The sequence below is a fragment of the Oreochromis aureus genome, linkage group 23 (assembly GCF_013358895.1).
Source record: "Oreochromis aureus strain Israel breed Guangdong linkage group 23, ZZ_aureus, whole genome shotgun sequence".
Taxonomy (NCBI): Eukaryota; Metazoa; Chordata; class Actinopteri; order Cichliformes; family Cichlidae; genus Oreochromis; species Oreochromis aureus.
In genome coordinates this window covers 21,423,149-21,711,506 of record NC_052963.1, presented here as the reverse complement: position 1 = coordinate 21,711,506, position 288,358 = coordinate 21,423,149, and the positions used below count along the sequence as shown (strand labels likewise).

The 288,358-nt window shown below is 40.9% G+C and overlaps 7 protein-coding genes, 4 long non-coding RNA genes and 4 other non-coding genes across 25 annotated transcripts in view; 8 read left to right on the top strand and 7 right to left on the bottom strand.

Annotated features, from left to right (window-relative positions):
- The first annotated feature begins 3,349 nt into the window (after positions 1 to 3,349).
- On the top strand, positions 3,350 to 3,422 carry trnap-agg. The gene has a single exon. It is a non-coding gene; the product is annotated as a tRNA-Pro (tRNA).
- Positions 3,423 to 24,666: 21,244 nt separating this feature from the next.
- Positions 24,667 to 24,739, bottom strand: trnar-ccu. The gene has a single exon. It is a non-coding gene; the product is annotated as a tRNA-Arg (tRNA).
- Positions 24,740 to 59,483: 34,744 nt separating this feature from the next.
- Positions 59,484 to 63,305, top strand: pou3f3b (POU class 3 homeobox 3b). Of its 2 annotated transcripts, XM_039606454.1 has the most exons (3): positions 59,484 to 61,465; positions 61,862 to 61,945; positions 62,241 to 63,305. In XM_039606454.1, exons 1-3 carry the CDS (start codon positions 60,239 to 60,241, stop codon positions 62,250 to 62,252), a joined length of 1,323 nt encoding a protein of 440 aa, XP_039462388.1. In that variant the 5' UTR covers positions 59,484 to 60,238; the 3' UTR covers positions 62,253 to 63,305. The 2 variants fall into 2 exon arrangements, with proteins under 2 accessions (XP_039462388.1, XP_031610853.1); XM_031754993.2 differs by having other exon boundaries at positions 61,862 to 63,305.
- A 16,990-nt stretch (positions 63,306 to 80,295) lies between these two features.
- Positions 80,296 to 80,368, top strand: trnar-ucu. Its single transcript has one exon. It is a non-coding gene; the product is annotated as a tRNA-Arg (tRNA).
- Positions 80,369 to 80,374: 6 nt separating this feature from the next.
- trnam-cau lies at positions 80,375 to 80,446 on the top strand. The gene has a single exon. It is a non-coding gene; the product is annotated as a tRNA-Met (tRNA).
- A 9,800-nt stretch (positions 80,447 to 90,246) lies between these two features.
- Positions 90,247 to 112,087, top strand: mrps9 (mitochondrial ribosomal protein S9). The gene is made up of 11 exons (XM_031755285.2): positions 90,247 to 90,383; positions 90,705 to 90,890; positions 96,656 to 96,718; positions 98,378 to 98,408; positions 98,497 to 98,576; positions 106,469 to 106,554; positions 106,646 to 106,721; positions 106,807 to 106,975; positions 108,960 to 109,068; positions 109,803 to 109,972; positions 111,722 to 112,087. The coding sequence occupies exons 1-11, from the start codon at positions 90,297 to 90,299 to the stop codon at positions 111,811 to 111,813; spliced, it is 1,149 nt and encodes a 382-aa protein (XP_031611145.1). The 5' UTR covers positions 90,247 to 90,296; the 3' UTR covers positions 111,814 to 112,087.
- Positions 112,088 to 112,544: 457 nt separating this feature from the next.
- On the top strand, positions 112,545 to 132,691 carry LOC116332369 (SLAIN motif-containing protein 1-like). Of its 4 annotated transcripts, XM_039607190.1 has the most exons (11): positions 112,545 to 112,774; positions 113,377 to 113,765; positions 115,955 to 116,097; positions 125,046 to 125,189; positions 125,357 to 125,476; positions 128,175 to 128,324; positions 128,759 to 129,154; positions 130,052 to 130,063; positions 130,546 to 130,695; positions 130,815 to 131,142; positions 131,587 to 132,691. In XM_039607190.1, exons 2-11 carry the CDS (start codon positions 113,401 to 113,403, stop codon positions 131,660 to 131,662), a joined length of 1,884 nt encoding a protein of 627 aa, XP_039463124.1. In that variant the 5' UTR covers positions 112,545 to 112,774; positions 113,377 to 113,400; the 3' UTR covers positions 131,663 to 132,691. The 4 variants fall into 4 exon arrangements, with proteins under 4 accessions (XP_039463124.1, XP_039463122.1, XP_039463123.1 ...); XM_039607188.1 differs by lacking the exon at positions 112,545 to 112,774 and having other exon boundaries at positions 113,151 to 113,765; XM_039607189.1 differs by lacking the exons at positions 112,545 to 112,774; positions 130,052 to 130,063 and having other exon boundaries at positions 113,151 to 113,765.
- Positions 119,400 to 120,956, bottom strand: LOC120436330. Its single transcript, XR_005610321.1, has 3 exons — positions 120,101 to 120,956; positions 119,700 to 119,751; positions 119,400 to 119,582 (listed from the first exon to the last, which is right to left on the bottom strand). It is a non-coding gene; the product is annotated as an uncharacterized LOC120436330 (long non-coding RNA).
- A 7,073-nt stretch (positions 132,692 to 139,764) lies between the features above and the next one.
- LOC116332084 (protein FAM171B) lies at positions 139,765 to 150,861 on the top strand. Its single transcript, XM_039607570.1, has 8 exons — positions 139,765 to 140,105; positions 140,763 to 140,996; positions 142,016 to 142,108; positions 143,086 to 143,244; positions 143,851 to 144,021; positions 144,112 to 144,228; positions 144,315 to 144,438; positions 145,372 to 150,861. The coding sequence occupies exons 1-8, from the start codon at positions 139,913 to 139,915 to the stop codon at positions 146,690 to 146,692; spliced, it is 2,412 nt and encodes an 803-aa protein (XP_039463504.1). The 5' UTR covers positions 139,765 to 139,912; the 3' UTR covers positions 146,693 to 150,861.
- A 290-nt stretch (positions 150,862 to 151,151) lies between these two features.
- On the bottom strand, positions 151,152 to 162,406 carry LOC120436508. The gene is made up of 4 exons (XR_005610511.1): positions 162,331 to 162,406; positions 161,981 to 162,193; positions 151,450 to 151,524; positions 151,152 to 151,240 (listed from the first exon to the last, which is right to left on the bottom strand). It is a non-coding gene; the product is annotated as an uncharacterized LOC120436508 (long non-coding RNA).
- LOC120436507 lies at positions 162,404 to 163,795 on the bottom strand. 3 transcript variants are annotated; one of them, XR_005610510.1, is made up of 5 exons: positions 163,547 to 163,795; positions 163,243 to 163,289; positions 162,818 to 162,963; positions 162,644 to 162,720; positions 162,404 to 162,420 (listed from the first exon to the last, which is right to left on the bottom strand). It is a non-coding gene; the product is annotated as an uncharacterized LOC120436507 (long non-coding RNA). The 3 variants fall into 3 exon arrangements; XR_005610509.1 differs by having other exon boundaries at positions 163,482 to 163,562; XR_005610508.1 differs by lacking the exon at positions 163,547 to 163,795 and having other exon boundaries at positions 163,243 to 163,456.
- A 17,133-nt stretch (positions 163,796 to 180,928) lies between these two features.
- LOC120436276 lies at positions 180,929 to 194,207 on the bottom strand. Its single transcript, XM_039607028.1, has 8 exons — positions 194,203 to 194,207; positions 193,782 to 193,866; positions 191,849 to 191,932; positions 191,607 to 191,653; positions 191,186 to 191,330; positions 181,565 to 181,641; positions 181,250 to 181,340; positions 180,929 to 181,112 (listed from the first exon to the last, which is right to left on the bottom strand). The coding sequence occupies exons 1-8, from the start codon at positions 194,205 to 194,207 to the stop codon at positions 180,975 to 180,977; spliced, it is 672 nt and encodes a 223-aa protein (XP_039462962.1). The 3' UTR covers positions 180,929 to 180,974.
- Positions 194,208 to 199,210: 5,003 nt separating this feature from the next.
- On the bottom strand, positions 199,211 to 270,640 carry LOC116327533 (inositol polyphosphate-4-phosphatase type I A-like). Of its 5 annotated transcripts, none has more exons than XM_039606713.1 (25): positions 270,506 to 270,640; positions 238,243 to 238,482; positions 237,458 to 237,502; positions 236,926 to 237,044; positions 236,170 to 236,286; positions 236,008 to 236,087; positions 232,542 to 232,653; positions 231,955 to 232,045; positions 228,435 to 228,582; positions 226,091 to 226,221; positions 225,905 to 226,009; positions 225,704 to 225,812; positions 223,531 to 223,717; positions 223,239 to 223,454; positions 221,253 to 221,394; positions 220,071 to 220,271; positions 219,536 to 219,610; positions 218,572 to 218,744; positions 215,991 to 216,114; positions 215,847 to 215,914; positions 214,561 to 214,760; positions 214,388 to 214,485; positions 214,167 to 214,279; positions 213,839 to 213,993; positions 199,211 to 199,745 (listed from the first exon to the last, which is right to left on the bottom strand). In XM_039606713.1, exons 2-25 carry the CDS (start codon positions 238,349 to 238,351, stop codon positions 199,613 to 199,615), a joined length of 3,051 nt encoding a protein of 1,016 aa, XP_039462647.1. In that variant the 5' UTR covers positions 238,352 to 238,482; positions 270,506 to 270,640; the 3' UTR covers positions 199,211 to 199,612. The 5 variants fall into 5 exon arrangements, with proteins under 5 accessions (XP_039462647.1, XP_031605022.1, XP_039462648.1 ...); XM_031749162.2 differs by having other exon boundaries at positions 199,613 to 199,745; positions 219,536 to 219,568; XM_039606714.1 differs by having other exon boundaries at positions 199,613 to 199,745; positions 223,531 to 223,714.
- On the bottom strand, positions 200,192 to 207,043 carry LOC120436204. Its single transcript, XR_005610234.1, has 2 exons — positions 202,992 to 207,043; positions 200,192 to 201,850 (listed from the first exon to the last, which is right to left on the bottom strand). It is a non-coding gene; the product is annotated as an uncharacterized LOC120436204 (long non-coding RNA).
- Positions 270,641 to 280,347: 9,707 nt separating the features above from the next.
- Positions 280,348 to 288,358, top strand: part of calcrlb (calcitonin receptor-like b) — a 13,586-nt gene continuing 5,575 nt past the window's right edge. The window contains exons 1-6 of the mRNA XM_031749166.2: positions 280,348 to 280,536; positions 284,469 to 284,544; positions 285,669 to 285,822; positions 286,061 to 286,171; positions 286,563 to 286,675; positions 286,769 to 286,863. Of these exons, the coding sequence (XP_031605026.1) occupies positions 284,476 to 284,544; positions 285,669 to 285,822; positions 286,061 to 286,171; positions 286,563 to 286,675; positions 286,769 to 286,863 (542 nt within the window). The 5' untranslated portion in view covers positions 280,348 to 280,536; positions 284,469 to 284,475. The remainder of the gene's footprint in view (positions 280,537 to 284,468; positions 284,545 to 285,668; positions 285,823 to 286,060; positions 286,172 to 286,562; positions 286,676 to 286,768; positions 286,864 to 288,358) is intronic.

Genomic DNA, 288,358 nt, shown 5'->3' with positions numbered 1-288,358 from the left:
TACAATATTTCTGACACTGCTGTTGGTACCAAACGGCCCGTAATCGACTTTTAAAAGATCGAGTGCGGGGACGAAAAGCAAGAAGGCGGCAACAGGAGCAAAATGAGGAAAGGAAGGAAAAAATGTCGCTTATGAAGTTAAGAAAATATAATTGCAAGCTGCTGAGGGAAGTAGCATAGAGGAAGTGCAGAAGTATGGAGTACTAGTCCCTGACACACACACTCACCACCTGGGGAGTGTGGATACGGTGCTCTCCTCTTTGGCCAGAGGCTGGTAAATAATGGATGTGTTGGTGGAAGCGCAGGCAGTTTGAAATGTAAATGTGACGGATGGAGAGTAGTGTGTGTATGTGCATGGACAGCTCATGGGTTTCTGTGTGTGTGTGTGTGTGATGCTGTCACTTGAGGCTGGGACTGGTTATGTGTCTCGCATGGTGATGGACCGTCCTCCCTGAAGAGAAGAAGAAGGAGTGGAGGAGCAGGACAAAGATGTGCAAGTGTTCACGAGAGGAAAGAGGAGTGAGGATGTAAGGAAAGAAGGGAAGGCTCTCAGGTTACCTCCAAGTACTTCAAGTAAAAGGAGTAATGCCAGTTAGTACAGCTCAGTAAGTACAGTCTGGTTTTTCTGGAGAGGTGTATGTTTGATAAATGTGTTGCAAGTGAAATAATCACTGATTTAAAACCTGAACTTGGAATTAGCAGCTCAGTCAGACTGGACCACCCGACAGGGCAACCGGGGGCGCAGTGGCTAAGCTGGATAGGCTCCCAATTAAACACCTTAATACACTAAAGTACACAAATGGCAAGAGTTTATATATTTAGTAAGAGTTAATATATTATATTTAGGTCCTGCTTTTATTTTGTGGACCAAAGCTTATGCTGTATGCATTCTCTTTGTGAAGTGAATCTTAACTCTGAAAATATTTATTAAGTTGTTTTACACTCCACTGATTAAAATAGGGACCTTTCCTGGGCACTGACTTCCCACATCAGTGCCCGTGGATGAGTCTTTGATGTGTGCTTGAAGTAATTTTGGTTGGCCGGTCACTTCTTTCTCAGTTGTTTCTTTATAGCGGCATGAAGTGTTGCTTTTTGAGATCTTTTACCCTGCTTCACTCATCAGACAGGCTCTATTTAAGCAATTTATTGATTCAGCAGGACCTGGGCGTGGTTAGGGAAACTGAACTTTCCAAAAATGATAGTTAATTGCAGCTAATTTGTGATTCACAAGAGGGGCAATCACTTTTTCACACAGGGCCAGGTACTTTTGGATAACTTTTTTTCCCCTTAATAAATGAAATCATCATTTAAAAACGGTATTTGCTCGGGTTATCTTTGCCTGATATTAAATTAGTTTGATTACCTGAAAGATGTACATGTGATAAATATGCAAAAAACAGCAACTAAGAAATCAGTGCTACAAATGCTTTTTCACAGCACTGCATCTTAAACTTAACAGACCACAGCATGAAGTCACCAAGTATTCATTACATGATCTCAAATGCCTGAAATAGATATGAGCAATATTTCAACATCATCTTGACATTAGTGCCGTGTTCTTGCACCACTTTGCTATCTGTGAGACATGTTAACAAGTCAGCTTTCTGGAGTAAAGAAACCCGTCTGTGCCACATGCAGATGTTCGCTTCTGCCGGTCTCTCTGGTGTCGCTGAACTATTGCGGCACCACATATTGCACCTTGAGAGTTATTAGTCCCTGTAGAACTGTTCATCTCCCCACGAGAGTGGCTTGTGTAGAAAAAAACTCCATCTTTGGTCTAATGCAATGGTGGAGGTCAGTGTTAGCATATGGCTCAGAGCGGGCGGGCGAGGGTAAGAGTGCGGTGAGGAGTGTGAGCTGCCAGCTGGCCTAAACATGATGGCACGAATGAAGGAGAGACGAGTGACGTGCGGAAGGTAAAAGTAAAGTACGAAGGGTGGAAAACAGAAGGGAATAGAGGAGAGGAAGTAAGTGAGGTAGGAAGAAACTGAAGGAGGGGACAGAGGGACTGACAAAAGGAGGAAGTGATGGATGGAGAGAGGTGGGAAGGTGAAAAGCACGGAGGGAAACAAACGTGGAGAAACTGGCATCTGTTGCCCTCCCAACCCCCGCCATCTCCACTGTCACCACCAGCTCCCATTGGTGCATTGTGCTTATATGTGTGTGTGTGTGTGTGTGTGTGTGTGCGCGTAGATAAGACAGAGAAAAGGGCCCAGATGGTCTGAGGGGAGAGTGACAAGTGGCTGTCACGAGATTCAGACAGCCTGGCCCTGTGCTGCCCTGCTGGCACACACGCCTCCATCTATTTGTAGGACCTCCGCCTCCTGCAGGGCACCTGATCGCCCCGTGCTACATCTGTTTGCGGCCGTATCTTTGGGAGCCCTGCAGGACACAAGAACAGATATTTCAGCACCGGTCACAGCATTGAACAAGTGTTAATGTTGATTTTCTCCTTTTTTTCTTCTTTTTACTTAATTCGTCACAAATTTACCAAAGCTGGGACAAAAATCCACAGAGGCTCACAAGTGTTTGGACATTTGAGTGATTATGTGCTATGATTTAACTCATCTGTGATGTATCTGCGGTCCAAACCAGATTAAAAGAGGAAAAGGGGAAAGCTGTCCTGCCTTACAGACTGTCACACTTTGTTTTCTGATTGTTGGGGACGCTATCTTTCAAACTTTTTTTTTTTTTTTCAAAACTCAACAAACTAACCGCAAAACTTCACGCCAAACCTGTAACACATTATGCTGCTCTTTTGAAAGCTAACAGTGCGTGCAATCTCCTTTTTAAGTTAAAAGAAAAACAGAAAAAAGACAATGGTTTTTGCTTCAGTAAAGTACATTCGAGTGATCACACAAAGCGCCAGCTATGCACTGGTGGTGTAAATGGAAAACACTTGTGCCGTTTCGCTTTTTTGTGTGCAGGGCACAGCAGTTTGTAAATTAAAAAAAAAAGAAAATTGGCATGCATGACAGACTGTCAATACAAACAAGCTGAAAAAAAAGTATTTTTAACACTTCACAGACAAAAGCGCAGAAGAAGAAAAGTCAAACATTTGTGCAAGAGAAAAAGAATGACTTGTGCAAAGTTCATTATCCATGAACTTTGAGATATTTACCAGTTTTCCCTTTCACACATATAGCACACAGCAGGAAAAAGCACTGGGTCCACTCTGGGGGCCTTTATGTGATGATAAAGATGGTTGGTGTCCAATCAGACTGTGCTTGATGGTTGTGTTCCCGTGTGTTCAGTCATGTATGTTGTATTTAGACAACATACATTTACACTTTATTAGGTACAACTTCCTGGTACCAGGATAGCGCACCATTTGCTTTTCAGAAGGTGCAGCCCCAGTGGCCTAATGGATAAGGCCCTGGCTTAGGAAGCCAGGGATTGTGGGTTTGAATCCCATCTGGGGTGCCTTTCAACAGAGTGGCGCAGTGGAAGCATGCTGGGCCCAGAAGTCGATGGATCGAAACCATCCTCTGTTAGGACTTTTAGATAGTTATTGAACCCTGAATCGAATCTTCATAGTGATCTGGTGACTGTGGAGGCCATTTGAGCACAGAAAACTTATTGTCATGTTCAAGAAACCAGTTTGAGATGATATGAGCTTTGGTGTGTTATCCTTCTGGAAACATTTATCAGAAGATGGTACACTGTGGTCAGCAATGATGCTCAGTTGGTACTAAAGAAGACCAGGCAACATTTTTTAAATCTTCCGTTGTCTATTTTTGGTGAGCCCGTGTGAATTGTAGGTCCGTTTTCCTGCTCTTATCTGACAGAAGGGGCACCTGGTGTGGTCTTCTGAATTAAAGTCTGACATGTTGTGCTTTCAGAGATGCTCTTCTGCTTCTTCTTCTCATACTTTGGTTGTAACAAGTGGTTATTTGAATTACTTCTGCAGTCTGGCTATTCTCCTCTGACCTCTGACATCTACAGGCCAAATAATCAGACCAACAACGATGCCACATTTAAAGTCTCTTAAAACAACTTTCTTCCCCATACTGATGCAAAGATTGAACTTCGGCAGGCTGTCTTCACCGTGTCTACATTCCTAAATATACTGAGTTGCTGCCATGTGATTGGCTGATTGCATATTTGCATTAACACACAGTTAAACAAATATACCTAATATTGTGGTTGGTGAGTTTATTCAGCATCCACACGCACTGGTAAAAAACGAGTGGAGACACCCAAATGAGACCTAAACCATTGGGTGACATCTGTTTTTTATGGTTTCTGATTGGTTTCTTGTAAATGTCTCAGTTTGCAGAAATACACCGAAGCACGATGCCTGTCATAAATGTTTAAGTTTTTTGCACTGTAAATTGTTAAGAAATCTCTTGATATGCTGGAAAGTGATGAAATATCCCACAATACCCGTCTGTGTTCAATTTAATCAGACTTTATGAAGACTTTTAACACCTTTCCTGGCATTTTGTATCACATAGGGCTAACTGATTGTGTTGAAGATGAAGATGGTTCCATGCAGGAACCTGATTGAAGCTAGCTTCGAGGACTTTGACTGCACTCTTCTCCTTACAATAGACAGAAATATGAACACATTTCCTGTGATTATTACACCCAAATAGTTAAATCTGCTGTCAGATTTTTGTGTCATATTCTTTGTCCGTCTTTGTCCCACTTTTCTAAATTCCTCTCCAGTGTTTTAACACTACATGTGCGCTGACCGACTGGCCGTCAGGGCCGACAGAGGAATTGTGACAAGCAGTCACAGTGTGTATTATCTGTCATTTCTGAGCCATGGGACTCAGTTTAATGGATAAAGCCTGCGGAAAACTCACACCGCCAGCCTCTTTATATCTTTATGGGTCATTCGCTCGTCTTCCCAAACACCCCCTAATACGCTTTATCTCTCACACTCTGTCTTTTTCCCATTGTGTTGCGAACACACACACACACACACTCCTGATCTTAACACGGTTGCCCTTGATTTCTGTGATCCTGCGATATTTTTTTTTCCTTTTCTCCCAAGGAACTTCCTGCCCGTCCTTTTTCCAAATGAGGGGAAATGAAGGATGGGACTTTGGGGCCTCCAGGCCGCGACCCTCGTAGTCCCACAGCAAGGCTCCCTGGGATCTGTAGGCGCCTCCGGACTCCTCTCGGACACCAGGGGTTTTCCCTCATCGGGAGCGGTGGTACACGAGTGTGAGCGAAAGTGAAAAAAAAAAGAGCAAAAGAAGGCAAATTGACGAGAGAAATTGGGTGTGAAGAGAGAGGGGAGTAAGGACGCCTGTGCGTAAGTGTGTGTGAGAGCGGCAAAAAGCAGAAAAACTGTGTTAGTGAGAAAAAGAGCAAGTGTGTGTGCGAGGGACAGCTCGTCCTTCAGGCTCACCTCGGCCCCCCGGGGTCTGTCTTCTCAGCGCCGCCGCCGCCGTTTTACTGGCCCCGGCTGACGGCTGTGAAATGGCGACAAATTTACTGCTCTGGAGCTCATGGATCTGAAAGCAGAGAGGACGTCTCCTCTCTTTCACCCTCTCCTTTTCCCCCCTTCTTCTGCTACGTTCTCACCTCCTGCACACGTTCTTCCGTCCAGCTCTGTTTAACATGTGCTTCTCTAACTCCCGCTCTTTACCAAAAATAACAACTTTTCATCCTTCCTGTGTTCCCCATCCCCTCTTCTCGCTTTCTCCTTTTGTATCTTTTTACCTTCTTTCCATTTCTGGTGTTTTTGGTCTTCCCCCGTTATATTTTTTTCTGTCGGTTATATTCACCGTTGCGTGAAATGCAAACATTCTTACTCCCGAACACGAGAGCGATCACATATCATTTATAGCCCACTGCTTTTAATTATGGAAGACTGCAGCAGTCAGCGAGGTGAACCAGTAGCAAAATTTCGTCAAAACTGCGGCGTCATTCATCCAAAAAGAAATAGAGTGTTATTTATGAGTTTCTGCAGCTCACACAAAGCATCACAAACATGCACTTTAGTCATAGTTAGTTTTTTAGGATCACACTTAAAACAAACCATATGTTTTCTAACTGGTTACTCATCTCTTTGTGCTGATGAGTCAGCCAGCACCAGAGTTTCAAGTCACAGGAGTGCATCAGCTCTGAGTCACTTAAAGTTATCTGTGGAAAAAAAAATGAATGGGTGCCAGGGAAAAGCTCAAAATAGCTCCTCAGTAGCAGAACTCAGATTCATAGTAAAGCACTGGACAGTTTTCTGTTTAAACTGGTTCTGACCAAGCAGCAACCTTTGGGATTAGAAAAGAATTAAGTGAGCAGCAGAAACTGCAGTTCCTCCAGTGGCCACTTGAGGCCGTCTGCAAAAGACCCGATTTAGACTTCTGCCAAGGATCTTTATGGAGTGTATGAGGTAACCTATGTATGTTGCCAGTGTCGATGTCAGTATTTATGCTTCTGCTTGTGCAGTTACTGCTGGTGTTAATCACCGTGTGGTCTTGTCTTGGTGTTTTATATGATGTTCCACGTGGAAGAAAAAAATAAAATCCTTCCCGGGTCCTCGCTCGTTCTTGTGCTCAGTTTTTTTGAGGTGCAAACATATTTGTCCCTCCAGTTTTTTCCACTTCCTTGTACATTCCCTTGTGTCAATTCGGATAGTTTCAATAATCTCCCTCCAGGAATTTATGACATTTGTGAGTCCTTATATTGATGCTATGATTATTTTCCTTACAGTGAGACAAGGTTTAATATTCTCTAACTGACGAATTCGAAAACTCCAGTAAAAAAGTAGCCGGAAATGTACAGGGGGAATCAATGGTAATAAACAGGTGCCAACTATGTGTTTGGTGTGTTTTGGAGCAATTTTAACCGCAATGATCTAAGTAATAATTTGGTTTGATATGCACCTAATTGTAAAAAAAAAATCAATCTGATAAAAGAGCATCTGAAAGGTATTTTCTTTTTTCTGAGTGAGTAAAATTAAACCCCATTATCAGGTTTCCATATCAGTTTAACACATATCTATTCATTTTTTTTATATAGCACCAAATCACAACAACAGTTGCCTCAAGACGCTTTATATTGTAATACAAAAACGAGAGAAAATGCCAACAATCATATGACCTCCTGTGAGCAAGCACTTTGACAGTGTGACAGTGGGAAGGAAAAACTCCCTTTTAACAGGAAGAAAACTTCAGCAGAGCCAGGCTCAGCGAGGGACGGACATCTGCTGCAACCAATTGGGGTGAAGTATCTACACAGTCTATGGGTGTGTGATGCTAAGCAATGGCTCAATCTCATTAGAGTGAAAACAGGATGGCAACCTCCTTCAACCAAGAAAAATCTGTGGTTTTACAGGAATTTTTCACCTCCAGCAAAAGATTGCAAGCAATCCAGAGAGAAATACAAATTTAAGATATAAGAATAATGCAAAACAATAAAATACAACATTAATAATTTAATTAAAACCTTTTCTGTATAAAAATGTCTTCAGCGGCTCTTTAAAATAGTCTGCACAGCAAAAACACAGTGGAAGAGAATTCCTACCTTGGTGTTGCTGCTTGAAAAGCTCGATGCCAACACATTTTTTAACAAGTACGTTTGACCTGAAGACCTGAGAGCTCAGGAAGAAGAGCGAGATTTCAGCAGGTCAGAGATATTTAAAGTGGAAACCAAAGACAAGCCAAATTAAAAGTCTTGCCCCAGTGTTCGGTACAGTCTGAAGGCGATTCAAAGCTGATTTGTTGAAACAAATAAAATGACTGTTACAATAATCCAAATAATCATCTCAAGCTCAGCCTTTAACTCCAGTAGTTTAAGTTTAGAAATATTCTTTAGATGAGAAAAATTGTTCTGAAACAGTTGTTTGGAGTGACGCTCATGTTGGTCATGCAGCAGTCTCCAACCCCTGTAGCATAAGTTAGCTAACCTTAGCTAACAGCACTCCATCTTCGTGCCTAATTTTCATCATCTCTGCCTCCAAACAACGAAGACGCCCAAAAAGATGAAGTTAAAGCATAAAAATGTTAGTCCATGACAGTGGCGTGTCTAGAAAATTTTTGTTGGGGGGGCCAGGTAGGGGCACAGATTTGGAGAAGGGTGGCAGATGTAATTGGCAGATAATGTTTAAAAAAAAAAATCTACCAACCGTTAACCATCATTCAATAACCCTAAAAACCTAATAACCGAATGCGCTTTTAACTCTTATTAGAATGAGATTTTAACCACTATGGTGCAAAGTTTTTAGATACTGCGTTGATAAAGTACAAGAGATACAATCAGTGCTTTGTCAGTGTTTATTATTATGTTAACTTTATCTGCCTATTAAAAACAGAAGATAATCTTCTTACAAACTGGTGTTTGATTTTGAAACAGGAAAAAAGTGGGGAAACAAATGAAAAGACTAACATTTGAATGAAACCTGAAAGCAAGTAAATACTTTCTATGCTGCCTTATGGTAAACTTTGGTAATACTGATGTATAAAGAACAACACTGGCTGATGATGAAATACAGTCAGCTGGCATGGTGACACTGCCAGTATTAACCTGCAGGGCTGGACTGGGACAAAAAAATTGGGCATTTTGACCAGAGACCGGCCCACCAGGTATTAAAGCCATAAAGCCTTTGAATGAAAACAAACGCTGTTGTGACAGTGATGTACGCTGTCTTTTTGGTATATGTATGATTTCTATACATTTTACATCAGATAAAAACTTTGTTTGCAAGATTCAGATAATTATTTAATAAAAGCTAGATATTTTAAATGATAATAAGAAAGTAGAGTATTTCTTTGTGCCCCCCTTTCCCTGTTAATGCCCTACCTGGCCCCCTGGCATAACTTTGCTAGATCCGCCCCTGCACAGTTACCAGCTGTCAGCTACGTAGAAAAGGATCCTGGTGTTATTTGTCTCTCAGAAATAGTTGATAACTTCCCTTCAACTCATTCATGTCACCTAAAAGGTAAACCTGTTTCTCCATCACCTGTTCAGCTCTGATGATTCAGTAAGGACATCTCCTGGTTTCATCTTCATGTTTCCCTCTCACCAGATATACAAACCGATATCATGACCAGCAGCTTTACAGCTGTGGCTCCAGCAAACATCAGCTGATACTAGAAAGAAATATTAAATAAATTCTAACAACAGCTGATCAAGCTTAAACATGCTGCTGTTGTTTAGCGCGACATCCACTGGTTTCCTCTTTCTGGCGCAAAGTGAGTCTTAAACAAACAAGAGAGAAAAGCCGATCAGCTGATCATTGATCAGTTTCATGATTGAAGTAGGAACAGGAGAGGGAGGGAGAGAATGAGAGAAGAAGAGGCAGCTGTGCAGCAAAGACACAGAATAACTCCAGCTTTGTGTCTTTTTCATTGTAGCGAAAGTACGGGACAAACTGCGTCTCTTCTCAGCTCAATACGAAACGTGTAATATTTTCTCTGAATGAGGGACCATTCCATTTTGAAGGAGCCGTTGGAAACTCTACTAACTAAACTTATGAATAAAGTTCACTATCAATAACATCACAGCACCCACCCACCCAACTGTATAGAAACTCCGTCATGCTAGCTCACGCAGTACGAATTACTGTAACTGACTGTAAAAAGTCAGCACAACGAAAATAAACTCCACCTAAACTTGTTTTATATCTGACCCAGAGAGACTGCAGGTCATAATTTCTTACCTGAAGTTCAGTTCACCTGACACTCGGACCAGCGGCCGCCTCGGGTTTCTCCTCCTGCCTCCCCTTCCCTCATCCACCAGCTGGCCTCTGTGGAAGCTCCGCCACAGCCACCAAAAACTGAATTAGTTTTACACATCGACCAGCATCTGGCCAATCCACCACCTCTCATTGTTCATGCCGTTACAAAAAAAAAAAAAAGTCATGAGCCCGGTTTGCCCGATGACCAGTCCAGCTATGTTAACCTGCAACCAAATCTGCAGCTCCATACAGCTATGTTACGACTTGGATTATATCTTATAACTCATAACTCTTATGTTAGCTCCCCCCAGTAGCCTACTGTCTGATATATTCGACGGTTGCAATAATTCTTTAAGTGTTATTTTTTCCTTGGTATTCTAATTTTACCGAAGTTTACTAAACTCAACAAACTTAATATTACTTACAGGGACATTTATTCTCTCCTCATTTTCTTTCGCCAAAGAATTGTTTTCTGCGGTGCCGTGTTTCGTGCTTGGCTCTCCTACCTTTGCTAAAGTGATGCTCATAGTGCAGAAGCCGATGCTGCATTCACTTACACTCGGATATCTGAGCTTCACTGTGAAAACATAATCGTATGTTTGCTATTTCATTGAATTTTATTGTTTTAACTTCGGGGTGGCACCTGGGGTGGCCAGTCTGGTTGGGGGGGTGGCCTGTGCCGCCCCAGGCCACCCCGCTGGACACGCCACTGGTCCATGAACCAGTGAATTTTGTTTCAATCTTTTATATACAGCATGTGGGTATTGTCTTAACATCAGTTTAGTTAAATTAAAAAGTATAAAAGAATTAGATTGATATCAACATGAAAATATAAAAGTTTAAATATGTCCAATGAAAGTGCCTATAAATAGACTATTAAACAGATGGACACATAAACTTTAATATATAAAATGTTAAAATATCCTGATAATTATTTACTGACATGTATGAGGTTAACAAAAGGCCACACTAAGCATGACAGATGATGTGTGCTTATGTGTACACATGTGCTTATGTGTGCCCCTGCTGTACCATTCACAGCCATGAGAGCCTTGCAGCTTTAGGGAATAGGAGGGGAACATAAAAAGGATTAGCAGTTTCAAATTAATACTTAGAGAATTGCTTATGCAGGAATGCATTCACAAAGAGACAAATGCTGCATCCACAGACATGCATGCAGACCTCAGCACAGGAAGCATACTCATGTGCACGGATGTACTGCATGTGCATGGATCCACACACACTGTAAACTGTACTTTTCAGCGAGCACCTGCACACACACGTACACGGATGCAGTCGCTCCAAAACTGGTGTGATCTTGTCTGTCTTCAGATTAGTGATAATTTTATGACATAAATCTACTTTACTTGATTGTAAATTGTTCCTGAACTGTATGGGAGTACATTTTTGACAACGTTGTATCCATTACAGCACAATTGAGCAGACGTGCTAAACTACTACTTGCCAGGCTGCTCCTCACGTTTTGTGGCAGCTGGAAAGAAGGCAGCGTGTAGCTGCTATGAGCACTTCTGCAAAATTTCAGTAAAATGTCAGATTTCTGAAACTATACCATGTGTCACAACTATTGGAGGTAGCTCACACCTCTCCTGTGTGGTTGCTAAGAGAAGGAAAAACTTTTTGTTATCGAAATAAAACCCTTAAAGGTACAGTAAGTAATTTTTTTAGTTTATCTTAAAGAAAAAAAGGATACTGCATGTAAATGTAAATAGAATGGTGTACAAATACATTTTCCAATAAACTGATGCATTCTCATAAAAATGTATTATGAATATAAGCTTGGGGTTAAAGGTTTGTGGAAGCATCCTTATTTACTCTCAATACTGTCACAATTAGTTTAGTCAGCAGATTAGACATGTTAGCATGATGCAGCTAATGTTAGGCTTGAGTGTTCTAAAAATCCCACTTTCCCACTAAAAACAGTTTGATTACAGTCTCACATCCTATGAGAGCTTACACTTAGTAACTCAGCTTCCAAAAAAGTTAGATCCACTTCAAAGAAAGTTTCACTAACGGCTAACAGCAGCTAACAGAGGCTAACAGTAGCTAACAGCAGCAAAAACAGCGGTCCTTGCTGGCAGAAAAGTTCAGGATATCCTCAGTAACTCACCTCAGTGCTGTTTTCATTGGTGAGCTTCATTGACTCATCGACTTACATCGGTCTTCTTTCACAAAGTTTAACAGCCTCCTTCAGAGTGAAGACGCTTTTCACCCAGCATTGACAGCTGAGGTTAACAGTGGCCTGACAGCAAGGGCGTAGATTTGGTTTTGGCATTGGTGGGGATGGATGATTCAACCACTGAACCCTGCCCTGTTTCTTTGTTTTTACTTTTTGTCTTTGCTTCTTGATAAAAAAAAAAAAAAGGAGAAATACAGGGAGTGCAGAATTATTAGGCAAGTTGTATTTTTGAGGAATAATTTTATTATTGAACAACAACCATGTTCTCAATGAACCCAAAAAACTCATTAATATCAAAGCTGAATGTTTTTGGAAGTAGTTTTTAGTTTGTTTTTAGTTTTAGCTATTTTAGGGGGATATCTGTGTGTGCAGGTGACTATTACTGTGCATAATTATTAGACAACTTAACAAAAAACAAATATATACCCATTTCAATTATTTATTTTTACCAGTGAAACCAATATAACATCTCCACATTCACAAATATACATTTCTGACATTCAAAAACAAAACAAAAACAAATCAGCGACCAATATAGCCACCTTTCTTTGCAAGGACACTCAAAAGCCTGCCATCCATGGATTCTGTCAGTGTTTTGATCTGTTCACCATCAACATTGCGTGCAGCAGCAACCACAGCCTCCCAGACACTGTTCAGAGAGGTGTACTGTTTTCCCTCCTTGTAAATCTCACATTTGATGATGGACCACAGGTTCTCAATGGGGTTCAGATCAGGTGAACAAGGAGGCCATGTCATTAGTTTTTCTTCTTTTATACCCTTTCTTGCCAGCCACGCTGTGGAGTACTTGGACGCTGCGTGTGATGGAGCATTGTCCTGCATGAAAATCATGTTTTCTTAAAGGATGCAGACTTCTTCCTGTACCACTGCTTGAAGAAGGTGTCTTCCAGAAACTGGCAGTAGGACTGGGAGTTGAGCTTGACTCCATCCTCAACCCGAAAAGGCCCCACCAGCTCATCTTTGATGATACCAGCCCAAACCAGTACTCCACCTCCACCTTGCTGGTGTCTGAGCCGGACAGGAGCTCTCTGCCCTTTACCAATCCAGCCACGGGCCCATCCATCTGGCCCATCAAGACTCACTCTCATTTCATCAGTCCATAAAACCTTAGAAAAAGTCAGTCTTGAGATATTTCTTGGCCCAGTCTTGACGTTTCAGCTTGTGTGTCTTGTTCAGTGGTGGTCGTCTTTCAGCCTTTCTTACCTTGGCCATGTCTCTGAGTATTATAAACAGTGTTGGTCAAGTTACTTGAAAAAAGTAATCAGTTACTAATTACTGATTACTTCCCCCAAAAAGTAATCCCGTTACTTTACTGATTACTTATTTTCAAAAGTAATCAATTACTTAGTTACTTAGTTACTTAGTTACTTTTTAAAAACACGATTTACAACCTGAATAGGTGATAAAGCGATAGATCTTTCAGCCCAATTCTACTTTTTCTGCATAATTCATCATACAAAATGTAATCAAATGGAAAAGTCTCTTTTTAAAACTTGTTTTATTAGTTTTAATCTTTTAACTTTATGCATCAAGCAAAATTAAATTATATGCAACATTCTCTGACTGGAAGAAATTTGTTTAACATTTAAACCTATTTTCTGCACATTCCAGCATATAAAATAAAATATTTTTTGTGTTTACACTCACTCTTTCAAATAGATGCAAGTAAAACACAGCAGAAAATAAATAAAATCAAAGACTAGCGGTCCTGTTGCTCTATTTTCACCTGTAAAGCAGGACTGGGGTAGGCGGAGGAGGTTTACCCTGGTGCAGGTGTGCTGCAGCGGTCAGTGGAAGAATCCATGAGTTTCTCTGTGAATTTCACATTACGTCGTAGTACACTCGGTGCTTGCTTGGAAGTTTAGGGGTTTTTCGCTGTAAAAGTAGTTTTCTTCCACGCTGCACAACGGACACTAATGTTTTTGTCACTTTTATGGAATCAAACTCAAAATAAGGTCAGTACTTCCACGCTTTAAACGCTGCATGCTACACTCTGTCCCTTTTCGATATATTATGATCTGCAGACAGCTGTTGTCACGAGCGTCGCGCACTCGCTTACGTCACTGTCATGAGGCGTTCTCGCAAAAAAATCACGGTTTTAGTAACGCAGTAGCATGGCGTTCCTACGTGAAAGTAACGGTAATCTAATTACCGTTTTTGCAATAGTAATCCTTACATTACTCGTTACTTGAAAAAAGTAATCAGATTACAGTAACGCGTTACAAGTAACGCGTTACTGCCCATCTCTGATTATAAAAATAGCTTCAAATACAGTCATGACAAAAAAGAATATGACTTTAATGACTTAACAACATTACTTCAGTTATAGTACACCAACATCTCTTACACATTAGCACTAAGGGAACACTGAATGACCTGGTGGGTTTTGTCCATAAAACTACTCATCTAAGATTACCACAAAGTAAAAGATATCTCAGCAAAATTATGCAACATTTTAGGCACACTGTTGCCCCGATCAAATCAGTGAGCTGGGACTTTTTACTCTAAACATGAACTACTGTTACAGCAACAGACATGGACTACTGGTGCCCCACACAACAACTCAATGTCCACTATGTGAAGGAGCCAAACACATGCCTTCTCCTCTTGTTAACTGAGACAAACTGCTGGCATATTTGTTTTACATCTATACTGTCCAGTCTCCCCTGGTGGACATGGTACAGCCTCTGTAAACTAATATCCTGGCTTGCTCGAGGCTGCCGTTTTCTCTGACAGTTTCAATCAAAATTAGAAATGCTACTCTGAGACTGAGATAACTAATAGTGCTGCCTGTTGTGCAGTTAGTTTCCAAAACACGTTATTCATGGTTACTTACAATTTTAGACTGATGTGGGCCAAAGCTTAGTATAGCCTGTAACGTTATTATGACGTATGAGTATGAGTGAACTTGACTTTAAGTGACTTACAGGTTTCTTTGAAAAATACTTTCTTATATCCAGGTTCTTCCTTTTTGCTGCCATCCTCCTCTCCTCCTTGCAGGTCCTCGCAGCGCAGGCTTGCCGCTGCTAAAACTAAACAGAGCTCCCTGAAAGGCACAGCCTATCACAATGGCCATATTTGTCACATGAGGTAGGACTCCAGTAGAGACCGTAATTTAACTCTTTGTGCAGCGCTGGGTGAATGAGACGTTGACAGATCGTTTTTTTTTCTTACAATCGGGTTTGTTTTTCTTTACTCGAAGAGATCAAATTATTGGTGGGGACAATTCAATAATCGCTGGATATTGGTGGGGACATGTCCCTTCCGTCCATGCCAAATCTACACCCTTGCCTGACAGCCTTCCACAGGCAGGGAAAAACTCCAGATATCTTCATCCAGTCCTATCACCAGTAGTACTAGTAGCAGCCTGCATTTTGTATTTGAAACATGTACTTGTGACAAATTTGCACAAAAAAAATAAAAAATCAGGAAGGGAGTAGATTTTTTTTTCACAGAGCTTGACAAGCTCTACTCACTCCTGGTTTAGCCACTTTAACTGAAACTACTGGAAACCAAGAGTCACAGCATTTGCTTTGCAGTTAGTATATACTATGTATTCAGTTTACCCATGGGTTTAAAAGCAAAATGTCCCTTTTTTTTAATGCATTCAACAGGAATGTACACACAAACATCATGAAACTACAAGAACATGGACATGTTCAAATGCTACAGGTGCTGTTTTGGTGATCACTGTGCAAAGTCCTGGGACCTGCAGACTCAGGTACATTTTGATAAATAAGACATGCCACTTCATTCGGGTCTGCCTTCATGAACTTCAGAGTTTTTCTGGTTAAGTAGCACAGAGAATTTGGCTAAACAAGAGGATAGTTTACAGCCTGCACGACCTTACACAAGGGAATACATTCTGATATTTGGACCAACAAAAATATAGCACAAGACTCAGAGGCAAACAGTTCTTATAATTTTTCAGTGCAATCATCGCTGCTTAAAATAAGTAGGCAAGTGAATCTGTGTGTGTGTGTGTGTGTCAGTACAGTCTCCAGCATGTCAGCCGTGAAAGGCCTCTGCTCGCCGTTTGAGCTCTCCTGAGTGAGAGAAGTGTGACAAACAGCTCAACAGGCTTTGGCACACCAGCTGTCCAGAGGGGACAGAAATTTCACACACACAGACACACACTCAGGTCCATTCACCTCTAAGCATAGGACCGAGTGCACATGCTTGAACACATACACCCAGTCTCACAGCACACGCACACAGACACACAATAAAATCGCACACACTGCTGCCAAGTGTGGCGCGGTAATCTTTAGTAATGCCATCGGTCCTGGGGGCAGAGCATCTAAACGATGCCAACGGCCACACAACATCAGAGCCTCGGCGCCCTGCCTTCCCACAATCCCCCTCTCCACGGGCAGCCAATCCACTGTCGGACAGGAAAAAATGTACTTTTCTGGCGGCGCTTTCGCCCATTTGAGCGCTTAGGAGGATGGAGTGACACAGAGAGCTGCGGGGAGGGAAAAGAGTAACACAGAAAGCAGTTGGCTTGAATGTCGACGTGACCTGCTGCTTTCCGGTCGCCATGGTGATTTTGATCAACAACCATTAATAATGTGTAAAGCTGTTCATTAAGTCTGGGACTGCTCATTTCCAGCACTTCTTTTCAAAAAAAAAAAAGAAAAATATCTGGTATGAATGAGCACGAATCCAAGCAAGGATTGGAAAGAAGCCTCAGCCCGAGCAAAATTTGGATGCACGTCTTTTCCTCGCAGGCTGTGAGAAGCTCTGACTTATTGCCATTCTAATCTTATAGTTGGATGAGGAGAAGCATGTTTGTATGTGTTTAATTCCATAGACGTTTGAACATTCAGTCCATCTCAGCTGGTGTCATTTAAAGAGGAACAAATACAGTAGAAGAAGTGGTAATCTGAACAGTGAGAGGGGAATCTCGCTTCTGAGACAGATCGTTCTGAATTTAAGAGAACATGTGCATCTGCATCCTGTGTCCAAAGCCCAGGGATTTCATTTGGAATTGCACCACAGCGATTCTTCTTTCGAACACTTGTCGATAAAGGCTGCATGCACGCATACATGTCAGACTCTTTAAGTATTGCACTAAATCGAATGAAAGCTGACGCTGAAACGCGTGGTCTCACAGTATTGTTTGCATTCAAATCAGCAGACACCTTTAACAAGGCTGGGTAGCGTTACTGTTAAAAACTGCTTCATTTTTTTACTCTTATGTTGCAATCACATAAACACACCTATTAATTTCCTAGGACGTGACGGTCTTGCATGCGCACGTGTCTTTTGATGCACTGACTACCTTTGAAATCCAAAGACGGCCAAACTTTTTAGCTTGTACTACCTGAACTTTGTTCGTACGTAAAACCGTATACGTGAATGTGAAATTGCATTCACAGTATGTTGGGATAGACCTCTTTAACTTATGGTTTTTATCCTAATCGTGAATAACTTTGTAACTGTGTATTTTAAGAACTGTTGTAGCCATGAAATTATTGTTACTGTGTTTAACTTTGTCCAGTTAGAGTTTGTATACTGGTAGCATCTCCGTCCACACATAGCCATCGACAGGCTTGATTTAGACGTTTTCAATAGAGTTAGCCAAACTGAAAGCAAACTGCTGCTGATTTTCGACCTGAGGGCGTCCACGACATTCAAGCCTCATTGGTATTTATTGGGTAGCAAGTATTTATTTAGTCTTTATAGAAATATTGGCGTTTTCCATGGAAAAAAAAAAAACTAACATCCGCCAGAATTTGTTGCTTTATGTGCCAAATGAGCCTGTGGTAGTTTATTCAAATGCATTGCTTTTATGCCTTGCTGTGCAACTCTCTTTTTTGATTTATGTTATGAGTTCTGAGTCACTATAACTTTGTTTTAAATCAAATAGCCGATGGACAAGAGGGAAAAGAATCACAAATAAACCCAAAAGTTGTATTTTGTTATAAAGTGGCCATGTAACCGTAATGTAGAGCAAACAGTTCAAACAGCTGCAGCGCAGAGGCGAAAGTGAAGGCGGTTGTATTTTTATGTTTATATGTCCTTTAATTGTAGATCGACTGCTTTCGTCTGTTACCTTGGCCGCGGGCTGGGCTCGGCGCCCAGTCAAGGTTGACAGCTCATCAAGTTGAGGAAAAAGCATTGAGGATAGGATCCTGACAAGGCGAGATGGTGGTGGTGGGGGGGGGGGGCAAGGAAGGGAGGCCCGGTGAAAACACCTCACAGGCTGCAGGGGAAAAGCTGCATATTGTAGCTTCAAATCGCTTTCACCTCCTTCTATTGGGTCATGAATCTTGCTGAGCACCTGAGGAACTGTCATCTTTTAATTTAATTTGAAAAACTGCAGTGAGGGTTGGTTAGGCTTTTATGTAAGGGCCGCTTTTTTTTTTCTTTTTTTGCAGAAAGAGAGGATTCCCCACCTTTCTCACTGTGAGGGGCGCCGGGCTGGGAAACATGAGACGTGGGTGGTCAGTTAGTGAAGCCATCAGTCGTAGGAGGTTACTAGTTATTGTAGTAGTCAGGTGGTGCTGGTGGTGGTTGGGGGGAGGAGGGGGCGAGGCGCTCAAGCAGCCAGAGTCCACGCCGCTGCATCGCCAACGGGGTGAACCTCAGCTGTTCTTCCCTTTGCTTCCTCCCTTCTTTCTCCCTCCTGACCTTCCTCCTCCTTCTTCCACCTCCTGTTCGTTTCATCCCTCTCTCTCCTTTAAACAGCCGGAGAGGAGCTGCTGCTGGTGGTGGTGAGGAGGGAGAAGGGGGGAGAGGGCCTGTCAGGAAAGGAGTGAAATGTGTGTATGTGTGTGTGTTTGTGTGTACAGCTTAGGGAGGGGTCGATATGATGAGGCTTCAGTGTTGTCGAGATGGATTAGCTGAATGACTTTGAGGGGTTTGTTCTCTTGTCTTTGAGCGCACAGCCAACTCACTGTACTCCCTTCCTCTCCCGCCCCGTCTTTCTCTCTGAATCTTCACGTCTCAGTCTCAGTCCCTATCCTTTTCTGCGTTTCTTTTTTTATATATACATAGATATATATGTATATAGAGCAGACCTCATTAACGATCCCTATTCAAACACAACTACGTGCCTCAAAACATGTCTTCCACTGGGATCGAAAGGCAAAACTGGACTAATTTTTCAATTTTTCCACTTCCGTCATCAGTTCATCAGTCTAGTCTAACTAACTGATGTACATTAGGATAATCATATCCAAGCTATGAAACCAGATGATAATTTTCTTCCATCTTGTGACAGTTGGTGTTGGTACTGTTGGTTATAACTTAATTAAAACCACATGTTACCTTTGGCTTTATTGTGAAATGACAATAAAACATTTTTACGTCTTTTGGAACTGAAAAAGTCAACAAGGATTGGTTCCCCTCACTGTAGAAATTCACTCACCGGGCAGTATATTAGGTACACCTGTTCAACTGCTTATTAATATAAGCGTCAAATCAGCGAATCACATGGCAACAATTCAGTGTATTTACACATGTAGACATGATCAAACCGACCTGCTGAAGTTTGAAACGAGCATCAGAATCAGTACGAAAGGTGATTAAGGTACTTTGGACATGGCATCGTTGTCTGAGTATTTCAGGAACTGCTGATTTTCACCACACATTCTGAAAAAAAGAAAATATCCAGTTAGAAGTCAGAGAAGAATCAGACTCCTTCAAGTTTATAGGAAGACAACAGTAATTCTAATAGCCACTTGTTACACAGGATGCAGAAGGGCATCTCTACACTACAGTAGCAGAGGACCACACCAGTGGCCACTCCTGTCAGCTAACAACAGTTAACTGAGGCTAAAATTCACAAAGAAGATGTGAAAAACATTGCCTGGTCTGAGAAGTCTCGATTTCTGCTGCAAAATATGGATGGTAGGGTCAAAATTTGGTCATTGGTCCACATCATGGATGTGCCTCCGACAAAACTGCACCAACTATGCCACGCTGTCATGTCAACATGGAGCAAAATCTCTGAAGAATGTTTCCAGGACCTTGTTGAATCATGAAGAATTAATAAAGATCCAGGTGCTAGCAATGACAGAGTTAGTGAATACATATAGGAACCAGTTAACAACTGAAAGCTGGCTGTCTAAAAGGACTAGCAGGGGATGGTTTCAAGCCATCAACCTCTGGGTTATGGGCCCAGCACGCTTCCGCTGCGCCACTCTGCTGAAAATCACTCCAGATGGGCCTCGAACCCACAATTCCTGGCTTAGGAGGCCTGTGCCTTTTAAATTAGGCCACTGGGGCTGCACACATGGAATCCCAACATGCTGCATTTTGTTCAGTGTACAGCTGGCTCATTGTGAACAACAGAATGGAGAAAATGTTTATTCAGCTCCTGAGCTGAGCTCTGAGCTCCACTTTGCTTGGGTGGTTTCAGTTGTCTGTGGAGACTCATGAAACCACACGAGGACCAGAGAGTAACTAAGATCTGGATTACTGGTTGTAGTTACATTAAACATTAAGTCCATATGCTGTAATATGCCTATATATACAATATATACCTAAAATAGAAGGAGCAAGAGTAATCAAGAGACAAAGAATAATATTTTTGAAGCTTTTTGGTTTCTATCATTTATGAGAAGGCTTCAGTTGCATGCAGGTTAAGAGTCTGTGTTTTCAACAAAAGAGGGAAAGCATTTGCCAGAATTCAATTTCAAGACAATCAGCTATTGTCTGTGTGTGCACAGTGTTCCTTTTTGTTAGTTTTTAAAAACTTTTACACAGTCATAAACAGTGGCCAGTGCATGTAACAGAAAGTCTTGGCTCATACATTCACTGGCAACACCAACAGTCCCAAAATTTTTGGCCGCCATCTCCAGAGGCTAAGTCAGCAGACTGGCCGACGTGTTGCCAGATTGCTGTATGGACTCAACTTACTTTCGTCTTTGTATTTGGAGCAATTTACAGCCTCTGCTTGAAGACGTTGTCCTCCCAAGTCTTCATCAGTCATATGACTTCATTCAGAGTGGGGTGGATTGATGGGTCAGCAAAACAGCTGCTTTTAACACAAAGCATTAAGTGTTTTTCTTTACTTGGAATAATTTCCAAGCTTTGACCATGTCTTTATTATAATAATGATGATGATAAAGATCTCCTAATCTTCACAAATCAGTCTTTTTTAACCAAAAGAACATCTTACTAAGACCTCAATGACACCAGCCAAGAGACCAGGAGGTGAAACTTGAAAACATGTGACGTGAACCAGAAATGAACAAATTCACTTTCAAAGTAAACGTTTCACTGCAATCAACACATTTCAGTTTGCGTTGCATATTTTCAAAACGTCGCAGCGATTAGCTGTTCTGCAAGACCCTGACCCCCAAAAATTTTTTAGGACCAGGTTCTCCACAAGCAACCCAGTCACGAGCAGCTTTCCTTCATCTGCCCGGGTGGGATTGTTATCAATGACCAATCAAAGATCCACAGCACTACACTATCACTGCTTCTAGCAGGACTGACACAGAGGTGTTGGGTCATAATCCCGCAGACAGTAGTGACCACTAAACCTGCAGTTCGTCTCTTAGTGAGCAGTGTGTCGTTACTATTGCAACAACACATCATCAGTAGGGTAAAACTAACCTGTCTCGTGTCGGTCATTATGGAAAGCTGTGTCTCAGGTGTTAGAGCAGGTCATCTACCAATTGGAAGGCAGATAGATGCCCTGGTCTGTGACTCCTCCCGTCCTGTCAAACTATCCTTGGGCAAGATACTGAACCTGGAGTTGCCTCAGATGCATCCATCAGAGTGGACTTCAGTATAGATAAATAAATGACTATGACTGTGTGAATGTGGGTTGGAGTAAAAAAAAGTACTTTGAGTCGTCAGCTAGAGTAGAAAAAAGCCCATTTACAGTTGAATTTTTCAACTTTCAGAACCACTTGGTGACTATTTGGCAAGTTTTTGTACTTCACAGTGTTTTTCATGCAAACTACCTACTAGCAACCGAAGCAGTGAAAGGTGGGGGTTTTTGTGCAGTACTGTTCCCTGCATTACCACTAGCATCTGCCAATAACTACTGATCAACCAGTCACCAAATACATGCTTTCCTTTGTTGCCAACCAGTGGGATCTAACCCAGAGTATTTCAGACATCCGCCATGAAAACATTCACGTCTAGCTTGAACGAACTCTGTATTTTGCCATTTAGTGTGGAAAAGGTAGATGTGGGTGACGCCGGAGATTTTCTTCCAATCCAGACACAAGTTAACACCAGATTTAAATGGGGTCTTAGATTACGATACTAAACCTTAATAACCTCATATTAATAATAGCCTTGACCTCATAATTGATGTCAAGACAATTTGATGGATACTCTCAATGCTGAAAAACATTTAGTCTTTATTATTACTCCATAGAAAATCAATTTCTTTTCAATTTCAGCACATTAGTCTTTATAACTCTTTGCCGCTTCTTGACCTGCAGCAGCAGTCTGAAGTGAGGGAAGTGATGTTTCTCTGAAGTGAGTTCAGGTTTGTGAATGTTCAGAGTCAGACAGCTTTTGTCTTTCCTCGCAACCTGCCGTTTCTATTATTTTCCCCTCTTTTAGATATTTTCTACTCCTTCCTCTTTGTTGTGTCTGTATTTCTCTTCCCCTGCCTCTCCTTTGCTCTCTCCTCCAGCACTTGTTCCCACCACCACCCCGCCCATCTCAGTGTGTGATTGATGCTGAGAGGTAGCATTAACACTTCTCATGCTGCTAGTACATGGAAGAAGGAGGAGGTGGCGTAATGTACGCGAACGATTGATTACCCTTACTGCTACCTTACTGATGACTTCTCCAAAGATGGCTCCCTTGGAATCGATAACCAGCGCTCCTTCTTTTCTTTCTTCTCTTTTTAACCCCATCCCCCCAAACTTACTCTATTCCCGCCTCAATGCTCTAAATCAGAGACAAGGAGCTCATGCAGCAATTATGAAGGAAAGGCACATTTGCATACGGAAAAATAATTAAAACAAACAAAGTGAGGCTGGGACCCCCTGGAGAGAGGAGCAGGGAGAAGGAGGAGGGAGGAGGAAGTGAATAATGTGGGCATGGAGAGAGGTTTAATTGCTCCACACCGAGGTTGTGCCATTTATCTTCAACTCTCTGGCTCTGCCGCTATTTCATTTGTCACCTCGGTACAGATGAGAGTTTACGTAGGTGTTCTCGGGATATCTGTTTCAAGGTAAGCGCGCAGACTCACACACACTCATAGACGCTTTGTGCTATCGCGCTTCTAGGAGACAGGTACGAATGCTCTGCTGTCAGTGTGGAAAGATGACTCAGAGCTCTCCAGAGTTAACTGCATCCTTTTCACACACACACACACTTTTTGTTATTGTAGTTTATAGGTCTATAAAGAGCCGTTACATAAAAGAGTCCAGTTTTCAGAGAGATGTTCAGCTCTTTTGCTGTCTGTCTCCCTCAGAAGCAGTCATTATGCTCCTAGAGCTTCCACGCCGACTACTTAGTTCCTCCTCTCGTTTGTACGGGCGTGCATGAGGACAATGTGTGCTTCTGTGCACGCCAGGTTTTATTTTTTTGTGCAAACGTTATGTGAGTTCCTGTCTTCATCTATTGCATATGCTTGTGTGTGCGTGTGTGGTGCTTTTGAGCAGACTCCCCGCTGACGCCGCGGGGTGCGAGTCGTCACGCACTGAGGGCCGTCCGCTACGTTGGAGCCAGAGTGGCAAAAACTCCATTTTCAGCAGAGTGTTTGAAGCCAGAGGATGAAAGTCCCTGCTCTCGCTCCCTCTCACTCACTCACTCACTCTCTCTCTCTCTCCTGAAGCCTCTGATGGACAACTCAATGGCCAGCCACTTCTTTAATTAAAGCCTCAGCCTGCTTTTTGTATTTATTTATTTATTTAATTCCTCAGATGAAACATTATTGACCTGATGGGTCTGTGAGCGGATATAGATGATATGAGTGGCATTGAACAGAGTCTGGTCTTTCAGCGTAGTGTTTACTGTATACTGTAGGTGCTTTAGCCAAGAGGCCTTTAAGGAGGCGTATCTTTCAAGTCTCACAATCAGGAAATGTTGAAGCAGCATCAACCGTAATGCCAGTCGGCTGCAAATGTCATTTTTGAGCTAATCACTATATTTGTACTTTAAATGGTATCTACTTATTTGAAGCTGCAGTACTGTGCAAGAGTCTTGAGCTGCAATATGCCCCTGTTCAACTGTTCGTTAACACATATGCCTAATCACTCAATCACATGGCAGCAGTTCAGTGTATTTAGGCATGTAGACATGGTCAAGATGACCTGCTGATGTTCAATCTAAGCATCAGAATGAGGAAGAAAGATGATTGTTCGTCTGAATGTTTCAGAAACTGCTGGTCTGCTGGGATTTCCTGTACACAACCATCTCTAGAGTTCAAGGAGGATCATCTGAAAAAGAGAATATACGCACTGAGCGGCAGTTCTCTGGCTGAAAATGTCTTGTTGATGTCAGAGGAGAATGGCCAGACTGCTTCAAGTTAACAGGAAGTCAAAAAACCACTCAAAACAACCAAGGAGTGCAGGAGAGCATCTGTGGTTTCACTATACTGGAAATATGTTTCCTGGACTGAAGAGTCTCAGTTTCCGCTGCAACATTCAGATGGCAGGGTCAGAATTTAGCGTGGATAACATGAAAGCATGGATACATCCTACCACATATCAATGGTTCAGACTGCTAGTGGTGTGTGTGTGTGTGTGTGTGTGTGTGTGTGATGGTGATCTCAAATTGCTTTCTTGAACATGATGCATTAATGACAGAAATCTGGCTGTATAAAAACATTAGCAGGGGATGGTTTCGATCCATCGACCTCTGGGTTATGGGCCCAGCACACTTCTGCTGCACATCACCCCAGATGGGACTCGAACCCACAATCCCTGGCTTAGGAGGCCAGTGCCTTATCCATTAGGCCACTGGGGCTGCACAAAGGGAGCCCAAACATGCTACATAATGTTCAGTGTACAGCTGATCCATTGTGACCTGCAGCAGAACGGAGAAAATGTCTATTCGGCTCCAGAGCTGTGCTCTGAGCTCCACTTTATTTGGATGTCGCTTCTGTTGTTTGTAGACACTCATGAAACGACACAAGGACCAGAGAGTAACTAAGATCTGGATCACTGTGTCTAGTTACATTATGCATTAAGGCTTTAGAGTCTTTGTAGCATCTTGCTAAATTTATGCGAAGAAGAATTAAGACAGCTGCAAGGCAAAAGCTGGTACAACCCTTTACTAGCAAGGTGTACCAATAAAAAGTCCAGTAAGTTTAGATTCAGTCTAAAAAACTTTCTAGACATGACCGCACACACATGCACACGAGAACACAACAATCTAACACAGCCACCAAATCTGCAGTGTGTGATGCTGTCATATCATCAACGACCAAAATCTCTGAGGAGTGTTTCCAGCACCTGTATTAGCAAGGTGTACCTAACAAAGATAGCCTGTACTGTAGGCACAAAGACCGTGTATTGTTGTTTAGTGCTTACATTACAGTCTTGTGTTTCTGTCCTATATAAATAAAACTAAATTGAACTGAACTGAATTAAAGTGACTGGTTTGGCGAATGTTTTCTGTTTTGGAATGGGGAAAAAACACCACAACATGAACACAAAGATCTGGGGTGGAAGTGGGTTGCAAAGTGGTTTGCAGATGTAGGACCAGCTGGAGGCAGGCTAAAGCATCTTGTTATCAGACAGGCTGTGTAGTAAATTCTCAGCTGAGCCACGGTGAGCTGATGCCAGCAGCTCACCGGATTGCAGATTTTACTTTTATTTCTGCCCGGTAACTGATGTTTTTGTTTGTTTATTTGTTTTTGTGAGGTCACGTGACTTGTTTTTACACCATGGTTCAGTTGTAATTGGCTGACATGTAGCTAAGGTGTCGGGTCCCGGGCACCTGTCTCAGGTGTTCTCAAAGGCTTGAAAACAGCATCTAGAAATATAGCAGAACAATGCATAGATACCTGGTAACACTTAAATATAAACACATACCATCAAATAAAACCGCGCTGCGTTTTTTCCGTCGCACACTGAAGCTAAACCTCTTGGTTTCTCAGCTCAACAACAGAATTAGCTGATTTAACCAAAGCCAGCATTAAACCCTACACGGCGAGAGTGAGCTTGCATGTTTTTTTCTTTCTTTTTCTTTTCCAGATATTTGTAGTCTGCATTAACATTCAGCCAAAGCAGCCTAGTTCACCCTCTGCAAGGAACTCAACATCATCCGAGCTGGCTGTAGCTGCGGGCGAAAACAACAAGGCTTTAAACGCACGCTGTCGAAGAAGAAACACTTTCAGTCTCTCAGAGCTCATTCTAATCGTGTGCTTCCTGTTTTTGTTGCTCTTTTTTTGCGTGTGTGTGTGTGTGTGTGTGTGTGTGTGTGCGCACGTGTGTGTGTGTGTAAATCCCTTGCTGTTTGTGTGCTGTGCTACACTGCTGGGTGCTCTCTGTGTCTGCACGTTGGATATCAGGCACCCAGGGATCCTCAGAAGCAAGCATTACCAGTTAATGCACCTCAGAAGAGAGCATCTGCACTTAAGACAATTGTAGCACAGATGGGTGTGTGAGTGTGTGTGTGTGTGAAAGACAAAGAGAAAAGAGAGGATGATGGGAAATAAAGGGAGAGAGAGCTTCCTGGGTCTTTGCGTAAAATACGATCTGCGTTTCATTCCCCTCTCAATCCAAATCCGTTTTCCTCACCTCTCTTCTGGGTTCAAAACATTTGAGGTTTATTTTCAGGACCTTGCAGTCTTACCTTTTTTTAACAACAAAGACAGCAGCAAACACACACACACACACTTCCTGGCTATCTAATTTTTGTAGAACCGGCTGTGTCTTCAAGGCAGGCTCACATTTGTACTATCAGTCCCACCGATTCGCTCCAGAAGCCCGAAGTAGAGAAACCACTTTGATGGCGCAGGTGTTAAAAAGCATGCTTTTGAAAAGCTTCTGGTTTGGAGAAATCTGAAGAGATGATCTGAAAACGCACACTGTTTTTCAAAGATCAACACAGAAGGTCACAGTTCTGGCATTGGCCATCTTGAGCAATGGGCTGGATGTGACTGACAAACCACGGATGCTCATGCTGTAGTTACCTGTTAGTTGGTTAATTATCTTTATTGGGTTGATTTATATCAGAAGAACCTTCTCCTTAAAGAGCAGCATTTTTTAGGCAGTGAACATTATCCTGTAAGATATGGTCTTTACCTAACTTATGCGCGAGGCGGCTGTCGGGATGTGACTCTATACGAGTAAAACTGAACCAGAGGCTGTTTGCAGGTTCTTTCCTCGATCGTAGTTGGAGAAGGATTCGTTTTGTCTTGCACTTTTTCAGCTGACACAGCGATTTACAGACCTCCAGTACGACTTTCAGGTGAGTTATATCACCTGAAAGGCCTCTTCCAGCATTATTAAAAGCAAACATCACACTCGCTACTTTCTGCTTTTGAAAAGTTTGCCTCACTCAGATGTCCCGTGTGTCAGCAGCGCCTTTTCAGCTCCAGAGGACAGCAGGATGGACGCTAACAGATTGGACCCCCCATATGGCATGTGGTCCCATCCTGCGATAAATAAACTGGCTACTCTGACCTCTGTCTGCACCGAGCTCGCAGTGAGCATGTGCTGCTGCTGGACGGCAGGAGCTCAGCAGGAGGGGAGGTCGTTCCTCCTCCTTCCTCTCTCGGTCCCCTCCTCTCCTCCCCGCTCGCTCTCCTTCAGTCCTACTTCTTCAGCGCTGGAGTCAGCGGTCCATCTCGCGCCGCAGATTGCCTCTGACAGCCGCGCTATTTCAAGTCGGCGGTTTGAGCTAAATTGGAGTGAGCAATACCACCTGTGCCTGCTGAAGGGCCGCTGTGGTTCGAGCTGTTGCTCTGCAGAGAGGAACTGGGAGGAAGGCGAGGAGTGGTGGGGTAGGATGGAGAGAGCAAGAAGGGGGGTAAAAAAAAAAAGCTGCTACCTGCAACCATCAAAGCCTCTGTTTCACATGCAATCTGCCCAGCTGGCTCCCCTGTGAGGAGGGGTTAGCTTCAAGCAGAGCTGGATGTTTGCTGCTCTCGCTCTCTTTTTCTCACTCAAACATCCACTTTTTTTTCTTCTTTCTGCCCAGATCTCACTTTCTAGTCCTCACCTCTCTCTCTTTCTCTCTTTCTCTCTCTCTCCCTCTCCCTCTCTCTCTCTCTTCTGCAGGTGTAGATAATCCCATCTCTACTCTCTTTCTTTATCCTCCCAGACTTTTTTCCACTTCTTCTTCACACCTTGCTCTTTTGATTTACCCGCTTCTCTTTCACATTTTCCTTCCCGGTCTTTTCCTTTTCTTCTTAAAGAAACATTTATAATGTGGAAGACAAAAACAAATGGATTAAAAACTAATTCTGATTCAGTAGCTTGTAGAACCACCTTTAACAACAATAAGTTGAAGTAATCATTCTCTGTATGACGTGATCACTGTCTCACATCATTGTGGAGGAATTTTGGCCCACTCCTCTTTACAGCGTTGCTGCAGTTCATTAAAAATTTAAGCTTCTTAAGGTCCAGCCACATAATCACTGCAGGACCGTGAGTCTTTTCTTTTTCAGCCATTCTATTGTATGTTTCTGCTCTGTTTGGGATCATTGTCCTGTTATATGACCCAGTTTGGTCCAAGTTGTAGCTGTCAGACAGATGTCCTCACATTTTGTTAGAATACTTTGATATAGAGAAGACTTCATAACTGCAGGCTGTCCACATCGTGTGGCTCCAGAATAAGCCCATGACCCCTCCACCACCATGCTGACGGCTGGTATGAGGTGTTTGTGTTGATATTCTGAGCTTGGTTTTGTGCTTTATGGTCAAGCATCACCACTTTGGTTTCATCTGGCCAAAGGACAGATGAGCAAAATACAGACTCAAATTCTTTGAGCATTGCACACTCTGACCTTGAGGTAAAGTTCTGGGATGTCCAGTCCTGGGAAGATTGTGCCATTGTTTCAACACCTGAATGCTGCACACCAGGAAACTGCTAAAGCTTCTGCTGATGATCAGTTAATGTAGTGCATTCAACTAGCACCAGCTGGCTACTACTTGCCCTCTTAATACAAGCCAATGTGAAAGCAAGGATAAGGGTGTACTCACAGGACTGAGTAGGGTCATGGATGGATTATTCTGTCATGCTGATCCCTGTTAAAAGACTCACAATATTTCATTTCATTATCAGGTCCCAGTACCATCCCCATGAAACCTTTGCAAGCAGCAAATAATTATATGTGAGATGCATTGAAAATTTTGTGTTTTTGCTCTTAAATAGATGCACTTTTTATTTAAAATATCAGGTCAAACTTTCCTAAGCAAACCAGAAAGAGGAAGTGCAGATTGTCACATCCACGTTAAAGTTTTTACAGCGCAGCATGAAACAAAGCAGAATCCACGTACTGCACAGTGTTGCACACGTTGATCTTTTGGGGTTTGGGGTAAGAGAAGAAAACCCTGTTACACCCAGTGTTTCATAAACATTATTGCAGCTATGACACGAGAAGCCTCCAACTACCCTGGAAGTGGCTCCTGTTCTAGCAGCGTGAGGTTTAAAGGGAACGATTTAAGAATATTGCTGCCCTTTAGTTTTTTTTCTTTTGTTATGTGAGTGGAAAGAGTCATCATGAAACCCTCGTTATATCTTAAAGAACCAATTATGTGATTTTCATATAGTGCCCAGATTATCTTAAGATTGTGAAACTATTTCAAAACATCCTTTAAGAGACAAACTCTTAGTGGAAAGTTGTGAATTATGTCAGAGAAATCTGCACAGATCCCATGTGGGGAGACACTGAAGGTTGGAAACCTGTTCAAAATATACCAAAAACATTCCTGCTCACCTGAAATCTACAGTTACAAACACACACACGCCTTTTATAAGCTAGCAAGAGTTTAATTCAATATAGAGAAACATTGATAATTACTTTTCAGTATCTTTTCTCATGGTTTTTAGTTTGTTCACAGAAACAAAACTCTTTCTAGAGGAAACCTGCACTGCTGGACTTAACAAAAGAGATTTGCAGCAGCAAAAATCTGGTGCTTCTAGCCGAGCTGTAATTTAGGTAATAAAAGATTCATATTGTGATGAAAATGGTTTTATTTTCATACGACGTTACATTTCGGCACATTCGTATTGACGTTCTGATTTGTCAGCGATCCAAAGCCCGGTAGGCATTTACAGAAGTGCTGCACAGTTTTAAAGTTGAATCAGTAATCATTACAAATTCATCCATGAACAAAATGTACAAACCCACGCAAAATTTATTTTAAATTCAACATCCCAGAGTTTGCAGAGTTATAAAACCCCCTGTGTCGGAGCAAATTTTAAAACCAAGCCAAACTAAATTTTTACACTAAATTTAGTTGTTGCGACATAGAAGATAAAAATTCCAGGCTTCACCGCGCTGATCTGCAAGTATTGTTGCCAAAAACTGCACTCCAATCGATACCTCCAGTATACCACTGAAGAACTCTGGAACCTTCAGTTCCAGATATTTTCTGTAACACCGATGAAACTCGCAAAATTATGAAATAAATTCCTCTGAATGCCTGATACACACTCACCGTATGCTTACGGACATCGATCAGCCAGTAGATGAAAAGTTGCAAAAATGCATGAAGGCACATAAAAAGATAATACAGTGATAGAAAGAAGAAATTATTCATACTGTAATACATGAAAACTCCTTCTGTCTGTCTACTCCTGAAACGTCAGGATTTCAGCAAACAAACCTGGCGCACATGGACAGTTTAGACCCCTTAAGGATGCATGGCTCTGTCACACAGGTGAAAGTTGGACTGCAACCTCCTTGAGAATAGAAAAAACTAGTGGCTGCATGGATTTGTTTTTTGTTTTGTTTTTTTGCTTTCAGTTATTGATTGCAAGAAGTTCCAACAAATAAGGAGTCTGCCTCACAAGGTGACTGAGACAGGTTGCCTCCCACCAGGCAACCTGTCTCCAAACAGTCGCGTTTGACTCAAATTCACTGCAATCACTCTCAGAATGGTTGCCAACAGGTTGCAATCAATCTGGGTCAATCTGCACTGATGACTGCAACTCGTCTGCGACGTGGCGCTGGTTGTATTCTGGTTATAGTCTAATTTAAAATCAGTCTCATTTTACTGTAAAATCTCTGTCCTGCAACAACTGCATCACCGTTTGTGGAAGAATTTCTGAATTCATGTTTTAGATCTACGTATTTCAAACTGGACCCTGGTTCAAAATAATGAAAATGAACGTCTATATATGCAGACAGCAAAAGATTTAATTTATTATTATATCATTATCACAAACAGAGTGCGTATAATTACCAACTTGACCCCAGTTTAACTGCAAACTAATAGCAGACTGATTCTTTGTAATTGCTGTTTTATTTCCAGCCTTCATGCACCAAAGTCGGTCTGAAGAAGGCGACTGACACACACCTGGTCTCCAAAATCCAGAGTTTATTGCACATGATTGCAATAATTTCAGTTTCCACATACTATTTCCCTCTTGTGACTTAGCAACTAGCTAGCAATGGGCTAAAATGACACATTTTTATCATAAAAACATGTGCCAAGTATATCAGGTTGCCATAATGTAACAGGCCATAGTGTTTGTGTGCTATTAGGAGCAGCTCAACTAGAAAAAGGAACACAAATAAATTCACAAATAAAAAGATAGATTTAAGCGTGAATCAGTGGCAATGGCATTTTTATTTATATAACGTATTTCATTATATGTCAACTCAATATACTTAACAAACAAACCTGTGTAGGTTTACAATACCTCAAGGCAGCACAAAAACAGCAACACCTGTTAAGTGTCATTAATTAATAAAGAATAATATATGTATTTTTAAAGCAAATACGGAGAGAAGTACAGGATAATTCAACATTTAATAAAAACTAAATAAATTCAGTAAATTTAGAAGAAAAATAAAACAGAAAACTCTATTAGTTTAACCAATACACAGCATAAAAAGTTGCACATCATTTGTTTATTAATTTATTTATGTTTAAATAATTATTTTTAATTATCTTGTTATGTCTTTATTTTGGCAGTTTCAGCCATATAGTATCCATATAGTCCCGATCATTGCTTATTAAGAAATTTGCTTAATCCTGATTGGTGCTCAGAAGTATATGACATCACCATTTCCCGACTGGGCCCTGCTCACTTCCACCCTGTCGTCATTGGAGGGAAATCTAAACATAACAATCCTTAAAATGACAGTTATGGTATATAATAAATGTTGTTGCTGCTGCAAGTTCTAACATGAATCAGCACGGTCACGAGTGAGCAGCCAAAATGTCCCTTAGATAGAAATAACACATGTCTGTGCTGCTTTAGTCCGCCAGACGGGCTGATGAGCGCACACTAGGAGGAAGGAAGGGAAGGGGGGGTAGACTGTCTGAGTTTAGGCTCCATCTCCTCCTCCTCCTCATCCTGGGCAGGATACAGTAGGCATCATTTAGTGGGGAGAGCGGTGGAAACATTGTGGGGTTAGCCACGAGGTCGCCACACTTACTGCACGGCCGAGCTCATTTCCACTGCTGTCCACAGCTCAGGCTTCCCCTCAGAGAGACAGAGAGCGAGAGAGAGAGAGAGAGAGAAGGAGGGGGGAGAAGAGCAGCCAGTGAAATGGCTCATTCACTTTCTGATCACAGCCTGACACACTCAAACTGACGCGCACACACAGCCAGTCAAACGCACACAGACATCGCAGCCTGTCTTCATTGTGCGGTTATTTGCTATTTTCGTCCCTCACTTCCCCAGTGTCAGGAAATATTTCCTCAGCCCTGACAGTTCACTTTGTGATTGCCATCTCATACCAGACTCGCCAGATTTCATCAAAATAAGCTTCTTTGTTCGTGCATCACGTTATATTTTTTCTTCAAATTTTCTTTTTGGTAATTTCTGCAGACAAAAGTAGGATAAACCAGAGTGCACGCGCTCAGTCGCAGCATGCTAATCCCTTTCTCAAACTAATCTGATAAGTGCAGCTAATGATATTTCACTGAGTCAAAGAGGATATAGCTGTCATACACTGGAAGCCCGCTTGCATCCTTTCCTTGCATTCCCCCCTTACACACTCACACAGATTTATGTACAGGCATCCCCGAAGGCACGGCGGTGCTGAACCAATCCGCTGTTGTTGACTTGTACCTCTGCCAACTCTCGGTATGAAGACATCTGATCAGCCAAACGGTCGAATACCTGAGCTGCACTCCCGTGCTAACGCCGCACACAGCGCTGAGCGCGAGTCCGTTCGCCGTCTGCTCAGAGTAGAAGCTGCAACACAAAGCGGCCAAATTTGGTGTCAGTGTGCATCGTGTATCCAGGCCCTGATTTCACAGTGCAGGGAGAAGCTACAGGTTCACGAAATTTCACAGAAAAACAGAAAAAAAACACCTGTTCAGCATGAGAACGCATGCTGGGATTGTTAGAAAAATCAAGCTTCTCTACAAAAGATGTGACAAAATATTCACGCTACCCGAGAGATGTTTAAAAAAAGAAACTTTTTGAATAGATAGGAGCTGCAAACCATGTTCTGCTGCTACCAGATGAAACCCAAACTCAGCTTTGACAGCCCTGTGAAAGGATTTCAACTTTACTTTTTTCTTTTTTTTTAATTTAGCAGGAAAAATGCTCATTAATGGACACCAGTATACCAAAAATATGCAATGTAAACATGCCAGATTATAGCAGAACTGCAAGTTTACATGTGTAGTCCCGTCTTACTGCCTTCATGCTAACGTGTCATATCTCCAGGTGGCCCTCAGGACATTTCCTGGTATTTAAGTAAGTGAATTTTTTTCATATAGCACATCTAAAACCAAAGCTCTTTACAACAGGAAAAAAGGTATGTTTTCATCTTGAAGACAGTCACAGCTGATGCTTGCCTGAGGTCAGTTTTGATCGCCTGATGGTGAAGACTGATTAGGAAGCAGCATATCCACCACATAAGCAGGCTGTAAGTACAAAGAGTGACACTTCATAGCAGATTCCGCAATGCAAAGGAAATGCAAGCTCTGACTACTTGTAAACGAGCAGGAGATGATTGACTGACTCCAGTATGCAGTGTGGTAACAGTAGTCCAGTCTACGCGTAACATAAGCATGCATAACCCTTTCCACAGCTGATGGATTTAAAGAAAGATTTAACTCTTGAAGCAAACAAACTCTACTTAACCTCGGGTAGGGCTTTCTGTCGCTGCAACACTTGGTTACGATTATGGTTGTGCTTGATAATAGTTCCAAAATTTGTATTTTTAATATCAGGCCGATCTAAAATCTAAAAGTACGGTTATTCTGAGCCCAAACGGGGGTTTCTTATCACGAGCACCATCTACTGTTAACCCAGTATTTGCTCTGTTTTGACCCAGTTAAGCTTGACACTTTTAAAGCTTAGATTTTAATGCTTACAGTTACTGAGTGTCTTTATCCCAAAATGAATGTTGCAAATGTAACCATGAGTACACAGACGGTAAACTTTTGCATGTATTCTTCTTAAACTTTACTGCTGTTTATTAGACATGCAAACATATGATCAGCTAAAATGTATTTCTCCTGTTTTTCCTTGTGTGAGAAAAAAAATTGCTCTTTCTTCATTTATTCAGAGGGAAAAACAGGTCAAACTGTTTGCAGTTAGTACAAGTACTTAAATCTATATATTTACTAACAAACAGAGTCAGAGTATCAATAGTAGTAGTATTCATAGTTTCCTAATTTTCTTGGATTGTGTCCTTTTTTTCATGTTGCTAGGCTCCACTCTGATAACTAAAAATCACTCTCACTCTGATTGTAAACTTGTCTCCGATACAGTTTCCCTCCACAGCCTCAGTGTCTCATCCAGGGATCGATACTACCACACACCACAGCCCTTTACTCACACTCCAGCCTGGCAGTAAGGGATTGCAGGAAGCCCGCGGGTCAATGGCCAGGTCCCAGTCAGTTGATGGCCGTTCGTTAAAGAGCGGTCGACACGGCGGAGTTGGGTGTTAACGGTGTCAGGCCTGATACTCCCGCCGGGCCGCTTTCTCCTAATGACCACCCAATCAATAGCCGTCTGCCCTCAGTACTGACCAATCACATTGACATCTCTTGCTGACACATTGAGCCAGTGGGGAAGAGGAAGTTGCAGCTGTGCTGCAGGTCCACCACTTCTATGAGTATACTGGAGGACATGTTAGTACCATAGTCACTGTCCCAAACCTTTTTATCTGTCAGCAGGACTCAAGAACAGCTTTATTAACAACACCTCTCAGCTAACTTGAACCTGGATCAGGACTACTTTTAGCTCACTCAGTTACATATCAGTTATGTTAACATGGTAGTATCTCAACCACTGCATCACTATTTCATCCACTGATCTACTGCTTTTAATTAATACTATATTTAAAAACTACTCATTACTTTTAGTAACCACTTTTATTAATTATTTGATACATTTAGCTAAAGCTAAAGTTAGTTATTTCGTCATTTTGACTGATAATTTTGGCAAAATTGCCAGTTTAGCTAGATTTTTCAACTGTTTGCTCATTATAATTACCTAATACTTTAATGTCTTTATCCACACCATTTTTAAGTGTTTAAATTGCAGTTTTATCTGTTGCAAGTTTATCTGTTGAGATTTTTCAGTCACATGACAATAACTTGTCAGTCATTTCAGATGTGCAACACTATTAAGTTAATGAGAGCACTCGGTGACCATCTGACAGCCACCGGTCGCAAGGGAAGAAAATTTCCTGACTTGTTGGCAAAAACTTCCTCATGATCCTTTTGATCATGACAGCAGATTGTCGTAGTCGCCTCTGCTTTGCATGAAAAGATAAATAAGTGTCTTCTATGCAAACTACAGGCTACAATCTGAATACTACCAAAACAACTACAAGGAGATTTACTTTGTGACAGAGTTCATCTCCAGCAAGGAGTAGACATTTTTCCCTTATGACCTAAATACCTTTTGAGCAATATGAAAGCCCAAGAGTTTTAGCTATTTGCTAACTTTAAAAAAAACATTTAGTTAGCTTTTTCAGTTAATCTTTTATTTTTAGCTAGTGGTTGAATTTGCCTAACTGTAGTTTGGCCTACAATAGTTTACAATAGGTTATCCATACGTTCAGCTGCTAATTTTTCTTCATAACCTTAGGCAACGGTTTCAACAGCAGAATTTGATATATCCATATAAATTCCAACTATATATTCAATAGCAATTTTACTGCAAGTCCTAGCTTACTTTTACCTAATAATTTCATTTTCCTCTTAACTTTAGCTAGCTTTTTTAGCAAACTGCTAAATTAGCATATCCGTACAGTTAGATAACAGTTTCCAGCTGTTTATCTGTATCTTAATCTAATAATTTCCAGGTTTCTATTAATAATTTTATCCCACTATTTCAGTTGTTTATCTAATATCTGAAACTAATCATTTCATTTGTTTGTTCATACAATTTCCAACTGTTTATTCATGCCTTAAGCTAGCAATTTCAGCTGCAAGTCAAAACTTAGTTTGATCAAATAGCTTTTTGGGTTGTTTATTGTGTATTATTAGCAACAGCTAATTTTGCATATTTATACTGTTAGAGAATCATTTTCAGCTGTTTACTGGTACCTATTAATTACTAATTTCTGAGTTTGTATACATTATTGTTAGCCATTCAATTCAGCTGTTGAAGTACATTTTAGCTGTTTGTGTTTACTGTAATTTCATTTTGAACATTTCACAATACTGTTAGCTAATAATAATTAATTTAAACAGGTTACCTTTACCTATACTATTAATTCAAATGCCACAAATATTTCATATTTTTTCTTTCAGTTTTTGTGTTTTTTCTGCTCAAAGTAAACATAAATATTTATTTTTTTCTTTATGTAATTATGTATTTATTTATTTGTTCCTTTGTTCAGATTAGACAGCTAATCCTTCCACGTGGAAACTGCAGAAGTACCCTACCACCAGTAGTTTTACCCAGGTTGGGAATCACTAGGTTATGTGATGCATTTAGACTTATATATGAATTAACTTTTAACAGGCTACATTTAGAGTGCATATGTTAAAGAGACTTAATTTGTTTCAATTGTAATAGTTTGTGTCAGACTGTAGTGATTACTAACGGCGCTTAGCCTCTTCTATTTGCAGAAACAGACTTCATAATACTGCATTGGGCTTTTTGTTTTCTTTTTTTCTCTTTTTTTGCTTCTGTGACAAATTCACCTGTGTCTCTGCTGGTGAACTTGTTTTTTTTTTTTCCCTCTTTTCTCTTTTGGGGCGAGATATTTTTATCAGCTCCATGGGGTTTCTTTTTGTATTTCTGCCTCTGTCTCTCTCTCTATGCTCTTGTCAGCTTTTTGGCATTTTTTTTTATTTGCAAATAAACCAAAACCAAAAATATTTATATCTAAATAAAACCAGGAGGTGTTTGAACGTAGCTGGCATTGTTCCCTGTGACACCTCAAATCACCAGCCCTTTCCTCAAATCCATCCATCTATCCGTCACTGCGTGCCGCATCACGGTTTTGTATGTTTGTTTAGAGTGAAGGGGCAGGAAATGGACGAGTTGTGGAGATGAAAGGGGATTCAGGCCACGTGGGAGCGCCTACACTGGAGCCTCAGTCCTCTGTGTCTGTCGCTGAGTCCCCCTGTCTGTCCATCTGTCCCTGCGCCCTCAAAGAGACGTTTATCCCACCACAAGGGTCATTCAGAACACACACACACACACATACATATACAGAGAAGAAAGAAAGAAAGAAGCACACCCTCTTCTGACTGGACAAATGGACACTCGGTGATGAGTGAGGCTCTTCAGGGCGCTTTAATCGCCCTGTCCAATGCAAGTAAAGAGCTTTGTTTTTAACCTAAAGGCTGACAAATGCATAAGATACTTAGAGGACAAAACAGGCAGAGAGCACACCTTCTGTTGATCTGTTTTTATTGCACAGCTTAAAGCAAAGAGACATTGCAAATACAGATTTTTGTGAGCTAAGAAAATAAGCATTTTTCCAGTGTTTCTTTTTTTTTCTTTAATGGTTAATAACCCACATTTGAAGACGCATGTTTTCACTGTGACGACATTGTTATACATCAAATTGCTTTGTAGCATGTTCTGCAATCAAGATAGCTATCACTTTATCCGGCTCTGCTCCACAGCTTTGAAATGCTGCACAGACACAGCAAACAAATCAGCAATAAAATCGATTGTTTTTTCAATGGAGTTTGGAATTAAAACGCTGCATGAAGAACAGGCACAGAAATCCCTTCGTGTACAGTGAAAAGTGCGTTATCTGACATTACAGCATGCTGCACAGCTTACAATACTCTACTACTTGAGCTCATTCATAAAAGAAAAGAAGAAAAAAAAGCAGGAAAAAAACGATTCATATCAACACATTATGAGCGTTTCTGTCTTATTGTGAGCGCCGAACATCACATTCAACTCGACATGATGTTGAATAAATGGGAATCGTGTACATGATGTAGAAAATTTCCGGTTACATAAACTGATAAGTCCCACCTCAGCTCTACCGAAATGAAACGGTATATCTGAGAGGAGCTGGCGATGGAGTATTTTCAGTAGATGTGACAATGTGACATCATGCTGAGGGGAAATGAGCAGGAGCAGAGATATATTCTCTCCCCAAAAAATAAAAAATCTACCGGCTCTATCCCTGAGCTTTACTGACAAAAATGTCTTTAGGTGGTGAGGATTATGGATTAATCTATAATAACTAGTGAAGGGAAAGAGAAAGGAAGGAGAAAAAAAACAGTCTCTGGAGCCTCGAGTCTGAGATACTAGCACGAGAAATACTGCCTCATCATCTAATGTTCCCGCTAATATTCCCAAATTATATCGTTTAGACCTGTATCAGCGCTCCAGAATTAATCATCATTTCTTTGACACTGCCCATCCCCAGAGTTCATTAAATAAACTATTTCCCCTCCTCTAATTTCTACAAGTTGTGAAGTCATTTTTTTTCTTTTCGGTCCCCTTCGCCCCCAACCCCTCCATTTCTTCATAATCTGTTTATCCGCAAGTGTCACATTACATTTGCAAAGCAGCTGGGGGGACCACTGCCATCTTGTATGGAGGGGCTTCAGCGTGATTACCCGGCCTCGTATTTGGCGCGTACTCAGACTTGTCAAATCCTTTGATCTGAACTGTCTTCATAATCACTTCAAAAAGTCTTCCTGAGAGCGTGAGGGCTTTACAAATGGGCTTCCCACTTTCACAGGGCTGCACTCGTACTCCCTCTGTCTCTCTGGTTGGGTGTGTGTGCTTCCTGTGCATGTCTGCTTTAGCCTTTGCTTTTCTATTAGTGGGATAGAAAAGCGTTGTGTGCTTCTGTGTTCATTCTTCTCCACCTTTATCGTGGAAAAAAGACAACTAAGCATCTTCTCCAAACTGCGCGTCATATTAAGCCATTATAATGTCACCTATTCATTTGGAGGTTTGATTTCAGCATTATGTCTAAAGTGGGACGAGTGCTAGGTCAGGTGCATCCAAAACTAGGGCACAGACTTCTTAAACAATCTATTAGTACAGTTAACTGGAAATTGAGACATTATTTGTCGTAATGTTACCTTAAAATGTTTTCATGGTCAAAAAGCCTGCTGGGTGACTCCTAGTGGCTCATTCTGCTCCTGCCCTGTCAGTCAAAGTGGCCACACCCTCAATAAACCCTCAATAAATAGGCCTTATTATAACTTAAATTAAAGGTCACCTCCTGTACAGTTGTCATTAAGAGCTAAATCATCATAAAGAGCAAAACTATTAATTGGACTGGGCTGTAAACATGTTTATTCCTAATGGAAAGTTTGGCTGTTTAACGTGGGGGTCTATGGGGGTTGACTCACGTTTAGAGCCAGCCTCAAGTGGCCATTAGAGGAACTGCGGTTTTTGCCATTGATGCTTGGCGTGCAAACCCAGGCCTGTCAGAGATCTTTTATTTTTGTTATATCACACACTAAAGAGAATGGAAAGTTAGTTAACTGCCACAAATGGCATTTATATTAGCTAAAGATATTCATTATTAGCAGCTATGTCTCTTTGCATATCATTGATGCAATCTCAGTCCACGAGGGCGGTGTCCTGCAGGTTTTAGATGTGTCAACCAACACAGCTGATTTAAATGGCTAAATTAGCTCCTCAACATGTCCTGAAGTTCTCCAGATGCCTGGTAACGAACTAATCATGTGATTCAGGTGTGTTGACCCAAGGTGAGATCTAAAACCTGCAGGGACACCGGCCCTCATAGACTGAGATTGCCCACCCCTGCTTTAGACTATAATGGGTGAGCTGTATTAGAAGTCACCCAATGCATAGTCATGAAAAGCTAAACGTGTTTAAACCTAATATAAAGAGGAAAAGTTTAACTTGGGAGTCTATGGGAATCAACTCATGTTCAGATCCAGCCTCAAGTGTCCGTTGGAGGAACTGCAGTCTCGGTATACATCCATGCTAATAGTACTAATACAGCCAAGCTCCATAAGCATTATTTATCTTATGCTAAACAGTGGATAATATAGCAAATCATCAGCAAAACAGCACTCCCATTAAATAAATGATTCAGGCAGGGAGGTTCTGAGCAGAAGCCCTTCCTCCACTTGCAAACTTGCAACCGTCATTTGCTGCAGTCGCTGCAGTTACTGCAGTAAATGCCGTAATGACCCTTTAAACACCTTTAACTTCCACACAGTGAAAACACCCGTGTGGGTGGCGTGCACAGCCCTGCAATTAGGCCACAGCTTGTAACCCTCCATCGCTTCGGTTTGAGTGAGATTTATGTGTACGCCTATTGCTGCTTCTGTTTAGTCATATGCATATATTATATACAGTGTAATGTGAAGGCCCTGCCCCTCCCTCCTTGTGTTGGGGGGTTTACATATGTACTTCTTTTGTAGTTCATTATCTAAATAGCTGCACATTTCCTTCTTTCTTTCTCTGATATATCCGTCGGTCTACCGCTGGATTTTTTGGGGGAAAAGCCTGAACTGATAGAGATAATGGTGGCCTTTAAGCATATTTTTAATAACCTGCCCCTGCTGTGCCACCTGAATGTCCCCTCTCTCCCTCTCTCTACATGCACTGGATGGATGGATGGATGGATGGAGGTGGAAGTGGTGACGGTGGCAGCAGCAGTGGCGGCAGGGGAGGTGAGGGGGTGTAAAAGGAGCACCCCCACCCTCCTTCATTCTGCGCTTCAACAATAGCATTTGCATATTTTTATACTCTGTCTTCCTCTCTCCCTCTCTCAAAGAAAACAGCCTGAAGCGTGAATACTCCAGCAGCAGGCGTGCAGAGGAAAACGGAAGCTGGGGAGACGACGTGTCCGCTTTCGCTGGGGGGGAGAGAGAGAGAGAGACAGTGCAAGCACACACACACACACACACATACATGCAGCCCTTACCTCCAGAGGTGTTGCATCAGGGGTGAGGATGAAGGGGGGGACAGGGGGGCAAGGAGGGGTGACCAAAGTTTGGTGTGTGTGTTTGAGTATATATGAGTGTGTGTGTGCACCAGGGGAGTGTGGCGCTCCTGAAAGAGGAAGAGACAAAGAAAAAAGCAGACATTAGAATCAGATGGGCACACTGTAAAAAATAAATACATAAATGCAAAGAAATTTATTAAATCAATTAAAACTGAAGATAATAGAAAAACATGCAATAAAATGAGCTAAGAAGAGCTTTTTCATTGTACTTCAGCTTTTTGACTTTGTGCTACTTTACACCAATTCTTCACTAAATTTCAAATATTATGATTTTACTCTGTGTTGTTTAACATATATTAATTTGAGTTACCTAAGTAATAAAGTAGTTTTAGAATATGATCCTCTATTAAAGTTAAACCTCCCAAAAGGTCATTTTCAGCAGGAGATGCTGCTTACACACTGATACATGGATAATAATTATTAGATTATATAATATAAAATAATCTAACACTTACAGGGGACATTTATTCACTTTGTGTGCTTTATTTTGAGAACTTTTTGACATCATTTGACTTTGCAAACATGTGAATGCAACTGAGTGTTTTTTTTACAGTGTGGTATACCTACATTTAATTATGTATCAGATATGAATTTACTGAATAAATAGTTTCATTTGTTTTATTTTTAATTAGTTTAACTTTTTTTTCATTTTTTCTTTTTTCAGTTCAGTTTAACTTTCAGATCAGGTTTGCTCCTTTTAGTGATTAAATGTTTTATTTCAAACATGTAAATATAAAAAACACATTGTACAATACACTGTAGGTCTCTTGTAAAGCAGAAAAGCAAATGACATAAGTTCTATTGTTCACAAATCATTAGTTTTAGTCTAGTTTTTCATTCTTTATCCTATTGGCAATTTTTATCAGGGGAAAAACTTAAGAAATTAAAACAATCAACGCTTTTTGAAGGCGGATGAACTTTAATTCAAACATCTGAGACTCAACAAAGAAACACATCAAAACCTCCAAAAAATGTAACAAACCTGACGAAGGCGGAAACAAAATAATTTTTCTGTATCGTTTTATTTTTGTTACTTTCACATTAATGTCTAGCTTTTATTTTAGTTCGCTACAATGTCTGTTTGTTTTTAACAGTAAGTTTTGGTTTTCAGTTTGTTTTTTTAACCATAATATGGTTACATTTTAGTTGATTTTACACAGAAAACATTGAAAATAACATATTGCTAAGGACTGAAAGACTGAATTTCTTCCATATAATCTTTAATAATTAAATTTTATCTCATCTTTTGTGCGGCTCACTGTAAAGTTTTCCAATATCTCATATTCAGCACATTATTTGAGTCTTATTCTCTGTATTTATCTGACGTCTTTTTGTGAGGTTGTGGGGTTTGTTTTTTTTAAATGTGCTCCTACAATTTCTTTCTTTAAATTTCAGCTACTTGTTCAGATTTAAGTACAACTTTATTTATTACATTTAAAAGTTCTTCATAAAAAGGACTGTGACCTGAGCTGCACTCCTCTGATTGGTCAGTGCCGGGAGATGCTTGATTGTTAGCACCTGAGTGTTGAGTGTCTATATGTATAGATATAGTGCTCAACTTTTGCTTTGTAATACAAGAAGATACAGATGTAATTAGATATTACAGTGTAAATCGATTTAATGTGGGGATACTTCATATCAAGGGGAAGGAAGGTATGTGTTGTAGCATTTGTGGATAATTTGTCTTTCTGTACTCTTCTTCTTCCCAGTGCTATGAATTCAGGTCTTTAACCTTCAGCCTGCCTGACGTTTAAACATATGTAAGTAGAAGATGAATCCAAAAATGCAGACTTTTACAGAAAACAGCTCTTTGTGACTTAAAAATAATAATTTTAGCAAATTCAAAATGCTTTTAGAAATCAGTACATCAGTTAGTAAATCTTCGACTTGTTTTTTGATCTCACATATGTAAATATTTTTTGTCTGTCTGTCCTTTCAGCTGAATGTTAAAAAAAAAAACTCCATCCAGGTTGAATTTCATCTTTGGTTTTAAAATAAAAATTTAATTTATATTTTATCGTTTAAAAACTTAATGTGGCATTTTTCTTTGTTTCTGAAATAATACGTAATATATATAGATATAGATATGTATCTATATCTATATATATCTACATATATAGAGAGAGAGAGATATTTCTCCATCAGTGAACTTACCCTTCAAAAGTAAAAAAGTAAGTAAAGTTAATTTATAAAAACACTTTCACAGACATAAAGTCACAAAGTGCTTTACAATCAAAACCCTGTAAAATACTGTTCATACCTCATTGCATGTTGTTGCCTATTTACTTCTATTCAGACAAAAATTACTGAATTACTTTTAGGCTACTCGGCCGTACTTGTTTAGATAAAGTTTGTGTACCATCGGCTTCTTTTTTACACCGAAAACACAAACTAAATAATGCTTCAAACATTCAGACATAATGACGAACAAGAACTGTGAAGAGGGGTATTTGACAGCCATCCTGTTAATATTATAAACACAGTCTGCAGTCTTCACATCACACAGTGCTTAATAAGCAACCAAACAGGAATAAAATGACCCTCAAAACCTCCCAGAGAGTGCCGACCAGTAAACATCTAGCTCGAGGTAAACATTCTTGTCCCCAAGAATAAAAGTAAGCTGTTCTAAAGTCTAACAGGAGACGCCTATTCTCCTTACAAAATTAAAGAAAAGCCTTCTTAGAAGTAAGCAGTCCGTTAGAAAAGAGCCATTGTTGAGCTAATTCTGTGAATCTTAAACTTTTTTTCTGGCAAACAGAAAACAGTTGACGCCCCACACCATCTAATTTTCCAATCAGTTCATCAGAAAAAAACAAACAAAGAATCGCCAAAAAATTGTTTCTACCACTGAAAAAAAGAAAATTTTCTTGCCATCCAAAAGTCAAAATCTGGGGTTATTATCTCAAAATTTCAACTCGCTAGCTCAACTTCGGAACTTTGGAGAAACTAAATCAAGAATTTGAGGTAGTAATGTGAAATTTTGAGTCATTAAGTCAAATTTTTAGATAATAACCGAAGATTTTGACTGATAAGTGGCAAAAGAAACCCCACACATTTCAGTTGCAGATGCAAGCTTTTAATCTGGACTTCAGTTGACTTTTGGTAATAAATAAATAAATAAATAACTGAAGGTACTCACACTGTGGGGTGGGCACCTTCAGTCCTTCCAGAATCAGTTGGGATCTTTTTTCATTCCCACTAACTTTGAGATTATTTTGTGTACTTCTTCTTTTCAGTCTTATGTGGATATGTTTGTGGAAATGTATCCACTCAATGATACTTGTACCATTTTTTTTCCAGTTCTGGCTCCTCTAAACACACCAAAACCACCTCTCGTGTCAATTTTAAGGCCTGAAGTGGCACTCTGTGGCATCTTCCTGTGTTTTCTATTTCTAGTTTAATCTATGCAAACGTGACTCGCTTGTGCTGCCTGGCCTATAATATAAGTTTACAAACGCAGTTCCATACTTTGTGTTGTCAGCTCTTTCAGGGAAACATGTTTGATTTTAAAGAACTACTGGGCATCTCGATGTGGCTAAGGAGCTCGACAGAAAATAAAATGTATGTAAAAGAACAAAACAGTGCCACCTACACAGTTTGATTGGCAGGTTGTTTCTGGAAAGTGCAGCACAGAGATGCAGCAGAACTGTGAGCCACGAGAGATGGAAATGAAGCTGAGATGAATACACTTTCCCCTGGTTTTCACCAAAGCTGCTTTATTGTCAGTGGCATTCTCTTAATTTAAGTCCAACTGGCTTGTACTTGCAGGGTGTAAGAAAAAAAAGAGCCGGGATCAGCCACTGAATCAAATATTTTGCATACAAATGGCATTTAGAGATGAGAGGATGGATCTGAGGTGTGACACAGGCTCCTGTGGGCGCAGTTTTATCTGCATGGAAGACTCTGAGCGGCGTTACGTAACAGTGTCGTTCAGAGGTGTCGCTGGAGGAGGAGGAGAGCACACAGGTTGGATGAATGTAGGTTAAAGTGGAGTTCGAGAGAGGTTTACGACATATACATCACCCACAGCGGGAAATCTAAAAGCAGGGCGATGTGTTCCACTAGCAATCTGATACCGAGTAAATACAGGGCCAATACTGCTAATACCAATACTGATACCGATACTTTGATCCTATTAAGGCAGGTTACTTATGGGAGAGCAGTGTGTCATAATGAATTTTTCACAATTCAGTTGGCTATGTTCTTAACTTCCCAGTAATCGCTCTAGTATCGATCTAATACCGATACCAGCATCAGTATCGATACTATCGATACTTGAATCGATCAGCCTACATCTAGCTTCCACCTCACACCTACAACGTGAAGGTTTCAGGCTCAAGAGATGCAGATGTACTTTCATTTCACATGACACCTTGCTTTACCTGAAGCTCAGACAAAGAAGCAGGAAAACCTCAAGCTTTCTGTCATTTCTTCTGTTTTAACAGTGAAGACATCCACTTCAGTGGCAATATATAATAATATGAGCACATGTGATGCCATATGTTGTGAAGAAAGGTGCTTTTTGACCTAAATTGATGACACCTGACACGCTGAAGTTAACACTACCTTTCAGGCTGTGTGAAAACTATTTAAAATCAGAGCTGAAAATCCCAGAAGAACAGATCTAACTTGATTCTGCTTGGCTAAAAGCAAACCGTGCTATTCTGTTATTCATTTTTTCTTTTGGGGGGTAAAGGGGGAAAAAAACGAAACGCAAACTGAAGTCTGCTGCGCAGCAAATAGAGAGTCACATATTCGATACACATGTTCACACGCAGCCGACATCACTTCCTGGAACGACAAACTGACAGTGCACGACCAAAAGCCAAGAGCTGAGAGGGATATTTGACTTGACAGTCCATGCTGAGGCAATTTTCCAATGTGGTTGAGCAACAAAGTTCTATTGTGCTTTGCTCTGTGCTGCATTGTTTAATTCTCCTCTAATTACTCATCATTTATACAGCCTAAAGATCCCCACTCAAGGTAAGCTAAATTAAAAAACAAGCTCTGAAATGAAAACAGACTAAAGAGTTTAGCAGGATAAAACCGAATATAACCTCCTTTCTCTCCGGTTTAGTGACATGCAGTATTTCCCAGCCTGGTTTGCAGCCCGCACTAAGGCCTGCTGGTGAGTAATGTGTGATGGGTGTGAGCTCAGAGGGGTCGGCGGCCAGCGTGCAATCTCCTCAAAGCCGCTTTTGTGGTGCTGCTGGCTTGAACGCTCACTCCAGGCTATGGACAAAGAAGGGAGGGAGGAAATAGGGAGGAAAAGTGAAAGGGGGGAAGCTAGCAGCAGCTCCGTGGAGCAGCGAAAGAGAGAGTGTGCGTCTAAGTGTGGCCAATCATACTCCTATTGAGGCTTTTGCAGTTGTAACACTTCCAGAAATCATGTCTGGTGTCTCTCCTCGAGACTGTTGCATTAAAGAGTTAAAAGGTTGGGGCGAAATTCTATCGAACAACCCAATCAGGAGGCTGCTTAATATGTACAAATCCTTCAGTGAACTCTATGAAAGCCTGAGTTCATGAGCTGGATGGGTAACCAACTTTAACAGGGAGGGGGTTCATTTGGCTCAAATCATTTATCTAAAAAGAATACAATGAAGATAAAGCAAACAGAAAATAGGAGATAGTGAATACATATTGTCACTTATGTGCACTAGCACTCACAAAACAGACGGTTTTAACTAAAATGCCCTGAAATATCCATTAAATTTACATTTTAAAGAGTGCTAAGAGAGTCGATCCTATATGATTAATAAGACTATACACTGTACAACCGTTACAGACTACACAACAAATTTAAGGATAAACAAGTTCTTCTAAACCACATCATGACTCGGTACCCTTAATTACGGCCACTCATAGAGAAATGTAGCCACAGTTATAGAAGTGCAAAAATATCTGTCTTAGATTGGAGAGGGAAAGCAGGAAAGACATTTTCTCAAGGTGCAGAAGTGAATCTATGAACTCACCAACCACCAAGACAGTGGACTGTGAGCAGAGCTGGACTGGGACAAAAAGTCGGGTCCGTATTTTTGGTCCAGGCAACCCACCATGATCGCTCAAAAAGTTAAAAAAATTTAATTTTTAGATATATATCTATTATACATGCACATATCATGTATACATTTCATTTTGTTTAATTATAGATATTAGAACAATTTTTAATCAGGTCAGAATATTCATTCGTTTTACCTGAACCCTTAAATCGCTCCCTTCCTAATTATCTCCATCTAGTTGTTACTGGTACTACTGTTCACTGTGCAGCAGCAACGACAGATAACATGTCGGTTCATTTGACACATTTTGCTGCATCTATTTTTACTTTATTTTCATTGTTTTCTTTCAGCTTTCCAGCTCCACTTTTTTCCAACTTTTTCTATTAGCTGTGTGAGGGCACAGCGAAGGTAGGGGAGAAGTGTGATTGGGCAATCCAGTGTCAGTAATGAAAATGAACGATTGGGCTGCTGTCAGTGCTTGTATGGCCAATGCACACCGGCCCAAAAGTGCATCGCCCCACCAGGAAATGCCAGATTACCAGTCCTGCATTTCAAGTGAGGTCATGCTTTAACACTACAATATATGGACAAAGGTCCTGGGCCATCTACAGAATACACCTACGGGAACTGCTCGGCCATGGAAACCAATGCCATGAAGCTCCAGGGTCATGATTTGTGTGCTGATGTTAGTGCCAGACAAGGTTTGGAGCTCTACATTTATTGAGTTTGGAGTTGATGGTGGAATACCAAGGAAGGAAGGAATTTCACAAAGTGACTTGTAGCAGTGGCGTCTAATTACAGACCCATGGTCAAATTCAGTGAGCTCTTTAGAACTGCCCATAAATGTTTGCAAAGGCTAGGTGCTTGATTTTATACACCTGTGCAAATGGAATTGAAAACACATTAACTCAAAGATTAACAGGAGTTTCCCAATAATTTTGTCCACATTAGTGTAGCAGTATATGCTAATGGATTACCTGTTTTTAGTACTAAAGAGGCACAAGGAAGCATTAAACTACTGTTATCTTGAGCTGAAATAACTTTTCCACAATGAAGGTTGTATAAAAAGATGTTGTATGAAATTAATGTAATAAAAGAGCGCAGTAGAGTCTCTGAATAAATTTAATTGCTAACTTCCAGGTGATATAGCATGGTAACATTACTTTTAGCATGCTAATGACATCTACGTAAAAGAATATTAGAATATAATGTCAAAAGTATTAAAATAATAAACATGATCATACAACATAAAAGGATTCAAGTAATATTATCAGAATGAAAAGTTGCCCAGAATTTCTCATTTAAAAAGAGGTCAACAGGACAGAGCCTGGGTGCAAGCTCATGCTAATGCTAATTCTATAGTTGTAGACTGGGGAACCTAAAATTTACAGCAGGACAGTAACTTGGGAAAATACTGAAGCTTTTTTCTCTTCCACAGTAAACAGTCATGGCTTAATAAGTAACAGTTATTGTTCAAGTTTTCCTAATTGAGTTTAATAGTTAAAACCTCACATTAAGACTGTGTGGTTTGATTGAGACTCAGTTAGCTACCATTTAACACTTATACTGAAACTTCAAGCAAGAGCTGGTTTACATTTAGCATAAAGATGCATTTTCTAGCACTATGATTTGAGAAAATATCATATTTTAGAAATGATGTCAGTAAAAAAAATCAATGTCTAACAGTAAAATCCTGATTGTTGCCACGTTGTAATGCTAACTTTGCTAGCATTAATTTTATCTTTTGGGCCAGAGCTAAATGATAAAGCTGATGATCCATGGGGTCAAGAGCTAGAGCTAAAAAAAAATAAAACCTTACAGCCTCTGAATATATACTCTTTAGCCTAATGCTTCTAAATATATAGGGTTAATAAATGGTTATATACTTTAGAATGGTCATACACTTGGAAAAAAAACCCTAAAAAATAAAAATATCTCCAACTCTAGGTATCATTGCTGTAAATGCCTGATCCTTCATGTAAAAGCATAATAAGATTTTCTTAACCAAAGCCACCTACAATAGCTAAACACCTTCAGCATGACCAAAAGAGAGTGAACTACACCACCTAAACACCCTGTTATGGTTCATATGGCTGCACATTTGTGACTTCCACTTTACTCAATGTGTGTGTGCAAGAGCTGTAAGCTGAGGGAGGGGAAGAGGGAGAGCCATCGGGAAGAAGATGTATGTAAACCCATTTCCAAACAAATGGGCCTGACTGCACAGCAACGGAGAGAGGTGCCATAAGCGTCCAGTGTGCATAATGCCCGCATGAATCAAGACTTCCCGGCTGCTGAACGTGACCACACAAGCTTGCGTTTGAATAGCACATATCATCAACAACAGTCGCGACCCTCAACAGCAAGGCCCCATTCTGAAGTTGGGAGTCACTGATCATTATTGTAAACGCCTTGAAACTGGAGGTAGCTAGCCACATTCAGTCACTCATACATGTTTATACAGTTTGTGTATGATGGAGATGCAGTAACATATAATACATGTAAAACAAAAACAGGGGAGGTTCAAACTGTTGTGCTGAGGACAAATAGGGGACAAACAGAAGGCTTTTAAGAGCCTGTGCAGCAGTACATTTAGTTTTAGTATGCTCTTCCAGGAAACCATTGCTCACCAATAATTTCACTTCGATATGGTAATCAGTGACCACACTTTTAAAGCTAATCAGTTTTAAAATGGCTAGCATTGCCATTAGCTTAGCTCCCTAGACCAGAGCTGTAAAATCATAATGCAAGGAGAAAAGCTGTATTACCTTTAGGACTGATTTGACACTAATAAAGTTGGTTAGAGGGTCTGGGTTACTCTTATCATGTTGTCCTTGGTGCGACACTGCCAACTTCTCAACTAGCTTTTTTATTCGCATTTTCAAATAGACTTCCAGTTTCATATAATGAATGAGGTTCTGTGGAGCTGTAGCCTGAAACTTCACATGGCTAAATTATTGAAACTATTGTCATGTTTTGGATAAAAGGAGCCATTGTTGGGTTTTTACAGGTTTCAGTTTTTGAGTATTAGAGATGTCACAAGACCACAAGCCACTTTACAAGATATGCCATCATCACCATGACCAGCTAGTGTCATTTAACTACCTTTCTAATATAGTTATCCTTGGTAAATGGAGGAATTTTGTCATTACTGTCACATTTTTTTAAATTCTCACACATAATTGATAGTTCCCAATAAAAAGACGTATCGCTTGTTGTAGGAATTGAATGACTCTCATACGTCATCTGTAATGTGACCAAATTTCTTTATATTTTCACAAGTCCAATCAGAGCATACAGCAATGTGCAGTATTAAAAACAAAATCTGTATTTTTTTCAATGATACATTTTACAAAAATGAACACAGTGAAGCATGTTTAAACACAAGTCCAGGACAGTTCAAGAAAAAGATTCTTCAGATTATTAAAACAGTGCAAGAGAGTTGTAAAGATCACCAACTTGCAGTAAGAACATTCGAGCCATTATTCTCAGAAATGAAGACTGTTGCTCGTGTTTAAAGTTCAAATAATCTGAACGATAAACTGAGAACTGTCTGAATAATATTTGTTTATAAACAGATTTAACCCTCTGATGAGTCTTTTTTTAAGACAAGAAAGAGTATAAGAGTTATAAATTTTGACTACTGATTACTAAAACTTTGATAACAGTTTTTTTGATTGTTTTTTAAGCCAAAAGTCATACATATATTCTAGCACACTCATTTTAGCATTTCCACCACTCCGATTACACATTCTTTACCTTCCCCTCCATCCAACCTGTGCCGGTCCCATTAGAGCTGTAGATTTTCTGCTCATTTGCTAAGCATCATGGATCATCAGACAGATGCAGGTTTGCGCTGTCTGTCTCCACATGTGCGTCAAACCTGCACCCAGGCACCAACTCACATGTGCGCATGCGCATACGCGGGGCGGAAAAGAGGCCAAAATGTGCAGCTTTCTCTGCTCTGCAAAGTGCAATACCCACAAAATGCTTGTTCACATATACACATGATCACCCTGAGAGGCCTGGCTCTGAGCAAGGGCCCTGCCTGGGGATGTGTGTGTGTGGGGGGGGACTACCCTTGGTACCCGCAACCAACACAGCATGCATGGCAGCAACAGTATGTGTGTGTGTGCGAGCATGTGTCTACAAACACAGAAATGTGTTTGCACGCATTTGAGAGGCTCCACTGTGACACAACAAGGCCATTATTTATCCCCTGATTGGGATGAAGGCAACAGCATTGGATTTGCACTACGCTGTGGTTCCCATAAAGACCAAGAGACGACATTTCCTCCCCATTTCCCTCATGAATATCAAAGACGAGGCAGCGCCAGCGCCACTGCCACAGCAACACATAAGGAAAAATTACAGCCCTATTATTTTATTTGCATTACCTGTAATAGGCACCATATTGGGCGCTGTATTTATTGCCTTATCAGCAGCAGCTTGGCTGTAAACATTTGCTGATTTATTAGTCATCGGGCTTTACCCAAACATCAGACGTAATTACTGAGCAAATAGCGCAAGGACGGGATCGGGAATTTGGTGGGTTTTGCAGTGGATTGACCAGACTTAGCGTGGAGAAAGCAGGCGGCTTTAGCGCTGGAGGTAGAACGCGTCTATCACAGATGGAAGATCTCAGTTTTTTTTCCCCGCCGCTGGCTCGGACCCAGGCATGCCTATAGTAGCCTCAACAGGGAATCAAGAGAATGGCTATTATTTGTACAGCTCTATATCCAGAGTGAGTCCTATCGGGGATGTGGTTAGTGTTGTTTTTATTCTTTACCTGAGCGCCTGCTTCCATCCAATTATGTTGTTTGTCTTCTCAAAGACCCCAATACCTCTAGCTTTGTGCACCCCCCACCCCCACCCCCCATCATCCTCCTCCACGCAACCCTGCTCTTCCCCACGCTGTTCCACAAAAAAAAAAAAAGTTAGATAGAGCTAGATCCATTAAGTTGGTGAAATGAACACTCAAAGACAAACACACACACAAAAAAGTGGCAGAGCGGGTTACCCTAGGTGCGCCCGTTCTTCTGTTATCCAATTTTACTGGGATTTGGAGTGATTTGCGCCTCTCTCCCCGAGGGAAATAAATACTTTGATTAATGTAATCCTGGGCAGGGAGGTGCCACGAGCCCCCCTCTTCTATCCTCGGGGACCGCCACTGTTTAACAAACAAAAACAAAACAACAAAAAAAAGGGAGAAGAAGAAGACAAGAAAAAAAAAAAACAGGGGCTACAGAATGACGTGCAGAGCGGCTGCAAACCAGGCCGCTGAGCCAAAGTACGAGTCTGTAGAGTTGATTTGCAGCGGATTTGGTTTATTTATTAATTACTCGGCTTAATAACAGAATATCAGTCTTGATTAGCATGTGTAATACAGGCTAATAGAACAGAAAAATAGCAGCGTGTCCGTAAACTGATTTGCATACACAATAAAACTGGGTTTGTTTTGATGCTGTTGCTGCTGGAGGTGGAGTGTGTGTGTGTGTGTGTGTGTGTGTGTGTGTGTGTGTGTGTGTGTGTGTGTGTGTGTGTGTGTGTGTGTGTGTGTGTGTGTTGGGGGGGTTAAGCATGTGTGTCCATGCTGATGTGCTTTACATCTGTATGTGTGGTGCAGGAAAGGGAGAGAGGGAGGCACCCAGTGCGGGGTGGGGATAGACTGGGACAAAGCTGGAGCACACACACACCTTTACCCCTCACTCACCTCCTCACTCTTTTATTTCCTCCTACAGGCGCCCGCCTTCACCTTATTCCATATGCACTCAGCCTCAGTCCAGCCTCAGACCTTTGTTTTTAAATTAAATCATTTTAATTACAATCTGTTGCTCTTGCACAATTTAAAACTTAATTATTTTTTGCCTAATTGAAAGTGATTTTTTTAATTCATTGTCAAAAACACATAGAAAGAATTACTTATATATATATTTATATTCCTCTCTTTAAAAAAAAAAAAAAAAAAAGAGGCACAGCCATCTCTATTTTTCACCAAATTATAACATCCCTGCTGATTTCCAATCCGAAATCAATACCCGGCTGTGCTGATGCAACGCCTGAGCCAGGACTCTTGTGTGAAATGAGCACCAAGCGTCACTACTGAGTGAGTCCTGCGATAACACTAAACATATAATCTTTACCTCCGCGTTGGCCTATTTGCAAGCTGTAGGCCTATAGTGCTTTCACCGGCTAATACGGGGCAATTACCAGCCCCGTGTAGTGCAATATAACTCTACGGTGGCCTTTAATAATAGAATATTAATAAAGAGCCTCTGTCTCGTTTGAATGGCTGAAGTATGTGTGTGTGGAGGAAAAAAAATCCCATTCTGAAATTGAAGGCATGTTTAATGCTTAGATTCAGTGTGGCCCATTTAATTAGCAGTACAGGAGCTACATTATCATTTAAGTGCTCCAAGTTGGATTCGGCTTTAAATCAACGTTTGGCCCCCGATGTGAGACACACTCAACGTATGTCGCGTGGGGATTAGTGGGGGATAAATTATGGGTGCCCATAGGCAACTTATGGGCAGCATAATTAAAATGGTGGGAAATGCATCGATTTAATCTGAATGTTGGAACTTGTAGTGGTGGAGTGCCTCCCCAATAAACCGGCGGATGCAGAAAGTAGAGCCAGAGTGACCAAACTCGGCGATACTGCAAATTCTGATATCAACCTGATACCAAGTAAATACAGGGACAGTATTGCCGATACCAATAGCGATATCTTTTACCTATAAAGGCAGCTTATTTAGAGGAGAGCAGTGTGTCATGATATTTAAATTCTGAGCACATTTCAATAACCACTAAGTCGACTGTGATTTTTACTTTAATACAACAAAACACACCTTTTCAGCTTTTTGTGTAGTTCCAAACCAGGTTTTTTGGAGAGGTAGATTTATTTTATATTTTTAGTTTGAGGTATATTTTTTACATTTCCAAAATAATTATGTATTTAACACCATTCAGCGGACTACATACTGAACTTAGGTGATAAAAACAAAATCTGAAGCCTATCGCGCCGCTATCGATCTGATACCAATACCAACTTTGGTATCGATACTAACGATATTTGAATGGATCCACCTCTGGATATGTGAGGGGTCTGAGGGGGACAGAGTGACACTAATTTAGTGTTTTTGGTTGTGTAGTGCAGGTGCAGCAAGTATACTCTGAATTAAATCAACTTTAAAATGTTGCTGCTGGCGATCTGTGCAACTTGGCTCCCTGCTACCAATAACCATCACTGTCAGAACGGGTGCATAACGCAGAGTGATAACACCCAGTGCTTTTGCTGCTGCTGCTGCTTGTGGTGATGATGAGGATGATGAAGACTGGATACTAGATGGCCGGTAGAGCAATACGGGGAGGGAGGAATTGCAAGAAAGAGCCTTTGACTTTGCTAATAATTCTTAAAGTCCCCGCGTCCTCGTCTGCTTCATATGGCTCAGACTTATGGCTCAGGCGGCTGCAGATGGCGGCTGAACCACTATGCATATGAAGCGTGCAGGACTGCGCTCTCGCTGATAGGCTCCTGTCCCGGATCAATACAAGCAGCAGTCCTTAGAAAGCTGAAGTTTTACGCGCAGGTCTAAGATATATTTAGAAAATATATATATATATATAAATAGTTTCATTAAATTTATCAGCCCCCCTTCATATATGGTGTGTTTGCCCCTGTTTTTCAAAAATGAGCAGCACATCTTTGTTACAGTGACCCGCAGAAATCAGTCACTTTTCCTGCCGTGGGCGGGCGATATCTTAATTGCCAATCTTCCCCGTGCAGCCATCGATTCATGCCATAAAGCGGAGTGGGAACGCACCTACGCACTGCAAGAAAATATGCATGTACGTAAAGCCCATTTCATGCCATTCAGTCACTCACACTTTAAAAAACGGGGGGGGGGAGCACTGGCACACAGCAAGGTGAGGGTGAAAGGGTCCATTTTTTTTCTTGCAGAATTACATTTTTCTTTTCTTTTTTTTCTTTATTTTTAAGTGTGTGTGTGTGTGGGGGGGGGGGTAAAATCAGCTAATTAGGTTTGTGATTTAATGAAATAACTCTTAAATAATTCAAATAAACCCCACAAATATTAAAGAGGCAGTTTTTTGGAGGGGGTTTGCAGTGTCAGCTACACCATGAGTGAGCGCGACACCTGGCGGCAGCTTCATCATTCTCAATGATTGAGGCCAACAACGACTTGCAAACCGTTTTCTCCACCTCAGCACCGACCGGAGCACCGAGAGGTAGAGAGGCCTTTAATGCAGCTCAAATACACGAGGATTTATTTAATAAATTACAGAAATTATTTACATTTTTAAAAAATCATGAAGAGTCAAGAATCTGGTGTTGATTTTTGTTTTAACGAATTTAAAGTTAACTTCTGCGCGTATCTGAGATGAGTCATAAATGAGAAAACATCGTTAAAAGGCGATCATTAAAAAGACATAAAAAACAAATAAAGCGGGTTTGTTTGCCCCTCTCCTCCCGCTTGGCGCGGGCAGCACCGGTGCTGCTGGCCCGGGACACACCGAGCCCCTTTTCATCTCGACTCCAGTGCACAAACATACAGCTTAATGCGACCAGTGTTCCCCCTCTTTTATTGGGCTCACCATGGCTACCAAGCGCTGGGCTCAGAAATGCTCTGCCCCCTGAATCAATGAAGGGAAAGGAGTTTTTTAACCCGTGAGAAAAAGAAAAGAAAAAAAAAGTCACACTCAGCAGCTCCTCAAATCAACTTCGACTTTAAAATATAACACAAACTTATTTCCTGTGCCCACTCTTCTCTTTGCCTTTATTTCAAAAAAGAAAGAAAGAAAACTTTTCTTGACGCTCATTGGAAGATTTCCAAAAACCAAAACACACACGACAAAATCTGAAGTCATCCACATTCATATCCGCGCTATTTATAAGTCTTTTTTCTCTCCTCTCTCCTAAACTTTAAACAAACTCCACAGCAGCGGAGGATCGATTCGTATTAAAACCCATTTTCATACTGCACTTGCCTACGCGAACTCTCTGGAGGATTCCACTGAGGGGTTTCCACTCTCTCTCTCTCTCTCTCTCTCTCTCCCTGCTTAAAAATGTGATTGATTGCACTTTTCTCCGGTGGACATTCGCTACAAAGCAGCACAGCATCTGCCCGATATTTATATATATATTTAATTTAAAAAAAAAATAAGAAAAAAGAGAAAAAGAAAGAAAAAAAAGAGAGGGGATGGCTGGGGCGCAAACTGCGGCGAGCATATTGATTTTTACGCATTCAGGAGAGAGGAAACCAAAAAAAAGAAGACGAAGAAGAAGAAGAAGCGGAGGATACGAGTGCAGGCTGAAATGTCGTTTAAAGGACAGACAAGGTGGTGGTGGAGGTAGGGGAAAGAGAGCAAGCCACGAGCGAGAAGAAGAAGAAGAACAAGAAGGCGATAAACTCCGAAACATCCCTCATGCGCAAAAAATAAACAAAAAATTAAATAAATAAATAAGCAAAGATTATCGATGATTGTTGACTTACCTCGTGTCCGAGAAAAGTGGAGCTGGTGCCGGTGATGGTCGGTGTCGGTGTGTGTGAGTGTGTGTTGGGTGGTGTTGTGTGTGTGAGGTGGGGGGTAATAAATAAGCTTCACCGTTGCTCGCGTGCAGCCTGGAAACGGTTATCTGTGTGTCTTTTTCCTACGACTCGGTGCTCCCTGAGATTTTCTTCCCTCTGCCTCGACTGAGCAGGAGCTGTGCTCGGCTCCGCTATTATTTTCACCAAAATGTATGAAAATTTATGCAAATGAAAATCAGCACTAACTGTTCGTCTCTTGTTGTACTTGGGGATGATTTTTTTTCTCCCCCTTTTTTCTTTTCTTTCTTTCCTTCTTTTTTTTCATACACAATAAATGAACCCCACCACCCCCCACTGCCCCACTGCCCAACCCCACCCCCAATCCACAGCAGGGGAACTTGGGGGACCTTTTTTTTATAGTAAGCAAATAAATAATAAACACATCACATATCAGAGAGGAGTGGGTTTGTTTTCTTTCCCCGACTCCTCTTTTATGTATGTTACATATTTTTTCTTCTTCTTCTTCTTCTTCTGTTCTTTTTCCGGTGTTGTCTTCTCTGCATATGTGCTGTCACGTTTGTGCCGCTGGCCGCCTGAGACGCCCTTTCAAAGCGTGCGGCGGTGTGGACTGAGCAGCAGTAATTTAGACAGAAATCCTCACTGTATATTAATGAATGGAGGGGACCCCACGGCTCTGGCCCCTAGCCTGCCCATTCAATGTAAACAAATCCACGAGGCTCCCTCGATTTTTGAGCCCAGTCCAAATTAAATCTGCTGGGGATGAGGAGGAGGAGAAGAAGAAGAAGAAGAAGGGCGGAATGAGGGCGGTGGTGGTGGTGGTGGTTCACTGGCATGGAGTACATAGCTACTCGACTGCCTTATATTTGCCCTTAAATCCCATTTGCAATAAAAGTCTTTGCGTCATCTTTGATTTGGAGAGCTTATGAGGTGATGTTGGGGGTTAAGGCGGGACATGTGCCGCTAATCTGCCAGAAATTCACCTGCTTACAGGCCCAAACCCAGCCAGTGGGTGCAGTGGGAGCTATATATCTGTGGATTATTACCACCCATGGGTGCATGCGTACATAAGCATGCAGGGAGAGGGGAAAAAGAGGGAGGGGTGGGTGATGTCCTCTCACAAAGGGCCCCATTCATGTCTGGGGGGGTGTCATGTGGTCATCTTGAGTGACGGTGCAGGCCACATCTCCGTAAAAGGCTGCTCAGCTCGCCCCAGGTGTTTTAAAAGTGACCGATACCGATCAATACCGATATTTTTAACCCGCATGTAGGTGAGAGCGGTGAGTCTTTATTTATGACACGAGTCATCATCAATTTGCAAATTCTGAACACATATTAATGACCACAAAATCACTGAGATTTTTCTTTTAACTCTTTACTTTCTACAATAAGTAGTTAAGCTTTTCGTGCAGTGGCAGAGCTAGAAAATTTCACATGGGGGCCAGCAAGTGTGTGTGTGTGGGGGGGGGGATGAGAAATGAGAAGTGAAGCTCACCCTGTATGTCAATGGACTCAACAAAATATCCACAAGATAGACACAAAAACAAGTATTTTGAGGACACAAAAGTTGGGAAGTAAGGGTCAAGGCTCTACAGCAGTTGCCCCTCTATAGATCAACCAATGTTTTCATGTATTTTGAAACTTTTTTTGCTTTGTTTTATTTTGTTTTTGTGGAGGCCTATAATGTAAATGTACCTGTCTCTAAAGGACTTTTCGAGTCAGCTCCTTTTTAAATGTGCTGTAGGCTGTAAAAAAATTGATGTGACAGTCAACAAAAAATGGTTCAGACATTTTTTACAGTGTGCGTCTGAGTTGGGTTTGTTTTTTGTCATTTCCAAAAAAAAAAAAAAAGAACTAGAACTAACACACTCCAGCAGACTACATACTGAACTTGGAAGATAAATACGAAATATCAAACCTATTGTGCTAGTATCTGATATCGATACCAGTGTTGATATCATTATTATTGATATTTGTATCGATCGCCCACATCTGTTAACTGGATGTAAGATGCAGGATGGCAGTCTCACCTGAGCCTGTTTTTTGCTTCTTTGTTTGCTCTCTTCAGCAGGTGGATTTAGACAAATCCCACAATACTGAGACTGTAAAGCCCTTTTTTGTACACTCATGTCCCAGAGAGGAGTGACTCCCAAAAACTAATATTTTTATCCACTAAAACGTGCATGTTTGTCTGTAAAGACACACGTGGAACACACCGGAGAGCGTTTATCTTGATTTTGGTTTAAATGTCAGTTTATCCAAACTTTATTTCCCCCGCGCTCCTCATCCCGTTTGTGTACTAGCATCTCACCACTATTTACTACCAAGTTGTACCCCAGGTTTTGTTTGGACTGCAATTAAAAATCAGCCAATCGGAACAGCCGGAAGGAGGGCTCGTGCGCCCGGAGCAAGGCTGGCAAAAAAAAAAAAAAAAAAAAAATCTGCCAATCACGCCCCGGGTAACCAATCAATGCGGACGCACGGGGGTAAAACACCGCGTCCTCTGGCTGGGAGGTGGGGAGGGTGGAGGACTTGGGGGGTGTTGGAGGGGGGCGGGGCTGTCGGGAAGAGAGAGAGAGAGATATAGAGAGAGAGAGGCAGGGGGAGAGAGAGCGAGAGAACAAGCGAATGAGAGAAGAGGCTCGCGAGCAGCGCCGCGCACTGTTCCACTGGATTGTACTTGAACGGGAGTTTGCGGTTTGGCAGGTTTATACACATCAAAACAGAACAAAGAGACGGGCTCGAGCACGGCCACAGCGCCGGGAAACAAGAGAGGAGAAGAAGAAGAAAGCGAGGGGAGAAATCTCAGCGACTGAATTACAAAAGAACTGAGGACACTCCGCTCATGGTTTCCACATCCACACGGGGACATAAACCGGGACTTTGTACGCTGTGGAGAATTTGCGAGGCTGTTCTTTTTTTTTTTTTTTCTTCTTCGTGTGTTTTGTTTGTTTTCTGCGGCCACCGAAAGTTTGCTTCGGGACAAGCGCGTGCCGTTTTTCTTATTTGAATTTTTAATGTTCGCAGTCTCACCCCAGCGAGAAACTTTCGAGCCGGACAGCACATGGTTTGAAAAAGGGCTTCTGAAAGACGTGGATGTTTTAATCCCTGCAGTAGAATGTTGTAAACACGAGAGGATTTTATCCACTTTTTTTTCTACTCCAGGATTTTTATTTTATTTTATTTTTCCGATGGTGTTTGCCAAAGAGAAAAAAACCCTCCCGTACTTTTAAAAGTTTGAATAATTCATGAGATACGATTTGCCTGCTCAAGAGAAGTGACTGTTTTAGAAAAAAAGAAGAAGAAGAAAGGGGGAAGAAAGAGAAAGAGAGAAAGGGAGGGGGGTTATCCACAAACATATTCATAAGGGGTTGACGGAATGGCCACCGCGGCTTCCAATCCTTATCTCCCCACCAATAGCATCTTATCGTCCGGCTCCATCGTGCACTCTGACTCCGGAGGTGGTGGCATGCAGCCGGGCAGCGCTGCGGTTACCTCCGGGTCTGGGGGCTACAGAGGGGACCCCACGGTCAAGATGGTTCAGAGTGACTTTATGCAGGGCGCCATGGCAGCGAGCAACGGGGGGCACATGCTGAGCCATGCCCACCAGTGGGTGACGTCCCTCCCGCACGCCGCCGCGGCTGCAGCGGCGGCCGCTGTGGCCGCGGCGGAAGCCGGGTCCCCCTGGTCGTCGAGCCCGGTCGGGATGACGGGCAGCCCGCAGCAGCAGGACGTGAAAGGATCCGGCAGAGACGACCTGCACACGGGCACTGCTCTACACCACAGGCCCCCCCACCTAGCTCCCCATCAGACTCACGCCGGGAGCTGGGGCAGCACCACGGCGGCTCACATCAACTCCATCTCCGGGGGGCAGCAGCAGCAGCAGTCGCTCATCTACTCCCAGCCCGGAGGCTTCACTGTCAACGGCATGCTGAGCCCGGGCGGACAGAGCCTGGTGCACCCAGGGCTGGTGAGGGGGAACACCCCGGACCTGGACCACGGCAGCCACCACCATCACCACCACCACCAGCATCCGCACCACCAGCACCACGGAGGCGGAGCAGGCGGAGGTGTCAACAGCCACGACCCGCACTCGGACGACGACACGCCGACCTCGGACGACCTGGAGCAGTTCGCCAAGCAGTTCAAGCAGCGGAGGATCAAGCTGGGCTTCACGCAAGCAGACGTGGGCCTGGCTCTGGGCACCCTGTACGGGAACGTCTTCTCGCAGACCACCATTTGCAGGTTCGAGGCTCTGCAGCTCAGCTTCAAGAACATGTGCAAGCTGAAGCCTTTGTTGAACAAGTGGCTCGAGGAGGCCGACTCTTCCACGGGCAGCCCTACCAGCATCGACAAGATCGCGGCGCAAGGGAGGAAGCGAAAGAAGCGCACGTCCATCGAGGTGAGCGTCAAGGGGGCTCTGGAGAGCCACTTTCTGAAATGCCCCAAGCCCTCGGCCCAGGAGATCAGCAGCCTGGCGGACAACTTGCAGCTGGAGAAGGAGGTGGTTAGAGTGTGGTTTTGCAATAGGAGACAGAAGGAAAAACGGATGACGCCCCCGGGAGTGGCGCAGACGCCGGAGGATGTGTACTCTCAGGTCGGCAATGTGAGTGCAGAAACACCGCCCCCCTCCATGGACTGCAAACGAATGTTCAGTGAAACATAGAAACAGCACAGCAGAATATTTTATATCAAATTAAAACTGTTTAGGACATAAAAGCAACACCATACAGACTATCGCCAAGATAGACAAAAAAACAGAAAAAAAGACAGTAAAAAAGCATTTTTTGATACTGTGATTGTGAGGGAATATGAATGAGACTGCAAAACAAAAACAAGAAAAATACAAAAAACAAAAATGTGTTATCTATTTTTCACCAGAAACAAAAAACCTTCACCCCTTCCCTTCTTTTTTTCTTTTTGTGTCCTCCCCCCCTCTCTTCTTCCAGGCCCTTAAAGAAATGTCTTTACCTAAAAGGTTCCTTCTGCTTTTTTCTTTCAGGGGCATTTTTTAGTAGATTACTTAAAAGATGATGCAAGTGAAGCGAGCGACCAGAGGGTGACAACCACAAGTTCATTCCACCAGGTAATTTTGGCGCATTGAGACAACAACCAAGAGGAAACCCAAGTATTTTTTATTATTATTATTATCATTATTATTATTATGATTATGACGATGATGATTCCGTTTTTTTAAAAAAAAGAAAGAAAAAGAAAATTCTCTTTCCCTCCAAATCCCCATAAAAAACAAAAAAGGACAAATTAAAAAAATATCACCCCTCATTTCTCATTTTCCTGTGTTTCACTGAAGAAACAACAAAGGACGCTCTTTTTTTCTTTTTTGGGCTTTTACATTTTAATTATTTTTTTTGTATATTCAGAAATGGGACTGAACCGCCCCTTTCTACTTCTCCATGCCCAACAATAACAAGAGAGAGAGGAGGGGGGTTAAAAACTGCAACTGTGTGAAGAAGAGTGACATCCACGAGGCTTCCTTTATCATTTACAGCTTCTTTTTGAGGTGGACTGCATGGTTTCACTCATGGAGGATTAGGGATATATTTTTTTTCTTCTCCTTCCCTTTTTTGTTTGCCATCTTTGAGGCCCCTCACGAGAAAGAAAAGACGAGCAGGACCAGGACTGACCTGAAAAAAAAATACAAAATCCTTCACGTGGGAGCTTCTTCGATTCTACCTATTATTATTATTAATATTATTATTATTATTATTATTTAATGGACACCACGAGTGGATTTTTTCTTCTTCATATAAATATATATATATATATTTTTCCCCCCCTCATCAACAAATAGAGACATTTGCAAAAGACTCCAGCTGCACTTCTTTGAGAGAAAAAGGACAAAAAAAGAAAAAAAAATCCTGTTGCCAAGTGTGACTGAGTGGGTGCTGTGGATATCCTATTAATGCTGCCCTTTGTAAGCAGTATTCTTTGGTAGGTTTTAATAAACAAAAAGAAAAGAAAATGAAAAAAAAAAACTCTGTAAAGGCGGCAATATAGATCACTAGATCAGATACTGATCTGAGTTATTTACTTTATATTTTTCATCCAAAAATGACTTGTTTTAATATTTTATTGGGAATACTTATGAATTATTTCAACTCGGTAATTTATTTTTCTTGCCCTCCCACCCTCCCCACCCCTTCCTCCTCCTGAAGGAACTTGTGTAAGATGCTTTCCCCTCTCTTGTTTTTATTGTTTTTTTTAATATGTGTAAATATATATGTATATATATTTACATATATATAAAAAAAATTTGCCCTTATTTGTTTAATTTTGTTTTCTAAAGGAGCACAAATCACCATAAGCTGACCGTTGTTAGGTAATAAGGGTATATTTTGATGTGATCAGTTTGATTGTAATTTAATTTCAGTAGTGGTTCCGTACGAGCTGATTGAGACACAATAAATTTGTTAGAATGAAACGCAGTCATGTTGTGTTTTCCACTTTTATTTACTCATGTATTTAAAACAAAAGCTCAAAAATAATCCAGATGCTGTTATTTGCGTGCACAGCTGCAGAATAATAATAAAACGCGGGATTCATTTATTAAAAACGCGCGGGGGAAAAAAAAACAGCGCGTGGGATTTGTTGACGTAGTAAGAGTGCGTGAGGATGGGGTGAAGGTGCAGTAGTGTTCTCATCATCATCATCGTCATCATCCCATAACTGTGTGTGTGTGTGTGAGTGGAACATCGCGGTCAGCTGCAGGCCTGCACGGTGCATGTGCTCGTCTGGCTGTTTGTTTACATCTGCTGCCTCTTCAGGGCCTGCGCGAAAAGAAGGAAAGTTAGCCTTCAGGCTGGGAAACGGTTCCTACTTATATTTAAAACATTAATAAGTAAAGGGGATTAAAACGAGTGTCTCTATTGTGTAGTTTTAAAACAAACGACTGTGGTTTTACAGTAATTCTGCTGTTTTGTATATTCAGATATATGTGTGTGTGTGTGTGTGTGTGTGTGTGTGTGTGTGTGTGTGTGTGTGTGTGTGTGTGTGTGTGTGTGTTGGTATAATACAGCTACAGTAGGGCGCTGTGGGTTAGTGTCGCTGCTGTGTGGAGCCTCCTGATGTTCTGGGGTGTGTGTTATGTAATATTTAAGCTCGCAGTCCAGATAAACACACTCAGCATCATGTTTGGGTTTTTTTTTTTCATCCTCCTTCTTTAATTCTGCTCAACATTACGAGAGGCTAATCCGCACAATGATTTACTTAAGTTAGACTTTATAAGCCGGCTGCCTGGCTCCCCTCTGCCCCTCGCTGTGCAGGTGTGTTTGGGTCCACGGGCTCCATAAACCCGGTGGGGCTGACATGTTGTTTTAGGATCCGGGGCAGTGGGTCACTGAGGTTTGTAAGCACCGAGTGTGTCCACAGGCTCAGCACGGTGCAGTGTGACAGGGAAATATACCAGCCAAACAATATCACTAATAGCGCCTGCGCAGTCCAAAAAAAGCATGTTGTAATGTTTGTCTTCCTGTAGCAAATCTAAATTATTATTTTTATTATTGTTGTTGTTGTCATGCAAATTTTATCACCATGAAAACGTGTTCCTGTCTTTCAAACTTTTTTTTAAAAAATATGTATTGAAAATATACAAAATATATACATATTTTATTTATTTACATTTTTTTTCTGGAGTTGTCTTGCTCGCCTATTCAGCAAAAACTCGCCAAACGTGTCCTCGCGCTGCAGGATTTTGAATTTCGCGGATGATTTCCCCATACTAGTTGCTTAGCAACTGAATTCAATGATATAGAGAGAAGTGGGCATCATTTTTCTTTGTCTCCATTAGTAAAAGTGGCAGCAGAGGAGGCACGCTGCTGCACGTGAAGCCAGCAAAAACAAAAAAAGAAAAAAAAAACTTTACACCCTCTCTCGTGCATTTTCGCCTATTTTAAAATAATATGATTAATTAAAATATTTTAAAATGGGCCGGGCTGCTTGTTTAATTGTGTTTAAATTACAAATAAATAAATAAATATGTGGGGCCTGCTTATGAGACAGTAAACCTTAAAATAAAATAAAAATAAAAATAAAATACCGCGAGGTTCTACTTTGGCCTACCTATTGCACGCGCTCATTATGCATGCAGTTCCTGTGCTCCTCTGCATTAAAAAAAAAAAAAAAAAAAAACCCAAAGAGAAAGTCACGTGACTCGCCAAGATAAGACCTTCAGCACAGGCAGGAACAATCGAGGTTCCTCTGCAACAAATCCCACACTTGTGCGTTTACATTGCGTTTATGGATTCCAACCAAAAAAAAACCACACACACACACACAGACACACACAGACACACACAAAGAAGAGGAAAAAGAAGAAAAATAGCTTTGAGAGCATCCAACAGTTTGCTCTTGCACAAATATCCCAATCTAGAGAGAGATTTTTAACCAAAGGGCGACAGAAGAAACACACACAGGAAAAAAAAAAGAGTTTCAAATCTCATAATGGGTTTTGATCCGCCTATTCTCCAACAGCTTTGCCTTTTTCATGGGTTTTCATAGCCGTGTTGGCAGCAGCAGCACGCGGGTGTGCGTGCGTGTAGGTGTGCGCGCGCGCACCGGTAGGCCCCGGGAGCTGGGAGCGCTTCGCTTTCCCCGCTATTGATTCTGGGGACGACGGTGGCCCGACAGGCTCGGCTCGCCCGTCCGCGCTAATTAAAGCAGCTCGTTGTCACAGCTATGCGCTCTTTAAAACCAGGCTTCAGCAGGGTGGAGGGCGGGTGGAGGGACTCCAGGTTTTTCCTATAAATCCAAACTTTTGATGATGAATATTTCATGGGCCTTCAATCAGCCGCCGATACACACATACAGGCAAAATCTGCGTGAGCGCAAGAAATCTAATAAAAAAAAAACAGTTACTTAATGAGATTCATATTTGAGTAAATGCTTCTGTTTGAATAAAAATAAATACACGTGTGTCTATTTGACTGCGACGTTCACGCTTGAATATATCCACGCAGACTTACAGGTGTTTGGGTTTGGGGGTTTTTTATAACGTTTTTACTGTTTTTAAATAAATAATACACACCTCTGAAATCATATTTATATCCATTCCGTGGCTGTTTCAGAGGGTTTGAGCGCATTTACCACGCACAGGGTTTCTACTTTTAACAAGGCACAGTGATACACGCCCCGCACAACTTCCTCACTTTCTTGGCTCCACTTTCTCTGAAAGCACACCTATGGGGCAGGTGGGTGCCGGTCTCGCCCTCTGACCTGGTGAAAATGTGCATACGCACAACTGGATTCTCCCTTCAAACCCTCCACCCACCCAACCACACACCCACCCCAAAAACCACCACGTTCATATTTACTCCACGTGTCGGGCGCATGAATATGGATTATTCAGAGCTGCTCTCCGCAGGGAGCCTTCCGCTTCCACGTCTACATGGATTTATGTGTGCTGCAGAAGAGAGAGAGAGGGAGAGAGAGACGCTCAGAAAAACCTATCCCTCTGTCTGCTTCTGACTTCTGATCGTCATTAACAGTGGGTAGGATTTCCAGCCACCATGGCGCTTAATTTCACCCCACTCGTGTCCCGGTTGTCGGGCTGTCATCGTGGAAATTTTACGAGAAATTGTGGGAGCTGCTACAGGGTCAGTTTCATTTTTTGTGTGAAGATAATTCCCATTTTTAAAAAAAAATTTTTTATATTACTATATTTACAATTGAATATACATTCCGCACACTTATAATAATAGTATAATTTATTATCATAAATATAGTTTTATTTGTGAGTTATTTGTAATTTATTCTGAATTATTTATTGGTAATTAGGTAAATAGTTTTGTTTATAATTTAATTTATTCGTAATTTATTTTTGTTTGTTTTGAATTCATTTTACAGCAATTTTACAGATTTTTTTCAAATGCACTATAACTAAGATTGACGCAACTATTTTAGTTATTATTCTTTTACTAGTCATCGTTATTCTTACCCCATCATCATCATTATTATTATTATTATTATCATCATCATTAGTTGCATATTTTTATGTAAATATAAAAAGAAACTGTCATGCTCGAAATTTACGGGAGACTTTTTTTCCTCCTCTCCTCTCGACATCAGAATATTTATCAGAGTCAAACAAAAGCAGTAGATCATAACAGGCCTCCGTGTAAATACAGCTTATCAAGACTCTATTGTGGCAGCAGGGAGAGAAGAAGAAGGAGAAGAAGAAGAAGAAGAAGAAGAAGAAAGAGAGGAGGACGTTTTAAAATATGACGTGACTCTCGGGGGTTTCCTCTCTATAAATTGTGAAGGTCATGGTTTTGTGAGCAGGCAGGATGGATAGGTGGAGGAGGAGGTGGAGGAGGAGGAGGAGGGTGGGGGTGAATGGAGTCTGAAGGCAGCTCAGCTCTCACAGAGGTAATGTGCTTCAGCACCTCATCTGCCTGCGTGCATTTCAAAAGCGCAGAAAGCCTGAGCGCTGAAGTCTAATGTTTGTGGGGTTCTTCTACTCCTCTTCCTCTTTTTAAATCTCGCCTTTAACTCAGCAACACGAGAGCTTTGATTAGCAGTTCAGATACAAAATGCTCCATTTAAAAAAAAAAAGAAAAAAGATTATTGATTATTTAGACACCAGATTTTCAAAATAAATTCACCTCAAACGCTCCTGCACATCCCTGTAATTGTTTCTCGCTTTCACACTGTTGTGCTTCGGGTTTAAAACACCGCTAAAGTGGGTTTTTTTAAATTATTATTAGTATCATTGTAATTGTTTGTAATAATCATGTAATAAGCACATAATTTTCGTAAGTGCGTCACGGGAATTTAAATTTCTTATTATGAAGGCGGCAAATAAACACACTTACAGGAAAGTTTAGTAGCAGCGAAACTGCTTTTTTGTTTGTTTGTTTTAATTCACACACAGGCACACACACACACACACACACACACACACACACACACACACACACACACACAGTATAGCAATGAGTTGTATTTTCCAAAGGAAGTTTTTAGACGAAAAATAGAGTCCCGTTTGTGTTTTCTGTTGCGGGTCAGTGCGCAGACTCAGACCCCACACACCCCTCATTAATTATTATATCAAATTATATAATATACAACATATAATATATCAAATGAAATCAGCTGTTCATACATGTGTGTGCGCGTAATTTTAGTCTCTGCGTGTTCTGTGTGGCTCACTTTGTGTCCCTGAAACGCCTCACTGAGAGGGAAAAGTTATATAGACAAATACAGAAGAAGCCCAGAAACTGAAACTAGACTTCTAACCCTTCTTCATCCGCCTTTAAGCTCATCAAGCACAAACGTGGATCTCTTCTACACTAAAAAAAGGAAAAAAGCTTGAATAAAACCAGCTCACCTGTCAGTTCCCTCCATATTTACCCGCATTAAAGTGACTTAAACAACAACTCCTTCACGTTTTCATGAGTATTTTTCCACAATCAAAGCCTAATCTAATCCAGACATCTTCTCCACACACCCCACCTCCCCCTCCTGTCCCCCCACCCTCTTTTCTTTTTTTCTTTTCTTATAACCACAGCTTTTCCTCTCCGGCTTCCCTGACCTTACAGCGCCACCCAGTGGACGCTCGGGCTGACTCCACGTTTGATTTTCCCAGCTCCTCTTGTCATTATCTCCAGCAGAATCAACAACATCCTTAATCAGAGTTAATTAATAAACCTGACATTTTCGTTTAGCTCGAGACTGTGTGCAGGTTTGCAAAGGTTTTAAGTCACTTTGTGTCATTTTGTGGACTTCAGGCTGGAGAGTTAGCCGTGCAGATACAGGAAATGGGTTTAATGTGCATTTATTTAAAAAATAAAATAAAAAATACAATGCTATCCATTATTTATTAATTAAAGCTAAACTTCTTATTGCTTTTTTATTATCATTATTTAGGCATTACGATCACTGAGCACCGATGGAGTATGTGACGTGTGTTTATCAGACCGACCTGTCAAAATCTCTACATTTTCAGCTTTTCATCACTTAAATAAGAAGCTAAAGAGCTCTTTGGTATGTCGTTGGTTCATTGATTGGCTAATCTCCTTTGCAACACTTTTGTACACTTTGTAGCTGTCCAGACGAGTACGGTCTCCAAGTGTTTAGGCCATCCAAGTTAATGTTTCTTCCTGAGCAATCAAAACAAACAAGTTGAGAACGTGGTGGATGCTTTAAGAGGAAAACAAGGTGTTCAATCTGTTTCTTGCAGATTCAGCTATAGATGTATCATCACTGGGAACTTGTTCCTGGTCTTGATATGATTGTTTAAACATTAGGCAGCTTTGGCTGTTTTATCTTTCTCGTTTTTAATTGTTGTAATTTTAATATGTTTGTGTGAAACAGGTCTGTCTTGTAAATGAGACAGTCTCAGTCTAACCTGTATAAATAAAGGTTAAATTAAAAAACATTACTTAATAATATTAATAACATTACTGAATATTACTTATGGCTTTATTTATACTACAGCACTTGGGTATTATCGGTGGCTCTAAGAAACTATTGGGTAAATATGATAAATATAATATTTTTTTGCAAATTACACACAGTTTGTATCTCCCAAAAACTAGTAGCTGTTTTCATGCTTATTTTGAAAATTTTATCACCACCTCAAAGGGTTTCCTGTTGACATGTGTTGTGCAGCTTTTTTCAGTTATGATGCAGTTTGGGGGGGGGGGGATTGAGATCTTGTTTTGCAGCATCCTCGGTTAAACACATGCTCCACCCGTGCTCATGATCCCACATAAAAGACAGCCAACCCTGCTTTATTTGTAGCCATGGGAACCAGGAAGCTAGTTAGTGATCTTTCACATTTTCTCCTGCTGTAGATTCGGGTGACACGAGGTTGAGGCTGGCTTTTCAGTTGGTGCACATGCGTTTGGAAAAGCTGCTTTGTGGTGTTGTTGTTCCTGCTAAGGCTACACTGTTGATCTGTTATCATTAATGTGGTGGTTCTTTTCTGTGAAGAAGCGTCTAGTTCACTGTTAGTTTTTAGTTTTATTTAGGTTTGGTGAAAGTGGAGGAAATGGCTTTCTTGAATACTTATTTTTGATTCCATGCAGTAATCTGAGTACTGCATAATGTATTGGTTTTTTCAGTGTTTTTTTTTTTTTTTTTTAATCTCAGAGACCCCCCTCAGTTGAAAAGATGTTGTCAGGGGCTCAAAAAGCCTCTTCCATGCCTTTAATGTTCCAGTGAGTTTAAAGTGTATTTAGGCTACTTTTAGCTTATTTCCAGTTAGTCTATAGTTACTTAACTTATAGCTTTCTGTACCTAGTTTAGTATTTTATCCATTTATCCGCTATTCAATTTTAGCAGTTATGCATTGCTTTGTCTGTCATTTATCAGTCCTTTTTGTAGCTAATATCTTGTTTCTATGGTTAGCTAACAAGTTTAGTTACTTATCCATACTTATATTACTATTTTAGCTGTTACTATTAGCCATATTTCTTTGGCAAATCAATTTATATATATTATAAACACACTTTTAGCTGTCTATGCTTATCAGTGCATATCAAAACTTGTCAATACATGCTTATCAATAGTTTTATCTGGCTACTTTGACTCAGTTCATAGTGTTAGCTTAAAATTGAACAGTTAGCTATATTTTTGGCAAAATAACATCAGAATATTATATTCTATCCATACTTTAAGCTTTCATGCTAAAAGTGTTTTACCACTTTTATCAAGCTAGTTCAACTCTTAACTCGGAGTGGTAGCAAATTAAATACTAATTATTAAGCAAATTCATATAGCTATGGGTTTTTATAAATAATTTTAGCTAGCTACTTTAACTTTTTTCCCATTATATTTAGCTAATGATCTGCTAATAATTTGTTGAGCCATGCTACTGGATAATATTTCTCCTGGAAGCTATACTTAATTAATTTAAGTTAGCTGCTCTATAACAAGTTTTTTTTATTTATTTCATTATTTTTAGTTACTGATCAATAATTTGACTTTGAGCTGTACTTTTTGCAAAACAGTCGCAATTTTGGCTAGCTACTTTATATCAACTGTTAAATTTAGTTAACATTTGTATAAGTGTTTCAGGCATTGATCACTTTTATCAGTGGTGCAGCTGATCTATTTGAATCGTGTATACATTCCCTTTGGCTTCTATTTTCTCACCCTTATCATCTTTATAACCGGTAATCTTACTTCTCCAGATCCAGCCTATCATTTGCATTATCATTAATATTCCTACTTTTAAAGTGTCTTAGTGTTTCAAAGAGTTGTATAAAGTCTCTAAATTTAACACAAAGTAAAGGGGAGCAAAGTTTAAAACAGAGTAATATTCTTGCGGGGACCTTTTGAGATACTCATGGCATGTGTTTCATCTATCCATAAAGTTAGTGAACCCAGCCTGACCTATGACTCCCAGCAAGAGCTTGTTTACTTCTAAAATCTTGTGTCAAAAAGCTGGTCAACATTTTGAAGCACTCACAGCTTTTGTGGACGCCTACTGACAGCCTGCTGCCAACAACTTCTATTTATGTTGGCTCTGAAAAAACAACAGTACAGAGAGGGGGATTCAGAAGGTGCCAAGTTATGACTTGGTAACCTCAAAAAGCAGAGAAGAAGAAGTGATTCTCCGAAGACGCGCCAAACACTTTCTGCTTACAAGCAGACAAACATCACATGGGGACGACTTCTCTCAAATAGACATGGATTTGGAGGCAGATGTTTTTTGTAGTTTGGGCTTTGAGGAGGTAATTCTGGGGACATTTTGGGTTTAGTGTGATATCAGGATAGCCAAGATCAGAATGTGGTTTAGCTCTTTGGGACCGTTTCAGTGTGTCTACATGTAAAAATGTGAACATAAGTGTACAATAATGTTCCTCACCATAGGCCTGCACATTAGATTTTATCAGTGTCCTATCCCAGGGAGCGTCACAGGGCGGTGACGGATCTACAAGCCAGACGGATCGATGGCTAGGGGACAGAGACAGGGGTCGGTCGGTCCTCAGGGGTGCGCCGGTGACATCTCCTGCTGCAGCTCGCCGGCCGGCCGCCAGCTCGGGTCAGCCATCCCAGCAGGCCCGCTCGCTCTGGCAGCAGTTACCAAGGTGACAGCATGTCAACGCAGCCCCACAGCGCCACTGAGGGCAGGAGGGAAGGGCGGAGGGGAGCGAGCAGGGAGCCAGATGCATCACCAGTTCTGATGGGTTTGTCAATACTGCTTAGATCCAGGGGGAGCAGAGCCCGCCGTGACACACGCTGGGCCTCTCCAGAGAGCACACACACACACACGCACACTCCCTCACACACCATCCTAATGCTGTAGGTGCAGTTTGCCTCGTGGGCACTTACTTTATATCTCTAAATGAAACCTTTGCAGGATATTGTCTTGTCCCTGTTAATGCAAACACTTCTGGGAACATATAGACACCATCGTTTACAGTATGAAACATACAGATATGTGTTCACATGGGTATATATTAGCAAGTTAGATCTCCAACAAGCTCCAGTATCCCTTCACTGACACCACCTATCATATTCCAGTCTTTAGATTAGTTTGATAAACCTTCATTCTTACTAATGTTTGGAGGCAACCCCCAAACCCTGAATGTTTCTACTATGACTCCAATAGGAGAATATTTAACTTACTTAAGTCGAGTTCTATAATGTAAAATGTTTTGGCATTGCATAACATATTAGTTACGTTTTATATTTAAATACTTAGCTAGGTTAATTATTACAGCTAATGTAGCTTTCTTTCTCTGCCATTTCTTTTAAATTTAGCTACATACTAGCTAAATATTTGGTGTTTAGTAACATATTAGTTACATATTTTAAATATTTAGCTACATAATAGCTACATGTTCTATTTAGATACATATTTTAGATATTTTAATTGTTACTTTTAGCTAGCTATATTTATTGCTTTTAGATAAGTCTTAATGCTGCACTTCTACCATTTGCTAATACTTTAGCACAGTTCATTGACTGCGAGAGGGTCCTGAATTTAAACCCTAGATCTATATGCCAGACCTTCTGGGTGAATTTTTTATGTTCACTCTGTGCTTTCCCAAGTTTCCTCTGGAGCTCTATTTTTTCCCCCAATATCAAAAGTATCCTAGGTTAACACTACCTGTTTTGGCCCAATAGAGTCTCACAAAATGGAGTCTATTTTAGCTTCTAAGTTGTTAGATTAGTTGCTAATCTTTTCACAAGGCTGTTTAAAACTGCAAAATTGGTTAGCAGGTACTGGCCTTAGTTTTTCATTAGAACATCCATATGTTATCCCAGTGGTATAAACTGTGAAAACATAAAGAAAAAACATATTTACACATATTTAGTCTGACAGGTACCTCAACACAAACCCTAACCATTGTCAAAAAACAACATATTCCAGCATGTTTGTCTTAGAAATTCACACAGACATGTCAGGTGACACAACTATTGTGTTCTGGACTTATTTGCACAGCTGGTTTTGAAAAATTAAACCATCATCATGAGTTATATCCTCTATGGTTAAACAGATAAAGGTACATTCTGTTCCATTCATACAGTTAGAAAGGATTTATGAGGATGTTAGATATACAACTGCAAGTCATTTAAATGATCTCAGTATAGTAGGTATGCTCTGCTTACAGTGCCTATTGTAACAAAGTAAAGTGAGAGTACTGAGATGGTTAAATATGCAGTTGTTAGTGTGCCTCAACAATGAGTTGATGGTTCAATTCCAAGACAGCTTTGATATGTAGACAAAAACATGTAGTGTTGATGTAAAGCATTAATCCCACAACGCAATGCACAAGTGGCCATAAAATGTCAAATATTACATTTTATTTCACTCACTGTGTGCTTACACACCACTCTGCATTGAATTATTAGTTACAAATAGTCTCTGGTCCTCTTCCACAGCATGTCTTTGGCCTGTCTTCTTCCCATCACCCCCAAACCAGTCACAACAGATGGCCGCCCCTCCCTGAGTCCAGTTATGCCGGAGGTTTCTTCCTGTTAAAGGGAGTTTTTCCTTCCCCCTGTCACCAAAGCACTTGCTCATAGGGGTCATATGATTGTTGGGGTTTTCTTGGTATCATTGTTGGGTCTTTACCTTACAAGCTAAAGCACCTTGAGGCAGCTGTTGTTGTGATTTGGCACTATATAAATAATATTGAATTGAATTTGAGTTTGTGTTGTTGTCTTTGTCTAATGTTGCTGTGTTTTGGACTTCAGAGGCACCGTATTTAACCAACAGAACTGTTTGAATCAATTATTGATACGTCACAACACAAATCCAAGTAGGGAACAGTGACATACTACAAACTCACCTATACTACCATTGACAGCATCTTCACAGACTCAGAAACACTCCTCTGCACATGCCCACATGCTGGATGGAGCACATATTTTGTTGTACTCCTGTATCCACACAACAATATTTACAGGGCCACACACGCCTGACTGAATGATTATTTGAGGATTAAGCTGTTGGTGCAGGACTCAAGCTGACAGATAAAAATTACAGTAGTGTGTGCAGCGGGACCAAAGAGAGCGAGGAAGAAAGAGAGAGAGAGCACGCCTGGCCCATCTGACTCTGTATCTCATTAACCAAAGTGAGGGGCGATGGGGGGGCGGTTGGAAAAGTAGCATCAGCCAGAGGAGCTCAGAGGAGCTCGCAGTGTAACCATTTCTAGGCCGTGGATTTAATAGATTACTAATGATCGGCCACAGGTTTTTCCAAGTTAGACATTAAAAGGCGGACGCCCAAACTGAGATCATTGCTAATCCGTAGGTTTTCACCTCTCCCGAAGCCCCGCTTTGATATGTGAAGAAGAGCGGCGTACACATGCTTGAATTCAAAGCTGTTAGTTTTGGGGAAGGAGAGGTTTACGGCTAATCTAACGCTCCTATCTCGGTGTGGAGAGGTGTCGTTGAAGAAGGTGTGAGGATATGCAGAGCACCTGCGATTCCACACAGGCTCTATATCCAATCTGACCAATCCTCTTAGCAAGAGAGAGCTGAGCTCTGCCCTCCCTCGAGAAGTCTCTTTTTCATTATGTCAGTGTTTAATGCCTAACGAGGGAGAGGAGAGGGGTAAAAATATATTTGTATAGTGTAGCTTTGGCAGAGCTTGTTTGCAGCTAATGCCAAAGTGCTACTGTCAATTTTTCATGGCAGTTTCACGACCACCACGACGTCTGCATCCTCTCCGTCCTTCCAGTCGACGTGAGCTTGCAGGAGAAAAGTGAAAAACCCGATTTAAAGACTTCACGTGCGCTCTACCTCTGGCGCGTCGCAACACGACTTTAGCAATCAGCAAACACGGAGGTTGCCTGCACTCAAACGCCATTCGAATGGCTTCCGCTGCCGTTTAAAAGCTTTGCTCGCTGAAATAAAAGTAATTAATTGGTGTTATACACCAAGGACATAATTATCTTTTCCAGTAACTGGCACATATTTAATTACCAGTAATTGTTCCCCGAGCCTTGTTCAAAAGTGTTGTGTGCACCAGACAGTTCTGATATATTATACACTAATCCTGCACTTGATACTCAGTCAATTAGGAAATGTGTGTCAAAGAGCAATCATGTAAACAGCACTGTGGAACAACACACATCCTTCTGAGACATGGGCCTTCATCGGTGTCCTCGCACACACACACACACACACATCTGTCTGCAGTTCCTCCTCAGGGTACAAATCCCTACCTATCCCATTCCTTCCCAAGGTGTTAATGCCTGCCAGATTGGAGAAAAGTAATGTGAGATCATTTCGCAACAAAGGCCACAGATACTGATTAACACGGGGGGCTGCTTTCTCGCCAAGTGGTGCGGTCCCATTTAAAAAGCTAAATTTACTCCCCTGTGCCTTGGGGTGTGTGGGGCCAGAGGCTGCAGTGGGGCCCTTGAACATGAGAACGGGGTTTAATAAGTAAACAGGAGAGGCAGAGCAAGGCGCTTCTGATCAGGGCTTATTTGCCCAGCCGAGCCCCTGGTGCGCGCTACTAGCTGATTAGCCCTGCCGATTGTACCTTGTAATTGCAGTGCCTTGACCCCCTCCAGGCAAATATTAGATTTTAGTGATTTAACCTTTCCAGTCGTCAGAGCGGGGTAAATTGCCCGACCAGATGTTAAGGAGCCCAGCGGTAGTCCGCAGCCCTTCTGATCAGCAGGGAAAAAAAGCTTACAGATTGAACCTTTTCTTTTTAATATTGTCTCAATTTCCTCTGGCCTTTCAAGCTGATTTTTCGCAGCGGTTTCCTTCCCCGAGAAACGGTCATACTCCGATCCTTATCCCTCCTTCTCTGATGTCGGGTTACAAGCGAGACGTATTATTTAAAATCAGTCCAGTCACAGTCATTAGCAGGGGACAAATGATCAATGAAGAGATCAATGGCATATATTAACCTAGCAATCAGTTCTTCAGTCGAGTCACTCTGACAATTTGTCAGCTGGGGAGGTTTAACACATCCACTGGGACGTCATGCGGGGGGGAAATGATGCCTGTTTACGCCACTGTTACTGTTTTAAAGAAGCACAGAGAGAAGATACCCTTGTAAGTAACAAATTGCAGACGAAGCTGCACGGCCTCCATTTCCTTTGCCTTATTTTCCACCCAAAGCTCTGCCTCTCTCTAACAGTAAGGCGGTGATTGATGTGGGACTCGCACAAAGCGTCCGTCCAGATGAAGCAAAGTGAAAACATTACTGCTAAAGCTGGAATTTCCCCTCGACTCTTCTGATCAGACCCGGCATTTGAAAAATTCTCCCAAATATGCAAATCTGCTCCTGACCGGAGGCCTGGTTTCGATCAGTCTTTGGAAGCCTGAAGAGGTGTGCCTAGCCAAAGCATAACTTTGAAAAGGTCAAAGACACCACCATTCATGATCTTATATGTGGTACGACCCCTGTGTTCTCAGGCTTTCACACACTTGTGCATGCAAGCCTTTGGAGGAAACCGTTATAGGATGCAACCGGACGAGGATGAGGATGGCGGAGGGGCAGCGGAAGTTTTTCTTAGGTCATTCCCAGACATTATGAGAGATCTCGGGTTTCTAGATCCAGATCCTCTTCCTTCCCACCAGGCTGGGGCTGAGGAGGCTGGCAGCTGCGTCTCCAGGCCCCGCTTCACCCCTTGTCTAATAGTTTCCTTCCTCCTCGAGTCTCTCACCTGAAAAAAGAGTCGGATGGAAGAAGGGCAGGAAAAATAGTCATCTTTTCATCCCAGCGATGGACTGAAGTAACCCTTCAGCTGTAGAGGTAACCCAATACTGCCTCCTGCTCGCTGTCTGAGAGGACAGAAAGGAGAGGCCAAGAGGAGAGGGGGGCACCCAAAGTGGTTCCATGTGAGAAATGGAAGTGAAGTCTGGGAAAGACAGGGATTGACACCCTTGACACCCCTTCATCCCCCTCCAACCCTCTCCTTGCCGACCGACTCAAACCGCCTTACCGATCTTTGTCTTCCAGCGAAGCTCGAACGTCAGACAGTGTTGCTTTGTAGAAACTGGGGTCATGTCAGTGCAAAGAAATCATTTTTGACTGAATTTGAACATCATCGGCTCCAGCTTTGGGCCCACCCATTTTTCCACCATCATGGCTGGTGTGTAGCCAGTTCTGCCTCAGGGCCTTTTTGGAGCCAGGCTATTTTGAAGGATTTGAGAACCAATTGTTAAGTAGCATTGCCAGCAGAAAGTTGCAGTAATTTCTCTAGGAAGAAGATCAATCACTGGTGAATTTCTTGCAGTAGCCTCTCCCATAGCCAATGGCATCAGGGAGTCCAGCTCCGGCTCCAGAGTGCTCTTCCCAGCCTTTTGGTCCAGACACCAGAGACATTTTTTTAAAGTGGAAATGGCGTGAAACCAGTTCTAGAGTAAGCACCAGCACTACACAAACAAGAGTTGGAGCCTTGTATTCCTTATAATGGTCAATAAAAATGACATGGAGTTGGACCTTCTCTGGCTTCTGAAATGGGGGATACCACATAGAGTTTGAGAAGCATAGACACTGTAAAATGCTGCTGTTTGGCCCTAATCTGAAGACATTTGCTTCTGAAAGCTTGAGGAGAATAAAAGCATGAAGTCTCTCAGGGTTTAGACAATTAATTATTACCACCTAGAATCAGAAACAAGACCACTAAAGATGTGTTCATTTGCTACACATGGATGTTATTTATGGTTTATCAAAAAAGGAGCTCATCTCATAATTAAATACTTTCAATAGGAGCGAACTCCTTATAAGGGCCATTAGGTGGTGTTCATTTAGTGATAGCTCTATCTGAGAAAATAAAAAGTTTTACATTATTTTTTAAGATAACCGTTTTTACTAAAACCCATTGAGCAAAAGCATCTTAATGCACCTTAAGCTTGAATTAATGAATTAATGGTTATTGAAAGATGTTTCAATGATCAGCAATTCATGCAAAGGTTAAAAAGCGCGAAAATCAACCCCGTTCTACCTCTACTTTTAAGTGCTTAAAAATGGAAAATTTTTCTGGCATTTCTGCTCAAAAAAGCAGATTCGATGGGGTCAAAAGCTGTGGAAGGATTACCATGCCCTTATTTTGACAACTCGCATTTGCAGTTTCAAGAAATAACTTTCAGTCTTAGACCATTTTTCTGTGGGTTTGAATTTCAGCATCTCACATCTGGCAAACTCCACACTGTCTCCACACAAAACTCCACACAAAATCTTTATAAAATATGAATAGAGTTTTATAAAAAGAACAGGCCTCAGTTAGCGTGTTAAATGCTAAAGTTCATGACAGCACAATTAGAAAAACACTGAACACGTATTACTTGTTCAGAAGTTTTTCCAAGAAAAAGCTTCTTCTCTTTGAAATGAGCACTGCAGCACAGCTTAGGTTTGCAAAGTAACATCTAAACAAACCACAAGACTTCTGGAACAATGTCCTTTGGACAGACGAGACCAAAGTGGACATGTCTGGTCATAATGCACAAAACCAAACACCTCACACGAGCTGTCAGCGCAGTGGTGGAGGGGTGATGATTTGGGCTTACTTTGCAGCCACAGGACCTGGACATCTTACAGCCACTGAGTCAGCCATGAACTCCTCTGTATACCAAAGTATTTTAGAGTCAGATTTGAGGAAATCTGTCTGAAAGCTTGGACCAAACTGGGTCATGCAGCAGGACAATGATTCTAAGCAAAGCAGCAAATCTACAACAGAACGGGCGAAAAATAAAACTGACTTCAACATTGCTGCTGAAGGTGGTTCTGCAAGCTACTGAATCATGGGGTGGACTTAGTGTTTATTATTTCATTCTAATTCTGCTCTCTTCTTCAGTCTCCTCCCGAACGTGCTTTTCTGTTACACTCGGTTCTCCGCCTCCTGAAGCTGCTGGTGCAGCAGCAGCAGCTCCAGTCTGTTCAGGTAGCTTTCAACCCCTTGCGGAGCCACTCTGAGGAGGAAGCCTAATATCTGCAGACATCTATGGCCACCGCCCAATCTGTTGCACGCTCCATTCATTTCACGCACTGCCAGAAGTGCTTTGTAATTATCCTGATATTGATGAAGGCTGATTCCAGCAGGTAATCGCTGGCAGTTCAGCTGTTTTTACGCATCTCAGCAAAATGTCTCTATCCATTACCAGTGGCAAATTAATTTCCACTCAATGGCCATACTCGTTGATAATCTCTGAATCAGTGTGTGTGTGTGTGTGTGTGTGTGTGTGTGTGTGTGTGTGTGTGTGTGTGTAAGAAGAAGGATAAGTAATTCCTGTCAGAGCTCTGAACCATAGCATATAACTTGCTTTACCCCACACTGTGGGTGTTAGGCTGACACTACATAGTACACTCTGTGTTTTAGTCTCTGTGTGTATTCACTGTTGGTTAAAGTAACAGTTTTTAAATGTTGCAGGGTGGAAAGGTTGTTCATTTTCTTTAATATAGTACATTTACACATTTTAAACAGTATGACGTTATTAATAACCAAGTGCTAGGAAGACGGGCCTGAGAATGGAAAAAGAAATTGATAGAGGAGCTGGAAATGGGAATAGGAACAGTAGTGGGATTTGAAATAGAAATGGGCATGGAGAAACTGGAATAAATTGGAGTGATAGTGGTGTAAATGGGAAACGAAGTAAGCCAACTGGGAGTGAGGACTCAACAGACAGGAATATAAATGGACTAGAGATAGGAAAATACACTCACTGGACACTTTATTAGGTGCACCTTGATAGTAAAGGGCTGAATTACCTTTTGTCTTCAGAGCTTTCTTACTTGTTTGTGGTATGAATTCAGAAAGATGCTTTCAAGACTCATTAAATACTTAATGTTTAATGTAACTAGACCCAGTGATCCAGATCTAAGTTAGTCTCTGGTCCTCATGTGGTTTCATGAGCCTCCACAAGCAACACAAACACCATCCAAGCAAAGTGGAGCTCAGAGCACAGCTCACGAGCTGAATGAACATTTTCTCCATTCTGTTGTTCACAATGAACCAGCTTTACCATAAACAATATGGAGCATGTCCACTATGTGCAGCCCCAGTGGCCTAATGGATAAGGCACTGGCCTTCTAAGCCAGGGATTGTGGGTTCGAGTCCCACCTGGGGTGATTTCCAGCAGAGTGGCGCAGTGGAAGCGTGCTGGGCCCATAACCCAGAGGTCGATGGATCGAAACCATCCTCTGCTAGGACTTTTAGACAGAGGCTGGATTGGAAACTGTTCCTGTTTGCACTCAAGTCTTTAAATCTTCATGGCACAGATTCAACAAGGTGCTGGAAACATTCCTCAAAGATTTTGTTGACATGACTGTATCACACAGTTGCTACTGATTTGTCGGCTGCACATCCACAATTATAATCTCCTGTTCCACCTCATCCCAAAGGTGTGCTGTTGGACTGAGATCTGGTGACTGTTCAAAATCTGTTTGATATATAAAAAAAACACAAAATGAAGAAACATGTGCTGAAAAATAACACAATGAGTTCAAGGAATTATTCTCAGCTCTTCTCGTTTAAAGTTATCCCTGCTGAATCGACACAAACACAAATATGAGTGTCTCTCGTGTCTGTTGCTGTTCGCTTGGCTCCACACTTCGCTTGAGAGTCCTGTAAGTATCTGGCAGCGCTGCCTGATACCGAGCCCGTTTGAGGAAGTAACATGCTTCGGTGTTTACAACAGATTTATCAGGACGGGGCTCAGATCTGTTTCAGTGCGATTTGTGCTCATGTTCAAGACTTTCTGCACGCTCAACACGTGTCACACATGTCTGTGGTTGGGATGATTGCTTTATAGGAATGATACTCATCTCAACTATGTATCTGAGGCATACAGACAAAAAAAAGAAGCACAGGCATCATTTTCTTAAAATTTGCAAACTAGCAGCAACCCCTCTAAACTCAGAAAAACAGCATCTCACAGTTTATTCAACTGTTCCAATATCAGAGCTTCGGCTCAGAAGAGAGCAGGAGAGGCTTTGCAGCTGATGAATAAGATTCTGCATTAAAGAAATCTATGAAAGTAGCTAAAACTAATATTTCTGCTCCCGGTTTCCCCCTGAACTGAACCACATTTGTATATCAGTTTTGGCGTTAAGGCTTTAAGGCTATGCACACGTTAGCCTGGGGGAATCAAACACGTGGGCCAAACGGATTAATCTGGCACGCTGGTTCCACAGAAAGTCATCAATAATTTCAGTTTTGCAGTAATGTAGACAGCTGTGCCTGATCTGGTGAAACCACACAGCAGTGCAGCTGTGGGGTAAGCTGGAAGTACTCCTAGATCGCAAACAGTAAAATATAAAATTTTATGTGACCAGGACATTTGAATGCAAAAAAAAGACAAAAAGCCTTAAAATTCAACCTCTGACCTCTGGTTCAAGCTCAATATATTGATCTGAAGGTGAAAGTGATACTAATGTCATAAAGAGCTATTTGACTCTGCCATTGTTTGCATTGACAGCATACAGACATATAGTATAATATATAGAGCTTCTAAATATCACATTACTTTATTTTTGCCTTTGTTATGTTGCTGACGATCTGCTGGAGGTTTCTTCCTGTTAAAAAGGTGTTTTTCCTTCCCACTGTCACCAAAGTGCTTACTGGTAAGCGATCATCTCTCTATTATTGAAGGGTCTTTACCTTACAGTATAAAGCACCTTGAGGTGGCTGTTCTTGTGATTTGGTGCTATATACATGAAATTAAACTCAACTGAATAACAATTTGAAATTTTTAAACAAAATAAACTTGAAATTTACCCACATAACTAAAAAAAAAAGTATATTAAATAAAGTATATTAAAAGGGGTTCAACAGGGCAAATAACAAGAGCCTACATTTTGCACTTGTTTTTACTACAAACGTACTATACATATATGTATATAGCTGCCTTGGTGTAGGTTTGCACTCTCAGAGTGCTTCTTGTTCCTTTCGGTGGTTCAGTGAAAGTTAATGCTTTTCACTAAAAGTGTTGAGTTTTGCACAGTGGCAGCGATGCCACTTGCAGAATCGGACCAACATCAGTGCTGCCTTACAAATTATTCTTTGCCTTCATGAACATGAAGCAGTCATTTTGAGTCAAATGCATCTTAACTGAATAAAATCAAAGGTTTATTTATTTTAAAAAATGACCTTTAAGGAAAATATGCTTGGGATAAACTGAATGCCTACCAGTAAAGTTAATCTCATTTTGATCAGTTTCCATTACATTTAATGTTTTACAGCTTGCACTGTTTTTTTCTTTAACTAAAACTAAACTGAAAATAGATGTAAAAAAAACATTTTGAACAAAAAACAGAGAGAAAATATCTTTAATTTCAGTTTTTGTTCATTTTGGCCTGTTGACGCAGGCGTGTTTATTGAGATTTTGGATCACAAACTTGAGTCAATGACGTTCAAGAAGTTCTGTGTTTTTATTTTACTACCTGTACTGATTTTCCCAGATCCTGCCTCTGAGATAGGCCCTCCACATTATAATTAAAGATAATAATTAAAATAATAATTAAAAACACTAAAGCTAACACTGAAACTAATAAAAGATTTGAAAACAGTAACAACTAAGGTGAAATAAGAAAATCCACTGGAAACTAACCGCAGCTAAACCGAATTAAATACAAAAAGTCAAAATGAAATAAAAATAAAATACTAAATTACAATAACTCTTGCGCATATGTAACATGATTACACAGAAAACTTCCATGTAATCAAATTACAAATTAAGTTAAATACGTTTTGTTCATTTTCTGAACGCAAAGGAAAGTCACTTTTTTCCCAACGCTTCCCAAAATTAAAAGGGTTAATATCTCAAGTTTTCAAGATGTTTTATCAATTTTATTTTTATATTTAAACCTTTTAAATTTTAATTAAGTAATAAAAAAAATGTAAAGGAAATAGATTTAAATGTATATTTATATTTTTATAACCTATTTTCTGTCAGAGTTTTGGCTAGTAAGTCAAAATTTTGCGACAATAACCACAAATGTTGACACCCCCCCCCCAAAAAAAACTTTTCCATAGAAAAAATGGACCCCCTGACTGAGCTGCATTTGAAATAAATGATCTGCCCATTTCCTCTTTTTGCCCATTGCCAGCACATACACATCATAACATGTGTCTATCCTATGGTTTGTGCATCGCAGGATAAGCGTGTGCATTATAGGCTCAATACATTAAGGCTAATATGTGCGACTCATGGTGTAAATGACCACTTACACTTAAATACAGCCTGCTGTGATGTATTGTGGTGTACTGGAGATCCCCCTCCACCAGCAGCACTAGGGGTAAATAAATACGCCTTAAAAGAATAAATGAGCTTGAGCAAAGTGGCCCTTTGAGTCCCCGTGTTTGTGGAGCAGCCATAATGGATTCTTTAGAGCCGTGAACGGTTTATAGGCATGACAGCCATGTTTCGGCACGATGGGCTTATCCCTACGCAAGGCGCTAAGGATATTAGGGAATCAGCGTAAAGCAGCATGGAAATGATGACTGGAGCAAAGCCTCAACTGGCTGGTATTATAAGCTCTCGATTCTCCAGCACTCCATCCTTAGGAAAGAAGGAAAAGCGGGGGGGAGGAAGAAGCGGACTTGGCAAAGCTCCACAGTGTGATATCCTCCATTATTTCTTGCTCCATCGCTGTTTTAGCTCTACAATTAAAAGGATGTCACTCAATCTGGGGGATCGGGCAAATTGAGAGGAGGTCAGTGTCGCCTATTGTGGCGTTTCCTTTTCAAGACGGTGCTGGAATCCCTGTTGTCCATATGGAGGAGCTGGAAGACAGCCAGCACTCTAATGCCTGGCGCTGAGTTGCCATGCATGACAACTGAAGCCCATAAGGTTCCCTAAATTAAATCCTTTTGCTTTAGTTTCAGGGCGGATTTGCTGTTTTCACACCAACTGTTAATGTTTTTTTATTATTATTATTATTAACAAAGTGAAAATGATACATTCTCTTTCTGCACGTTTCAGCCCATTGCATGGTTTACCTGAGTCCACTGTGAGCTCACCAAACGAATATCTCCACCCAATCCACCCACGGTGGCTCGCTTGTCAAAGGCAGGCCACAGCAGAAGGATGATTAATGTCCCACCTCTCACGCCCCACTGTGAATTAGAGACCACAGGTCGAAACTATTTTTCTTGGTGAGCAGGAGCACGCTCGTGGCGAAAAAATGGGGCAAACACTGTTTATCATCTGCCTGACGACAGCCCTCCTCCGGGCAAATTAACCATGCGGCCATATCGACTGGCACGGGCCGGGAGTCGGTGCCCCTTCACTTTGATTAATCTCCCCTTGTTCCTGTTCCAACTCTATCAAAGTAATCTAAGTGAAGACACACAGCATTGATCTGTAAACACAGCATATTACTGTACTGAAAACACACAAACACAAACACACAGAGGAGACAGGACCAAAATTACTGCAGGTGTGATTAGAAAAGGAAGCATTTTGTCTCATTTTTGATGATAAATATGTAGGATAATGAAGGGTTTTCATACATGAAGGTGTGACCAGCACCTGGGGTAAGTTTTTGTACTGTAGTGCTACCTCCAAAGTGTTTACATGAACCGAGACACCAGCTTCTATTGTCTTGCCCGAACTCTTCCTCTTTGGGATTTTCTTCGGGCAACAACAAATGGGATTATCTGGCTAGACTAAATTAAAGCTTAATTAGAAATGTTGCATTTCAGATTTGAAAATACAACAAGGAATAAAGGATACGGGCATCAATGGATAACAGATATCTAATTGATTAAGTTAGAAATGGCATGCAGAGGAGCTAGGTGGAGGTGGGTTGCAAAGCGGTCTGCAGAGGCATGATACGAGATATGATACGGAATGGCACTGAGATTGCTTGCTGTGCCGGATGAAGACTCCAGTATACCCGCTGGTAACGTCATCATACAGCCACTTTTATTTATTTATGTTCACCATTAAGGTGCAGGTATCCACTGCAGTATTCTCCTAAATAATAGGTGTTGCCACTCAGATAGTAACCCTACATCAGCAATGATATAGGACGAGAAGAAGTCGAAAACAGAAGCCAGTTTTTTTTATATATATAAAGTCTCATGTTTACAGAAATTGAGAGGAAGTATTCGCACATACACTCATGGGGAAAAAAGGCTTTTCACAGGACTGATGCTGTCCACCCTCATCGCTTCCACCAGGGATTAAGAGGGTAAGTAGCAACCAACTAATCAAATACACTTGATTAATTGATCGTCAAGTGTGGGCACCTCTTTAAAAGCAGAGGTTTGGGAAATTTGTGGGTTTGGAGCATTCAGGTTTCAGTTAACACCAAGGAGGAAAGATATCAGCAATGACCTTAGAAAAGCAACTGGACATTTCCACACAATTTAAAGTCCATCATTCTGAAGTGAGAGAGATTTATTCACCTTTTGAAAAAATTTAAGACAGTTGCCAATCTTCCCAGGAGTGGACATCCTAGCAAATTCACTCCAAGGTCAGACTGTGCAATGCTCAGAGAAACTGAGAAAACACCCGAGAACTACATGTGCAACTCTACAGGCCTCAGTTAGCACGTTAAAAGTCAAAATTCATGACAGTACAATTGGAAAAAGACTGAATAAGTTTGACTTGGAACAGCTTCTCTCTTCTTCCGCTTTTTTCCATCAGTTGGCAGTAGGAACAGGAGTGTGTCCTTGGAGTCAATAAGCTGCTGTAGGTCACAATGGGTTCGGGACTTCTTTGTGATTTGCTTCCATTTGTAATCAGTGGTTATGGTGCAGGCTTCCTCGATGGTCAATCAAATTTTCTCTATATTTTCGTTGATGTGGTTTCTCCACTTTTTTCAAGGAGCGTTGCACCTTTCATTGAGCTGGTCTTTTGCGCCATAGGAGCTTTGACGGTATCCGGTTTCTGTTCATTCGGCACACATGGCCAAACCATCAAAGTCCCCATCGTTGTAGAACATAGCAACACATTTTAGGTTTGCAAAGTTGCATCTGAATAAACTACAAGACTTGTTTTGCAGCCACATGACCTGGACACCTTGCAGTCATTGAGTTGAGCATGAACTCTTTCATATACCAAAGTATTGTAGAGTCAATGTGAGGCCATCTGTCTGACAGATGAAGCTTGACCTAATCAGGAGTCTTTGCAAAGGTCCGGTCAAAGTCCAGACCTCAACCTGACTGAAAGGCTGTGGTGGGACCTTAAGAGAGCTGTGAATAAACCTCAATGAACTGAAACAATGTTGTAAAGAAGAGTGGGACAAAACTCCTCCGCAACAATGTGGGAGACTGATAAAGTCATACAGAAAACCATTACTGCTCGTTATTTCTTCTCAAGGTGGTTCTACGAGCTACTGAATCATGGGGTGGACTGTAGAAGAGTAAACTCAGTAAAGGACCAGATATAAAGTGCAATCATTTCAAACGAAAACTAAGACCAGTAAGACCACCTGCTGCTCAGCAGTCACAGCAGAAAGGCTGTGGTTCACCACACGCTGCTGTATGCGATGCACATGAAAACCATCAGCCAGCACTCCCTGTGGGAAACTTTGTTTTCATCTCAACGTATGAAGTTCATCTACAAACTTGTGCGTCATATAATGTTGTGTTAATCCATCTCTGCTCCGGCTGCACCGCATATGCAAAACAATCTGCTTTACATGTAGCCGTGCCAGCACATTTGGCAAGCTCTGGCTGAGCTTTTTTTTTTAATCATTATTGTGTTATTTCTGATAACTCGTGCAGATCTGCCGTTTTAAATCCTGTTGCTTGACGCTGACAGCACAGCTCTCCATTTGGCACATGGCGTTCACATGGAGTTGAGGAACACGTGCAACATCCACCGGCTCTGCGGGGGTCATGGAGGTCGCCCGATAGACGTGTGACCTGGATCCAAAAAACAAAACCGGCGGCAGATACATGGCGTCAAACTCTGAACCATTAAGTTTAAATATAGAAACAAATTTTCACCGTGCTAAAAGAGGTGAAGCCAAGTTTGTCATTTTTTAACCTGTGCACAAACAAGTTTAGAGTTTAAGGTTGTGTCAGTGGCTGCTGTTAATTTATAACACCCCCCAAAAACTCAGCAGGGATTGCTCCAGAGTGCCAGATCCCTGCAGACTTGTAGCTGCACCATGTGGCTGGCATGCTCGCCCTGCAAAACACGAGCTTTCAGTGAGGTGTGACTTTTAGGCCGGGATACGGGCCGCTGCTCAAGAGAGAGTTTAGAAAGTGGTGTAGTAGAAGTGGCCTTTATAATTGTTTTAAAATGTTCTGCTCTTGCTGGAATGTACCCTTTTTTTCCCTTTCTTCTTATTTTTTTCCTTTTTTAATTCGCCTCGTTTGTCAGTTCAGGCAGATTATGCAGCTCTGTGGTTTTGCTGTCATGCAGCTTGGATTATCCTGTTCATGCTCTTCTTTTGCTTTTTGTTATGCTTTAAAAAGCTTTTTCTTTTACTTCACCAGCACACATGTCAAGATTTATCTGGTACAAAAACAAAGTGTGCGGTAAGAACGTGGTACCATGGTACCACAGGCACAAACACAGGACTTTTTTTTTCAGTAAAGTTCTAGCTTACTGAATGAGTAAATTGTAAAAACACCTGCAAGAAGATGTACTTTTTTTTTTCACCAGATGTTGTTTTCATATTCCTGTTAATGAAATAAACACTTTAAAGTTGGGGTACAGCCATAAAAATGATATATAAAACAGGGAAATATTTTCTGAGTATGCACAGTTAAACTTGAGCTGCTACCAACATAAACTTTGGATAATCATAACACGAACTAATAAGTAATAGGAAAGGTGTTTCTAAGAATTGTTGGATACTTTCTGAGGAAGTACACTGAATGAACCAACCTAAAAGAGTCACAACAACAAGGTTGAGTTGATGCCGGAGGTTTTCTTAGTATTTGAGCTGTATTTTCTTTGTAATTACCTGCACACCTATTTTTACCTTGCTGTATCCTACTAAAGACAAAACTGGGAGACCACACAGATAATGCAGTTTAAGCTAAATAGAAATACACAGCAACTAAATGGTTACAAGAAAAAAACACCATCTCCTGCTGGGGAAAACAGTGAATATGTTAGCGACCAGGCCCATTTTAAACAATTAGCCCAGTGGTAACAGATTTGTTTTCTCTTAGGCCCCGCCTCTAATACGCTACCTGTTTCCTACACAGACGAGGAAGAAGCACACAGAGTGGGGGGGATCATCATTGCATATTACTTAATAATTAAGGAACTGCAAAGGAAAGGTTTACCAATCTATGATTACAATATTTCATCAACATTACTGGTAACAACAACCTCATCTACCATATCTTTATCTCCAAGAAACTAAAATGATAGATAGGAGGAAAAGCTGTCCAAACTAAGACTGTGTGAAAACGTCCTTGGCATGAAGAACTGCAGTCAAGCGTTTGCGATAGCTGTCAATCAGAAGGCGACACTGCAGACTTTGAGGACAGCTACAAGTACCTGCCAATCCCACAGGCAAAGGGAAACCCTGAAGACGTCACTAAGAAAGCCGTAAACACCAGAAGCAGAAAGTAAGGCAAGTCCTGATCAGTCAGCTGAATGGGAAGAACAACATCTGGGCAATCAACACCTACGCCCTGCCAGTGATCAGATACCCTGCTGGAATAATAAGCTGGACAAAAGAGGAGATGGAAGCCACTAACATCAAGACCAGGAACCTCCACATCATGCATGGAGGGTTTCACCCCAACTCCAGTAACATGAGACTGTATGCTAAGCGGAAGGAAGGAGCCCAGGGGCTAGTGAGTGTCAGAACCACTGTCTAGGATGAGACAACAAACATCCATGAGTACATCGGAGTACATCGAGCTGGACTGACAGCAGAGAGGAATGTCTGTCCTGAGTATGGCATGGAAATCCTGAGTTAAAAATGTGATATGCCCCCCCAGGGTGGTCAAGAATGACAATGATCCTATTGGTCTTCCAGATGCAGACAGACAAACTGATGATGGCTAACTAACCAGACATAGTAGTGGTGGAGCAGCAGACAGCCACAGTGATAGATGTAGCTATACCGAGTGACAGCAACATCAGGAAGAAGGAACATGAGAAGCTGGAGAAGTACCAATGACTGAGAAAAGAGCTCGAGAAGATGTGGAGGGTGAAGTGAACAGTTGTCCCAGTGGTAATCGAAGCACTCGGTGCAGTGACCTCAAAACTGGGCGAGTGGCTCCAGCAGATCCCAGGAACAACATCTGAGATCTCTGTCCAGAAGAGCGCAGTCTTAGGAACAGCAAAGATAAAGCACAGGACCCTCAAGCTCCCAGGCCTCTAGTAGAGGACCCGAGCTTGAAGAATAAAGACCGCCCTTTTTATACATATATACACAAACAGCTGATAATCATCTTCAAATGATGTCAATTTTACATCCTGAAATACAAACTACTGAGCTAAATTTCTTATTTGTTTGGCACAGTTTTGAGGTCTACACTTTGTTCGCTTTGCTAAAATTACATATGCCTCACTCATACCATCAGCATCTAATTCTTGGTGGGGATGTATATTATGCCATATTTTCAGGGGTAATTCTTCTAAAATTGGAAACTGTAAAGACACCAGCAACATTCATCTACATACATAAAATCAGGACATTGTTTTAAACAGAAAAGGGCTACAAAGAAACTAAAACAAAGTCCTGGTTTTAGAATTTACACTTCTAATAACGTTGTTTTTTGTTGTTTTTTTTAAAGCGGACAGAGTGAAGAGGCGGGACCAGTGAGGGGCAGACAGGTCACGACCTTTGAAATTTTTAAACAGAAGAAATTTTTATTTTATTTTATTTTATTTTATTTTATTTTATTTTTTTATTTTATTTTATTTTATTTTATTTTATTTTATTTTATTTTTTTTTTTATTTTATTTTATTTTATTTTATTTTATTTTTTTATTTTATTTTATTTTATTTTATTTTATTTTATTTTATTTTATTTTATTTTATTTTATTTTATTTTTATTTTACGGATTACCGCACGTGTTTCTGACGTAGACAACTTCCGCCTCGGACGTCACCGCTGTCAGCAAAGATGGCGGCGTCCTGTGTGCGGACCGTGGGCTCGTTTCTGGGGAAATGTACGAAATGCAGCTCGAGTATAAATACAGTAGCCACGCAGGTAAGCCAGCAGGTAGAATTAACGTAGCGTGTGACACGTTAACTCCTTATTTCACCTTTAACTCACGCGAATATGTTTAAATAAAGGCCGAAACAGCCTCGTCCTTGAGTTAGCGGCTTCTAGCAGGGTTTGTTAGCCAAAACTCCACTGACGGATATTTAAATTAAGAACCTGTCACCTCGTCTGTAGGTTCATGAAGGTCCCACGGTCTTTGAGGTGCTTTATTTCAGTTTACTGAGCTCTTAATTATAATTCGGCTGTATTTTCGAGCTGCTCTGGATGTTTGTTTGACAATAATGGCTCTTTTCCCCCCGTCCCCAGGTGCTGCTGAGCAGGCAGGTATGTGTGAGCTCTGCCCTGTGCAGGAAGAACCTGGCGGCCGCTGGGCCGGAGAAGTTCACCCTGGAGTACATCCAAAAGCAGGTGGAGGAGTATGAAATCGGGAAACGCCACCTGGCCAACATGATGGGAGAAGATTCCGAGAACTTCACCCAGGAGGACATCGATGTAAGTTCACTTCAATTAGAAAGAATCTGGCAGCAGCTTCTTCAGCATCATCGGCAGGATGCTTTATGTGGGAAATAAAGGATAAAAAGATGAGAACGGCGAGGTTTTCATGTGATTTTTGCACCATTTTAAGCTTTGAACTGTACATGACACAGTTGGGGATTTTCAGCACTTCTTTAGTGAGTCTTGAGTACTTGACAGTGATGTTTGCAAAGGTATGTGTAACTGATGTAGTTCAAGAGCTGGCCTGGGCAGGGGTCACTTAATTTTGACACTTTAGAAAAGAAAATATAGAAAATATAACTGCAAATCAACAGAAAGCTGGTGTGAGTGAGTGATCTCATCTGGCTTGGAGTGTGAAAGTAATGTCGCAGTGTTTGTGTAGTATCTGAAATCTGCCCCAGCACTCTCCTTTCTTGTCTTTTCTCCTGCTACTGGGAAATGCAGGTGACCCTAGACTATGGCTGCCACAAACGATTATTTTGATAGTCGACTAGTCGATATGAAAACGATGTGCCGGGAGTTCGGTGTTCTCGCCGGCTATAGTGAGCCTTGAACCCTGGCTAGCTATCGAGCTGGTGGGTAACAGACATCTCTGAAAATGTCGGAGCACTTTTACAAATATGTGATGTCTTGATAAACCAAGCAGATATTTGAAGTTTACACAGCTACATTCTCGCCTGAAAATATGCTGCCATTGTTGGAAACTGGAATTGGCTGGGCCGCGCTATGAATTCTGGGATAGGTTGGGCTCCGAAGGATACATCTGACCCATCCTTCAAATCTGAGGAAAAGCAGGGCGCATTTGTCGGCCGCATTTGGAGGCGTCTTCGAATTTGGACAGTCTTCGTCACATCGCTGTAATGTAATCGGCCTACAAATGCGGCCTCCAAAGGATGCAACCCCTGAATTTGGACACAGCTACAATACCGGAGACTGCTTCTTCTTCTTTGGGGTTTAAGTGCAGCTGGCATCCTGTTAGATGCATTGCTGCCACCCTCAGTTTCAGTCCGTTATTACACTCTTAAATCCTACTACTTATTCCTGCGTCTTTCAGAATCTTACAAAGCTTCAAACGACGCGTTGACTATTACATTTGTCGTAGACGATTTTGATAGTCGACGTAATCGTGAGTAGTCGACTAATCGTGGCAGCCCTACCCTAGACAAAAGGCTAATCCTCATATCTGAGATTACAACAACCACCCTGCAGCCACACTTTCTGCTGAACTACACAGCTGCTGATGCCTCCTTGTGCTCTCTGTGTTTCCTGCTGCCATCTTCAACAGCCAGTCTTTTAACCTTTTTACACCCAGTTTTAAATGAGCGTAATGCCATCTGCTTTTGTGCTGGAAGTGGTTACAGAAGGAACAGTAGTCGAGCTTTACCGAGACATTCCGGAAGTTCTGAACTACTGAGGAAATGCAAGTGAGAAGAAGCCAGATTTACAAAATAAATCCAGGCAGCCTGTGTCATACTTGGGCATTAAAGGGTTAATGAATCTTTGGTGGTGCACATCTGGATGTTTCATATCTTATTCACTCTGTGTTTTATGTAACACATGTTCTTCTGGACTCCTTAAGCATTTGTTCAAATAAAAAGGGGGGAAAAATAGGAAGTTTGTTTTATTAAAATCTTACCATTGAACTGTATTGGATGATTGAGCCTTTCAGATGCAGATGCATATTTATATCACATCTCAGTCAAATGCTCAGAAAGGAACTAAATGTGGATTAATACGCCACTAAAAAAAGTCCCAAACAAACTGTGGTTGACTCCTGTTTGTGTGAATTTCCTTTTTAGGAACATTTCTGTAAATTAAAAACAATAAATTTTGGAGTCTTTAGCAGTGAACAGTGAGCTGTAAGTCTCTGAAATGCTGAGTTTGTGCGGCAGTGTAGATTCCTACTGTAGCATGGTGGCTTTGAATCCACCGTAGGCCATCTTTGGTATGTCGTTCCCCCTCACACCATCCTATCCTGTGTTGCGGGCAGAAGTTTGATCCGTTTAAAGCCTCCCCTCTTTGTAAGCATCATTAGCGTCGTCTGGCTCCACGTGCAGCAGGCAGGTGGGGCCGCGTCTGTCTAATTCACTGCATCATTGCTATTAGCAACGCCCTTAAACGCACCCAAAGCCTGTTTGTGATTTTTCTTTTTTTCTTTTTTTTGGCAATACATTAGCCCTCACTGCTCCAACCATTTAGCTCGATTTCCCACCCGTCCCTCGTCCGGTCCCCAGTGCCCCTCACAAATAATGAAGTGAGCTGTTTGTGCCAGGCTGTGAAAGCCGAAGCGACGGCCAGCAGCCCGGACTTGGATGCGTGGAGGGAAAGAGGAAAATTTGGGAGGACTGCAGAGGTGCATAGTGGGGCACCTGAGAAATCCCTGCGCTCCAGTTTGGAGTCCAGACTCTTCAGGTGTGACGGTGATAAAGACCCGGGGAAAATCAAAAGGATGTTTACAGCCAGGAGGAGGAATTAATACAGAGCACAAACCTAGAAAGGCCCGAAAAATCTCTTCTGACTGCTGAAAACTAAACTCTGATTTTTTTATTTATTTGTTTTTTTTTCTTTTTTCTGGGACTCGGGAGACTTTTTGAGCTAAATTTACCTGCAAGTAAATGAGCACTGAAACAGTTATATTTATAAGATTAATCATCAATAAATGAAACATTTTTCAGGGAACTGTTTATAAAGTGCTTAGAACATTATTGGGTTAAACAAAGACGAATAAAAGCTGATTTCTGATTTTAGAGGTAATAAAGAGGTTGAAAAATATAGAAGCGTAATGGCCTCTAATGGCCACTTGAGGCTGCTTCCGATAGTGAGTCAGTCCCCACATCATGTTAAAATTTCCAACTAGGCTAGCTTCTCCCTTCATAGCAACGGTATAATTCATACATATGAATACAGGTAAAGCTTAACTGCCATTCAAAAAACCATTCATGAAGTTTGTGCTTTAGTTTTGGTCGTGTTCTTGTTAGCGATGATCACAATTTTTGACTATTCAGTCATTAAATTATATATAAATTGTCCATGCAGCTATTTATGATCTTGAAGCTCATAGTCTGCTTGTTTTTAACTGGTTCCTGTAGGATGTAACACACTACTACAACCGAAAGGCGGCAGTAGTATACCTACAAGCTGTTACCGGTAAGAATTGAAAAACAAAAATAAAAGAATGTACCAGTTAGAGACTATCTGCTACTGTATTTGAAAAAATAAAGGGAAACTGGGTCTACCATAGGCAGTAGGAGTCCATCTTTTATATAGAGTACTTGGTCTTTAGTCTTTGGAAGCTGCAACTTGAAAGAATTTGTCTTATTTAGCCAAACTGAGTTTTGAAAAAATTATACATTTGAGTACAGTTGTGGAATCTCATGCAGCTGAGATAGTGTTAGTCGAGTAAACTTATATTAAACTGGCTGCATTGGGAAAAAATCCAGCACAGGACCCTCCCAGAACTGGAAGGCTGCTGAGTGAAAATATAATAGTTAAATATGAATTTCTGTCTTTGTATTATTTATCACACTTAATTGCTGTATTATTAGAAACTGGTTTCATGTAACAGCCAACTTGACTCCATTCATTTGTCAAGTTGGCTGTTATGGCAACTTTTACGGCAGGTTTCAGTGAGCGTTGGGTTGTTTGACAATCTCAATAACTGAAGTGAGACAGCTTTATCTTATTAGATAAACAGATACTGGCAAAGTCTAACTTTGAGAACATTATTTGCAGTACCGTATTTTCTGCACTATAAGGCGCACTTAAAATCCTTTAATTTTCTTTTTTTTTCTTTTTTATGTGGTACATGGCGCTCAAAAATCTGTCAAAAAATGTTTTAGTATGACTTTGGTCAGCTACGAAACCACACAGCTTGATGGATTGTCAGAGCATTATGGCTACCATAGTCAGGAGCCTCACGGAGTAATCTGGGCCCAAAACTCTGTCCGCTTCAGGTGCCAAAGTCAAACGAGCACTGCAGCATCACTGAGAGTTAAAAACTGTCTAAATTCTTTCATCTTTAATAAAATGATCAGCGTTGCTGCTTTACCAGGTGCAACAATTAAGTTTAACATCCAGGCATCCATGAAAACAGAATTTATTAAATTTAGCTGAGTTAAAAGCTAGCAGGAAGTTAGCTAGCGAGCTTCCACCTAAACATGATATATCATGTTCTGACTGAGAGATTTCTGAAAAAATTAAAACGTACAGCTCTGCTATCACTTCCAACATAAATGAAGACAGAAAACTAAACACGTTTGTAGGGTTACTGAAGTTGGACTAGCTGGTATATAATGATGTGCTATGTGATTGCTAGCAACACAGCTATGTTAGCATAACATAAACACAGTGAAGCTGAAGGATGAATGCTAACTTTTTTCCACTCGATAGAAGTTAACGGGAGACTTCCCGGGAAAAATGCAATTGCGTGGCAGGATGCTGTAAATGGACCAAACTTCAGTCAGGTGAACAACTGAGATAATCCATCCACAATATGAGGTTAGTCATTAATATACCACAACAACACGGGAATACGGCAGCTGCAAGAGAATTCAACATTATTGAATCAATGGTACGGAAGTGGAGGAAGCAAGAAGAATGAGTTGAGTAAAGTTTGACTTATCTGACTGTTTTGTTTCGCTTAATGTGCTTTGTAATCCGGTGCGCCTTATGTATGAAAACAGACTCGTTCATCGACAGTGCGCCTTATGGTCCGAAAAATAGGGTATATATTATTGCAATACTCAACATATTACAAAATGTTAAAAAATCTCACAGATATTGTATCGTGCGGTGAAATTGTGAAGTTTTGAATCTTCACTCGTGGTTTTGTAGGTTTAAAATAACTCTGTTCATCTTCGCCTTTGATCTTTTCCTCCACTACTCTGTCCTGTTGCAGCTTCCTATTTCACCATGAAGTTAAAAAAAAAAATCTTTGTGCGCTGTGGCTCTGCTAAGTCGTCTTTTCCCCTCTGCCACTCCGTCTTTCCCCCCTCGGGGAGCTCTTCCACATCTCTGTCGACTCTCTGGGGACGCACAGGTGCGTCTTCATCTGTTCCCCGTCTTTCCCCTTTCCTCCTCCTTTTATTTTTTTTTTCCTACCCTTTAACTTCGCCTCACTTGTCTTCCTCTTCCTGCCTCTCACAGCTTTCGCGCAGACATTTCCCTCGACCGGCCCCCTTTTTTCTTCCTACTTTTCCGTCGTTTTGACAACCTTAAAGGCAGCAACCTGCTCTCTCCCCGCAGCACCTGCTGCCTCGCTAATTGAACCGACAGAGAGAGCAGGACAGGAGGAAGAGGAATGCAGAGATGGTGGGATGAAGAGGGAGAGAGATGAGCAGGCTGTGTTGATGAGGACGGCGGGCCTTTCTTCCCTCACACACACGTTTTCAATGCCATCTGTAGCCCTGCTAATAACACTCACACACACACAGACACACAGCAGAGGATGAACTCGGAGTGAACTGTTAGACATCCACAGTGTCCTCTGTTCGCTGTCAACAAAGCCTAAACTTGTGCCTTTTTCTGCTTGTTTTCTCCTCTCACTCACACTCACACACACACACACACACCTTGCTCGCCTTTCCTTGAACCTGCAAGCAGCTTGCGCCTCTTACTCTGTCACTTTGTTGGTGTGACCTCTGTTGTGTGGACATGTCAGCGTTGTCATAATGTGCCATCATCTCTCAAACTGCCATCTCCTTTATTTATTTATTTATTTATGTATTTATTTGTTTGTTTGTTTCTCTGTTTTTCGCCCACAGAAAAGCATCGCGTACCTTTTTCCCTCCAGCCTGTTTGAGAAGAGAGCTCGGCCGCTCATGAAGGTAAGACTGCACGGTTTAATTTCCTTGTTGGTTAAGCATTTCTCTTTTTCCCCCCTATTTACTTCCATTAACCTTCCTGTCATCGTGGCAACATCTTTTAAATTAGTTTATTGCTTCAAGGCTTTTTCACATTGTCAGGAATCTCTGTTTAAACAAAACAAAAGACAAAAATTGAATTTTACAAAATGATAAAATGCTCTGGTGAAAATTCTGATCTTTGTGTTGTTGGGGTCGGTTTCAACCCAGTTATAATATGAGACTATAAAACAATAATTAGTGCCAAAACACACAAAACACACCGTGAGGTCACTAACTGTCAGAGAGACGTTGGGGGTTTCCCTCTTTACCTGTTTGTCTCTTTCCCTGAACAAACAGCCCCCTTTATCCCCACTGCTTAAATCAAAAGGTCCACATGAAAAGGTTTAGTTGCTAGCTTGCACAGTACACATCTCCAGTTTGTAGCGTGCAAAAATAAGCAGATTTACAATAAGCCAAGCAGTTTCTGTGGAGGACGACGATGTAGATTATCAACCAGTGGACACAGATACGTCTGATGAATATTGGAATAACACTGATGAAGAATACCTTATACTTGTCTTGTTCCTGCTGAAGTGTACAGATCCAGCAGTGAGACCACTGATGGGACGTATCAACAGGCAGAACTATTTTCCAGGCAACAATCACACTTCAGACCTTTTAATATAATATCAGGAGTCCTCAGATTTTACAGCAGAGATGCCAGAGCAACATCTGACAAGCTTGCTCCCATTAAGGATGTTTGGGAGAGATAGGTGTACTGATGTTTAACCCAGGCCCAGAGCTGACAGTAGATGAATGTTTTGCCCCTTTTCATGGGAAATGCTGCTTTTGGCAATACAGCAAGTCGGGTAAATACGACATAATGTGATGCGATGCAAAAACCAGCTATGCATGCTATGTAATACAGGACTGTGAGGGTCACAGTACCACGTTTAACAATTTCTTTACCATCTATGATCTTGGACAAGAACTTCTCAGGAGGACACGTTCCATGGTGGGCACAACAAAAACAAAAATAAAATCTGAACTGGGACAGGGCTCCACTTTCTTCAAAACCAGTTTTTATAGACACCAGCACTGTTGTTTCATATTGTCCCAAACATTTTTTGCCCTTTTCTTAAAGTAAATATGTAGTGAAGTATTAAAATAGAAAAAAACAAATAAAACAAATTTAGTTTAGAGATGTGTTCTGTTCAATTTACCTGTTCTTTTTTCTTCTTCTTTGTTGAGATTGAAAGGGATATAAAAAAACAAACAAAAAAACGAGCTCAGTGCTGAGTGATTTCTCTAATATTGGTGGGTCTACAGTGGAAACACGAGCAGCAGTTTGATAGAACGCATCAGTTCTGGTGCTTTTATGATGAAATGTCCTCGATCTTTTCAGTTTGATCTCAGGTAGGTTGGTAAATTGTCTCGTTCACTGTGGTCATTAGTGTACATATAAACATCACAAACACAGGTACTTCTCTGGTACATCAGTGAGTTTGAGGGTAAACAGAAGCAAAAGATGGTTCCTGAGTAGAGCTCAGGAGTGGTGGCTTTTAAAGCTCTATGCATCACCAGTTGTTTGATTTTATTTATTTATTTTTTTTACTGAAACAAATCTGTTTTTATTTCCAGCATCCTGATGAAATCTTTCCCAAGCAAAGAGGTATGTAAATCTGCTCCTGAATGCATTTTTTTATTCATTTTTTTTAACTGAGGGTTTCCAGAGCTGATTCACTTTCCTCTCCATAAAGCTGTCCAGTGGGGAGCAGACGGGCGGCCCTTTCACTTCCTGTTTTACACCGGCAAGCAGTCCTACTACTCCCTCATGCATGTGAGTACGGCAGTACAGCTGGAGCACCGAGCAGCGCTGTCAGTTAAACCTTCATCCCCCTCAAATCCCCAGCTCTTCCTCACCTGCTCCCTCCCTGCTTCCCGCACCCTCGGGTCATATCCTATTCAGACAGAGTGAGTTGAAAGAAGACGGTGCCGTTCCCTGGAGGAGCAGCGGAGTCAGATCCTCTTTTCCACGCAGCGGTGTGAGGGAAGAGGTGGGAGAATAGAGGAAGGTGAGGCGAGCAGGAGGTCAGAGGTAGTCCAGCTTAACATGCGAATCTCCGGGGGGAACCTGCTGCAGAGATGGAGGCTTATTTTCACCTGATTTGGATTCATGTTGAACCTTTTGAGCTTATCTTTCATGTGTCATACCGAAGGTTTATCTATGTACCGTGAATTTGCAAAACATAGTACCAACAGTAGTTTTAATTTTTGTTTTTATGGCATAGCCAAGAGTCTGTTTCTGTACTTACAGTCTGAGGTCAGGACTAACCCACAATCTGCTGCAGGACTTCCTGTTCTTCTTGTAGCTGAAGATATTTTTTATAGCCCTGCATGAATGTAATTTTTGTTTTAGCTTGTTTTCAAATTGCAGCGAAAGGTTGTTTTTGTAATATAGGCTGCATGTCACTATGAGATGTAGTTTCATAGCTCACATTTAAATGCAGTTCTTGTCAGCTGATGTAGTTGTTGGAAAACGCTATGAATTTAAGTATTTATAGTACATATATTATATTTATTTCCCTGCTCCAACTGCCATCAGACAACTTTTTCCACCAAGGAAGTAAAGCTGTTACACTACACCAGATTAGGGGTGGGCGGTATAAACGGTATACGGTAGAAACGATATAAATTTGGCCAACGGTAGATATTATAACTATACCGCTCTACCGCGATAGCGCATGTTGATGGTGTCATCAAGCTGCGCCTGTTTTGGTTGAAAGCATTGCAGTGGCTGCAAACAATATCATCTGCAAATTATGCCAAGCGACAGTAATAGCAAAGAGACGAAGCACTTTTGGAATATGGGGAAAGCCAAAAACTGCGCTTCCTCCACTTTCGTACCATTGATTCATTAATGCTGAATTCTCTCGCAGCTGCTCTATTCCCATGTTGTTGCAGTATATTAATGACTAACCTCGTATTGTGGATGGATTATCTCATTTGTTCTCCTGACTGAAGTTTGGTCCGTTTACAGCATCCTGCCATGCAATTGCATTTGTCCCTAACCACCAGAAACCCTCACGTTAACTTTTATTGGGTGGAAAAAAGTTAGCGTTCATCCTTCAGCTTCACTGTGCTAATGTTATGCTAACGTAGCTGTTTTGCTAGCAATCACATGGCACATCATTATATACCAGCTACCCCAACTTCAGTAACCCTACAAACGTCACTGCTGTTTAGTTTTCTGTCTTCATTTATGTTGGAAGTGATAGCAGAGCTGTACGTTTAAATTTTTTCAGAAATCTCTCAGTCAGAACATGATATATCATGTTTAGGTGGAAACTAGCGAGATAACTTCCTGCTAACTTCTAACTCCCGTGAATGTAATAAATTCTGTTTTCATGAATGCCTGGATGTTAAACTTAATTGTTGCACCTGGTAAAGCAGCAACGCTGATCATTTTATTAAAAGTGCAAGAATTTAGACAGTCTTTAACTCTCAGTGATGCCGCAGTGTTAGTTTGACTTTGGGACCCAGATTACTCCGTGAGGCTCCTGACTACGGCAGCCATAATGCTCCGGCAATCCATCAAGCGGTGCGCTTTCATAGCTTACCAAAGTCGTACTAAAACATTTTTTGACAGATTTCTGCGCGCCGTGTACTACATAAAATCGGTTCGAGGTCAGTAAGTACAGCCAGAATTTATACATAAAGCACACTGGCGATTTTTGAGAAAATTGAAGGATTTTAAGTGTGCCTTATAGTGTGTAAAATACGTTATACAGAAGAAAAGAATATATCGCGATATATATCATTACCGCACATGCTTCAAATTATACCGTGATATGGATTTTAGGCCATATCGCCCATGTTATTCGCGTACTGTTATTTATGACTTGATTGGTTAGTTTTTCTTTTGTGTGGAACTGATACCAGCGCGTTAAAACTGAAAATTTGGATGTAGCTTCTCAGTCGGCGTCCACACATAAATGGCATTTTGGATCACTGAAAATTGAGCTTTTGAAAAACTCCGGCCAGGGTGAAGATTTTCAAAAAATTGTGCGCTCTGTTATTGTTTGTGGGCTTTTGACTGGCAAACATTTCTTCACGATGAGGGTTGCATCATTACCTGTTGGTTTTGTACGCTCTTGACCGTCCTTAATGTTTTGCTTTTTTGCTTTTTGACATAGACGGAGATATGTTTTCAAAATGAACTCAGAAAAATCCCAGTATTTAAAAACATTTCTTTTTTAAAATCATCCAGCCCGAGGATTTCTATCAGTCAACCATTTGGATTTTATGACTATGAAGCATTTGAATATGGAGGGTAGTGCCGGATACTTTTAGGTGACCTTGTAAATCATGTAAATATCATGCATTTAGTTTGGTCACTGTTTAAAACAAGTTTATGTGCAATAGCAGATTTCTAAAATTTATCGGAAGCCAACTGCAGATTTGCAATGGTCAGATCAAGGGAAGAGACGGTGGCATATGAAATTGTGTCTTCTGCATAAAAATTTGCATATGACAGAGATAATATTGTGTAAAGTATAAATAAAAGAGGTCCAAGAATGGATCCCTGTGGAATGCCTAATCACCCAGCCCCCAAATCCCAACAAACAAAACTGATGGAGGATTTTATTTTTGTTAGAGCTCTTGAAGACTTGTAAGGACTTTTAGCACAAAGGAATTCAGTTTTGGGTTTGTTTGTTTGTTTGTTTTTTTGGGGGGGGGGGTTGTACCTGAATATCCGTCTGTTGTGTAGGTATTCGTTGGTCAATATTGGCATTTCAATAATAGTTTTGTTGTACATCTTCAGCTTTTAGTCTAAGCAGTGAGCATCACATGCCATTTTCCTCCAGAGTCTTAGTCATCAAGAATGGCACTTGCAAAAAACATGGACATTCCTGCTTCTGTTGCTCTCACAGCGCTCATACCGAGGCTGTGCACCGTGTGACAGAATAAAAGTACTAGAGCTTTTGTTGCATCTAACTTTGCCCCTCGGTGATTATTTTACATTTAAATACAGCCGAAATCACAGCACAGACATCTATTATCTTTAATTCAAGTCTGGGGTGATTTCCTTACCTGATGTCGCAGTTATATAATCAGACACAAGCCCACCTGCAGAGGTTTATTGTTTAAGCTAATTACAGACTCTATTTTCTTCATGTGGAGATGTTTATCATCTCACCTCTTCAACTTGACATTGTGCGTTAGTTTGCCTCGTTGTTGCAAACTTAACACATTTGTCACTGGGTTTTGCAACTTTTTATATCATTTTAGCAACTTTTCTTTAAATAAGCACATACACAGTCACAGGCTGGCTCACTGTTCTCTGAATCTCTGACCTTTAACATCGTGTTGTTCAGTCAGTCTGTCCGTGTAAACAGAAGGCAGTCGAGGCACCCCAGTGCTGGCTCTCAGATCCTTAATCGTAACTCTTTCCCCCGTAAACACAACATTTGGTGACCTCCCCTGCACCTTTAATGAGGAGTTTTGACACCTCATTATATCTCAATAAAGATGTGATTTTGACACCATTAAAATAGGTTGAGTTTTTCCAAGGATAGCTCCGTACTCCGTAGGCAGACACCACCCTCACTAACTTCTGATGCACCCGTGCATTTTGTTCTATGAGCAGGCCTGAAATATGACAGAAACTGCTCAGTTCAGGCTTTCAGGGGGCACCAATTAGCACTTACATACATACTGATTCTCATTCCCCTCATCCTCTTCTGTCTGTGTCTGTATACATGTGATGTTTGAGGGTGGCTTTGGGATCGGCTTAGCCTAAGCACCCAGACCTGCTCTCTGGGTGCTTACTAAACATACCAAACAGGACCTGTTTTCCTGTCTTAGGTTCATCTACTACAAATCTCAGAGAGTTCGAATATCAGTGGTCACCAATAGTCAGACCATATTTAAATTTGAGGTCAAGGTCAGAGGTCAAGTTTTCTGAAAATCTTGTGAACACAGTGACTCCAGAAAGACGTCACCTAAGATTTTTAAGTTGGTAGCATAGGTATTCGATATTGGTGACCTTGACCTCAAGATCATTTATTTTTGTTCAGTTTTTTAATGAACAAATGAAATATACAAACATTTCAAGCCTCTTAAAGTGAAGATAAACCGTACACTGGTGTTGAGACCGCAAAAGAGGAAAAATTAAAAAACTAGAACAACAGAAAGTAAACGCACATCAGAAGTATATCCAGAATCCACTAAGAAAATTAATTTCAGTGCATTTTTGTCCATCCTGCAGTGCCGAGATCATTTGTATTAAAAAAGATCAAAGGATGTGTTTGGCCTGTGTAATAGCAAAACAGTCATTTGACACAAAGATACAAACACAACAGAATTTTAAAACTCTTTTGATTGGAATAAACGTGTAGTTTTATTTTTCTATGTCCAGGATTTGACTCCCATCAAAGGTGTCTGGTTGTCAGGCTTTGTCCCACTACGGGGAAGACCTCCTCCTCGGGGATTTGGAGGGAAGCAGGGCTGGGTGATGAAGAGGAGGATGAGTGGGGCAGATGAGCAGCCACACTGTTCACGCTTCTTCTGTCTGCTTGTATCTGCAACACAGAGAAGGAGAGAGAGAAGAGGGGGATGATATGGGAATATTTGTACACACACACGCACACATCGTTTTGCCCTGCAGCTGTAATCTGCACCCCCTGCTGTGGGTTTAAATAGGTATGTCAGACATGTCTGTCTTTCCCGTCCTTCCCATCCTTTGCCCTTTACCTATCGTCTCGCTGTCTCACAAGCCCCGGGAGCGTTGCCAGGAGGGGGCAGTGGCGTGTACAGAAGCAGCCTTCGTGCTCGGCTGCTCTCCTCTCAGCCGGCGCGGCACATTAACCTGCTCGCTGCTCCGCTGAACCCTTTATGGCCACAACTCCAGGGAGGCCCAAGAACTCGCCTTCCTTTTCCACACGAAGACCGGATAAATGCTCGTAGTTAATGCCTCGTCTTCACGTAGCCGGAGCTCTGAACGTGCATTTGAAGAGCCTTTATTGACTGTCTGTCTCTGTAACAGCCTCGACTTAAATGTATCCAGATACTGCCCCCCTCCTCTGCCGCCTCCTCCTTTCATCCCGCCAATCCATGCGAATTATTCTTCGCCATTGTAGGAGCCAGTGTTTGCACACATGTAACTCAAGCCGCCCTCTCCTCTCGCCTTCTTTTTTTCTGATTTTTCTATTACTGTATTTTTTTTTCTTTTTGTAAAGAAAATTGGTTTTTGCTTGATGTTTGCTTGATTTTCTTTTTCTCTCCTCCTCTCGTACCCCTCTGTCGCTGGTCAGAGTGGCAGCGGATTAGGCACACTCTATCAAGAAGGAATTAAACAAACATCTGGTGAATAATTGACGGGGAAATGAGTTCTCACCCAGGCGCTGGGTGGCTAAGGTGGGGTGGGGCGGGGGTGGGGGCTGCCTCGGGGACGTGACCAGCATGCCCACCCTCTCCTCCTCCTCTTCCCCCTGCTCTTACCCTACCGTCTGTCTGCCTTTCTGTCTGTGTCCGTCGCCATGACACATTCTCCCCAGGTTACCCTCAGCGCGGCGTTAATCCTCCGCTGAGCGAAACTAGTGTCAGGTTTTTAACTCCACATTTTTTTTGCTCCTTCCCAGCTCTGCTTCAGTCATGTGCAGCACAGTTGCCGAGGTCAATTTTACTACACAATAGATGCGCAAATGCGTCATGACGTTACAAACTGACTGAAATTAAACTGTAAAGAAAACTAATAGAAAATTAGTAGAAAAATAGAAAAGAGTTTTTATCCTTTAAAAGTGTTTAGTTGTAATCTACTTTTATTCTCATAATTTTTAGGTTTTTTTCACTAAAGGCTGATATGAAGTTCTTTATGTTCAGTTTCTCAACAAGGCTGCAAAGAAATTAGTATCTTTTACAGTCTTGAACCGTCTGGGTCTTGGACTCTACGCTCGCTGGCCAATTCATTAGTTACAGCTTCTTTGGAGAGGAAAAACCCAACAATTAAATGACCCCAATATGAGCAAGAAATTGGCGACTGTGGGAAGGAAAAACTCCCTTTTAACAGAAGAGAAACCTCCAGCAGAACCAGGCTCAGGGAGACGTGGCAATCTGCTGCGACCAGTAGGGGTGACGGGTTTAAGACAGGACAAGAGATACACTGTGGAAGAGATTAATAATGACTAATGATTAAATGCAGAGAGGTGTATAAAGAAAATATCCTCCAAACCATTACACTATTGATATAAGGCAGGATGGATCCATGCTTTCATGTTGTCTGCACCAAATTCTGACCCTACCAACTGAAACTTGCAGAAGTCGTCCTGATTCAGATCTGCAAAACTTCTATTGTCCAGTTTTGGTGAGCCTGTGTGAATTATAGCCTCAGTTTCCTGAGGACCACAGTGGCCCGTGTGGTCTTCTGCTGCTGTTGAGATGCTCTTCTGCACACACTGGTTCTAACGAGTAGTTTCTTGAATTACTGTTGCCTTCCTATCACATGGAAACCATCATTTTCATCTGACCTCTGATGTCACCGGGACATTTTCTCTTTTTCAAACTATTTTTTTTGTAAACCCTGGAGAAGGTTGTGTGGGACAATCCTAGCAGATCAGCAGTTTCTGAAATACTCAGACCAGCCCATCTGGCGTATGTCTAAAGTCACTTAACAATGATTCAGTTTGACTCTGAGGTGTCTTAAACTTGCAACTCTGGTCACAGGAAGTAGTCCAACTGTGTAGAAATCCATGTGAAAATGAGCCTCCAATTATGGCCTCAGTAAACTCTTTACTGATAAATCTATGGTCTCGGTCTCTTGTTTGAAGACTTATGAAATAAACCTCATGCTGTACTAAATAAGCCTAGAGTCAAAAAGATGGATGGAGCCTTAGGGCGTCACTTGTGACGTTTAGGTTCAATTAAAAAAAGATGTTGACAAAGAAATCTGTACCTCATCCATCTTTTATTGTGCAGAAATGATCAGTAACCGTACACAGAACATTCAGACTTTGACTTTTATGCTTTCAATGAGTTCAATGAGCAGGATTGTGCCAAAAATCAGCAGCAGTTGGGCGAGGTAGGTGTAAAAGCTGTTAGCAAAATAAAGAGCAGTGAATCGGTGCTTTATGATCGTGTCACAATGATTTCTTCCTAAAGCACAAATCAACCCTCGCACACCTCTGCGCTGCCCTGCCAGAAGGTGCTGTGCGAATGCAGCCAATCAGCAAGGTTTGACCGTTCCTCTGTGGCCACAGAGAAGAGAGAGTCAGACAAGTGCTGTGGTTATTTTCATAATCCTTTTGGCGCTTTAGACTTTAACATAAGGAAGAAAAACAGCTGCCTGAAGGAGGGGAAAAGGCTTCCTGGGAATGAAAGTTACTTCCTAAACAGAAGAAAGGGCTTTTGGGCAGATCACTCCATTTCCATCACTCATTAGTTGTTCAGTCTATGAAATGGGTAAAATTTTATACATAAAAAAGAAAGAATTTCCTCCAAACTGTCCCCTCCCCTCCTCTTCTGGTTAGAATATGGCTGAACGTTTCCTCGTTTTCGAAAGCTTCGGTTGGATTTTTAGGCCCCACGTCAGTGTTGATGTAGGGCTTAAATCTGACTGCGGAGGGCCAGGATGGGCAATGGAGAAAGATGCTCGCCTTAAAATCCCGTTTTCAACTCTGATTTGTGTTCAGTAAGATTTTTCTATAAGACTGAGGAAAGCTTTTCTTGTTTTAGGATCTTTATGGCAAAATCCTGAAAATCGAGAAGCACCAAGACCGTCTGAGGGCCAAAGGACTTTTCTCCCAGGATGCCCAGCTGATGTAAGAGGAGGAAGAGTCCACAATCAAAAGTCTTTAAAGCTGTTTTGGCACTTTGTTTTTTTTAGTTCACATCTCTTCCTGTTTCCATTAGCTCCCTCGGCCCGAGCCGGTGGCTGACAAAGGAGGAGCTGGAGCTGTTACTAGTGGAGACCATCTCTACTCATGATGTAGGTTTTACGCTTTTTGTCATCCTATTTTCCACCTCTTCTGTGTCCGAGAGTTTGATTTGCATTTTTGTGCATTTGTCTTCAGTACGACCGTTTTATCAAGCTGATGGAGCGCATGCTCGCCATGCCGTACAGCAGCACGGAGGAGGAGTTCGTCCAGCGATACCGTCGGCAGCTGGAGGCTCAGTCCATGAAGCAAATGATGCCGCCACTGGAGAAGGATGAAAATGGCGTGGCCTTTAGCACCGCGGAGGGTAGGTTAACAACAGCGATGTGTTTCTCAGAAATCTTACTAAGTTTTAAAAATCAACCCAAAAAAACCAGTTTAACCCAGAAAAGGAATCTCTCAGTTTAAGGCACATGTTTGGTTTATTTCACCCTTTTTAATGTGGCTTTTTGGGATCTGTACATGTGTACTAGAGGTCAGTGTGCATAGAAATAATGGCCACCCTCACCACCTGTTGTTTTCTTGTTATAGTGGAGCTTCAGTGTTAGCATTGTTAGCAGCTGTCATGTTGGGGTTTAGGTTGAAAAGGTGGGAAAACCAAGTTATCAGTTTAGATTGGCAAGAAACTGTACGGACACCTGCTAATTAATGCTATTTAGCAAACTTCTTCACTGGTCTGTACCACACAGCAAGCCATGAAATGAAACACATGAACCAATAGAAGTGGACCAAAAGGCACAAACATGGTGGAGGGGTCCAGTCGGGTGACTCAAATTAGCTGTTTATTTTTGGATGTCTGTCAATCTAAGCAGCCACACTGCTAACAGTAGTCAAGTGGATGACTGTTTTTCTTTTCTTTTTCTGTTTTGTTTTTTTTAAGTTGACCAGGCACAGCCATCACAAATGGATAAATCAGCAAGACCAAAACTGTTTTTGTAGTAAGCTGTAAACACGTTAATCTGTAACGTCAGACATTTGAACACGGCAGTCTGTGGAGATTCAGTTTTTGGTATTTCTGTCTTGGCTAAAACTCTGATAATGTGACAGTCTGAGCAGATTTAGTCAGGCTTAAAAACAAATGCAAATAATTTCATTGCACAGTTATTGTGGTGTTATTGTGGAATTCAGAGTATTTGGGGGAAATTTTAAAAAACAAAACAAAAAAACAGCAAAGGTCTTGAGCCCCTCCTCACTTCTTTATATTTTGCTTCCAAAAAGCCAGAGTAATTTTTTAAGTGCTCTTAAGCATTAGTTCTCCAGGCTCTCTGAGGATCTATCAGAGCATTTCTTTGGACATCAACTCCTTTTTCAGTCGTTTTCATTCCAGTTGTTGTATCAGACCATTTTCAGAGGAATGTTTTTGTTTTTTAGGCAACTTAACACTGAACTATGACTCATTCAAACGTTACAAAAAGCTCCTAGCTAAAGGGATGAACCAGTGTTGTTAAATTGTATCTTTAGGCACTTTTTTATTAGCAGCCTGTCACAAAAACACACAATTTGTACCCTTTTCTTTTGTTTAATCTCTGAAAAATTCCAAAGATAACACAGTTTAGCATTAAATAGTATTTTTGCACCAAAAAGGTGATTCTCAAACAGCTGTTAGCTAAAAACTTATATCTCAGCATGGTGTGTAGGGTGTCCTTAAAAAAACTGAGGAAACTGAACAATTGGAGGACAAAAGAAGTTTCGGGTCAAAAAAACTATTAGTAGATGAAACGTATCTGAAAGTCATGTCCTTAAGAGTCAGGAAATAAACCAGCAAAGACCTGACACAGGAGAAATGCATCTGGACCTTCAGCTCATCATCTACTGCGATTCTTAAGGAAGGGAAACAGGGAGAAAAGGCTGAGGCATCCCATATTACACAAGAATTGGACTGAAAATCAGTGAAAAAGGGTCTGATGGAATTTTTTGGTTCAAAACATCATCAGTATGTACGGAGCAGGTGAGGAGAGAGACCACTGTAAGTGTCTACATCAAACAATCATCAATCTGACACCTCCTGGGTATAAATTCCTTCTATTGTCTGATTGAGCCCATGAATGAGGGTAATTTCTGCCAAATTATCATGTGTCATGCCTCCCTCGCCTCAACAAAATGTTTTGTGTTCTTGCTACATGCGAGACCAGGTAACTTCCTCCATTCCCAGTCATTTCTGGGATGATTTGGAAGGTCAAAAAAGGTAACCTTTGCAGTAAACTTGCAAACCTGACACCCCAGAGTTCAGCTGGATCATGACACTCCTGTCTAAAATAAAAAATCAGACTGTGGTTCATTTTCATACTCAGGTCGGAGGAAGACGTCAGACTCATCGGTGATCCTGCGGGACTGCGGCTCAGGACACATTACCATCAACGGCCAGGACTACCTCCAGTACTTCCCCGTGCTGCAGGACAGGTGAGGAGAGCAGCGCGAAGGTTTCCACTCCGAGCAAATAAGCCTTTCCACCTCACAGCCTCTTCACTGCTTCATTCACAGATACCGTTTTCCTTAAAATGCAAGACGCGATGGGTTTTACTCTCCACCCTCCACCCCTACCCCTCCAAAAAAAAAAAAAAAAAAAAAAAAAAGCAGCTTTTTCACTCTTCACAGCATCGCCTCGTTTTTTATTTATCTCCTTGTAGTAAGTTAATTACACAGTTGAGTGATTGTGTGTGTGTGTGTGTGTGTCTCTGTGTGTGTCTGTGTGTGAGAATGTCCAGAGCTGGTGTTGTCACGCAGTGTGAGGACGGGGCTGTAATTGGAGCAGAGAGGTGACAATTGACTTTGTCAGCAGCTATGGGCCATTCAGCCTAAGACGCCATCCAGAACACAGACACTTTCTTTTTCACACTCACACACACTCACACACACTCTTATCCTCTTCCTGCTGAGTCAGAAGTTACTCTGTTATATGTGGTGGTGAGATTGTAAAAGAAAGCGTTTCACAGCGCCGGGATCCTCTACGCTTGTCTGAAAAGTCACCCAACCAGACATTAAATTAGCTAAGCCTCCGCCGTTGATACCGCTATCTGTTAAATAGTGCACACTCCTGGTCTACCCATTCAGCCACGTTTCATTCTTTCACCTTATTATCTCTTGGTCATTTTCTCTTCTTCTTCTTCTTCTTTTTTAAAAAAAATACCTCTCAGAGAGCAGCTGATGTTCCCGTTGCAGTTCATGGGCGTGCTGGGCCGCTTCAACTTGGAGTGTACGGTGAGCGGCGGGGGCAGGTCGAGCCAGGCGGGGGCGCTGAGACTCGCCATTTCCCGTGCGCTGCTCAGCTTCCTGTCTGAGGGAGACGGGGAGGCGATGAGACAAGGTAGGTAGTTTTGCTTTGTTGTTTTGTTTTGTTTTTATCTCCTACAGCAGCAGCCTGTCTGATAACTACTACCACTGATATACTTTTACAACTTGGGATTAAAAGAGCACTCATAAGCTCTAAGCATGGTGTGCAGTGTGTCCTTAAAATATTTGAAGAACTGGACAAGACATGTAAAGCCTGAAAAACAGTATCTGAAAAGCATGTTCTTTTAGGTAGAGTGTCTGAAATCTCATGACTAGATGTCAGTAGATTACAGATTGCCTTCAACTGGGTTCTGTTTTCCTAAGCAGGGATTCGGGAAGTCTGGGGGTCTACTTGGGTCCCAGTCACGTAAAGTTTGTTGTTGGATGGTTAGTGCAAAGGTCCTGTTTGGTTTTTGTTACCGTGCAGACTTCTCCATGGAGAATTTACATTACACACTGACTTTAAAGAAGCATAACAGGAATGACTGCTTGGCTGTTGGTTCTGCAGCCGTCTGTTTGTATAACTGAGGATAACCTAGGCTTTACCCCTCCCAATTCAAGTGCACAGCCTTAGCTATGGTAGCTGCCATGTTTTATTCAGCAAGGAGAGATCAACAATATTACATTTTGACTGTACCCCATAAAGGCCGCACCTGGTCGGCATGTTTCTACTACTGTTTGTGTAAAAAGGGAAAAAAACAAAACACATTTTGTAAACTGTAAATGAACATATTTGAATAATTTCAACACTTGGCAATAAAAAAACAGAGATGGTTACCCCCGAGTCACTCAAGTCACCGTTCATCTGTAGCGAGTGTTCTCAGGCAGCAAAGTAACTCTGGACCTGAGCTGTTGACGATATCCTGAAATTTTCTGTTACTAAGCAAAGCTGTATTTTGCCGTTGTTAGCCTCTGTTAGCTGCTCTTAGTTCCACTTAAAATAAAGTTTCACTGAATTGCTGCATTCAGACACTTAGTTAATAAATTCTCATACTATATGAGAGTTTATCTCAAGGAAAGAGGGATTTTCAGGAGGCACGAGCCTAACATTAACTAGCATAATGTTAGCTTATAATCAGCTGTTGTTGTTTAGCCGGCTCGTTGTCACCAGAAACAGGAGGGTCACATGTCTGATCTGCTGACAATAAGTAATTGTGACAATAACGCAGAAAAGTACCATCAGATTTTTAATCTACCATGCAAGGAAGCGTCTGATTGATAACAGCTTCATTTTTCAGCATGACAGTGATCCCAAACACACTGTCAGCACAGTATTTTCTCCAGAGTTTGCTTTCTTTTTTCTTTTCTTTTTTTTTCTCAGTTAACCATTTTTTATTCGCTAACTATAATGAAGTAAAGTTATTTACTCTTGAATTTATTGTGTAGCCAGTAAAGGTCTCCCAGTGTTTGTTAATTTAAAACAGTACTTTTTTGTAATGTAAGTTTAGGAGGTTTGCTTCTGTGCATCCTAGTTTTATCACCTCTGGTTTTCCTGAGACCACAAAGCTCCGTGACAGGTGGTTGTTTGCTGCTGTGTTTATGATTCTCATTCTTGTTAATAGTTTTTTTTCCTGTTAATTCCTTTCATAGCACTTTTTTTTTTTTTTACTTAAACGTTACCCTGATCTTCCCTACCATAAATATTTATGTCACTCTCCAGTCTCATAAGGACTAATTGTGTTATGACTTCCATGTACTAATGAACTAATAGAGATATAAATATTTACGCATCTGGGCCTGTGTTCAGTTATATTTCGTTATTTTCTTTTTTTTTTTTTCCCAGCTGGTCTGCTGACCCCTGACCCAAGAGTGAGGGAGAGGAAGAAGCCCGGACAGGAGGGAGCACGACGGAAATTCACCTGGAAGAAGCGCTGAGGGGCGGATCAGTTCCACCTGAGCTTGGATATAAAACATTCAAACTGACTTCTGACATCACTGAAACTGCTTTTTTCTCCCCAGAGGCGATGTCACTCTGTCCTCTTTAAGCTCTTGGTGCCAAGTGCTATGCTTTCTCACAAGGTTTTTGTGACGCACCCGCTGCAGGGAGCTCCTTCAGCCACCAGATGGAGACATGTTATAAGAAATTCATAGTTTGGACTGTTTATCTGTACATCAATTAATAAATTAAAGATTTTCTATAAAATACAAATAAAGGTTGTGATATTTTGGCTTGTTTTTAAAAAAAATACAATTTAAACTATTTTTCCTTTTTGTTTTGTTTTTTAATACCTTCTTAGGTGGTAGGGTAGGTACCTATGTTCACCATAGTGTGAGATTATTTTATAGTAAATGTTAAAGACTCTAGGCTAACTTTTTTTTTTTAAAAGTCAGGAATAACGATTTTACGGCAAACCATGCAGTTTTTGAAGCAAAAGTTATTTATTTTTTTTTTTTTTAGATTGAACTAAGTTAACTGTGGTGATGTGTTTAATAAAGTTTTTATATAAAGAAATCTAATCAAATAAAATATGCTGGCAACAACCTGCAGTACAACCAGATATTATTCGGCATTTTACGTTTTATTTTGTCAAAATCCATGGCCTACATTACCCACAATGCAACACTAACGCTCGGGCACTGCCTTCGTGGATTCGGAGTAGCCTCCGGGTGTTTTCGGGAGTGTATGCTAATTACGGTGAAAGGCAAATTAGCTTGGGGCGACTGTGGTGATTTCTACTAAGTAAAGTTGTTTTTATTAATAAATAAATTGACGAATTCGATAGTTTATCAATAGTTTAGTCTCTAGAGTGAAAAAACAAAGTGAGGTCGACATATTGCCGATAATGTTCGACTAAAGGTCAAAGGCAGAAGACGAAGCTGCTAGAACCGGACGAACGTAGGCTTTTTTCTGCTTTATTTCTGTTATTAAATAATATATATATAATTTGATATATCCCTCCCTTCAACCACTAGATGTCGCCAACGTTTCACAAATGCCGGCCATGTGTCCCCGTCTGTTGCTAATTATAACTTCATCTCATTATAAAATAACATCATTAATTAGTTAAAAGCTTATAATAAGTAAATATTATCTGAGGCAGTGTGTTTGCATTGAGTGAAGCAGAATGTAGAAATGTGTTACAGTATGAAAAAATTAAATGGCATATGTTTACGGTAAGGTGTGTTGGACATTAGCCCACATTTTAGACTGACAGGTGCACCCTCTACCTGTAATCAGTGCCGGGAGAGGAAGAGAGGGAGGGGTACGTGTGTAAATGTGTCGGAGGGGGGGTGGAGTTACATAGTCTCCCATTGGGTGAGCGTCCAGACAGGCGTACTAGACAGATTACTACCGCTGCCGAATACAGAAAGCAGTCTGAGGGCGCAGCAGCAGCAGCTTGGCCCTACCTGTCCTTCATTTGTGGTTTAAGGTAGAGGTAGAGGTGAAAGCGGCTGGTATTGTGGTCTTTTTGTGTGTTTTTCTTTGCTCCAATGGAGGCGGCCGTGCTGAACCCCGCGATCATGACGGAGGTGGACTGCAACAGCAACACCCTGAACGCCGAGCTGGAGGTGAAGAAGCTGCAGGAGCTGGTGCGCAAACTGGAGCGGCAGAACGAGCAGCTGCGCACCCGAGCCGGCGCCGGCGGATACTGCCTCCCCAGCCCGCTGCCCACCCTGCTGTGCGACTCGTCCTTGGGCTCGTTCTCCGCCCCCGAGGAGCCTTTCGACTATTTCCACCCGCACAGCGGCAGGGATGGAGCGGCTGCTGCTGCGAGGGAGGAGGACGACGAGGAGGAGGAGGATGCATCCGAGCCGTCGGTTCTGGACGAGCTGGAGCTTCTGGATTTGAATTCCCTGAGCTGCTCAGAGGAGTCTGATGAAACCTGGTAACTGCACACTGCTTGTTTTTAACATTTCCAACCATGTGTTGCTCAGTCATGTTGCCTCTCCTGTGATTTCTAACTGAAATGTGGGATTTTAAAGCTTTGTTTTCAGCTGCTCCAGTCCTCTGCAGTGCCCCAACAAAGCCACACACACCTTGAAGTTAATCAGGCCCTACTTATGTGCTGCCACTTGCCTTTAAAGCTTCAGGGCCACACTTCTTGTGTTTTGCTGTGGAGTGGCTGCAGAGAGGACCAAATTAAGGAAGTGAAATTTTTTTGCTGATTTTTGTCACAGCTTGTGAGGTGTTGTGCAAACTCATAAACAGGAAGTCACCCAGGGCTGTATTTAACTAATACAAGTGGTCATGTTTTCACTTGTAGCAGTGAAGCAGACTGTGAATAAGCCTGTAGCGTCAGGAACTGGTTAATAACTAATGCTGTGCCACACTGCACATTTTGGTATCGATCCGATATCTGGTAAACACAGGGTCGGTGTTGCCGATACCCATACCAATACTTTTAACTGTAGGGGAGAGCTGTTTGTCATAATTTATGAAAAGACTCCTCATCAGCTTACAAAATCTAAACACATTTAAATTTTTAATATCCACAAAAAGTAACACAACAAAACACACACGTGAGCTTTTCATGTATTTTGAAACTGGGTTTTTTTGGAGAGCTGCAATGTAAATGTGTCTATCTCTAAACGTCTGTTGTTTAAATGTGCTGTAGGCTGTAAATAAAATAATAGACGTGACAGTCAACACAAAAATGTTCAGACATTTTTCAGAGTGCACGTTTGAGGTATGATTTTTTTTATATATATATATATATATATATATATACACACATACTTAAAAGTATATATTTAACACAATTCAGCGGGCTAAATACTGAAGGAATCGATCCTGTTGCACTAGTATCGGTCCAATAGCAATACCAGCGTTGGTATCTGTATTATCAATATTCTGATCGATTTGCCCACCTTTTATTAATTACCTGAATAATTTAGTACTTATGATTTATTAGAACCTCAGGAGATCAAACCCATGTTTGAAGGCTGCGGCACATCCTTTTATTTGCCAGATTCATACTGCACCTTTCCCTCATATATAGAGCCGTGTGTGGGTGTGCACTCAGTCCCCTTCAGGTCACACTCTCACCTGATGTCAGCCGGGGTTTTAATCTATAATTCAGCTTCTTCCATGTTGCTCGCAGAGCAGCAGCATCGGGGCTGTCAGAATAATCTGATCCACTCTGTTTGAGCCTCTTCCTTGCTTCTAAAAAGGCTTGACACCACCTTCAAGCTGAGTTGGAGACAGATTTCTCTGACTCAGGAAGAAACGAGTTGGTGCCACAAAAGGAACGATGGAGTCTGGAGTGCGATCTGTCAGGGACTGTGTGCTGAGAGATTATATATGTATGTCACAGCACTGAATTATCCAGATTGAATTGGTTATCTGTATTCAACAGCTAAGAGTTGAGTTAAAAGAATAGCCACGTGATTAAGGCTAGATATGTAGTGAGGAGGATGTTGACATGAAACAGGAGAAGTTTTAAAAGAGGAAGATGGCATTAAGAGTAATATTTGTCTATATATAGTCGCAAAGAGAAACTACCAGGTGTAATCGATCATGATGGATAACAACAAGTTAACAGGCCTGTGTATGTAAACGCCTCACCACAGCTTCTTATGACAGAAAAGGAGGAAAAGCTCAGTTGGGCATTAAGTACTGGTTTTAGATGTCTTTCAAGCACAAACTTGGGCAAAACAATGGCAGTAATTTGTGTTTTCTTGTTTTCCCAGCTCAAATGTGAGCTTTTACTGCTTTTCTCAGAGTTACACAAACACATTCTTTGGTTCTGAACTGTTTGTTGGGCAGTAACATCATCTGTACGCCCTGAAACATTAGGATGGACTACTTGGTTTATAGGCTAAATAAGTGAAGCTCCAGTTGGTTTTCAGAATGATTGAGCATTCAAGCACCTTACTACAGAGTAAGTCTTTGTTGACCTTTGAGTTTTGGCTCTCCCAGATTTGTCCCCACCACAGTGTACACACAGTCCAGCTCTTTGTAGTCTCTTAAACTGCTTCCCTGATCATATTTGAAAAGATCTGGGGTTGGCCAGAGTCTCCTATCAGAGCTCATAGAAGGTGTAGAAGTCTAATTCACTCTTGCTTCTCTTTCCAGGTTATACATGTCATCAAAGGACAGCAGGTCGGAGACCACGAGCGACGCCCTCACACCTCTGCAGTGGTGCCGGCAGGCTCTGGACAGCCCCAAATCAGAGGTGGAGGCTGCCAGAAGGTCGCTGTCCCTCCGGCTAGAGCAAGGTGCGAGTCAACTGGTTTGTTTGTAATTTGTGTGTCTGTGTGTAGAGAAAACGACTGGTCCCCCAAGGGAGGTTGGATTGCACACACCTGGCTGTGCAGGTTCAATGGTGCAAAAGAAGACACGAGCCACACGATTAAGTTGCTGCTAGGAGCACTGCTGCAGCTACTGCTGCAAGAAAGACGATCAAGTCTGATATTTCTCTGAGTAGATGAGTGAAGAGTGGGAGTTTCTTCCTCATTAACTTGGAGTTCAGCCTGTGGGTGTTTCTCAAGACGGTTTTCGCTTAATAAAATGCATCTTTATGTTGGGAGCATTTCAGAGCTTGAAGTGCCCGCAGTTCTGTTGTTCAGTGCACGCTAAAACCAAAGGCTGAGGCAGCGGATTAGTTTGCAGGGCGCCGCTCGCCTCCAGGCTATTTTAAAACTGATGTACACAGCTTTTAGTGTCTTGCCAAAAACACGAGCGCTTCCTACCTCGCACGCCCCTACTGTCTTTCACAACACAAATGCTGGCCAGGAGGACGTGTTGGTGTTAGTTCGTACAGATCTTGCACACAGCACAGCTGCTGGCTTGTTAGAAAGAAATGTGTTAAGCACAAATGCATTACACTGCAAAAAGTATTCACTCATCTGCCTTCACACACATCTGAACTTAAGTGACCTCCCATTCTTAGGGTTTGATATGATGTCGGCCCTTTGCAGACATGACAGCTTCAACTGTTCTGGGAAGGCTTTCCACAGGTTCAGGAGTGTTTATGGGAATTTTTGACCATTCTTCCAGAGGTACAGTCGGATGAAGGCCTGGTTCATAGTCTGCAATCTAATTAATCCCAAAGGTGTTCTGTCGGGTTGAGGTCAGGACTCTGTGCAGGCCAGTCAAGTTCTTCTACACCAAATTCTCTCCTCTGTGTCTTTATGGAGCTTGCTTGTACAAGCAGTCTGTATGGCTAGCTGCTTGATTTTTATACACCTGTGACCACTAAAGTGATTGGAACACCTGAATTCAATAGTTTGTATGGATGAGTGAATACCTTTGGCGGTATAGTGTATTACTGATGAGATGAGTCGCCGGGTTCAGCAGATTAATTCGTCAACACTGGTTTTTGTTCAGTGTGTGGATGAATTCCTTAAAACTGTATCAGCGTTTCAGTGAGTGTCAAAATGACACGCAGACACATTTAAGTCATTTATTTTTTTCACACCAGTATGATAAAACTTTAAAAGCTTCAATTCATCTTTAAAATACAGAAAAGCTGCAAATCTTGACTTTTAAAGAGTTGTCATCAAAACCGAAAACTCAGACTTCAGACTGCTCTGAATGCTCAGTCAGTGACAGCTTGAGTCTGTTGGTGCTGATGTCAGAGAGCAGATATCTAAATATGGTCGTCTCAGGCACACAAGCCCCACCCACTCACTGTCAAACGCTTCTGTTTGTGAGAAGCATCCAATCAGAAGAAAGCTAGCTTTAAGGACATAATGAGATAAGATTATTTTGATACTGTGATTCATGCAAAACTGTACTAAGAATACAAATGCAGAGGTAGAAATTAATAGAAAAGCCCTCGCTTAAAGAAAAAAAACAGCCCAGCTTCTCGTTTACTTGAGCAATGTGTAATAATTCATTCAGTCATGAATAAGTAAAGACTCTTTACTTTAGATACGTCAGCACATCTGTGGGCAGCTGTGGCCTCGGCATGTTAGCATAAGAAAAGTGTAACTGCACTCCATTTATTTTTATTAATTTGTTGTTATTAGTATTAGTATTATTATTTTACAATGTTAATTTGTAGTTTTTCCAGCTGAAACTGTTCTTCCTGCTCTTGTGGTCATTTTCTCTGAGTTTGTAGCGTTTGAGCGGTGTTGTGTTACGAGAAAGTTTGCGTTATTGTATTTAAAAGGTCATTAATTAGGTTCCTTTTGTGTCAAAACGTCACCTGTGCGATTGCTCTGACAATATGACGCCAAACTTTGTCTGCTCGAATATCTCTTTAAAATGAAAGGCATACAGAAGGTCTTTGTTTTAGTTGCCTGTTTGAAATTAGCACAAAGCTGCCAGCAAACTGCGTGGGGTGGAAGAATGGGGGGAAAAAACGCCGCACTGTGTTTTGGTGATTGTGCCGTATGAACAAGTACAGGCAGAAAATACGAGCTTGTTCATCTCTGCTTTTGTTACCTGTTGAAAATCAAGTTTGACAGCTGCTTGTTTGACTTCTCAGCTTAGCTTGAGCAGCTTGTTTCTTGATCTTCATGTCTTGGATCGTGTATGAGAGAAGTTGTGTTCTCAGTGGTGGTTTACTGTTTGTGGACCGAACAGTTTGCTCAGTCCAACATTGCATGCATTTAAGTCGAACTAACGGCCACACAATAGTTGTTGATATTTGTGTAGGTATTTTCTCTGTGCCATTTTTTTTTTTTTTGGAGGCACTATAAGCAAGAAAACAGCTACCACTCATTTGTTTATCTTGCTAGTAAAATGAGAAAGAGGTGCAGTGATTTATTGAAACATGTAAATACAGTATTTAAGGCAGAAACAGAGTTTGGACAATGAAATTTCAACTTTATTTGTATAGCAAATATTAAACAACTATAGGTAACAAAAGTGCTTTACAGTGAACACAAAAATAAGGGACAATCGAAAAATAAAGTACTCAAAGATAAAAGTACAATAAAATAGGAATGCACTGAGATGTTTGAGACCATTTCTGATGAGACGTCAGTGAACAAACGAAGTTCCAGATATTTTTCATAAATTCAAGAAAAGAAATGTTGTTGTCTGAAGGACTGGACTGAAAATGAGTGAAAAAGCAGCCAATGTCCAAAGAAACACTTTAGAAAACCTCTAGAACCGGTGACTCTTTAGAAAATGACAAAGTCTGGCTCTTTGTAAGCAAAATATAAAGAAACAAAGGTTGGTGCACTGAAGTGTTTTCCAGAATTTATCATGGTGATCCCTTTTTTTTTTACCAATATGAAAGCTGATGAAGGCAGGGACATGACATTTTTACCTAAATCCTGTTTAAAAAAAAATGTATCTCACCCCTCAAACTTGTTCAGATAAACCTGTGATGGTCAAACGGGGGGTGTTTGGAATGATATGCAAAGACGCAGCAGTAGTGTGCTAGAGCACAAGTGTAACATGACACTGCATTTGTTTAATCAGCTTAAGAAGCAGGAGACATTTTCTGTGAGAGGTAAAATCTCAGCAGGTCTGGAGATGAATGGAAGCGGCTGGCAGCATAGTCACTAGCACTCTTTTTAAATGATCCACTTTTTAAAGCCAGTAAGATAAGCAGTCACCTCACTAATGCTTCCTAAGTACTCTGTGGTCACGGTGATCAGTCTGAGGTCGGCTCACCTTCATCCGTGCACTGCAGGGCTCAGCAGTCCGTCGGCACTTCTTAGGCAGATCAGGCCCGGGTCAGCTGACCTGCGTGTCTGTCATAATTACAGGCGTTGCTTAGCAATACTGAGCAACAGGAAAAGATCTGAGGAAGTAAAACAGGAAGTTGGTCTTAATATACCAGCAGGTTAAAGCAAGGAGCAGACCAGTGGATCGATGGCAGTGCTGAGGCTGCCGCTTGGTTTAGTGTTGTCATGGTTACCTCATGGGTCTGTAAAAATGGATTTCGTGTCTGGAGTTTATCGACAGGTGACCTGGAAAAAGCAGATTAGGATCATCAGTCCTGATGTCCGTGTGCTTATCGGAGTCCTCATCAAATCGATGGGTCTCTTTGTAGTGTGTGTGTGTGTGTGTGTGTGTGTGTGTGTGTGTCTGTGTCTGTGTGTGTAAGATGGGGCTGCTTGTGAAGTGTGAGTGGAGGCGACAGCTCCCACGGCCTCAGCTGAACAGGCAGTTTAACGCCCGCAGCCTTTAATGAGGCGAGATGGAGCTCCACTCACCTGCGTGGGCACGCTCGTCTGCACACGATCCCGCTCAGCCTCCACATACTTAGGAATCAAGTAATTATGTGCAGTGTTAAAGTCAAAGAAATACTTCACTTACTCTGCATTTTTGCTTCCATCAAGGGCCGGCTGTTGGTGTAGAAAGGCTAATCTTCACACTGTAACCGCAAAGCTTGCAGAAAAAGCAACATTGAATTTAATCTTGTTAGATGCTCAGAGTGGAGATTCACCAACGCAATCCAAAAATTTACCGTGACAGTCGTGTTTTTGATTAAATCAATTAATAAAGAAAGGAGGCAAGATTTAAAGCCTGCATGTATGCCTGTTCTTTGTGCAAAAGCATCCCCCGCCTCCTTATCCAGTTTCAGCAAGTCTCTAATGGTATCATGCCATCATTAAGTCAAAGTTTAGGTTTGCCAATGCAAATACTTTCATGTTTGGTGCTAATGAAAACTGCCTTAAATCTGTTTTCTTTCTAGTGACCAGCCAGCATCAACACCTGGTTGCAAAAGGGGGTCCAGTTGTCTGGATGTCAGTCAGTTGATCTCTTCTAAACACTTTTCCTGCTGAATTTATGGTGCCAGTCTCTAGGTCACCATGTTTGATACGACTATAACGCCCAATCAAGTAAGCTTCGGCTTCACATTCAGAGTCTGACATATCCTGATGCTACAGTCATGCAAAGGAAACCAGTTGTTGGAGGCCAAGTTGTTGCTACTGTGTGCACTGAACTTGCGATCGTGTTGCCTTTTGAAATGGTCATTTTGAAGACGGGGACCATGTCTGAAACCACTCGTACTCAGCTGCCGTCTTCAAAGCAACGTTGGCGTGTCAAGACCGCCATAAAACAACAACAACAGGTCGATAAGGGTTGGGAACTGCATGACAACTTGACCTCATTGTTGAAATACAGCGATTAATTGCACTAAACTGGCAAAAATTACAAATCTGCATGCACAGAAATTCACATTCACGACTTGAATTCAGAGACCAGCCCAACTCACAAATCTGAAACAGGAAGTCCTCCACAAATAGTGACGTAGTTGCTGCAGGATGACAATTTAACTGCTAAATGACATGGTGCAGCGTGGCTTTGATACGGAAATACAACCAGTTGGCAATCAGATGTCACTTTGAACTTTAGGTTATTGTGAGCATCTAACAGAACAAATTGTGGTTTAATCAAGAAGATCAAATAGCCTGATCCCACTGTTAGGTTTTCCTCATCTTTATGATGACATCAGCAGGAAACATCATGAATTGGTCATCTCAGGCACAGAAGCCACCTGCTTTTAATCTTTGCTTGTGTCAGGAGAGCTAACCTCTTGTCTTGTTTCAGAGAGAGGAATCAGATAAAAATGAGGATTATTTTGAACTGTGACTCATGCAAAGCTACTCTGTTCAAGTCTTGGTGTAGCAGCCAGAGCTCGATACTTGTGAATTTCATTACAGCACATCTTTTCGGCCACACTTGGCTTGTAGCAAGTTACTTCCTGAGAGCCATGTTGCCAGTTAGACACATTTCTGCGGTAACTCAGGCTTGTTTTAGATGGGCTGAGTGCAGGTGCTGACAAACAAATTTTAAGGAATGTTGCAGCTGCTGTGATTACTGTGCTGGAGTGTCACCTCTGCATTACTGATCACATGCTAACCTTCCATGTGCTTTAAACTAGCCTCCCGTTGCAGTCTCAGTATTTGGGTCACAGTGTTAGACTCCCTGACTCGGCTACATGCTCTGAAGTTGCCTCGGCTGTGCAGCTTGTTGCATCAGAGGCGGTTAAACCTCCACTCGACACACTAACCATCCTCTGCAGAGGAATCCTCCCACCAACTCGGCCCGCTAGCTCTCTCTCCCCCGCCCGAGGTTTGCCGTGATGAAATGAAGAGCTGTTGCCATGGCAACGGTTTACATGAAAGGTTCGCAGCTAAATGCTTTTATATTCACATTGACAGGTAAAGGAGAGAAAGATTTCCCTCGCATCTCTGTGCGGACGCCAGCTTTACTCACACACCTTTTAAATAACACAAGCAGTATTTTCTTTTATTCACCTCTGATTCCAAAATTGTGTGTGTGTGTGTCATGTTTCTTCTTTCTATGAATAGTAGCAGCCGTTTGTGTGAGAGGCGCACAGCACCAGGTACAGCTGCATTGTGTGAACGTCTCTGTTGTGTTGAATCCTGCTTTGTCCTCAGCACTGAGCTGCTGAATAGAGCAGTCGGTGACAGACACCGCTGGTGAGGTAGCGGCTGCACGGCGCTGCCCTCCATGCACAAAGACGTCTGTGATGTCTGGCTTTGTGTGGTTATTGTCTTTTTATCTCTGATTTTGAGCTGTAAAGAACAAAAGAGTCGAACTGATGGTGATTTTTTTTTTTTTCCTTTTCTTTTTTTCTCTTTTTTCTATAGAATATTCACTGATGGCATTTAAAGAGACATTACACCAAAAAATGTTAACATGCTTCATTTTGGATGCTTGCTGGTGTGAAGTACCAATTCATTGTGAGGAAATGAGGACTGCAGCTCATTTACACTCTAGTTTGTCCTTTATTCCCACTCCTGCACTCATTGATGTAGAGCCATCGAGGCACAGGTGGAGTAAAAGGACATTAATCGAGTTGGCAACAAGTCGTTACTGTAAGTGAAATAAAAGCTTCTCGGTGACGTCCTTCTAGTTTCTACATCTACCCGACTCTGTGCTTAAATGTTACAGTCAGTTGTTTTTAACAGGAAAAACAATAATATTATGCTCATAAATATATATTTATAAGTGCATAATTATCTCTTCCAACAAATTGTGTTCTCAAACTTAGAATTAATCCGTTAAAAATACATAGGCGCAGGTTTGTGGTTTGTCATATTGGCCCGCCATCTTGAACACACTGTTCAGTCTTGTTTTATGTATGTAGCTAGAAACCGGCCACATATGAGAAGTCAGACAAATTTTAATTAATTTCTGCAGCTTCAGAGTTGAGATATAATGACAAAGTACTATCATCTGAGAAGGGTTCCTCAAATGACCTGAAAACTTTTTATCTAACAAAGAGTCTGACTACATTCTCAGATCATAGTCCGACAGATGTGTGGTAAGTCTAACAATGTTAGAGCTACCCTCAAGGTTTCGCTAACGGAGGTTAACGCCAGCTAAAAGAGGCTAACAGCAGCTAACACTGTATTAAATCAGCACTTACTGGCAGAAAAGTTCAGGATATCTGTTCCAAATAACTGATGTCTATATCCCTATATTAATTACACTCAACTTGTGCTTGACAATGCTTGATGTTTCACAAAAACCCTTCTCTTCTTTTTTTTTTTTTCTTTTTTTTTTTTTTTTCTATGAAAGAAATCCCTGCATCTTAATCTGGCACAATGACACTGCCATGATAAAGCTTTTTCCCAGATATTCATTGTAATTAATCTTGGTATGTGGTGCACAAATCCAGCTTTTCTCTGTTGTTGGATCACTCTCAAGGATTTGCTGGCGGGAGAAAAGTACACTGTTCCCATCCCGATCATTATTTGTAATCCATGATGATCTGTTCAAAATAAAAATGTTTTTGTATGTTAGGAAATCTTTTTCATTTTATACAAGATTGATGCAAAATTTGCACTGCAAATAAAAGCAAATGTGTTTATCTGAAATTAGGCAAAGAGATTCTCCAAAAGATTATTACTAAAATATTATTGGGCAGCTGGAGCTGGATGATGGAACTTCACTTTTATATAGAGACAGAACCGAAATGTGAACTATCGAAGGAAGTGAGTGAAATCAAATGTTAATGTGTATTAATTCTAACAAGCTGCTGCATATTCTCAAGTATTGGCCTTTGCTACATGGTCTGTGAACAGTCTAGCTACATGTTTGATCTAAACAGCAGTCATGTAATATGGGAATATTTTATTTTAAAAAAATGGCTCAGTAACTTCCAATGATCAGTGGTGTCAGACTAATTTTACATTGTGGGCACCATCCAGCCCAATTTGATTTTATGTGTGCTGGACCAATGAAGTTACAGCATTGCCTAATCGATAAACATGTCTACCTGCCAGTCGTTTCCCTCATAGTACAAAAAATCTTTCCCTTCTATTTTTTTTTTTTTTTTTTTTTAACACCATCTGTCCAATAAATTTCAGCCTTGTCTCTCTAACTTTGTCTTCAAAGTTGGGTGTTGGAATACTAATGGTAAAGAACGCCTACATTTCTACTTACTTTGGTGTGGTATGCCATTCCTTGGGTGAAGTCTTTTGATACATTGTACTTATATATTACAAGTACAATATTTTATATCCTTCTACTTTCCAAGTGTCACATTTTCTAAAGCCGTCCACTGGGTCAGTTTGGTGGCCCAGTTCTGGCCCCTGGACCAAATGTTTGACTTGACACCCCTGCACTGAAAGCATGAATGGTGCATGTACTAAAAACTACTTCACCCTCCGGGATAATACACACTTAATGTGAAACCATAGTCTGTATATAAAAGATAGACACACCATCTTTTTTTTTTTTTTTTTTTTTTGGGTTGCAGGGGATTTGTTTAGTTTTTGTTAGATGGGTCGATGTACTCACATGGAGGTGGCTTGTTTATCAAGAGGTAGTCACTCCTTAAATCATTATTACCAGAGTATTCACTACTAAATACCCTGCTTTTTATCATCAATTTCCCTATATTGGACTAACATTTGTAAAATAAACCTGATCTTGTATTAAATTAGACTTGAAACCAAAGTTTAAGACTGTAAATTTAAATTTACTAAGTAAAAAAAGTGAGCAGTTGGGCCACTTTCCCCTTAGACTTCTAGATAAGCGCACTTGCTTTGTGAATATTCAGGAGTGCACAACAAACTCCAATATTTATGCTGAAAAGAGCAGAAATCTTATAAATACACTGTCCTGTGCCTGAATGTAGAACAGTGATGTGTGTGGGACTTTCTTTTGTTTCTTTGTCCACCCACAGCTTTTAGTTGGTGTGTCGTGTTTGAAAGGGAAACATAAACAAGAAAATGGTTAAATATATGCTAACTCTGTGCTTGTTTTCTCGCTCCTTCAGTCTCCAGGTGGCGTAGCTCCCTGTCCAGCCCCTCTCCTTCCTCCTCTCCCGGTCCTCCTCTGAGTCGAGTTGCTGGAGTGTCTCCCATCAGTGCTTCCCCTCCAACCAAGCCCTGCTCCACTCCTCGGCCGTCTGAAAGACACGGTACCAATGTTTTATCTTTTTTCCAAGAGTCATAATCAGCTGGCCTGGGACTTAAATTTCCTCGAGTACTGTCCAGATTTGAATATCAGTGCAACTTTCACTAATGAATCAGCTCTCTGTCACATCTTTTTCTCCCAAAACTGACCTCCCCTCCCTCTGTGCCTCAGTTCCTTCCCTCTCCTCCCCGCTCCACCCGGTCCTCCATCGGACTCTCAGTCCCATCGGGAAGGAGCTCTCCCCTGTAGCTGAGAGGACTCCCACCTTCCTCCCTCACCCGCTCACCCGAAGTAAGCCTGATACGCTGCTCTTCTTAAAAGAACATGTTGATTCCTTACAAACATTAAAAATTTAACACGTATTGTAACCAGAATACAAATGTGCCGGGGGAGGAAAAAACTGGGTCGTGCTCAAGCTTTTTATACATTATTCCAATCATTCCCTCCTGTAGGAAGTTGAAGTTGGAGAATATATTTTCATCGCAGCCTTTTTTTTTTTTTTTTTTTTTTCTTTTTTTTCCTCTGCCCTGCTTGTTGCTCGTTATACGACTACATTTCACTGCTGCGCGTGAATGCTGTTTGAAGGCAAAGTGGATTCAAGTGCATTATTAGCAATGGAAAAAACGGCGTTCCAGACACAGGAGAGGGCGAAGCTGCAGGGAATAAAACTGCTCAGCCCTGAAGGGAGCGAGCTCACATCCTGAACAATGTAGCTCAGAAATAACTCCTGGGGGGGCTAAGTAGTGGTGGTGGGTGTTTGCCCAAAGCTTATTTCCATGACACTGGCTTTAATGAGCCTTTTACACGTGCTCTCCTAAACAGGAGCCTCCCTGCACTCCTCTGTGCCACCAATGTGTTCGGGGCTGTCAAATGGGTTTGTTCATTTATCTATAAGCACGCTTTCAAGAACGAGGCACGATTGGCAGCGTCTTACTGATGATGCTTGGATAAAGCTACAATACTGGAAAAATATGAAAAGGTTAAACACACTATGACAGCTGAAGGACTAAATGTGATAGTTAGATGCTTTATTGGTCCCACAAGGGAAATTATTATTACAGCAGCAGGATAAGGAATTAAAAAAAAAGTCAACAGCAAATAAACTAGATGGTTAAAGTGCCGCAGTTGCGTAGTGAGAACCTTATATTGTGAGACTGCAGCAGTTTTACATATACAACAGTGAAAACAAGGGAAATGAAAAGACCGATGTGTAATGGAGTAGCACAGATTGTATTAATACATAATATGTACACTATAAATCTAAAACGGCTCCAAGAATGTGTAAAGGCCTTTACACACTGAAAGCATTTAGAAAAACGATGTGAAATTCCCAATTTTTCGTATGCAAGTGTCTGGTAACGTTTAAATACACCAAAAGCTCTGCATTTATGCAAAAAACAACCAAAAAAAACAATAGAGTCATGGTGAAGCAACGATGAGCTGGTCCTGATGTTTCTAAAAAAGAAAAGGAAGAAACTGAGATTGTGGGTTCATCCGGTTCTCATGAGCAGGCCACAGCAGGGACGCTTTAATGGTTTGATCCAGGAGCTGAAGCTGTATCACAGCTGCTTTAGTACTTATTTCAGGATGTCAGTGAGGCATTTTGAACTGTTGTTGGGAGAGTTGGGGCAGCAATTTGAGAGGGCTGATTAACCCAGGAGCAACGTCTGCTGTTTCCATCTCATTGTGTAGTCAGTATTGGTCCGAATGCAGTGATCCGATTGGTGTTTATTCCGATCTGTTTATTCGCATGTGAAGAGTCTCAAAAATCGAGATTGATTCAAAAAATTAATGCCAAAAAATTCCTCCTATGAAATTGTGTGATCGGTGTGAACGACTGTTTAAGAATAGATGAGTCTGAAAAATAATTTTAAAGGCCTTAGAACAGAAATGTGTCTTATTCTCAACAGGTGTGTTCTCCTCATTGTACAGTTTCATGGAGAAATTCCACCATCAGCTGTAAGTTTTGGTATTGGTAAGAGGAAGCATTTGGAAACCACAGCAGGACCACATAAAGTTACAGATCGGGGAACTGATTGCTGACTTGTAACCGCGGAGCTCCAAACCTCCTCTGGCATTAACATCAGCACTAAAGCTGTGTGACAGGAGCTTCATGGCCTCATTTCTATAACCGAATAGCTCCTGTAGGTGGTGCAGCCCGTTTGGTGTGTTCTCTACCCACTGAAGGAACGACCACTTAACTCCGGCCTTTTATTAAAAGCACCTCTGATCTAAACTGCACAGCAACAATATTCTAAAACTTCACTGCGATAGTTTTAATGAGGCTGCTCGTCTTTATTTGTAGAGCGCTTCCCTGAAGGCATGTTACAAATTACTTCACTCAAGAAAATATGACAAACTCGTCGACCTGAAGGAGGGGGAAAAAAAACCTATTATGGGATTTGTTTTACCTGAAGAAGCTGACCTTTGACCTACCTGAGCTTGTGCCCAAAGTGGAAGTGAAGGAATCATTTGTGCTGATCTCAAAAGTCTCCCTTGTCTATCCAGAGAAACCTGTGTCACTCAGCACAACCCACAGACATTTTTAATGTTCCTTTCTTGATTGTTAGGAGTTAATTTCAAAGATTCAGAGACGGCCGGAGTTAAAGAAGCTCGTAAAGGTGCAGACATCCTGGCCTGTGTGAGTCAAATAAGACTAAAGTAATTAGAATAATGGCACTGATGGAAGGGATTATTTTAGAGAGCAGTCGCAGGGAGCAGATATCAGGCAGATCGTTAACTGTGGAGAGGTTTTTGTAACCTCGGGCTTAATATTTCTGCCTCGCTGCTGCCTAATGGGCTCTAATACTGCGAGCCGAGCATCACCCTCCATTAGTCCGAACCCCTCATCTTTATGTGGAGGACACTCTGAAGAGTGAAGGGTGCTTCTCTCATCGGAGCAGTCCTGCCTCATTTGTTTAACTGTGCAGCGTGAAGTGAGACATCAGAGAGGAAAGTCTGACTTCTTGGGTCTTGTTTTCACTTGAAGGTTGCAGCCTGCGGCACTCCACCCTCAGCCCGCAATCGTCCATGGACAGCGACCTGGGAGCGTCTGAGGCAGAGGATGACTCCATTGCTCTGGGATACAAGCTGCAGGACCTCACTGATGTCCAGGTTATGGCCCGGCTGCAGGAGGAGAGTAAGTAGCAGGACCTCCATCTGCACCCTGACTGCACTTCATGATTTTTGATCTGAGTTGTAGACTGTTGGTTAGTTGTTTGCTCCGCCTGCCAGAGTGCTTAGAATGCACTATAAATCCGAGTCTTTATACAGAGAGAGATGTTTCTGAAATGATTTCAGGACAGTGGAAATCATTCTTGCTGTTTAGTCACTTTTTTTATGGTTATCTCTGTCATTTGAGCCAACTGACTTCTCTTGCTGTCCGTCTGTCTGTCCCTACTGTCCCCCCCCGTCCTAATAATTTAACAAATGGCACCAGATCTCAGAGCCCATCGCTACTTCAGCTTCATTAACCCCAGGAGGTGATGACTGTGTGTGTGTGTGTGTGTGTGTGTGTGTGTGGGTGTGTGGGTGGGTGTTTTGCACGCTGGTCCTCATATCTCGCTCCCCCAGGTCTAAGGCAGGACTTCGCCAGCACCTCGTCCGTCCTGGCCAACCGCCGCAGCCAGAGCTTGACCTTCCAGCTCAGCCAGCTCAGCGCCGGTCCCGACCTGGAGGAGGAAGACGAGGAGGACGACGAAGACTACGGTCTCCTGCCACCGCCACAGCCGCGCCTCACCCGCCTGCCCCACTCCCACACTTTCTCCAGCATCCGAGACTGGCGAAGAAGCACCAGTTCCCTGTGCACCCCTCCTTCCACCCCCTCCACCCCCCCGTACCCTTCCGCTGGGTTCGCCATTCAACCTGCGCTCCAAGCCCAGTCTCAGGGTCTTGGGCTGGGGCTGGGATTGGGGCTGGGAGTGGGCAGCACCTGCGCAGCCGAGCAACAGTGCTTCAGACCAGGATCAGGTGAGGAAAGGGGGAAACTTGATCTAAATAAAGAAACAAGGCTATTGTGTGGAATTACCAAGGAGCAGATTCCCTTTCAGCTCATTCTTCTGGTCTTCTGCTTCATGAGAACAGAAGACCAGAAGAATATCCTGGACTTTTCTGTTAGCTGGTGTTAGTGAAACTTTCATTAAAGTGGATCTAACACTGTTGGTGTCGGACACTTGGCAAATAAACTCTAATACGATGTGAGAATGTAATCAAATTGTTTATCAGAGGCAAAGTGTGACTTTTAAGGACACTCGAGCCTAACATTAGCTAGCATGACATTAGCTTATAACAATATCAAGAATTAATGTCTAGTTTGAAAGAGCTATTTGTCATCTTTAAATTAAGAGTAACTTATAAAGCGTACCAGGTATGTGGCCGGTCTGTAGCCACATACCTGAAACTTGGCAGCTTCCACAAACCAGGGATCATTTTTATGTATTTTTAATGGATTCATTCTAAGTTTGTGAGAACACAGCAATTTGTTGAAGGACGTAATTACACGCTACTCCAAATTTATGAGTATGTCATCTTTTTTTTGTTTGTTTGTTTTTGGGGGTTTTGTCTATTAAATAAGCTGAAATGACAGACTGTACCTTTAATCTCTGAGTGTAGTCCTTTAATGAGGATGAACCAAAGCCTGATTTTTAAGAATCTGGCACAAGAAGGTATTTCCATCCATCAGCAGACATGGATTAAAACTACTGATGATCTTTTGATAGAATCAGTACCTATTAATGCTTTGAAGAGTACTAATATAAATTATCTCTGTGTTTATGTTTTGTGCGTGTGATATTTGTGTGTATTGCTGTGTACGTGTATGACGTTGGACATGTTGTTTTGGGTGGAAAACTTCATCATGGCCTCCAGCCGAATATGAGAGTAAGTCAAAAACACGGTTCAGTATATCTAACCTCATACGTCATCTCTGAACATTAATCTGAGTATTTTTCTTGTAATTGTGAACCTCGCCCCTTTAACACTGTGACGGTGTCCCGGTCCTGACCTCGCTGACGCTCTACCTGCTTCATAAACTCTTTCTAATCCTCTTGTACAACTGCTCTTAAAGCTCTCTGGCTGGCGTGTGTTTCCGTTTTGAGGCGGAGACTCCAAGAGTTTGATGGGATTACAAGTTAGGAGTGTATATCTGACTGAGGGGGGCTGGAAACTGTTAGCAGTATAAAGAAGATCAGAGGCTGCTTTGAGGCATCTTTAAAAATAGTTCAGCATCTGAAGGTTTCTATTTGTCTCTGTGTTTTTGTTTGGAAGCCTCTCTGTTTGCAGACTCTGCAGATAACTCTATTAATCTGGCCTGGTGCAGCTCTGGACGCCTTAAATCTGTTGGCTGTTTCTGTCTGTGTTAGATAAGCTGCGGAGGAGCATGCCTAACCTTGTCAGAGCTCCCAGCATGCCCAGTGTGCCCATACCAGCCAATCCCAGTGCTTCCCCTTCTTTGCTTCGTAACAGCCAGAGCTTTGATTCGTCCAGCGGACTGGCTCGACTGCAGTCCTCCAGTAAGACGCTGCTTCTCTTCTCTAATTAAAGGGACAACTCACCCAAAAATTCATTCGGCTTGAAGGCGCCGCCAGCCAATCAAGTTTACTAACTTCAGTTCGTCTCCTCTCGTCTTCAGTCCCCTCTCCAGGCCAACTCCAAAACAGAGTCCAGAGTGTCGGGAACTTCACCTCATTGTCACGGCCGCCTCTGAAGGCCACCGCCTACGTCAGTCCTACTATCAAGGGCTCCGCCTCCATGCCCACCTCCATCAGCCTCCAGTCTCTTAATCTGAACGGCAGCGGCGGTGGTGGTGGTGGGGCCAACAGCGGGATCCCTTTGCTTAGTAAACCTGCAGGAACACCCACCGCCTCAAACACTGCACGCAGCAGCCTGCCCCGCCCTGCCTCCTTTGTCGGTACCACAAGCTCCAGCCCCCGCAGCAAGGTGGCCCAACCAGCACGAAGGTAAACTTTAAAAAGAAGGAGTGTGTGTGTGTGTGTGTGTGTGTGTGTGTGTGTGTGTGTGTGTGTGTGTGTGTTGCTTGCACAATCTGAAGTAACACAAACTTACTTTAGTGCACTATAGTCAGTAAATATGTAAAGTAATTGATTACTTTTTAAAAGTAAAAAGTATTGTGTAATTTGTTCATTTGAAGCAACAACTCTAATCAAACACTGATGTTGCTGCACTCTGCCTGGAGCACATAGTATTAGATTCATTTGGACTTGCACTAAAAGTTTGAAATGAGGCTCTACAAAGCACCGAGTGTTACTCGTCCATGGCATCCACACCGCACCGGTGGGGTTCCTGAGACATGTGGCTCCAGTGAATGTCTGTTAGATTTACCTGGTGTGGAACATCGTGTCTTTGTCTGTCCTCTGACTTTAGTCGTCCTCCTGTTCCCTCAGTTTACTGACTCCTCCAAAGAGCTTGTCCACCTTCAGTGCCCTCCGCGACAGCACCTGGCGAGACGGCTGCTACTGATGGACGTGGCGTTGGCGGCGGCGCAGTAGTGGCAGCGACACCCCGCTGGCTGGGGCAACTCACTGCACTTCAGCATCAACTTTTTTTCCCGTGGAGATGCTGAAAGGTTTCTGACCAAAAAAAAAGTGACTGTTGATGACCTTAAATCTGAGATCCTGCATAGAACGGTCGGCCGAGGGTCTTCGTGAACCGATCTCTCAGAGTCTATGCAGAATTTCTTCGGGGAAGTCGGGTTTTCTTAATCTGCGTTTGCACGTCAGCCCTTGAATTCACTGACTGCTTCACAATCGACGAGTGTGGTCTGTGCCAAGGGGGCGCTGTTCCCTGCTGCTCTTGTGCAATAAACCGCTGGCTGATGGGTACCAGTAATACTAACCCGCTGAAGAGGGCTGCCAGTTTGTTTTTTTGTTTGTTTTTTTTTAATGAGCCTCGTGATACTGTGTGTTTGTTTATATCACATTTATTTTGAATAAACAAATAATTTTGACTAATCAGGAGATTTTTCCCTGTGGCAACGAGCGCCCACGATGCTGCTAAAGTTTAATCAGTCCCTGTGCATTTGGGTACAATTACTCCAATTTTTACAAACTTAATAAATGACGTATTCGTGTACAAATCTAACTATTAAGTGTGCGTACGTATATATTGATTGATCCGATATTCGGTTTTAAACGTGACTTTTGACCAAAATATCTGAATGTTTACACGAGTTTTGTGCATATTAACACTTTAAAACTGTCTGACCGATGAGGGGAAACGGTTCTTGTTGCACTTTTGTATAAAATCTCTCAACTTTGTTTATCTTTTTTGTTCTGTTTACTAACATTTGCACTTTTTTTTAAAATATATCTGTATTTGATTTAATGGATATAAAGTGAGTAAACGGCTGTTAATAAAACGTTCTGGGGATGTTTCACAGTTAACACGCGGCCTAATGTAGCACCGTCTGTTTGTAATATTTGACCACAGCACATTTCACAAAACCTACAAGACTCTTTTGTTACTGTGATAGACCGAATGAGTGAGCATTTTAATAAAATATTCTAAATTAAAGCTGTTTTTATGTTTGTTACAGTGTTTCAGTCATGTAAAGTGGAACAGACTTCTTCAGCATCATCTAAATTGTGGAAATGGTCAACGCTGCCACCTAGTGGTATAATATTTCAATGGCTCAGTGTGGATTTAAAAAGGCATTTCCACAGGAAGGTGGTAACTAGATACAATAAGATAGCATTAACACCTTGAGCCTAGCTACAGTTAACACTGAATATAAATTCTAAAACTGAATATATTGCATAGTGTCACCCCCCCACCACCACCACCACGACCTTTAACGGGTTCAGCTCATAGCGTGGACCGCATTTATTTCTTGTTTTCAGTAGCAACCAATGCCTATGATTGTGCCAGAGCACAATGGGCATTTGAGATTTCACACAGGTGGTTGGTTGTTACAGTCTGGAAATGGAATGAAGGTGAGTGTTATTAACCCTTTGTGTGCCGCACCTCCAAATCACATGACTGCTTTAAGCTGACATAGAAACATGCTGCAGCCACGCTGAGTCTCTATTTCAGCTTGTTTTGAAAGTTCGGACTTCAAAGTATACACCAGTTTTGAAATTTTAATGACAGGCCACGAAATCCAGTTTTTTTTGTTATATATATATATACATATATATAACAAAAAAAAAAGCCACCTCTTTCCTATTGGTGGAAAAATGTACCCTGTCAACAAATTTTTTTTTAAAAAAATGGCAAAATGTGGGATTTGGTTGTTTAGGAAGAGGGGAAAGTTTTGAGAGTGACGGCAGCGAGACCGAGCAAGCGAATTGGAGAGAAAGGTAGAGCGAGCGAGAGTTGAGATATGAGAGATTTGTGATGTTTAGTGTGTTGTGTAGTCGTTGTTTTGTGTGTTAGTGAGGGTACTAATGCCTGTCACAAAGGCAGACTGCAATGTAAACACTGTCCAGGTGGAAAACAGGAGCAGTGATACACCTCCTGCTGTCAGGCCTGCAGGGTTTATACCTGTGGTGTTCTCCTCTGTCTTGTGGCGGGCAAAATTTTTTTACTGACACAAATAATTTGTGGGGCATCTTATTGTGACACCTGATTGTTTTCTCATTTTAGTTTTTGTAGTATTGTTGAACCAGCAGTAAAAACTGAAGGTGGCAATTTTATTTTTCAGAAACCAATCATGTTTCTCTTCTGCTAGATGTTAACTCACTGCGTAACCTGCAGTTTCTATCTGCACTTGACTGACCTGTGTGTTCAAGGTTTGTCATAATTTGGTTTGCACTGTTTACAGTCATGGCCTTTTCATTACGTAAGGTGTACCTAATGAAAAGGTTTGTGCAAATATCTAACCAGCCAGTCACATGGCAGTAACTCAAAGCATTTAGGCATGCAGACATGATCAATACGACCTGCTGAAGTTCAGATATATCATCGGACTGGAGAAGAAAGTTGAGTTTTAGTGACTTTGAATGTGACATGGTTGTTGGTCTGTGTGAAGATCTGCTGGATCTGCTGTCTCTAGAGTTTACAGAGACTGGTCTGAAAAAGAGAAAATGTCCAGTGAGCAGCAGATCCCTGTTGATGTCAGATGTCAGTTGATGGCAGAGTTTGCTGCTTTATAAGAAAGCCCTCCGCAAAGCCAGAACATCTTACTATTCGTCACTGATTGAAGAAAATAAGAACAACCCCAGGTTTCTCTTCAGCACTGTAGCCAGGCTGACAAAAAGTCAGAGCTCTACTGAGCCAACAATCCCTTTAACGTTAACTAGTAATGACTTCATGAACTTCTTCACAAATAAAATTTTTATCATTAGAGAAAAAATTACCAATAATCATCCCACAGATGTAATATTATCTACAGCTACTTTTAGTACCATCAATGTTAAGTTAGACTCTTTTCTCCAATTGATCTTTCTGAGTTAACTTCAATAATTAATTCCTCCAAACCATCAACGTGTCTTTTAGACCCCATTCCTACAAAACTGCTCAAAGAAGTCCTGCCATTAATTAATTCTTCGATCTTAAATATGATCAACCTATCTCTAATAATCGGCTATGTACCACAGGCCTTCAAGGTGGCTGTAGTTAAACCTTTACTTAAAAAGCCATCTCTAGACCCAGCTGTCTTAGCTAATTATAGGCCAATCTCCAACCTTCCTTTCATATCAAAAATCCTTGAAAGAGTAGTTGTCAAACAGCTAACAGATCATCTGCAGAGGAATGGCTTATTTGAAGAGTTTCAGTCAGGTTTCAGAGCTCATCACAGCACAGAAACAGCTTTAGTGAAGGTTACAAATGATCTTCTTATGGCCTCTGACAGTGGACTCATCTCTGTGCTTGTCCTGCTAGACCTCAGTGCTGCATTCGATACTGTTGACCATAATATCCTATTAGAGCGATTAGAACATGCTGTAGGTATTACAGGTACTGCACTGCAGTGGTTTGTATCATATCTATCTAATAGACTCCAATTTGTACATGTAAATGGAGAGTCCTCTTCAGACACTAAGGTCAATTATGGAGTTCCACAGGGTTCAGTGCTAGGACCAATTCTATTTACATTATACATGCTTCCCTAGGCAACATCATTAGAAGACATAGCATACATTTTCACTGCTATGCAGATGACACGCAGCTCTATCTATCCATGAAGCCAGGTAACACACACCAATTAGTTAAACTGCAGGAATGTCTTAAAGACATAAAGACCTGGATGGCCGCTAACTTTCTGCTTCTTAATTCAGATAAAACTGAGGTTATTGTACTCGGCCCTGAAAATCTTAGAAATATGGTATCTAAGCAGATTCTTACTCTGGATGGCATTACCTTGGCCTCCAGTAACACTGTGAGAAACCTTGAGTCATTTTGACCAGGACATGTCCTTCAACGCACATATTAAACAAATATGTAAGACTGCTTTCTTCCATTTGCGCAACATCTCTAAAATTAGAAATATCCTGTCTCAGAGTGATGCTGAAAAACTAGTTCATGCATTTATTACTTCCAGGCTGGACTACTGTAATTCACTATTATCAGGATGTCCTAAAACTCGCTGAAAAGCCTTCAGTTAATCCAAAATGCTGCAGCAAGAGTACTGACAGGGACTAGAAGAGAGAGCATATTTCTCCTGTTTTGGCTTCCTTCATTGGCTTCCTGTTAAATCCAGAATTGAATTCAAAATCCTGCTCCTCACATACAAGGTCTTAAATAATTAGGCCCCATCTTATCTTAATGACCTTGTAGTACCATATCACCCTATTAGAGCACTTCGCTCTTGCACTGCAGGCCTACTTGTTGTTCCTAGAGTATTTAAAAGTAGAATGGGAGGCAGAGCCTTCAGTTTTCAGGCCCCTCTTCTGTGGAACCAACTTCCAGTTTGGATTCGGAGACAGACACTATCTCTACTTTCAAGATTAGGCTTAAAACTTTCCTTTTGCTAAAGCATATAGTTAGGGCTGGACCAGGTGACCCTGAATCCTCCCTTAGTTATGCTGCAATAGACGTAGGCTGCCGGGATTCCCATGATGCATTGAGTTTTTCCTTCCAGTCACCTTTCTCACTCACTATGTGCTAATAGACCTCTCTGCATCGAATCATATCTGTTATTAATCTCTGTCTCTCTTCCACAGCATGTCTTTCATCCTGTTTTCCTTCTTTCACCCCAACCGGTCGCAGCAGATGGCCGCCCCTCCCTGAGCCTGGTTCTGCCGGAGGTTTCTTCCTGTTAAAGGGAGTTTTTCCTTCCCACTGTCGCCAAAGTGCTTGCTCATAGGGGTCATATGATTGTTGGGTTTTTCTCTGTATTTATTATTGTGCGATCTACTGTACAATATAAAGCGCCTTGAGGCGACTTTTGTTGTGATTTGGCGCTATATAAATAAAATTGAATTGAATTGAATTGAATAGATAATGGCCAGACTGCTTCAAGCTGCTGGTGGTGGTGTAATGGTCTAGGGGACATTTTCTTTGGGCCCCTTAGTACCAACTGAGCATCATTTAAACACACACACAGTAGAAGGTGTACCTAATAAAATGACCAGAGAGAGTATGTCCATTACAGCTTGTAGAATTATCATTACCTAATCAGACTTTGGGTCAGCAGCGATAGGCTCCACTCAGTTTCACTGTTGATGTCACTATTTGCATATAAAGCCTGAAGTTTTGTAAATGATCATGTATATGCAGAGTTGTAGTTCCTGATAATAACCACTAGAGGGCAGTTATGCTGTAACAGGGCTGCAGTGTGATCAACAGAAGTCACCAGAACAATTACTTAAATACTTCTCTGTATTTTGATGTGATTTAAAATGATCACCTGTGTTTACTGACATTTTTTTTCAAAGAAATACACTAAACCCAATCCATAAAGATCCTGAAACACTTCAGCGCTGACTATAAACCTCAAAGGAGAGCATTAAAAAAGCGCCCAATGTCCCAGGTTTTTAGAAGGTTCGGGTTTTCTCAAAGATTCAGAGAGTCTAAAACTTTGAAAGAAAATAAAATTTAAGGTATGACAGCAAAAGAACTCTTAACCTCTGGGTTTATTTAAAAGTCTCACTTTGGATGGAAGGATCTAACAAGTTTAGAATTTTTGAGGTGTCTCCTACATTTTCGAAACCCATCAGTCTGAGGAAAAGTCTGACAAGCTTTCAGAGAGAGCTTCTCATCAGATTTCTGAGGCTGATGCCATGGAGTAATGAATCAAGACCACTGCAGTGCAGGGTGATATTGACAGTGGGTTCAATCCTATAAGAATTTTTATAATCTTACACCCAGTTGAAGGACTTACCAACACTAAGGAACACAGCAAAGAACCAAATGCTCAAGACCTAAACTGAAAATAGACTGTTAGTCTGGAATTTTAACTGAATGACCCATGAAAGTCTTAAATGAAACATTCTAAGAAAATAAAGCCTGGACTGGTGAACAGTTGGTCGGTAGGTTGACTTTCAAAGATCAAATTCCATCGTTCAGACTGAAGAGCTTTAGGAAAATGATTTTTAAACTCCTTGTGAAACAGCTCTGGTGACTTGAGCCAGTCTCAACTCCTCAACCTGCTCAGCTCAAGCTCTTACGAGGCTCAGTGGTTCATTATGAAACAACTAAAGTAAATGGTAACTGTGTGGTCAGATTCACTTGGCTTGTAAAAGTCTGCTTTGAACCATGGAGGTTGTGGAATTGGTTCTTCTGACATGGTTAGATTTTTAAAGGTCAGTGCCCAAAAGTGAAGATCAACAAGACCACAGTGAGAAGTGTCTTGGTGGTAACTTTCTGATTTGGAGTCAAGAACATGGTGGTACAGCCCTTTGGTAGATAAAATGCTTAAGCATCTGCTGGAAAGGGGCTCAGTTGTAGGTCCAACCCTTTGGTGGATCACTGAATTTTGAAGTTCAATTAAAAAAATAAGAGAAAAGAGCCCAGAGAGAAGCTTTGAAATCCAGAAACATGCCTCAGGATAGACACTGGCTTGAAGCTCAAAAGATCTGGTTTCACTTCTAGAGACGGAAACTGCGGAGAGATTTTTCTTGATGGTGGGTTTGGGCTTTCAAAACAGGTCCTTTCAGTTTATATTTGATTTCTTTAAAACTTAAAAACAGGTTTTGTTGTATGATGTAGTAAAGATTGTGTATCTGTGTCTCTGTTGAAAGAGTGTGGGTTCAGTCTATCCATTTAACGTCCACAGCATCCTAAAACAGACACACCAACATCTGAATTAAAAACAGGCTACAGCCTTTTATTTATTTTAAAAGCAAAAAAACAAACAAACAAACAAAAAAAACAAACCCAAATAAAACGAGAGAAATACAGAAATTATTGAACTGTTGATCATATTTCAAGAAAGTCATGGAAATCCATCACCCAGGTGTTAACAGGTTCAGATTTTCACTTATATTTGAATTCTTAAAACATTCAACTTTTGATTTCATCAGCCCTCATTTCTTTATATTTTGCTTTCAAGGAGTTAAACTTTCTAGTCAGTTTTCAAAGTGCTCTTGAGCAGCAGTTCTCCAGCTTTCTGAAGATCTTTTACTGTGTTTATTTGTGCATTTGCTGCTTTTTCACTCATTTTCAGATGGTTGTTTTTGTTATGCCACTTATCACTCAAGCATAAAAAGGCTCCTAAGTCATGGGATGAGCCAGTGTTGTTTCTACACATCTTCAGGCACCTTTTAAGCAGCCTGTAACAAAAACACATAATTTGTTCCAATTTCTTTGAATCTATGAAAAATCCAAAAAAGGACACAGTTTGACATAAAATAGTATTTTTTGCACCGACAAAGTGATTCCCAAAGAGCTGTTAGCGGAAGAGTTGGCTTAAAATATTTGAGGAAACTGAACAAACTGAACAAGTGTCAGGCCTAAAAAAAAACTATCTACAGCAGATGAACAGTATGTGAAAGTCTCTCATGCCTGAGAGATTCATCTGGACCTTCAGCTGATCATCTATTGTTCCTCATCAGAAATGGTCTCAGTGTCTGTCAACAAGGCATTCTTAAGGAAGAGAAACGGAGAGAAAAGACTGAGGTATGAAAATGATGAAAATCATCTAAAGGCAGAAACACCCAAAGAAGAGCTTTGAATGTCCTTCAAGAAGCCTGGAGAACTATTCCTGCAGACTACTTAAAGACATGACAAGAAAGCTGCCTAAAGGAGTTTGCCTTATTTACGTATTTATGTATGTTTGAAAACGTGATTTACTGAAAGATGTACATAGCAAAGTATAAAGAATTCCCTGTATGATCCGAAGTGTTGAGTCCCCACTTTACCGACAGAGGGCCGCGCAGACCCCGATGATGTAACAGCATGTTGGGTCTCATCAGAGATGACGCAGAGAGAGGAGCGCTCACTCTGACACTTTTCCCGCGGTCAGCAGAGACTCTTGTCAAACAGTAACATCCATGAAACGTTAAAAAAACAGCGGCAGTGCTTCTGCTCCGGGTGTGTTTACTGATACACACCCTCATTTCGTTTAATCTCGATTACCGCACGCATTCCTCTAACAGAGTGAGACATCGCCGTTTATATAGACGATCTTCGGCCCCACACGCCCAGCCTCAGCACCAGCGCATCTCCTCTCCGCGGGGTGCCTCCTCCTTCTTTCGGCACCAGCATCACAGGAACCCTGACAGACACACAGACGGAGGGAGGGAGGGACGAGGCCTCGGTGATCGCGCTCCCCGCTCCAGAGTTCGGTTCCTCGCGGTCCGTTATGTCTTTGAGCCTGCTCCCCGTCTCGCTATGCCTGAACGACACCCACCGCCGCTGCTCCTCTTCCTGCCGTCGCTGCTGCTGATCTCCTGCCTGAATGGGGCGGCGAGGGCAGCAGCGGCACTGGAGGAGGGCGGCGGCCTCACGGCCGGGGCCGGAGACCCGTCCGGCACCGACACCGCTGCCTCGGGCCGAGCGGCCACCCTCTCGGCTCTATCAGCAGGTAAACATAAACAAAGAGGAAGGGGGTGTTTGCTGGAGGATGGAGCGGGGTGGAGGATGGAGGAGGGGGCTGTCATTGTTACTGAAAATGGAAATCAGCTGCAGAGGAAACAGTGGGGCATGACTGATGGTGCAGGTGCGTTAATAAAGGGGGCTTTCTGCAATAAATTAGGAAATCAGAAGCGCACTGATACACTGCTGGACTGGAATCAGACAGTCCAGTGTAATAGGATTAATAGGAGGAATATGGAGGTGTGGAGGATTAAGCTTTTATCTTTTTGGCCTGAGCAGGTGATGTCTTAATGGGAGACAGGGAGGGAGGGGAGTGTGGTAATCCTGTGCTGCTCTGCTGATACAGTAAGTAAAGCCTGTGTTTACATCCTGTCCCTAGTGAACACACAAAGGACAACTGAGGCTGTGTGTGTGTTTGTCAATAACAGCACATTGTTTATCTGGAAGCTCGTATTTAAAAGTCAGACTGCGTCTCCTCTGTGCTGTCGCTCGGTTCCTGGATGTATTTTTCCACCCTCCCCACGCAGAAGTGCTCGCCTCATCACTTTTTCATGGCGAGAGAAAGGTTACAGAGCACGCAGGAGGGACACGTGCATCCCAGATCTCCTCTTTTTCCTCTTGTAATCCTCTGGCATCTTCTTTGCAGAGCCTCAGTTTGCCCTGAAGGTCCTGGTGAGAGATCTGGTGACCCGCCAGCCCCTGTCGGGGGCTTCAGTGGACGTCTACGTCAACCACACCTTGAGGAGTTCTGCCCAGACCGGGGAGATCGGGGAGGTTCTGCTCTGGGTGGCGTACAGCCCAGGCCTCGGTCTGACCCTGCTGGGCAGCATGGAAGGCTATGTGCCCAGCCTGCTCCCCTGGAGCACCAATAAGAGACCAAGTGAGTGACCAGCAGAGGTGGGCAGATTGATACTAATATCCATAGTATCAATACAATTACTGATATCAGTACTGGATCAATATTTTGTTTCTATCCTCAAAGTTCAGTATGTAGCCCACTGAATTTTATTAAATAATTTCAATTTTCAATTACCAAGTAAATACAGGGCAGATATTACAAATACCAATATTGGTATTGGCCAGTACCAATACTGGTATATCGGTACTGGTATTGGTGAGTATTGTTATTGGTCTAAAGTGCTTTAGAGACAGAATTCAGAAAGTGGGCTCAATGCCAACCTAAAAATGACCAAACCAGTAAGTAATTTTTTAAAAGGTGACGTAAAAAACCCCAAAACAAGACTGTAGAGCTTACAGTATTGCCAGCACAGTTCCCACACACTCAGACACACACACACTCGCCTGCATTATTCATTGTCATTATAGATTAATGAAGTGTCAGCGACAACGCACAACTTGTCTCTGAGGTTTGTCCACGATGAGGCGATTTATGTTCCCAGTCGAGTGTAACTGAGCGTGGCGTCCTGTGCTCGCCTCATCGATCGCTCGTGGAATCGAGGTGTCTGCCTCAGGCCAGCATGAGACCTACGCTTGTCTCAGCAAAGTGTCTTTGTCCTGCCAGAGCAGGGGGGTGGTGGGGATGTTTTTATTCTGCTGGCCTTAGTGTGGAGAAGGGGCAAGGGAGCAGGTGGTGATTCAAAGGGAAGTGGGGAGCAGGTGTTATGGAGGAGAAAATGCAGGAAGGGTGGGGGGAACAGTTGAAACCCGCTCTGCTCTGCATTAGCAGAGACGCCTCCCTTTTGTGCTGCTGAGCCAGACAGCTGAACTCTGCTGTGCTCCAATGTTAGGACGCCCTCTGCTGTTGGATTTGTAGCTCTACAAGCTACCAAACCAACAAACAAACACATCAGCAGATGTAATAGGTCATGAAAACCTGACAGATCGTTGTTGTTCTGTACTTGTGTTTGGCTCCTGATCTTTCTCTTTGTCCTCTGGCAGTTTTCTCCTCTGTCACGTTGCTGTTGCTCCCTCACAGTCAGGGGAACATCTGGCTGTTTGAAGACTCTGTGCTCATCACCGGGAAGGTACCTGGTGAGTTCCTTCACACACGCACACACTGTGTTTAGGCTTTTAGTATTCAGTTTACACTGCTTTAAGTAGGCTATTGAGTGTGTTTGACAGTGTAAAGTGGACACACCTGGCAGAGACACTGAGACGAAACCAGAGGTGTCTAAACATGTGGCTTCAGAGGCTGGAATCGGTCTGCCCAGAGGTACGATTCAGTCCTCTGGATAGTTTGCAAACACTGTGCTGCTGTTCCTGGTTTGGTGCATCAGCCTTACTGCACAGGAGTAAAAATATATCCAGAGTAAACCGTCCCTCTAATGTACTCATTTCTAAGTTTGTCCCCCTTGGTGACTCCCAGTGTCCCGTCTGTTTGTCAGTGCCACTGTGTCCAAACCATTAACCATCTTGTAAACTTTCCCTTCCATTCCCTCTCTAAAATGAATGTAGTGAAGCTGCTTAAGGCTCACTCCTGCAGGTATCACTGCTGTCAAACTTCAGCAAAGACAAATTCCACATTTCAGACTGCAGAAAACTAAACAAACTGCTTTTCTGCACACAGGCTGCTCTTAGTTTAGTCAGTTTTTAATGTACTTGTGCTATCACTGTGTACAGCAGCCCAGTGGATGGATGGCAGTGGCCCCTTTTCTTTACATTGAAAAGACTTTCATTAGTAATTTAAAGTGAACATACTGACTGTAAGATCAACTACCCAGTGAGGGTTCATTTTAGCTAGTTTGCTTCACAGTTAAATCGATAGATTGAAACAGCAGACCAAACTGAGCTGTATGTGGCTACTGAACTAAAATGAGTTCAACTAAAGTCACTTGTAAAGATTATTTGAGTCAAGAGAAGATTCAATTACACCTTTAAAGGAGGAGCTGTTGTGGAAGTGGTTTGCAAAGCTGCTTGCAGATGTGTAACAACTGTGCAGAAGGCTGAATCGACTTAAAAGGCACACGTGCCCAAATTCCTATTGATAACCTGCCGTTTTGTTTTCACAGACAGCTCATCACAGCCGATGGTGAAGTTCCCAAAGAACATTCTCACAATCCCAGATAAGACCAACATGTCTTCGGTGATGGCGTACCTGACTGTACCACATCCTCACCTGGCGAAGGACTGCACCAACTGCACTCCGGGCTTCATCAGCAACAAATCAGGTAAAGAAAAACATTTCCTCATCAGATGTTTTAAACATCACAGTGACATTTGGTCCAGTTAAAGAGGTACAGAATGAAAAAGGTCAATCATGCCTTTAAAAAATGATGTTCCACGTCCCAGAAACCAGTGCTGAAGGGTCCACACACCCAGCTCACACTCCTTGTCGGTGGTGGGTTAGGGTGGCTGAGGTTTTGAGCCACCCTCCATCTACGTCCCAACCTTTACCTCTGGTCATGAAATCTAGGTAAAGAATGAAAAGGTAAGGTTGTGAATACAAGGGGCTGAGGTAAGCTTCCTCTGTAGGGTGGTTCGGCTCAGCCTCAGGGATAGGGTGAGGAACTTTAGGTGGTATGGGTATCTGGTTAGGATGCTTCTCGGGTGCCTGTCTTTGGAGGTTTTCCAGGAAAACCCAACTGGAAGGAGATCCTGGAGTAGACCCAGAACCTGCTGGAGAGATTATATATCTCGTCTGGCCTGGGAATGTTTCAGCATTCCCCAGGAGGAACTGGAAAGTGTGACTTTGGAGATGGATGGATGGCTTTTTTATTGAGGTACCCAAACAATATGCTTTACCATTTACATTCCTGGCATGGACTGTGATGCAGTTTTCAGAAGTATTGATCTGAAAGCCGTGGCAGCCATCAGCGTCCTGCTGTACTCCAGCGGCGAGGAGCTACAGGTTCGAGGACCCATCCAGATCAGTCTGCCGCTGGGCCACCACACACACCTCAGGGCCTCTGATACTGTGCCAGCCTGGGCCTTCAACCAGAAGACAGGTAGCAATGCAAATAGCAGCAGAGCAGCTGAATTACAAGACAAAGACCTAAAGAAATTTCCTCTCATGCTATTTTCTTTGCTGTTTGAAGGTGGCTGGGAGAATCATGGCCTGGGAATAGTTAAAACGGTTGGAAACGAGCTGGTTTGGACTTACACTGCTTCCCATCTGGGCTACTGGATCGCCGCCCCTCTGCCTTCATCAAGAGGTAGACACCTCATTGACCTTCATTAACACATGTGAATGCTATTTTTGTTTAGACCTGTTTCACATCTTATACATTTATCCTTTTAGATTATCTGGGACATGCAAACTCTTTGGATTTCCTATCTTACCATACCTACCTGTTGGTAGGAATACTGGGTGGAACTCTGGCCATAGTGATCGGATTTCTGTCCTTGCTCCTGTGCCACTGTGGGTAAGAAACCCTTCTAGAAATGTTTTCAATTGACAGTATATGCAACGCTGATCAACAAGAGGAAGATTAAAAAGGTGTGATCTAAGAGTGCATCCATAGCTTCAAGATCGTCTTCTAATGCATCTCTAAAGAAATCTTCTTAGCAGTTCTTATTCTTCAGATTTGCCTGCGACTTTGCATACACAAAATTCCTCACAACAATCTCAGAAAATGATAAAGCCATACAGAAAATAATTACTTTAAGTTATTTCTGCTATGGGTTGTGCTTAGATTTTCACAGGACTTTAACAGTATAAGTAAATTTCTCTTTGGCCTAACTGGTTACAATGTCACTTTAAATTAGGGCTCAAACAATATGGCTCAATATGGCAGTTTTCAGTAATCAAGGAAACAATTAACAGTTGTTTGGAACAGATATAAATTTGCGATATAAACTAAAGAAAAATTTTGGGCTCAAAATTTCTAATTAAAACAGAACTTTGTTAGCTTCTGACACCTTACATACAGGGAAGGCTAGGCTAAAGCTGCGAGCTGTAACCTTAGCTTAGCGTTCCCTGTATATCGCTGCAAAAGATTGCTGGATTATTTGGGCATTTTTAGTGAAAATGGTAAACTATGCATGCTTTTTTCAGTAAAGTAGATCAGAAGACTGTGCAGCTGCAGCACTAGGAGAAATGATTGCCATGCTTGTTGCTACTTCACCATATCAGTTATCTTAACTCTGCAGCATAGCACTGTCTCAGTTAGCTGCCACAGTTATGCTAACTCTCAAGAGCTGCTTAGCAAGTAAATGTGCTACTCTGTCCTCGGCTTTGATAGGCTGTTAGTAATGAAATAGTGAAACAGTTTCTACTTTAAAGGTTCTTTGAGTGAGTCTGAAAAGCCTGTAGACCAAAGCTTGTCCCGGTTAACATTTGCTTCTCCCATGTACAGAGGTTCTTATCGTGAGCCCAGAAGGAGGAGAGCGCGTTTTTCCAAATTGACGGTTGTAAAGAAAGACCAAACCACCTCCACCCACATGGAAGAGGGCTTGTTGTTCCGATCAGGCGACAACAGCCTCGCCACCTGCAGCGTCCAGTGCGAACCGTCATCTACTCCAAGGCACAAAGCCAACTATAACATCTACGTGGAGGATCCAGGGACTCGTCCTGCGGCACCGCTTTATGAAAACATCACTCCAGATCGGTTGAAGGGTCCTCAGCCGTCACCTCACTACATCAACAGTGAAGAGGTGTCTCGACTAAGGGAGAAGTCGGAGCAGAACCGGGCCAACATCAACTGCGACAACTTCTTTCAGGATAAGCTGGTCCATATCTACAACCAGCCAGTGGCCATTATTCCCGCTCCCGAGCTCTTCAGTGCTCAGGAGCAGCAGCTACCGGGCTGCAAGTCCGCCACCTTCCCCCGCAACGGAAGTGAGTATGATGCTCACTCAGAGCCTGCAAGTAAAGACAGCTACACCCAGACACTACCCAAAGTTCCTCACCACCACTCACAAGGTGGGAGCAGCCCACAGCAGAGTAGCCAAGATGATCCCCAGCCTCTGGAGACGCCCCCTCAGGGGCAAGGCCCTAACAGTGTGTGGGGACGCTACAGTAACCTCCTTGAATCCTCCGTCTCTGTGCCTGGGACTCTTAATGAGGCAGCTGGCATGGAGGGCTTCAACACCGGGCACGGCGTGCCCAGTGAGTTGCAGGGGATTTCAGAGCGCACCTTGCTGGAGCTGACGCGTGGCAAGTCCTTGTCGTCTCACCCCAGAGCCTGGTTTGTCTCCTTAGACGGGAAGCCAGCAGCCCAGGTTCGCCACTCCATCATTGAGCTCCAGAGCCACCACCGCCCGCCGAGCAGCAACGACACCAGCCTGGACTCAGGGGTGGACATGAACGAGCCTCAGCAAAGCATCCGCGAGACGGAGCGTGACCGACCTTCTATCAGGGCTTCTTCCCTGCCGCACCACAGCCGAGGCGGGCGGTATGGTGAAGAGCAGGACCTGAGCAGCAGTGAGAGTGGCACCACTGCTACCTGCACACCAGAGGACCCGTCCCTGAGGAACATTTTAGATGGGAGCAGTGGGGCCATTCCAAATATTCCCGAAGAGCGTGATGGGATGGATACATCCAGCGCTCAGGAGGACAGTGAATCAAGAGGTACACCACCTCCACGGCGCCTGAGGAAGGTGAGGGAGAAGGGGAAGACGGAAAAGAGGAGCGCCAAGCACATCCGGGAGGGCAGACCTCTGACCAAGAGAAGCTAAAGCTTCTCAGGCTCATTTCCCTGCCCATCAGTGCTTCAGTTAAAATCCAAATTAAATGATTCATATGAGTTTGTGTTCACACAGGCATTGTTGTTGTTGAGTTCTGTGATTGTACAACTTTGCCAAAGAATGCATAAGCGAGCTCAAGAAATGAATCAGCATCCGTGTCACGTTATGTAGCTGCTGTTAAGACGAGTTTGTGCACCGTGTTCTCTCATTCTCCCAAATCTGACGATCACCAGCGAGATTCCTCACAGCAGATGTCCGTGTGAACACGATGTCCCACAGTATCCGGTTCTGGCATTATAGAGGGTGCCTTCTTACTGCCTGTAATCATTAAATAGGGTTACGCAAAGGTGGTGTGTGTCGATATTTAGTAAAAAAACAATCTGGTGAGTTTGCAGGATGGACACAGATACAGGTCAATGTGTAGTGCACTTATCCTCACCATAAATGCCTGCTGTATATTAAATAAGACCAAGAAGCTTTCCCAGTCCGGAGCACTCACATCTCGCTTTGTATCCTACTGCCTCATTCCAACATAATTGACGCTCTGGGATTTGTTAAATAAACTGAGTGTAAGTAACAGGAAAACGAGCTTCAGCTATTCAACTTTTGACTAACTCCAGAACCTTTGGATTGAAATTTTGATGTACATTGTAAAGCAAAGCAAAGCTGCCATTTTGAAGTTAATTTCTAAAGTTCAAGGTTTTTAGCCTACATCTGTTTTTGAATGCATGAAAATGAATGTTTTCACCGTGCGTATGAATATATTTGCATTTTACCGTTAACAGTAATTCATCATAGATTACTTAGAGACTGAATATTTTTCCATTTATTTCCATTTCCAGTTATCCACATTTATTGGTACGACAAAACGTGTCAAGGCTTGTTTAACGGGATTCGTAAGAGTCCAAAGAATTAGATTAACTGTTGGAAACAATCAGTGGTACAGTTGCTACTTTTCTTTGAGGGATACTGTTATAAATATGCTGTTGTCGAACAGTGGACAAATTGGACTTATTGTGCTACCTATTAGGTTTTAATTGGTCAGTGTATGTCTAAGTAACCTCTGCAAGGAAAAGTGCCAGCTTCAGTCTGCTTTAAATACTTGCTTTCAGACAGTTTTTTCTGCTGTTGGCTCTGGATGATGTCAGAGAGTGGGGCTGTCTTTGCCCCACCCACTTGTTGTTCAAACCCTCTGTTTGTTAGGGGAAGCCATTTAGAAGAAAAATAGTCTAAGATAGGCACTAATGGGGCTACTCTAGGGCTCGGTATAAGAAAAATAAGGAATATTTATTATTTTGATCCTTGAATAATGCAAAGCTACTCCAGTAGAGTCCAAGAATAACAACATGGAGATGGTAATGAGCATAGCAAGTCCTCTTTAACTGGAAGAACCTGTTGCTTGCTAATAAATTAGGATTTGATTTACTTTTTTCTTAATACCTGAACATCTTTTCGGGTACAGCGTTACCCTTTGAAACTAATTTCAGCATTGTGCAATTGGTGCCTTGGAGATCTGCTTTTAGCTGTACCTGTATGCCCAAATCTATTTATATATATACTCACACAGTAGGCATCAACATAGGTTTATATTTTCTAGAGGAGGGAAAAAAATCTGGGTTTGAATAACGCTTCAGTTTATAATAATGGTTCTCCTCTTTTGGTCCATTGGTCTTTGCTACACTGATATAGTGCAGCTCACAGAAGGCAATGCCATTGTAGCGGTCTGTGAGCTGGTTGGTCCGTTGGTAAACCATGTCAACAACTGTTGGTGGTTTACTGTTAGAATGTGTACACAGGCTCATTGTTTCCTGATACTGTCTCACAATTATTTCAATCACAATCACTTATTTTCCTCTCCGGTTCACCATGAGGCTGACATTTGGTTGGATGGATTGCCATGTATATTAATGTTCCTCTCAGGATGATTTGTAAGAACTTTGCTGACCCTTAAATTTCCACGCTGCATCATCTTAAAGTCAAAATCATAGACTGTATAAAAGATGGACGTAGCCACCAGAGCATCATCCATTGGCCTGTTAAGTGCTTCAGTGGATGAGTGTTTTCCCCTTTTGCTGCCTTGGTGTTTGAAACCAGCTGTGAGGTGTGGATTTGACTGACAAACTACTTGCTCAGTTTTAAGATTTTTAAAACGAACGACTATGGAACAACTATGATCTGAAACTGGCAACTGTGTCCGTAACTTGTCAACTAGGAACTGTGGGCGGTTTCCTATAAAGGTTTATACGACCCAAAGTCTTTTTGTAGTCAGAGGAGTCGCCCCCCGCTGGATACCAGAATGCACCTTTAAGACGCTCCTGCATTAGCTTGACTTTGTCCATCCTTTAAACAGTCCATGGTCAAATTTTCAACTGTTCAGTTCCTGCAAAACTAATAATAATGTCTGCTGTACTTTGTGGCTAACTAGCAAATGTGAGAAATATTAGCTGAAATAAGATGACTAAGGCCTCATTTACACAAGGCTGCTAGGGAAAAAAAATATTCTCCAACCAAAAGAAAACTACATTAAGCTCTCCCATTATTCACTAAGGGTTTCCACAGTGGGCAGTGCTGTATATTTGATTGGGCAGGATACCCTTCCTGATGCAACCCACAAGACCAGTGACCCCCTTGTAGCTGCCGTTCACTATGGAAAAATGTGTTTTCCCAGATTAGCAAAAGGTTGTTGGAGGTTACTGTTGCTAGGTGAAACTGGCTGTAACAAGATAGAGGGCTGATTTGGCGCAGAAGTCTCCACCTGGTTTGCAAACACTTCAAGTCCTGTCAACTACTCACGAAGCGATAGTAAAACTGTGAAGAATAGAGCACAGACTGCCTTTACAGTAAAAGTTTTGCTTTTTGAAATATGTTGTTTCAGCAGCTTTTACTTTGAACGCAAATGTTCTAGGTGGCGCCACACTTGTTCATGTTTCATTACCACTCATTGGTTGACTGGTGAGTGTTTGCAGACAAATTCCATGCAAACTGTGGACGACCGCAGTAATCTGCTAGTGGCCAAAGCAATTGCAACAAGGTTTTTGAGGCAGTACCCTGTTTTGCCAACTATTTTACACAACGACAGCCAGCAACCACTCACCAACCAGTCAGGGAATACACATTTTATAAGGGGTGTGCTGACTGGTCTGCGGCCCTACAAGGCAAACATATACTCGCTTAGCATGTTAAGCTTAATTATTGTGACCATATTAGCATGCTAGCATTAAGCTCAGAGGACAACTGGTAGCATAAATCTGAGTACTTAAGCTCTTAATATTTATACAAAGAAGTATTTTAGTGAAATATTGAACAAAAAGGCCAACCATACTCTTTTATGCCTTTCCTACTTGGCAGGACAAGGCAGGTTTATCCATGTTTCCAAGAAATCTTCAGTGGATAAATATGGGTACCCACTGAAGGTTGGGTAAAAACCCACTAAAAGTGGGTAAAAATATCCACAATAAAACATTTAAAACTGATGAACCATGATACAGTGTGAAAAACAATGGTTCAAATAGCAATATTTTCAAGTAAATTCACTTTTTAAAGAGAACAGTGCAGCAAAGCTTTTACCATAATTAGTCTTCCATCATTTTACGACTCTTTGGATTTCATTCTGTACATTCACGTGTGCTCTTTTGTATGTATATAGTAAAGATTTTATGTACGATGTGACAGTGATTTAAATCATTTGTGCTGTTTTTTTCTACCATCCAGAAGTGGAGATGTGCACCGGTTGAATGAAACAGATTTTGAGTGTTTCCCCCCCACAGGATTGTACAAAAAGCCTGAGCTTTGTAATTTAAATGTAGCAACAAACTGAGCACTTGATCATTCAGTACGCTTACAGCTGAAAATATTTTTCTCCTGCTTGTCATCAGCTTTAAAAAACATGGTACACCCCAGCCTCAGCGGCCACTCGAGGAGTCGTATGTGAACACGTTGTGCTGGTACTTCTTGACGAGCGCAACAACTCCGATCACTGCCACTTCCTGTTTTTGGACGTGATTTGTATTGATTTCCATGTATAGTGTTGCCCTCGTGTGTCTCACCATTGAATTGTCTGATTCTTCCCCAGTGGACACCTCTTGTGTTTTTACCTCTGTAATGATGGTAGTGCTGTTAGTCTTGCCTTTTTTGTGCACCAAATTAATAAACTTAGTTGATACCAGTGAGAGTGTGTGGCTTTTTAATTAATGCTGTGTTTAATTAACTAAAACACAACCTGAGTTTGATACTGTATGTCAGCAGTCCCCAACCTTTTTTGTGCCACAGACCGGTTTAATGTCAGACTTTATTTTCACGGACAGGCCTTTAAGGTGTTGCAGATAAATACAACAAAATAAAATGATACGACCAGGACAAAAACTGTGGTATTTTGTAAATATAATAATAAACGCAAATTCACTGTGTAATTGTGTAACTTTTTTTAGCAGCGTCCTCCTGAAATGTGCCAACAACATGGAGAGTAACATCCTCCTCTCTGCCCCTTAATGCTCTCTGGTAATGCTCTGGTTACGCTGTCCGGTAAAGGATCTGCAATCGCTGAAACAATGTTGAACAGTAGATGAGGGACACTTAGCAGAGACATTCAAGCCTTAGAACAATCTGGAAAATTTACCCATGGATCATCTGCTGATTAAAGTTAAGACATTAGACAAGAGAGAACGCAGGTTTTTGTTGAAAGGAGTCAGTTGGTAGCCCGAGAAACCTTATGCAAGCAATCAGGATGGATGGATGCAGTAATAACTTACCTGTCATTTTGTGGTCCCTCCTATCGGTTCAGCAGTGGTCTTGTTGTCTACAAGGTGTCACTTCTCACTCCATTTCTGTTTTAAAGGTACAATCAGTCAGAAACAGTGGTATTCTTCCTCATAAATATTCATTAATTAGTGTTTAACTCTTTACAACAAATTGATGCGTTCTCATTATATAATATCAGCTAATAAAGGTCATCTCAAGCAAGTCTTAAAATTAGACAAATGCAACCTCAGATGAACAACAAAAACATGACATGTGACACGGTTTCATTATTTATTTATTAATTTAATTTAATAAGTCACAGTCCAGACCAGATCTGTACAGACATCTGAGAGACTGAAGAAGTCAAAGAAAATGATTACTTTTAAGTTATTGCAGCTGAAGATGGTTCTACAAGCTGCTGAATCAGGGGGTGAGGGTTTCCATTACTCATATAAATCATATGTTATTTAACCATATTTCTCTTGCTTCGCTCTTTTGGGCTGATGTAATGAGTACAGCTCGCAGTGTGAGATCAGGAAAATGTAAATGTTGTAAATAACTCATGAAAGAATAAAGTTACGTTGAAACCAAGCACAGCATTGTTTTTCTTGTGACATTACCAATAAGTTTGATGTGTCACATGGCCCTCTTCCTATTGAAAAAACAAAAGTTGTATCCAAGATGGCCGACTTCTAAATGGCCACCATGGTCACCACCCATCTTGAGGAGTTTGCACCCTCACATATACTAATGTGCCACAAACAGGACTTTAATATCACCAACCATTCCCATTTTATTACGGTGTATCGATATAAACAGTAGCGGTTTTAGATACGGGCGACACAGGCGGTTGCCCGGGGCGGCATCGTGATGGGGGGCGGCATCACGGGCATCGGCAAAAGAAACAAAACAAAAAACCTCGTACTCATGCTGCCCCGACGGCAGCCAGCGCATATTGGGAATGTCATAGGCACCGAGGCACCGATCGGTTTTCTATCGCCCATTTGCTGGGAGTAAGGGCGCCCTCCGTTTGCGAGGTGTGCCTGCTGCTTGCGGCACAGGGAGGAGAGGGCGGGGCGGCGGGGGATTCTCTGGCTGGCTGGAGCAGCATCTAATAACCAACTCGCAAAATAAAACAAAATAAAAACAAAACAACAAACACGAAAACACCGGACATTATGATACAGACTTATAATTTGCACCGATGTTTTTTCAAAATTCTATACACGAAAACTGAGCGCGAGAGCCCTCGGTGCGCCTGCGCGCTGCTGAAGTCAAAGTAAACTTTATTGTCATCTCCGCTACATACAGTCCGTATATAGAGCAGGGGTCGGCAACCCTAGGCACGCGTGCCACCGTTGGCACGCAAAGGGTTAACTGATGGCACGCACGACCATAGCTGGACTGGCCATCGGGCATACCGGGCATTTGCTCGATGGCCCGATGATTTTTTTTTTTATTGATTTTTTTTGGTGGTGGATTGGCCAGACGCTGGTCGGTGTGTAAAAATAACTCAGTTGTTTAGTGTTGGCCATGGCGTAGCTTCCACAGATTCAGTAAAATTAACAAGTGGTGGAGGCCAGCAGGTGGATGAGGGAAGGGGAGGCAAGAGGAGAGACCCGAGGCAGCCGCCGGTCGGAGCATCAGGTGAACTAAACTTCAGGTAAGAAGTTATGACCTGCAGTCTATCTGGGTCAGATATAAACCAAGTTTAGGTGCAGTTTATTTTCGTTGTGCTGACTTTTTACAGTCAGTTACAACAACTCGTACTGCGTACTAGCTAGCATGACAGAATTTATATACTGCTGGGCGGGTGCTATGATTTTATTGATAGTGAACTTTATTTTATTCATAAGGTTAGTTAGTAGAGTTGCCAACCGTTCCGTACAAACGGAATCGTCCCAATGATCAGCTGATCAGCTTTTCTCTCTTGTTTGTTTATCGCTCACTTTGCGCCAGAAAGAGGAAATCGCCGGATGTCGCACTAAACAACAGCAGCACGTTTAAGCTTGGTCAGCTGTTGTTAGAATTTATTTAATATTAATTTCTAGTATCAGCTGATGTTTGCTGGAGCCACAGCTGTAAAGCTGCTGGTCATGATATCGGTTTGTATATCTGGTGAGAGGGAAACATGAAGATGAAACCAGGAGATGTCCTTACTGAATCATCAGAGCTGAACAGGTGATGGAGAAACAGGTTTACCTTTTAGGTGACATGAATGGGTTGAAGGGAAGTTATGAACTGTTTCTGAGAGACAAATAACACCAGGATCCTTTTCTACGTAGCTGACAGCTGGTAACTGTGCAGGGGCGGATCTAGCAAAGTTTTGCCAGGGGGGCCAGGTAGGGCATTAACAGGGAAAGGGGGGCACAAAGAAATACTTTCTTATTCTCATTTAAAATGTCTGGCTGTTATTAAATAATTATCTGAAGCTTACAACCAAAGTTTTTATCTGACGTAAAATGAATAGAAATCATACATTTACCAACAAGACAGTGTACATCACTGTCACAACATTCAAAGGCTTTATGGCTTTAATATCTGGGGGGCCGGTCTTTAGTCAAAATGCATCCATAGACTCGAGACACAATGCATTTTTGGGACTTTCAGGTGTATGGACCAATGTTTTATTTCCTGATCAAACCAGAAATCTTTAATGAGCAGCTAGATTTCTCTCGCATTAACTGGCTGAGTTAATGCCAGTTAATGCGACATCGAAGCAGCTGGAATCCACAGCTGTGCGTGTTCATGGAGCTGCATTTTCACCTGCTGGACATCACTACCTGACAAGTTTAACTGTCTTCAGAACATTGCAGAGGCCTTATTGACAGTATTTGGCTCTACATATCTGTGTGAGCAGATTTTCTCTCACATGAGTGTCCTCAGGTAGCCATCTGAATGTTGGACACTCGGAGACCTGTGTCTCTGAGTGGGAGACCAGAGATCACATTAACATGTGTGTCTCTGTATTAACAAACATATCATATTGGCCCAGTTTATTTTTCTTATCACTGTTGTGAGGAGACCATAAATAGCATTTGTATTTTCTGTTGTACAGTTCATTTACTGTTATGGAGTTCTTGTTATGAATAAAAAGTGTCTTTTTTTTGTTTCAAAATAGCTGATAACTATTCGCTGATAGCTGCCAACATTTGCAAATATAATTCTATAAAGTGGTTCTATATAATGTGTAACTGTTCATATAGAGCGTTATTAAATTTATTGCTAATGCAATCATATGGCACACTGACTTCTGAGGAAATTTTAAATGGCACTCGCCATCAGAAAGGTTGCCTACCCCTGTTATAGAGAGACGAGACGACGAGGCTCCAGTTACAGCAGTGCAAATAAACGAACAATAAATATAGTAGAGTAAGAAAATAAATATACACTTTAGGACTCGGGGTAACGGGATCAATAACAATTTAAAATTTATAATTTACAGTTTGATGATTTAAAGTCTCACACATAACCCGTCGAAAGGGAGGGAGACCTGCTGCTTCAAAGAGAGCACATTTCATTCATAATGTTGTAAATCCAAGCCCATTATGTATTCATGATTTGAATCCTGGGTTGTGTGAAATCCCAGAAATAAACCCTAGACAAAGTTAATCTGTGAACTAAGGTGTAGGTCTATTAGGTTATGTTGTGGTGATCCTCTGGTTGAGGGATGGGTGTTCATACTGGAGTGCAAAATTAAAACCAATGGAAGATGGACAAGAAAAGTTCAAAGCCATCAGGTGCTCAGTTTAGAAAAAAGAGAAAAGAAGAGGAGAAGAAACGAACAAATGATACAGGTAAACAGATGTGTCATTGGATAATGGCAGGTCATCCTGAAACAATCAGAATCAGAATACTTTATTAATCCCTAAGGAAATAATGTGGGTTACAGTTGCCCCAAGAAGAAATGGTAAAAATAGTAACAGCAACAGACTAAACTCCAAACAATACATTATGTTACAGATTTTAATATTAATTAGTCATTGTTGATTTGTCCTGTTCTCATTGTATGACGAATTATGATGGCTGTTTGGTAGCCGTTTGCATACTATGCATACTCTCTCTCTCTCTTCATATGTGTGTGTGGACAACAGTTTTATGTTAATGTACAATCCCTAACATGTTTTGTGTGTGTGTGTGTGTGTGTGTGGGGGGGGGGCACTGGATCTCATATCTTCTTATTAAATGTAGCTAATGTCCGATAAACTGAAATCTGGGACTTAGATAGCAGTAATATTTCATACATTACTTAAACTCACTAATTTAATTAAGGGATTTGTTTTAAATTATAACGTAAAAAAACAAAACAATACACAATGCAAGAAGGTTGTGCATGTAAATGTGCTGGCTGCTGTTTGCATATTGTGTTCTCTGAGGGTGCTCGGCTCCCTCTCACAGTCCAACAACTCGCTTTTTAGGTTAATTGTCGATTCTTTGGGGAATTACAATCATCTATTGGGAATGTGATTCTGAGCGGTGAACTGTCAAGTGTGTACCCTGAGTTTTACATTATGGCAGCTGGGATAGTCTTCAACCCCTCTCCAGCAACCCTTAAGTGCTTAAGAGGAATGAAGAAGGAAAGGAGGAAGGCAGAAGGAAAGGAAGGAAGGATAACTACACTTTATGATCTCAGCTGTGATTATTAAAGGTTTGTGCTTTCTAGACATTCCCTGTAATGGAAAGAGCAGAGGGTATGGTACTTCATCACGGCACTGTGGAACTATCAAACAAAAGACCCCAGTGCTGATAAGGCAACATGCTGTCCATTACCACCAGTTATGAGGACATAAGGTAGGTGGAAAACTCATCTGATCCAGCCTCAGTCGCCCTAAATGAGAGTAAATGTGTTACTTTTCTTCAAGTCCTGTCATATTATTTTGTATGTACAAAAGTTTTAGAACAGAAATATCTTTATGCATGCTTAATCAACCAGGTAAGGAATCCCAAAATGTTGATTCTGTTCAGCTGGACGTAATGTTTTCAGTGGGAGAAACGTTTCATCACTCTTCCAAGTGACTTCTTCAGTCTCAGCTGACTGCATGTTACCCCAACCTTATAAACAGTACATTTGCACAATGACTCAAACTAGCACCACTGAATGAACAATGGGTTGGTAGGTCAGTTCCTTGACCATTACAATGCAAATTTGAATGATCATTGATCAATGATCATTGATCAAAGGACATGGTTACCATTCACAGAGATTTGGGGAAATGGCTGCAATCACCGGATTGTAAGATGATGAAAGCACAGAAATATTTAACTTAAAAGATAAATCCAAATAGATTAAATCACTGTTCCCATTTTTTTTTACCTTCCTGAATTATAGCTACATTTTCAGGAGGGTAAAATTAGTACTTCTGTAATGGAAGTGCCGAGGTGACTGAGAACCCATGATTGCAAGGTGACTGAGAAATGTTCCAAACTAAGAAATCATGTTTGTTAAATATGTGTAATTTATATGTTTTTTATTTATCCTTCTCCTTTTCTGTGGTTTTTCTTTCTATTTGTTTTTATCTATTTAATCTTCTGTAAGGCACTTTGGTCCATTGTGGTTGTTTTGTGATTTGGAGGCTGCCTTTAACAGCCGATTACGTGACAACCAGGCGACAAAGGCTGCTCCAAATGTGACCCACAAATGCATCCTCCTTTTACCTGGATTTGAACGATGATTCGGGTGTCCCTCGTGGCCCACCCTATCCCAGGATTCATAGCAGTGGCAGTGGATAATTTTTTGATTTAAGCTTGTTCTGCAGCCACAAGAGATAGGCACCTTGCAGTCGACAAAATCCTCTGTATGCCAGAGTTTTCTAGAGTCAAATGTGAGGCCATCTGTCCGACAGCTAAAGCTTCTCCTAAATTAGGCCATGCAACAGGATCATGACCCCAAGCACAGCAGCAAATCTACAGCATGGAAGTCCAGACCTCAACCTGACTGAAATGCTGTGTATAAAGGAATGCTTGCAAATGTCAATGAATTGAAGTTATTGCTGCTGACTGAAGGTTCTGTAAAATTCCTCAATCATAGAATGATTACGATATTGAACTAAAACAAATGCCTGAATCCTAAATTGTGGATATCCTATTATGGTGATCTAAAATGTAACACTAAATGTGATTAAAACACTAAAACACTGGACTCCTGGGCTGAACGACCGTGAGAATCACCAACCCGAGGAAAACACACAATACACGAGTCCATGACAAAGACAAAGACATTCTTGAATGAAGACATTGTTCAGACACATTTAAAATGCAGCCAATTGTGTTTATTATTAAATTATTGAGGAAATAGAGGGGGGTTAAGAAGAGGGTAAATTAAAGGGATAGAAAGAGAAAAGAGATAGAGGACAGAAAACCCCAACAATCCCTCTGAGCAAGCACTAGGTGCGACAGTGGATAGGAAAAACTCCCTTTAAAGGAAGAAACCTATGACAGAACCAGGCTCTAGAGGGGCAGTCAACTGTCGGGACTGGTTGGGGGTGAGGGTGAAAAAGAGAGAGGGAGGAGATGGGACAGTGTTTTTGCACTTCAAGAGGGTAAATTAAAGGGATAGAAAAGAGGAAAGAGATAGAGGACAGAAAACCCCAACAATCCCCTCTGAGCAAGCACTAGGTGCGACAGTGGATAGGAAAAACTCCCTTTAAAGGAAGAAACCTATGACAGAACCAGGCTCTAGAGGGGGCAGTCAACTGTCGGGACTGGTTGGGGGGTGAGGGTGAAAGAGAGAGAGAGGGGAGGGAGATGGGACAGGTGTTAGGGGTTAAAGGGAAATAGGGGAGGGAGAGGTGTCAGGTGGGAAAGGGAGGGGACAGGATTGGAGAGGTGAAGATTACGATGGAACAGAGGTGGAGGAAGACGAGGTGACATCAGCAGCAGAAAACATAGAAAACGTAGAAAAAGCAGGAGTGTCCCTCCTCCAGAAGAAACAGGCGTTTTTTCTTCTTCTCCAGGAGCTTTTCCACAAGCACTTTTTTCTCTAGGATGAGGGTTCTTAACTCATCGATCATTTGTGTATTTTCCTTCTCAAGTTTCCTGCATGTTTTCTCCACTTCTTCTAAGTTGGCTTGCTTTTCTTCCAGCCTTTCTTTCAGTTCGTTACATTTTGCCTCCTGCATTAGCTTTGCCTTGTGCATCTCTGTATAACACTGTTCTAATTTGTTGTGCGTGTCTTCTAGCTGCTGACTTCTCTCGATTTGTTGAAGTGTACACTGCAGGTCTTTTTGTTTGTTTTCTCTAGTTGCTGCTTTAACATCTGCACCTCAGTGTTTTTGCACTTCAAGTTGTTGGAAAGTTCCTCAAGTTCTGTGTTTTTTCTCAGCATGTCATTGAGCTTACTCTGCATGTCTGAGCATTGTTTTTGCAGTGTTTTCTTTTCCTCTCCAGTTCAGTTGTTTTGTTGTTCATTTTGTTATAACGTTCTTGCAGTTTTGGTTTTTCCTCTCAAAGTCCTGGAGAGTTTGTTTTCTTCTTTCTGCTTTATTTCCCGTTGTTCTTTGTCTTGAAGCAGCTCTTGATATTTCTGCAGTGTTTCATCAAGTTTTACCTGCTGCGCTCCGTATTTTTTCCTGCATGCCTTGGAGTTGGCACTGCATGTCTCTCTGCTTTATGTCCAGCTTTTCTTTCTCTTCAAGGATTTCTTTATTTTTTGCAGAGCTTCATCAAGCATTACTTGCAAACCTTTGTTGTGTGTTCTTGAATCCAGATCTGAAGCTACAATCCAGATCTTTGTCTTTCATGTCTTGCTGTTCTTTCTCTTGTTTGAAATCCTTATTTCTTTGCACTGTTTTATCGAGCTTTATTTTCAGCGCTGTGTATTTTTCCTCCACGTCTTCAAGCTTGCAGTCCATTTCTTTCTGTTTAATTTCTTGTTGCTTTTTCTTTGAAGCAACTCTTTATTCTTGTGCAGTGTTTTATCATGCCTTGCCTGAAGCGCTTTGTACTTTTCCTCCATGCCTTGGAGTTTGCGCTGCTTTTACGTCCATTTGCTCTTTTTCTTGGAGGAGTTCTTTATTTTTTGCAAAGCTTCATCGAGCTTTATTTGCAAGCCTTTGTTGTGTTTCTCCATGTCCTGAAGCTTGCAATCCGTATCTTCCTGTTTCATGGTCTGTTGCCCTTTCTTTTGAAGAAACTCAACCCTTCCTTTCAGCACTTTGTGATTTATCTCTGTGCCTTGGAGTTTTATGACCAGTTGTTTCTTCTCTTGGAGGATTTCTTTATTTTTTGCAAAGCTTCGTCAAGCTTTACTTGCAGCTCCTGAATCTTTTTGTCCTTGTCCTGCTCGTTTTTCTTCTGTTGGAGGACTTCTTCTGTTGGTTTTTCTTGAGCTTTATTAAGCTTTGCTTGGAGCTCAAAGATCCTTCCGCGCATGTCTAGGACTTCCATTTCTTTCTCCTTTTGAATATCTTCCTTTTCAACAAGCTGGCTGAACAATCTATGTACTTCAGCAGTCCTTCTCTCATATTCTTCTCTCAGCAACATAATCTCCGCTCGTTGTTTAAAAAAAACTTTGCCAGACGTAATAGATGTACTCTGGCTGGGCCGGTGTCGCGTATTGTGATTCTTCCTGAGATTTTCCTCATGCATTTCTTCCAAGCACATCTTCTGCACTTGAATATTGTCCTCTTGATTGCAAAGAGGAGCGCTGGGCTTTACTATTTCTCTTTTGTTGTGTTTTTTGGAGACATGTTAGAATCAATAAACAGTGACCAGTGACTCTGAAAAGGATCCAAAAAGGCTTCTCTGGCGGCGTTTGAATGCTGCAAACGTAAATGCTGCGAATAACAGACTAAAAGTTGTTGCGTCTCACTCCTATTTAAGGGTTTTAGGATCAAAGGATCAAAGGATCAAAGTGGTGGTAAGATTCTAAATGTGGGTGATGTCAAAACTCTGTAAGCCAATGAGGTTGTCACATGACATTTGTGGGAGGGCATTTTTACCTGGACAAATTATCAATAAAGTTTCAATCTCTGTAACAATGATGACAGTATAATTGTTATTGTTCAGCAGAACAACAAACAATTATATTGACAATTATATGTGTCCAGTATGTTGGCTGATTTTCTTTTACTTTTGCATTCGAAAATAAAAGTTGTCCTGATTTTAACACCATTACAAGAAGTGTTGTTAATTATTCATTTTGAATCATAATCAGGTTACCACAAATTGTTATTCTTAGTACTGCATACTTGCAGTGAAGAAGTTGTCCTAACAGTCATCTTAAGTAAACTGCACTCAATTTTTCTGGAGGCAATGAGTTTGCATAGTTTTTTGAGTTCTGGGAACTACTTAGATTTTACAGTGCAGTAGTTTGAACATTTGTAATAACATTTCTGCAAACTGGAACCACCTTCTCCTTTTCTAGAACTGTTGCTAACACTTATGACATGAAAATGAATCGAGATGGAGTGATAAATGTTACTTTTCTTGTTTTGTTTATATCTAAAGTTTAAAAACAAAAATAGAAACTGTTACCTGGACTGCCTCAGCCCAGGTGATGTAATATTAGCAGACAGAGGGTTTGATGTTGCAGAATCTTTGGAGCTGTACCATGCTGAACTGAAGAGCCCAGCTTTCACCAAAGGGAAGAACTAACTGGCCCCTAGATTGCCCAATCAAATCTCTTAATGCCATCAGCCCTCCCTTCCTTCACTGTGCGCTCACCTTGTAGAAAAGAGTTGAGTGTGGAAGAAATGGCAAAATGTGGAGCTGAAAAGCTAAGAGAAAAAAGAAATTATAAATAAATCAACGTGTCAAATTAACTGACATGTTAGCTGTTGGAGCTCCTGCTGCATTTTATGTATCTATATTGTGTCTTTTTCATAATAAATAATAAAAACATGATTTATCCTCACTGTATGAACATTCTTGGAGTCCTTGAAGTCTTGTCATGGTGAAGTTACTCATGTGATGCGATGTTGTTATAATGGTCCAGCTGGTGTGTAGCTATCATATTAGAGTTCTCTTTCTTCTTCTGATTTTATAACATTTTTTGGTGACGGTGTCACATTTACAGTGGTTGCAACACTTGCACCTAAAGTGCCACCATAGTAACCACTGCATAAATGCAACACACTTGTTTTCTAACAGGAAAAAAAACTGAGTATTTGCACGGACATGCTCAAATTCAAAGTCATCTTTTGTCAAAAAAAACATATGGACAGGTCATACACAAGAATTTGTAATTGCAACGCCTCCCACGGCCCTCAGTGTACACTAAACAACATAAACATAAAAGATACAAATAAAATAAAAGTCTTATGTACTATACATTACAATAAAATCATATATAAACGACAGTATCCAACACAATCCAGGGTCAGAGGGCCCGGTGGCGCCAGTGTTCGGCAGCCTCGCCTCTGTCAGTGCGCCCCAGGGTGGCTGAGGCTACAATGTAGCTTGCCATCACCAGTGTGTGAATGTGTGTGTGAATGGATGGATGTAAAGCGCTTTGGGGTCCTTAGGGACTAGTAAAGCACTAAACAAATACTGGCCATTTACCATTTACCATTTACAATCCAACTGTTTGATGGGAGAAATCACCTGTTTTTCATAGAACAGCAGGTAAGCTGTTCTCTGCCGCTGCTCATCATTGACGAACTCGTCATCGTATGTTAGTCAGCAGTGTGTGACGTGGTCTCTTAGCATGGCCCCCTGGCTCCCACCGTGACCTGCTGGGGTACACGGCCTGGAAAGTGGCTCATCTCTCTCATTGACTTCAGGACAACGCGGCTCATCATCTAAGGTCACCTTTTTCTTTGAGGAACACATCACCAGTTAGTTCAACCAAAATGGATGACATAATGAGAATTTGAGTGTCAATCCTAACATTCAGACTCCACATGTTCCTATAACAGCTGTTCACGTGTCACACTCGGCTCTGTAGAACGTACCGTGCAGAAAAACAGCAGCGAGTTGGGAGGGCAGGAAACCTCTGTCTGGACACCAACGTCCTTGACTTCACATTTTCAGTGCTGATGGTACTGTTATGAAAGACACAAACAGTGCAATCACAGTGATGAAATTACAGGAGAAGAAACACAAAGCAATCAATCAGCTTTAAATAGGAACACAGTAAAAGGACCAAAACATCCTCAGACTGGCTGACGGGGTTAACACTGGACAAAACACAAAAGATTCTCCTTCATGATCCAAGAAGGAAGGAGTACCAGCAGAACTTGTTCAGACAGTAAAATAATATCGTACCTCTGTTGGGGTTCAGAAGGTGGCACGACCGTGTCTTCTGCCTTGTCTTCATTTTTGGGAAAAACCTTTGACTTTTTCTGCCAGTTACAAATAAATCCAGTTAAAAACAAATGATGCACAAATTCCTGCACCGTTTGTTTGTTCAGAGCTTATTCTCTGCAGTGGTAAACTCACCTCAAAAAAAAAGCCATCTGCGCCACCAGGAAGCCTTCTTTGATTTGTTCGTCTGAGCCTCAGCTGGAGGTGAGACTGGTGCAGAAGAGGTGGCTGGAGTGTCAGGGGCCACATGTTCATCTGTGAGATCCTTTCGTGCACTCACACTGGAAAGATAACAGAGAAGATCAGTCTGCTGTAATGCACTCAAACTGCCCTCAGTGCCTCAAGAAAGTCAGCTAAACCGACTGCATGAAGCTGTGGACTCCACAGAGGGAACAAATCTACAACTTACACAGTAAAAACTGATTCAGCTCAAATATTCAGACAAATATTTACTTTCAAATGAGAAAACTGTGCATGCATGTTTATATGTGTATTTATAAATGTATACATAAACATAATTTTAAACATAGTAAAAATGTGACAGAGAGCAAAGATCGTACTTTTTCAGTGGGTCCTCTCCAACACCCACAGTATCCTCCTTTATTATCTGTTTCAAATAAATCAAACAGCATGTGATTTAATAAGAACTGCTGCACAAAAACAGCATTTTTTTTTTTAAATATTAAAAAAACATGACAAATCAGGCTGTGCCTTTCTTCTTCTTAGAGTCCAGCAAAACATGTTTGCACTTTTGCTGTTTGAGCAAATAATCCGTAGAACTTGTAAAGTTTTTACAAACCACTTCGCCTTCTCTCTGCAATCTCCAACTCCGGTTTGCAAAAGTCTGAAAGTGTGTGAACTTACAGTCCTCAAAATGTGACACCTACAGAATGTGTTTGAGTTAGCAGGTAACAAACATAAACATGGTTACCATAGTGATAATAATAAACTTTATAATGTGTTGCTAACATTTTGGTTGTTGTGATGATTCAAATTTGTTCAGTAAACCTCATCAACATGAACATGTGTTGACATTGGCATATATTTGGATCTCATCAGTAGCGGTTTTAGATACGGGCGACACGGGCGGTTGCCCGGGGCGGCATCACGGGCATCGGCAAAGAAAAAAAAAAAAAAAATGCTCGTACTCATGCTGCCCCGACGGCAGCCAGCGCATATTGGGAATGGCATAGGCACCGATCGGTTTTCTATCGCCCATTTGCTGGGAGTAAGGGCACCCTCCGTTTGCGAGGTGCGCCTGCTGCTTGCGGCACAGGGAGGAGAGGGCGGGGCGGCGGGGGATTCTCTGGCTGGCTGGAGCAGCATCTAATAACCAACTCACAAAATAAAACAAAATAAAAACAAAACAACAAACACGAAAACACCGGACATTATGATACAGACTTATAATTTGCACCGATGTTTTTCGAAATTCTATACACGAAAACTGAGCGCGAGAGCCCTCGAAAGCGCCTGCGCGCTGCTGAAGTCAAAGTAAACTTTATTGTCATCTCCGCTACATACAGTCCGTATATAGAGAGACGAGACGACGAGGCTCCAGTTACAGCAGTGCAAATAAACGAACAATAAATATAGTAGAGTAAGAAAATAAATATACACTTTAGGACTCGGCGTAACGGGATCAATAACAATTTAAAATTTATAATTTACAGTTTGATGATTTAAAGTCTCACACATAACCCGTCGAAAGGGAGGGAGACCTGCTGCTTCAAAGAGAGCACATTTCATTCATAATGTTGTAAATCCAAGCCCATTATGTATTCATGATTTGAATCCTGGGTTGTGTGAAATCCCAGAAATACACCCTAGACAAAGTTAATCTGTGAACTAAGGTGTAGGTCTATTAGGTTATGTTGTGGTGATCCTCTGGTTGAGGGATGGGTGTTCATACTGGAGTGCAAAATTAAAACCAATGGAAGATGGACAAGAAAAGTTCAAAGCCATCAGGTGCTCAGTTTAGAAAAAAGAAAAAGAAGAGGAGAAGAAACGAACAAATGATACAGGTAAACAGATGTGTCATTGGATAATGGCAGGTCATCCTGAAACAATCAGAATCAGAATACTTTATTAATCCCTAAGGAAATAATGTGGGTTACAGTTGCCCCAAGAAGAAATGGTAAAAATAGTAACAGCAACAGACTAAACTCCAAACAATACATTATGTTACAGATTTTAATATTAATTAGTCATTGTTGATTTGTCCTGTTCTCATTGTATGACGAATTATGATGGCTGTTTGGTAGCCGTTTGCATACTATGCATACTCTCTCTCTCTTCATATGTGTGTGTGGACAACAGTTTTATGTTAATGTACAATCCTTAACATGTTTTGTGTGTGTGTGTGTGTGGGGGGGGGGGGCACTGGATCTCATATCTTCTTATTAAATGTAGCTAATGTCCGATAAACTGAAATCTGGGACTTAGATAGCAGTAATATTTCATACATTACTTAAACTCACTAATTTAATTAAGGGTTTGTTTTAAATTATAACGTAAAAAAAAAAAACAATACACAATGCAAGAAGGTTGTGCATGTAAATGTGCTGGCTGCTGTTTGCATATTGTGTTCTCTGAGGTGCTCCGGCTCCCTCTCACAGTCCAACAACTCGCTTTTTAGGTTAATTGTCGATTCTTTGGGGAATTACAATCATCTATTGGGAATGTGATTCTGAGCGGTGAACTGTCAAGTGTGTACCCTGAGTTTTACATTATGGCAGCTGGGATAGTCTTCAACCCCTCTCCAGCAACCCTTAAGTGCTTAAGAGGAATGAAGAAGGAAAGGGAGGAAGGCAGAAGGAAAGGAAGGAAGGATAACTACACTTTATGATCTCAGCTGTGATTATTAAAGGTTTGTGCTTTCTAGACATTCCCTGTAATGGAAAGAGCAGAGGGTATGGTACTTCATCACGGCACTGTGGAACTATCAAACAAAAGACCCCAGTGCTGATAAGGCAACATGCTGTCCATTACCACCAGTTATGAGGACATAAGGTAGGTGGAAAACTCATCTGATCCAGCCTCAGTCGCCCTAAATGAGAGTAAATGTGTTACTTTTCTTCAAGTCCTGTCATATTATTTTGTATGTACAAAAGTTTTAGAACAGAAATATCTTTATGCATGCTTAATCAACCAGGTAAGGGAATCCCAAAATGTTGATTCTGTTCAGCTGGACGTAATGTTTTCAGTGGGAGAAACGTTTCATCACTCTTCCAAGTGACTTCTTCAGTCTCAGCTGACTGCATGTTACCCCAACCTTATAAACAGTACATTTGCACAATGACTCAAACTAGCACCACTGAATGAACAATGGGTTGGTAGGTCAGTTCCTTGACCATTACAATGCAAATTTGAATGATCATTGATCAATGATCATTGATCAAAGGACATGGTTACCATTCACAGAGATTTGGGGAATGGCTGCAATCACCGGATTGTAAGATGATGAAAGCACAGAAATATTTAACTTAAAAGATAAATCCAAATAGATTAAATCACTGTTCCCATTTTTTTTACCTTCCTGAATTATAGCTACATTTTCAGGAGGGTAAAATTAGTACTTCTGTAATGGAAGTGCCGAGGTGACTGAGAACCCATGATTGCAAGGTGACTGAGAAATGTTCCAAACTAAGAAATCATGTTTGTTAAATATGTGTAATTTATATGTTTTTTATTATCCTTCTCCTTTTCTGTGGTTTTCTTTCTATTTGTTTTTATCTATTTAATCTTCTGTAAGGCACTTTGGTCCATTGTGGTTGTTTTGTGATTTGGAGGCTGCCTTTAACAGCCGATTACGTGACAGCCAGGCGACAAAGGCTGCTCCAAATGTGACCCACAAATGCATCCTCCTTTTACCTGGATTTGAACGATGATTCGGTGTATCCCTCGTGGCCCACCCTATCCCAGGATTCATAGCAGTGGCAGTGGATAATTTTTGATTTAAGCTTGTTCTGCAGCCACAAGAGATAGGCACCTTGCAGTCGACAAAATCCTCTGTATGCCAGAGTTTTCTAGAGTCAAATGTGAGGCCATCTGTCCGACAGCTAAAGCTTCTCCTAAATTAGGCCATGCAACAGGATCATGACCCCAAGCACAGCAGCAAATCTACAGCATGGAAGTCCAGACCTCAACCTGACTGAAATGCTGTGTATAAAGGAATGCTTGCAAATGTCAATGAATTGAAGTTATTGCTGCTGACTGAAGGTTCTGTAAAATTCCTCAATCATAGAATGATTACGATATTGAACTAAAACAAATGCCTGAATCCTAAATTGTGGATATCCTATTATGGTGATCTAAAATGTAACACTAAATGTGATTAAAACACTAAAACACTGGACTCCTGGGCTGAACGACCGTGAGAATCACCAACCCGAGGAAAACACACAATACACGAGTCCATGACAAAGACAATTCATTCTTGAATGAAGACATTGTTCAGACACATTTAAAATGCAGCCAATTGTGTTTATTATTAAATTATTGAGGAAATAGAGGGGGGGGGGGGTTAAGAAGAGGGTAAATTAAAGGGATAGAAAAGAGAAAAGAGATAGAGGACAGAAAACCCCAACAATCCCCTCTGAGCAAGCACTAGGTGCGACAGTGGATAGGAAAAACTCCCTTTAAAGGAAGAAACCTATGACAGAACCAGGCTCTAGAGGGGCAGTCAACTGTCGGGACTGGTTGGGGGTGAGAGGTGAAAAAAGAGAGAGAGGGGAGGAGATGGGACAGTGTTTTTGCACTTCAAGAGGGTAAATTAAAGGGATAGAAAAGAGGAAAGAGATAGAGGACAGAAAACCCCAACAATCCCCTCTGAGCAAGCACTAGGTGCGACAGTGGATAGGAAAAACTCCCTTTAAAGGAAGAAACCTATGACAGAACCAGGCTCTAGAGGGGCAGTCAACTGTCGGGACTGGTTGGGGGTGAGGTGAAAGAGAGAGAGGGAGGAGATGGGACAGGTGTTAGGGGTTAAAGGGAAATAGGGAGGAGAGGTGTCAGGTGGGAAAGGGAGGGACAGGATTGGAGAGGTGAAGATTACGATGGAACAGAGGTGGAGGAAGACGAGGTGACATCAGCAGCAGAAAACATAGAAAACGTAGAAAAAGCAGGAGTGTCCCTCCTCCAGAAGAAACGGAAGCGTTTTTTCTTCTTCTCCAGGAGCTTTTCCACAAGCACTTTTTTCTCTAGGATGAGGGTTCTTAACTCATCGATCATTTGTGTATTTTCCTTCTCAAGTTTCCTGCATGTTTTCTCCACTTCTTCTAAGTTGGCTTGCTTTTCTTCCAGCCTTTCTTTCAGTTCGTTACATTTTGCCTCCTGCATTAGCTTTGCCTTGTGCATCTCTGTATAACACTGTTCTAATTTGTTGTGCGTGTCTTCTAGCTGCTGACTTCTCTCGATTTGTTGAAGTGTACACTGCAGGTCTTTGTTTGTTTTCTCTAGTTGCTGCTTTAACATCTGCACCTCAGTGTTTTTGCACTTCAAGTTGTTGGAAAGTTCCTCAAGTTCTGTGTTTTTTCTCAGCATGTCATTGAGCTTACTCTGCATGTCTGAGCATTGTTTTTGCAGTGTTTTCTTTTCCTCTCAGTTCAGTTGTTTTGTTGTTCATTTTGTTATAACGTTCTTGCAGTTTTTGGTTTTTCCTCTCAAAGTCCTGGAGAGTTTGTTTTTCTTCTTTCTGCTTTATTTCCCGTTGTTCTTTGTCTTGAAGCAGCTCTTGATATTTCTGCAGTGTTTCATCAAGTTTTACCTGCTGCGCTCCGTATTTTTCCTGCATGCCTTGGAGTTGGCACTGCATGTCTCTCTGCTTTATGTCCAGCTTTTCTTTCTCTTCAAGGATTTCTTTATTTTTTTGCAGAGCTTCATCAAGCATTACTTGCAAACCTTTGTTGTGTTTCTTGATGTTCTGAAGCTCGCAATCCGTATCTTTGTCTTTCATGTCTTGCTGTTCTTTCTCTTGTTTGAAATCCTTATTTCTTTGCACTGTTTTATCGAGCTTTATTTTCAGCGCTGTGTATTTTTCCTCCACGTCTTCAAGCTTGCAGTCCATTTCTTTCTGTTTAATTTCTTGTTGCTTTTTTTTCTTGAAGCAACTCTTTATTCTTGTGCAGTGTTTTATCATGCCTTGCCTGAAGCGCTTTGTACTTTTCCTCCATGCCTTGGAGTTTGCGCTGCTTTACGTCCATTTGCTCTTTTTCTTGGAGGAGTTCTTTATTTTTTTGCAAAGCTTCATCGAGCTTTATTTGCAAGCCTTTGTTGTGTTTCTCCATGTCCTGAAGCTTGCAATCCGTATCTTCCTGTTTCATGGTCTGTTGCCCTTTCTTTTGAAGAAACTCAACCCTTCCTTTCAGCACTTTGTGATTTATCTCTGTGCCTTGGAGTTTTATGACCAGTTGTTTCTTCTCTTGGAGGATTTCTTTATTTTTTTGCAAAGCTTCGTCAAGCTTTACTTGCAGCTCCTGAATCTTTTTGTCCTTGTCCTGCTCGTTTTTCTTCTGTTGGAGGACTTCTTCTGTTGGTTTTTCTTGAGCTTTATTAAGCTTTGCTTGGAGCTCAAAGATCCTTCCGCGCATGTCTAGGACTTCCATTTCTTTCTCCTTTTGAATATCTTCCTTTTCAACAAGCTGGCTGAACAATCTATGTACTTCAGCAGTCCTTCTCTCATATTCTTCTCTCAGCAACATAATCTCCGCTCGTTGTTTAAAAAACTTTGCCAGACGTAATAGATGTACTCTGGCTGGGCCGGTGTCGCGTGATTGTGATTCTTCCTGAGATTTTCCTCATGCATTTCTTCCAAGCACATCTTCTGCACTTGAATATTGTCCTCTTGATTGCAAAGAGGAGCGCTGGGCTTTACTATTTCTCTTTTGTTGTGTTTTTTGGAGACATGTTAGAATCAATAAACAGTGACCAGTGACTCTGAAAAGGATCCAAAAAGGCTTCTCTGGCGGCGCGTTGAATGCTGCAAACGTAAATGCTGCGAATAACAGACTAAAAGTTGTTGCGTCTCACTCCTATTTAAGGGTTTTAGGATCAAAGGATCAAAGGATCAAAGTGGTGGTAAGATTCTAAATGTGGGTGATGTCAAAACTCTGTAAGCCAATGAGGTTGTCACATGACATTTGTGGGAGGGCATTTTTTACCTGGACAAATTATCAATAAAGTTTCAATCTCTGTAACAATGATGACAGTATAATTGTTATTGTTCAGCAGAACAACAAACAATTATATTGACAATTATATGTGTCCAGTATGTTGGCTGATTTTCTTTTACTTTTTGCATTCGAAAATAAAAGTTGTCCTGATTTTAACACCATTACAAGAAGTGTTGTTAATTATTCATTTTGAATCATAATCAGGTTACCACAAATTGTTATTCTTAGTACTGCATACTTGCAGTGAAGAAGTTGTCCTAACAGTCATCTTAAGTAAACTGCACTCAATTTTTCTGGAGGCAATGAGTTTGCATAGTTTTTTTGAGTTCTGGGAACTACTTAGATTTTACAGTGCAGTAGTTTGAACATTTGTAATAACATTTCTGCAAACTGGAACCACCTTCTCCTTTTCTAGAACTGTTGCTAACACTTATGACATGAAAATGAATCGAGATGGAGTGATAAATGTTACTTTTCTTGTTTTGTTTATATCTAAAGTTTAAAAACAAAATAGAAACTGTTACCTGGACTGCCTCAGCCCAGGTGATGTAATATTAGCAGACAGAGGGTTTGATGTTGCAGAATCTTTGGAGCTGTACCATGCTGAACTGAAGAGCCCAGCTTTCACCAAAGGGAAGAACTAACTGGCCCCTAGATTGCCCAATCAAATCTCTTAATGCCATCAGCCCTCCCTTCCTTCACTGTGCGCTCACCTTGTAGAAAAGAGTTGAGTGTGGAAGAAATGGCAAAATGTGGAGCTGAAAAGCTAAGAGAGAAAAAGAAATTATAAATAAATCAACGTGTCAAATTAACTGACATGTTAGCTGTTGGAGCTCCTGCTGCATTTTATGTATCTATATTGTGTCTTTTTCATAATAAATAATAAAAAACATGATTTATCCTCACTGTATGAACATTCTTGGAGTCCTTGAAGTCTTGTCATGGTGAAGTTACTCATGTGATGCGATGTTGTTATAATGGTCCAGCTGGTGTGTAGCTATCATATTAGAGTTCTCTTTCTTCTTCTGATTTTATAACATTTTTTGGTGACGGTGTCACATTTACAGTGGTTGCAACACTTGCACCTAAAGTGCCACCATAGTAACCACTGCATAAATGCAACACACTTGTTTTCTAACAGGAAAAAAACTGAGTATTTGCACGGACATGCTCAAATTCAAAGTCATCTTTTTGTCAAAAAAACATATGGACAGGTCATACACAAGAATTTGTAATTGCAACGCTCCCACGGCCCTCAGTGTACACTAAACAACATAAACATAAAAGATACAAATAAAATAAAAGTCTTATGTACTATACATTACAATAAAATCATATATAACGACAGTATCCAACACAATCCAGGGTCAGAGGGCCCGTGGCGCCAGTGTTCGGCAGCCTCGCCTCTGTCAGTGCGCCCCAGGGTGGCTGAGGCTACAATGTAGCTTGCCATCACCAGTGTGTGAATGTGTGTGTGAATGGATGGATGTAAAGCGCTTTGGGGTCCTTAGGGACTAGTAAAGCACTAAACAAATACTGGCCATTTACCATTTACCATTTACAATCCAACTGTTTGATGGGAGAAATCACCTGTTTTTCATAGAACAGCAGGTAAGCTGTTCTCTGCCGCTGCTCATCATTGACGAACTCGTCATCGTATGTTAGTCAGCAGTGTGTGGCGTGGTCTCTTAGCATGGCCCCTGGCTCCCACCGTGACCTGCTGGGGTACACGGCCTGGAAAGTGGCTCATCTCTCTCATTGACTTCAGGACAACGCGGCTCATCATCTAAGGTCACCTTTTTCTTTGAGGAACACATCACCAGTTAGTTCAACCAAAATGGATGACATAATGAGAATTTGAGTGTCAATCCTAACATTCAGACTCCACATGTTCCTATAACAGCTGTTCACGTGTCACACTCGGCTCTGTAGAACGTACCGTGCAGAAAAACAGCAGCGAGTTGGGAGGGCAGGAAACCTCTGTCTGGACACCAACGTCCTTGACTTCACATTTTTCAGTGCTGATGGTACTGTTATGGAAAGACACAAACAGTGCAATCACAGTGATGAAATTACAGGAGAAGAAACACAAAGCAATCAATCAGCTTTAAATAGGAACACAGTAAAGGACCAAAACATCCTCAGACTGGCTGACGGGGTTAACACTGGACAAAACACAAAAGATTCTCCTTCATGATCCAAGAAGGAAGGAGTACCAGCAGAACTTGTTCAGACAGTAAAATAATATCGTACCTCTGTTGGGGTTCAGAAGGTGGCACGACCGTGTCTTCTGCCTTGTCTTCATTTTTGGGAAAAACCTTTGACTTTTTCTGCCAGTTACAAATAAATCCAGTTAAAAACAAATGATGCACAAATTCCTGCACCGTTTGTTTGTTCAGAGCTTATTCTCTGCAGTGGTAAACTCACCTCACAAAAAAAGCCATCTGCGCCACCAGGAAGCCTTCTTTGATTTGTTCGTCTGAGCCTCAGCTGGAGGTGAGACTGGTGCAGAAGAGGTGGCTGGAGTGTCAGGGGCCACATGTTCATCTGTGAGATCCTTTCGTGCACTCACACTGGAAAGATAACAGAGAAGATCAGTCTGCTGTAATGCACTCAAACTGCCCTCAGTGCCTCAAGAAAGTCAGCTAAACCGACTGCATGAAGCTGTGGACTCCACAGAGGGAACAAATCTACAACTTACACAGTAAAACTGATTCAGCTCAAATATTCAGACAAATATTTACTTTCAAATGAGAAAACTGTGCATGCATGTTTATATGTGTATTTATAAATGTATACATAAACATAATTTTAAACATAGTAAAAATGTGACAGAGAGCAAAGATCGTACTTTTCAGTGGGTCCTCTCAACACCCACAGTATCCTCCTTTATTATCTGTTTCAAATAAATCAAACAGCATGTGATTTAATAAGAACTGCTGCACAAAAACAGCATTTTTTTTATTAATATTAAAAACATGACAAATCAGGCTGTGCCTTTCTTCTTCTTAGAGTCCAGCAAAACATGTTTGCACTTTTGCTGTTTGAGCAAATAATCCGTAGAACTTGTAAAGTTTTTACAAACCACTTCGCCTTCTCTCTGCAATCTCCAACTCCGGTTTGCAAAAGTCTGAAAGTGTGTGAACTTACAGTCCTCAAAATGTGACACCTACAGAATGTGTTTGAGTTAGCAGGTAACAAACATAAACATGGTTACCATAGTGATAATAATAAACTTTATAATGTGTTGCTAACATTTTGGTTGTTGTTGTGATGATTCAAATTTGTTCAGTAAACCTCATCAACATGAACATGTGTTGACATTGGCATATATTTGGATCTCATCAGTAGCGGTTTTAGATACGGGCGACACGGGCGGTTGCCCGGGGCGGCATCACGGGCATCGGCAAAGAAAAAAAAAAAAAAAATGCTCGTACTCATGCTGCCCCGACGGCAGCCAGCGCATATTGGGAATGGCATAGGCACCGATCGGTTTTCTATCGCCCATTTGCTGGGAGTAAGGGCACCCTCCGTTTGCGAGGTGCGCCTGCTGCTTGCGGCACAGGGAGGAGAGGGCGGGCGGCGGGGATTCTCTGGCTGGCTGGAGCAGCATCTAATAACCAACTCACAAAATAAAACAAAATAAAAACAAAACAACAAACACGAAAACACCGGACATTATGATACAGACTTATAATTTGCACCGATGTTTTTTCGAAATTCTATACACGAAAACTGAGCGCGAGAGCCCTCGGTGCGCCTGCGCGCTGCTGAAGTCAAAGTAAACTTTATTGTCATCTCCGCTACATACAGTCCGTATATAGAGAGACGAGACGACGAGGCTCCAGTTACAGCAGTGCAAATAAACGAACAATAAATATAGTAGAGTAAGAAAATAAATATACACTTTAGGACTCGGCGTAACGGGATCAATAACAATTTAAAATTTATAATTTACAGTTTGATGATTTAAAGTCTCACACATAACCCGTCGAAAGGGGAGGGAGACCTGCTGCTTCCAAAGAGAGCACATTTCATTCATAATGTTGTAAATCCAAGCCCATTATGTATTCATGATTTGAATCCTGGGTTGTGTGAAATCCCAGAAATACACCCTAGACAAAGTTAATCTGTGAACTAAGGTGTAGGTCTATTAGGTTATGTTGTGGTGATCCTCTGGTTGAGGGATGGGTGTTCATACTGGAGTGCAAAATTAAAACCAATGGAAGATGGACAAGAAAAGTTCAAAGCCATCAGGTGCTCAGTTTAGAAAAAGAGAAAAAAGAGGAGAAGAAACGAACAAATGATACAGGTAAACAGATGTGTCATTGGATAATGGCAGGTCATCCTGAAACAATCAGAATCAGAATACTTTATTAATCCCTAAGGAAATAATGTGGGTTACAGTTGCCCCAAGAAGAAATGGTAAAAATAGTAACAGCAACAGACTAAACTCCAAACAATACATTATGTTACAGATTTTAATATTAATTAGTCATTGTTGATTTGTCCTGTTCTCATTGTATGACTTAATTATGATGGCTGTTTGGTAGCCGTTTGCATACTATGCATACTCTCTCTCTCTTCATATGTGTGTGTGGACAACAGTTTTATGTTAATGTACAATCCTTAACATGTTTTGTGTGTGTGTGTGTGTGTGTGGGGGGGGCACTGGATCTCATATCTTCTTATTAAATGTAGCTAATGTCCGATAAACTGAAATCTGGGACTTAGATAGCAGTAATATTTCATACATTACTTAAACTCACTAATTTAATTAAGGGATTTGTTTTAAATTATAACGTAAAAAAAAAACAATACACAATGCAAGAAGGTTGTGCATGTAAATGTGCTGGCTGCTGTTTGCATATTGTGTTCTCTGAGGGTGCTCCGGCTCCCTCTCACAGTCCAACAACTCGCTTTTTTAGGTTAATTGTCGATTCTTTGGGGAATTACAATCATCTATTGGGAATGTGATTCTGAGCGGTGAACTGTCAAGTGTGTACCCTGAGTTTTACATTATGGCAGCTGGGATAGTCTTCAACCCCTCTCCAGCAACCCTTAAGTGCTTAAGAGGAATGAAGAAGGAAAGGAGGAAGGCAGAAGGAAAGGAAGGAAGGATAACTACACTTTATGATCTCAGCTGTGATTATTAAAGGTTTGTGCTTTCTAGACATTCCCTGTAATGGAAAGAGCAGAGGGTATGGTACTTCATCACGGCACTGTGGAACTATCAAACAAAAGACCCCAGTGCTGATAAGGCAACATGCTGTCCATTACCACCAGTTATGAGGACATAAGGTAGGTGGAAAACTCATCTGATCCAGCCTCAGTCGCCCTAAATGAGAGTAAATGTGTTACTTTTCTTCAAGTCCTGTCATATTATTTTGTATGTACAAAAGTTTTAGAACAGAAATATCTTTATGCATGCTTAATCAACCAGGTAAGGAATCCCAAAATGTTGATTCTGTTCAGCTGGACGTAATGTTTTCAGTGGGAGAAACGTTTCATCACTCTTCCAAGTGACTTCTTCAGTCTCAGCTGACTGCATGTTACCCCAACCTTATAAACAGTACATTTGCACAATGACTCAAACTAGCACCACTGAATGAACAATGGGTTGGTAGGTCAGTTCCTTGACCATTACAATGCAAATTTGAATGATCATTGATCAATGATCATTGATCAAAGGACATGGTTACCATTCACAGAGATTTGGGGAATGGCTGCAATCACCGGATTGTAAGATGATGAAAGCACAGAAATATTTAACTTAAAAAGATAAATCCAAATAGATTAAATCACTGTTCCCATTTTTTTACCTTCCTGAATTATAGCTACATTTTCAGGAGGGTAAAATTAGTACTTCTGTAATGGAAGTGCCCGAGGTGACTGAGAACCCATGATTGCAAGGTGACTGAGAAATGTTCCAAACTAAGAAATCATGTTTGTTAAATATGTGTAATTTATATGTTTTTTTTATTTATCCTTCTCCTTTTCTGTGGTTTTTCTTTCTATTTGTTTTTATCTATTTAATCTTCTGTAAGGCACTTTGGTCCATTGTGGTTGTTTTGTGATTTGGAGGCTGCCTTTAACAGCCGATTACGTGACAGCCAGGCGACAAAGGCTGCTCCAAATGTGACCCACAAATGCATCCTCCTTTTACCTGGATTTGAACGATGATTCGGGTGTCCCTCGTGGCCCACCCTATCCCAGGATTCATAGCAGTGGCAGTGGATAATTTTTTGATTTAAGCTTGTTCTGCAGCCACAAGAGATAGGCACCTTGCAGTCGACAAAATCCTCTGTATGCCAGAGTTTTCTAGAGTCAAATGTGAGGCCATCTGTCCGACAGCTAAAGCTTCTCCTAAATTAGGCCATGCAACAGGATCATGACCCCAAGCACAGCAGCAAATCTACAGCATGGAAGTCCAGACCTCAACCTGACTGAAATGCTGTGTATAAAGGAATGCTTGCAAATGTCAATGAATTGAAGTTATTGCTGCTGACTGAAGGTTCTGTAAAATTCCTCAATCATAGAATGATTACGATATTGAACTAAAACAAATGCCTGAATCCTAAATTGTGGATATCCTATTATGGTGATCTAAAATGTAACACTAAATGTGATTAAAACACTAAAACACTGGACTCCTGGGCTGAACGACCGTGAGAATCACCAACCCGAGGAAAACACACAATACACGAGTCCATGACAAAGACAATTCATTCTTGAATGAAGACATTGTTCAGACACATTTAAAATGCAGCCAATTGTGTTTATTATTAAATTATTGAGGAAATAGAGGGGGGGTTAAGAAGAGGGTAAATTAAAGGGATAGAAAAGAGAAAGAGATAGAGGACAGAAAACCCCAACAATCCCTCTGAGCAAGCACTAGGTGCGACAGTGGATAGGAAAAACTCCCTTTAAAGGAAGAAACCTATGACAGAACCAGGCTCTAGAGGGGGCAGTCAACTGTCGGGACTGGTTGGGGGGTGAGGGTGAAAAAGAGAGAGAGGGGAGGGAGATGGGACAGTGTTTTTGCACTTCAAGAGGGTAAATTAAAGGGATAGAAAAGAGGAAAGAGATAGAGGACAGAAAACCCCAACAATCCCCTCTGAGCAAGCACTAGGTGCGACAGTGGATAGGAAAAACTCCCTTTAAAGGAAGAAACCTATGACAGAACCAGGCTCTAGAGGGGCAGTCAACTGTCGGGACTGGTTGGGGGTGAGGGTGAAAGAGAGAGAGGGGAGGAGATGGGACAGGTGTTAGGGGTTAAAGGGAAATAGGGAGGAGAGGTGTCAGGTGGGAAAGGGAGGGACAGGATTGGAGAGGTGAAGATTACGATGGAACAGAGGTGGAGGAAGACGAGGTGACATCAGCAGCAGAAAACATAGAAAACGTAGAAAAAGCAGGAGTGTCCCTCCTCCAGAAGAAACGGAAGCGTTTTTCTTCTTCTCCAGGAGCTTTTCACAAGCACTTTTTTCTCTAGGATGAGGGTTCTTAACTCATCGATCATTTGTGTATTTTCCTTCTCAAGTTTCCTGCATGTTTTCTCCACTTCTTCTAAGTTGGCTTGCTTTTCTTCCAGCCTTTCTTTCAGTTCGTTACATTTTGCCTCCTGCATTAGCTTTGCCTTGTGCATCTCTGTATAACACTGTTCTAATTTGTTGTGCGTGTCTTCTAGCTGCTGACTTCTCTCGATTTGTTGAAGTGTACACTGCAGGTCTTTGTTTGTTTTCTCTAGTTGCTGCTTTAACATCTGCACCTCAGTGTTTTTGCACTTCAAGTTGTTGGAAAGTTCCTCAAGTTCTGTGTTTTTTCAGCATGTCATTGAGCTTACTCTGCATGTCTGAGCATTGTTTTTGCAGTGTTTTCTTTTCCCTCTCAGTTCAGTTGTTTTGTTGTTCATTTTGTTATAACGTTCTTGCAGTTTTTGGTTTTTCCTCTCAAAGTCCTGGAGAGTTTGTTTTCTTCTTTTCTGCTTTATTTCCCGTTGTTCTTTGTCTTGAAGCAGCTCTTGATATTTCTGCAGTGTTTCATCAAGCTTTACCTGCTGCGCCCCGTATTTTCCTGCATGCCTTGGAGTTGGCACTGCATGTCTCTCTGCTTTATGTCCAGCTTTTCTTTCTCTTCAAGGATTTCTTTATTTTTTGCAGAGCTTCATCAAGCATTACTTGCAAACCTTTGTTGTGTTTCTTGATGTTCTGAAGCTCGCAATCCGTATCTTTGTCTTTCATGTCTTGCTGTTCTTTCTCTTGTTTGAAATCCTTATTTCTTTGCACTGTTTTATCGAGCTTTATTTTCAGCGCTGTGTATTTTTCCTCCACGTCTTCAAGCTTGCAGTCCATTTCTTTCTGTTTAATTTCTTGTTGCTTTTTTTTCTTGAAGCAACTCTTTATTCTTGTGCAGTGTTTTATCATGCCTTGCCTGAAGCGCTTTGTACTTTTCCTCCATGCCTTGGAGTTTGCGCTGCTTTACGTCCATTTGCTCTTTTTCTTGGAGGAGTTCTTTATTTTTTTGCAAAGCTTCATCGAGCTTTATTTGCAAGCCTTTGTTGTGTTTCTCCATGTCCTGAAGCTTGCAATCCGTATCTTCCTGTTTCATGGTCTGTTGCCCTTTCTTTTGAAGAAACTCAACCCTTCCTTTCAGCACTTTGTGATTTATCTCTGTGCCTTGGAGTTTTATGACCAGTTGTTTCTTCTCTTGGAGGATTTCTTTATTTTTTGCAAAGCTTCGTCAAGCTTTACTTGCAGCTCCTGAATCTTTTTGTCCTTGTCCTGCTCGTTTTTCTTCTGTTGGAGGACTTCTTCTGTTGGTTTTTCTTGAGCTTTATTAAGCTTTGCTTGGAGCTCAAAGATCCTTCCGCAGCATGTCTAGGACTTCCATTTCTTTCTCCTTTTGAATATCTTCCTTTTCAACAAGCTGGCTGAACAATCTATGTACTTCAGCAGTCCTTCTCTCATATTCTTCTCTCAGCAACATAATCTCCGCTCGTTGTTTAAAAAAAAACTTTGCCAGACGTAATAGATGTACTCTGGCTGGGCCGGGTGTCGCGTGTTGTGATTCTTCCTGAGATTTTCCTCATGCATTTCTTCCAAGCACATCTTCTGCACTTGAATATTGTCCTCTTGATTGCAAAGAGGAGCGCTGGGCTTTACTATTTCTCTTTTGTTGTGTTTTTTTGGAGACATGTTAGAATCAATAAACAGTGACCAGTGACTCTGAAAAGGATCCAAAAAAGGCTTCTCTGGCGAGCGTTTGAATGCTGCAAACGTAAATGCTGCGAATAACAGACTAAAAGTTGTTGTGTCTCACTCCTATTTAAGGGTTTTAGGATCAAAGGATCAAAGGATCAAAGTGGTGGTAAGATTCTAAATGTGGGTGATGTCAAAACTCTGTAAGCCAATGAGGTTGTCACATGACATTTGTGGGAGGCATTTTTACCTGGACAAATTATCAATAAAGTTTCAATCTCTGTAACAATGATGACAGTATAATTGTTATTGTTCAGCAGAACAACAAACAATTATATTGACAATTATATGTGTCCAGTATGTTGGCTGATTTTCTTTTACTTTTTGCATTCGAAAATAAAAGTTGTCCTGATTTTAACACCATTACAAGAAGTGTTGTTAATTATTCATTTTGAATCATAATCAGGTTACCACAAATTGTTATTCTTAGTACTGCATACTTGCAGTGAAGAAGTTGTCCTAACAGTCATCTTAAGTAAACTGCACTCAATTTTTCTGGAGGCAATGAGTTTGCATAGTTTTTTGAGTTCTGGGAACTACTTAGATTTTACAGTGCAGTAGTTTGAACATTTGTAATAACATTTCTGCAAACTGGAACCACCTTCTCCTTTTCTAGAACTGTTGCTAACACTTATGACATGAAAATGAATCGAGATGGAGTGATAAATGTTACTTTTCTTGTTTTGTTTATATCTAAAGTTTAAAAACAAAATAGAAACTGTTACCTGGACTGCCTCAGCCCAGGTGATGTAATATTAGCAGACAGAGGGTTTGATGTTGCAGAATCTTTGGAGCTGTACCATGCTGAACTGAAGAGCCCAGCTTTCACCAAAGGGAAGAACTAACTGGCCCCTAGATTGCCCAATCAAATCTCTTAATGCCATCAGCCCTCCCTTCCTTCACTGTGCGCTCACCTTGTAGAAAAGAGTTGAGTGTGGAAGAAATGGCAAAAATGTGGAGCTGAAAAGCTAAGAGAAAAAAGAAATTATAAATAAATCAACGTGTCAAATTAACTGACATGTTAGCTGTTGGAGCTCCTGCTGCATTTTATGTATCTATATTGTGTCTTTTTCATAATAAATAATAAAAACATGATTTATCCTCACTGTATGAACATTCTTGGAGTCCTTGAAGTCTTGTCATGGTGAAGTTACTCATGTGATGCGATGTTGTTATAATGGTCCAGCTGGTGTGTAGCTATCATATTAGAGTTCTCTTTCTTCTTCTGATTTTATAACATTTTTTGGTGACGGTGTCACATTTACAGTGGTTGCAACACTTGCACCTAAAGTGCCACCATAGTAACCACTGCATAAATGCAACACACTTGTTTTCTAACAGGAAAAAAACTGAGTATTTGCACGGACATGCTCAAATTCAAAGTCATCTTTTGTCAAAAAACATATGGACAGGTCATACACAAGAATTTGTAATTGCAACGCTCCCACGGCCCTCAGTGTACACTAAACAACATAAACATAAAAGATACAAATAAAATAAAAGTCTTATGTACTATACATTACAATAAAATCATATATAAACGACAGTATCCAACACAATCCAGGGTCAGAGGGCCCGGTGGCGCCAGTGTTCGGCAGCCTCGCCTCTGTCAGTGCGCCCAGGGTGGCTGAGGCTACAATGTAGCTTGCCATCACCAGTGTGTGAATGTGTGTGTGAATGGATGGATGTAAAGCGCTTTGGGGTCCTTAGGGACTAGTAAAGCACTAAACAAATACTGGCCATTTACCATTTACCATTTACAATCCAACTGTTTGATGGGAGAAATCACCTGTTTTCATAGAACAGCAGGTAAGCTGTTCTCTGCCGCTGCTCATCATTGACGAACTCGTCATCGTATGTTAGTCAGCAGTGTGTGACGTGGTCTCTTAGCATGGCCCCCTGGCTCCCACCGTGACCTGCTGGGGTACACGGCCTGGAAAGTGGCTCATCTCTCTCATTGACTTCAGGACAACGCGGCTCATCATCTAAGGTCACCTTTTTCTTTGAGGAACACATCACCAGTTAGTTCAACCAAAATGGATGACATAATGAGAATTTGAGTGTCAATCCTAACATTCAGACTCCACATGTTCCTATAACAGCTGTTCACGTGTCACACTCGGCTCTGTAGAACGTACCGTGCAGAAAAACAGCAGCGAGTTGGGAGGGCAGGAAACCTCTGTCTGGACACCAACGTCCTTGACTTCACATTTTTCAGTGCTGATGGTACTGTTATGGAAAGACACAAACAGTGCAATCACAGTGATGAAATTACAGGAGAAGAAACACAAAGCAATCAATCAGCTTTAAATAGGAACACAGTAAAAGGACCAAAACATCCTCAGACTGGCTGACGGGGTTAACACTGGACAAAACACAAAAGATTCTCCTTCATGATCCAAGAAGGAAGGAGTACCAGCAGAACTTGTTCAGACAGTAAAATAATATCGTACCTCTGTTGGGGTTCAGAAGGTGGCACGACCGTGTCTTCTGCCTTGTCTTCATTTTTGGGAAAAACCTTTGACTTTTTCTGCCAGTTACAAATAAATCCAGTTAAAACAAATGATGCACAAATTCCTGCACCGTTTGTTTGTTCAGAGCTTATTCTCTGCAGTGGTAAACTCACCTCACAAAAAAAAAGCCATCTGCGCCACCAGGAAGCCTTCTTTGATTTGTTCGTCTGAGCCTCAGCTGGAGGTGAGACTGGTGCAGAAGAGGTGGCTGGAGTGTCAGGGGCCACATGTTCATCTGTGAGATCCTTTCGTGCACTCACACTGGAAAGATAACAGAGAAGATCAGTCTGCTGTAATGCACTCAAACTGCCCTCAGTGCCTCAAGAAAGTCAGCTAAACCGACTGCATGAAGCTGTGGACTCCACAGAGGAACAAATCTACAACTTACACAGTAAAACTGATTCAGCTCAAATATTCAGACAAATATTTACTTTCAAATGAGAAAACTGTGCATGCATGTTTATATGTGTATTTATAAATGTATACATAAACATAATTTTAAACATAGTAAAATGTGACAGAGAGCAAAGATCGTATTTTTTCAGTGGGTCCTCTCCAACACCCACAGTATCCTCCTTTATTATCTGTTTCAAATAAATCAAACAGCATGTGATTTAATAAGAACTGCTGCACAAAAACAGCATTTTTTTTTTTTAAATATTAAAAAACATGACAAATCAGGCTGTGCCTTTCTTCTTCTTAGAGTCCAGCAAAACATGTTTGCACTTTTGCTGTTTGAGCAAATAATCCGTAGAACTTGTAAAGTTTTTACAAACCACTTCGCCTTCTCTCTGCAATCTCCAACTCCGGTTTGCAAAAGTCTGAAAGTGTGTGAACTTACAGTCCTCAAAATGTGACACCTACAGAATGTGTTTGAGTTAGCAGGTAACAAACATAAACATGGTTACCATAGTGATAATAATAAACTTTATAATGTGTTGCTAACATTTTGGTTGTTGTGATGATTCAAATTTGTTCAGTAAACCTCATCAACATGAACATGTGTTGACATTGGCATATATTTGGATCTCATCAGTAGCGGTTTTAGATACGGGCGACACGGGCGGTTGCCCGGGCGGCATCACGGGCATCGGCAAAGAAAAAAAAAAAAAAATGCTCGTACTCATGCTGCCCCGACGGCAGCCAGCGCATATTGGGAATGGCATAGGCACCGATCGGTTTTCTATCGCCCATTTGCTGGGAGTAAGGGCACCCTCCGTTTGCGAGGTGCGCCTGCTGCTTGCGGCACAGGGAGGAGAGGGCGGGCGGCGGGGATTCTCTGGCTGGCTGGAGCAGCATCTAATAACCAACTCACAAAATAAAACAAAATAAAACAAAACAACAAACACGAAAACACCGGACATTATGATACAGACTTATAATTTGCACCGATGTTTTTCGAAATTCTATACACGAAAACTGAGCGCGAGAGCCCTCGAGTGCGCCTGCGCGCTGCTGAAGTCAAAGTAAACTTTATTGTCATCTCCGCTACATACAGTCCGTATATAGAGAGACGAGACGACGAGGCTCCAGTTACAGCAGTGCAAATAAACGAACAATAAATATAGTAGAGTAAGAAAATAAATATACACTTTAGGACTCGGCGTAACGGGATCAATAACAATTTAAAATTTATAATTTACAGTTTGATGATTTAAAGTCTCACACATAACCGTCGAAAGGGAGGAGACCTGCTGCTTCAAAGAGAGCACATTTCATTCATAATGTTGTAAATCCAAGCCCATTATGTATTCATGATTTGAATCCTGGGTTGTGTGAAATCCCAGAAATACACCCTAGACAAAGTTAATCTGTGAACTAAGGTGTAGGTCTATTAGGTTATGTTGTGGTGATCCTCTGGTTGAGGGATGGGTGTTCATACTGGAGTGCAAAATTAAAACCAATGGAAGATGGACAAGAAAAGTTCAAAGCCATCAGGTGCTCAGTTTAGAAAAAGAGAAAAGAAGAGGAGAAGAAACGAACAAATGATACAGGTAAACAGATGTGTCATTGGATAATGGCAGGTCATCCTGAAACAATCAGAATCAGAATACTTTATTAATCCCTAAGGAAATAATGTGGGTTACAGTTGCCCCAAGAAGAAATGGTAAAAATAGTAACAGCAACAGACTAAACTCCAAACAATACATTATGTTACAGATTTTAATATTAATTAGTCATTGTTGATTTGTCCTGTTCTCATTGTATGACCTAATTATGATGGCTGTTTGGTAGCCGTTTGCATACTATGCATACTCTCTCTCTCTCTTCATATGTGTGTGTGGACAACAGTTTTATGTTAATGTACAATCCTTAACATGTTTTGTGTGTGTGTGTGTGTGTGTGTGGGGGGGCACTGGATCTCATATCTTCTTATTAAATGTAGCTAATGTCCGATAAACTGAAATCTGGGACTTAGATAGCAGTAATATTTCATACATTACTTAAACTCACTAATTTAATTAAGGGATTTGTTTTAAATTATAACGTAAAAAAACAAAACAATACACAATGCAAGAAGGTTGTGCATGTAAATGTGCTGGCTGCTGTTTGCATATTGTGTTCTCTGAGGGTGCTCCGCTCCTCTCACAGTCCAACAACTCGCTTTTTAGGTTAATTGTCGATTCTTTGGGGAATTACAATCATCTATTGGGAATGTGATTCTGAGCGGTGAACTGTCAAGTGTGTACCCTGAGTTTTACATTATGGCAGCTGGGATAGTCTTCAACCCCCTCTCCAGCAACCCTTAAGTGCTTAAGAGGAATGAAGAAGGAAAGGGAGGAAGGCAGAAGGAAAGGAAGGAAGGATAACTACACTTTATGATCTCAGCTGTGATTATTAAAGGTTTGTGCTTTCTAGACATTCCCTGTAATGGAAAGAGCAGAGGGTATGGTACTTCATCACGGCACTGTGGAACTATCAAACAAAAGACCCCAGTGCTGATAAGGCAACATGCTGTCCATTACCACCAGTTATGAGGACATAAGGTAGGTGGAAAACTCATCTGATCCAGCCTCAGTCGCCCTAAATGAGAGTAAATGTGTTACTTTTCTTCAAGTCCTGTCATATTATTTTGTATGTACAAAAGTTTTAGAACAGAAATATCTTTATGCATGCTTAATCAACCAGGTAAGGGAATCCCAAAATGTTGATTCTGTTCAGCTGGACGTAATGTTTTCAGTGGGAGAAACGTTTCATCACTCTTCCAAGTGACTTCTTCAGTCTCAGCTGACTGCATGTTACCCCAACCTTATAAACAGTACATTTGCACAATGACTCAAACTAGCACCACTGAATGAACAATGGGTTGGTAGGTCAGTTCCTTGACCATTACAATGCAAATTTGAATGATCATTGATCAATGATCATTGATCAAAGGACATGGTTACCATTCACAGAGATTTGGGGAATGGCTGCAATCACCGGATTGTAAGATGATGAAAGCACAGAAATATTTAACTTAAAAAGATAAATCCAAATAGATTAAATCACTGTTCCCATTTTTTTACCTTCCTGAATTATAGCTACATTTTCAGGAGGGTAAAATTAGTACTTCTGTAATGGAAGTGCCCGAGGTGACTGAGAACCCATGATTGCAAGGTGACTGAGAAATGTTCCAAACTAAGAAATCATGTTTGTTAAATATGTGTAATTTATATGTTTTTTTATTTATCCTTCTCCTTTTCTGTGGTTTTTCTTTCTATTTGTTTTTATCTATTTAATCTTCTGTAAGGCACTTTGGTCCATTGTGGTTGTTTTGTGATTTGGAGGCTGCCTTTAACAGCCGATTACACGTGACAGCCAGGCGACAAAGGCTGCTCCAAATGTGACCCACAAATGCATCCTCCTTTTACCTGGATTTGAACGATGATTCGGTGTCCCTCGTGGCCCACCCTATCCCAGGATTCATAGCAGTGGCAGTGGATAATTTTTGATTTAAGCTTGTTCTGCAGCCACAAGAGATAGGCACCTTGCAGTCGACAAAATCCTCTGTATGCCAGAGTTTTCTAGAGTCAAATGTGAGGCCATCTGTCCGACAGCTAAAGCTTCTCCTAAATTAGGCCATGCAACAGGATCATGACCCCAAGCACAGCAGCAAATCTACAGCATGGAAGTCCAGACCTCAACCTGACTGAAATGCTGTGTATAAAGGAATGCTTGCAAATGTCAATGAATTGAAGTTATTGCTGCTGACTGAAGGTTCTGTAAAATTCCTCAATCATAGAATGATTACGATATTGAACTAAAACAAATGCCTGAATCCTAAATTGTGGATATCCTATTATGGTGATCTAAAATGTAACACTAAATGTGATTAAAACACTAAAACACTGGACTCCTGGGCTGAACGACCGTGAGAATCACCAACCCGAGGAAAACACACAATACACGAGTCCATGACAAAGACAATTCATTCTTGAATGAAGACATTGTTCAGACACATTTAAAATGCAGCCAATTGTGTTTATTATTAAATTATTGAGGAAATAGAGGGGGGGTTAAGAAGAGGGTAAATTAAAGGGATAGAAAAGAAAAAAGAGATAGGACAGAAAACCCCAACAATCCCTCTGAGCAAGCACTAGGTGCGACAGTGGATAGGAAAAACTCCCTTTAAAGGAAGAAACCTATGACAGAACCAGGCTCTAGAGGGGGCAGTCAACTGTCGGGACTGGTTGGGGGGTGAGGGTGAAAAAGAGAGAGGGGAGGGAGATGGGACAGTGTTTTTGCACTTCAAGAGGGTAAATTAAAGGGATAGAAAAGAGGAAAGAGATAGAGGACAGAAAACCCCAACAATCCCTCTGAGCAAGCACTAGGTGCGACAGTGGATAGGAAAAACTCCTTTAAAGGAAGAAACCTATGACAGAACCAGGCTCTAGAGGGGCAGTCAACTGTCGGGACTGGTTGGGGGTGAGGGTGAAAGAGAGAGAGAGGGAGGAGATGGGACAGGTGTTAGGGGTTAAAGGGAAATAGGGAGGGAGAGGTGTCAGGTGGGAAAGGGAGGGACAGGATTGGAGAGGTGAAGATTACGATGGAACAGAGGTGGAGGAAGACGAGGTGACATCAGCAGCAGAAAACATAGAAAACGTAGAAAAAGCAGGAGTGTCCCTCCTCCAGAAGAAACGGAGCGTTTTTCTTCTTCTCCAGGAGCTTTTCCACAAGCACTTTTTTCTCTAGGATGAGGGTTCTTAACTCATCGATCATTTGTGTATTTTCCTTCTCAAGTTTCCTGCATGTTTTCTCCACTTCTTCTAAGTTGGCTTGCTTTTCTTCCAGCCTTTCTTTCAGTTCGTTACATTTGCCTCCTGCATTAGCTTTGCCTTGTGCATCTCTGTATAACACTGTTCTAATTTGTTGTGCGTGTCTTCTAGCTGCTGACTTCTCTCGATTTGTTGAAGTGTACACTGCAGGTCTTTGTTTGTTTTCTCTAGTTGCTGCTTTAACATCTGCACCTCAGTGTTTTTGCACTTCAAGTTGTTGGAAAGTTCCTCAAGTTCTGTGTTTTTTCTCAGCATGTCATTGAGCTTACTCTGCATGTCTGAGCATTGTTTTTGCAGTGTTTTCTTTTCCCTCCAGTTCAGTTGTTTTGTTGTTCATTTTGTTATAACGTTCTTGCAGTTTTTGGTTTTTCCTCTCAAAGTCCTGGAGAGTTTGTTTTTCTTCTTTCTGCTTTATTTCCGTTGTTCTTTGTCTTGAAGCAGCTCTTGATATTTCTGCAGTGTTTCATCAAGCTTTACCTGCTGCGCTCCGTATTTTTCCCTGCATGCCTTGGAGTTGGCACTGCATGTCTCTCTGCTTTATGTCCAGCTTTTCTTTCTCTTCAAGGATTTCTTTATTTTTTGCAGAGCTTCATCAAGCATTACTTGCAAACCTTTGTTGTGTTTCTTGATGTTCTGAAGCTCGCAATCCGTATCTTTGTCTTTCATGTCTTGCTGTTCTTTCTCTTGTTTGAAATCCTTATTTCTTTGCACTGTTTTATCGAGCTTTATTTTCAGCGCTGTGTATTTTTCCTCCACGTCTTCAAGCTTGCAGTCCATTTCTTTCTGTTTAATTTCTTGTTGCTTTTTTTCTTGAAGCAACTCTTTATTCTTGTGCAGTGTTTTATCATGCCTTGCCTGAAGCGCTTTGTACTTTTCCTCCATGCCTTGGAGTTTGCGCTGCTTTTTACGTCCATTTGCTCTTTTTCTTGGAGGAGTTCTTTATTTTTTGCAAAGCTTCATCGAGCTTTATTTGCAAGCCTTTGTTGTGTTTCTCCATGTCCTGAAGCTTGCAATCCGTATCTTCCTGTTTCATGGTCTGTTGCCCTTTCTTTTGAAGAAACTCAACCCTTCCTTTCAGCACTTTGTGATTTATCTCTGTGCCTTGGAGTTTTATGACCAGTTGTTTCTTCTCTTGGAGGATTTCTTTATTTTTTTGCAAAGCTTCGTCAAGCTTTACTTGCAGCTCCTGAATCTTTTGTCCTTGTCCTGCTCGTTTTTCTTCTGTTGGAGGACTTCTTCTGTTGGTTTTTCTTGAGCTTTATTAAGCTTTGCTTGGAGCTCAAAGATCCTTCCGCGCATGTCTAGGACTTCCATTTCTTTCTCCTTTTGAATATCTTCCTTTTCAACAAGCTGGCTGAACAATCTATGTACTTCAGCAGTCCTTCTCTCATATTCTTCTCTCAGCAACATAATCTCCGCTCGTTGTTTAAAAAAACTTTGCCAGACGTAATAGATGTACTCTGGCTGGGCCGGGTGTCGCGTATTGTGATTCTTCCTGAGATTTTCCTCATGCATTTCTTCCAAGCACATCTTCTGCACTTGAATATTGTCCTCTTGATTGCAAAGAGGAGCGCTGGGCTTTACTATTTCTTTTGTTGTGTTTTTTGGAGACATGTTAGAATCAATAAACAGTGACCAGTGACTCTGAAAAGGATCCAAAAAGGCTTCTCTGGCGGCGTTTGAATGCTGCAAACGTAAATGCTGCGAATAACAGACTAAAAGTTGTTGTGTCTCACTCCTATTTAAGGGTTTTAGGATCAAAGGATCAAAGGATCAAAGTGGTGGTAAGATTCTAAATGTGGGTGATGTCAAAACTCTGTAAGCCAATGAGGTTGTCACATGACATTTGTGGGAGGGCATTTTTACCTGGACAAATTATCAATAAAGTTTCAATCTCTGTAACAATGATGACAGTATAATTGTTATTGTTCAGCAGAACAACAAACAATTATATTGACAATTATATGTGTCCAGTATGTTGGCTGATTTTCTTTTACTTTTGCATTCGAAAATAAAAGTTGTCCTGATTTTAACACCATTACAAGAAGTGTTGTTAATTATTCATTTTGAATCATAATCAGGTTACCACAAATTGTTATTCTTAGTACTGCATACTTGCAGTGAAGAAGTTGTCCTAACAGTCATCTTAAGTAAACTGCACTCAATTTTTCTGGAGGCAATGAGTTTGCATAGTTTTTTTGAGTTCTGGGAACTACTTAGATTTTACAGTGCAGTAGTTTGAACATTTGTAATAACATTTCTGCAAACTGGAACCACCTTCTCCTTTTCTAGAACTGTTGCTAACACTTATGACATGAAAATGAATCGAGATGGAGTGATAAATGTTACTTTTCTTGTTTTGTTTATATCTAAAGTTTAAAAACAAAAATAGAAACTGTTACCTGGACTGCCTCAGCCCAGGTGATGTAATATTAGCAGACAGAGGGTTTGATGTTGCAGAATCTTTGGAGCTGTACCATGCTGAACTGAAGAGCCCAGCTTTCACCAAAGGGAAGAACTAACTGGCCCCTAGATTGCCCAATCAAATCTCTTAATGCCATCAGCCCTCCCTTCCTTCACTGTGCGCTCACCTTGTAGAAAAGAGTTGAGTGTGGAAGAAATGGCAAAAATGTGGAGCTGAAAAGCTAAGAGAGAAAAGAAATTATAAATAAATCAACGTGTCAAATTAACTGACATGTTAGCTGTTGGAGCTCCTGCTGCATTTTATGTATCTATATTGTGTCTTTTTCATAATAAATAATAAAAACATGATTTATCCTCACTGTATGAACATTCTTGGAGTCCTTGAAGTCTTGTCATGGTGAAGTTACTCATGTGATGCGATGTTGTTATAATGGTCCAGCTGGTGTGTAGCTATCATATTAGAGTTCTCTTTCTTCTTCTGATTTTATAACATTTTTTGGTGACGGTGTCACATTTACAGTGGTTGCAACACTTGCACCTAAAGTGCCACCATAGTAACCACTGCATAAATGCAACACACTTGTTTTCTAACAGGAAAAAACTGAGTATTTGCACGGACATGCTCAAATTCAAAGTCATCTTTTTGTCAAAAAAACATATGGACAGGTCATACACAAGAATTTGTAATTGCAACGCTCCCACGGCCCTCAGTGTACACTAAACAACATAAACATAAAAAGATACAAATAAAATAAAAGTCTTATGTACTATACATTACAATAAAATCATATATAAACGACAGTATCCAACACAATCCAGGGTCAGAGGGCCCGGTGGCGCCAGTGTTCGCAGCCTCGCCTCTGTCAGTGCGCCCCCAGGGTGGCTGAGGCTACAATGTAGCTTGCCATCACCAGTGTGTGAATGTGTGTGTGAATGGATGGATGTAAAGCGCTTTGGGGTCCTTAGGGACTAGTAAAGCACTAAACAAATACTGGCCATTTACCATTTACCATTTACAATCCAACTGTTTGATGGGAGAAATCACCTGTTTTTCATAGAACAGCAGGTAAGCTGTTCTCTGCCGCTGCTCATCATTGACGAACTCGTCATCGTATGTTAGTCAGCAGTGTGTGACGTGGTCTCTTAGCATGGCCCCTGGCTCCCACCGTGACCTGCTGGGGTACACGGCCTGGAAAGTGGCTCATCTCTCTCATTGACTTCAGGACAACGCGGCTCATCATCTAAGGTCACCTTTTTCTTTGAGGAACACATCACCAGTTAGTTCAACCAAAATGGATGACATAATGAGAATTTGAGTGTCAATCCTAACATTCAGACTCCACATGTTCCTATAACAGCTGTTCACGTGTCACACTCGGCTCTGTAGAACGTACCGTGCAGAAAAACAGCAGCGAGTTGGGAGGGCAGGAAACCTCTGTCTGGACACCAACGTCCTTGACTTCACATTTTCAGTGCTGATGGTACTGTTATGGAAAGACACAAACAGTGCAATCACAGTGATGAAATTACAGGAGAAGAAACACAAAGCAATCAATCAGCTTTAAATAGGAACACAGTAAAAGGACCAAAACATCCTCAGACTGGCTGACGGGTTAACACTGGACAAAACACAAAAGATTCTCCTTCATGATCCAAGAAGGAAGGAGTACCAGCAGAACTTGTTCAGACAGTAAAATAATATCGTACCTCTGTTGGGGTTCAGAAGGTGGCACGACCGTGTCTTCTGCCTTGTCTTCATTTTTGGGAAAACCTTTGACTTTTTCTGCCAGTTACAAATAAATCCAGTTAAAACAAATGATGCACAAATTCCTGCACCGTTTGTTTGTTCAGAGCTTATTCTCTGCAGTGGTAAACTCACCTCACAAAAAAGCCATCTGCGCCACCAGGAAGCCTTCTTTGATTTGTTCGTCTGAGCCTCAGCTGGAGGTGAGACTGGTGCAGAAGAGGTGGCTGGAGTGTCAGGGGCCACATGTTCATCTGTGAGATCCTTTCGTGCACTCACACTGGAAAGATAACAGAGAAGATCAGTCTGCTGTAATGCACTCAAACTGCCCTCAGTGCCTCAAGAAAGTCAGCTAAACCGACTGCATGAAGCTGTGGACTCCACAGAGGAACAAATCTACAACTTACACAGTAAAACTGATTCAGCTCAAATATTCAGACAAATATTTACTTTCAAATGAGAAAACTGTGCATGCATGTTTATATGTGTATTTATAAATGTATACATAAACATAATTTTAAACATAGTAAAATGTGACAGAGAGCAAAGATCGTACTTTTTCAGTGGGTCCTCTCCAACACCCACAGTATCCTCCTTTATTATCTGTTTCAAATAAATCAAACAGCATGTGATTTAATAAGAACTGCTGCACAAAAACAGCAGCATTTTTTTTTTTTAAATATTAAAAAACATGACAAATCAGGCTGTGCCTTTCTTCTTCTTAGAGTCCAGCAAAACATGTTTGCACTTTTGCTGTTTGAGCAAATAATCCGTAGAACTTGTAAAGTTTTTACAAACCACTTCGCCTTCTCTCTGCAATCTCCAACTCCGGTTTGCAAAAGTCTGAAAGTGTGTGAACTTACAGTCCTCAAAATGTGACACCTACAGAATGTGTTTGAGTTAGCAGGTAACAAACATAAACATGGTTACCATAGTGATAATAATAAACTTTATAATGTGTTGCTAACATTTTGGTTGTTGTGATGATTCAAATTTGTTCAGTAAACCTCATCAACATGAACATGTGTTGACATTGGCATATATTTGGATCTCATCAGTAGCGGTTTTAGATACGGGCGACACGGGCGGTTGCCCGGGGCGGCATCACGGGCATCGGCAAAGAAAAAAAAAAAAATGCTCGTACTCATGCTGCCCCGACGGCAGCCAGCGCATATTGGGAATGGCATAGGCACCGATCGGTTTTCTATCGCCCATTTGCTGGGAGTAAGGGCACCCTCCGTTTGCGAGGTGCGCCTGCTGCTTGCGGCACAGGGAGGAGAGGGCGGGCGGCGGGGATTCTCTGGCTGGCTGGAGCAGCATCTAATAACCAACTCACAAAATAAAACAAAATAAAAACAAAACAACAAACACGAAAACACCGGACATTATGATACAGACTTATAATTTGCACCGATGTTTTTTCGAAATTCTATACACGAAAACTGAGCGCGAGAGCCCTCGAAAGCGCCTGCGCGCTGCTGAAGTCAAAGTAAACTTTATTGTCATCTCCGCTACATACAGTCCGTATATAGAGAGACGAGACGACGAGGCTCCAGTTACAGCAGTGCAAATAAACGAACAATAAATATAGTAGAGTAAGAAAATAAATATACACTTTAGGACTCGGCGTAACGGGATCAATAACAATTTAAAATTTATAATTTACAGTTTGATGATTTAAAGTCTCACACATAACCCGTCGAAAGGGAGGGAGACCTGCTGCTTCAAAGAGAGCACATTTCATTCATAATGTTGTAAATCCAAGCCCATTATGTATTCATGATTTGAATCCTGGGTTGTGTGAAATCCCAGAAATACACCCTAGACAAAGTTAATCTGTGAACTAAGGTGTAGGTCTATTAGGTTATGTTGTGGTGATCCTCTGGTTGAGGGATGGGTGTTCATACTGGAGTGCAAAATTAAAACCAATGGAAGATGGACAAGAAAAGTTCAAAGCCATCAGGTGCTCAGTTTAGAAAAAAGAAAAAAGAAGAGGAGAAGAAACGAACAAATGATACAGGTAAACAGATGTGTCATTGGATAATGGCAGGTCATCCTGAAACAATCAGAATCAGAATACTTTATTAATCCCTAAGGAAATAATGTGGGTTACAGTTGCCCCAAGAAGAAATGGTAAAAATAGTAACAGTAACAGACTAAACTCCAAACAATACATTATGTTACAGATTTTAATATTAATTAGTCATTGTTGATTTGTCCTGTTCTCATTGTATGACGAATTATGATGGCTGTTTGGTAGCCGTTTGCATACTATGCATACTCTCTCTCTCTCTTCATATGTGTGTGTGACAACAGTTTTATGTTAATGTACAATCCTTAACATGTTTTGTGTGTGTGTGTGTGTGGGGGGGGGGGGGGGGAGGGAGGCTAGGACCGCCACTGCATATAAATGGCCCACCCTGTAGGTTTTAGACCATTTTTGAACACAAGTGTGTTTCTGGCTTGACATTTCATTTTTAGCGTGTGTGTAAAATTGATTTAGCAGAGTTTAAATAACATGTTTTTTAGCCCCGAAAACGTAACCTCCTTTACTTAACAAGTCACGAGTCCTTGAAAATACAAAGTGCCACATTTCAGCCCACTCCTGTGCACTTTGAGTGCCGGTAACTCAGAAAGTATTCATCATATGGAGGTAAAATTTTGTGGATCATTCTGGGTCAGCTAAAGGAAGCTGTACAAAGCTAGTACAGTGAATAAAGTACGTTCTTACAGCTCGTGAGGTAAGCGGATGCTCTGGGTGGCAGCCCATCTGTGCGCAGTCCTTGCACAGGTAGAAGTAACTGCACACTGTGCATCTGTCAGACATAAATATGAAATCATATGGAGATTATACAGTTAGAAATTTACCAAGCGTTTCAGCATCACAACTTCTAAAATGCTGTTTTTTAAAAGCCACTGAAGCAAAACTGCATTTCTTTAAGGTGCCTTAAACATAAGTAGACTAATGCCAGAGCCCATTTTATGTGGGAAAAGCCTCAAGTTTCACTGAAACTAGACGGAGTAAAAGTACATATTGAGGTCATCCTCACCCCCCCCCCCCCCCCACCCCCCCACCCCACTGTATTCTCACTGTATTCTGGCAGTAAGCTTACTTGAAACACATTCTTGGCAGATGTCAAAGTCGATCTTACGTCATCTCTAAATGAAGCTGTGTGCGAGCACACCTGCAATAAGCCACGGGCTGTTTTTTCTCCAGCAGCTCCTCCAGGCAGATCGGACACACGTCCTGGGCCTCGATCGCTTTAACCCTAGAACACTATCGCTATAAATAGTAACACAATCACTAGTGCCGGGTGATTTTTACCCGATATAATATAACCAATAAAAAGTAATCAAATATATCAAAATATGACAACACATGACAAATTAGAGTGGTCTTCTGTTACTTTCAACTGTGCCATGTCTAACAAAATGAAAAAAAAACCTCCTAAAACAAAATAATGACTCTGGAAAGCTGGTCTTTGGTCCACCCATTCCTGGGAAATTTGAGACTTCCCTGGTGAAGGCACAGGCTCCTCGACACGCAAACAGCTGCAGGAGAGAGAAATCATGTAAATGTATTTTCCCGGGTGTAAATCACCCGGCGATAGTGTTCTAGGGTTAAAGCACACACTTCCAGACTCTGGTCCCGTGACCAGTTGGCTCGCTGCCCTGGAATCAGAGGGGAAATCTGTATCTGTCTGCTGGACTTTGGCTTGGTGTGAACCTTGAAGCACCTCCTCTCTCCACAAGTCCGAGCTGAAATGCATCTAGAAAGGAATTATTTTTATTAGCAGCAAAACAAATGGTGGGCTGATTCTCTCTGACAGCAACTTTACAAAGAAAAGTTTCACCTGAAAGCCGTGTGATGCTAATTTTTAATGATTTCTTTCAACTGTTCTTTTTCCGGGGTGGAATGATTGAACAGCTTAAATCGTTAATGTAACTGGTCATTTTCTCTTTGCAGCATTAAAGAGATTGTTTGACAGCACTCATTCAATTAACCAATACTCAGAACAATGGGAAAGTCCAAGGAACTCCAAGTGAAGATCCAAGAAAGAGAATTGTTGATTTACATAAATTGGGAATATTTTTTGGAGCCATTTCTAAACAACTGCAGATTCCAAGATCATCCATTTAACTGACTGTATGTAAGTAAAGTTGTTATTAAGATCTGTCACCACGTTTTAAAGGTCTGGAAGAAGACCCAAACTGTAAAGTATCATGACAGGTAAAGGTGAGGCTTTCAAACCTGAGAACACTGTACCAGCTGTCAAGCATGGTGGTGGTAGCATCGGAGGCTGTTTTGCTGCCAGTGGTACTGATACATTATACAAAATGGTTGGAATAATTAAGGAGGAGGACTAGCTCCAAATTAGCAGCTAGATGGTTGAAACTTGGACACAATTGGGTGTTCCAACATGACATTGATCCCAAATATATGAAAACTGGTTACGGAACGGATAAAGCCGGCTAACACTGAGCTTCCGGAATGGCCTTCCCAAAGCTTCGGCCTCAACCCTGTTGAAAATTTTTGGACTGAGCTTAAAAGCCTAGATTGTGCCAAGAAACCACCCGATTTAAATGAATACTTCCTATTCTGCCAAGAAGAGCCATTAGATATGAACCAGGATTATTCCAGAAGCTTGTTGATGGCTACCAAAAGTGTCTGGTTGAGGTCCAACATGCTAAGAGACATTAAGCCACAAATTAATGGGAGTGTATATGTATAAAATCAAAGTTGGTCACACAGTTCTTGTTTTTTAAAGCTTTTAATGATAGAATTATATAACATACATAAGTTCTTTTTCCACCATGGAAAAAGAACAGTTCAAAGAAATCATTAAAAGCCCCAAAATACCATGAGATTCATGCCCATGGGTGACTAATAATCGTTTCAAAGGTTTTTACAATCTTTGGCCAACCAAAAGTCTGAAAGTAACTCACATTCATGTTCTCTGGGTAGTCTGAATTTCTGCAGTAAAACCATGAAATGATAAAGGTTAAAAAGGTTGATTTAAGAGGTAGTCATGCTCATTTAACCCTTTCCATCCTGGAGTTTCCTGTTTGCAGCCTCTCATCACTATTCCTGTTGGTAAAGCTACCGATTAGAATTTTTAGAAAGGATGCCATAACATAACTGCTGACTCTTTAGAGGCATAAAGGAGTTTTTGGAGAGGATTGTTAAATAGTTCTCCTAAAAATGGGTAAAGAGAAAAATAAACACTATGTACTATGGACAAATCAATGCATTCAACTGTTACAGTCAGTGTTTGCCTTCACACAGATACATGTATTTAAAAAATATATTAAAACGCTCATCAATGGCTATTCCTTCCTTTTTGTCAGTGATATCAACAGATGTGCTTGCAGGGCTCCAGCTCCTTGGTGAACACAGGTCAGGAACAGGTATGTGGGTCACCCAGGAAAACCTGAGCATCGTGACAAAGAGCAGCACGTTAGCAGGAAGGATGTGAGTCATTTCTGGAGCGCTACCAGCACGCTCCCCCTCGTCTCTGAGCAGAAATCCAGTCGGACGGTAGGACCTCAGCAGTAACATGCTGGTGTTAAGGGCGTGTACCTGGTGGAGAGTCATGACTTCACTGGGTGTGTTCCTCCACGCCGTCTTCCTGAACATCCTGACCTGGCACAGCATGAGCATAAGAGCACTGTGATTTGATGGGACTCACTACTCTGTTGATCTTTAGCCCAGATCCTGCAGTTATAGATGTGCAGTTTACAAACACATATAAGGTCGTGATGAGAGGTCACATTATTTCCTTCGAATCTTCCAAGAAAAAAACATTGGAGAAAAGGCTCAAAGAAATAGGAAAAAAGCTCCCCGAACTAGAAGAAGTATATAGATCATCCTTGTCGCAAACTGACGTAAATGAAATTTTGAAATTGAGGTATGAATACAATACAATTTCAAATAAATGCATTAGCAATCTTCTTTTGAAGCTCAAACAGAAACATTTTGAATTTGGAGATAAACCAGAAAAACTGTTGGCAAATCAACTTAGAGGAGAACAAGCAAAACGAGCAATCCAAAAAGTGAAAATGATATCCGGTAAAGTAAGCACCAATCCAAATTTTACAAAAACTTGTATTCTAGTAAATTAAACCTTCTCAAAGCAACTTCTGCAATTTCGACCAATTATCTATTCCCCAACTAGATGGAGCCCTGAGAGATGAAATTGATTCCCCTCTCTCTGAAAACCATCTTTTAAGAGCAATTCAGACCCTACCGCTTGGAAAGACAGCTGGTCTGATTGACTGTTTAACCAACATTAAAAAATGGTTGAACAATAATTGCTTACAGCTAAACCCGGCCAAAACAGAGACTTTGATTATTGCACCAGGCAGTGCAATACCCGATATTAAACGGCGACTGGGTGATTTAGGTTCCTCACAGAAACATAACCTTAGAAACCTGGGTGTTATTTTTGATGAAGCTTTTTCTTTGGAGGGACATTTAAATCAGATAGTAAGAACCTGCTTTTTTCACTTGAGGAACATTTCTAAACTTAGATCCATCGTGTCAACTCGAGATGATAATACATGCTTTTATCTCTACAAGACTCGACTACTGTAACAGCCTGTTTACTTGTCTAAACATGAAAGGGCTAGCCCGCCTACAGGTTGTTCAAAACTCTGCAGCGAGGCTACTGACCCGCTCGAACAAGGGTGCTCATATGACCCCTGTTTTAAAGTCGCTGCACTGGCTACCAATCAGATTTAGGTTCCATTTTAAAATTCTAGTTTTAACTTTTAGAGCATTACAGAGACAAGTCTAAGATGTTAACACCCCCTGTGCTACAAAGACGCCATCTTTTAACCCCCATGTGGCAATTTCAAAAAAGTCTTATGTTTATAAATGCAGAACTACAGAGAGATAAATCTTTGGCCAACCACAAGCTGAATTTCATTTGAATAGATCAACTTATTTGGTTTATGTTGTCATTCATGGCACAGTTTAACAGAAAACAATGGCAAATATTTTAAGGAAATCTCACACATTTAAAAGAAAAACAAATCCATCAAATTTAGAAAGAAGAAATGGCAAATTTCTACAGTCTACAGTGTGATGATCTTTTTATGAAATGCTGTTAGTTTTATGTTAGACGTAACGGGACTCAAACCTTCCACAAAGTTCAGCTTATGTCTCGTCAGTCCACAGAATATTTTCTTGGGGATCATCTAGATGTTTTTAGTAAATGTGAGACTGAGATGAGCTTTTGTGAGCTTTTTGGTCAGCAGTGGTTTTCTCCTTGAACTCTGGCATGGAGGCCATTTTTGCCCAGTCTCTGTCTCACTGTTGAATCATGAACTCGGACCTTAGCTGAGACTAGGCCTGCAGTTCTTTAGATGTTGTTCTGGGTTCTTTTGTGACCTCCTGGATGAGTCGTCGATGTGCCCTTGGAGTAATTTTGGTGGGCTGGTCACTCCTGGGAAGCTTCAGGACTGTCCCAAGTTTTCTTTATGTGTGTATGTCTCTCACTGTGGTTCACTGGAGTCAGAAATGGATTTGTAACCTTTCCCAAACTGATAGATGTCACTGACTTTATTTCTCAGCCGTTTCTTTACATCGTGGCCTGATGCGTTGGTGTTTGAGATCTTTCAGCCCAGGGGTCTCCAACTCCAGGCTTCAAGGGTCGGTGTCCTGCAGTTTTTAGATGTGTCCTTGATCCAACACAGCTGATTCAAATGGCTAAATGACCTCCTCAACATGTCTTGAAGTTCTCCAGAGGCCTGGTAATGAACTAATCATTTGATTCAGGTGTGTAGACCCAGGGTGAGATCTAAGACCTGCAGCACACCGGCCCTCGAGGCCTGAAGTTGGAGACTCCTGTTTTAGCCTGTTTCACTTTGTCAGACAAGTTCTGTTTAACTGATTTATTGATTCAGCAGGTCTGGCAGTAATCAGGCCTGAGTATGGCTCATGAAACTGAACTAAAAGCTTTCCAAAATGTGATTAATCACAGTTAAGTCATTATTAATCAAGGGGGTGTTACTTTGTCTCCCCCCCCCCCCAAATATTCAGTGCATTGGGAAATTAACAAGTGCAAATATAGATTTATTAAAATTAAGTCTGATTGTATTTGTATTTGTTTGCACTTGTATTCATTTGGACAGAAGTCAAACACAGTTGCAGATTTTCTGATATTCTTCATCTTTATTGTAGAACAGAAATTATGCATCCTTCATATCGATTACATCAGTACTGGAAGTGGAAGTGAGGCAGTGCTTTTCTATAATAAAAAATAAAAACATTCCTCCAGCGTGGTTTGCAGAATGAGACATAAGCAATGTGTACAGTACCTAAAAACAGTCATACCACTAAGGTGGTCGAAAAACCGAGGTTTTTCGTCTTTATTTTTCAGGACGGAGCTACTGTTTGTTAGTGTGACATTCAGTCACTCAGTCTACCTGCACGATAATCTAATCTAAAACCTCTACAGCAGGAACCAGGCCACATGATGGTGAAATTAAACAGTCTGTCATCACAGTATCTTCACTGTACTCAGTCTGATCGCATAGTGGTCCTCTGATCTCCTCCGGTCAGGTCTCCACTTTGCCAAAGGTGCCGTCGGGCGGTCGGTATTGTCTGGGGAAGGCCTTGAGCTGCAGCGAGTTAAACGCGTACTTCCGGCATCCGACGTTCTTCACGGTGTTTTCCCGCCTACAGCCCTCGCTGAGGAGACAGGAGGAGGAGGAGACAGAGGGGAGAGAGGGCGTTCACAGGCAGAATGAGAGCAAAAGGAAAAAAAAAAGCAGAGATGATGACTTGTGCACATGATGACAAGAAAAGATGAAAATGATCATTCAACCATGAGTGCAAAGGACTAAGAGTTCTGTTAGAGGACACACGTCTCTTCATATGAAGTCAAAAGGAAACGCTTGTTGATGGATTGAAAATCAGGGATAAAACTCAATTTTGTGTACTTGTAAAACTAACACTATTTTCAAAAGGAAATGGATTTAAATATTTAAAAAAAGATAAAATATTATAAAAATATATTCTATTATTTCTCCTATTCTCTATTATCACATCCTGGTAATAATAAAAAGTAAACTTTAACTTTCCTGGTAGAAAATTAAAGTTAACTTTAGTCATTGTGATGCTGTGACTCCTCAGCCTTTTTTTTTTTTTTTTTTAAAAAAACCAGAGCTGTCCAGTAAGGGTTGAACATGACTGAGAAGTGCTCACTGTGTGGTCGGTTTCACTTCAAATGGAACCAAAATTTAAAAAAAAAAATTTAAAATCACATTATATTCAGTAAGACTCAAAACTACAGACCAGTGAACTCATTCCTGATAATTTTGTGATTATGAAGCAGGAGATCGAATGAGAAGCAGGGACATTTTTGTCCCAGACGTCTGTAGAATGACTGATTTCTATAGGCACAGGAGTAGAAAGAATGCAGGTTGGAGCCAATGGATGAAAACACGTTCTTCATGTTTTATATCTAATCTTCATATCAATCTAATCTACCATGCAGACAGGCAGTCAGATCACTAAACGTAATGTTAGTACAAATGACAGAAAATAAGACTGAAACTTTAATTAAAAAAAAAAAAAAGCATCTGTCTCAAACCGAGAACACTAACGTTGGGTAATTTTCACCAACGCGATATTAGCTACGTGATTTTCATTGCGTTGCATTAGAGCCTGGAGGGTCCCGCCATGATGCCTTTATTTTGTTTTGAGACTTTGCACAGAGGTTACGTAGAGAAAGAAGAGTACTGTTGATGTTAAGTATGTTTTAACAGTATATCAAGTAAAATAGACCCAATGTTAGTGACAAAACAGCACATTAGGGTTCAAGGGTTTAAAAAATGTATTGTTTTATTATTTAAAAAAATAAATAAAAAAAGCCTATGGATTGTTTCACAATAGCAATTCCTGCTTATGACCAGCAGAGGTCAGTAAGTTTACACGCTTTCAAATTGACTCTAGAAAGGCTCAAAGCCTAAGGCGAAGCAGTCATACTTTAAAGCAGGCATGGGGGAACTCCAGGCCTCAAGGGCCGGTGTCTTGCTGGTTTTAGATATCACCCTAGGTCAACACATCTGAATCAAATGATTAGTTCATCTAGAGAACATCAAGACATGTTGAGGTCATTTAGCCATTTGAATCAGCTGTGTTGGATCAAGGACACTGGCCGTTGAGGCCTAGAGTTCCCCCGTGCCTTAAAGATCTCTGATTTGAGACCAGGAGGAGAGACACTCATCCTCAGGGGGGTCACAAGCCAGTGTACTCTCACTGCCAGTCACAACTAAGGCAGCAGCTCAAAACATGTTTCTTAAACTGATAAACAGCATAACTACTGCCGAATTTAAAAAAAAAAAAAAAAAAAAAATCCATTCATAGACACAACAAATACACATTATGACACATGGACTGACAAACACATGAATAAATAGATAAACGACCTCCAAATTGTCTGCTACCAGCTGGATAATCTCATTTGTCTGTTTATTCAGAGCACAGCTATTCAAGGATAACCAGGTAGAACCTGACACCGTTAAAGCAGGTGAGAATAAGATGAGAGTGCACAACTTTAAAGACTATTAAATATCACACGGTTTACATTCTGCAGGTGGATGCAGGAAGCATTTATTTGAGCAGGAAAAGGGGAGGTTTTCTGGGGTTTGCGATACTCTGCGAGATTAAAAGCCTTTGGAGGTGAAGAAGAACAGAAACTCTGGAACCATGATTTTCTGCTGTTTGCTAACTTAAACAACAAGAGAGCCACAAAACCCGTGCAAGTCCTTCAAAACGAGGTTTGAAAACACCTGCAAACAGAGAAGCAATCAAATCCACAGCTAACAGTCACAACACAACAAAATACATATAAATATGCATATCACAGGGAACTCAACAACAGTCATGTTCAGCTGTGACCAAGAGTAATGACAGCGTGACAGTTATGGCACAAGCATTATGATAATCAGTATATACACACTCTACTTTGGAATAACCTCAGACTATATATATGTATACATATAGCAGACAACAATATGATAAATAAAGCATTTTGGCAATACAGGCATTTAAATACAGTTTATCTACAGCAGTACAAATATATTCTCTGATATATCTGATTTCCTAAAAATAAATAAATACATAAATAAATAAATAAAGCAAAGGAAAAGGCAAACTGATGTTTTCTCTTCAGGTGGATAATATAACAGATTTATTTTTGTAGGAAGCACTTTAGGGTAATTACACCTGCAGGTATAGTGGGATTTAATGTTCAAAGTATCTGAAACCATTATCCCTCACTGGCATTTAGTCTTGATCAAACTTCCACAACTTTTTACCGTTTCCCAATAATACTTACATTCCTACTGCTCAGTGATGATAAGTTTTGATATTATTTTATTTTTGAATAAATGCTAAGCTCACAGAGGTAGTTTAACAGATGATAAGAAAGCAATAACCTTAAAACTAATGCTAAAAACCTCAAAAGCAGCGTATAATCACTTAAATTGAGACAATTTGTAGTTGCATTGTTACTAGATTTGAGCTAAAACAAAAGTCGACTCCACACTCACATTAGCATGCTAAGCTACCGCCAGCAGCTAGTTAGCTTCAGTTAGCTATATTGTTTATAAAAAAACATCTTTTATATTAATTAAAGATTTTTAAAAAAAAGAGCTTTAAGGGTGCTGGTGGATTTTCAAAATACCTTTTGTAGCTTTTCACAAAGCCTGGCTTTTTACTCAGCTTTATTTTTAGTCTTACTGGAAAACATTAAGCTAGCTTACAGCTACCAGACAACACGGGTAAGAAGGAATAAAATGCTAGCCAGGCTGAGTTCAAAAGAAACAAAATCCACCAACCAGCAGTTTTAAGGACTTAAGGCCATTCCATTTATGAGCAAAAAAGTTAGGACACAACATAAAATGTAAATAAAGACATACGATGACTTACGAATTTCATAAACTCCCATTTTCTTTACATATGAAAAATATGTTTAAACTGACAAAAATGTACCATTATAGACGGGCATTGTTTCTCAGAAGTAAATATGAACTCTCCCAAAAGTCTAACAGTTAGTCTCCTCAGTTCGTAGATATTTATAGGCTGCTAAAGCAGAGGGGATGCTGCACAGAGTAAACACTGCACTGTGTCATGTTGCTGCCATCAAATTCAATTTAAGCGAATATTTTTCTCAAACATTTCTCAGTTTAAACTTTGTATGTTTTCTCTGTTGTACTGTGAATAAAATATCAGTGTGAGATTTACAAATCATTGTAATTTGTCTATATTCACATTTTACACAGCATCCCAACTGTAATTACATTAACAATGTAAGATTGTTAAATATTTAAAGAATAAAAACAACTTTTAGTTTTATAAGATTAGCTAAATTAAGCTAACTAGCTGCTTTATTAAAAATGGTACCAATCATCTCACTAACCTTCCAGGAAGTAAATCCCCACATTTAATACTATTCTTTTAATATAAAGCACAAGACTGATATTTTACTGAAATTACTGCACATATACTGCATTTCCTGTGACACAAAACATTTCTCAAAGCAGTCTGAAAGATGTTCAATATTTTCAGGATCCAAAAGAAAGCATACAGGAAGGATCATTTTACTGTAGTATGTGACTGTTTAGAGGTCATCAGCACGGGTAAGCTCCCCAGAGGAAGCTATTTCAGTCTGATCCATTTCCATACTGGGTCGATCTTAATGAGGCAGAGCCTCTGAACTCTAGGGAGGCGACCGATGCTGATGGTTAGTTTTACAAGCAAAGATATTGATTTTTACATTACAGATTTCCAATATGTAAAACAATCTAAGTGCTTCTGGTTTCTAACACACTTTCCACATACATTGTTAAAGAGGACCTACTATGCTTGTTTCCAGCTCTATGATTTTATTGGGGCACCGTATTACAGTAGCTATGGATGGCTCACAGTTCAGATATACTTAATATTTTACAGAGGTGCCTCATGCAACCCTCAGTTCATCTTCTGTTCCTAATTTTCTCTTTAAGGCCACAGTCACACAGGCCTAGAGACTGGTCAGCAACCCCTGACAGGTTTCAAGGGGAAATCATCTATTTCTTGACATATTTGATGAGGTTGCTGGCTATCATTGCGTGAAGTCGGTTGCAGAGAGGGCGCTGCAACAAAATCCTCTCTGCGATTGCTTTGGTCTGTCCTTCCACATTCAGTCATCCAGGTAAGATAAGCCCAGACAGTTGACTCTGTTCATCTGGATGTAGCTTCCCAGTCTTCAACTAGCCACTGCAAGTTCAATGCCCACAGTTGTCATAATTTTGGTTGTGCTGCACTCTGTAACCTTATCCCTAGTGCAACTTTAGTTTTAAAACTGAAACCAACAACTTTTACTTTGAAGGAAAATTTTTCTGGTTTCTGGTTTCAATGAAACATGAAATGTTGCAATCTGCTCAGATACAAAGCAATGACAAGGAGGTTTTCGGTAGAGCCCCATATACTTTACAACCTAGCAACAAGAAGCAACCCCCAGCAACCAATCACCAACTGGTTACAGATTACACCCTTTCCCCTTCCAATTAGGGGGTAACTGGCCATCAGTATGACTGCATGAACAGGGTTAGCAATCAATTTCCACTGCCGACAAGCACTCGCAATTAGTTGGGGAACCCTAATTTTTCCCTAGTGAACTGTGGTTACCAGGCAACTGTTCTCTCCTGTGTGAAAGTTTTTAATAAGAATTCCATTTAATATGAATTTCCTGTCACATAAGCCCTTTTTCCATTAGTACCTATTCGGTTCATCTCGGCTCAACACAGCACGACTTGCCTCAAATCATTTTTTTCCCCATTACAATCGAGTACCACCTACTTTATTTATTTATATAGCAATCTTCACAGGATAAGAACCACAAAGGTGGACATCGAGGCAATGATATACCTCCTGCTTTGTCTGTGGCTTTTTTCCAGACTCTGGGACCACAGCGTTGCTTTTTGAAGCCATTTTCCTCGTTGCCGGGTTTTAAAAGTGGCAGTTTTGATTTTCCTGAGGGAGATGCTCTAATGACTGACGCCACTGACGAGCCAATCGGTGGCATGCAGTCTGTTGATGTCACATTTTTAGATCGCCCAGGATCGCTTGGAATCCTGAGCGAGTAGGTACCTGGTACCAGGTACTACCACCTAATGTAAAACCCAGTAAATTGTAGCGAGACGACACGAGTAGGTACTAATGGAAAAGGGGCTATATATATTTAAAACTAAATAAGAAAAAAGCAAAGTAGGTCCCGTTTACTACCCGTTTATTCTCAATATAACCAAAATACCATGGAAGCCATGGAGTTAGTAACTGGGAAATAAGACTCTTCATAATAATACAATTATATAATTAACAGTGGGCATATCAAACATCAAAACAACTTTCTTATAGGAAGCTCTATGAAAAGTGCATAAAGTTAGATAAAATCACGAAGTTGATTAACTGATGATCCAGTGGATTAATTAGTCAGCATGTATTTTTATTATTTTAGCCATTTATTAAGCATGAATGCCAAATATTTGCCTTTTTAATGGTAAATTTGCTATCTATTTTAAAAATATGTTTGTAAGCAAATTATCTTTGGGTTCTGGACTGTTGGCAAGGTAAGACTAGAAACAACAGTTAATCAGCTAACAGAAATCATCACACTGGGATCTTTATATTTGACACAAGAATGCCTGAAACAAGAGGGACACACACTGCATTGTGTATTGTTCCGTTGTTTCTAGGATGCATAAGCCACAATGAATGCAGACATCCCATCTTTAATAGCCTAAACTCTTTGCATCTTAACACCTCACATTATTCATCAAACACTCTACCGTCACTATAAAGCTTATGAAAACATATCGGCTGGTACAGATAAATGCTCTAAAGGGTTCACAAGCTGCAGCAATGCAAACACATTTCCCCTGAATATCCTACAATCATACATTCCAGTTACAAGCTGCATCCTGAAGTATGCAGAGATCAGCTCTGTCAGTCGGCGAGACAGAGCTGATCTCGGCCGCATTGTCCTGAAAGCTGCAGAGCAGATGTGGGTCGAATCGCTGACTTACTGCATCTATTTTGGCACACTGGGACCAATTAAAGTGTCTGAAGAGTGCCATCGCTGGCCAGTCTCAGCCTCTGGGCAGGTGAAAGCCAGGATGTGACGGCGTCTTATAAATGAACTGAACCCATAAATAATACTCAGACTGGAAAAACCTGACGCTATGAAGAGATAAAAGAATGAAAAAAAACAGCCACTCATATCTAAACTTTAAACTTGAGAGGGTCACTTTAATGATAGTGAGCAAATCCAGGCTACAGGACAAGACAATAAAAGATAATTAAAAGTATGCTGGTTAATCGTGGGTCATATTATTGCTGTGTAGTCTGACTTGAATTTTAACTGATCAAAAGGGTACAATTTAAAAGGTTGTTTTTAGTTAAATATGTGATTCTTTTAATAAATATTACTAGCATGAGGAGCTAATACTGTGACTACCTGATAAATCAAAGTTTTTGCTCCATTTTTGGTCTTCACCAGCTCATGGGGGAAACAGCTAAAGAGCAGCAGGAGAAAAGTGAAACAGTAAAGTTGTGCATTGCAAATACAAAACACTGGACTCAAAGACAGTAAATTGTGCCACTAAAGTATAGGCCTGAACATACCTACATTCATGTGCAATGACCTGAGATATGATTCATATCTGGGTAGGCCAGATTACAAATTTTAAAATGTGCCGTGACCGTTAGTTTGATGACAGATGGAATAAATAATTCATTAGTTAATGAAAACAACGGGAAGCCTATTTAATCACTAAATGAGCATTTTGACATTCAATCTACTAAGCAGTGCAGCTTTAATTTGAATAAGGAATTAATTAAAGAGAAACACAAAGTTTTTAGTTTACATTAGTTGTAGTCATTTTTATTTTGCTAACTTTTACAGCAGACATTTATCATATGTAGACTTAAATTAAGACCAAATTAACTACAAAGACATTTCCAGTGTATTTTTATTTATATTAAGGCAGCTATGTGGTTGCATCATTTTAAGTCATTTTCTTTTTCAAAAGTCTAGTTGTTCATTTTATTCCAGTTAACTAAATATTTCTTTCCACATCTATTTTTTAACGCTGGTTTGAACACAAATAACAGCTTTCACATTGACTTTACTTATTTTGGCACACTCTACACTCCATATAAGACTGTCAGATTGTTCCGTCTACTAGCAACGATATTTCAGCTTTTATGATTTTATTTTTATGTTTGTGGGTGTGCTAGGAGTTCGAAATAATTATTTGTCTGCTTGTACTTGTGCCAATATGCATTTAGTCGACACAGTTTGGAGCAGTATTCCTGCTGCTCAGTGAACTCCTCTTTTAAAATGGGTCACACATTTCACGAGGCTTTTTGTTTGTGAGGTATTTAAACTTTAGGCTAAATGAATGTGAGCAAGCAGAGTTTTCATATCAGCAGCACAAGAGACACGTGTTTAATATCCATCAAGTAAACGGTCAGTTAATGGGTTCAGTTCATTTTTTCTGATTAAACAGGGCTATCAGGTGATTCCTAACACTAACACTGCCTCACACAAACATTTCAATAGGCTGGATCTAAACAAAGACAGAGACAGACCCGGATCTGCTGGAAAGTGCAAAAGCTCAGGCAGAAGCAGGAAAATGCTTCCACCGTCTATATAGAAGCAGGAAGACCAAAAGAAACAAAATCAAGCAAATGCTGCCTTAAAAATATATATCTAAGCAAGCGCGTACTTGCTTCATTTTGGCACGAGATAAAAGCTTTAGGTACCTCCACATTAGCGTGTAGGGCAAGTGCAAAAGCACATGGAAGACAATGATAAACCAAATGTTCCAGAAAATGTATTGATGATATAAGCTGTTTGCGCTGAGCTTAAATCATGAATAAAATAATCATCTGATTGCTACTGTGGGTCTTTCCTGAAAGCAAAGTTTAGATATCATCTGCTTATCCTTATACACATTATACACTCTTTACAATAAACTTTCACCTTCCACCAGTGAAGGGTAAGGCAGAGTACTCACTGACCATCACAAAGGAGCAAAATATGTCCATCAGAGGGCGCTATACACTAAGAAAGAAGTAATACACTCTCATTAGGCAGTACTGGAAGTGGATTTGGATAATAAAGGTAACATCTTAATGTCTTTTAATGGTTTTGTGTTATATGTTCGCACGGAGCCAGCTGAATTTTTTTTTTGAAAGTCCTCTTTTTGGCAAATACCGTCCACGTGGACAAAACTGAGCTTTTTCAGAAACACTCTGAAAATCGCAGCATTAGTTTCTGTAAAGTCTTAGAAAAATGCATGTTTGGTTAAACCTCAGTGAAGAAAACAGAATTGGAGATTTAGGACTTCGTAATGGTTAAAATTTAGTATTTTACATAAAAGCCCAAAAAAAGGATTAATCACGTGGCAGCTTTTAGGACTGTAGTGACAAGGGAATCGTGAGTTTAAAACAGCAGTGTCTGCTATCTTAATCCTGGACGAAAAAAAAAAAAAAAAAAAAGAAGAGAAGAGAAGAGAAGGAAATAATCTGGGTAATTTCGGCGTGTACACGTGGACGGATATGATCCTAAAAAACACATGAATGGAATCATGTAGACTTCACATTCAGCAGGCTTAGTGTGAACATGGCATGTGGTCTCACGCTCAAGTGTAGGCAACACAATGAATATATCAGGAGTGTCAAACACGTGGGATAGAACTAGCCCACTAAGACCTCAGGCACACAGGCCTAGAAACCAGTTGGTGAATCCCTGGTAACCACAGGTTGCTAGGGAAAAATGTGCGTTACTGAATAGGTTGCCAAATGGTTGCAAAATCGTACACGGTGCTGCGCTACAAACGTCACTGTTGCAGCTGCTACTGGATAGCCAGGAGTCACTCATATTTTGCATGTGAGACAACTTGTCTGCAACTGCTTACTAAGCAGCAGTGAAACTGAAAGGTGTAAAACTTGAAATAGAGACAAAAAAAAATGTCATCACAACATTTCAAAAGGCCCAACCTTTACTTTGAAGGCGACCTTCTCAGTTTCTGGTTTTCTGACTTTTTTGCTACCTCTTGGCAAGTTTGCAGAGAAGTCACGATCTCACATGTAAACTACTACAACCACTGCAATCACAAGGTGTTTTTTTTGTTAGTGCAGCACCCACTTTGCCACCAGTTTAGCCAGCAGCCTGGCAGGCAATACACATTTTTCCATAACTATTGGTGGTTGACAGGCAGGGGTCGCTAGACCTGCAAGACTGAGGACGTCTTCTCGTTGTATTCTGTCCTTAACCTCCGGAAACCTGAGCTCGTTAGGGATGCATTTTTAATTTCTCTTAGCGATTTACGATTAGCTGAACCTAATCTTAACTCCACTATTTCTTTGACAACCCAACAGAATAAAGTAATCATTGTTTTTTTTGGGTTTTTTTTAAATAAACACTTTATTAAGAAGAATGAAGAGTAAATATGTTACCGTATATCCCTGTATGATGACGCAGGGCCTCAGGAGTTCAAGATATCGCAGAGCATTTATCAGATTTATAAATCAGATCAATTCATTATATTAAGAACAATTTGGAGGTTTAGGGGAGTGGGAAGAGGTTAGCCTTCTGGTCCTGTTAGGATCATACAGGATTGGGTTAGTGGCCCACGAATAAGATGAGTTTGACACCCCTGAGCTATGACAGGTTTTTAATAGAAAAAAGAAAAAGATGTTTAAACAATAGAAAAGAAAGAAAAAGCCCAAAGCGTGGCTTCTGATAAGCGGGACGTAAGTCGCATACAGCCCTTAGTCATGGTGGGACAGTGTGTGTGAGCTGATTACACCCCTCTCACAGGTCAGTGGCACAGTTTCAGAAACACCCTGGGGAGTCAGCGTGGAGAGTCCCCGCCCACCCTCGCAGTACGTTTGACATTTGGTCACTTCCAGCGTAGAGCTGCTCGCTCAGCTGCAGCGCAGTTTGGCCAGGAAGTAGGCCATGCTGAGGAAGATCCACACCACCAGGAGGTTGGGGCTGAGGGCCAGCAGGGGCAGGGAGTACATGAGGCTGGGGTCCAGCCGGAAGTCACGCACCGGCAGCAAGCCGCTGAGGTTCTTCTGGATCACCCCCTCCCTCGTGCCAATGCTGCCGAGCCACGGGGACGGGAAGAGGAAGAAGAAGAGAAGGAGGAGGTGGTTGTGTGAAGCAGCAAACAAGGCAGGGGGAAGGAGGGAGGAAAACAGGGGAAAATAAAGATAAGAAGAGGGATGGAGGAGGAAGGAGAAGAAATAAGGAGGAAATTGCAAGAAGGAAGGAGGAAAGGTGAAGGAGGAGGCCAAAATAAACAGATGGAGTGTGAGTGCACACAAGTGCGACGGCAAATTAACACGTGACCAAAAAAAAAACCAAACAAGAAAAAAAAAAAATCACAGTGACAGTGAAGAAGCCACATCCACAATGACCAGAGGCATTTTACACCAAAATAAAAGCAATAATATCAAGGCGACGACAAATGGGCGGGCGGAGTAGAAATCAACAACACAACAACCCCGCAAGAATGAGCCAATCGTAGGAACAAAACAGCAATCATGTAACGGGAAACAAGAGGAGGAGGAAACAGAGGAGGAGGAGAGAGAAAAGAGAGAAATTAAGAAAGGGAAAGAAGGTAAGAAAACACAGCAATGGCTCTCCATGTTTATATACTCTAAGACATGGGTGGAGGAAGGAGGGACAGATGGAGGGAAAAGACTGGAAAAAACACCCTTTTATTGAAGGAGTAAAGCTTAAAGGAAGAACTTCAGACTATAAATGATAAAGATGGCGTCCTATTAGAGGTAACATGCAATAAGGGTGTCTTATCATTTACTTCATCCACTTTAGACCACTTAGTGCAGATAGCTGGGGATAAAAGAGGGAGTGAAGATGGCCGATATCTCCAAGCATTGTTTAGCATGCTTCTGAGCTCCAACAAAATAAAACAAACTCTAAAAATGATCAGATTTCATGCGCGTCGGCTGGTGAGGAGGAGGAGAGGAAAAAGGGGAGAGGAAGAAAGGTGAAGAGACATTGTATCATGCGAGTATCTGCGGGACTCTATTGTAGACAGGCGTGTTTCCATCTTCAACAGAAATATTCACAACAGGAAGTCACACAACCGTCAACAGAGAAAGTAACAAACACACTCAGAGGCTTTTAAAGGAGAAACACTGACTGTCCTCCAGCAGGAAATCACATAAATATCAATAATGCTCCATTCAGGAATATAAATTCCCAGCATCCCTCGTGTTTCCTGGATTTTTTTTGTATATGAATTTCTTTTAAAGGGGGCTGAGTGAGAGTGGTTAGAATTTTGAGGAAAAAAACTTTAAGGTTAAAGATAAATACAAGAGAAAGGGTAGCAAACAACATGCTATTTTACAAGAAATTAAAATTACATTAACGGATAAATTTAAGTGATAAATGTTGTAAATTTACCAAGATAAGTGGGAAATTAGAGAGAAAAGTGACAGATTTCCAAGAAAAGTTACAAACATATACAGGATAAATGTGGAAAATAAATAAAATGCCAAATTTAAGAGGAAAAAGTATCAAATTTACCACAGAATGTGAATAATGTATGAGAAAAACCACGCCTCTGTTTTTCAACTCTAAAAGTTTGAGTTTTTACTCTTCTCACTCAGACCCTTTTTTGATTTATCTACTTTCTTTAATTTATTTAGTTGTTTTTTGGTTGTTTTTTACCTTCAGTGACCCTAATTTGCTGTCATGAACAGAGAATGATTGTTTCCATAGTAACAATGTGGGGTGAATTCATCCCCCCAAAAATCTTAAGCAAATGAAGAAAAAGAAAAGCCTAGGTTTTGTCTTTATAAAGTATAGAGTCAGTGTTAGTTTACAGTAGCATTTGCCACAAAGTCAAGCCCAATGTTTCTACAGGCTAATCTTCTTTTTAAGGCTCTTCTGCAAGGCGCTTTGCAACCCACCTCCACCCCAGCTCTACCTTTATCTGGTGTTCCTGACTTCAACCCTGATCATTTTTATTTATTTATTTATTTTTTTTTAAACACACAGAGGCAAACGAAGTCCAGTTCTTTTACACAGGCAGAGATTGTTTTTGGAAGCGATAAAATGAGGATGGGTGAAGGAACTCGGTGGCAGGTGTTTTAGTTACACAAATAAAGCAAAGGAAAGACAGTTGAGACAAGTAGACGGATGTTCAAACTGATGTTTAGACAGACAAGACAAGAACACAGACTAACAAACACTCGACGTAACCATTAAGAGGACTGAGTAGCAGTTGGGTAGCTCTCTTCTCCATGTAAGCGTCCTTCTTAGGTTTAAAAAGCATCAAAAGTTACTGATAAACTTTGAGCCTTTATGAGAGGAGTCTGCCGGTGAAGTGAGGTAACCAACTGAGTCTTAACTCATTCGAGCATCCCCTTCGAGACAGCCTCCAGCTCGCCTTGTTTTGCAGAGGAAGCAGGTGATGAGTTTTCAAACCACACATGGGCAAAACTGATTTTAGAGATTCAATAAAGTAAAACACTGAATCTGAGAAGCTGTGGATGTATTTCTCTAGAGCTGCGTAACATCAGCCATGTCTCCACATTTTAAAGTGGAGGTATGAATATTTTCTCCAGCAAGAACCATTTTGAATTTTGAGAAAAGTCAGAAATGTGCTTGTCTATGGTTCCTGTTTGTAATATATACCATGTACAGGATATCCTACATGATATCCTATCTCTCATATATCTCATTTCTCTTACAGACGTGTGCCAACAAGGACTGAAAAATCAAACTGACCAAGTACCTCAAACGTCTGCTCAAGGCTGACTTCAACAGTGAGTCAGTCACCATAGACTGCCGTGCTAAAATGTCCATCATTACAGCAGAAATAAACATGTTTACAGCCTGGTTTCAGTCTCTTTAACCAACAACTGCATGCGGCTGAAACTGGCTGCTTTGACGTGCAGGCTTCACCTCCACTAGTCTGAAAAGGAGCTGTCGACAGTGTTTGTGCTGATGTTCTGACAGGACTCAACCAAATATTATGGAAGCTTGTTATCGCCCCTGAAAAAGCAATTTTCGTGAAATTTAAAAATATTTTTTTCTCACAAGCCTGAGCTCCACACAGCCATTTCTTACTGCATGACAGACTCAAGACAGAGGTCATGGAGGCAGCAGTCTGAGCAGAGACGTCTGGACTTTCCTCACCCTGACCACGTCATCCACCTCATCCAGGAGGGGAAACTGAGTCGCTCCCAAGCCATCTGAGAGACATAATCCCTCCAGCAAATCCTGTAAGTGCCTCGGGGCCTCCTCCTGATAGGACATGCCTGGAATACCTCTCAAATGACCAAGTTCCCAACAAGAAATTTTGACTTGTATTACAAAATACTATCAAAAATATATTTAAACATTTTTTTCAGTGTGAAAATAAGCCTCCATAAAATATATTATCTTCTAGTTAAAAAAAGAAAAAGTAAGACACTGCTCCCTTATTTCCCACAGCGGGCGGATCCACATATTTGAAGTGGGACAGAAGTAACCACTAACACACCAGTTAAACACCTGCTGTATTCCCATTGGTTAAAACTACATGGAGAACAGTTAAAGTCAGATTACCAAGTAGAACACTGATGAACTCCTGATCTTTTCATCCCCGCACAGAAGTTATTTATTTAGTAAAAGTTGTCTTGTTTTTTGCCCAGGTGTGATTTGCAGCTGTGCATTTTTCCATTCGGGCACTGTGAGGGCATCCTACCTGCGCATGCAGTCGAGGGCCTGCGTGAAGACCTGCGGCGCCATGCCGTGCTCGTGCTGCAGGATCAGGCACTGCTCCAGCGTGACCGACATGGCTGTGCGGTCTTTGGCGCTCTTGCAGCTGGTGAAACGAACGCCGTTCAGCCGCCGGCAGATCTGAGATGGAGAGACAAGCAGGGAGGGGAGGTCAGTCACTGCTGATGATTTTCTTTTTGACATCTTTAGAGAAAAGCAGCTGTAAAATTTATAACGCAGTGAAATCCTACTGGAGAATTAAAAGTTGCTAACAAAGCAGTCCGACATTGTGAGTAAAAGAACGCAAATGTCACCTCTGCAGCCTGCCACAGGATGTCTACGTTCTTGTTTTTCCTGGCGCTGACGTTCTGCCGGAGAAACCTGAGCAGTTCAGGAAGGCACGTCTGAGAGCGAGACCTCGGGAGGCCTTAAAGTAGATAAGAACAGAAAAAAGAAGGGTTAAAGCAGGAGTCGCGACACTAATGCCTTATGGTGCAAGTCAGAAAGAAGGAAAACATGAAAACTGTGTACTCACAGTCCTCCGGCAGGACTTCTTTGAACTGCTCGTAGTACGAGTTCAGTCTGGAGAGACTCTCAGAGTTTATGTTCTCCTGCAGGGATGTGTCTCCAAACCTGAAGAACACATAAAACAATATTTTTTCCAATCTCAAACACCTGTGGTGGTAAATCCCGGACGTGCTCACTCACTTCTCGGCCAACGTCTGCTGCTCGTTGATGCCCACGTTGAAGTGCACTGGCTGCACCCGCAGCAGCATGCCGCTCTGGATCTCTCGGGGCAGGGCTTCAAACATGGGCCCCGGCAGCGGGATGCGGACGTTGAAGCCATCCCGGTTCCCTGTGATGATCGGCAGCAACTCAGGGACGGAGGTGCTGGTTGCCTGGGTGACCTTAAAGGAGCAAAGGTACATGTATACGCAGCTTTAATACCTAGATGGAAATTGTGAACCAAGTGCCCGTGAAAAGCAAAATAAATACTCAATTAAAAGTAACAGAGCCCGTCCAGCGAGGCTGCGAGTTTTTGAGCATGCCCTCGACTCTGCAGAGACCATACCTCAGCTTCAGTATTAAACTGACTCAACTTTGATTGCAAGCTTAATCAGAGCGGGATTTGTACTTCTGTATTAAAGATATGTCGTAACCCTGAATCCTTCTGACTCCATAACCATACATTCACCTCCTCCAGCACATCCTGCAACGATATCGTTTCCTCTTCCTTCTTGACTGACCAGTGGCCACGAGTACCATTAACAGAGAGCTGAGTTAGACAGAGAGATCCCTGGAAAAATTGTATCGATTGTCTAGCCCTTAAGCGCTTCAGCTTGGGATAACCCAGGATTACCCGGAAAAGCTCACTGGAGGAACAGGATGTCTCAAATATATAATGCTTAGCCCGATGCCACCACAACTGATGACGGATGGAGCTGCGACATGCATGCATCTAGACTTCCATCCACCTTCTTCTGCATACAAACTTAAATCGTTGAAGAAAATGAATTGATCACTTTTCCTACATTGTATTAACTCTCAGCAGGGATGCCACAGAGAGAGAATACAAAAACAATGACAATGAGGGCAAATGCTTGATCAAAACTAAGGAGGGCTGTAAAATCCACAGGAAGGGACAAAAAAAATCCAAAGCTTTCAAAATAAAAAACTGTTTTTGTGCAGTTTTAATGAACATGTTTGCAGTTCATAGCTGCACTCTGCACATTTACAATTTACACAAAACTTTTCATGCCCTTTTTAATGCAAAGCCAGAAAAACTACAATAAAAAGGTCAGTAAACACATCCTCATTCAGTTGAGTTCTGCAGTACATCTACTCCAAGTTGTGTCCTCAGAGTGGGTCTAATCTATGTGAACGTTTCCACGTTTCATGCCAGCTCCACCCAAATCTCTGGCCTCCTAATATCATCCTTGTAGAGTGGCTCTACAGCCTGGAAAGACAGTTAGCATGCTGCTTTTCCTTTCTACCTTAAAGGTGACGTTGCGTAGATCCATTATGCCGATGCTCATGTCCTCCAGCATGGAGAGCTCCTCTCCTGCAGACACACACACTGAAAATCAGAGGCTCAGCTGGCTGTGTGCGATTAGAAGAAGCTCTAAGTGTGTTTGTACCGTAGGTGCTGAGCAGGGACTCGAACTGAGCGAGCAGGCCGATGGTGTAGAGCTGTCGCAGGAATCCGTTATCACGGAGACAGTTTCTCAGCTTGATAATGAAGCCGCAGATGAGAGCGGTGAGCTATAACACACACACACACACAAACATGAACTCGAACAGCAGGTCAGACAAGAAAGAGTCAGTTTGTTGTTTTCGAAGCTCAGTTTTATAAACTTTTAAAGCAGCGGTCTGACACCATCATCAGCCACAGCTACTGCTGCAACTGCAAGCTGCTTTGCAACCCCGGTCCACCCCAGCCTCCCACCAGGCAACCTGTGGTTTACAATCAAAAGTGGGACTGAGCTGCATTTGATGTCCCATCTGAAATCTGACGTCTGGGAGGTCAACAAATATGAGCACAGTGTTTTTCAACCATAAACCTGACCAAAAAGCAATGAGGAAGCAAAACGACTCTATAGCTGTCTGTTTAACACAGTGACCATCACTACACACAAAGACATCCTGCAGTCTGAGCTCGGCATTAATCGCCTGTGTCTGTTGTCACTGATGCCTGCTGCTGCGAATGTGTGCAGTTTAAATAAAGTAAAACTGAAAGTACTTTCACTGCAGATTCCCTGAAATATTAAACGACACATGATTTAAGCTGTAATTACCACAAAAATCTTACATTTAATTTACAATTCAGATCACACTTTCACTTTTAACACAGCCGACACTGACTGCAGTGTGGGTTTTTAAACCTGCATCATATTCTCTAATGCAAATCAACATATGGTTTCACATCAAGACACCACCGATTGGCTGCTTATCACATTATGTAAGCGGACTCATGCGGTTGGTTTCTGTGCATCTTCGTGCAGCTCAGCATGTTGCGGCGCACGCTTCAGGACTGCACTGACAAGTTTTATGTAACTGATTTTCAGTTCACACTGCCAGAAGCTCACTTCAAACTGATCTGACTGAAGACGATCAGAAATGTTATACACCTACCAAACCCTGAAAGGCTGAGGATCACTACTGAGTTTGCAGTTGTGTGCTCTTTAATGCATGGTTGAAACAGACTCTGAAATTCTGCCTGCAGAGTCCCAAACTCAGGAAGATATTTTCATTTGATGAGTAAATATAGCCCCCAGTATGTTTGACTGACCAGTGATTCTACGTTGGCCTAAGGTGCCTGTGATGGCGCCAATGACAGCTGGGATACGCTCCAGCCCCTCTGAGAACTGGACGAGCCATTAATGGCCCAGCACACTATAGTAAAAACAAAACAACAGCCATCTCTACAACTAGGAAAGGAAAATAATAAATCCGACTGCCTGCTGGGAGGCAACCTGTCTCCAAACAGTTGCAGTCCAAATCAGACCGACTGCAATCACTCTGAGGCAGACTGATAAAGATCTGCAAATAACTGTTGTCTAATTTATAAACAGAGACAGATTGTCAACATATTGCAATCAGTCTGCACAGATGAGCGCAGCAATTCTGGGACATGTGTTTTTACAATAGAGGACTGAACTTAAGTGGTTGCAAACTGGTTGTATCGTGGTTATGTGAAAATTGCCGAGTGCCTATGGAGGAATTTCTGAATTTCTCTGTCAAATCTACAAATGTAAATAGTTGATGTGAATGTCTGTGTATGTAGACAGCAAGAGATTTCAAATTTTCTCTGACAGTTAATCACCGTATTATCAGACCTGGTCCCTGTCTTTGAAGCAACAATTTCAGAGGAAACAAGATCACAAGTTCAATGTGCACGGTGGGGGTTGCGATCATGCAGTGGCCTCCAACCACTGTTTTCCCAGAGTGTGACTGTAACATAGGAAAAACGATGGATGTGCCAGTGATGGAAGGCCATTCTCAACACATGTGGGTCATTTCTGAGAACTGTAATCAAAGCATTAACGATGTCAGAAAATAGGATCTCACGGTCTTTAAACATTGCTTTGGAGCATTGAAACTCAAACACTTGATGATTGGAATATTATGGAATATTTAGCTTTATGCTTTGAAAATGCTTGACTGATTACTTGTAAGTATTTCAGCTCTGATTATGGCTGACTATTACGAAATGCTATTCTTACTTCTTTACTTAATGCTTGGATTAGAGTTTAACTTGAAGTGTCTGAGTCCTGTAGCTGCTCATTTAAGAGCTGCAGGGATCCACCGCTGGGTAAATATAACTGATGTGAGTCAGACAAGAGGGTTTGCCAAAAAACTACAATCGCCTCTAAAAAGAGCCTCTAAAAATACCGAAGGAAGGATCCACTGTGAGGACTACATCTGGCATCATATCCTCTTTATAACTGCAGTCTCAGGTGAGTGGGAGTGTGAAATCCTTACTTGCTGGGCTCCCTTTGCCTTTACTCTTTACTCAGACATTTAATAGTCATATGAATTCCGTAAAGCCACTAAGTCATAGAGCTCTGAACTCCTTGCTTTTACGATATTTACACTTTTCTTGGCCTTTTCCTTCACTCTGAGTCACTCCAGGATAAACGCATCAGCTCAGACATACATTAATGGAAATATGTGTAGGTGAGTGCGTCTGAGTCACTTGGATGATGTTTGCGTGCTGACCGTTTGGCAGAAGACAATGTCGCGGCGGTACTGCAATGACACGTCCATGGCTATCGTCGGGGCGGTGTCCTGCATGAGCAGGAAGACCATAGACTTCTTGGCTTTGTCGCTCATCATGGCAACGCAGTCTGTGAGCGTGGTGAGGAGAGGGTACAGCGCCTCGCTCCACTCGCCTGCAACAAGTGTAAATAAACCATGAGAAACCAAACACAAATATGCCTTCAAACCAAGTTTCCACACCAAGCAGCAAAGACTGTATTTTTCAGAGTGCACTTCTTGTTAAATTTGAGAGAAACAGAAAAAAAGACAAGAAGGACAACAGGGAAAGGAGAAGCACACACACATTGAAATCTTTTAGGGTGAAGCTCCAGGACTAGCCACAAATCCTGCTGGAAAGAACCTAAAAACACTTACAGAGATCTGACAGAGCTGTTTGACTCAAAAGCCTGGTGTCAGGCTTGTTCTTTAATAAATAGGAAAGGAGCTGAGATAGTGTTACAGACCCCAGTCTTTATGTAAAGAAAAAGCTGAAATTTTAGAGCAGTCCCAGCAGATTTTAAAACAGTGACACTGATTTGTGGGTTTTTTTGGACACAAATTTGAACCTTTTTGTTTTATCCATATTCCTGAACACAGCTTGTGACTTGGGCGCTTTCATATGTACCGATTCATTTAGGTTTGTGCACTGAGGGCAGATTTAGGTATTAAAAATGAGTCAGTCATTACACTTCTGACATTAGTTAAAAAGTTGCGCTTACACTAACCCCCCCCCCCCCAAAAAAAACCCAGACTGTAGCTTTTTTTTTTTTTTAAATACCGAGTTTTTGTAACTATTTTAGGGTTTGTTGGAATTTACTCAGTCCAGACATTGAACTATATCTGCCTGGACTTCTTATCAAAATCATTCTGAGTCCTGGAAAAGTGAATAGAGTGAGAGGAGCACATATGGGGAGGCAGCTCTTACCTGGATACGCCTCCTCAGCACTGGGGCTTCCATCTGGAAGAGGGGTTGGAGGTGCGACATGCATGATTAGCAGCACTGTACGCCATAGAGGGCAGCAGAGACAACACAGAAGAAACACTGCAGACCAGAGTCCAAACATCCTTATTCTCTAACGGCTCACGAGGAGGAACTCTTTTCTGTCTTATTTTATGAAAATCTAGCGTGTTTTGGGGGGAATTTGGACAGATGTTCGACCCTGGTCTGCTACAACATGTAGAAAATCTCAGATACAACAGCTACATTGCTACAGTACTGTTGCAACACTGTGCACATAAAGACACGCAGACCACACATAAAACACTGAACACTTTTTGAAGACGAGTCATTTAAGAGTATTTTCTCAAAGAATAAAGTTGGCTGATGAGGTGAAGGAAAAATCTGCTCATGAATCCTCCCACTTCTTAAAAGTAAGCAGTGACCTGAGCTGAAAATAGATGTGAGAGGGATGACTCAAGAAGAAGAAGAAGAGAAAAAAACGGAAAAAAACAAAACCTACAGGTTTCCTGTTCGGGACTGGGAGGCCGTGCAGAGGAGAGGGCAAGCTGAGAGGAAGAGGATGGTGGTGGAGATGATGATGATGATGATGGTGGAGGCGGTTCTAATAGTGATGACGATGATGATGATGGTGGTAAGGATGGAGATTCCTCTGACGTATTTTCTGGGTTGATCCAGAAAGCTAAACACTTCCCACCATCGCCTTTTCACACCCACATAAAAGAAAAGCAAGGGTCAGCAAACAAGTTTAGAACTTTAGTATAAAACAATGAGAATATTTCAATGTTTTAATTTAAATACATAAAGAGAACGGGTGGGTGAAAGTGACTTTTAATCCCAAGTGGTGATAACTTCACACCATATCTGTCTATGTCGGAAACAAGCAACAGCAAAACTCTATTTCTCAGTATTTACTGTCTCTTTGTGGTATTTTTCTCTGAAATCTGCAGAGCTGCTGACATCTTATTGGTGACTTGCGAGAGGTTTAACCTGCACTGGGTTAAAAGCCAGACTTTAGGAATACTGTCTTACTCTGTGGGACTGGGAGAGACGAGGGATATAAAAAACACTGTGTAGTCCCACAACTGGGACATCTGGTCACTCATAACTGCAGACCTCATGGCTCCTATAAACGAGGTAAACACTGGGCTGATGAGCTTCTGGCCTGTTCTTTAGAGTCTTTTTCTAAATATAATGATGTTTTTGCTGTAAACTGTGGTCCTGTGCAGTTTCTGATCCCTCACCTGTGCCGTCTGGTTTCACAACACGAAGGACATAACCAAGAGATCCAAGCTGGTTTTAAAGTAATCCCATATTATTCTAGACTTTTTATACCAACTCCCACTCTTATGGCTCCCTAACTCACTAAAATGCAATCTTTTGACTTTGCTGTGCTTTTTTAGTCCTCCAGTTTGCAGATTCCTATTAATGATACCAAAAGCATGTCAGTAAAGACATTTACCAGCTTTTGAATGATATTGACACCGTTTTCCTCCAACAGTTTACCACTAATGAGCCAGATTAACATGTTAGCAACACGTGCATCTCTTTTTACTACCCAGAGTGATTTCAATTGACCCAAAAGACATGGAAACAGTAAAACACTGCAAGCATAAATTAAAGAGCGCTGATGAGAGAGCACAGAAGTAAACTACAGCTAAAAGACTGTGTGAGAGTCTCTTACCTTTCTTACTGCTGCCACCCTGCTGGTCACTCTGGGTACTGTCCCGACTGCCGACGCTGGGTCTCCTCTCTTTCTGAAGCAGCTTGTCGACGCGCTGGATGATGCACTCCAGAGACTTGTCCACATTTGACCACACCTTCTCCTGAGATGACATGTTTACAGCATTCAGCTGTTTCAGCTTCAATTTTAGAGAGCAACAAACCATTCAAAAGTGGGTCTTTAAGTAATGTGCTAAAAAGGGAAAGGTGACACTTTGAAAATATTTATGTGCAAAAAAGGAGTAAAAAAAGTGTACGTCTCACACCACTCCTAATTTCTTTGTATATATGTTATAAATGTTTGTTTGTATGTAGTTTCAATTAGAAACAGAGTTACAACTCTGAGCCTGAAAGTCAATATTTGGTGTGACCACCTTTATTCTTCAGCACAGTCTGAACTCTCTTAGGCAGCTTTCTTGTCATGTCTTTAAGTAGTCTTCAGGAATAGTTCTCCAGGTTTCTTGAAGGACATTCAAAGCTCTTCTTTGGATGTTTCTTCATGGTGGATCAAAATCTGATGGCACTTTTCTGTATTTGGACAAGATCTCCAACACCACTGGCTGAAATGCAGCTCAAACCAGCCTCCACCATGTTTAACAGATGGCTGAAGACACTCACTGCTGTACATCTCTTCTGACCTCCTCTGTAGTATAGTGTAAAGTATCTATTGCTGTAGATAGTTATTTAGGCCTGACACTTCTTCTTTTGTCCTCCACAAACAAATGATATGTTTTTGTGGCAGGCTGCTGGTAACAAAGTGTCTAGATACAATTTAAAACTGGTTCTTTGCCAAGTCTGTTAAGTGTAGACATAATACCTGTTCATCCTTTGTGTTTGGAGCCTTTTTTATGCTTGAATGATTCATAGGTCAGAGTTAATTGGCTTAACAAACAAAAACATTCCTGTGGAAATGTTCAGGTACAAGGACTGGACTGAAAAAGAGTAAAAAAAGCAGCCAATGTCCAAAGAAACACTTTGAAAGACTTTAAGATAGCCTGGAAAAGTATTGCTCAAGAGCACTTTACAAACAAAAGAAAGTCTGTCCTCTTGGAAACAAAACAGTACTGTATATATTGAAGAAATAAATTACAGCAGGGAATTATACTCAAGTCAGAGGAAGGAGAGGAGGAATTCAATCAGTGAAGATTCATGGATTTCATTACATGAGCCTCGCCTCAGCACACAGAGGCAAAACGCACTCATGACAGTAATGTTACTTCAAGTTCATTAAATTTGAACATCATTTATATAATATTTAAATAAACATATTTTGCGCATCATTTACAACTAAGCAGTGTCAGAGAAGCCACCATTTCTGTGAAGACTCATGACTGCACAATTTCTTTTCTTTGTTATTTATATTTTGCACTTATCACATTTGAGTATAATAGCAGAAAAAACAACGTTTTTGTTTTGATATATCACTACTGTAGATAAATATCATATAGCATGGTGTATTTGGAGAACTTCAAATGACAAAGTGACCACAATTTCAATAATAAGATGGAAACTTGCACTGTTAAAGGATAATCATTTAAATATTCTGACGCGTAGGTATACATATATTTTCAATAACATGAGCTCAAACGTTCACTTATAAGCATCCTGCATCTTTAACCACCACTCACGTGTTTTTTCAGACACTGCGTTTTACTTATATAAGCTAACAGATGGCTAAAAATAAAAAAAGACTGAAAAACGAACCCAGAGCTTCTCCTTTTTGAGTTTCACCTGTTTTTTCTACTTTCAGCTGGAAATCTGTTAAATTACAAACTGCGTGTCCTCTTCTGAAGATTGTACCAAGCTGGATGACAACCAGAGTGTAGTTAAGATCTTAAGCTGTATGCACAACGTGTGCCAAGAAACTAAGCTCATTTGTTCTCATGCAAAAAAAATAAAAAAATAAATCTGGAATCAAAAAACAGCCAAAAACTGCTGATCAACTCACCCACTCCTCTTCGTGCCAGTCCACGTGCAGTGAAGACCGGCTGTTGCGACCACTGTACTTTGCGGTCAGTGTGTCCTGGTCGTTGCGGAGCACTACTTGTTCGGACTCAGCGGAAGGAGACGCTTTGGAGGCGATGTACTCGGGCCGCGCTGCGTTCAGGGCCTGAATAGCTGAAGCTAGCAGCTTGCAGTCGCACACTGTCACCAGCTGACGGGTCTGAAAGGAAGAAGGTATGAATGAAATAAGAAGCGTCCCCACGTAATGTCACATCACTTCCAAACACTTTTAGTACCTTATCAGCCAGACTGGCGAGCGTCCACTCCAGTCCGCTGGCCGATCGGTCTTTGGCAGCCCGAGACAGCCTCTCGGCGTAGTAGCCGACCTGAGTCTTCAGCGTGTTGATGTGGGCGATGATCTCTTTGGCTCGGACAATGTCCTGGGGTATGTAGATGATGGACTGAGAGCTGGAGAGGGCGCTACTGCAGGAACAAAGACACACAGACACGTCTGTATCCGAGCTGGGACTGAGGATACTCTCCACTCTACACTCACCAGCCACTTTATTAGGTACATCTGTTCAACTGCTCATGGCAGCAATTTAGTGCATTTAGACATGGTTAAAACAACCTGCTGTAGTTCAAACTGAGCATCTGAATGGAGAAGAAAGGTGACTTAAATTGACTTTAAATGGTTGTTTGGTCTGAGTATTTCACAAACTGCTGATCTACTAGGACTTTCCCAGACAACGACAACCACAGAAGACCATAAAGATCCAACTTTTGTCAGCTAAGAACAGGAAACTAAGGCTATAACTAGTGAGTGGCAGTTCATTGGGTAAAAATGCCTTCAGAGGAGAATAGCCAGCCTGCTTCAAGCTGATAAGAAGGCAATGATAAGCCACCACTCATTACAACCAAGGTATGCAGAAGAGCAGCTCTGAATACAGCAGAAGAGCACACCAGGTCCCACTCCTCTCAGCTAAGAACAAGAAAACTGAGGCTACAATTCCCACGGGCTCACCAAATCTGGACAACAGAGGACTGGAAAAATGTCACCCGATCTGATGAGCTTCAATTTGTGATGTGACATTCAGTTGGTAGGGTGAGAATTTGACATAAACAATATGACAGCATGGATCCATCCTGCTTCAGGTTGGATGAGATCATCTCAAGCTGGTTTCTTGAACATGAGGATGAGTTCACTGTACTGAAATGGGCTCCACAGTCACCAGATCTCATTGCAACAGAGCACCATTGGGATTTGGTAGAACAGGAGATTCACATCATGGATGTGCAGCTGACAAATCTGCAGCAACTGCGTGATACCATCATGCCACTATGGACCTAAAACTCTGAAGAATGTTTCCAGCACCTTGCTGAACTGTGCGATAAAGAACTAAGGCAGCTCTGAAGGTCCAACTCAGTACTGACATGGTGTACCTAATAAAGTGGCCTGTAGGTGTATATTTTTGTAATGTTTCTGTCTTATGTCTGAAATATGCTTCGGCAGGAAATATACGCTGTAACTGGAAACAGAATAGCATGACATGAGGTTTTAGAGGGGTTTCGGTTACATCTTCAGTTAGAACATAAATTTCCTGCAGAAGTCTAAATCAAGCTTCAGAGGGGCCGTTTCAAAAACGTAGCGAGAGATGTTACTCACTATTCTTAACTTTAGTGTTTCACAGATGTACAAACATACAGTGTCTGCATGCACATGCCTGCTCTTAATGGACCGGAGAGACAACATGGAGCAGACTTCAATAAACGCCAGGGACGGGGCACGATACCACTCGCTTCACAAATTCAGACCATCTCATGTAGAAGAATTTTAAAAACGTCTCTTTAATATTGTCAGGGTTTGACTTTTTAAGCACAGAAACATGTTTTTAATAGACTTTCAAATGATGACTGAATTCATAAAATGAGCAGTATTCATACAACTTTATGACAAACCTTGTGCTCGTTTGAAGACAACACACATTTTAGTTCTATATTAGTTAACACAACACTGTTAAGACTGATGCGCCATGTGCTGTTATTTCTTTGCATTAACATGATAAGCTATGCAAAACCCCATTCTTCCAGCTTAAAACTGAAAATACATTGTTGTACAAATCTTAAGGATCTATGAAAGTGTGATTTTTAAAAAATTTTTTTAGAAGTGTCAAATGAAAACAAGCAAAGCAGTGCAACGACTCACCATTCCTCCTCATATACGCTGATCGGAAAAGTAACAAAAACAAAATTAAGAGGAAGCCATAAAAAGGGAACTGCAGAATTAATGCAGAAATTGAAGAAACAAAGATGACAAAAAAACAACTGTTTAAATACAAATCACAAGATGAATAAAGCAAAATATAAAAACCCAAAACAGGAGCAGAGGTCATCGCAATTTGGAAGAAAACACACATGCTTCCCCCCCTTCATTTTCCTATGTGACGTCCCACTTTGTGCTCAACTTACTGTTTCTTTGCTTCCTCGAACTTCTGGATGAGCTTCCTCAGACCGCCGTTCTTAAAACCCTGGCAGTGAGCGGCTGGGGCACCAACTGTTACCACATCATATGTCTGCTCTGGAAAGACAAACAAGGATGTTTTAAAGGCACAAAAAGTGCGTGCGATCACAGCAAGATTTGTTTTTTAATCATTTGTATTCGTGTCTAACCAAAACCCAGCTCATCCTGCACCCTCATCCTCTGAACGTGAAGGTTAGTGGGCATGAACTCCAGCTTCTTGTCTGCTTTCAGGTTACTGGCTTTGAATGATGGACCTGACAAAGAGACAAAGCAGCTTAGTCGTTGTCTTTTTAACTTTTTCTTTTAGGTGTACTCGGGCCTGCACCTACACTGACCTCTGTATTCACTGAGGTCAGACAGTGTCTCTTGGTAAGCGAGTATTATGTTCTGGTACTGAGAGACGATCTGCCGCCGCAGGTTCTCCCAGCAGGGGGACAACTCTCCCAACTCCTCCAACTCGCAAACCCTGCAGACAGAATAGTTAGAAAGAGGAAAAAATGAATCATCAAGTACTGCGCTCGCTTCAGGATGCATTTCAAATGACTTGCAATAAGAGCCGTGGCAATTATCCACAATCAGAAATAATTTCCATAATTTAAGGACTTTCTCTGATTTCAGCTTCTCAGATGGGATAATCTGCTGCTTGTTTTGGTTTAATGTAACATCCTTTCATTTATTCTCCCTCTCCTATATATCCAGGTTCTAGGTCATGGGTTTGGTCAGTCTAAAGAAAGAAACTCAGACCTCCCTTTTCCTGGCCGCCTCTTCCAGCTCATCTGGGGGAAAACTGAATTATTTCCAAGCCAACCGAGAGATGTAATCTCTCCACCGAGCCCTGCTCTGCCCTGGGGCCTCCTCCCTGCAGGACATGCCGGAAACACCTCACCCAAAGGCAAAGGCAGAGGCTGTCCACTCTTCAGAGAAGGGTTATTTTGTCACTTCTGTCTGCAATCTCATTCTTTCTATCACTATCCAAAGCTCGTGACCATAGTTGAGAGTGGGGAGGTAGATTGACCGATAAACCAAATGCTTTGCTTTTATGCTTAGCTCTCTCTTCACCAAAGCAGAGCCCCAATCCGTCAGTCAACCTCCCGCTCCACTCTCCCTTCATTCAAGAAGAAGACCTTAAGGTAACTAAACTCCTCCAGTTGAGGCAACAAGTCATCCCTGACCTGGAGTGAGCACTCTGCCCTTTCTTTGCTGAAGACCATGGCCTGGACTTGAAGGTGCTCATTATCATTCCTGCAACTTCACACTTAGATGCAAACCATCCCGGTGCAAGCTAAAGACCTACCCAATGAAGCCAACAGAACAGAATCATCTAGAAAAAGCTGAGATGATATTCTAAGGCCACCAAGATTGAGATCCTCCAACTATCTGGCTATGACTAGAAATTTTGTCCACAGAAACTAAGGACACACAGATTAATGAAGCAATAAAGTAAATTTCTTTGGGTTTAAAGCTGCTGTAGAGAAAACAAAACATCTGCAGAAGTCAAACTGGGTATTATGAAGTTTAAACTATAAAAAATTGAAAATTATGATTCTTGTTCTTTATGTATTAAATATTTAACCCCTCAAAGGTTTGAAATAATTATTGAGCTCACAAGCTTGTCTACGGTTATGAAGATGAATCATGAGACTGGCAAGTTGGGACCATCTATGAAGTGCAACACTGGATAAACCATAATGGTACAAAAACATGCATTTTAGGTCTCTGCTAATTTTTGTTTTGTTATATTCATTTGGCCTTCATCACAAAGGCCTAGAAACCAGTTGCAAACCTATGAAAAACTGTATTCCCAACCAAGCAAGTGGTTGCTGGCTGCGTGCGACAAAAACCTCTTCATGACTGCACTGGTGACAAGCAGATTTCTGTACTCAGCAGCAGTGTTTGCAGACAAGACACCCAGTTGTCTGCAAACACTCTCCAACTACTGACCAGTAGGCCATATCGAAGTCAGTTTACACATCACTGGTCTCCTGTTGGTTATTACAGGAACTTAGTTTTGCCTTTTTTTTTTTTTATTAGTCATGTCAATTCAGTTTCTTTATAAGCACATTTTAAAAACAAGAGCTGACCAAAATGGCGTACAGCTAAGAGGAAGAAAACAGAGCAGGAAAATACAGAAAAACTGAAGATGAACAAGTAAGAAAACAAAAGAAAAGTATCAAAGCTCAGACTTTAAAGATGTCAAGTGTTGATGAGATCTTAATTTGTAGAAGCATAGTGTCCAAAGTTGAGGGAAAATATATTTAACAACTTCACTGTTACACTTTGTCACCAAAATGACTTCACAGTGCAATGGTGGGGAAACCAAAAACAAAGCTAAACAAGGAAATCTGATTTCTAGTGACGGTTGAAGGAAATACCAGTTGTGATGATGTCCACGTGTCATGGAACTTAAGCAGACTGCTGCTAAAATTCTCCACCTGCATAAATATCGCAGTTGAAACATCTGATATTGTATTTTACACAGTGTTAACCTGTTTTGAATCAATTTTGAGAAACTATGGATTCTTTAAAAGCACAAAGCAAGGAGCAAAAAAAGTTTTACAGACCAGCAGCACACAAGAGGCGGTATCGGTTCAGTTTATTCAGTATAAGAAATGAAGAATAAGTAAGAACAAGTAACATGTTCTTTATTGGTAAACTTTAGAAATGCATGGGTGGCTGTACCTGGCTGCATCCTCCTCCAGCAGCAGTTTGACAAACTGTCTGGGAATGTTTATAGACAAGACGCTCTCGGCCATCTGCTCCAGCACTCGTAGGTGGTTCCCATCAGTGGTGGGGAAGCGGTACATCCTCGACATCGTGCCGCCAAACGCTGAAGCAACACAAAATTCAGTTAGCTCGGATTAGATGAAGACGGATCTGACCAAAGTTTTTCTCAGTAAACAACGTTATTGCTTTCCGTTATTTTTGGACTGCCACTCAATCCCCGAGGTAAACAGACACCTCCCACTCACCGGGGACAATCAATACAACTCAACTGCATGTTGATGGAAAATGTGAGTGAGAGAAATGAAGGATGAGGAGAGAAAAAATAAAAAACCAACAGGTGCAGGGTTGAAATTCAGAAGACATAGCTCCTCTTAGAATATATGACTATAAGGGTTTATGAAGCTCTGTAAAAGTGTCCAAATGAGTCACTTCCTTCCAGAGACGGAATTACTGCTAGGAGATTGACTTGGTATAAAGATGTAGGTAAAAAGGTTCAAGTTCATATGTTGTAACTTGTTTTGAGCAGTCATGTATGCCACATGGTGATATGAGACTTCAAAGTCTTGCCTTTTTGAAGTTTTTTCAGAAAGCAAACATTCAGGGTACCAATGCTCGTTTCTGTTCCTCTACATCCTACACACTGAAATGGGGCTATTGAAACTAAGTTTTATCCCATGATTTATACGCTTACTAAGATTGCTCAATGAAACTTGCAGTATCACAGTCTTAGTGTACATTTGATTTGGTATCAGAAAAATGTAAGGCAAATTAAAAAGAGTCACATTTTTACCTACTACTATGTCCTCAGGGACTTTAACTCAGAAAATATTCAGTGTGTGCAGAATACATTCTGGCTGAAACTAAAACTAGGGCTGTTCGATATAACGATATATATCGGATGACGATATAAAAACGTCTATCGTTTCATTTTACGCTATCGTTTGTTTCGTGGTGTCGCAAAATAAACTGTTTACGGCAATATATTTTCATTATTTTGATGGTCACTGTAGTGGCTATATTAATTTCCTAAAGTTCTCTCTTTCTCTTATATTTAATATAACCACACTACAGACGGACAAGCGCTTGTTTTTATGCGTTGTCGTTAGCAACAACGACGGTAAAACCACCCTGTGTCCGCCTGTTTATTTTCCACATAAACCTTTCACAATAAAGCTCAAGATCCTGTTGAGACTTTTCAAAATAAACTGAATCACGTGAAAGATGCAGAGTATTTACGGATGAGAAGCAAAAAGAGCCGTCAGGTGCTAAAAATAAACCTTAGACTCAAACGTTAGAACAGGCTTTTCTCCAGCACGCTGTGTAATAAATACTCACAAAGAAAACGGCCTCTGTTACAACCTATGTCTAAAATGTATCGTTTCATGCATCAGTTAAAACACTCGACTCCAGGTACGCGACGCCCAGCTGGAAACACTTCACATAAGTCGAGCTGCCCGACATTCACAGAATTTACAGAAAATGTTACATTTTGTGATTTATATCGTTATCGGACGATAGATGTCTTAATATCGGGATATGAGATTTTGGTCATATCGCACAGCCCTAACTAAAGCTATTAAATATTAAGTTCAACGAGTTAGTTTGTTTTATACATTTCTCCTTTGGTTTTCCATGCACATAAACCTAATGCCCTAAGGTCTCAGTGACACAGGGCTATAGACCAGTATCCAACCATTTTACAACCTGTGGTCAATAAGGAAAAATTTGTATTCCCCACCCAGGTGCCAGGTGGTTTGTAGAGTTTGATGGGCACTTTTTGGGACCAAAAGTCTCTTTGGTTACCAATAGTTTGCTTGGAAGACGCTGACTTTCTTCTAAAACAAGTTTTCTTCTAAAACTTCTTAACTACTCTCACAGGGAAAGTGAAACTGTGAAAAGTACAAACCAAACTAAAAAAGCAGATTCAAGATTATAATTATAACTAGAAATGAAAAAATCATTCCGTAAACTAAAATAAAAATCAAAACCTTTGACACAAAATATATAACTGAAGCAATTTTAAGAAACTTAATTATAGAGCACATATCCTTAGTTTTTGTTTTTGTCAGTTGTTTAATTGTTTTTTAATTGTAATAACTATGCTGATATTCCTAGGTCTTGCTTCTAACATATGCCCTGCATACAATATTAATAGAATAGAATAGCTCTTTATTGTAACTGTTACAAGAACAATGAAAGGCAGTTTGGCATCTCTCCATGAGTGTGAAATGCACAATAGCGTAAGTATTTACACAATAACACAGACAAATTTACATTTACACAAGAAAGATATGTACAAGTTATACATACACCTGCATACATACGGACATACATACAGACACATACATACATATATGTATATATAATATACATGCATGTATGCATGCGTGCATACACACACACACACACACACACACACACACACACACACACACACACACACACACACACACACACACACACACACACACACACACACACACACACACACACACACACACGCCATCTGAGGAGCAGGTGCATTGAGAGGTGCAGTGTGATCAGTGATATTGCACATTGAGTGTTGTGTGGGGGGGCTGTTGCTACTATAATAAATACGGTTATAATAAATACAGTTTAAAAAGGTAGGAATGTTGGTCGCATTATAGTATAAATAAAAATATGGTTTTTAAATAAAGTGTAATGTCCATGAGTGTTGGCAGTGCAGTTATCCTTCAAACAGGGCGGCAGTAGGGCATGTTTGACAGCCTGTGGGTAAAAACTTCTATTGAGTCTTTTTGCCTTCTGATCAACCTGCTCAACCTTAATTAAATAGACTAAAACTACCAGTGAAACTAAACATTTTCAAACAACATAAACTAAACTGAAATAAGAAAATTCACTCTGGAAACTTAACTGAAACTAAACTGAATTGAAAATGAAAAGTCAAAATGAAATAAAAATAAAAAACAATATCTACAAGTTGTGGTGTGTTGGCACAACTTTTACACTCCCTTCTGGTTTGTGTGACAGTTTATCAGAGTTTCAATTTCGCTCAAAAAGTAAACAACGAGTGTTTCTAAACAAGCTTACAAGTTGTTAATGGAGGTTTTATGGTGCACCACCATGTGACTGACAGCAACTTCTAGCAACCACTCAACAACCAGCAAGGAATTAAACATTTTTCCTACCCACCAGAGGTTGCCAGGGATCCACGGACTGATCTCTAGGGTTTATGTCAAAGGGTTCTAATGAAGGCGTTTAATGCAGGAAGATCTGTTAAACATCTGTGTCTTTAAATGCTTACTCAGTTACCAGATTAAACAGTTTCGATCCAAATGTTTCATTAAACTGATTAGAAATATATCAGCAAAGTACAGGACAATGTAGCCAAGTTATTTTAACTGATTTAAGAAAGAAAAAGAAAACTTCACCGAAACCTTACTAACACCACACTACTTTGCACACACTGAGTCACAGAGCAAAGCTGTCCCACCTGAGCGTAGCAGGGTATCTTTGCAGAACGAGGCGTACTTGATTCGGACTCCCATCGACTCCGTCAGGCTCTCGTCGACGGGCAGCACTGTCTGCAGGACACACACAAGCACCAACATTATACTAAGTCAGCTCTGGCAGGCAGCATCCACCTTCCTTTATCTCTCCACTATCACCTACACCACACTCCCAGAGCTTTCACAAAACCCAATCTGCCGAGATAAATGACTTTACTGCCATATGGCGATGTCTTTATTGTACCATGATCATTTAATATATATGCTTTATATGCAGTCACAGAAAAACAGCAAGGCTCAGGAGCAAACATGCAGCATTTTACCAACATTTGAGAGACAATGAAGCGTAAACACAACACATATTTAAGTATACAAGTCTAATCAAATTCTTTACAAGTAAACATCCAAACTTTTGATACAAATGCAAAATTATATTTATTGATTGTAACCTCAGAACATTTGTTGAGCTTGCAGATATAATAACTGATGCCTTTTTTGGCCAATCATGGAAAATAACTACTCTGATCACAAGGAAGATAAATAAATCTGCCTGTGGCTGCCAGCCTCTTACCCGGCCGTTGATGCTTTCTGGCAGACGTCCCATCGACATCCTCTGATCTGTTCTCTCCTCCATCTGCCACGCCGCCACAGTGATGGTCCCTACCCGCTGGTTCTCTGCTGATCTGTCCATTTGAACACAAAACAGCTTTAAAGCTGCTAATCATTCTTTTAGTATCATTTAATTCCTAAATAGCTTTTTTAGTGCCAAAAAATCTTCTGCAAACTAAGTTAAAATTAAGAGATTTGCTTTGAATCTTCTATGTTCTTACCAATGGCTGTATAAAGATCTTCTACAGTCAGTGGCTCTTTCTTCTCTGAAAGAACATCTTTGGTAGCCTTAGCTAATACTTGCTTCCTGTTTCTTATTCATTTTAAATGCGAATGCCGTGTTCCTCAAGTCTCCCTCCTTAGCCTACGTTTGTTCTGTGGTTTTTTTTAAAAATATCCTTCTTCTCAGCCGGATGATTCATTTCCAGAGTGCCACCCACCACTGCCATTTCGATAATATTGAGTTACATGTCCCGATGCTATCCAACAACCTCAACAGATCTTCTTCAGTGGCACACTAGAAACTAGAACCACAAATCTGTCACTATATCCTTTTTCCATTTCAAGTTTTGTCTTGCAAATTTAGCAGGAAACACATTTAAAGTAAAGGAAGGACGACACATCATTTCATTTTACTAACCACATTAGGCTTTGTGTCAAGATGGAAAAAAAATTGAAGTAAATGACAAGCAGGCTTTTATATGTTGTAAATACATAAATGACAACACTTCTTACTTTTCAAAGTAAAACCAAACATTTCATAAAAATGAAATGTAACTTCTGTACAGTTAAAATTCAAGCATCTTTAATTTCTTGCTTACCATTGTGGTCAGCAGTTTACACACCATCATCATGGGCATGAATGTCATGGTAATCTTTCTTTTGCTAGACTGGCTTGATGACATTAAATCGTGGTTTGCATTTAATCTTTTGAATATAAACGACCAAAAAATTGAGATTGTATTATTTGGACCTTCTGACCCTTGCTTTTCTCTTAAGGTTGACCTTGGTCCTCTGGAAAAGCCCAGAAATCTCTTTGCTAAGAATCTGGGAGTGTTCTTTGATAGCAGCTTTTCATTTGAGAAACAAATAAATTCTGTTGTAAAAGCCAGCTTCTTCCAGCTCAGGGCCCGTGCAAAAACTAAGAACATTTTGTCATTTGCTGACTTCGAGAAAGTGATACATGCATTTATTTCATCCAGGCTTGACTACTGTAACAGGCTTTATTTTGGTATCAGCCAGGCTCTGCTTTCTCGTCTTCAGCTAGTTCAGAATGCTGCAGCCCGACTCTTGACAGGCACTCGTAAACATGACCATTTTTCCCCAGTCTTGGCTTATTTACACTGGCTTCCAGTACGTTGTAGAACTGATTTTAAGATTTTATTGCTTGTTTTTAAATCTCTAAATGGATTAGCTCCGTCATACCTCTCTCATCTGTTAACTACAAATACTCCAAATAGAACTCTCAGGTCAGCTGATAAGTTGCCTCTAGTTGTCCCTAGAAGCAGACTAAAAAACAGAGGAGACCGGGCCTTTGCGATTGCTGCGCCCAAACTTTGGAACAGTCTGCCTCTTGAAATTAGGATCTCTCCAACACTTAACATTTTTAAAACCCGTTTGAAAATGGCGTATGGCGCTGGCAAGGCTGGCAGCCTTAACCCAATTTCCCTCGGGATGAATAAAGTATTATCAATCAATCAATCAAAACACATTTTTACACTCTAGCTTTTAATTGTGACTGAGTTTTGTTTTGTTATTTGTGTGCGTTTGATCTACTTTTTACTTTTTTATTATGTACAGCACTTTGGTCAACCTGTGTTGTTTTTAAATGCGCTTATAAATAAATTGCTTGATTGATTGATATTCTTGGCTTTTTTAATGATTTCTTTTAACTGTTCTTTTCCAGGGTGGAATGATTGTGCAGCATACATCTTTAACAACTTTAAAACACTGGGTGCACAAGTTTGGATTTATTTTGGATTTTCTCTAATCTACACAGAGCCAAAATATACCTACAGGCTCAAATATATACATACACTCACTTAAATCTTTTAGTAAAAGGTGTTGAAGGTTCTACAGTGTCTTTTGACATTATAAGGCTTATTAACTTCTTGTTAGTGATCATGATTGTGTCCAACTGGTAGTTTCTCTTTGCAGCATAAAAAGGATTGTTTGATAGAACTCATTGGACTGACCAATACTCAAAACTAAGGGAAAGTCTAAGGAACTCAGTGAAGATCCAAGAAGGAGAACTGTATATTTAAACAAGTTGGGAAGGTCTTTTGGAGTCTTTTCTAAACAACTGCAGATTCCAAGGTCATCGGTTCAAACAACTGTACTTAAGTACAAGTTATTCAGATTTGCTGAGGTCTGGAAGAAGATCCAAACTGTCACCCTCAAATGAGAGGAAATTGGTAGGGATGCCCAGGAACAAATCAGGAACCATCAAAACTCAAGCCTGTCATGAACTGGAAACTGCTGGAAGACCAAAATCTCTGTCCACGGTGACACCAGTTTTACATCACCATGGACTGAGATGGTGCTGACCAAGAGAGAAGCCCCTTCTTGAAGATCTACACCTTCAAACTTGACTAAAATTTGCAGCTGCCCACATCAACAAGCTAGTTGCCTTCTAGAAAAAAGGTTATATGGTCAAACCAAACAAAGATTGAGCTATTTGTCCACAATGACAAGAGGTGTGTTTTCAAACCTAAGAACTCTGTACCAGCTGTTAAGCCGGGTGGTGCTAGCATCATGCTCTGGGTCTGTTTTGCTGTCAGTGGTACTTGTGATGCAGAAAGTGGATGGAATAATGAAGGAGAAGGACTACCTCCAAAATCTTTAACTTCACCTCAAATCAACAGCTAGACCGTTGAAACTTTGACATAATTGGGTGTTCCAATAGGATAATGATCCCAAACACACATTAAAAGTAGTTTTGAATAGATAAAGCAGGTTCACATTAAACTTCTGGAATGGCCTTCCCAAAACCCTGACCTACACCCTGTTGAAAAAAATGTGTGGACTGAGTTTAAAAGCCAAGATTGCACCAAGAAACAAACACTTTAACTCTCCCAATTCTGCCAAGAAGAGCAGTCAAATATAAGCCAGGATTATACCAGAAGCTCATTGATGGCTGTGAAAAGTGTCTGGTTGAGGTGCAACATGCTAAGAGACCTTAAACCAAATATTAGTGGGGGTGTAATTATGATATTGGAATATGCAGTTGTTTAGAAATGGCTACAAGAAATCTTTCACTCACAGTCAGTTTATGCCTTCAAAGTGACTGTGGTGCATCAAGACGGCAATAAAACAGCAATAAGATGGAGTGAGTTTTGCTTAAAGAACTGGGGTGAATTTAAAGAATCTTGAATACAGCAGTAAAAAAGCAGAAGGTGTTTGTGTGTTTAAGTGTGTGTGTGTGTTACCGCAGTTCGAGCTGTAATTTGTGGCTCTTCTCTTGCAGTATCTCCTTCACAGGGAAAAGTGCTGAGCCCAACATGTACATCTGGACAGACAGACAGTTCACACGCTGAGCTGCTTCTTTCCTCAAATTATTAAAATAAAATAATCAGTGCTGCTGGTCGTACCGTGCCCTGCGAGCGATCCTTCACATCATACACAGCCAGTTTGACCTGCGTCAGCTGGTTGATGTTGGAGTCCTGGAAGAAGGCAATGCTGCAGAGGAAGCTGGGGTTACTGGTGCCCTGTGGAGAGACACAGGTTACACAAAATAGTTCAGCAGCTCATGTTTTGTTTTATTGCTATTATGGAATCACATTTTCAAGGGAAAGTAACACAATAGCAGCTTCAATTTGCTTTGCCATTTAAGCTAAAAGTTCAAACCATGTGCAAAACAGGCATTTTGGAAGAAGAAAGTCATTGTAACACATACAGATAACCCTAAAAGTACACTGGTTTCACACTGTATCATTCTAACTTTGCCAAATATGCATAAAAATACATATTTATGAGTGTTTACCCAACAAAATCCTTATTTTTGATGACTCACTCTGCACTTGAGGGGGCGTGTAAATAAATGCATTCAATACAAAGTGATGTGACCTCTGAAATTGCTCTTTCAGAGGTCACAATTGTGTTTGCAACAAAACTTTTCCAAAAGTGTGTTTTTGCAGTTTTATTATTCATTTCTCCCTCGTCCTCTACATCCAGACTGAATGACGTAGATAAGGAAGGTGTGGATGGTGGCAAACAAGTCACTATGCCGTAGCTAAGTCACACCTACAAGCTGAAATCAACATTATGGAAGCTAGCGCTGCTTAAACATTAGTCCAACTGTAACTTCAAGGCTGTTTCTGTATCTGTATCTGAGTGACGAGTCTGACCTCTATGACTTCAGTCTGGGCGTGTTTGGTCCAGAAGGCCTGCGGCGGTGTCGTGCAGCTCACTGCTACAAAGGTGTTGGGTTTTCGGTCCAGAGAAGGAGTCACCAGGTCTGTGCATGCTGGGTGAGAAAACACAAGCAAATCAAGCCAAGAGGCAAGCAGGAAGACTGTCTGAAGGCGCTTGTGGTTGCACAGGCAGTCTGGCAGCTGTGAGGTTGGAGAGTGTGTTTCAAAATGTTTAGATTGATTGCACATACTCATTAACTCACAACCAGCTGACCATATATTTATATATCCTGGCTTGCTTGACATAAATGACATCTCACTGTCTGATATATTTCTGCTGCTGAGCTGCTGTTTTATGGAGATTTTCTGATTATATTTTGCTACCATAAGAGCAGACTCTATGCTGAAAGTATGTGCACTGTCACTTGCAGTGAGTAGATCATGAACTGAGGCACTAACGACCACTAAATTTAATTACGGGTTATAAATGTCCCGGACAGCCATCATAAATGCTCATATTACTCACCCACACTGAATTCCAGCACAGGTTGATCTGGGTCCTGACTATTTCCTGCAAAGTAACACAAACGTCATCAGAACATTAAGTCAGAGAAACAGCATTTGAAGCTTTTGTACATGATAAATTCTGCTGCAGCACTAAAAACAAATTCGACCAGCAGTTCATGTATTAAAATCATCTCCAGCTGCAACATTGAAGCTACTTTAGGTTGATTTTGATTATGTTTAGATGAAAATGAAACTAGCACCCTTGTAAATTAAAGGTAAACACAGCTCAGACTTTCAAAAGGCTTTTATTTTGAAATACACAGAATGACTTGACGTGGAATGACAGTCTGAGGTATCATACTTCCCTTTAGATTAATAGCATGTCTGTAAAAAGGATGTTTTCCTGTAATCCCTTTCATGGCTATATGAGCCATGTTTACCTTTATAGGAAAGGTTTTTATTTTGATCAGATCAGATCAAATCAGACTGCCTTGATATTAGATGAGTGACAGTCTGACGTGTTACACTATCAATGTAAAGGGAAATACGTCTGTGAAAACAGGACGTTTCCCTATAATCGGTTTGTAAATTAAAGGTAAAAAACTCATACAGGACATTTCAAAAGGCTTTTATTTTGAAATACAAAATGGACCATTTTGATAATGCGTGAATACCTCAGGGTGAGATGGACTTATTTGACCTTTTTCTAAACCTAAACTCCTTAAATGTGACCAACTATTTTGCTAAAATGCACAAAAGACTAAAAAGTTTCTGACTCTAGCTCAGTTTCCACGATGTTCTGACCTGCGAGCGCCAAGCTGATCATCTCATTGGACAGCTCCAGCGTGTTGGCTCGGTACACCGACCACGGCCTCTGCGTCTTTGAGCCGCTGCGCTCCCTGCCCCCCGCCATGCCTGTCTGGGACGAGCGAGCGACAGCAGGAGGCCTAAACACACACCGTCACGCGCGCAGTCGCACACTCCCATGTGATGTGACCCTCCACCTGCGCAGATCCACGGCGGCGCCAAGGAAACGCTTCACCTCTGTAGGTAGGACAAGAGCAGAGAGAAAAGGAGAGGTGAGGGATGTTTTACCAACCAGAATTTAAAGCAATTTTATATTTTTTAAAAATGAATTTTGTCCTTAAGACATCAATGATCAGTTGGAGTTCCAAAACCCAGAACAACATACACCTAAGTCCCCATCATCTGAGGGCTGTGCCATGAAGTCAGATTAGCAGATTCGTAGGTATGTTGAGCTTGAAGTCTTCAGCTTTGATCGCCACAGTAACTTATGCTGAACACATAACTTGGTCCAGAGCAATCAATAAAGTTAATTTCAGTTTGATCTCCTGACTAAAGTTATCTCCACATCTTGTTTACCACGCTGTGAGACAGTCAGCTTCAATGTTTCAAAGTATCCAGTTTAAAGTTTCAGAGATCTGACGTGCAGCCAGTAATTAATTAAAGTTAAAATGTTTATTTTACCGATCTGTGCACCAAATCTAATGATTAATGATTTTCTGGGGTATTAATGTTGTCCTATTTACAAACAAATTTGCATTTCACTTTTATATTTTTTGTATTTATATTTTTTATGTTCTTTATAAATTTTTTCACCTTTTATCATTACATGCTAATGTGTCCGATCAGGATAGGGGGCACTCACAGGGATTCTTTGTGTAAAAGAAGAGTGAAATACCCCTTTTTATGTAAACATACACCGGGCCTAGAGTGCTCGGCTTAACAGAGGAAGCTGACAACCACTGTCATGATACTGGTCATCTTGTACTAGGGTAGAGAAAGAAAGCTTGCTGTTGTTGACCTTTTTGAATCGTGGTATACCCCTCAGATCACAGTCGATCACAATGATCACACAGCATGTTAATCCTTTAACATAAAGTTAATTCTAAGAAGCACATTAGAGAAAAACTAATTGCTATATTTATCTATATTCTTTTCAAGCATTTAACAGCAACATCTGTTGTGGCATTTATTTATTTTTTTAAATTTTGGCAGTTTTGGTCCTCTATAAATACATAAATAAACTGCACTGCTGTTTTAGACTGTTTATGCTTTATTCTCTGTTAAATACGCTTGACTTGCTTAGTCTGCCTAGACTGATATAGTCCATTTAATCTATTGTGATAACAAGTTTGTTTGCACAAACAGAGGAGTCAGAGAATTCGTGGTTTATGGACACTAGCTGGACATCATCAGGACAACGTCTTTCAAGAGAAACAAAATCTAAAAACTGCATGCAGTGTAGTTTCAACATAAATTCCAACAAATACAATAATGTAAGTGTTTGAAGAACAGAAAAGAGGAACGAATCACAGAAAGTAAAACTGAGTATCGGCTGTGACTTTTGGGGTCGAGAACTCGAGCCTTTATTCACAATGGCCGCCCACGTAGCCTGCAGCATAAGTTCTTATAAGGCTCAGCCCGTCTTCCTCCAGCTTATTTAATATTCTGCTTGTGTGCTCATGTTCTGCTTCAACCGTCCACCCTTTTTGTTGCTGGAAGAATCTGATTTCACTAACAGGGATCGATCAATACGGCATCATGTCAGCATCTGAGAAACATGCAGCAACTTCACATTTCTGTGGCTCTCACTTTCACATCGGAGTCACAACACAACACAGCAATACATTCAATAATTTAATCATATGCAAATCTCTCCATGCAAATACAATACAGACAGCCAGAGCGGAGATGGCCCCTTGCAGCGTGTTCAGGGTAAAGGTCAAAAGCATCATTAATTTTCATGAGGACACAAACAGAAAATCTTGTTTTTACAAATATGAATCCGCTGCAGGTTCAGTGTCTGCGCAAGCAGCAGAATTTAAATGAGTGAGCATCCTCTTTTCCCACCGTGGGCCTTCATTACTGCTTCATTCACTGAGACACACACACACACAAAATGTATCTGCTATTCATTTAACCCAGCCACCACAGAAGTGCACATGTGCTGCATGCACAAGGTTGAGCTGTGCCCCCTTTTAAAGGTGATGTATATTCACTAAATCAGGGGTGTCAAACATAAGGCCCAGAGCCTGAAGTGAAGACTGAAGTGGGCCATAAGGACTCCAATCCGGTCCACTGGACAGCTTTGAAAAAATGTGAAGAAGAGCATAGATTTTGGATTTTTAACTGAGTTTTCATTAATTTTGCAGCTTTTCCTAATTGTAGACCTCCTGCACATAGATTTTATTACCAAAGTAATTAACCCATAAACAATTAAATGACAGAAAAGTTTGTTTTTTCACAGTCTATTATAGAAATCTGCTTTTTTCTGTTTTGTTTTGTTGTTTTTTTCTTTTTTTCTCATATTAAGATATATCAGGGACTACATGAGTGGTTAAACTTATTTACACGGCCCACAAATATTTCAAGTGGTCTGTATGTGGCCCACAAAAATAAAATAAAAGCTTATTACACACTCAACACACAAGTCTGTCCAGCTAGCAAGCAGAAGCCACTGAGTCCATTTCAGCTGCTTTGGTGCAAATCAAAGTGACAACAGGTGCACTGGAGTGGCAATAACAAGACAGCCCAGTAAGGAAATGGTTCAGGAGGTGGTGCTTCTCTTTATCCTTGATTTTCCTCCAGTTTAGCTTTGTGTTAGCTTGTATCCTTGTACCTGCTGGTAGCATGAGACTGTACCTGCAGCCCGTTTAAGGCGGCGCAGGCAGTCCAGCTCCTGCAGGATGGAACATCTCAGCACATGCTCAGCGGTGTGGAGGAGATACCAGAAGACAGGCCATTAAACCAGGAGAGCTGGACATTAACCCAGCAGCGGGACCAGTATATCTGCTGGAGGAGGACCAGAGAACAACAACACGACCTCCAGTGGACCACTCATGTTGATTCTAACCAGAAGTGGCAGGTTATTCCTGACAAAAACAAGACAATAACTAAAGCTGTGATGAAATTTACACTTTAACCAACAAATGCAAAACAAGATGAAAATATTCTGGAGACGAGATCCAATCAATGAAGTTGCGTAGAACAGCGTTATTTTTGTTTTACGTGAAAACATATTTATGTTACATTCATGAAATGAATATGGCCCTATCAGGTTGTATTTTTTTATTTTATATTTTTTTTTTATACTTTCCTTTTCACTTTTGGTTTTTAAATTCAGTTTAGTTTCAGGTAGCTTTCCGAGCTTTTAAAAAGAAAAAAAAATTATTACAGCATTTTTGGAATAATGTCAGGCAAGCTTAAGGAAAATCAGTACACGTATAACAATATAACAAGAACATTTGAAAGCACTTGGGATGTCTACAAGATAGAGAGCCAAGTCTCATCAGACAGTTTGTGATAACAAATTTAACCACAATATACAAATATCAAAACTATTTATATTTATTTTATTTTCCAAAAAATGTTTCAGTTTTTCCGAAGGTCTAGTAGTAGTTTTTATTTTATTCAACTACACTGTTTTAGTTTAGTTTTATTTAACAACAGTAACCTTGGTGTAGGCTCGAGGGTACATGTATCTAAGCCATGAACATCACTCCTGTCCAGTGCCACTGAATCAGCGGTGTTTACTGCTGACACAACACAGGAGCAGCCTAGGTGAATACAGCACATCCGCTGGTTAAATAACATATCAACTTTTTATTAGCACTATTTATGTCTTTCATAAAAACTGTCTTTATGAAGGGTTTATGAAAGACAGCCCGCAGGCCCGCCGTGTCCCAGAGACCAAAACATCTGAATGCTTCCAGGAAGACTGGCCATCAGCTCAGGACCAGGACTGTTTGGAAGCAAATAATTCAAATCACACAGCAACATTAAGGACTAACCTCGAGCAGTGCATGGTGGACTAGACCAACGTCACTAACCATAGTTTTAAAGGTTTCCACCTTTGTTTATGTCTAAAGTTGCAGTGCTGCTTTTGTTTGTTTTTAAAATACCTCAGTCAGATCATCTGTAGATTTCAATGTGCTACTTACAAATTTTTCAGAGATGAAAGAATGTGGACCATTTTTAACCACCTAAACGGTGTTTGTCTACTTTAGGGAACTGAAGCACAAACTGAAAAGGCCACTCAGAAGGTTTTGAAGGTAAAGATGTGGAAAATTCTGCAAATACCTCAACCTAGCATGAACTTCACATGCTGAAGACAAACTAACAACTGGAAACCTGATTCTTTGGTAACACCCATTAACATTTAATTTCTGACTGTCTTAAACTGGAAAAGAACAATTATTTTTTGCTCTGCCCCTCAAATGAAAAGCTTAAATCTACATTTCTTGCACCTCCAACCCTCCACACGGTGCCACAGTCCAAACACGTCCAGGCTATGTTGTCTCATATATGGATATGTTGATAGTGTGAAAGAGTGAAGAGCGTGCGTGTGTGTGTGTGTGTGTGTGTGTGTGAGTTTGAGCATGCTCTGTCAGCCTCCTGAGCCCCAGCACGTCTGCATAAACAGTGGAAAATACATAAGAGCACAGTTTGTGTCTGTGTGCGAGCTCTTGCTGCTTTACCAGAGCATTTTATGTGATGTTTTAATGCTTGATGAACGTTTCCCATATGCCCATCTGTTTTTTTTTCTCTGTTCTCCTGCTTATTTTTGTTATCCTTTTATATGTCATCTTAAGCGTCTCACCAACATCTTGTCTGTCCATCGTTCTTCACCCCTGTACTTTTTTTTCTCGCTCCACTCCTCTTTTGGGATTGTCCCCCTAAAGGTTTTGGTCTGTGTACGAGCAAATGTCCCACTCTTTCTCCTGCTTTTCTTCCCTTTGTCCCATTTTTGTAAAGAGCAATTAGCCTATTTACAGCAAAGCTGTCCACATGAGGGACTGTACCCAGCTCAGATGGAGGAGCACCGCGGTCTAGATTAACAATACACACAAGGAGATCTCTGCAGTCTATTTGGGTTGAGTTGTGCTCCATTTCCTATCGAAAAAAAAAATCAAAATAATGTGTGGATAATCACACCTGTTCTACAAAACAGCCAAAATGTTTTCCTGACACTATGTGCTACATAAAAGCCCAGTCAAATTTAAACACACACACTGTATATAAAAGCTGGACTTAGCCATTGGGACATCACCCATTGGTTTGGTCTAAGTGGTTAGAGAATTTGCAGTTTTACAGGTTGAAATGAGCATATTTGGACGAGAGCATGGAGCACTAAACTACCAGCTAATGATAGCAGGCTTAGACCTCAGTCACACAAGCTAGAGATCAGTTAGAGACCCCTTGGCAAACTTAGGTGGAGACATAAAAATGGTTGTTCTGTGACCAGTTGGTGAGTGGTTGCTGAAGGGTACTACACCAAAAAACCCATTTTGATTACTTTAGTTGCTAGCAGATTGCCCCCAGTCATCCGGCATGTCTATAAGCACTTGCTAACTACTAGCCAAGAGTTAGTAAAACTAGCAAAAAACAAACAAACAAAAAAAACCAAAACTTTTAGTTATGAACCTGGCTGATTTAAAACATGTAAATCTGACAGTGCAGCAGGCAGATTTTCCTGGCAGTGTCTCTTAAAATAAGTCATGCGGTCTGACTGTCACTCAAAGGCATAAAAGACTCAAGCATTACAGCTGAGCCCAGTTATTACAGAGTAATCAAGAATTGGTATGTTCTTCCATTGAGCTAAAAATAACTTAAAGTGGCTCATTAAGAAAAGTGTTAATGTATTTATCTTTGGAAAATTTTTAAAAATAACGTACAGGAGTGCACAAAATGTGTTCCTTCAATTTCAGATGTTGAAAACTGGAACCATAAAACCGGCACTTTTAACCAAAGAGGTCCAGAATGTGGGCTTAATTGTGGGTCTGGGTTAATAGTCACTGGCCTACTTCCTGATGTATATGGTCCACCACTAACAGTGTTCCATTTCGGGCCTCTCAGATAGAGGTGCCCTACATCTGTCACTGCAAACAAGTGGAGCACTACCTGAAGGAAAATCTACCCTATTTGCATTTGCATTCAAATGTAGTTTTGCACTGGACTGTGAGCAGGATGCTGCGGGTCTAAATTTTCCTAACTACACCATGAGGTGGCTGATTACTCAATGAAATATTAACCAATAGGACACTGTAGCTGTAAAACCAATCATTAAAACATTAAAACCACTGACAGGCTAAATGAACAACACTGATCATCTTCTCCTGGAAAACTTTAGTCCTCACATTCAGGTGGATGCTATTTTGACACATACACCCCACCTAAACACTGCTGCAGAATAAGCAAACCTCCCCCAGCTGGACAATTTGTCCTGCAAACCCACAAAACTCCTCCTCATGTTACTACACAGCATTTAACACTTAGTTTTGCAGAACTACACAAAGGAGAGCAGCAAGTCACATTAATAAAACCCAACACCTAAGTAAAGGTTAAACCAGTAATTTCCAGCAAATTTGACTTAAATAAACCAGACCACACATAGTATTGTCTTATTTTACTTTTAATAGCGTTCTCCTTTTGTGACATTTGTCGCTGATGCACATAAACAAGATATTTCTATTACTTTGGCTTTAGATTTTGATTCAGAGTTGTAGTTTTACTATTAGCATTGCTGCTTTTTAATCATTTGGCCTTAAATATCCACTCTCACGTAACTTCTGCCTGATAATGAATGCATGAATAATTGGAGAGGAGTCAGTAAATGAATGCACAGCATGCATGTCAGGTTCAGACAGATTTAATAGAGCTCTGTTTTAATGAGGTACAAAATTTAAGACCTGTGAAGACAAACTCATTTACGGTGGAGGTATTGTGCTTTTAGCTATTTTCTGTCACCTTATTTCCTTTCAGTGTTGTTAAGCACGGTCAAAGTTTGACCGTGCTTTTGACCTGTGAGATCAAGATAACGTAAAAGTAATTACTCTGAGCCAAAAGAGGCTTCCAAAAACTCTAAATGCTCAGTTTCAGGCATTTTTTTCTACTCTTGGCTCTGTATGATGTCAGAAAGAGTGCCCATGCGAGGGGCACCCTATCAGAATAAAGCTACCTTAAAGGAGGGAGGAGCTAGAACAGTCTGAAGTAAGGGGGGTTCACAGAGGTCCAGTAGAGTTAAGGAGGGATTATTTTAAACTATAAACCATGCAAAGTAGAGTCCAAGAGTAAAACTAAGGAGCTAGAAATTAGTGGAACAACTCTGTTTTAATATCAGTCCAACAAATTTAAAGAGCATTTTCTAGAAACTGTGACAATTTGTCTTTCTAAGTTGGATAAATGGGAATCGTGGTGATACTTTCTGCATAAAAAGTAGCAGCAAGGCACAATTTAACAATTTTTACTAATAAAATTGTCTGATGCATCTGTTAAAAGCTGCAGTCACAGTATGTGCAGATACTGTACAAAACAAAGTGCATCACAGTGAACAGTAAACATGCAATAACTGTACACTCTATAACCTTAAAATGCTGCTTGTGAGCTCAGACTCCAGCAGTCAGGATGGCTGCAGCTCCATCTCCCTAAAGATTTATATATCCACACACACACACACACACACACACACACACACACACACACACACACAAAGCTAAGAGTCAACAGCTATACAGCCGTCGTGGCTCCAATTCATTAATGACTGCAGCAAGTCTCAGCTCCAGGTGCGTGCCTACCATCTAACCCCCTCACTATCAGCCGACTGTATCTGTAGAACAGCTTTAGTATATTTAATGAACTCATGCAAACTTTTACCTTTGAAAATAAGTGATATTTGTTGTTTTTAAATGAATTGTTTCCAGCATTTTGAGCCCTCTAAGCTTCATAAGTAAAGGCTGTAGTTACATGAAAATGTCGATCTTATATTAGAAAACTAGCTACAAGTTGAGCCTGGTGTCAAATTGTAGCTAAAAGTAGGCCTTTGGCAAGCTAGCAAGCAAATTAGCTAATTCTCAGGGGGTCGTGTAGGGAATTTATTCCCTATTTGACTGAGTTTTGATTTTTGATTTTTTTTTAAATTGGAATGAGATTTCAGGAAGAATTCTTGACTTCATGAGTAGTATTTAAAGGGAACGACAATACCTCTGATTTAGCTTTCAGATCTACTGTCCCAGCAGTGGATAAAATAACAGTGGTGTGTGGATGAGTTCAGATAATCAGTCTTATTAAACGACTAATCAAACTATCAGCATTCAGAGCAATAGACGAGTCTCTTTCTGAATTACATGAGGTCATTCAGCACTAATTAGATACTAGAGATCTCTCTAATGAAAGAAGGAAAGGCCACTGAAGAGCAACCTGTCAACAGCCACACAGTCCTGAAAATACATGTTATAATCAAGAGCATCTCCGTTCTGGCCCTTCTTATTAGTCTTTAGATATACTCAAAGCAGCAGGTGTGCCAGAAAATTCTGTACAACTTAATTTAATCATTTCAGAAGGTTTCAAATTAAGTTAAGGTAACAATCCAATCTGCTGCTGCAGTTTTAGTGATTTTTACTCACTAATACATTCAGCTTTCTCCTGTAATTAGTTTCCACCTTTGGCAAGTTTCCTTTAATCTGTGTAGATCGCCACCAGTATCAAATGTTTTTCCACGTATTTCATAAACTGCTTTCCCCTCCACACAACATCTCTCTGTGGTCCAAAAAACAGAAAATATCCCCTCTGGGAGAAAATGTCTTGTTGATGTCAGAGGTCAGAGGAGAATAGTCAGCCTGCTTCAAGCCAATACATTAACTCAAATAACCACTCATTACAATGAAGGTATGCAGAAGAGCATGTCAACAGCAGCAGAAGACCACACTAAGTGCTACTCTCAGCTAACAGCAGGAAACTGAAGCTACAATTCACACAGGATACCAAAATTAGACAACAGAAGTTCAGAAAACTGTTGGCTGGTCCGTCGAGTTTCAACTTCTGCTGCCAGATTTGCTTTAAACAGCATGAACGCATGGATCCATCCTGCCTTGTATCAACAGTTGAGGCTGCTGGTGGTGAAATGGTGTGGGGGATATTTTTTGGCACATTTAAGCCCAGAAATACAAATTGAGCATCATTTAAACTCCACAGGCAACCTGAGTGTTGTTGGTGACCATGTCCATCTCTTTATGACCACAGTGTACCTTCTTATGAAGGCTGACTCCAGCAGGTTAACACACCATGTCACAAAGCTCAGATCATCTCAAATTGGTTTCTCGAACATGACAATGAGTTCACTGTACTCAAATGGCCTCCACAGTCTCCAGATCTCAATCCTACAGAGCACCTTTGGGATGCTATCATGTCAATACAGATCACCATCTCTAAGGAATGCTTCCACCACCTTGTTGAATCTGTGCCACGTACAATTAAGACAGTTCTGAAGGCAAAGAGGATCAAACCTGGTGCAAGAATCAAAACATTTAAGGTGCCATCAACCCCCCTAAAGAAAAGGTTTAATAGAAAGAATCTACCAGACTCTGTGCATCTCTGGTCTTTGTTTCTAGAAGAAAAAAAAAAATTCCAGCCTCTCAGCCAACTGAAGTCACTTTTTCCACTCCCAGGGCCAAAAAACACCAGGGTTTGAGAGGGCTCAAGATGTCCAATTTTCCTTATCAAAACTGGGCTCATATACACACTCCAAAACAAAAGTCCAGGCATTTAATGGGCAGCAGTTAGTGATCTCAATCCTTTCACTACCCAGAAATGGTTGAGTATATTTTCACCATTTCACAGATCTGCAAATCAATACTGCTTCCTGGCATTTTCCTTCTTCAGTTTGAGTTCACACTACATCCTGCCAAAAACAAACCTTCTCTGTATGACCTGCAGCTAGGGCTGCACGATTTTGCATAAAATGAGAATCACGATTTTTTTGCTTAGAATTGAGATCACGATTCTCTCACGATTTTCTTTTCCAGTATAAATATTTATTACACTTATTAACTGCACATCAACTTCGTAACAGTTGAGACTGAACATAAAAACAATAAATGAACATAAAAACAATAAATGTCTCACATTTTGTCGTTGCCGCAAAATGTTGTGCTGCTTGTAATTCCGTCTCCACCGTTGCTCGACACTGCGTGTATAGAGCAGGTAGTGCAACATTTGAAAAGTAGTTGCGGGACGGCACTGTGTAGCGTTTGTCTAGGTTGTTGATCATTTTCCTAAATCCCTCGTTTTGCACAGTGTTGATGGGAGCCATATCTTTAGCCAGGTGATAAGTGATAGCCTCCGTAATTTCTTTGTGCCTGCGGGAGTTCGACGGGTATGGGGAAGCGCTGTATAAGGTTCCCGTTATTGATGTGGTTGACCGGGACGGATTTGTCACTTTCTTGGCCTTTAAAGCTTCGTCATCTCTCACGTGCTCTCCGTTGTTTTTTCCCTGCCAGCTGGCTTCAGTATTACGTGGTATAAGGCTCCGCCCTTGTCATTTGTTGAGCAGGAAGAGTGAGCGCTTGTTTTCATGCAGATTATGTCCTGGATCAAAATGCGGTACAATCGTCATCTTTTTTTTTTTTTCTTAAATCGTTGTCATTTGGAAATGAGATCGCACATAAGTATGAATTGAGATCGTGATTTTCTAACGATTAATTGTGCAGCCCTACCTGCAGCAGATGACAGTGACGGATTTAACTTCTCGAATTAATGCAGCAGGTCTGGAAATTCACTACAAACAAAAACACCAAACAGCGAACTTTTACAAAGGGGTAAACCCGCCATATAAGGCAGCTCCAAATTTAGCCTGCTTCTATGTGTCAATGTAGGTTTCTGAGTCACATGAAGCAGAGACACACATACACCGTATAAACGCCACGGTTAATCCAGGCCAGAGCTCCTGACCTAAAACCCTTATCCAGGATTCACAAAGTGCATTCAGGTTAATTAGTGGTACAAACAGGCCTAAAGATCCATCAACAGCAGCAATTACAGGGAGGACTTGGGTACATCTCAAGTCTTACTATGAAATACTGCAAGTAATAAAAGCCTCACTTAAGTTCTAGCTTATAATATTTGTAGATCTGAAAGCATTTGATCACCTCAGGTGGAAAACAATGATTTCTGTCATTTTCTTGTCCTTACTGGGAAACCGGGTTTACAGACAGATTCTCAAGGAATCATCCACAAAGAACAAGACAAAAACAAAAAACAAAAAAACCCAATACACTACAACCACAAAAAATTACATTTTTATCTGCTTCCAATTGCTTCCATTGTGGACACAGCTTAACCAGAGAGGCTGATGAACAGCACATCTATTATTAGATATTAACTTATTAAGAAAATGTAGGCCTGCTGGTGAGTGCACAGGCATACTACTGCCATAATCAGAATTTAATTCTAGGGAAAAACACTGATTAGCAAGAAAATAATGTAAATTTTACTATTTTCTTCTTATTTTACAATTATAATATCATTTCCTGCAAATACAACTCATTTTAAGTCAGACATAACCTCCTCAGGATTAATTTTTTATGATAGATATAGCGTATCAATGCGGTCATAATAAAAACGTATTCACATGTAACTCAGGAAGACATTGTTCGTTCATGGTATTAACCTCACTTGTCATTCAGGGCATACAGAAGGTTTGGGTTGCTTGTTTGAGGTATGCACTACCAGCACAGAAGACTGAAGTGCAATCCAGAAAGACCAGAAATCCCAGTTGGAAGGCGCAAACTATTCAAAACTGTGAAACCAATAAAACCCTGCACAACCAGTTTAAGATAAACGTTTACAGTAAGTGGCGTTTCAGTTTGTGCATTCATCTCATATTACAAATATCAGAAGGTAAAGAGCAGAAACAGATCTATCACACTGGAAAAGAAAAAGCCTGAGGTCAACATTAAGTTGGGTTGTTTATATATAAGATTGCAGTCAAGGTATCCTGTATGACTAAACTAAAGCTAGTCATTTTACTCTTTAATGCCATCAAAACTAAGCCATAGAAAACTCTTAATTGTGCCATAATTTACTGGTTAATTAAAGAAAATCTTAGAATTCCTGTTTGTATTTAAGAAATCATTTAGGTCATTTTGCCAAGCAAAATCTTATATTATTTAAATATTTGAAAGTAGTGAATTTGCACTTTTGTTTGGAAAAGAAGAAGCAAATGTAGTAAACTGTGTTTATTCCTTCAATCATAGGATTATAATGATTATTTACAGCCCTCTTTAGCACAAAGAATAAATCCTTAATCCATCATTAATCACAACATTTAACATACGGGATAATAGCTGCTTTATTTCCATTTATTCCTGGAGAATTTGGTGGGTATCCAGCATGAATACGATTAGAGATTTTAATCAGTAGATTGAGAAATCTTATTTACTGTCATTTGGCAGAACAATGAGCCACTGAGAGCTCACAATGAACCTCTAGCATGACAACAGTCCACAAAAAAAGGTCTCTCCACCCTTCAGCTCACTCAGTCGCGAGTCTGAAACACATTTAGGTTTCTAACCCTGCTCACATTAGCCTTGAACACTGTCTGAGTGCATATTTATGTGTGTTTGGAGCTTCTGTCTTTGGCTTCATCCTCAGGCAGAAAAAGACAGATTTGGAAAGCATGAGCATGAGACTCAAGTTTGACCATACATGGTGAAACCTCCTTTTCACAGCGTCCTCTGTGCCAGGAGGCCTTTCACACAGTGAGGACAAAGCCTTACGACACACGCTTTCGTGGGAGAATGTGTGCGTGTCTGTCTGATCACATCTGTCAAACACTTTCTTCTAAATTTGGTTCTTCCTCGATGCAGAAGGGGAAAAAAAAAAAGCTTTATTCCGCCACATGATTAGCTGTCCAACACAGAGCTTGAGCTCTAACAGGTTTAATACTCATCAACGTTGTGTGCAGAGTGGATGGACTTCCTCGGAGATAAGAGGAAATCATTTTCTCAAAACTGCCCAATGTACAGTTTTGTATTTAATCTACCTTTGATATAAATCCAGGGTGTCAGACGTGCAACCCAATCTGGACTTTTGAATTTATTTTGGTCCAAAAGTTACAGTGTGTAAAATTTTTACCACTAGATATCAATAGTTCTGCTTTCTTATCTCTCCCAACTCAAGTAAATAATACTAGCTACAGTGGCTGCTACCGGACAAACATGTTTTAGTCACCCAAGAAATATCAAAAACACCAAAGCATGTTTCTACTACCGTTTGGATTGGATCTGGCTCCGCCCCAAAGTTGTTCCCTATCTGTGGAAGGTTATCAATCTACCGTTTACCTCAGCTGTAAGTGCTGGGCAAGAAACATCCACCTATCTTTACTCTGAGAAGGCTGTAAAACTCTATGACAGGATTCAGATGCGTGTCGATGAGTCAGTGAACCTCACTTCTGACCAATGACAGTCATGCTGAGGGAGGTCTTTGAGCATATGCTGAACTGCAGGCAAGACTGCCGTTAGCCTTCGTTAGCTACAGTTAACTGTCGTCAGTTGCCGTTCACTGGCGTTAGCAAACATTTCTTTGAGGTGGCATTGTTGGAAACTCTTTATCAGAGGCAAAGTGCGATTTTTTTTTTTTGCACACTTGAGTCCAACATTAACTAGTATGATATTAGTTTATTAGCTTAAATAATTACGACTATACCAGTAATAAATAAATGAGCATGTTTATGCAGTTCAGGAGATGAGGCTCGACATGAAGAGGAGGATGACATTTTATTAAGTTGACCATCACGTCTCTTTCTTCATGCTTTAGTTTCTTGACACCCCAGATATAAATTATGATAAACCATTACCCAGTGTGGCCGTTTAAATGGAGCTCCATATCTTTATCCTTGGACTCTACTAGAGCAGCTTTGCATAATTCAGTTTAAAATAACCTTTATTTACCCCATATCATTTCCTCTAAAAGATCATCTTGCCATGCTTATTTTGAGGCTGTGACAGGAATAACCGTGGAGATATATATAACTTTTATTTTAATGGTGTTTGGGAAATCAAAAACTACACATATAAAAATACAAGTCAAATCAAAAGTTTGGTGACTTTGACCCAAAATAAGCTTTTATAAGCTTTTTAATGCTATATTTGAATTAATGTGCTAAGTTACAGAAGTGTATGGCTCAATCCAGAGCAATGCATTTCGGAAATCACCCACAAGATTAAAGTTGCACAGATATAATAAAAATAAACTAGACGGATGCACTTAATGCACAGAGACTCTAGGGAACACTGTGTTTAGATAGATTAAAACATTTTAGGAAAGGGTCAGATGAACATGGTAGTAGATGACATGTTAAACTACTTTCAGTTGTTGTTAAAAAAAAAAAAAAAAAAAAAAATCCCACCATGAATATGGCTAATATTGTTCCAGTTTCAGCACGTGGATTTGGATTTGTCGGGTGTTGTGTAGCCCCTAAGTTCATCATCTTACAGTTTTCAGCTAATTCACTCCTAACATATGGCATCAATATTAAAGAGGACATACTTCCAGCTCCTTATTTTTATCCCTAAAGTTTACTAGAGCAGCTTTGCATGATTCACAGCTCAAAATAATCTTTTTTTCTAACTCTTTAAGATAGCATTCTTCTTAAACAGCAGATGGGTGAGGCTTCTGTATCTCTATATATGTATCTCCATATTAGGAATAATTACTCTTAATGACATCAAAAAGATCCAAGAGTAGAGAAAAAAATGCGTGAATGCGTGAATCAAATATAATAAAATGCTTAAGAGTATCAAAAATAATCCACTTTAGTTGTCTTCTGTGGTCATTCAGGCCCTTTCAGGGAGCAGATTGTTGATTTGACCACTCTTAAAGTTTATGCTGTCTCTCTGATAGGTTTATTTTGGTTTTTCAGCCTAATGATGGCCTCCCTGAGTTGTACTGACATCTCTTTGGACCTCATACTCAAAATCCACTCAACAGCTACCAAACAAAAGTTCATCACTTGGAATCAACTCCTAGGTTTTTGAAGTAACAAAGGAAACAGGCCTTGCCTGGCTATGAAACTGCTTTTCTGACAACTGTCCAATTACTTCTGAGCACCAGACCTTAGCACACATGCTCAGCAAGCAGAGAAGAAAAGACGAGTAGCGGCAAGAACAACAAAAACAGTCAGTAAACTCAGAATTAACCCATCAGCAGAGCAACAAAAGCCTATCTGCACCTGTGTGAGTGACTCAGCCTGACTGTACGGCTCACTGAGGGAAGTGAATCTCTTGGTGCGTGACAAAACCTGCTGTCACTTTATTTTACTCAGACTTTCAGCATGCAGCTGCAGTAAAGCAGCTCCTGAAGGAGGACAGAGGAGGAGGACAGACCTGAGATAAATGGTGAAGTTTTTAAAACACCCATAAACTCCAACAGCCCTTGACACAAATATGTGAGTGTGAAAAGGTGCAGATATAAATCCGTAAAAGTGATTCACTGTTTTAAAAAATCCAAAAAAAACCCCCAAAAAAACCAAAAAGAAAACCCCCCCCAAAAAAATCTGAAGGTTAGCATTAAAGGATTAATAGATCCAGGGGAAGGAGTTAGCTCACATCTCTGACCCTCAGAGTAATGATCCATCACTCTGAGTTTTTAAGCACAGAGCAGCTTATTCTGTCTGTGATATACATAGAAAAACCTTCTTAAATATGAATAAATCAGTTCCTCTGCTGAGCTCAGGATGACGTGTAACGTGATACGAGGCTGCCCAGGCGTGCCGTGACCTTTCCGGCCTTCATACTTTTAGAGGAAGCACCGACAAAATGACACTGGCTGCCAAAACTCTCTGTCGACTGCCGCCCAGCTGGTTCACAAGCACAACAATGTGAAACAGCAAGTGACAGTAATCAAGAGTTACAAGACCACACTACGCTATCTATGACACATCACACATGTAATAAACTCCACTCATACTCACAAATGTCCTTACTGTCTTCAGCAATCATTCAGTTAGTAGGTTACAAACAGTTCTCTCAAAGAAGGCAACACATTTCGTGAAAAACCAGAGTGTGAGACAAAGAAATAAAGGACTGTTTTTGTCTTTATGCACCACTCACATGTTATAATTAACAGGAAACAGCTCAGTGGGTTGATTAAGAGTCATATTTCCACCAGTTTTTGCAGGTGGCGTGTTTTTATACTTTCACAACTCTTTTAGGGCTAAATTTGAACAAAATATGATGGACTAAACAGACACAGCCCGGCTTTCAAACACTATTTCTGAGCTTTATTTTTCTTTATTTTTCTTGACATCAAATATGAAAAGTCTCCATATGTTGCAAGAAACACCAAGCATGGGAGCTAGCTGAATCCCTCCTCCACCCCTGTTTTCCTGAGGGCAGATCAAATGTGCACGTCTAACCTCACTGCACAAGTAGCTTACTTCTCAGCCCACAGTGTTTGTTGTGTATCTACTGGCCTCAAACAGCTCTAAGATATGGACGAAATGTAAGCAATGTAACTGTAAGTCACAGCCAGCTACAATCTTTTGGGGTTTCACAGCTACTCAAACAAAATAAGACACATGAGGACACAATATGTCCGATTGATTCATTGGATTTTAATTTCATTTCACTTTCAGTGATTATAGTTATTGTCTTGTGTTGTAAATCAAGCGCACCTTTTCTTTTACAGAGGTGCATTTTCACCTTTTCTTTAAAGTAGTTTAGTTCAGCTCAAGCAAACATAACAAAAGGGAACACCACCCCTAATTTTTCATTTGCATCCCATTTAAATTTAAAGAACTCTAAAAAAACCAAACAGTTTTTAAAAGCTCAAAAGGCTTGTTCACGTTAAATATTCAAGAATAAAATACTGACAGAAGCAGTCCTGATTCTGGCCATGTTGGTGCAGCCCTGAGACATGACTATGTGGGAAATTATTATCAATGTGAATAAATGAAGGAATTAAAATCCACACTACCCGAGGCCTGTGCTGTGCTGTGGGTTTTGTGGATTATGATGGCAGATCACTTTAAGGTCATGTCCTATACTGACCACCATAACACCAGTATACATTTTTAGGCATTTGTCAATGATACAATAATGCTGCTGGGAATCAGCGTATCGATACAGGGACACCAAATACCAATATTTTATTAATTAAAATGTTCTGGGCATGCTCATCTCATGCTTACATTAAATCAGCTCAACTGAAAAACCCTGGACACGTTTAGCTTCGATGATTAATCACAGCTAATTGCTGTATTATCAGAAACAGGCTGCTTATAACCAACAAGTTGATCAAATGTAACTGCAGACTGACAGCAGCCTGAGTCCATCTTATGGTAACATTTATGGTAGGTTTGAATGACAGTGCTAGTGTGGATACATGAAACAGTATTGACAACGTTTAACTCTGAGAATATATGATAACATGATAATATTGTATTGAGTATTGTGATTCTCTCCTAGCATGGGTGTCTGGTTATCCCCATGTCTACTATCTAGTAACTACAAAGAAAGCAGCTTAAACAAAGCTTTTAAAGAACGATTGAAAGGAAACTGTTGATGACAGTAACAAACTTGTTTCATAGTTTGAGGCAACAACAACAACAAAAAAAGGCCGTTGAGGCGATGAAGGCACGCGTACAGGAAATATTAGCAGCTGTTGAAAAGTAAACAAATGACTCCACCCAGCACTCGATAGCAGCACAGAAAGAGGAAACGGTGGATTAAATGGTGGAAAAGCAGGGCTTAAGCTGACTGTCAAGCCAAGATAAGGTGAAGCTAAACATAGGTCTTAAAATCCCAGGAAAAAAGACCACCTAGGATACGTTTGAGCTTACATTTGGCTCGTGCTGAACATCTGGATATAATGTTTTTGTATAATTTGCTATTAACAATAAAATGATGTTCAGGTTTTCTTTCACTATTTACTTTTAATATAAAACTTCATAATTATCATTATCGCAAATGTCCTTATTGGAGTTACCATGGTAACTTCTGCTCCAGCCCTAACCTGATGATGTTTGATGTTTTTTAATGAATGTAGTGCTCTATAACCCTTAATGTATGATCCTAAAACAGGGCACCCATCCTTGGAGATCATATGATAAATTTGCATCCAGTTTTTATACCTATTCTTCACTGTCAGAGCTTTAAAACCCAGCACTGATGTAGCCGAAAGAATAAAACTCATCTTTAAATCTGAACGTAATGAAATACTGGAGTACGCAATAATCTGTCAGCTCCTCCTTTGACTTAATGATAGAGCACTCTAACACTGTCTGCTCTGACTTCAAATAGGCTGAACTTTATTAATATAGCACCTCTTCTCTCCAGTCTTACCGCTCACACATTCATGCAGCTCTTTTCAAATCCTACACGACTGAACAAGCGCTCGCACAGCACTGCAGCAGCTGTGTCGCCTTGTATTTAACTGTTTTTAATCTCTCCAAACTTTTCTGGGCCACCACCACCTCTTGTAGCTAAACTTACAAAACCCTGGTTAACCTGTCAAGCTGATAACGACGTTTGTGCAACACCTTAACCTGCAGTACTGCTGTTACAAATACCAGTACCATTATTTTTCACAAACAAAGGCAGCTTATGTAGTGTGTCATGATTTATGAGATGAATCATTATCAATTTACACACGAAACTTAAGAGGACAAAGACAAAATATCGAACCTACCACGCTAGTATCGATACCAATACCGACATAGTATCGATATTAAACGATAGTTGATAGAGCCGCACACCCCTGCTTAAATCCAGTGTCACAGTAAAGTCTTTAACATGCGAATATTTAGTGCGCTAAAAATATTTTTCAGACAGTAAAATGAAACTATTTTACCTGAAACACAGAGCTAGAACATGTGAAATTAAATATGTAGGAAAGTGGGTCCTGGATCAAAACAAACTCTTCCCTGCTCGTGAGAAACAGATGAACCCAGCATCTCAGTTTCTTCCCTTTTTTTTCAATTTATGTGCATTTTTGACAGCAGATTTTTGTGTTTTGTATTTTGCTCACTGTATAAAGCCCTAAAGTGAAACCAGAAAGCAGGAACATATGCTGGGTATTCTGCTTCATAGTGCAGGCCATAGGTGCCATGCTCGTTGGTTCTAGTGGTTTAGGTCTGTGGTTTCTCTGATATTTGTTGCCTACTCACAATCTGCTGATGGGAAAACGGGAAAGAGGAAGTAATCTGATCTGGGGTCAGTGACGACAATGTTCCAGGCACATATCACAATCTGAAAAAAGCAGCAGAAGGTCAGGGTTCTAGAGCTGATCTGTGACGTGTCCCTCTCACATCCGAAACTCTTAAATGAACCCGCAGTCAGGGTTGGGTTAGCGGTTGTTCTTGCTGCTCATTTTCAACCACTGAAACAAAACTGGAAAATAAAAATGACACAGCAGCAGCAGCAGTAGCGGATCAGTCTTCAACATTTGCACCCATGCTGCTCAACTGAGCCGATAACAGTTACCCCTGTGTGTGTGTGTGTGTGTGTGTGTGTGTGTGTGTGTGTGTGTGTGTGTGTGTGTGTGTGTGTGTGTGTGTGTGTGTGTGTGTGTGTGTGTGTGTGTGTCCCCTCTGGGATCGGCATTAGAATAAAGCATGAATAATTTCTTCAGAGCGACAGAGCAGCTGTAGCCCTTTCACATGAAAATGAGCATTGCCCGCACCCTCAACAGAGTACACCCACTTTCTCCCCCTCCCTCTCCGCCTCATCACCCTCACCATCCATTTCTCACTTCAATCGAGCTCAACTCCTGCTTGAAAAAGCTGCAAATGCCCCGACTTCTCCTCAACCCTGCGAGCCAAAGAAACCCAGGCAACAACAACAAGCTGACGTGTGCATTTGTTAACTACGTTTCTAATATTTGCTGAAAACTTCCTGGAATATATGAGCTGACAGAGAGGGATGTTGAGCATGAAAGGAGAGTCAAAGCCTCACTCTGTGTTTTGTAGTGTGAAACTGATTCTGGCTTGAGTCAGCACCCACTTCCTTCTGCTGTTTCAGGAAGTGTCTTTAAACAATCTGGCCCATAGCAGCAGCAGCTCTCAGTCTGGCCAACAATAACACACAAACAAAAAAGTACGTGGATTTAATGCTTCCCTACCTTTTAATAAGCAAAACACCCCCTGATCACACTTAAGAGCTGATATACTAGACTTCCTACACTTCAGATTCTGACAAACAAATATCTCCTGAAGGTCTTTTAGACCTTTTTAGAACATAAAGGTTAAGTTTGTAGACATAGGATTAAATATAGTAAAGCCTGACTTGTTTAAACCAACTATCACACAGCTCTTTAAAGAAATGACACAACCACAGAAGTAAAACAACACACAAACCACTCAGTTCCCCAGTGAAGAGAAAGCTGGCAGTCACATGTTGACAGGTGAAAACCTCTGCTTAGACACATTGGATACTGACTTGTCAGGGATATTTCCTCAGAAAGAACGATTATCTTCAGATTATCTTGTCTAAAATAGCAGATTGATCATTTAAAATGCAAGCGAAGGGTCACTTAACAGCCACGATTCAAACAATGCCTGATGATGGCTTTTCCAGCATAAACCTAAGACGAGTACAGTTCCGGTACATTAAATAAACACACAAAGGGTTACTGAAGACGGTAGGGCTTTCAAACGTGAACCAGTGAAGCCGCGGAGGCCTTTTCTGCTCAGGATTATGATGCAACACAAAAAGATGCAGAAAAGAAGTGTCTTCAGCTTTGGAGGACTAGAAGAGAATGAAAGCAGAAGCGAGCTGGCAGTGTCAACTCGCGAGTCTCTCTTTGATGGAAACTGTAAGCACTGGTTCCTGCACCATAAAGGAAGTAATCACTGAAGACTTGCTGATGAAGAACAGAAGCCTTGAGCCACCAAACACAACACAGGGCTCTTAAAACATCTGCAAGCTCCGCCGCTTCAAAAGGAAATGACCTTCTAACTATTGTTGAATACAGCAATGCTGCAAAATACTACAAACACTGGGTGTGTATCTAACACCCGCCACTCTGCAGCCACTGTGGTAATGCCTGTTGAGAGGTGTGAGCAGGCAGCCATGACTTTTATAAATGGTGACAAAGACATCAAACCAAATTTGACTAAGCGTGTCCCCCTCTTTCTCATTATATCTATCCCCTCCTCTGCCACTGCTCTCTCTCCTCCCACATCGCCACCTCTTCCAATCCACTTTACCTCAAGCTTCATCTCCTCAACTGAAGTCAGGGCTCTAACACACGAAAATGTGCTTAAACATGCTCATTTATTACCAATATTGACGCAATTAATTACTGTCAGCAGATTAGAAATGCGACCCTCACATCTCCAGACAGCTGAGAAAGAGCTGGCTAAACAACAGCAGCTGGTTATCGGTGAACATGATATCAACTAATGTAACTAATGTTAGGCTCGAGTGTCCTAAAAATCTAATTTTCCCTCTGATAAACAGTTTGATTACATTTTAACATAGTATGAGAGTTTATTCACCAAGTGTCCGAGTCCAACAATGTTAAATCCACTTCAAAGCAAAGTTTCACTAATGCAGGCTAACAGCAGGTAACAAAGGCTAACAGCAGCAAAAACATCCACGCTTACCAACAGTAAAGTTTAAGACATCCTCAAAAATCAATCTCCATATTGTTGTCATCAGGCAGAAGTGAGCTTCACCAACTCATCAACTTGTATTGGACTCCTGCCACAAAGTTTTACAGCCTCCTCCAAAGTACATAGATGTGAACTCACATGGATAGCTGAGGCAGCCAGAGCTGTTTGTCCTACACTGACCACCATAGCCAAGATTATGAACTTAAACTGGAAGGGGAAAGAAAACAACTCAGTTGACCGCAATCTGCAACCAACTGAGTTCTAGTGGTGAGATTTTATATACTGTGAACTCAAATAACAGAGCACCTGGAAAGAAAATGAGGCAGGATGTGCATGGTCTGCAGAGACTACAATGTTCAAAATAGGACGAGAGATTCTTCGGTTGTAAATCGATTGTTCATAGCACCTAAAAAAATAAAATAAAATAAAAAAAGGAATTATTTATTTTATATTAAGTTGGCATTCGATACACCATTCCCAAATAATGCTGTTGACTGGCTCTTTGGGGTAAGGGACAGGTCAGCATATCTATTAAGGGCCATTCTGCTGTACTTTGTTCAGAAAGTGAGATTCAAGATGAATTCTGTCTTTTAAAAACCCATCTTAAAAATACAAAACACAAAATCAAATGTGATATTTGGCAGTGGCACATTTGACAGCACTACAGCACCAGGATGGTGGCATTTGTCATTACTAAAAAGCAGCAAATCCATGTCTTTTCTTTGTCCTTAAAAGCCGTCAAAACTCAGTCTTTTTAAGTTGGCTTGTGCTCTAACTGTGGCTTAAAATAAAAACAGAGCAACAGTTTTTTTAGGATTTTAACATGAATTCAGAGACTGAACTGCCATTAAATTCATCATGTAGGCACAAACATCAGGGAGTTTTGAAACCACCTTTTGTTTTTTGCTAACTATTCTTCATCCTTTTCTCAACCATGGCCCTTTATCTACTTACTAAGTATGTTTGTAATGACACAGTAAAACTACCAGTCACACTTCAGCCATGAAAGCAACAGTTATCTAACATAAAATCTTTATGTGGTGAAGCTGACTTACAATCACGAGAAAATAAAACTTTCCACGGCTCTAATTGTGAAAACTGATACTCAGACTGCTGGCTTTATTTCACCGTCTTGTCCCTTGATTCAAAGCAACTTGTGAGTCGTGTGAAAAGTGAAATGCTTCAGTGCTTGCATGTGCAGGAAAAATGTATTTTGCTCATAATGGTGGAAAGAAAAACCGCTAATAAACAGATCTACGTGACCTTATCTGGTGCGAAGGAGAAGTATATCACTAATAATGAATCATCACAATGAGACAAAAAAATGTCACCATGATGAAGGCGGCAAGACAGAGCACTAAGGCTGCTGTAGGTAAAAATAATATCAATAGGCTGGGCGTTGGAGGAAGGGGGTAGTAAAGAAGCCAATAAAGTAAGATATGCCAACATCCTGACTGGTTACTCACCTCAGTGCCTTTTAAATAAAGGTTATCGTCACCCCTTAAGACTAAGATTTCACTTCCCTGCAGACACATATGGACAACTGTATATACCAAAACCACAGCATTGGTTATATTATCCTACCTCTTTTCTTGCTAGCATGAGGCTTTTTACACCAAGTTATCCTATGTAGGAGATGTATTCTTCCTTTCCCTCTACATATCACTGCACATTTGATTTTCTTTCAAATCATTCACAAACAAGACACGAGCAGATAGCAACAGAACACTTCACCACATTTTTAAATTCATCATCCTCATCTAACAAGTGTTGTTAGGCCCCGGTCACAAAAGAGTACGGCCCAGTCAGCAACCAGCTGGCAACTACTAGTTGCTAAGGAAAAATGTGTATTACCATCTGGCGAGTGGTTTCCTGAGGTTCCTGGCAGGTTGTAATTGGATGTGAGGGAATGTGGGTGCTGCACGAAAACATCCTTGACATTGGTTGCTAACAGACTGCTGCAGTTAGCTATAGTTTGCATGGTAGACGCTAACTTGTCTGCAAACTTTTGTCAACTGCAACAAGTGCAACACAAACCAGAAACGAAGAACATTCACCTTCACAACATCGGGGCCCTTTTAATGCGTTAAATGCAGCACTGAGGCCCCATTTCCAGTTTACACCAGTTTTAGTTCTCCTCTGCAAGTAGTTGAGTGTTTGCAGACAAGTCTGCATCTTTCATACAAACTAAGACTGACCACAGCAATCAATTTCAATTTCAATTGAGTTTCAAATTCCACAAGGGGAAATTTGTTTAGCAGCAGGCAACAGTAAGAGTAAACATAACAATAATATTTAATTATAATGACTATAATAGCAATAAAAAGCCACAGGACAGTTATTTGCCATTAAGGAGATGGGTTGCAGTAGGGATAAAAGAAACCTGGAGTCTTTTGGTCTTCCTCCCAGGTACTATAAAACAGCGGCCAGAGGGCAACAAGTCCCTCACTGTGAAGTAAATGGTTCAAACAATTAACAACAGAATGAGCCTTCCTAAGCACATTTCTGTTATAAATGGCAGAAAGTCCATCTTGCCAGCGCCCTGAAATTTTGCTAGCAGTTTTTACCAGAAGTCCCAACCGATTCTTATTCTTCACAGTCAAGTTACTGAACCAGGCAGCGATACAAAAAGACATAACGGATTCAGTAAAACTTCTATAAAACAAAGACAACATCTCAGATGACACATTAAAGGATCTCATTTTCCTTAAAAAGAACAGTCTTTGTTGAACTCTTTTGGTAGTGGCATCAGCATGAGGTCCAAAGCACAATTAATAAAAGTAGGTGATGACCTATAAGAGGACTTCCTAAAATCAATAATCATGTCTTTAGTTTTTTACACATTCAGTGAAAGGAAGGACTCATCACGCCAACTAGATGCTAGCAACTAAAGCAATCAGAAGGAGGCTTCCGGTGTAGCACCCTCATTGCGACTCTGGACTCTCCTCCGCCTGCTCTACACGCCCACTATGGATCACAATGTCATCTGTAAACATAGTTCACAAAGACTAGACTGCAATGACTAGAAGTGGGGCAAATGAAAATTTAAAAGACATTCAAAAGAAATTTCTTATTCATCTTGCAGGGAGAAATCAGTATATCATTCCTCCAGGTTTGCATCCTCATTTCCCTGCCTGTCTGCAAACGTTCGTCTCCACACTGCATGAGGACTATAAACTGATAAAAGCCAAAGGAAAAATCCCTTTGACTACAGCTGAATCTCCACTACAGCTGTGACTGTTAAACTATGATTCATCTGTAAGCAATCATTTTCTGCTTTAAATGCAGCTGCAGTCCAGCAAGCTGTGAAGAGTACAAGCGATTAGCACACAGCATGATGCTGCATTTAATCCTAAATACCCCAAACACTCATCAGATGACTTCTTGAGACACAAACCCGGGCTCTCAAAGCCAACGAGTGTCTGAGGGTGAAAACGACGGCCCGCTCCACCTGCTGCCGACGGGTGTACACAAACTCATGCTGCAGCTGCCGCCAGCCCTCGTCCTCTGCCCTTGCTGCGTCTTTACCTTGTAGGATAGCTCGCTGCTTCCCAAATATCTGAGCCAGTTAATACCTTCTCTGCCAGAAAAAGCAACAGCATCTCCTCAAGAGGTTTCCCATCATACCCAAACTGCACCTCTCCGAAATGGTGTCAAATATAAGCCAGTGTGGTTTCAATGGTGGATTCTCATATTAAAAAAAAAAAATAATGAGGTCACCATGTGTACAAGTCAGTCATCCCCCAGGCTTCAGACTGCTCTGCGCTCAGTGTCAAATGCTTTCTTTTCTTACTTTAGGCTCTGTTTGATGTCACTGAGAGCTGATATCTTGGCCCTGCCCACCTGCGATTCAAGCCTTCTGTTTATGAGGGGCAGCCAATGAGAAAACAGATGGCTTTTAAAGGGACAGAAGCTAGAAAGGATCTGGAAAGAAACTCCAAACTTACTTTAGTTACTTAATTTGGAGAAAATATTTTTGGTGCGTCAGTTCAAAGGATTATTTTTCTTTGTTCCCTGAGACTCGAGAGAACAATCAAATAAATCAATATTTTGTGTTCTGATAGCAGGACAGTAGGGGTCTACACACCTGAATCAAATGATTACTTCATTACCAGGCCTCTGCAGAACTTCAAGACATGTTGAGGAAATAATTTAGCCATTTAAATCAGCTGTGATAGCTCAAGGACACATCTAAACCCTGCAGGACACCGGCCCTCGAGGCCTGGGTTTGGACACCACTGGGGTAAGCAATGGTGAAGACTTAGATCACAGAGGACTAAGCAACAAATTCAGACATTCAAAACTGCATATTATAATAACTGTAGTGGCAGGAATACTTTTTTACTACTCTATTTGACAGAGGCTTTATTGATAGCAAACTCATTATCGAATTGGCTTACTGATGTGGTTCTTTATCGAGTCCCTTTATTGATTCTTGACCTGGTTTTACATGAGGAAACAAGTATACCCACGCAAATTTTCAGTGTTGATACAACTGCTTTATTATCTGAAATCCTTCTCCCACATTTAAAATGGAGGAGGTGAAAAAATATTTGTATGACCATTGTTTTCATTCATGTTTCAGCATGTTGCTGTTGGCTTCCCTTCAACTGAAATAGCCAAGTTACAGAGAATACAACGAGCCAGAACCTGCAGGGATTAATAAAGTTGATAAAAGCACGTACAAGTCTCATTCTTTGGAAAAATTTGGAACCGGTTTCAAGTGACAACAGTTTTCGGTTTCCATCTGAAAAACCAAATCAAAGCATCTAAACTATTTTGTAGCCAACTCATCATTACAGTTTTACACTTGAAGCAGAACTTTTCAAATTCCTCCTTAACCAATCTGAACTGGTCTCCTTGTATTTTACTTACTATTTATTTTATTAAGTTTGCTCGGGTAGCTGTAGCTAGGAGGTAGAGCAGGTCATCTGCTAAACTGATGATTGGTGCCAGTCTACATGCTAAAGTATCCTTGGGCAAGACACTGCCATGTAAGAACTTTATCTAAACTCTAAGTCTACTGAAATATGGTTTATTTCTTACCAGAACTTTTCTTTGTGGTTTAAAAAGAACTGTACACAACAGATATTTGCAGAAGAAACTAAATAACTCATGCAAATCTGGAATTAAAATTATTTAAAATTACTTTCTTTTCCTGAACAGAAGTAAGATAAGGTTGAAATAAGATACTTATCGGGTTAAAATTACATTCACCAGACTTTCGGGTTGGCAGTATTAACTATCATGTGATTTTCATGCACACCGCTGTGCGATAACAGGAAGTGACATAATTTTCCCAGGAATTGTCCCCACCCCCCAACACCTATCACTGATGGTATTAAAAACTCATGTTTTACTTTGTGCCTTTCTATATATACGTTTCTGGACACTTCAAACTTTGACTGCACTACTGGAAATGGTTTTGACAAACATGCTGTTTTTTTGCACACTGCACATAATCCACATTATTTTTGTTTTCACAACAGTTTAAACTTGAACTTTATTTCCATTTACAGTTTTGAGGGAGACAGACATATCATTTCTGTAGCTAGAAAAACATATTAAGAAAAGAAAAAAAACAATGTTCTTTTGTGTTTTATTGCACCCTTTAGCATTTTATTTAGTTACATTGAACTTATTACAAACTTATTATTAAAATTTGGGACATAAAGGTTGCATTGAGGTACAGTAAGTTGAAATGCTTCAAAAAGGATGGCACTGCTGCATGTATAGATGTAAAGATAAGCACTGGTGGAATTGTTCTAAAGGGTTAAAAAAAAAAAAAAAATCATCCAATCCAATAGAGCTCAGTGCATTTAGGCATATAAACAATGACCTGCTGAAGTTCAAACTGAGAATCAGAGTGGGGAAGAAAGGTTACTTAGGAAACTTGGACCAAAATCTCAAAGAAACATTTCCAGCACCTTATTGCCACAAAGAAATAAGACAGCTCCAACCCAGTACTAGCAAGGTGTACCTCATAAAGTGGCCAGCTTTATGTCCAAGTGTATTTATATTTTACAAATGTCTGTATTTTAAAAAATATGATATTTAACTTATATGTAAAAGCACTTTACAGAGGAGTCACATGTTCAGCAGCACTGGGGGATCATTTTCCAGTGTTCATGAGAGACCACGGAGAAACAAATCACGTTTTCTGCCACGCTCCATGGGGTGGTCCCAGCTTCGGCAATGCATACGCACACACATATTTCAGTCTTGTTTTTGATCCCACCCCCTCACTCCTCGTGAATTATGAAAGGGAGGCTGCACAAGAGCATCAGCAGACCGGACTGTCTGTGTACAGTCAGTCAGAGCTCCTCAGCTGTGTGCATCTGTGAGTGAAAGAGCGTTGAAGGCACTCCTTTTGAGGGCGTTTACTTCTTACTTCTTAGTTAGAGCTAACAGTTTACAGAGAATTAAAATGTTGGCACATGTTATGCAACTTCATGGCCTGGACCGAAGAAATTCCAGTGTGTGTAATTAGCCATAAAAGACAAGTTACATGGAGAGAAAACTGATTATTAAAAGTGGGGTATTTAAATTTCCCTCCGCGAATCGCTACCTTATCGTGGTGGAGGGGTTTGTGTGTCCCAGGTATCCCAGGGGCTATGTTGTCCGTTGTCTGCCCCCTGGTAGGGTCTCCCATGGTGAATTGATCTCGGGTGGGGGACCAGACAAAGAGCAATTCAGAAGACCCCTATGAGTAGAACATCAAGGGAACAGTTCACCCTGCCTGGGATAGGGTTACCGGGGGCCCCGCCCTTGAGCCAGGCCTGGGGAGGATCCCCGAGGGCGAGCGTCTGGTGGAAGGGCCTTAGTCCATGGGGCCCGGCTGGGCACAGCCTGAAAAAATGACATGGGCCCATCCCCCTGCAGGCCCACCACCCACAGGAGGCGCCATAGGGGTCAGGTGCATTATGTGCCCCCACGACCCGGCCCCAGACAAGCAGAAGAAGATGGATGGATGGTATTTAAATGTGAATAACATTCGGTTTATATACTCTACTGTAGGAAAGCTTTATATGTCTTTCAGTTTCTGTTGATCGGCTGGAACTGCAATAGACATGAAGACGTCTTTGCAGGAAACGCAAACATAACCTTAAATTAACTTTAGAATATTTGTTGGTGCCTCTGTGAGATAATGTCTCGTTACACAGTACTATAAAAAAGTCTCGAGTCACTTCTCATTTCTTTATTTTGTTTGGGATCATTGTCATGCTGAAACATGAAGCCACTGCCAATCAGGTGCTTTCCAGATGATGGTACTTTACTGTGTTCATAATTCATTAATTTAGACACAGACCTCCAACACCACTGGCTGAAAGCAGGATTGCTGGATTTTTTTTTCTCACTGTTTGTTGAAAACGTGCCTTTCAAATACAGTTCATCTCTTGTAGACAGTTCTCTTTTTAGGCTTGCCACTTCTTTGACCTCCGATTGTCCAATTTCCTCTGATTTTTATGAGGGCAAACTGCACACCATGCTGAGATATGCAAAAAATTTCAAGTAACAGCTCTTTGGGAATCACCTTGTTGGTGAAAAGAAATACTATTTTGTTTTTTGGAATTTTCCATGGACTTATCTTTGGCAATTTTCATAGATTCAACTAAAGAAATGGAAACAAATGTTGTGTTTCTGTGACAGGCTGATAGTAAAAAAGTGCCTAAAGATACATTTTAAAATCAATTCTTTGCTGAGCTGTCTGTTGTGTGCAAACACAACACTGGTTCATCCTTTGAGTAAGGAGCCTTTTGTGCTCAAGTGATTCATATGTCAGTGTTACACGGGTTAACAAAAAAAAGAAAAAACTTTGGAAAACCTTCAGAAAGCCTGAAGAACTATTGCTCAAGAGCACTAAAAAAATATGAAAGAAAGGTCTGGCTCCATGGAAGCAAAATATAAAGAAGTGAGAGGTGGCTCAATACTTTGCTCAAAGTAGATATTATGAATTTAACTTTAAATTAGTTTTACACTTGTATCAGACCAGTGCTTGGTATCAGCAGATACCCACAGTCTAGTTATTGGTGTAGGATCGGTAACTTCTCATTAGTCGCTGATCTCAATAAATGAAACCAGAACTAGCAGATGTGATGAAACATTTCTCTTTGGTTTTATTCAGTTTTCCTTATGTCCTGAATCCCAGCAAAATGCTGATGGCAGCGGATCTACTAGCTCATCTCTACTGTCTTTCCATCTTTGTGTTTAACATGACCTGATGACATCGAGGGTTTATGGAGCGATCCATTTTGATGAAGAGGATGACACAGCTCATTACCAACCGACCTCCTCCTCCTCATTATTATGTAAGCTACATACTTCTCCTCTTGCATGTATTAAAACAGACGGGTAATGAGACAACAGAGAGCATCTGCCACGACCGCCGCCGCACACGTGCTCGCTGTATACATGACGAGAGCGCAGAGAAGCAGAGGGAGACGCGGATGAAGATGAATCAACGTGCTGCCGCCTGACCCCCAGCTCGGCACTGAGTGGGAGAGTTTGATGAGTCACCACGCACACACAAATATGACAGAGATAGAGGAGGGTAGTGACCAGATGGCTTCAAATCACATCAATCTGTCAATACAGACAGAATCAATACGCCATCTTTCGAAATTCAGAGACTAAATTTATTTAACTTGACATGCGAAGCCTCTTCAGTCAAAGGTAATTAACGATCAGCGGCAAGCTAGTGTATCTGTTGCTCTTCTTTCTCATAAACTGGATTTATTTAGAGAAAGTTAACCCTCAAATGTGGCCAATCCTGAGTCATAATCAGAAGTCCCTCTTTTTCTGTTAGTTACTGTCTTCATTACTCGGTTTAACTGCTGCACAGGCAAAGATGTAAACAAAAAACTATAAGAAATCGTAAAAAAAAAATTAAAAAAAAATCACTGTTTCGAAGCCTCCCTGACTTCTAAAATATTACATATAAACTCAGTGAACACTTCACCAGATGGATACAGCTGTTCAACTGCTCGTTAACACACACATTTTAACCAGCCAATCACATGGCAACTGCGCATCAGGGTGTGGAAGAAAGGTGATGTAAGTAACACTGAATGTGGCATGGCAGCTTGTCTGGGTAAACCAGAAACTGCTGATGTGCTGGGATTTTCCCACACAATCATCAGGGTTTACAGAGAATGGCCAACAAGGGAAGGGCCAGGCTGCTTTGACCTGAAAGGAAGGCAACAGTAACTCAAATATGCACTTTTTTACAATCAAGGTATGCAGAAGAAAATCTCAACAGTAGAAGACCACACTGTATGCCACTCCGGTCAGATAACAACAGGAAACTGAGGCCATGGTTCAACACAGGCTCACTAAAACTGGACAATAGAAGATTAGAAAGATGAGTCAGAATTTGATGTAAACAACATGAAAGCATGGATCTGTCCTGCCTCATATGAACAGCTCAGACTGCTGGTGGTGTCATGGTATGGGGGATATTTTCTTGGCACACTTTAGGCCCCTTAGGCCCCCAACTGAGCATCGTTTGAACACCACAGCCTACCTGAGTGTATTTACTGACCATGTCCATCCCTGGACAAGGTCTCTGGACAGTGCACCATCTTCAGATACATGTGGAGCAAATAAATGTGCAGCAACTCTGCAATGTTATCATGTAACGTTGACCAAAATCTCTAAGGAGTGTACCCAGCACCTTATTGAATCTACAACACAAAGAATTAAGACAGATCTGAAGGACTTAACAGTTTCACCAAAGCAAAGTAAAACACACTCAAACAACTGTCTAAATGTAACACCTGTTCCACACAAATGCGTGATTATAACCTATATACTGTAAATTCAATAAACCAGACTAAACTTTTAGGGGTCTGTTTACATGCCTGAAATCAAAGATGCAAAAGCCAGCTGGAAGACTTATTTGCTCATCATCTGGCACCAGCATAGAAGCTAATTTAAATCCAGTCATACACACTCGCATTGAAGGCCTCATTTCCCGGCAGGTCACCCTCCTCGACGACCACCACCACCCCCTCCTCCTCTAGAGCACCATCAGCTCTTCAGAAATCGATGTCCAGCTGACCTTGAAACTCAAAACCAGCAGAAAAAAAAAACTGCAGTAAAGTGCGCGGACCACATGTGCCAGCATCCACACGCAGTAACGCGAGAACAAATGGCCATGTTGATGCGTGCATGAGCTGCAGCATCACTGCTGTAAGCACGCCCAGTGGTGTCATAGCAGGACACTGTGTATGTTTACACTCCTGTCACACACACAGAGGCACGGGGTTGTAGGAAAACACACCGTTTTCCTCAATAAGTTACGTAATAAAGGCAGCAGCAGCATTTCTGCGCTCTGACCTGCCTGCCACACTCAAGAAACCACCTACACATCTTAATATGTCCTGTCAGTACAACATTGAACACTTCAGCGCATTTATACCCCCCGTGCTGTCTTAGTTAATGTCCTCTGCGCCTAACGTTAGACGTCAGTTACAAGTTTTATTCGTGAACTCTGTCTCCTTCACTGAAACCAAACCAAAGCTTCCGTTTCCCAACTTACACTCAGCACTATAAACACTGACAAAAGCCGCAGAAATTAGCTCTAAACAGCCGACAAAAAACGTCTCAATACGGCGTCACCTAAATTAAGGTTCACCGTAAATAAATTCTACTTACCGGCTCGGCTGCGTGCAAGGATTAAATATCCGATTAACGAGCAGAAACACAAACTGTTGGCAGGAGAGCGTCCTCAAAGTGCCGTACTGTTTCCTTCACTGCTTCTTTCTGGCTGCAGCAGCCAAAGCCGTCGGACACGCCCCCTCCGCACAGCACGCCGGGAGCGTCATCACGCAGGCCTTTACGCAATTTACGTTACTATTTTTTTTTTTTTTTTACAGACTTTGACAAATATTAAGAAATTATCTTCCTTAATAATAATAAACTGTTAAACTTTGAAATAATAAAGCTATTTCTTTTAATATTTGCATTTTTTAATCTCCTCATTGTATTTTATTTTGATTTGTATTCACTGAGAGAATGAATAACTTGAAATGCTTCCTCTTATCTTCATCAGTGCTCTTCAATTTGTAATACTATTTGTTAACAGGATTTCTGATTTGTTACTTTTCCACAGTTGACTTGTCTTGTTTTTACAATGACTTGCTTTGACTGCAGCCCTCAAAAAAAGACTGTATCTCTATATAACTTACATAAAGTCCATGGCTGAGACTCCAGCAGCAATATTCAATAACTTTCCATCAGACTGGGTCCATGTTACCAGCCAAACGGGTAATCATAAGGAGTTTTGAATTCCGTACGTATGTATTTGGGTGTTAAGGTGACATTTTTGCGAGAAAAAAATTATATAATTAGTTATAAAAAAAACTGAACATGTATGTATTTAAAAAACATAAATAAATAAGCGTGTTAGAGTTAATACAGCAACAGGTTGTAGCTAACTGTGCCATTTTTGAGCGCAACTTTGGTCCTTTTGCCCCATTTTTAAATTAGTAATCCCAGTAGCACAGTCTAAGCAGAGACCTCAGTGCTCGGCAAACAATCAACAGAATCAATATAATTATTTAAAATAAATAAATAAATAAATAAATAAATAAATGTCAACCTTTTAAAAAATATAAACTTCAGGAAAAAACTTAACTTGATTTTGTGTCTTTAGGCTATTGTTAACAGCAAGCATGAAGTTAGTGCATATGTATTTTTAATGGATGGATTATTGCAAAGGAAAAAAAACAAAACTTCTCCTGGGGAACTACTGCTCAAGACCACTTAGAAAAGACAACAAGATCTCCTGGGAAGAAAAATGTAAAGTAATGAGCTGGTGGAATGTTGCACATAAATATGAGCATGTGTTACTGACTTCTATAAAATTATTTGTTAAATACACAGAATGAACATTTTATATAACAGTAATAAACTACTGTCTCTCTGACAAAAACATGTGAGTTTAGTTGAACCAGGAGGGGGCGATATTGCTCTTCTTACCATGAGTTGTATGCAGGACATTTCTTACAGTATCAGTCACCTGTATTTATTTATTTATTAAAAACAGCTGAACCCACTCAATTAAATTCAGTTTCATTTATACATTGGCGAATCACAACATTTTCCTCAAGGCGCCTTAGATTGAAAGGTAGAAAGCCTACAATAAAAAAGAAAAAACCTCAACAATCAGACTACCCCCTTTGAGCAAGCACCTGGCAACAGTGGGAATGAAAAACTCACTTTTAACAGGAAGAACCCTCCGGCAGAACCAGGTTCAGGGAAGGGCGGCCATATGATGCGACCCGTTGGGGGATGATGAGACACGCTGTGGAAGAGATTAACAATAACTATTAATTAAATGCAGAGCGCTGTATAAACACATAGTGAGTCAAGAAGAAACAGTGTATCATGGGAATCTCCCACCAGGGTAGGCCTGTTGCAATGTAACTAAGGGAGGATTCGGGGTCATCTGATTCAGCCCTTAGTATATGCTCTATCAAAAAGGAAAGCTTTAAGCTTAATCTTAAAAGTAGAAAGAGTGTCTGTCTCCTAAATCCAAAATGGGAGCTCAATACAAATAAGACACTTCATGAGGGCAGCTGAGCCTTGTACATAACAAATGAAATTGTTGAAAATTGAAAAAACTCATGCCTGTTGTTGACAAAAACCTAAAAACATTGAATGTGTACTTCTGTCTTATTTAGGTCATTTTTGTAGTCACAGAAAATCATTTGAATTCATTTTATCCTTAAATTATTTTAACCCTCTATTTCAATGATTTTAAATTTTCAGACAAAAAAATATTTCAACATACCTTTTGGGAGCTTGGGGCTCCTTGTTCATATATGAATCAAGACATTCGTCCCTCCCACCAACAGAAATTGGTTTGTTGCCTCAAGGATGATGATATTAGTCTTAGCAGTAGCTAGCATTGAGATTTGGCCCCTGAAAGGACCCACTCCCGGAGGTCAAAGGTCAAATCCTCTGCTACTCATAATTTTACTTAACACTGAGGTGTTTTGCATCACAAAATAAGTAAACAAATGAAAAATAAATTTAAGGGACAATGTAAACACCTAAAATTAGGTTTGTTGCCTGAGGGCAACACCATGCCATAGGGTTAATTAATTCGACTTTTTTTTTCTCCACTCATAGTTTTAGTCAACTTACATTTAAATACTGATAGTTAAAATTTGCCTTGGTTTGAGCTCCATAAAGCAGGGATACCAAACTCAATCACAGAAAGTGAAAAAACTGAAACTACGCTTTAACTTGCAGGCCAAACAGGATGAACATTTATTAAATAGACCAAAGGTAACCGTGTTTTGAACAGAACTGTGAAGAGAAACAGCCAGACTACTGTAATTTCTCAATAAAATACCCTAACCATCAGCTCCTTATCGCTCTTACCTCACTTTCACGAACAGAAACGTGAGTCAATTCAGTAAAAATGCAATTTTCCAGCAGCTCATCATGTTTGGGATTTTCTAATGTGCACAGTTCACGTTTAAACGGTGGTGCTGAGGTCCTTTGAAGATGGGCGTTAGCCCCGGCCCGGGCCCCAACTACTTTGCGTTTAATAAGGCTGTTGTGTTTTTAAGATATTTTAATGGTTTGTATCTTGTTCTATTTAATCTCAATAAGCCCCTAAAAACAGTCAGTGATCACTGTCGGCCTCTCTCTGTTCTTATTACCGCTATTCATTTTAAAGCTCAGTTTTTAATCCTTATGATGTAACTACAGCCCAGCCCATGCAGCAGTATATTAATGACTAACCTCGTATTGTGGACAGTGTTGCCAACTCCTCAGTAAGGAAAATCGCTATTGGCTGTCCTAAAAGTCGCTAAATGATGTCATTGCCTAATTGACCGGCAAAAGTGACCCGAGATTGGCACTCTGGGGGAGTTACTTTGTGTGTGTGTGTGTGTTTATAAGTAGTTTTAAACCTTGTGATCCACAAAACAACATAACAGTGAAAGAAGAACTGACTGCGTTACAGTCAGTGAGGGAGCAGCAGCTTCGCTCATGCGCGAGTCATTTGCAGTTTAGACGCATAGGTGTGAACGTCTCCTGCCCTGATAGCAGCTGGGGGAGGACTATCCTCCGCCTGTGAGCTCTTTGGCACGGGTGAGTTGCCCACGGCAGCACCGCTGCTTGTTGAAAGTAAAAATGATACGCGTTTTCACGTCAAAAAGTCTTCATAAATAAGTCTCCAATAACACCAGAAAAAGTCGCCAGGTTTGCCGCTGTCTTCATTTATGTCGTCAGTGATAGCAGAGCTGTAGGTCTTAATTCGTTTCAGAAATCTCTCAGGCTACGTTCACACTGCAGGCGAAAGCGCATCAAATCCGATTTTTTCGCCCCTATGCGACCCGTATCCGATCTTGGTATGACAGTGTGAACGGCACAAATCCGATATTTTCAAATCCGATCTGGGTCACTTTCGTATGTGGTCCTGAATCCGATACATATCCGATGTTTTAGAAAGCGACTGCTGTGTGAATGGTCAAGTTGCATTAAATCCGTCTTTTACGTCACTGACACAAGACAGACGCCAATTATCAGCGCCGGAGAAGCGCCCGAGAAGACATCGCGAACGCTTCCTGGCCATCTATTGTAGATGTTAGTGAGACTTTTGGGAAGACAACGTTGGAGAAACGTGAACATTTTATTTGTACTGTATAATCTGCAGATTCTGACTGAAATCTGCAACGATCCTTTGAAGCACCGCTCCTCTAAAACAGCAAAAAGGATCATTATTAGGTTATCTACATTATTATGTAAATAACAAAATAACTTAAAGCAAAAATCTGGAAACATAAAGTCCGAAGTCTTTATATTAAGGGCAATCAGTCAAACAATATTGTTTGCTCTGGGTCTAAACAGAGCGAGTTGTGTGTGACATCTTCTTTTGCGCATGCGGGCCGCTTTGAGCGTTCACACTGGAGAGCGTTTGATGTCGCATTTTATGTGTAGTGTGAACAAGCAGACAAAAAAATCGGATTTGATCAAAAAATCGGAATTGAGCATTAAGACCTGCAGTGTGAACGTAGCCTCAGTCAGAACATGGTATATTATATTCAGATGGAAACTAGTGAACTAACTCCCTGCTAACTTCTAACGCCGTTAAATTTCATAATTCTGCTTTCATGAATGCCTGGATGTTAAACTTAATTGTGACCTGGTAGAGCAGCCACACCCATCATTTTATTAGAGATGAAAGAATTTAGACAGTTTTTTAACTCTCAGTGATGCTGCAGTGATCGTTTGACTTAGGGACCTGCAGCGGAGTTTGGGCCCAGACACGGCAAATTACGTCAGACTTAAAGATCGGATAGACTGGTATTTCCTCACTATGTTCAGTTAAAACGCATTTATAACGCGTTGTCTTGCAACATTTTAGACATAAAATTGACATTAAAAAACAAAGCAAAATAGCAAGCTCAAACTGTAACACAATGACAAATAATAAAACAGCTATGAGCAACCCGGCTAATTCCACAGTACAAGCTGTCATGTCACTCTTGGATAACTTGTTCAATAATATTACATCTATTCAGTGGGAACAGCTTACATGAAGCCATCTGGATAGCTTAACCACAGAGCTGCTTGTAGGTTTTGTAGAGGACATGCTGGACCTGTGTAAACAGTCAGAAGGAGTACTACTGAGGTCTTTCCAGAATTCCCCCATATATGAAGACTCATCTTTCTACACCATCACTAGCAAAACTGAATTGTCATGTGTGAAAATTTTCCCTAACAATTCTTTTGAGCAGGAGTTTGATAGAGGACAGAATATAGATGCTAACACCCAAGAAGCAACAGAAATCTTGTGTTGGACATGAAGCCACCATCCCACCGTTAACAAACATAAGTCAAATGGAGTCATGCGAAAAGAAAGACAAAGACAGATCTTCTGTAGCCTGTGAGCTGCCGCAAAACACCTCAGAGTTTAAAACTCAATTAAGCACAATAATTCAGGCTGTAATGTCACAGCTTGCTAAAATATCAAAGTCCCGCCCTTCTCATTCTCTCCAGAAACGTCTTTTGGACAGAATCTGGGCTGAAATCCAGGAAACTTATTCGTCTGTCAGCCTAGAAAACCTGAAAAATATGGACAGCATTGAAAACCCAATTTTCACTGAACTTTGTAAAAAAAACTACATTAACCTGTGGGGACAAAGATGTAATAAGTTTATTGAAGTCAGAGGAAGCGGTGTTGGACGTTGTAGCTGCCATGGTATTCAAAAAACACCTGTTGACATTAATAGAAAAACATACATGTGAACAAAATGAAAAGAAACACAAATACAGATTTTCTGTGGCCAGTGATCCACCCGAAAACAACTCAGAGTTTAAAACATGGTTGAGCACACTAATTCAGGCTGTGCTTTCAAAGTTTGGTAAAATATCAAAATCCCACCCTTCTCATTCTCTCCAGAAACGTCTGTTGGATGAAATCTTGGGTGAAATCCAGAGGATGGATTTGCATTTAGGCCCAGAAATGCAGAAATGTTTTGACAGCTTTGCTAACGCTATTTTCACTGATATTAGCTTTTATTAGTAATTCAGTATTTTTTATTAGTATTATTTAGTTTCCTACAGACAGGGCGCCATGAAGCAGCGAACACACCCTCATGTTGATTTTACCAGCTGCTCTCACTGAGAAGCTGGACTGGAAACGGTAATTGCACAAAACTCTCAAGTCAAATATGCTTCAGTCGTGGAGGTGCCAGGTCAGAATTTGATGGCGGACTTTATGGTTCCAGACCTTTTATTTTTATTTTTTTAAACCATGTGAAAACTCTGGACTAACAGATAACGCTGTGACTTGTGTCCAGAGATGCTACCGTTCATTTGTAGTGAGAGCAGGCTGTCAATGTTGTGCGTATGGTAGTGAGAGGTGTTGCTGCTCTCTCTCTCTCTCTGTCCTCTCTCAGTCTTTGTGCCCTCAACACAAACACAAGTTTGACCACGAGCTTTAACATGAGAAGAAGTTCTCACACAGCAGCAAACAACAAATCATGACACAATGAGAAATAGGATCACAGCCCCAAATGTTGATGTCTATTTCATTAACAAATTACCTTCTATGTAACATTATGCAACAGCAGAACAAGCTGCCTCCATCAGGCAATTTCGTGGAGGTGTTTTCACCACCGGCACCAGTAAAGCCAGGAGGCCAGGATACACCTGCATGTGATGGCTTGTCAGTCTCTGCAGGCAAAAGCACCACGGAGAAACCTTCCAAGCAAAGACGTGGCTGTGCCCTTGTGCAGCGGAAACACAAACATGTGTCAGTGTCAACTGTTATATCTATCTTAAATGGGAGAGAGATAGTAATTTTAATCACCTTGGTGCCCTGTGTCAATTTAAAAGTTCGACAAAAAAAAAAAAAGAATTATTATTTGTTTATTCATTTAAAAAACGTATAGAAAATCATGCCCAGATTTCTTACAGCAGCATGACAATGAGGAGTCAAATCACTGAGTGCAAAAATAGTTGATTGAGGGGTCAAATTTACCAAAGCAGCCAACTCCAGTCTTCTTTTCATTAAGATTGAAGAAACTGATCCTCACACAGAACTTAATGTTGTCAAGATAGTTCAGCAGAAACTCTGGATCTCCCCTGTCAAGTTTGATGGGCATATAAACCTGGATGTCATAAAATCTGAAGACTTAGAAGACAACCCCCAAAAGACATGCATCCCCAGACACACTGCCAAAAATGGTCAAACTAAGTAAAGTGAACAGGGATGAAAACTAAACTTAACGTAAACTGGAAGAAACTAAACTATGACAACTGTGACAAAAGACATGAACATGATTCAGGACAGGAACATGCGAGAAACTGAATGAAAACCCACAGACTAAATACCCACAGGAGGGGATTAGGGGAAGTGGAAACACGTGGGGAAATAGCTGACTGTAATAAACATAAGGACACCACAGGGGACGTAAAACTAAACACATTAAAGATGGAAACACCAGGCCTTTCAAAATAAAACAGGAAACATGGGTGTTTTATGTTCAAGACATAAAATAAAGCAAAAGCGTAGGCCAGAGCCACAATGGGGGAGCTGATGTGGTCATTTACAATTTCTTGATCAACAGCTACCTTAAAACACAAGACATCAGTATTACCAAACACAGTCACGAATGCCCATATGTTTGTTTATTAGGATCCTATTAGTTGTGACCTAAAGCAGCCTCTTCTTGGGGGTCCATGTTAAAAATATACATCAAAACAACATTAGCATTATACTAATATCATAAAAAGGTACAAAAACAATGGCAGCCAGGTTAACCAGGTTACTTGTTCCACAAGTGGTGACCTCTTAAAGAAGACTGCTCTAAAAACTTTAAACACATTTTTTAAATCCAACTTCATGGACAGTATTAAATTTGTGCCATTTGTTTAGAGTAGGTATCTGTCATGTAAATTAGTTTTAATAATATAGTGTTTCATGTCCAATTTAAGTGAACCTCTGCTTTTTTTTCATCTGTTTTATGTTATTCAGCCACCCGTTCCAGAGAGATAATGCATCTGTATAGAAGAGTTGTCTTCATAACAGCCCACTGGTCAATTGCTATGTCATATGATCATGACTAAAACCAGTACTTAAAGGAAATGTGGCATAGTTTTTACAGTAGCTATGCGCATGAATAACAAAAGACATGCCTTTAATTTAGTTAATTTAATTGATTAATTGATTATTTTTATTACTAGTAGTAGTAGTAGTAGTATTTTTGTTTTTCAGCAGCACAGGACCAAATGTGTGAACAGGTGAGCAGACAACATCAATCACAACAGAGATGGCAACATATGCTGATGCCCTTTGCCATTTCAGAAACAATGCAATAGATATAACCAGACTGAAATCTCATCTATCAAACATTCCTGTTACCCAATTCAGTGCATATAGTTTTGATAATGTTCAATTCCAGTTTGTTCATTTTGACACATTTGGTAATATTCTTCCTTAGTTCTTCTAAATTATTTAAAATTATACTCAAAACAATTTGTTTGTCTATATGTAGTGTGAAGACAACCAACCATCTCAACTGTGATGCTGCTAATGCATTTATATATTATATAATATATTTTCTTTACAGAGGAAATCATCAATAATAACACCAACAAGTTCTCTTCTCTCCTTAGGCTCTGGTCTTTTCTTTTCCCTCAAGGCAAGCATGAGGTTAGGAGGCATTTTGTGCCATGGTACAGCATATGGCTCAGAGAGCGAGGAATGTGCTCTATGAAATACACAAATTAATGTTAGATCAGTTTTTAAAGTTACTTACACACTTGATTTTATTCTCAACAATCCGGGGAAGGTATCCACAAATTTATTCATAACTTTGCTTTGGCAGCAGCATAATCTCAAAACTCAATATAGCGCCCTCTTTCGCGCTGATGCACAGTGCGCAGGGGTGTTCCACTCATCTTAAATACACGATGGTTCCCCAGAGGTAACATCCGACTTTAACCTTTTGCCTTTAACTTTCTTAGCATAAAGAGTGAACACACAGGATGATTTTATTTTTGTCACTGGGTGGTGTTGAGGTCTGAATCCGGGATCAGCTACTGTAATCACAAAGAGAAACGAATCATCATCTCTCAAATGTGAAGTTTATCTCTCACAGCTGGAATGAAGCTGATCCCTTCCTGTCCTCACACACTTAAGCATCTGAAGTTCCCCTTTTTTTCAATTCTGTTGACAGCTGACGTGTGAACTGTTTGTTAAAAAGGCCAAAACTCTATGTACAGATTTTCCTGTATAATATTTATCCACAGTGTGTGATACTGTCATGTCAACATCGACCAAAATCTCTGAGAAATGTTTCCAGCATCTCGTTGAATTAAAGCAGCTCTAAAAGCAAAAGTCGGGGCCAATCCAGTACCTGATAAAGTGGTCAGTGGATGTAAATTGTAAAATCTCACAGAACAGCTCGTGCTCTTACAGATTACCAGTGTAATACATAAAATGAGCTACAGCCCACATTGCTTTCAATCTACTGATGTTGTTCCACACAGCTGTGCGATGTGGTTTCAGTTATGTTTAAAGATAAATTCCGATCCCATAGATTTAAATCCAGGATGCATTAAGTGCTCTATCTATTTATTATTTTTGTCCAGCAGAGGTCGCCTTTGTTAAGGAATTGAAACCTTCATGCTCGTTTGTTCAGTTTCTGCAGTTAAATAAATAAGAAAAAAAAGTCCAAATGCACAGTGATTTATTACATATTTCGTCATTTTATTGTTTTTCGTCCTGCTTCCACTCATCATAAGGTCGCCAATGAGTGTTACACATTTGCAGTCATTTCTTAAGACTATAAAACTCTCTATGCAGTAAAGCTAAAGGTATTAATAAATCCGTTGTTCAGTCATAGCTCTTACATCCTCACATTCTTCATCTATATTAATATCCAGCTGTGTTGTAACGCTCATCGTTGCTCTCCTGGGATGTCTCGTCACAGCAGACAAGCATGTGATGTCATCAACAGCCCCAGTCAGTCAGTTTTTATCAGGACAGCCCAGCTCAGTGTCGCCTCTGTCTCCGGTGTGAAACAAACAGTGGAGAACTGCCCCTGGAAACAAAAAAGGGGGATCAGGGTTGTTTCATTGTTTCCATTTATCAGCAAAGGCAAACTCTCAGACTGAAGGATTACTCCTGGATCTTTTGTTTCTTCTTTTGTGTAAAGGTAAGCTCTTGGAACTTGTACTTGCACTCTGGTCAAGATGCTCAAAACGGGTCAAAATGTTCATTGCTTAATGTCACGTTGTTGTCATATCAGGCACGAGCACAGAAAGAAATTAAAATGTGGAATGATGTGGAAGAATTAAAAGACAAGCTGAAAACAAACAAACAAACGTCAAGTCCAATTTGAACTGTTTAAAATGTTGGTGGGGACTTCTGGTGTGACATGAGTCCACAACATACTTACCGACTTACCAAAGTGATGCAGTAAAATACACTTATTAGCCACTTTATTAGGTACATGTGCTAGCCAGGACTCTTTCTCTTCAGTCCTGTCTTCTTACTAGCACAGATTCAACAAGATGCTGGAAACATTCCTCGGAGATTTGGGGCCATATTGACTTCATAGCATGTCAAGCATGGGTACACTGTGGTCATAAAGGGATGGACATGGTCAGCAACAAAACTCAGGCAGGCTGTGGTGTTTAAATGATGCTCAACTGGTGCTGAGGGGGCCAAAGTGTGCCAAAAAACTATCCCCCACACCATAAGACCAGCAGCCTGAACTGTTGATACGAGGCAGCATGGATCCATGGGTTCATCAGACCAAGCAACATTTTTCAATCTTCGATTTTCTACTTGTGGTGAATTTGAATTGTAGCCCGAGTTTCCTGTTCTTAGCTGACAGGAGTTACACCCAGCATGGTCTTCTGCTGCTAGTGGGATGCTTTTCTGCATACCTTGGTTGCAACAAGGTATGCAGGATGGTCATTCTCCTCTGAAGGCATTTTCACTCAGACAACTGCCGCTCACTGGATATTTTCTCCTCTCTGTAAACCCTAGCGATGGTTGTGTAGGAAAATCCCAGCAGATAAGCAGTTTCTGAAATACACAGGCCACCAACAACCACGAGGCATTCAAAGTTGTTTTCTTCCAAATTTTGTTGGTCAATTTGAACTTGAGCAGGTTGTCATAATCAGGTCTGGACACCTAAATGTGTTGAGCTACTGCCAATGAAATGTACAGGTGTACCTGATAAGTGGCGGGTGACTGTATATGCTTTCTGTAATACCTAACAAAAAGCTGCCAGAGTGGCCGTCATGAGTGGGAAAAACACAGACTTCCTGGACAGGAAAGTGTTTTTAGTGAAGGGCACTTCTCATGCAGAAGTGTTTAAATCTCTGAGTTCTCACACAAATGGATTACACAGCAAGGGAGTGACTGCACAAATAGATATTGGATGTCTTTTTGCATGGCAGCAGGAAGTCATTCTGCATGTAGTGTTTTCTCTTTATTTGGGTGTGTTCAAGAAGATATCAATCTGTTAAAGTGACAAAGATTTCCTGAATTAGCAGCCAGAGGAGGTGGAAATTAATTACATTTGTGCTGCAAGATTATAGATGGGTTGTATGACACTCCCATACTGAGAGGAGAAAGTCAGAAAGAGTTTGATGTCAAGAGAGACTTTCTGGTGCTGCAATAAACTGTAGATATGAAAGGTAGACTCATTAATGACAGTTTATGCAGTGGTGCAAATGCTTTAATGTAATCAACAGTTTTAAAGTTATTGTGCAACGCCTTTGTCACCAAAATTTTAACCTTTATTTTTCTTCCTGTAATACATCATGGCCTTGACACAGACTTTGGTTTTAGACTACCCAGCTCAACGTTGGACTTTTTCCTGCCAAAGCAGGTTTAACCCTCTTATTTAGTGTAGTTACAAACATGAATCTTCATCTTCGTCTATTAGCATCTAAAAGAGACATTTAAGAGGATTTTAAATCTTTTCTGTTAGGTTACAGTTTTCTGGCCCTTTAAGGCCTGTATGAGGATCGAAATTGCCATAGTAAAAGTTACTTTTACTTAAGCTGTAAGCTATAGGCATTAATTTATGTGACATAAATTTAATATTTATGTTTTGCTTCTCTATTTATTAACCTTTCTCTCCCCCTGATGTATTTACTGTTGCATTTAATATTTCATTTTTTATTGTATTATTCATTTTTTTATCCTAAATATATTCTTATACATATGTTCAACCACAGTTTGCAGTGAGGTAAAATGTGAATTAAAAAAGACTCTTGCAAACATAAGAAACTTTGTTGTTGTAGCTAAATTAAAATATCTCTAAGTAGCGGCTGCTTTGATGTTAGCTTCTTCTATGCTACAGTCCTGTGCAGAAGTCATGAACCAATCCCCATTTCTTTATATTTTTCTAGGAAAATGGGAAATGGGTGGAGGGATTTATTGTAACAAACGTGTAATTACAGTGTGTAAGGCAAAAACACAGTTTATACAATTCAAAGCATTCAAAGCTCTTCTTTGGATGTTTCTGCCTTTTGTTCTGTTCTCTGTCAACATGATCCCACACTGCTTCAATGATGTTGGGGTCCGGGCTCTGGGGAGGCCAGTCCATGACTGATAGTGTTACACTGTGTGTTTTTCTATACAAGTATGATTTTATTTCACTGGCAGTGTGTCTGGGATCATTGTCATGCTAAAAAATGAAGCTGCTGCCAATCAGATGCTTTCAAGATGCTTTTGCATGATGGTACTTTTCTGTGTTCATAATTCATTAATTTTGAAAAGATCTCCAACACCACTGGCTGAAATGCAGGACTTTGGGATTTTTTTCTTGTTTGTATGTGAAATGACATGACTTTCAGATCCTGTTCATCTGCTGTAGATAGTTTTTTTTTTTAGACCTGCCACTTCTTTTGTCCTCCACTTGTCCAATCTCCTCTGACACACTGCATATCATGCTGAGATACGCTGAAATTTTGAAGTAACAGCTTTTTGAGAATCACCGTGTTCTTGCAAAAACACAATGTTATGTCAAACTGTGTTATCTTTGGCATTTTCTATAGATTCAACTAAAGCTATGTGAACAAATGATGTGTTTTTGTGACAGGCTGCTAACAGCAAAGTGCCTAAAGATACAATTTAAAACGGATTCTTTGCTGAGTTATGTGTTATGTGTAGCCACAACACTGGTTCATCCCAGAGTTAGGAGACTTTTTTGTGCTTGAATGATTGTGAAGTAACTTAACAAACAAAAAAAGCATTCTTCTGAAAATGGGTGAAATAGCAGCCAGTGTCCATCCAAAAATTTATTTCTGGCTCCTTGGAAGCAAAATAGAAAGAAATGAGGGTGGCTCAGGACTTTTGTGCAGCACTGCATTTGTCAGGAAAAACTGAGCTTCTCGTTGACTGTAGGATAAATTTTTTTTAATGTACGAACCACACTAGGTTCAAGAGCTTCTGCCACACCAACTGTACAGGTATTTGACGAGCTGCTGTCTTCTGGCTAAACTTTGATTAAACCTGCTCACGGTGCTTAATAAGCATGCAGGAAGGAAGGAAGGGAGAACGGAGGAAGCAACAGGTTAAATCTGTAACCTCAACATCCAAAAAAGGAGAGGCCTGCTCATTACAAGTTAAAAACATGAAGCTACAAGCATTTCCCTCTCAGTTTGAAAGGATGGGGGACCTGATATTGGCTTTGAAAGATAATTAGAAGGCAAAATTACAAATTTAATAGTAAAAATAATAATACGAAGATAGCAAATTTTGATGCTAAATGTGTTGTTTTATGGTCCTGGCAGTACAGAACACGTGAACGTTGAGTTTGTTTCCAGCTCCTGTCAGCACATTGTGTGCTGGATCAGCCCAGCAGCTGCTGCAGCTCAGGAAGTGTTGTTGTTATTATCGGGCCCTTGGGAGAAAACTATTTGGGATAGTGGTGACATTTTTACCTGTTCCTCCAACACCAATAAAAATAACATCCAACGAAGTATAAAAATATCGTCCAGTCTAATGGCGCGTGTCCAAAAGGCTATGCTTTTAATCTGTATGCGACCAGCACCTGTAATATGTTGTGTGCATATTTTGGAGAAATTTCTTTCCTCAGCTGCAACTCTTGTGACTTTTCTTTAGAAAGCGTATGAAGATCAGAGCGCACATGGATCTGAGCTACACCGTGCTACTCCTGGTCCTGTGTTCCCTCAACAAGGTACTTAAATGTTTTCCTTTACTATTGATATCAGGGACAACAGTCTGGTATGTATTTATGAGTTGAGCATTAACGGTCACGCCATCAGTTGATGTTTTAAGATGTTTTTAGTAAAGAAAATGATAAGTTGGCCCTGCTGGAATAAATGATATATCCTTAGAGCATTTTCCTTTTTTTTTTACTGTCATATAAATGTTCCCAGAGGTATCACAGAGTGCTGAATTTGCATTTGAAAAATAATCTCAGCTATTTAAAATAAACTTCATAAATTCCCGCAAACTCTTTGTTTCTAACAAACAACTCTCTGTCACAATACAATAAACTCTTTGTTTTATTGGCTAAGTTTGGCTCTTTTGATTGACTGTTGCTTCCCTAAAGTTACAGAACTTGTAGTAGATCAAGTCAGAGCACAGCCACAGTAAAAAGAAAGCAGAGTCTCTTTTGGTTCTAGGGTTTCACCTCTCAGGGCATAATAAAAGTATTCTGGTGCTCAGCAGGTAAATACAACCTCAAAACATGACAAATTTACATTGTGTCAGTATTTATTTATCACAAACTGAGCCACAGTTAGCACGTTAAATATTAAAGTCCAAGACACAAAAATTAGAAAAAGAATGACCAAGTGTGGCATGGAAGGATTACCAGAGGAAAGCATCTTCTCTCTAAAACTAACACAACAGCCCGGCTTAGGCTTGTAAAGCTGCATCGGAACAAACCACCAAACTTCTGGAACAGTGCCCTTTGAACAGATGAGACCAGTGGCGATGATTGGCCATAACGCACAAAGCCAAAAACCTCATACCAGCTGTCAGCACAGTGGTGGAGGGGTCATGATATGAGCTTGTTTTACAGCCAAATAGAGTCCAATGTGAGAAAATCTGTCTGGCAACTAAAGCTTTTTACTGTAAGAGTGTAACTTCCAAGCTAAACGTATGGGATAACAGTTGAGTAGATGGCTAAATTATGTATAAAAAGTCAATTATTTAGCTTTGAGTATAGCATGAAAGGTGCTTTATGGAATGGGTTCTCCGTATGAGAGGTAAACAGGATGAAACAAGTTGAGGAACACTGGCTCGAATGGTTGAATTACACATTTCTGACATTAGCAAATTTTGTGTTTCCAGATGCTGGTGGAGGCAACAGCTAAAGACGTTCACAAGGAACCAGCGAATCATTCAGTGAACCACGGAGATCTGTTGAGACAGTCCAAAATCACCATGGCCCAGTACAGATGTTTCCAGAGGATAACAGAGTCGCAGCACAAAACAAAAACGACTGGTGAGCAGTGGTAGACATGTACAGTATCACACCATAAAAATACTCAATGGCATGTAATGCAGTAAATGCTGCAAGTATAATCTGTATATGTACCTAAAGAATTGTGTGTTTTGTATTACAGTACTAAAATCTGTTAATATGACTATAAAATAATTAAAATGAAAGGAAAAGCAGAACTGAACTTTCATGCCTTTCTTCTTTAACGTGATTTTGCCGGTCTGTCTTCTGTCTCTGTTAGCGGAGCCGATGTGCAACATGACGTGGGACGGCTGGCTGTGCTGGGATGAAACTAAAGCTGGCGTCAAAGAGCAGAACTGTCCAGACTACTATGATGATTTTGATACACACGGTAAATCTCTTTGCCCACATTATTGTTCACATTATTTCACATTAGTTCACATTATTTTTCCTTTATGTCATTACGGTTGTTAAACTGAGAGAGGTAAAATCACTATAGACATAGCTAAGAACGGTATCGATCAGTCAGTCAATAAACGATTTGAACTTTCATGCAGTTTAGTGCAGTTTGAATTAAAGCTTCAGCTGCTGCCTGGGCTACATCCTGCTTGGCCTGTCGGTACCTGTCAGCTGCTTCTGAAGTCCCACAGGGTTACCAAGCCTGGATTCCTCCTTTAGCTTGATGGCACTCTTCCCCTCTGGTGTCCACCTTCTGTTTAAACTCAACAGTCCCAAAGTATCAACATAATAAAATGACGATTTATTTTCAAATCTGCTCACAGTGATGGCTCAAAAAGTTTGCACAGAGACTGGAGAGTGGGCACGGCATCCGGAGAGCAACAGGACGTGGACCAACTATACAAACTGCAAAGCCAACTTCACACATCACGGAGAGGTAAGAGTGAACAAAGTACAATAAAATCAGTAAAGCACAATGGATTTCAATAGTCAATAATTAATGCAAACCTGTATTTATTGCATTTTGTAGCAGGCAACAATGACTCACTTCTACTTGGTTATGATCGGTCATGGACTTTCGCTGCTGTCTTTGCTGATTTCACTAGGAATTTTTTTCCATTTTAAGTAAGTCTGGCACTGTTCTTGTTTATATTTTCTAGTATATTCTTTTATATTTTATCTTTTCTATTGCCCTTACTGTGATTAGTTAAGATTTTGTACACCCACTTTATTAGGTACACAACTCAAATGCAATGCAAATATCTTTGCGACCAATCACGTGGCAGCAACTCAATCCATTTAGGCGTGTAGACGTGCCTGCTGAAGTGAAAACTGAGGATCGCTGATTTAAGTGACTTGAATGTGACATGGTTGTTGGTGCCAGACAGGCGGGACTGAGTATTTCAGAAAATGCTGATCTGCTCAGCTTTTTGCCACACAGCAATCTCTAGAGTTTACATAGAGTGATCGGGGGGGAAAAAAGAGTCTGTTTCAGTTCTCTGGGTGACGATGTCTTGAGAGAAGAATGGCTTTAGTGCTTAAAGCTAATAAGAAAGCAACAATAACTCAAATAACCACTTGTCGTAACCAAGGTATGCAGAAAAACACCTCAGTCTTGAAACAGATGACTTACAGCAGCAGTTCTAAGCCACTCCTGTCAACTGAGAACATGAGGTTGAGGCTTCAATTCACCAAAATTGGACAATAGAAGAAGAAAAAGAAAGATGTTGCCTGGTCTGATGTGCCCTGCTATGACATTAACACGGTGGGGTCAGAATGATGAAAACAACATGAAAGCATATCCATGCTTTCATCCATCCTGCCCAATATTCATGCCCAGTTCAGGCTTGTGGTGGTGTCATGGTGTGGGGGTATTTTGTTTCCATACTTTGGGCCCCTTAGTACCAACTGAGCATCTTTTAAACACCACAGCCTTCCTGAGTATTGTTGCTGGCAATGTCTATCCCTTTATGACGACAGTGTACCCAGCTTCTCTGCATTTTCTCTCTGAATTGTTTTGTAATAAGTAGCAGAGGCTTGTAATGCTGACAACAGAAAGCAAGGAGTCAATGGAGACAAGTCACATACAACAAATGAGACCAAGTTTCATTGTAAATGTATGTTAATTACATAAATGTGTTGAAAAGTCATAGGACTTAAATTAAAGAAAAGGTTAATTACTAAAAAGCTTTTAAACTTTCAATCCCAGTGTTTCATGTCCCATATAATTTGCTAAATTCTGCTTTTTATTCCCTTAAATCTCCACAATTTAAATTGCCATAGATTGTTTTTCTTCTTTGTAGCTTTAAATACATTTAATTTTCCTATCTCATCAGGGCCATTTAGAAACCCAAGTAGTAGATAACATTATTAGTTTGTTATTACTAACTTTCAATGCAGGAGAAACTAGATTTTAAGGCACGTGAATCAGATCTTGCACATTCTCAGCAGTTAACAACTGTTTAAAGGCTAACAAGCTGACATTTGAAAGTGCCCGAAACTGTTAGAAAGAAATCCCTAAGTAATAATAATAATAATTAATTACAGAATGCATTCCTTATTGCAACAACAAACATTTTATTTCTATGCACGAACACTGTCAACATCCGTCCATTTCTGA

Coding starts and splice junctions, on each gene's coding strand:
- pou3f3b (XM_031754993.2), top strand. CDS start 60,239: ATGGCCACCGCGGCTTCCAATCCTTATCTCCCCACCAATAGCATCTTA. Junction 61,466..61,861: donor TGTACTCTCAGGTCGGCAAT/GTGAGTGCAGAA, acceptor TTTTTCTTTCAG/GGGCATTTTTTAGTAGATTA.
- mrps9 (XM_031755285.2), top strand. CDS start 90,297: ATGGCGGCGTCCTGTGTGCGGACCGTGGGCTCGTTTCTGGGGAAATGT. Junction 90,891..96,655: donor TCACCCAGGAGGACATCGAT/GTAAGTTCACTT, acceptor TTTCGCCCACAG/AAAAGCATCGCGTACCTTTT. Junction 109,069..109,802: donor TTCCCCGTGCTGCAGGACAG/GTGAGGAGAGCA, acceptor AATACCTCTCAG/AGAGCAGCTGATGTTCCCGT.
- LOC116332369 (XM_039607188.1), top strand. CDS start 113,371: ATGGAGGCGGCCGTGCTGAACCCCGCGATCATGACGGAGGTGGACTGC. Junction 116,098..125,045: donor GTCCCTCCGGCTAGAGCAAG/GTGCGAGTCAAC, acceptor TCGCTCCTTCAG/TCTCCAGGTGGCGTAGCTCC. Junction 131,143..131,586: donor GTGGCCCAACCAGCACGAAG/GTAAACTTTAAA, acceptor CTGTTCCCTCAG/TTTACTGACTCCTCCAAAGA.
- LOC116332084 (XM_039607570.1), top strand. CDS start 139,913: ATGCCTGAACGACACCCACCGCCGCTGCTCCTCTTCCTGCCGTCGCTG. Junction 142,109..143,085: donor CATCACCGGGAAGGTACCTG/GTGAGTTCCTTC, acceptor TTGTTTTCACAG/ACAGCTCATCACAGCCGATG. Junction 144,022..144,111: donor GGCCTTCAACCAGAAGACAG/GTAGCAATGCAA, acceptor TGCTGTTTGAAG/GTGGCTGGGAGAATCATGGC.
- LOC120436276 (XM_039607028.1), bottom strand. Junction 191,331..191,606: donor GGAGAGGACCCACTGAAAAA/GTACGATCTTTG, acceptor TTATCTTTCCAG/TGTGAGTGCACGAAAGGATC. Junction 181,642..191,185: donor GCAGATGGCTTTTTTGTGAG/GTGAGTTTACCA, acceptor TGTAACTGGCAG/AAAAAGTCAAAGGTTTTTCC.
- LOC116327533 (XM_039606716.1), bottom strand. CDS start 238,351: ATGGCGGGGGGCAGGGAGCGCAGCGGCTCAAAGACGCAGAGGCCGTGG. Junction 236,088..236,169: donor AGGATCGCTCGCAGGGCACG/GTACGACCAGCA, acceptor CTGTCTGTCCAG/ATGTACATGTTGGGCTCAGC. Junction 232,046..232,541: donor CAGAAAGCATCAACGGCCGG/GTAAGAGGCTGG, acceptor TGTGTCCTGCAG/ACAGTGCTGCCCGTCGACGA.